Source organism: Schistocerca cancellata, chromosome 6 (assembly GCF_023864275.1).
Source record: "Schistocerca cancellata isolate TAMUIC-IGC-003103 chromosome 6, iqSchCanc2.1, whole genome shotgun sequence".
Taxonomy (NCBI): domain Eukaryota; kingdom Metazoa; phylum Arthropoda; class Insecta; order Orthoptera; family Acrididae; genus Schistocerca; species Schistocerca cancellata.
This window is the reverse complement of record NC_064631.1, coordinates 426,264,158-426,494,200: the sequence shown is the minus strand read 5'-3', so window position 1 is coordinate 426,494,200 and position 230,043 is coordinate 426,264,158. Positions and strand designations below refer to the sequence as shown.

The 230,043-nt window shown below is 39.7% G+C and overlaps 2 protein-coding genes across 2 annotated transcripts; one reads left to right on the top strand and one right to left on the bottom strand.

Annotated features, from left to right (window-relative positions):
- Nucleotides 1-62,731: 62,731 nt before the first annotated feature.
- LOC126191256 (phosphatidylinositol glycan anchor biosynthesis class U protein) lies at nt 62,732-133,914 on the top strand. Its single transcript, XM_049932065.1, has 7 exons — nt 62,732-63,068; nt 87,766-87,965; nt 95,827-96,031; nt 113,650-113,905; nt 117,293-117,564; nt 117,691-117,833; nt 133,445-133,914. The coding sequence occupies exons 1-7, from the start codon at nt 62,930-62,932 to the stop codon at nt 133,553-133,555; spliced, it is 1,326 nt and encodes a 441-aa protein (XP_049788022.1). The 5' UTR covers nt 62,732-62,929; the 3' UTR covers nt 133,556-133,914.
- A 141-nt stretch (nt 133,915-134,055) lies between these two features.
- LOC126191254 (ribosome biogenesis protein BOP1 homolog) lies at nt 134,056-229,708 on the bottom strand. Its single transcript, XM_049932064.1, has 13 exons — nt 229,504-229,708; nt 227,865-228,386; nt 227,183-227,334; nt 205,319-205,436; nt 191,126-191,440; nt 190,853-191,020; nt 187,240-187,414; nt 186,936-187,145; nt 186,756-186,859; nt 172,913-173,086; nt 149,488-149,587; nt 134,391-134,586; nt 134,056-134,297 (listed from the first exon to the last, which is right to left on the bottom strand). Exons 1-13 carry the CDS (start codon nt 229,597-229,599, stop codon nt 134,144-134,146), a joined length of 2,484 nt encoding a protein of 827 aa, XP_049788021.1. The 5' UTR covers nt 229,600-229,708; the 3' UTR covers nt 134,056-134,143.
- Nucleotides 229,709-230,043: the final 335 nt, after the last annotated feature.

Sequence of the window (230,043 nt, the reverse complement as noted above, 5' to 3'; positions counted from 1 at the left end):
TCTTAAAATTGCTATAGGTTGTTGTCAGTTATTTTCTGTGTTTTCAGCCTCTCAATGTAATACTCTTCCTATCAGAGCTGTTTGCATCTGATATAAGTGATGGTACAATATCTGATACAAGAAAGTATTTCATTTATATATATCACAATGGCCAGTAATTTGTCACTGTAAATTCAAGAACTCATCTCTGTAGGGAATTTTTAATTTTAAAATATGGTTTTTCTGAAAAATAAGAGGAAATAGTAACAGTAATGAGACAAAGGGCAGTTGCAAAGAATACATGATGTTTTTCTGCTTTGGTGAATCACAGAAAATTTAAATGTTATACTTTACATAATTTTTATAGTAATTCATGTATCCAACCTGTCTACAATATTGCCTCTTGGTAATCAACTGTCAGAAATCATATGTCATGTACTTGAAAAGTATTCACTTTGCAAAAACTGATCATCACTACAAAATATTATCAGAATTTGACATATTTTTCATAGTGACTTCTTTGTACTATTCAAACTGCAATTTCTCTGTAGAATAGTTAATGATGTCATCAAAACTGAAAATTGAGATTTGCACTTGTATGTTTAATTTTCTGACTTTAAGTTGTGTTAGGCAGAGTAGGTGCACAGGACTTATTTACAAATCCAAAGCAGGTTGTGCATAAATCATACTGTAATAGAAGCAAACCACACAGTTCAGTATATTCTAAATACACCATTATGTTCCATTTTTATTATGAAAGGTATATTGTTAATTATTTACACAAACTTACTTTGGAAACATTATGGATTTCATAATGCAGTATGGTGTCACTTTGTTTTATTGTGCTAAAAATTCATAAAGTATGAATAAAATAGTTTCAAACTCTCATAACTATGTTAATAATAATCCTAGCTATAGAGGAATTCATTCTGAACTTAATATTGCCAGCAAACTATAATCAGTACTATGAAACTTATAAAATTAAAGAAACTTGGAAACTGAAATTATGATTTATATCAGTTAGAGACAATACTTGTCTTTTTCCTAGCAATTACAATGATACAAGTGATGTACTTTGTTGTTATAAGTTTCTAGATAATGTAATTTCATTACTCCATATCCTCAATATATTTTGTCTAATAATTTTCTGTCGTGTCGCAATTTGTGCAGCAAATAATGACTTAATGGTACTCTTTATTGCTTGACTGGTGTTCTTATTTTACAGTCTGGTGGTATTTTATGCATTTTTAAGATTTATGCCTGGAAGTTATAGAAAATATTTTGTACTTATGAAGAGTATGATAAAAGTGATAAATAGTGCAAATATTTTCATGTAAAAATTGTAATTTGATTCAGTGACCTTCTGAAATTATAGAATTTTTTACTGAAAAACTGCCATTTTTTTTTACAAGAATATACCCTTGGAAATTTCCTAAAATATATAACTAAATTCCTATTTAGAAGCTTTTTATGTTAATTATCTTTCAATTATTTAATCATTTTCAACGTCAGTAACTTAATAGTACATATAAAATCTCTTCGTATTTTCTACTTATTAAATCTGTAATCAGCCAGAACTGAATACAGGTGAGCATGAATGAGGTATGACCTACAACAACGCGCGCGCGCGCACACACACACACACACACACACACACACACACACACACACACACACAAGTTGGTACCCCACACGTCTGGGGGTCTCACTGGCCAAAGGTATGTGCCATATATGGATGACCATTGTCCTGCTGAAAGATATTGCCATAGGAGAGGTAACACATGAGGATGAAAGATGTACAGTCGTGGACAAAATGAGCGAGACCCCTCGCCTTTTCGTTATGCTGATCCGCACAGCTTTGAAGTCTGCTACACAGCATAACAGGCAAGGCTACGAAGTGCTACCAACCATCCGAACTTTGTCAGACTGTTTTCAATCATACGTAAGACTATATTAACGCTGATTAGTGTGTTAAACACAACACGTAAATATAAACTATAAATGAAAGAAGAAACGCTAATTAGTATTAACTATACTAATAAAAATGAATTCCAGCTTATCGAGATAACGTCACTGTTTTAGTAAGACAAAGTACCCCAAATCGTTAGGAATTAGCAAAATATTACGCGCATTCCGCCACGAAACGGTCTGCGTCATCGCTCAGACCAGTCACACTGGATTACCGTTGCTGAACTACCATGAAAGTGTGCAAATTTAGCAATGCGTTCAGATTCATAACGAAATTCTGTTAAAAATCATTCGTTGCCACACTTAATTCAGTTATCGTCAGAAGCAGAAGAAGTAGGCAGTAACAAGAATGAAATTCTACAAGAGTTTCATATTGACATCCACAAGGCGCTAGTTCAGAATAAAGGTAGCAATAAAACGCTTTGGGGGCGCGAGAATTTCTTAAAATGGTTTTACTGATAGTCTATCTGTCTCCGTCGAGATTATAACCGAAAATAAACCAGACCTTCCTTGCCGTAACAAATACCTTTCACTACGCTACTACACAACCCAAGCAAACAGTCCTCTATTTTTACTCCAGACATGAATAAACCGGCAATTTCGCAATGAAAATGGCAAAATGATCTGCAGTTTCTGTTGCACAGAGCTTTTTGGACTCAAAAAAATGAACTTTCTATCTTTGTCACCGCTTATGTGACGATAATTTGGGATGTTCATCGAAATAACAAAATACTGTTACTAGCGAGTAAATTTAGAGGATAATTCTGCACCACCCCAGGAAATAAACGGCGACATAGCTGCCAATCATATTCTACAATGTTTCGAATTCTCTATAAGACTCACCACAGCCAGAAAACGTTCATTAGCCGAAGTGTTTCTTAAGCTAGCTAGCAATGGGTATACTCTCACTTCTAAAACGCGGTGGCATTAATACTGGGATCTGAATTACCACGGGTATAGGGAAATGGCTTTCATTTGCATTCCTGTAAAGGTGATTTGGATCGAACGCGTAGCTACGATTAATATGCTGATGTATCGACTGCAACTATAACATTTCGAATAAAGAGTAGGGTGAATTATTTATGCGGCGCTCATCTTCATTTAACTGTCGTAGCTATTTTCGTTCTTAGGATTTCGTCACCTAAATCGGTAAAAATGGAACCCTACTAGTCTCACTTTCTCGGTCGTCTGTCTGCCCAACCCTTGAAACCCGTTTACCTCGAGTACGGGCAGACATAATAAGCGGAAATGTGTCGCACTTCCTGCGGTATACGGTCCCTTGGTGGTGTAAAAAAGTGAGCTATGTCAACGCAATCTAAAGATACGGCCGTTTATGTAAAGAAAATTTACGCGAAAGGTCAAAAAATTGCTCTAAGAACCATGCGACGAAACTGCTTAGGTCATCAGACCCCTAGACCTAGCACTACTTAAACCCACCGAAGCTAAGGGCCTCTCACATCCATGCCCGAGGTAGGATTCCAACCTGTGACTGAAGCAGCCGCGCTGTTCGTGAGTGAAGCGCCTAGAACCTCTCGGCCACCGTACCCGCTGAAACCCTTTTCATCATTAACACAATTTCGTTATGAATCTTCACGCATTGCTAAATTTGCACACTTTCATGGTAGTTCAGCAACGGTAATCCAGTGTGACTGGTCTGAACGATGACACAGACCGTTTCGTGGCCGAATGCGCATAATATTTTGCTAATTCCTAACGATGTGGGGTACTTTGTCTTACTAAAACAGTTATCTCGATAAGCTGGAATTCATTTTCATTAGTACAGTTCATACTAATTAGCGTTTCTTCTTTCATTTATATTATATATTTACGTGTTGTGTTGAACACACTAATCAACGTTAATACACTCCTGGAAATGGAAAAAAGAACACATTGACACCGGTGTGTCAGACCCACCATACTTGCGAGAGGGCTGTACAAGCAATGATCACACGCACGGCACAGCGGACACACCAGGAACCGCGGTGTTGGCCGTCGAATGGCGCTAGCTGCGCAGCATTTGTGCACCGCCGCCGTCAGTGTCAGCCAGTTTGCCGTGGCATACGGAGCTCCATCGCAGTCTTTAACACTGGTAGCATGCCGCGACAGCGTGGACGTGAACCGTATGTGCAGTTGACGGACTTTGAGCGAGGGCGTATAGTGGGCATGCGGGAGGCCGGGTGGACGTACCGCCGAATTGCTCAACACGTGGGGCGTGAGGTCTCCACAGTACATCGATGTTGTCGCCAGTGGTCGGCGGAAGGTGCACGTGCCCGTCGACCTGGGACCGGACTGCAGCGACGCATGGATGCACGCCAAGACCGTAGGATCCTACGCAGTGCCGTAGGGGACCGCACCGCCACTTCCCAGCCAATGATGGTCGTATGCGCGTTTGGCGCCGTGCAGGTGAGCGCCACAATCAGGACTGCATACGACCGAGGCACACAGGGCCAACAACCGGCATCATGGTGTGGGGAGCGATCTCCTACACTGGCCGTACACCACTGGTGATCGTCGAGGGGACACTGAATAGTGCACGGTACATCCAAACCGTCATCGAACCCATCATTCTACCATTCCTAGACACTGTTGCTCCTGGGGTATCGGCGAGGACCACTCGCAGCCGTCTCCATGAAGCTGGGCTACGGTCCCGCACACCGTTAGGCCGTCTTCCGCTCACGCCCCAACATCGTGCAGCCCGCCTCCAGTGGTGTCGCGACAGGCGTGAATGGAGGGACGAATGGAGACGTGTCGTCTTCAGCGATAAGAGTCGCTTCTGCCTTGGTGCCAATGATGGTCGTATGCGTGTTTGGCGCCGTGCAGGTGAGCGCCACAATCAGGACTGCATACGACCGAGGCACACAGGGCCAACAACCGGCATCATGGTGTGGGGAGCGATCTCCTACACTGGCCGTACACCACTGGTGATCGTCGAGGGGACACTGAATAGTGCACGGTACATCCAAACCGTCATCGAACCCATCATTCTACCATTCCTAGACCGGCAAGGGAACTTGCTGTTCCAACAGGACAATGCACGTCCGCATGTATCCTGTGCCACCCAACGTGCTCTAGAAGGTTTAAGTCAACTACCCTGGCCAGCAAGATCTCCGGATCTGTCCCCCATTGAGCATGTTTGGGACTGGATGAAGCGTCGTCTCACGCGGTCTGCACGTCCAGCACGAACGCTGGTCCAACTGAGGCGCCAGGTGGAAATGGCATGGCAAGCCGTTCCACAGGACTACATCCAGCATCTCTACGATCGTCTCCGTGGGAGAATAGCAGCCTGCATTGCTGCGAAAGGTGGATATACACTGTACTAGTGCCGACATTGTGCATGCTCTGTTGCCTGTGTCGATGTGCCTGTGGTTCTGTTAGTGTGATCATGTGATGTATCTGACCCCAGGAATGTGTCAATAAAGTTTCCCCTTCCTGGGACAATGAATTCACGGTGTTCTTATTTCAATTTCCAGGAGTGTATAATCTTACACGTGATTGAAAACAGTCTGACAAAGTTTGGATAGTTTTTCAATTTCACGCCTGTGAATAGTATGTTGGTAGCACTTCGTCGCCTTGCGTGTTATGCTGTATAGCAGACTTCAAAGCTGTGCGGATCAGCATAACGAAAAGGCGAGGGGTCTCGCTCGTTTTGTCCACGACTGTACATGACATACTGTCATTCGATCAGAGTTCTCTGTCACTAACAGCCATGACCTGATGTAATGCTTGATGGCTGCCACACTGTAATGGAGTTAATGTAGAATATCTTGCATTTAGTTGCAGCATGTGCTAATAAAAATTATGCCTTCAACTGGTATACCACATGTATAATAAAATCCTTGTCAGACCAAGTGATGAAGATAGGTAACTAAAGTACTATTGATAGGTGATAGATAGCATCCAGTTTTCAAGAATTTATTAAACTTATTAAAATTTGTACTGTTTTCTGATTTTTAATAAACAGTTTACATCATGTTAAGAGTGCAGACACTTTTAACTAGTTGTTCATTCATAAAAATGAATTTAAAGTCTGTCAAAATTAGAAGACACATTAAAAGTAAATTTTATTTATTACAAAGAAAGGGATATAATTAAACTGACACACACTTTGTAGGCAAATGTCAACTAATTACCTAATCTGTTTTTCATTTGTAGATTTGAAGATCATCATTAAGAGTCAAAATTAGTGATTTATAATATATGCATATGAGACGCTCTTGAAATTTACTGTTTCTTTATTTATGGTGTGAAATGTCGTCCATTATCAATACAGTAAAATTTCAATAACTGTGATAATGGCAAGACTTTTTTCAAAGAAAACAAATTATAATCCATAGAAAATATAGTCTGTATATCAACAACGTGATATTCTGTTGAGGAGGTAAAAGTCCTCTATGGGACATTGCAAAAACTTGTAAATCACAGCGCATACCACTAAAATTATTACTATTATGGTGAATTTCAATGAAAAGCTGCATGAAACAAAAGAAAATAATTTTCCTGTTGGTAATTCTGTCCATGGCAGAAAAAAAATACTGCAGTCATGTAAAGAATTTACCGAGAAGCACAATATTTTTCGTTTCAACACAAACAGAAAATGGACTCAATAAGGAGAAAATGCAACTAAAAGTGAAACTGACTTTATTTTAACAGACGATATATGAAATTTTAAGGATTGGTGATTCCAAACCAGTTTAAATTTCAGATGTGTACAGAGCAATAAACTGATATAAAATCTACAAAGATATAGATTTACCATTCAGCCAAGACACAAATGTGTATCATAACAGGGTGGTTATGAATATTTAGGTATAATAGACTAAATTAAGTAGAATGTTCAGTATCATAAAACATGAAGATACATTTTTGCTCTGTGTCTTATGTATCTACAATTGAGTAGGTCATTTTAGAAACAGAACTTAACATTTTATGAAAAATGAATTATTTATGTCCATGGGAGGGTAGCCACAATGTTCCCTATAGAAATGAAATAATTTCTATCTAACAATACCAGAGAAGGAAAGCTACTACTCACCATATAGTGGAGATGCTGAGTCGCGTTAGGGACAATAAAAAGATTCACACAGTTCTAGCTTTCGCCACCCCCCCCCCCCACACACACACACAAAAAATCATTCCAGACATAAAGGCATTTCAAGTATTTATCTTGTCATCCAGGAGCAGTAGTTGCATCACTATTCATCATCACAATAGTAGAACATACATTCTTCCTGCAAGGTAGTTGGAAGCGAAATGTGTATTTATTGTAAACAATGGCATACAACAGATAGCTGTCAGTCACTGAATCAAAACATGCTGACCTGAAGAAGATCTTGCAGTATGTTCCTGAAGAATCTGCAGTCTCAGAGAAGTGAAAGCTGTGCACGTTTTTTGTGTCTGGTTAAGTTTGAGATAGCTTTAGAAACCATATAACTTCTGGAGTTCTCGTGATTCTAATCTCAATGTGGCAACACTGTTGAGTCCGTTGACAGCACTGTTTGATCTGTTTACTCTAATAATAACATTTGTCGTTGTTTAACAGTTGGTTATCTTTTAGATGGTACATTCTTGGTCTTGGTTATCTTATATGATAACCAGGTGCAGGTTGATACAAGTTTATTTTAAAGTTCTGTGATAATAGGAAACATAAAACAAAAGAGGATGTGAGGAATGAAGCTGAATGCAAGAGAAATGTAACTAAAAGAGCATGTGTTCAAGGAAGTGAGTACATCAACTATGCAGGAAAAACAATTCTTGAAAAAAAAAAACAGATGAGAAATGCAATTCTAAGGAAGTATGTTTTGCTAATGTTGATATATTTGACCAGACATCTTAGTTAGATAGATTTAACAATTTCAAAAGCAAAGACAAACAGGATATATACTTAGAAGGTCTCATCATCAGTAAGAATGTACAAACAATTTGTCCGTCTAAAACTACGCTCTCCATTAAGTGTAGTCACAGATTTAAGTACTTTACATATTTATCATAATGATGAAAGGAAGAAGGGCTGCCAGAAGGCATTTATAGCTTCCCTTGGTCTTAAGGGTGACAATAAACTCTGTCATCTAAGAGAATTGTTGACAGCTGGTAAGTCTGCAGTTGATTTAAGAGGAAAAAAAGCCACAACAAATTCCAAGCCTATCAGCATTAAGATGCTCATTTATCAACATATTGAGTCTTTTCCAAGGAAATACTCATTTTTCCTTCAAGGTTAAAAATTATCTTGGTTCAAAATTAAATGTGAAAACCAAGTTTCAGATGTTTAAGGAAAAACACCACGACATAGACATTACATATTAATACCACGCTAAATACTTCAAAGACCATTTTCAACTCAGTTTTGGAAGGTCTCAATAGATACCAGCTGTATATGCAAAGTTCTGGAACAGAAACTGAAGTCCCCGTCCCTTAATGAGTAGGCAAAGAAAGTTGCTGAAGCAGAGTTAATGATCTGCAAAAAAAAAGCTAAAAAATTTTACAATATTCAAGTTTCAACGAATCTGTGCAAAGAAAGGAATGGTCTGACTGTTATAACACTTGACTACATGCAAAATATTTCACTGCGTAATATTCCAGTGCAGGAGTTGTTTCATCTTCGACAATTAACTCTTAACGTTTTTTAAATTGATAATGTAAAATCAGGACAAGGTCATTTTTACCTGTATGATGAAACCCAGGGTAACAAAGAACCAAATGAAGAATCTTCTTTTCTTCTGAATTACATGGATAATTGCATACCAAAGGATGTGAAGGACATGCACATCTTTAGTGACATCTGTGGGGGTCAAAGCAGAAATTACACGATAGCAAGGTTTTTAATGGCTCTTGTAGAAACAGAGTTTTTTGATAAAATCCAGTGCTTCTTTCCCCTGAGAGGGCATTCTTTTCTCCCCAATGACTGTGATTCTGGTGTTGTGAAGAGGCTTTTGTCAAAGCATGATCGAATTTATCTTCCAAAAGAAGCATGTGGGATTAGTAAAGTCAAGACTCTCTGGGATGTTCATGGTCACTATGGTAGGCATTGAAGATGTAATTAAGTTCAAGGATTGGTGACTTCCTCCGTATAAGAAGATAGTAAATTCTCTGGAAAACGAACATCTTTCAAGAGCCAAGTGTGCATCATTCCAGACATAAACATTAAGGCATTTCAAGTATTTATCTTGTCATCTAGGTTCAGTAGTTGCATCACTATTCATCAACACAATAGTGGAACATACATTCATCCTGCAAGGTAGTTAGAAGCAAAATGTGTATTTATTGTAAACAAGGGCATACAATGGACAGCTGTTAGTCACTGAATCTAAACATGCTGACCTGAAGAAGATCTTGCAGTATGTTCCTGAAGAATATCAGTAATTTTATTTTGACATTTTGGACAATCATTGATAATTTGAAGTACTTGTTTTTAGTCTTCCATTTGTATTAACAAATCATAATACTATAAGATTATTTTTTGAACAATTTTTTAGAAAAATGTTAGATGCTTCAAATTAATTTTAATGTTGAAGGCAATATATCACTAATGTCATGAAATTGTGTAAGTTTTCTGTATAAATCAATTTTTATATATTTCATAGCTTTAGAAAGTATTATTATTGTTAAGTAGATTGCACTAGTATCTTTCAAAAGCATTTGAATTAATAGTAGAAATAAGATAACACCAAACACTTTGACCACTGTTTTGGCTGGGTGTGTAGGGAACTGGAGATTATATTGCATGATAAAATACTCACTTAACTTCACTCCTTAAAAAGATGAAACAACTTTTGATATGTGGTAAACTTTCTTTTAAAAATAATTCTTATGTTTCCTGAATGGTATACATTTGTGGAGATTCTAAAATGACCGATTCAGTTAGTTGAAATCCTAGATTGGTTTTGGATAGCCATCCTATATAGTTCATTTATTGTTTTATATAATAGAACAGCAATGCATCTCAGTAATATAAAGTAGAAGGGACTGTATTTGTACAAAACAGTTTACCAACATTCATTCAACTTGTTATATTCCCAAAATCAAGGGCATATTTCAAGTTTCATGTATCATTTGCATGACTATTAATCAAAGCCTGAATGATTAATCCACTATAATCCAGATTTATATCAAATGATCATAGTCTAAACTTCAGCAGATTATTTCCTAGCCCAACACTGTCTGTATAAAATCAAAGTTTTCTTGATCTCTTCCAATTGCAGCATGTGTTGGAAATTTTCCAATTGCAGTGTCAACCAAAATATTTACAAGACCCACACTCAAACAGAATTTCCCTGACAGTGTCATTTACACCACTTGTCTCTGAATATGTCATAATTACACCACAATCATACCACATTTGACTAACAAGAGACTGATCACAATGATGACTAGCAGTAGGCTGATTGAGGATACTACTTTCATTGTTATTTATACTCACTTTCACCATTTCTCCAAGCATCAAAACTACACTTTGCATCACTATTTAGAAATTTTTCATTTCACGTATGAGGTATAAGTGACAGATTGTCCAGCTCTCACAATACAATTTATGTGTATACATTTTCTGCAGTTATCACCTCTACTATCACTTTAATACGCAAAAATTATTCATAACAAGATAAATTTTCTCACAAAAATAACTTGCTTAAAATTAGTTCAAAGTTATTACATTCTCACATGCTAAGAAAACATTCATCATCAATTTTTATATGGGGAGTGTTGTTGTTAGAGGATGTTATTTTAGATTGTTGCAACTGTAATCAAGTTCTTTGAAATGCCTCACTTACAGATTTTTGAGTTAGATCCTAGGTAGTGGAACCTCTATGGACTTATCATAAGATCTACTTTCTTCTGCTTTATTAGTTTTCTTATTTGTAAATTGTGATGTTTGTAAGTAGTAAAAGTTTGTCTGTGTCAAGAATGTATTGCTTCCAAATAACTGAAGTTTCTTTTAAGAAAAATGTACTGTACATTCACTAAATTTCACTTTGTTATAGGAACAGACATTTACCAAGTGTGTGCAAGAACATAAATTTAAATTAAACGCTGTTTACTCTTAAATAACTACATTTGGTGCACAAGATATATTTGTGTGTCTCACTCAATAGCCATTTTGACCGAACTGTAGTGCTATTTGCCATCTCTGTTGACAATTTCTGGCTTTATTCCATATTGTAACTAATATCTGTATAAATAAGTTTATTCATAGAAACATAGTTCACTACTGTCAGTTCATGATTGCAAGAATCTGGGGTGTGAGTTTCAGTTAGAAACAATAATTATTTTTGAGCTACAATGTTTGTTAATGGCCTGCCTTTGACACTTAGTGACTATAATTTGTTTTTATGTTATTTGTTAAATGAAAATCCTAGAAATTTGTTATTTTACATATGTGTGTAAGTTACATGCATATATTGATCATGATCACTTGGTACTGTTTGATAATATAAAAAATGTGCTCATTAAGTGTAAAGTTTCATATATGTATACACAGTGAACAGGTTTACCAAACAAAATACGGCAACAATATTTGTAAATCACAGAAAACATGCTCCTCTCATTCATTTGGAACAGTGGCTCAAGACATGTAAATTACTTTTGTGAGGAATTTTTTTTGTCATCATAGCTTTTATAACTAGAAACTACTTAATATTAAATTCATAGTTATGTTGGAGAATTAATGGAATTATTTGTCATTTATCATTAAATTGCCTTAAGACTAGTTCGTCTGTAAAAACCATATAAAGATCTGTTGTAGGATCACAGTATAAAATCAGAAATAGCTATTTGTGGAATAAAGTAAGTACTGTATAACTGTGAGTAGAAGTAGTATGATGTCGTTTTATGCATCATTGTTATCAGGAATAGTTCTCCCATTCAGTTAATTTGGCAATGCAAAGTGAATGTAATATTTTTACAAGCAAATCTCCCTCTTTCCTACAGTTTTTGTCATTGCCTGAAGAAGAATCAGTTATAAATATAGGTGAGAAGCGTCTGAAATGTTAGAAATACTCCTTATGTATATTCTGGCAGTAATGGACATCGTGCTGAGCTTCAAAAACTTGTGGAAATACCATCTCATGTAGTGAAAAACTGGATGAGAAACATTTTGCCACCATTGAAAGCTACATTTACATGAAACAAATTGCTGTGCCACGCACTCAAACAAAAGAAAAAATATAAGGCTTTTGATCAGTAAGAGATATAGTGTGTGTTTCTAAATTTCAGAAAAACCTTGAGACAAAGCACTGCAAATGTTAAATGACTAGGCAACTACACATAGTTCATAGAAACAGTTGAAGCATAAGCATGTTGCACAAAAAACAAACAGTGAAATATTATGCTTACCAAAGGCAGTTGAGGCTGAATTGGCTTACATATAGAGTCTCACATCAGAGAGTGTACAGTATGTATCTTACTTCAGTTCCATTGGGAGGACATAGCACTCAGTTTGATTCTGTTGCATTCCAAGGTGAGCTAATAAGGTGAAAACATTATGTGACACATGATGTTATAAATCTCATGACGATTATAGCCCTGCATAGTTTAACAGTGAGTTTGAAGTAGTAGACACTTTGTAAAAAAGTGGTTTGTTTTGCATTGTGTGTTTTTTTCAGATCTGTGTCCAATCTTGGGCAACACAGAGACCTTTGAGATACCAATGTATTATTCACTATCTTGTTTGTCATAGTTGCATCATTGAATGTTTAATTAAGGAAAATAGTGCATTAGCCTGACGAAAGAGCTGTTGTTGAGGTCTAAAGACTGGTCTTTGGTCTGATGCAGCACTCTATATGCCAGTCTACCCTGTGAAACCCCATACGTCTCGGAATAACCACTGCAACATTCTTCTGTTTGAAACTGCTCACTGTGCTCATGCCTTGATCATGCTGTACAATTTTTAGCCTCTAGACTTGCCTCCACCACGAAACTGACAAATTAATTATCCAATCTGTCCTTTTAATCTTCACAACACTTCTTTAGTACCACATTTCAAAAGCTTCTATTCCCTTCTAAACTGAAATGTTTGTAGTTGTAATACAGTTTTGAAAAATCCTTCAATTTTCTCTTGTAAACTCAGTCTTCAATCTTCCCAGAGCTTCACTCTCACCTCTGCTTCCTTTTCTGCTCTCATGTAACTGTCATGTGTCTTGTGTATATAATAGCACCAAGTTTTAGATAATATTTGAAGCTATGTAGAAAATTGCCGACTTTGCATGTAGCAAAATCTTACATGTGTCCATTGGTTTTGACTGGTACCAGAACAGGAAGAGATGTTGTTGTTGGGGTTTTCAGTCCTGAGACTGGTTTGATGCAGCTCTCCATGCACCTCTATCCTGTGAAAGCTTCTTCATCTCTCAGTACCTACTGCAACCTTCATCCTTCTGAATCTCCTTAGTGTATTCATCTCTTGGTCTCCTTCCACGATTTTTACCCTCCGTCCGCAGCTCGTGGTCATGCGGTAGCGTTCTCGCTTCCCGCGCACAGGTTCCCAGGTTCGATTCCCGGCAGGGTCAGGGATTTTCTCTGCCTCGTGATAACTGGGTTTTGTGTGATGTCCTTAGGTTAGTTAGGTGTCAGTAGTTCTAAGTTCTAGGGGACTGATAACCATAGCTGTTAAGTCCCATAGTACTCAGAGCCATTTGAGCCATTTTTTTACCCTCCATGCTGCCCTCCAATACTAAATTGCTGATAGCTTGATGCCTCAGAACATGTCCTACCAACTGCTCCCTTCTTCTAGTCAAGTTGTGGCTCAAACTCCTCTTCTCCCCAATTCTATTCATTACCTCCCCATTAGTTTTGTGATCTACCCATCTAATATTCAGCATTCTTCTGTAGCACCACATTTCAAAAGCTTCTATTCTCTTCTTATCCAAACTATTTATCGTCAATGTTTCATTTCCATACATGACTACACTCCATACAAATACTTTCAGAAACGACTTCCTGACACTTGAATCTATACTCGATGTTAACAAATTTCTCTTCTTCAGAAATGCTTTCCTTGCCATTACCAATCTACATTTTATATCTTCTCTACTTCGACCAACAACAGTTATTTTGCTTCCCAAATAGAAAACTCTTTTACTACTTTAAGTGTCTCATTTCCTAATATAATTCCCTCAGCATCACCCGACTTAATTCGACTACATTCCATTATCCTCATTTTGCTTTTGTTGATATTCATCTTATATCCTCTTTTCAAGACACTGTCCATTCCGTTCAACTGACTTCCAACTCCTTTGCTGTCTCTGACAGAATTACAATGTCATCGGCGAACCTCAAAGTTTTTATTTCTTCTCCATGGATTTTAATACCTACTCTGGATTTTTCTTTTGTTTCCTTTACTGCTTGCTCAATATACAGACTGAATAACATCGGGGAGAGGCTACAACACTGTCTCACTCCCTTCCCAACCGCTGCTTCCCTTTCATGTCCCTCGACTTTTATAACTGCCATCTGGTTTCTGTACAAATTGTAAATAGCCTTTCGCTCCCTGTATTTTACCCCTGCCACCTTTAGAATTTGAAAGAGAGTATTCCAGTCAACATTGTCAAAAGCTTTCTCTAAGCCGACAAATGCTAGAAACGTAGGTTTGCCTTTCCTTAATCTATCTTCTAAGATAAGTCATAGGCTCAGTCTTGCCTCATGTTTTACAATATTTCTACGGAATCCAAATTGATCTTCCCCGGTGTCGGCTTCTACCAGTTTTTCCAATCGTCTGTAAAGAATTCGCGTTAGTATTTTGCAGCCGCGACTTATTAAACTGATATTTCGGTAATTTTCACATCTGTCAACATCTACTTTCTTTGGGACTGCAATAATTACATTCATCTTGAAGTGAGGGTATTTCGTCTGTCTCATACATCTTGCTCACCAGATGGTAGAGTTTTGTCAGGACTGGCTTTCCAAGGCTGACAGTAGTTCAAATGGAATGTTGTCTACTCCCGGGGCCTTGTTTCGATTTAGGTATTTCAGTGCTCTGTCGAACTCTTCACGCAGTATCATATCTCCCATTTCATCTTCATCTACATCCTCTTCCATTTCCATAATATTGTCCTCAAGCACATCGTCCTTGTATAGACCCTCTATATACTCCTTCCACCTTTCTGCTTTCCCTTCTTTTTTAGAACTGTGTTTCCACATGAGCTCTTGATATTCATACAAGTGGTTCTCTTTCCTCCAAAGGTCTTTTCAATTTTCCTGTAGGCAGTATCTATCTTACCCCTTGTGAGATAAGCCTCTACATCCTTACATTTGTCCTCTAGCCATCCCTGCTTAGCCATTTTCCACTTCCTGTCGATCTCATTATTGAGACGTTTGTATTCCTTTTTGCCTGCTTCATTTACTGCATTTTTATATTTTCTCCTTTCATCAATTAAATTCAATATTTCTTCTGTTACCCAAGGATTTCTACTAGCCCTCGTCTTTTTACCTACTTGATCCTCTGCTGCCTCCACTACTTCATCCTTCAAAGCTACCCATTCTTCTTATACTGTAGTTCTTTCTCCCATTCCTGTCAATTGTTTCCTTATGCTCTCCCTGAAACTCTGTACAGCCTCTGGTTTAGTCAGTTTATCCAGGTCCCACCTCCTTAAATTCCCACCTTTTTGCAGTTTCTTCAGTTTTAATCTACAGTTGATAACCAATAGATTGTGGTCAGAGTCCACATCTATCTCTGGAAATGTCTTACAATTTAAAACCTGGTTCCTAAATCTCTGTCTTACCATTATATAATCTATCTGATACCTGATTAGGCAGATAAGGTATCAGGAAGAGATATACATCATGATAACAAAGCTATTTAATGCGCTAGTTGAATGTTTGACTAAATAAATAACTAACATTACAATTGTTCATTCAATTTCAATCCCATATATTTCTTTAATGTTTTGGTACAAATGAAATATAATAAACCATATGATTTTTTTGTTTTACCTTACGTAATTTAATTGCATGTAATTTGTTTGTAAGTAATGTATATTTTGGTCCAATAGGAAATTATCATATCTGCTAAAAATTTGTTACTGGGAGGGAAACAAGGGGATGGAGTGAGTCTTTTCTGGCACTGAGACAAGTAATGATGGCTGGGCATGAATATGGCATTAATTAATCGAAAAGTGATAATTTCACAGAAGGTGAAGTAGTTTTCGTTGTGGTGGATGTTGGAGGAATCTGAGAATAAAAAATAAATATTTTACTGAGATGAAAGACACAGTATCAGCATGTGGAGATAGGTGGGTCATAGAAGTTTACAGAAAACTATTCCATCAACATTGTTACAATAAAACACTAATTTTTTGAGAAGAAATTTGATTTTAAATGTTCAACAGAGATGAGTAGTCGTAAGTGAGAAAGATTTGGAAGAAAGAAAGAAGCTACAAACAATTTTTTTCAGATATAATTTGTCAAAAATTGGTGCAGCTGGCAATGGGATGCCAAGATTAACAGTACATCAAGAAGCTGAGAAGCTGGACCAATCTCATCAAAACAATATGGGCATATTGTGGTACACATGGCGATAACTGAGAGTAATGAACAGGTATCAATTTGGTTTAGTTTGAATAACCACCATGAGTTACTCCAGTACCAAGAACTGTGTTGTGATACATGGCTGTAATTCATTATTTAGTGTACCTAACTATGAACAGTTTTCCTGAAGTTAATCTAACTTGTGTGGGCGTCAAAGTGTGTGAAATTTCAGAGTGAAAGCTAGAACTAGCTAGTGAAATATTCCAATAAGCAAACACTTGCTGTTAAGCTTTAAATACTGTCTAAGTACTTCCCATCTGGTAGAATCCACTCCCATGTCTTTCCCTGCTTCTAGAGCTTAGTAGTAAGAGTTCAACAACTGTATGACCAAAAGGAACGGTTGTGTTGGCAATTTTCAAATTAAGTTTTATTAGCAACAGCCATCTTGTTCTGTTCCCACAAATTGTCAAACAGCTAAAGTGCAATGTCACTAGAGATAATCTGCAACAGCGATGGCACCAGGCGAGACAAGAGAGCACTCCATCAATTTATATGTGGCACCACTCATTATCTTTGTGTCAAGTAAATACAACCTCACAGTAGGCTCTCATGTAGGCTTTTTGAAATTCAAAGAATGGTAGAATCAGATCAGTTGACCAATAGGAACGATTTAAGATTTAATATATTTTATTTTCTATCAGATGAGAACTTTATTGTTCTTCAAAGTTGTTATGACATTAAAGTGGACTGTGAAAACATTAGTGCTTAAATACAATACACTACACTGAACAGCTGCTATGATGTATAACATTGTAATTGCAGAGTTGTTCGTTTATGTAAATAAATTCATTTATTGTAGATAAGTTTCACTTATACTGAGTGAGCACAAGATTAAAGCTATAAAGTATCATAACATATGACAAGAATTTCGTAGTAGATCTTTATACACTACTGTCTCCTCTTTGAGCTGTAAAAGTTATATGGAAGTGGTTTTATATATTTCAACAAGCCGTGTTTATTTATACATTGGTGACTTTGGTCTAGTACAGTTATGTACATCCATATGCAACCAATATTTTGACAGACACTACTCGTTTTCACATTACTTAGTAGCTTACAGATTAATCAGTGTACATTAATAGCTCACTATCGTAGCTACATAAGGATTAAAAAAAATACTTACACACAATGACATTTTCCAAGAGAATCTAGAGGAACAGTCTATCTTTCAAGTGGTTGTATGTACATAAGCCATTCTGACGTTGTATGTTTGAATTTGTTACCTTTCATGTAAATGTGTGTGTGATCGTCTTACATTGCCAGTACTAGACCAAGGTGGGAGTGAGGCTAGTAACATATAGGCCCTACAGAAGCATCAGTGTAGCATTTAATTATGTTAGTGAGACTGAAGCAAGCTAAAAGTGTGTCATTTTGAAAGATAGTTCTGGCATGGAGTAATGAACAGCAGTATTTCAGGGTGCTTAAAGTGGACAGATACTAACAGCACAAAATATTTTAAATGTTTGGTCTACTGCTGACTGTGAATAAGTGACATTATGGTTTATTGTGATTGTCTGTAGCTGCAGGCCATACTCGCACACATAGGAAGTTTTCAAGTGCATGAGGATAATAGTATAGGGTGGATAGTTAATCAGCTATTGGTGGTACACTTTCATAATCAGTTATCAACGAAAGGGACCAGCTGAAAGGAGAAATAATAATAATATAGGATGGTATTTCAAAATGAATATTGGAGTATTTAGTCTTTATAGAATTTGTTACCTTCGACTTACAGCAAATGCACATCAAATGGAAGAATAACTCAAACAGTTTTTCTTAGAAGCGTTAGTTGTAAAAGCCATTTGTCACACTGATCTCATCGAGTCAATAGGCGAGTTCTTCCCAAACACTAATCAGTGTGTCTGGAGTAACTATTACAACAACTGCTTCAATACTGTCAATAAAATTCTTGTGGGCTGTTGACTGCATTGGCAATATACACTGAAGAGCCAAAGAAACTGGTATACCTGTCTAATAACGTGTACAGCCGCTGCAAGCCGCAACAACGTCGCATGGACTCGATTAATGTCCTTCTGGAGGAAAATGACAACATGACTTCTGCAGAGCTGTTCATAAATCCGTAAGAGTACGAGGAGAGGTCTCTTCTGAACAGTACATGAGTGGACCTTCAGGTCCATAAGCCCATATCCACGATGTTTGTTTGAATGATTCGCACTCTGCCACTTGTTGATAGCCCAGCATTGAAATCTGCAGCAATTTGTGGAAGGGTTGCACTTCCGTCATGTGGAACGATTCTCTTCAGTCGTCGTTGGTCTCGTTCTTGCAGGATCTTTATCCAGTCGCAACAATGCCAGAGATCTGATATTTTATTGGATTCCTGATATTCACGGTACACTGGTGAAATAGTCGTATGGGAAAATCTCCACTTCATCACTACCTCGGAGATGCTGTGTGCCATCGACCGTGCGCCGCCTATGACACCATGTTCAAACTCACCTAAATCTTGGTTGGTTGGTTGGTTTTGGGGAAGGAGACCAGACAGCATGGTCATCGGTCTCATCGGATTAGGGAAGGATGGGGAAGGAAGTCGGCCGTGCCCTTTCAGAGGAACCATCCCGGCATTTGCCTGGAGTGATTTAGGGAAATCACGGAAAACCTAAATCAGGATGGCCAGACGCGGGATTGAACTGTCGTCCTCCCGAATGCGAGTCCAGTGTCTAACCACTGCGCCACCCCGCTCGGTCCCTAAATCTTCTAACCTGCTATTGTAGCAACAGTAAACGATCTAACAACTGCGCCAGACACTTGTTGTCTTATATAGGCTCCATATTCTGCTTGTTTACATATCTCCATATTTAAATACACATGCCTATACCAGATTCTGTGGCGCTTCAATGTATAGCATTGTGCAACGTTTTGGCCACTTCTACAAGTGGCCTTCCATGCAGCTACTGTGTTGAGCTGACTGCTGATTGTTGATTTGGGGGAGGGTACCAAACAGCAAGCTCATCACACCCATTGGATTAGGGAGGATGGGGAAGAAAGTCGACCATGCGCTTTCAAAGGAACCATACCAGCATTTGCTTGAAGTGATTAATGGGTATCATGGAAAACCTAAATCAGTATGGCCAGACACATGTTTGATCCATCGTCCTCCAGAATGTGAGTCCAGTGTGCTAACCACTCACCACCTCGCTCGGTCTGAATGCTGAATGAAAAACTTTAGATCTCATATAGTAATGGTGGGAGATGTTTACATAATTTGATAGAGTACTTGAAGATAGGGGGAGGGGAGTAGAGGGGCTAGGCTGGTGCCACTCCACATTCCATTGTTGCCAGATGGCGGCGATGACGTCATCCAAAATGGCGGCCATGACGTCTTCCAAGATGGCGGATTTTGGCCGAAAGATAGGTCAATTGGGCTATGTCCACTAACCTAACCCCTCCCCCAGGAACTTCATATTTCCAACAGGATTATACATCACGCCACAGTTATCTCTATCAACTTAAGAATATGGGGGCAAGATAGGTCAATTGGGCTATGTCCACTAACCTAACCCCTCTCTCCTGCCCTGCCCCAGAAAAACGGTGGGAAGTTCAAATTCCAGCAGGATAATGCATCACATCATAGTTATCTCTACTTACCTAAGAAAATCACGGGAAAATACGTCACTTGGGCTACCTTCTTCCTAGGAATTGGTGGGAAGTTCAAATTCCAACAGGATAATGCATCACACCAGGGTTATCTCTACCAACGTAAGAACATTACGGGACACAAAGCTCACTTCTACAAACTTGTCACCTGACCACCTCCTCTTCCTAGGGATTGGTGGGAAGAGGTCTCAGCCTGCACAGTGCTGCTGGAGAGAGGACGGAGTGTACTTTATTTATTTTGGAACAATTTATTTAGGGATGGAGTATATTTATTACTCTGATACAAAACACATGCTCTGACATTCTTATGATCACTCCATATAGCATACAGACATCCAACCCACTGAAAGTCTTTGCAAACATGCTTGCTAATCGTCGACTGTCGAAATCATGCACCACTCTTTAATTAAACAATTTAAGCCATTAGTGCAATAAAGTGTATTCGCCATGAGGTCCTGAGCCCAACTGACCTTGTACACTGTACCACCACCAGAGGGTGCTGTTGTCCATTCCATGATGTAATCCACAATGGCAGCCATAATGTCAGCTGATGATGCAACTACCGTTATCCAAGGCGGCGGCAAACAGTGTGTTTACCATGAGGTCTGGACCTTGTTCACCGCACCACCACCAGAGAGCGCTGTCATCTGTTTGGTGACTAATCCAAGATGGTAGGATGAAATGGTGGGAAACGATTCTGCCTTGTGCTGGACATGAGTTTTTACTTTGCAGGCAGTGTCTCCACCATGAGATCTAGAGTCCAACTGCCCTACAACACAATTCTGTCCCCAGAGGGTCCTGTCATCCCTTCTGTGACATAATCCAAGATGGAGGACTCAGGTGGGGGAAGATGGTGGGAAAAGGACTCTTCCTGTACTGGACATAAGTCTTTATTGTGCAGGTAGTGTCTCCACCACGAGATCTAGAATCTAACTGACCTAGTACACAGTACTGCCACCAGAGAGTGCTCTCATCCTTCCTGTGATGTAATCCGAGATGGTGGTCTGCAGGGGAAAATGACGCGAAAATCACTCAGCCTGCGCTGGGCTGCTGGGGGGATTGACGATGGAGTGTACTCTATCTATTTTGGAACATTTTATTTAGGGATGGAGTATATTTATCACACTGATGCAAAACACTCTTCTTGATGTGCTTGGGGTCACACTACACAGTCTGCGGACCTGTAAACTACTTTTAAATAACACTCTCCAGACACACAAACAACTTCTAATTTTCCGAAATAATTTCAGTACAGTCGTGCAAACTGCTCCTAAATAATGCAGTACACTGATGTGCAGACAAAAAATTGTAAACTATCCACATAGTGATTAGCACAGCCTACAGACCAGCTCACAAAATATTGAAACAGACAGGCAATCAATTCGCGCAAGCACCGCCCCCCACACCCTGTCCACTGGACCGTACAGGACGTTAGCTGTAGCCTCCGTGAAGTGACGTGGCCATCAGCTGTCAAACCACACAAAGACTCCCATTAGGGTCCCACACACATGAGGTGGAAGCATCCCTTTCATACTTGATGCCTGAGAAATTCCTCTCGAAATATGTCATCGCCTAGGCACCAATGCTAACGCGAGCAGGTGGGGGTACAGATGCTCCAGGGGTGCACAAGCCATCACAGCTGCGAACCACAACAAGATGCAGGTGAAAGTTGTTTCTATTTTCGAGTATACAGTCAGTGTTATACTGACATCACAGAACTTCAAGGCACGCTCACGCCGTTTCAGACGCAAGATACCTCTGGGCAGTACGTGTCTTTACCGTTGATGACAGATTGGCACAGTGCACATTGTTCCTAGTGCGACATGAGAGATGCATCTAACCCTGCTTAACTGCCCAGCGTGACTGACGCAACACCACAAAGTATGCATGTGTAGCGACAAACCTTCGTAAGTGTATCTAACAGGGTCTCAATCTTATACTGATGTCACATGACTATGTAAAAAATAAGAACCGAGTTGACCTCGCGGAAATTGTATAGTGTCCCGGAAATAGTTAACGCTCTCTTTCTTGATGTCTCAGCTTTTAAGGACGAAAATTCAGCCCTAACTGAACCTGTTTACGAAACTAACGAAGAATAACGTTGAATGCAGTCTTCCTCATGGACGTAAGGAGCTATCCAGTCCATCACGTGTTACCCTTCCTGCTTTCAACACACACAAACGTTCCCTCCCCTATGTGGCGGCTCCTATATCCCAGCACAAAGGATGTGAATGAATCGAGCATTCTGATTGGCTCTTTTCGAATTTACCAGCCGTATTACTGTCGCCACTGGAATTGAAGCACCATACACCTTTTTTCCTTCTGCAGACAAGACATTCAGCGGTTATTTTACACAGATCGCCATATTGCACGGGCAATTAAATCTTATAAACTACTGTACATATCGTCAAACACAGAAAGACTCTACTCATTTACACTGCTCTGCCACCAAGTACAGGAGCTTGAATATTAGTGCGAGAAACCGATCTATAACCCAGCAATATATCACCGCATACCGTGTCGATGTAGTAAAAATAAATCCATACCCTGCGCCAAACAAAATCATCCCTTTTACATCATTTGTACATATACCTCGAAGATGGACTGCTCACAGCACTAGATATTTTCCCGCAGCCAAAGATCACAAGTCATCCACCCCCAACATGCAACCAGAGCACCCTCAGTGGACCAAAGTCACTCTCAGAACTGTTCTACAAATTCAGGCTCATTTCCCCCTTTGCACAAACACATTACTTTTTCTGCTCCGAACCAGCTTCCTTGCGTGCTCGCTTTTCTACACACATCTCCAGACTCGGGGATTACCATGGTTCGCCATAATATTATACCTTTTTCGCGGTACTTCTCGATATCAGGCACTATCCAGCATCCTACCGATCGATAGCGCAACATAATTCCCAAGATATAGATTGCAAATTACTTCTCTACAGAACCGTAAATTTAGATAGGTGGGGCGTGCTGTAAACCACTAACTAGAAACTTGTCAAATCTGTGAAGACATTTACTCGGCAACCCGAAAGAAACAGAGTAAACTGATATTTCCACTCTCAAATACCGACGTCGATTATGTAGTAGATTACATGGGTAGGAATAACGATCCTGCACAAATGCAGATCCATATTCAATCTTCACAAATTTCCATGCAATCACGAAAGCTATCCAGCACATACTAAGTATTAGTTCTCTATTCGGTCGTCTAGAGGACAACTTGGTTAATACATCTACATTCCAGCACTCCAACAGGCATGTTCAGTCTGACAGCTCCTACCACTAATGGGAAACCTGAATCACCCCCACACAGGTCACCAGCGCTGCAGGCCAAACACGCAAAGGTAGAATGTTTATCCTAAGAAATCGGTCACATATGTATTTTATCCCTGTAGTTACAACTAAATGTTACGATCACGGTCTCAGTTGAACGACATTCGACAATGAGCGAAGTATCAGAAATACACTCTGTTGACGACTGTGGCTCTGGAAATAGAAATATCAGTACCATTCTTATGACTTGACATAATCTTCCCATGCTATCACAGTACTCCACGTCAATTCCATACATTCCTTACGACTGGACATAGTCATTTCCTTTGCACATGTCGTAACACAAACACATACTTTATAGGCCTGATGCTGAATGCGAACATATCACACAGCCCCTACTACTAAGTATAATACTTCGTCAATAACTGATCGCTGGTGATACGAAATAATACTGAGAGATAATCAACCATGGGTGGACATGTCACATATGTTTTTCTTGGGTGCCCTAGACACAGAGATGTATTTGGCCAGATGTTAAAAAAACTATATCCCAACTACTACTGTATGTTACTGTCACAAGCGGTCATGTTTCTACAGGTGGACACAAGTATCCGTGTTAAAAGCTATACTGGCTTTGTAAATCGAGGTACAACATTACCTCTGAATGTCAGAGGTTCTGCTATTATTCACTGAGTTATTGGCGGTGACTAATTAAGAAGGATCACAAACAGTAGTAAATCGTATGCTTATTGAGGTCGTAAGAAATGTACACTGGCTTCTCAGATCTCTAGTGTTAGGCTATCTGCTAGAAATGACGTTCTTGATTTGGAATCAGGTCTTTCCATTTAAGCACATAGCTGTGTTTGATCCTATTGACAATTCTTCTAATGATTACAACCACTACTAAATCATATTTCTGGCACTCCCATATCTCGAAACGAGTCACCTTTCCCAAACCTAGCTGCTACAGCAAAATTCCAACGTTGTTTAGTCACCCCCTTAGCATCTTGCAACTGCTCCCACTTCTATGGCTTTCCGCATATTATCGTTCCAATTTAGACTGCAACTGAGCATAAGTCGGAGAAAGACATATCTACCACCTTCTGCAACCCGTGTAGAAACAGAACGACCTGAGTTAGTGCAACAGGACAGTGTTTTGACCACTCGGTGGAAATGCGCGCAAAGTGGTACGTGTCCAAACAAGATACAGATACTACAGTCCGAAATAGATCCGCGTTCATTCAAATCAATCAGCCCAACATGCTATCATCGTTATTCTCTGCCCCCAAACGGAGAAAAATTACGAACTATAAAAGCTCCACTAGCTTCATCCGATATAGAAGTCACCTAGGCACCAATGCTGGCGCAATGATGCGTAGTCTCGGTGTGGTCCAGCACGGAAAAAGAGATTTCGCAATGCTTCCCAGAATAGCGCAGCGCGCAGCCCTCCAAGCATTCCTAACGGTATACCCAGTCCCTCACCAAATTTACACCTCAAAGTTGCTGCTACAGCTGCCTGTTTGGCACGATCCTATTAAATAAACAGGCACTGCAGAGGCAATTTTAAATTTTGATCACCTATACTCTAGGCGAATGATCGTATCCCATAGAATATACTAAGTCGCAAAAGACGCTCCCTCTGCTCCTGTTTGGTTCTTGGAAATACTGTTTTCTAACACGCTTTTGTACAATGCCAAACATTTTCTTTTTCTGCCACGACTTAGAGACCTGTGTCAGGTTCTAATCTGACATTAAGACGTTCTGATCCACGGCCTCTCACAGAAAACTAGACATTGCATGGTGTAAATCATGTTGTTACGACAGCTGCTGTAACATGCCACACACTGGATGATTGTAAACAAAAAACAATTACAACATAAGGAAACTAGAGGAGTTTGGCTGCGCTGTGGAGAGTTTCCAAACTGATGTCCGAAAGTGATTGACGACCTCTACATTTAAACTCATCTGTCACAGTGACAGAATAGATGATGGCTCTGCGTTCCCTTTCGACTAATTCCTGATACTGCACTCATGTACGCAAGGACTGTTTCAGTGCTAGCAACCCCCAGAAGGTATCACCCATCCACAAAACACACTCCCCAACTCAAACAAGCGCTGTCAGTCAATTATTATGTGATAACCAGCAACGCGCCAGTGCACAGGTGGGATGGAAAAGACACCACCGATGTATTGTAATAAAAAGCATCACAGTTGATAGCGCGAACAATTTTAGCAATTTTAGAGTAATTTCAACACCAGCCAATGATATAACAGCATGTTTCCCCAATTTCAGTATTAGAGCTAAATCGCCCCTTCTATACTTCGCGAGTATCATTGACAATGTAGATAGATGAATGCACAGTATGTCCATTCAGTGTTAATTCTCGAACACCTAAATAATCAAAGTATACCAGACAGCACTCTACATATCTCTAACACCTCGGGCACAGTGCTTAATTTACGATTTATCTACCTGGATATGAGAACCACAGAGCATTCTCGCTGTCTTAGGGTAAAATTAGAGAGTGAAAGACCCTCATCATACTGTCATTGACCAACCCGCCCTGTAACATCGTTACCGAATTAATCTGCAACCGATCAGAAGTATACCGCTACACTCCACGTCTCGTGAATGAATAGATCTTTCCAAGTCCTCACCCATCCAAATGCACGAGATTTCTCGAGATGCGCCCAGTCAAGGAGCTTAGTACTGGTTATCGATGTATAGTAACAGATTTCAAAGTGTCGTGATGTAATAGCAGACGGTCAAGAAGAACCAGAAACGAATGATTTTTATACGCGATAGATCTCCAGACGGATGGAGTTCGACGCATTTTTACGTAAATCAATCAAGCTATCAACTCTAAAGTATTGTTCTAGAGTCTTGGATTGGACCCTGCAAGGTATTGGTAAGAGAGAAAATAAACACACGTACTCCTAAGGCTACAATGTTCTGCACTTAAAATAGGCTATAATGTTAGATCGCTTGCGTTTCCAACCTATCAGTCGTATGGAATGTAGCGCTGTTAATATTCCAATGAAAGAAATATATTTGAAGCCCAGGACATACATCCTTCTCCCCAGTTTCTCTAAGATAAACTATGGTATCGAACCGTACAACAAAAAATACTACTTCCTTAGAACATTGTAAATTATAGGCATGATTTGTAATCTATTACATCACCGACATCAGTATTCGAAAGTGGAAATATCAGTTTCCTCTATTTGTTTCGAGTTTCCAAGTAAATGTCTTCACAGATGTGACAAGTTTCTAGTTAGTGGTTTACAGCACGCCCCACCTAGCTAAAGTTTTGGGTCTGAAGAGAAATAATTTCCAATCTATATCCTGGGAATTATGTTGCGCTAGCGATCGATAGGATGCTGGATAGTGCTTGATATCGAGGAGAACCAAGAAAATGGTATAATATTATGGTGAACCATGGGTAAATACATGTGTGCCTGTAATCCCCGAGCCTGGAGATGTGTGTAGAAAAGCGAGCAAGCAAGGAAACAGGTTCGGAGCAGAAAAAGTAATGTGTTTGTGCAAAGGGGGAAACGAGCCATGAATTTGTAGAACAGTTCTGAAAGTGACTTTGGTCCACAGAGGGTGCGCTGGTTGCGCGTTGGGGGTGGATGACTTGTGGTCGTTGGCTGTGGGAAAATATCTAGTGCTGTGAGCAGTATATACACTATGGTCCATCTTTGAGGTATATGTACAAATGATGTAAAAGGGATGATTTTGTTTGGCACAGGATACGAATTTATTTTTACTGCATCGACACGGTATGCGGTGATATATTGCTGGGTTAGAGATCAGTTTCTCGCACTAATATTCAAGCTCCTGTTTGGTGGGAGAGCAGTGTAAATGAGTAGAGTCTTTCCATATTTGGCAATATGTACAGTAGTTTATAAGATTTAATTGCCAGTGCAATATGGCGATCTGCATAAAATAACCGCTGAAATTCTTGTCTGCAGAAGGAAAAAAGGTGTATGGTGCATATATTCCAGCGGCGACAGTAACACGGCTGGTAAATTCGAAAAGAGCCAATCAGAATGCTTGATTCAATCACATCCTTTGTGCTGGGATATAGGAGCCGCCACATAGCGGAGGGAACGTTTGTGTGTTTCGAAAGCAGGAAGGGTGACACTTGATGGACTGGGTAGCTCGTTACATCCACGAGGAGGACTGAGTTACTTTCGTAAACAGGTTCTGTTAGGGCAAGAATTTTCGTCCGTACAAGCCGAGACATCAAGAAAGCGAGTATTAACTATTTCCGGGACACTATACAATTTCCACAAGGTCGACTCAGTTCTTACTTTTACATAGTCATGTGACATCAGTATACGATTGAGAACCTTGTCAGATGCACTTGCGAAGGTTTGTAGCTACACACGCATACTTTGTGGTGTTGCCTCAGTCGTTCTGGGCAGTTAAGCAGTGTTCGATGCGTTTATCATGACGCAGTAGGAACAATGTGCGCTGTGCTACTCTGTCATCAATGGTAAAGACACGTGCTGCCCAGAGGTGTCTAGAGTATGACACGACGTGAGCGTGCCTTTGAGTTCTGTGATGTCAGTATAACAATTACTATATATTCGAAAATAGAAACAACTTTCATCTGCCTCTGGTGGCAGCTCACGGCTGTGATTGCTCGCACGCCCCTGGAGCATCTGTACCCTCGCCTGGTCGCGTGAGCAATGGTGCCTAGGTGAACACATATTTCGAGAGGAATTTCTCAGGTGTCAAGTATGAAAGGGATGCTGCCGCCTCATGCGTGCGGGACCCTAACAGGCGTATGTGTGGTGTTTGACAGCTGACGGCCGCGGCACTTTACGGGGTATGCCGCTAAATTCCTGTGCTGTCCAGTGGACAGGGTGTGGGGAGCAAAGTTTGTGCGCGTTGATTGCATGTGTGTTGCATTATTTTGCGAGCAGGTCTGTAGGCTGTGCTATGCATTATTTGGACAGTTTACGATTTTGTGCCTGCACTTCAGTGTACTGCATTATTTAGGAGCAGTTTGCAGGTCTGTACTGAAATTATTTCGGAAATTTAGAAGTTTTTTGTATGTCTGGAGAGTGTTATTTAGAAGTAGTTTACAGGTCTGCAGACTGTGTATTGTGACCCCAAGCAGATCATAAGAGTGTTATGCGTCAGTGTGATAAATATCCTCCATCCCTAAATAAAATGTTCCAAAATAAATAGAGTAAATTTCTTCCTCACTCCCTGCCACAGCCCAGCGCAAGCTGTCATTTTTCGGGCCGTTCTCCCCCTCCAGTCCACCATCTCATATTACATCACAGGAAGGATGAGAGCACCTTCTGGTGGCAGTACTGTGTACTAGGTCAGTTGGATTCTAGATCTCGTGGTGGAGACACTACCTGCACAATAAAGACTTATGTCCAGTACAGGAAGAGTCCTTTTCCCACCATCTTCCCCCACCTGAGTCCTCCATCTTGGATTATGTCACAGAAGGGATGACAGGACCCTCTGGGGACAGAATTGTGTTGTAGGGCAGTTGGACTCTAGATCTCATGGTGGAGACACTGCCTGCAAAGTAAAAACTCATGTCCAGCACAAGGCAGAATCGTTTCCCACCATTTCATCCTACCATCTTGGATTAGTCACCAAACAGACGACAGCGCTCTCTGGTGGTGGTGCGGTGAACAAGGTCCAGACCTCGTGGTAAACACACTGTTTGCCGCCGCCTTGGATAACGGTAGTTGCATCATCAGCTGACATTATGGCTGCCATTGTGGATTACATCATGGAATGGACAACAGCACCCTCTGGTGGTGCTACTGTGTACAAGGTCAGTTGGGCTCAGGACCTCGTGGCGAATACACTTTATTGCAGTACTGGCTCAAATTGTTTAATTAAAGAGTTGTGCATGATTTCGACAGTCGACGATTAGCAAGCATGTTTGCAGAGACTTTCAGTGGGTTGGATGTCTGTATGCTATATGGAGTGCCCATAAGAATGTCAGAGCATGTGTTTTGTATCAGTGTAATAAATATACTCCATCCCTAAATAAATTGTTCCAAAATAAATAAAGTACACTCCGTCCTCTCTCCAGCAGCCCTGTGCAGGCTGAGACCTCTTCCCACCAATCCCTAGGAAGAGGAGGTGGTCAGGTGACAAGTTTGTGGAAGTGAGCTTTGTGTCCCGTAATTTTCTTACGTTGGTAGAGATAACCCTGGTGTGATGCATTATCCTGTTGGAATTTGAACTTCCCACCAATTCCTAGGAAGAGGTGGTGGTCGAATAACTTAGGTTACTGGAAGTAGCCCAAGTGACGCATTTTCCCGTGATTTTCTTAAGTCAGTAGAGATAACTGTGGTGTGATGCATTAACCTGTTGGAATTTGTACTTCCCACCATTTTCTGGGGGAGTGGTTAGGTTAGTGGACATAGTGTCATTGACCTATCTTCCTGCCAAACCAGCCATCTTGAAAGACGTCATGGCCGCCATCATGTATGACGTCATGCACTGTTGCCAAGTCTACACAGCGCCACCTTGGATGAAGTCATCTCCATCACCTTGGATACATCTGGCAACAATGGAATGTGTAGTGGCACCGGCCTAGACCTTCTAGTGAGGGGTGTTAAGCGTTCTTTATTGGTCTTTATATTATTCCTTGTCACTGGTAGATGAGGAGATGCTTAATTGGTGTTTACATTTCTTCTTGCCATTGGTGCAAACAGGCAGAGTTGAAACGGGTGGTATCTGTCACATAGTGTTGTTTACTTCTTGCCAGGTGCATGTGCCCGATGTACGTACGACCACTGGGGTCTCCCGTTCGCCTTTATGATTTACATTGCACCCTTTGCCCACCTGTAGCGTTTGCCACTGCTGGCAGCCAGCACGCCAATATTGCATAGTCGTCCTCTGCACCTTTTGGGCGGGTTGCTTGGCTATTTTTATCGCCTCACTAATCTTCCTCCTCAATATAAATGCTTGTTGTGTCAGTATGCTGGCTTCACGGATAGTCTCTCTCATTCAGCAATCAGCTCAGCACAGTTGCCCTGAGGAAGACCAGTTGTAATAGTGGATGAAACAATTTTATATATTGACAGTGTGGTCAATAGTCCACAAGAATTTTATTAACAGTGACAATGGCTGTAGAACCAACCCTACACATACATTTAACTGCTTCAATCCTGTTTCTTAAGTCAAATAGATCAGTTGGTAGTGGAAGCACATACATTTGACCTTTTATCAACCCCCAAAGGTAAAAATAGCATTATGTCAGATCGGATGAAAGTGAAAGCCTTGCAAAATAAGCAATGTCATCTGGACCCTTGAGGCTAATCTACCAGTGGGGTACAATGTCATTTAACCAACAGTGTGCTGTGTTATGCCAGTGAGGCAGTGCACCATCTTGCTTCAAAACAAATTTCTATGGATCAGTTTCCAACAGTTGAAGAGGAGACGTATAGTTCTAGTGCATCAAGATAAGAAACACCAGTTGCAGTTGCTTTATGGGAAAAAAGGCCCATAAACTCTGCACTTGCCAGAATATAGCACAAAAAAACATTTAATTTAGGAGCAACAGCATCTGTACCACCTCATAGGTATTTGCTGACCCATAATGCACATGTTATGTGTGTGCACATTTCTGTTTAGGTGAAATGTCGGTTTGTCACTGAAGATAACATGATACAGGAAACATTGTCATATAGCAACATTTCATTTGCATAGTTGGCATGTAAACCATAGCCTGTAGGCTTTAGGACTTGTAACAGCTGCAAACGATAAGAATATAGTTGTAAATGTCTCCTTAAAAATCTCCACATAGACTTCACTGGAATTGCTAATTCATGACTAGCCTTCCAAACTGATTTCTTGGGGCTATGTATGAAAGACTTTCTCACCCATTCAAGACATTCTTCAGTCACTCTTGGTTGTCCTGTGCTCTTCCCTTTGCAAAGGCAGTCAGTGTCTTCAGACTAATGATATTATCTATGTATGTTGGAGAATTACAATGGAACTTGTTATAGAATGCATGTTCACTGTAACAGCAGATTCAGTCGTTGCAGACTGTAAAATAAAAAAAAAGCTTTCTGTTCAGTAGTCACCACCTTCGCTACTAGTGCATTCTAACGGAATACACTGGAAATAGTGCATCTGTATTGGTATACAAACAAAACCGTTAAAGTTGCTCTTTCATTTGACCTATTATTTATAATCTATATATGCTACAAAGCCTTAAAAACCTGATATTCATTCTGAAATAGCCATTATATTCTAGACTGTTTTACTTGGTGACTTGTGACACACACTGTTGTTACCATAGCTACAGTGCCCATACTGGACCAGTTCAGCATACAAATTAGATGACAGTTAATGCTTACCAGGGTTCCAGTTAAGTTAAGAGGCATTAGGTTAGCTTCAGTTTATGAAACAATTGAGCAGCTTGTAGGAAACACTGCTGTACAAAAGAAAGAGAGGTTGGCAGAAACAATCAAATTAGGAGTTCAACCAGAAGATACTAACACCACTGTAGAAGCAGACCTATTAAGCCATTAAAAAAAGCAAATACCAATCTCGTGCTTACTCAAAAATTTAATATTATCAAAATAAACGACTGTAAATTAGGGAAACTGGATGAATAGATTGAAGGTACGCCAAAATAAGTTAGATGATCTAGATGCAACAGAAATGAAACAGAACGAGGAGCTCATGGTCTCTCAATGACAAGGCTGTCAGCGTGAAACGAAACTGAATCACTTCATACCAAGTGGGAAACTGAAATGCAGCCAGGACAGAGCAAGCTCGAAGCAGAGTAAAGGTGAAGTAAGAAAAACTCTAAGTAGAACTTCGAACTAACCAAATACAACTTGAAAATAAGACTCAAGCAAAGCAGTTTCTATTATAAGGTGTCACTGTTGCAGTAGAGTTAGGACTGAAAAATGAACTGAAAACTGTTGGACAAGAGTAAAGTAAATATATCAAGAGTGTAAAGGAGCAGACAGGTAAGGAGAGAATCGCCAATGTTGTAGAACAGGTGTAAAGAAATATCACTGAACACTTAAAGCCTGTGGAAAACAGTGTGAGAGGGGTTACTGAAAAGTATGAGGATACCAGGATTAAGGTAGACAAGCTACAGGAATGGACCATAGTAGCAGAAGAAGAAGAAGAAATAAGTAAGATCAGTCAGCAAATACAAGTAGGCTCCAGAAACATTGCCATACATGTGTCACTGCAAGAGGATTTCGAATGGTATTAGGAGAAAGCGAAGTTCAGCAATCTAAAATTAAGAAAAGGAGGATCTCTACATCCCAAAGAATTCTGTAACAAATTAATGAGGAATACACTATCCCAATACAACGAAATGAAGAAAACTTATGTGGCATGTAGTCTGATGTAATGCAATAGTCGATACTGGGTGTTCAGTGTACAGAATCAATAGCAAAAGTTTATGGAAAAAAAGTTTACGGAAAAAATCTTTTGATATACAATATGATGCTGTTATGGAGTTTATATGGAATCCAGGCCAAAGTGGTGGAACTGTATATGGATAATGTGAAAATATCATTGCACTGACAGGTTTGCAGATGATGACTTAAGAATTTTAGCATTATGGAAGAAATTGATGAAGGTGGTAAAAGATTTGATTGGAGGGAGCCCACGGAAGGATGAAGGTATTTTGAAGAGTGTGCAGTGAGTTGAGTCACAATTTAACAACTCTACAACATCAACACCACACATAAATTATATGAATAACTCAGCTAAGAACAATAATAACAACACACAAGGAGCATGCAGTAAAAGTGTCTGCGGGAGGCCCAATCATGAAGGGAACAATGGAAGAACAGGAGGAAAAGAGATAGAATGAGATCAAAACACAAGCCAATAGGAAAACTGGGAAATGCTTATATAAAGGTTTTAACACAAAGAAAGTGGCCGTTGAACCAGCTATTTGGTGTCGGCAGCAAAGAATACTACAGATCCAAAGACATGCACAGATACAATGACCTGAAAGTAAGGAGGAGAAATTGTTTGTAAGCATTCCTGACAACACAGAGGAAAAATTCATGATACCACAAGCGACAGGAAGAGTAAGGAGTGTGGGGAAAATGTAAACACATGGGTTGATGTCACCAGCACTGAGAAAAACTGGTAGGTGACAACCAGGAAAGACAGCATCTTGTAGGGCTGACATCACAAACATGCACCAGACAAATGAACGAACCAGTGGAAAGCCCATTATCATTGCTAGGCTGTGAGATATTATTCAAGACGACACAGAGTGGAATAAAGAGTGCATGGAATTGGACAGATAGAGCAATACATGCCATAACCTGTAGGAGGCAGACTTATTGCAAATAAGCTTTAGAGGAAGGGAGACTGTGGATGAAATGAGATATAAATACAGTAAAAGAGATGAACAAAGTTCAATATATTGGGTTAAAGCGGTGGAAGAAATCATCAAGGCATTGATTCGACCAATAATAAGGCATAAAGAAAGTGTAGGAAAAGAAATTACTATTGAAGAAAATAAACATGGAAAGGATGAATGCATCAATCATCAGAAAGAAGAAAATGGGAGTGACGAAGTAGAATTATTATGAGAGGAAGACGATGAGTTTTGAGAGGAGAAACAAATTCAGGGATGTTTGACAGGTACAATAGGTGATGTGGAAAGGAAGAAAGGTGAAGAAAATAAGAAAGAAGGTGACACTAACGATGGAATAGAAGAAAACTTTTGTAAAGTGGTAGAAGACCAGGGAAAGAGGGAAGAAAAATGAGAATGGGAAAGGACAGGGGAGAGACAGTGGTTGAGAAGAGTCAGGAGAAGAAGGAATTAAAGCAGTGGTGTGGTTAATATAAAACCATGCCAGTTGGAAGGGGAGAGAAATTTTAGAAGTACAGTAAAATGAAGTGACTTGACCTTATCTGTGAAGCCAGCCATCAAGAAAACAGACAAACAAGAAGAAAATGGAAAGCAAAAGGTATTAACGATTTTTACATTCAAAGAAATAAAATAATGTTTGCTAAGAGAAGATGAAATTGGAAAATTATAGTTTTCGGTTTCTAATATAAATTGAATTGAGCATTATACTGAGGACAGCTCTTTTACCGTGCCAGGGCAGTTACAATTACCTTGGAGACATTGTTTCAAATCATCAGTAGGAGAACAAAATAGTAATAATGCCTGTATCTAAAGACAGGACTGTAAGTGTATGAAACGTCCCCTTAGAACAACTTATACACGACTGTGCTTAACCTGACACACAATGTTTTTTTTTAGCGCAACGCAATCTGACTTTCAATAATCCCTACAAAACAATGGCCCTGACTAACTTTAACCTATACCTTTCACAAATCACTTACCTCACAAAAATCTTCGTTACTGGAACTACAGCAATACAGCGAGCGCCACTACTGCCAGCTAAATAAAAGATTCAAACTACTGAAGGCACTAACTACTGATAGGGATAGTTAGCAAATGAAAGATATTAATAGAGAACAAACACTGTATTTACCTCAATATTCACAATATATACAGCAGTTCATGACATTTTTCAAAACTCCGCCATCTCTCTCCCCACATCCACCACTGCTGGCGGCTCACCTCCAACTGCGCAATGCTACGCGCTGTTCACATCCAGCTATAGCAGTTCATGACAACAATGGCAGGCAACAATGCAAACTAGCCACAGACTGCACACAGCACAGCCAGTGATTTTCATACAGAGCGCTACGTGGCATTACCCATATAAAAATCTAAACAGCCTACTTACAAGTGTCACCAGAACATTACCCAAACCAATAACTAAGGAAATATTTGTAACTATCAATCTGGATAGTTCTGATTTAGAGTGATGTTTTTAGTGGTGCGTAAGCTTAACATGGATGCTGTACTAGAATTGGACATGGCGAATGGGTACAAATGTAAAATAGATTGTAGACAGAGATGTATGGACTTTACTAGGGCTGCAACGACTGAAAGACTATTCTTTCATTTAATTGTGTCGAGAAAGGGAGTATGAATAAGTCAATTAAAATTCAGAGAGTGTAAACGAAATGATTTTGCAGTTCCTAAAGTGTATTGAAACACTGCGGCAGCAACAGGTAACAGGATACTAGTGAATCAGATAACAGAAGAAATGAACAGTATTGAAAACATTACTACCATGCAATGCAAAGTGTTGCAGGAATTACCAATGAATAATAAGCAAGTCTTTTCTAACCAGCCTGAGATAATACGTAATTATGAATATAAGCTCAAAGGAAAACTTCATCATCCATTTGTAGCAAACCCCTAACCTACACTGTTGGTCAAAACAACTATCGCAAAAGAAGAACTTAGAGAGTTGGAGTAGTGTGAGATGATCAAGATGCCAAAGGACACTAAACTAATAGGCCAGAAAACGTGTCAGAAATTATGCAGAGGTTTAGATGTGTGACTAGTTCCACTTTAATCTGCAGATACTGACAAGTGCCCCTCATGAAATGAATACATGCCATTTCCCTTCAATGGAAAATGTTATGAGCGTAATGGTGTGCCATTATACTGTGTTCATACAAACTTTCGGGAAGTGGGCTACATTCAAAATTCACGGCCTATGTAGATGACATGTTGATAGCTATTGGACAATTGGAACAGCACTCTCAGATACTAGAAGAACTATTCAAGGCTCTCATTAAGCGCTGAACGACTGAAAATTGCAAAATTGGACTTTTTAAAAAAAGAATCGACTTTTGAGGACTGTACATATCACATAAAGGAACTGGGATGGTCTGGAGAAGACAAGAGCAATTAAGAAAACATCTCCTTCAAAAGGCCAGAAGCAGTTGAAATTACTGTTTGGAGTGTGGGTATTTTATCATAAACTCATTCTAATCAAGAGTTGGATGATCCTGATTTACCAAAACTATGCAAGAAGAACAGCATCTGGATATGGATACCTGAATGGCAGCGACCATTTGATCTAATCAAAGAAATGTTAGCCAAAGCTTCAGTATCGTGCTATGCATATCTTGCATTGGATAGGTGCTACCAGTTTAAAGAAATAGAAGGGAATGGGGAGAAACAACAAAGAAAAATAGATAGCCTTCAAAAGCTATAAATTAACAAACTGAGAAATAAATTACAGCATCAGCAAGAAATAAGCTCCAGCAGTTGTCTAGAGTCTGAAGTTTTTTCGTTACCTATTCTGAACATCATACCATAGGCATTACAGCTCATAAAGCATAATTATTTCTGAAATAAAGCCAACTGTTACAATATAGATATTGAGAATAGAATGTGGTACCAAATGCACTTTCTTGAATGTCCATAGACACTGAACAGGATGTACTGGGTGGAAAAGCAAAATTCAAAATTGTGTATATTAAAGGTATTCATCAATAGATCAGCAAGGTCTTAAAGGAGTTACAAGATAAGGACCTGCATTTGAAACTGATATGAGATAAAATTCACAAAGAAGATAATAAAATATTAAAGCATTGCTTCATTCTCAGACGAATCCTATGTAGGAAAGGGAGAGAGGTTCCACTGGGAAAATTTGTTGGTCCAAAAAGTTTTTGATAAATTAATTGGTAACACCCATATCAGCCATTGCCATTTTGATGTGCAGAAGTGGTTGGAAAAGTCGAGGGAAACCATTATTTTCGAAAGTCTGAGGAAGAGGACAAAGCAGAGAATTAATATTAGTGAAAGGTGCTGAAAGATGAAAAGCATGACCAGAGTAGTTCAAGGAAACATACAAAACATTATAGAATGAGAAGTACTGGAGTTCATAGATATGGATTTGTTTGGTCCTATAGGAGGAGGCTGGTTCATCTTTTTCGTGTTTAATATGTTTACTGAATTCATAAACTTTTATAAACATTGGAGCAAATGGGAGGACAGTTGCAGCAAAAACTGGTTGATATGTAGAAGATACAGGTACAGTTAAAGCAATTATCAGACAACAGACTGCAATTCATATCAAAGGAATGGAGGAATAATGTAACTGCTCTTGTTGTAAAAACAATACATACTACACCCTACAATGTGGTGAATAATCCATCAGAATGTTGTATGAAAACAAATCATGAGATAAGTACACCACTTGGGGTAGATGTGTCTCATTATTTATAAAAGTCATCAACTGCATGGTACACACATTACTTAATAGTGAAGGAAGAACTACCACATGAGGGGGTCAGTATGAAGGAAAAAGTTAAATGATACAGAATTCTGAATTGGATACTGGATTCTGGTGCAACACCACAAGAATTCTATTGAGGAAGCAGGACAGATTAAAAAGATTTTTTTCTTTTTTGAGGGACGATTTGCAGTTTCAGGAAAACTGGTTGAAATCTGTGCATGATAAGTGGACCAAATTCGAACGAAAAAATTTGGTACAAGAAACATCAGTGAATTATGTAACATTATGAAAGGAGAAACTAGGAGAGAAGATGATTGAGTAAGAAATTTGTCTAAAAACAAGCGTTATACGAGGTTATCTTGTCAGTTTGTTCTTCATGTTTGCAACAAGCAAATATATTAATGGTTACATAAGAGAATAAATGAAATCCTGTGAGATAAACTAAAGTTAAGACAGAGAGTCTGATGCCAAGAGCTAGTAATTGTTGGAAGCTCAAAATCTGAGTGTTGAAAATGAAACACTGTTTTATCTGTTTGCAAAAGTACCAGAAATAGTGTTGCAGGAATGCTGATAAACACAGCAGTGTGACCTGTGAAGCACATACCACCACAATCTCGTGGGAACAACTGAAGGTTATTTCATCATGCACTGCTTACAAACACTGAAGCAAACAGCATACAAGAAATGAGGTGTTGCAGTTGCCTCTCATTGTGATGTGAATGAATGGGGGAATGAATGTGTGAATGTACTTGTACGTGTCTTAATTCTACTCTATTATTTGTGCCAAACAAACACACCTAATTATAATACATATTACTGTAACTGTAGGAAATCCTAACAATAATAATTAGTTAGTAATAAAATCTGGAACATAAGTATAACAGTCATTTTGTATCACAGAGCAATATAATGCTATTTTAATTTTTAGCTAAATATGTAATAGAGATTGTAATTGTTCACTCATTCATAATTCCATTTACTTGTTTTGTGTTTTAGTATAAATTAAATGCAATATATCATATGAATTTGTTGTGTTATCTTGTGTATATTTAACTGAATGTAATCTATGTGTTAAATGTGTATGCTTTGGTCCAATAGCAAAAATCTCGTCTCTGCTAAAATTTTGTTACTGGGAAATAACAAGCAGAAGAAGTGACAGTGTGCTGGGACTGGATCACATAATGACAGACAGATGTAAATATGGCATTAATTAATTGAAAAGTAATATTGTCATCGAAAGAGAAGAGGTTTTTGTTGTTATGGAAGATGGAGCACTCTAAGAAAAAAAAGAAAGTATTATAGTGAGACAGAGGATGTAGTATCAATATGTGGACACAGGCAGAACATATATGTGAAAGTCAAAAGAAAATGAGATAGACTGAAAAAAGTAAATAACTGGTTTGTTATTTCAAACATAATCGTTGTAGGAGTTAACACATTTATACCACTGTGAGACAAGATGGTCAGTGCCTTCATGGAATCATGATTGTTCCTACCTTCACCTAAAGAAACTCGATTGGGACTGAATGGAGAATGCGTGAGGACTTCTCAGCGGAACTTCTGCATGCTGGTCTGCTGCTCGTTGTCTCTGTCGCAAAATGCTATACCGCGGCCAGCAGTTCATGTGAGGGAACAGAGGGAGCTATGTGGCGGGTGACAAACACTTTCTTTCGACTTCTTGCACCTGCAGCATGTGGCTAAGAACTATCATGAAGTTATGACAGTTATGTTATGTAGGGTGTATGGAATCAGGCAAAAACCATGATCAGGAGTTCACACTTGCCACGAAACAACATTTTTCGGACATCTTTATATGCTAACAGTGACCTCAGAACTGAAAAGTGCGACATGACGCTAAAGATGGCCATACCAGAGGCGCTGTGCAACACGTCTGCACAAAGTTTCATTGGATTTTCACTGTAGTTTTAATTTCGCAACCGATCGGCGATTGAAGAAGAAATTAGCCCTCATACCAAACAATTTATTTACTTTTTTCCCATTTGTTTCGTTTTCATTTGACTGTCTGATATAGAAGTACCAAGAAAACTGTTGCATTAACATTGCTGGAATAAAACAATGAATTTGTGGAGAAGAAATCTGATACTAAAGATTTACGGAAGTAGAGGAGTCTAAAGCGTTAACTTTAATTTTTTTCTGTTTTCTTCTTGTTTAACTGATGTTCAAAATGATCCTTCATAGAAAAAAGACAATCCTAAATGCATTTGATAAAATGTGTTGCTTGTAAACTTTTATAGTTGTATGAACATTTACATTTGGCGAAACGTCTAGAGCTGTGGAAGATGATAAAGTAATGTTACTGGAAAAAAAGTGATAAAGGCTTCTTCACTTGTCATATGCCTACCATTTTTTACTTTTGCCATGTGAGCCTGTACTGACATGTAATTTCGATTCATTTGAAATACGCTAGATTAATAATTACTTACTTCACAACAATTAATAGAAGCAACTGTTTATAAAGAATTACCATCCCGACCTCTTATTATACATAAAACTCGTATTGCTCTTTGAATGTTTTTCAGTGCCAAGATAGGAAAGGTTGGAGGAACTGTTCTACAGTGAAAAACTGATCACTATTCGTGAATATTCATTAATAGTTCCTCCATTGGAAGCTACAGCCCCCCTGAGTGGGTTTCATTGGTTACTGTCTTCGGAAAATGGCTCCTACCATCCTACTCATTGACCTAATACACCCCCAATTAACTCGAAAAATAATAAGATGATGGATCAGTACAGATAAAAATTTCGAGTTACTCAAATTCCAGTGAGCTGCGCTGTATGGTGTCCTTAAAAGAGATTATTCTCTGTTATCAATTAAGCTTGTCTCCATGTCACTGCAGTTTCACAAAATCATTTTATTTCATGAACTGCTATCTGATGTCACCCCTTTCAGAACACTTCAACTGAAAATATCATTGCTTGATAGAAGCAAATGGAACATGTAGCAAGAAGGAAACGTTTGGAAGAAAGAAGAAAAGCAAGAGACAAGGATTTCAAGACAGAAGATCTATCAAGAATCAGGGCAGATGGCAACAGGAGGTTGGGAGTAACTACATGTTAATGAGCAAATAAACTGAAGTAGTCTCACCAAGAAACATCAGTGTATTGTAATCTCACCATGGCAGAGTACTGAACAATTCAGTTTGGTTTAGTATGAGGAGGAGCCATAAATTACTTCAGCACTAAGGACTGTGTTGTGATGTGTGGCTGCCATCAGTTATTTGGTATATTGACCTCTGAATAGATCTAATTTGAGAGTGAAAGATAGTATAGTTACAACTCGCCAGTGAAATATAGTAATAAGCAGTCAATCATTGTTAGGCTTCAAAATACTGTCTCAGTATGTCAACACAGCACAGTCCACTCCTATGACCTCTAAAATAGTTCTAAGATTTAACAGTGAGAATACCACAGCTGTATTGAAGCGATAGTGTTGATATTTTTCAAATTAATTTACGTTGACAAGATAGCATCTGCTATCCTATTCTATTCCCACAAATAGACAAACATCTGCATATGACGATACCAGAGATAATCTGCAACAGTGATGGCACTAGGTGAAACAAGGAGATCCAACACATTGGTTCAACATCAAGAAAATGCTAACTTACAGCAAAGTCTCATGCAGACCTTTATGAAAGTCAAAGAATGATAGGATCAAATCATTTAGCCAATAGGAATGAATTAAGATTAAATGCAGTTTGTTTCCCATGAGTTTAGAACTTACTCATCGTTACAATTTGTTTTTGCAGTACTTGAAGGGATGAAACTTTAGTGCTTAAATGGAAAATACTACATGGGCAGTTACTACAACATACAACAGTTTAGTCACAGAGTTCTTTGTAAATAGTAAGATTCTCTTATGTTCACTGAAAACAGGATGAAAGCTGCACAGACAATAACATATAAAGGAGTTTTGTAATAGATCTTTTTCATTACTGTTTGCTCTTTGAGTTTTAAAAGTTCAGGATATTAAGTGGTTTAAGATTTATCATTAAATGTTAATATATCACTTTTACTTACAGTATTGTCGCTCCATACTGTACTAGGCATACTAAATATACTTGTACATGACAACAATTTTCAAGAGAATCTAGAGGAACAGTCTGTCTTTCAAGTAGCTGTATACAGGGTGTTACAAAAAGGTACGGCCAAACTTTCAGGAAACATTCCTCACACACAAAGAAAGAAAATACGTTATGTGGACATGTGTCCGGAAACGCTTACTTTCCATGTTAGACCTCATTTTATTAATTCTGTTCAAATCACATTAATCATGGAATGGAAACACACAGCAACAGAACGTACCAGTGTAACTTCAAACACTTTGTTACAGGAAATGTTCAAAATGTCCTCCTTTAGTGAGGATACATGCATCCACCCTCCGTCGCATGGAATCCCTGATGCGCTGATGCAGCCCTGGAGAATGGCGTATTGTATCACAGCCGTCCACAATACGAGCATGAAGAGTCTCTACATTTGATGCTGGGGTTGCGTAGACAAGAGCTTTCAAATGCCCCCATAAATGAAAGTCAAGAGGGTTGAGGTCAGGAGAGCGTGGAGGCCATGGAATTGGTCCGCCTCTACCAATCCATCGGTCACCGAATCTGTTGTTGAGAAGCGTACGAACACTTCGACTGAAATATGCAGGAGCTTCATCGTGCATCAACCACATGTTGTGTCGTACTTGTAAAGGCACATGTTCTAGCAGCATAGGTAGAGTATCCCGTATGAAATCTTGGCGGTGAATCGAGGAAGTACAGTACATACTGATGAAACTAAAATGAGCTCTAACATGGAAATTAAGTGTTTCCAGACACATGTCCACATAACATCTTTTCTTTATTTGTGTGTGAGGAATGTTTCCTGAAAGTTTCGCCGTACCTTTTGTAACACCCTGTATACATAAGCCATTCTGATGTTGTTAATTTTGTGCTCTTTCATGTAAGTGTATATGTTAGTGTCTTAAACAATCAGTACCAGATCAAGGTAGGAGTGAGTCTAGTACCGAATAGGTCCTACAGCAGCATCAGCAAAGCATTAAATTATTTTGGTGAGGCTAAGGTAAGATAATATGTGTCTTTTTGAGAGATAGTTCTGGCATGGAGTCCTCAATGGCAGCATCACAGGTTGGTTATACATATTAACAACATGGCGTATTTGAATTTTTTCAGGCTATATTCTGGCATACATCAGATGTGGACAAGTGCATGAGAACAGTAGTATAGGGTGCATGATTAATCGAGGTGGTACATTATAATAGTCAGTTGTCAACGAAAGGGGTCAGTCGACACAATAAATGGCAATATGATATTACAGCTTCTTTTAGTAGTCCTTCTGTTATCAATGACAAACGAAAGTAAGTTGTCAGTACAGATTTGTTTGTTTAAATGTGGGCATGATCAATAACGAAAGAAACATGAATAAAAGTATAATAAAGCAGACACTACATCACAGCCACAAACTAAACAGACTGTATTACGTTGCAGTTGGAGTACGTATATCCCCTCTGATTTTTCTATAATAAGGTATTTTGCTGCCTAAATAACAAAATTCTTCTGGTACTTTTAATGTGTTATTTTATGATTGACTTCCATAGAGATTGCTGATTTAATTTAACTACAGTCCATTATCCTTGTTTTACTTTTGTTGATGTTCATCTCGTAACTTATTTTTAAGACACTTTGCATTGGTACTACACACTATGACTTCCATACTTCGAAAACCACTGTGTAGTAGATGCCATACGGTACATCCAGTTGTACCAGTTATTAGGGGAGGATGCATTCACGTATGGTGTATGGGAAGAGTTATTGCTTAAACCCCTGTGTTTGCACTGTAATTAGTCCAACTCCGTCTACATGACTCCTAGAGGAGCAATCTGCAGGAGGTTATATAGGTTGCTAGATTCATGATTTAAAAATGGCTCCTGAAATTTATGAAGTAGGCTTTCAGGGGATAGTTTGCACCTATCTTCAAGTGTTTGCCAATTTGTCCCTTCATTATGTCTGGGACACTCTTCCATGGCATTATTTTTGCAGAATGTTTCAGAGAGTACTTCATTATGAATAACTGCATCATGTGTTATAAGTATGAGATAACTATCAGTATTGTCTGTAGGATAATTAAAACTGAACATAAACGGCATGGGTACCATCACACTTCTTTGGGGCACACCTAATGTTCCATATACATTTGTAGATGACTTTCCATGGAAGATAACATAATGTGCCTCCCTACTAAGAAACCAATCATCCAGTACAAATTTTGCATCTACATCTACGCTCTGCAAACCACCATGTGGTACATGGCAGAGGGTGTTTCAAATTGTGCAGTTATTAGGGTTCCTTCTTGCTCCATTCAGGTATGGAGGATGGGAAGAATAATTGTCTGAATCTCTTTGCATGTGCATCATCCCTATGTGAGTGTTATGTAGGGGATTCGCTTGGTACACCATACAGTCATACTTGCATTAATAAGTGTAATACTGAATTAAACGTTTTTCAGAAGTCAGGAAATGTCACATCTACTAGACGATTCATGATGGATGTTTTTGGAAATCACGCTAGAGGATGTCATTATATTCGAGATACTTCATTACATTTGAACTCAGAATATGTTCTAGTATTGTGCAATAAATGGACGTCAAGAACATTTGATGGTATTTTCATGCATAACTTCTGTTACCCCTCTTGTAGATAGGTGTTATCTGTGCTTTCTTCTAACTACTGGGCACAGTGTTATGTTCAAGGGAATTATGCCAGTCTATGTTTAAAACAGTGGCTAACTCAGAGGTAAAATCGGTATAGGATCTGACAGATGTTCCTTCAGGTCCTGAGGCTTTGTTTTTAACGATTTCAGCTGTTTGTCACGGCCACAAACTCTAAATCTGTTTCACTCATCTCAGTGGAGTGACAATTACATTGGAGGAATACTTCTCGATTTTCCTTCATAAAGAAACATTTGACAATGGACTTCAGCGTTTGTGCTTTAGCTTTTCTGTTCTCAATTTCATTTCCTATCTTATCCATTTGTGAATGGGCACTAACTCTGATGCCTCTAAAAGTCTTTACGTAAAACTAGAACTTCCGTCGCTTTCGTGAGAGATTTTTCGATAGGATTCTACTGTGGTAATAGTTGAAAGCTTCATGCATAGCCTCTTGTCAGCCAAACGTGTTACTGTTAGCATCTCTCTAGCTAAAGCCTTATCCTTTGTTTTAAAACTATTATCCAATTGCTTCTATTTCTTCAGAGCTATTGTACACCATAGACGGTCCCTTCCATCAAGAACTGTTCTATAGATACATATCTGTCAAGTAACTACCCATTGTTCTTTTAAACTTGAGTCACAATTATTTCACATGCTCCTGTTCAGAGATAAATGTTTCAGTTTGCTCAGTGAGATTTGATACTGCTGCCTCTTTACTAGGGCAGGCAACATAACATTTTCTAAGCCTTTATTCATTAAGTATAAGATCTTAACAGTGATTAATTTTTGTTTTGAGATGTGATACTACTCTCTCTTTATCAGGGTGAGTAACAGTACATTTTGTAAACCCTTATTCAAAAAAGTAAGATTTTAATAAAAATTAATTTGTATATTACGATGTGATACTACTGCCTCTTTATGGGGGTAGATAACAGAACATTTCAGAGGCCTTTATTCATTAAATATAAGATATTATCTGTATTTAATATGTATATTTGTGATAGTGTAAATTGTATTCTTTCTGAACTATTTATTCATTAAATACAAGATATTATCTGTATTTAATATGTATATTTGTGATAGTGTAAATCGTATTCTTTCTGAACTATGTAATCTAATTGTAACACATCAAAGATGCAGTATAACACCAGAATCTTTATATCTATTGACTTACCACAAAACAGATTAGCAAAACTAACAACAGCCTTCTTTATACAGCAGTCAAAGTGTGTAACACTTTCTCCTATTACTCCTAAGTATGCAAGTCAAGTAGTTTAAGGAAACTTTGCACTGTTTTCATTTTATTAGTTTGACGAATTCTTTCACACACCCAAGAAGATAACTTTCTAATAAAGTATTTATGTAAAATTTGTTACTAAGAAAAATTAACAAATTTACTATACTGACAAAATTCTTTACATATAGCCTCCTTACTTGAAGTATTAGTAGTAGTAGTTTTATTCATCTGTAGATCACTTTAAAGGAAACTAGACATGTCTTCATATTATAACTTCAGAACAACAAAAATAATGTAATCTATACTACTGTATAAAGACAACTCTTAGTTTAACATTGTTATCAAACTCTCAAAATGTTCTGGTCGAATCTATTTCAGATTTTTGCACATTACTCTAACAAATTTTTGAGCAGACATAGACTATATAATTTCAATTTATATGGCATAAGATATATGTATACATACTACATAAAGAGAAAGGTTTTTAGCAGAAGTCTCTGAAATTTCTTGACTGATTTACTTCAGTATTTACATGATACACCAATCAAATTTCAGAGGGATACAGACTACATATTTTAATGTATACAATAAATAAATATATATGTATAATCTATATTTTCAAATGAAGACAAATTGTAATTTAATGTTGTTACCAAAAAGCTTGAAAAGTTATTACCAATTTTACAGATTTTTATGCAATCCCTTCTTAAATGTTGAGATGGACTTAAGCTACTCATTTTTAAATATGTATGGCATGTAAGTATATTTGTACCATATAAGTGAAAGATTGTTAGCAAAAATTTCGAAACGTTCTTCACCTATTTAGTTAAAATTTTTACACACTACTTGCGACGGTATGTCACATAAATATTGACATTTTTATCTGTTGTAAACCATAGTTAAAGTATTTTACGAATATAATTAGTGTAAAAGATGCAGTTAATGTTCTTGAAACAATTGATATGCAGCGATAATTTAAAATTAGTATCTTTATGTAATACATGTCTATGAAAATAAAAAAGGATCGAAAACAGATGCAATTGTATGGCTGAGGAGGAAGGGCGTACTTTATGGTACACACACTGTTTTGTTTTGCAATACAGAAGGCAGCCATTGAGTGGCTACACATATTTATGTAAGTTATTCTGTATTCTGCTAAAATAAACTAATTATTGTTATCACAAAATTAATTTCTTTGTACTAGTTGCCACCTCAAATGCTCACAGTGGCTAATTATTTTTAATAAGCATTTTTTCAGTAATTTGTGCTGCGAGAAGCTCATCTTCCGATGCAGCCTCTGGTCGGCCATTACGCGCCAAAGTATTAAGTGTATACGGAATGAGTTTTTCGATGAAAAAATCGATTTTTGGGTAAATGCTTTTTCGAAAAATTTAGACTCTCCCGTTTAATACCATGTATGAACTATTTGGATGACGTGAATAGAACTATTTTAAATAATTTTTTAAAATAATTGCGACACACGATGTTCCGCACCTTGTATATGAGATGCGAAATATACCTGATATAGACAGCCTTGCCAGAGATATAATTGAGCACAAGAGAGTTAGCTTTTCTGTTGGCAACACTGCTAGAAAGTTGACAATAGATTCTGCACCATTTGTATTGTTTCCTTTGTGAGTACATCTTTGTCATTGTTGTGAAAGTCGTATGTGGAGAAGTCATTGAGTTTTCTTTCCTTCAACATGCCAAGACCTAGTCTGAAGGTATTTAGAAAGCGTGTACATTGGCGCAAGAAAGTAAAGTGTACTAAAAATTCGTCTGATTCATCTTCATCAGTATCTGATGTCCCAGTAGCGACTAACCTCAACACTGGTAGTGATACATTGAGTGATGCTGCTGCCACTACACCTGAAAGTGCTTCAAGAAGAAAAGTGGCTGGAATTGAAGAAGAATACAAGAAACTAAATGCTGGGACTACAAAATATGAGGTAATTAACATCTCTTTATTATCAGACTTTTTGGAGAACAATGTGTGCTGCAAACAATGTGGAAAATGTGGTGTTTTATTGAAAACAAACTTACATGTAGGACTTGCTTGTGAATTAGAGTTGATATGCAGTTATTGGAAACACAGTGTTACTTTCTTCAATTCCTCACATGTTACTGCAGATACAGGTAAACTATACGACATAAACATTAGACTGGTTTATGGATAACGGTGTATAGGAAAGGGCAGGGCTGCAGCTGCCATGTTGTGTGGTGTGATGAACCTCCCTCCTCCACCTTCAAAATTTAACAAACACATAATTGCAATAGGCTCTGCTGTAGAAGATGTGGCACAGGAAAACATGAAAGATGCTGTCGAGGAAGCAGTTGTTGAAAATAATAATAGCAGAGACTTGTCCATAGCTTTTGATGGAAGCTGGCAGAAGAGAGACCACACATCTCTGAATGGTGTAGTAACAGCTACAAGTGTGGACACTGGTAAGGTAGTTGATGTGGCAATACTTTCCAAGCACTGCATATGCAAGGAGAAAATGAAAAATAAACATGAAGAGGAGTGCATGGCAAATTACTATGGGTCAAGTGGAGGTATGGAAGTTGCTGGTGTAAGAAGTATTTATCAACGCTCAGTAAAATGGTACAACGTTAGATACATAAATTATCTTGGAGATGGTGACTCAAAGGCTTTCAAAGAAATTGAGGAACTGAGACCCTATGGCAACGATGTGAAAATTTCCAAACTGAAGTGTGTTGGCCATGTTCAGAAAAGGATGGGATCAAGACTTCGATGGCTCAAGGCTAACATGAAAGGCAAGAAATTGAGCGATGGAAAAACTTTAGATGAGAAAAATAGACTGACAGATGCTACAATAGATCATATTCAGAAGTGCTATGGTCTAGCAATAAGACAGAATACAGCAGATGCAGAATTAATGAGAAGAGCAGTCTGGGCTCTGTTTTTTCATACAGCTTCAAACAATGAGAATCCCCAACATGGGCTATGTCCAAAAGGAGACGATAGTTGGTGCAATTACAACAGAGGCAAGGTAACTAAGAAACAATACAATCACCCTCATCACCCGCCACCTGCCATAATGGATGAAATAAAACCAATATTCCGAGACCTCACAGATATTAGTCTACTAAAGAAATGTCTTCATGGCCAGACTCAAAATCCAAATGAGTGTGTGAACCATGTGATATGGAATAGACTACCTAAAACTGTGTTTGTGGGTATAAACACACTTCACTTTGGCGTTTATGATGTTGTTTCATCATTCAATCAGGGCAATATAATAAAGTGCAAAGTTCTGCAGAAGTTGGGGCTCTGTGTAGGACTACGAACTGTCGCAGCTATGCTTTGTTTGGACAAGGAACGGCTCAGGTCTTCAGATAATGCCATAAAAGTATATTCAAAGATCGCTAGATACCATAGTAGAGCCATCAAGAGGAAGCTGTTGGACGATTCTGATGATACAAGCTATGGAGCAGGCTTGTACTGAAGTAAAAACTTTGAAGCTAATTTCCCGTAACTTTAGTTTTTTTGTGTATAAGGTACATTTTCTCAGGGCCTATTTATAGTAGAAAGATGAAATTTTCTGTAGTTGTTCCTCAAGACCTTCTAATATATCTGAATTAAAAGATATGTGTAATTATTTTGTATTAATGGATGTAAATTTTAGAATACTTGTTAAAATGTATAACTGTTTTTAACATTTACAAAAAATAAAATATCTGAAAAACTACACATTATTTTTTCAAAATTAATAATTCAGCATAAAAGCAGAACATATCTCTGCGTTCTGTGAAAAAATCAGGAGTATCATCCAAATAACAAATGAGAAAATGTTCCTAACTTTTAGCTCAATGTAACATTGTAAGCATAGGGCGTTCCGTATACCCTTAAGCTATTTTTTAAAAATGTATTAACAGTAACTGTAAATGCAAGAGGCTTCGTTGTAAGAACCTTTCTACATTGTAACAGATAATTAATTTACGTTAAAGTTCATTTTTTTTAATTATACAGATTCCATGAGTTCAGTAAGTTTTATTTTGGCCGCTCCATGGCAACAATCGAAATTTTCTCAAGCCTTGCTTTGCAATCAATAAATAGAAATTAACAAAATTACATTCAATTCAGTTAACGGCGACTATATTTTAGTCATCATGTTCAAAAACTAAAATTGGTACATGAATAACAGCGGCCCTTCAAGAACCCATTTCATATTTACAGGGTTATTACAAATGATTGAAGCGATTTGACAGCTCTACAATAACTTTATTATTTGAGATATTTTCACAATGCTTTGCACACACATACAAAAACTCAAAAAGTTTTTTTATGCATTCACAAATGTTCGATATGTGCCCCTTTAGTGATTCGGCAGACATCAAGCCGATAATCAAGTTCCTCCCACACTCGACACAGCATGTCCTCATTAATGAGTTCGAAAGCATCGTTGATGCGAGCTCGCAGTTCTGGCACGTTTCTTGGTAGAGGAGGTTTAAACACTGAATTTTTCACATAACCCCACAGAAAGAAATCGCATGGGGTTAAGTCGGGAGAGCGTGGAGGCCATGACATGAATTGCTGATCATGATCTCCACCACGACCGATCCATCGGTTTTCCAATCTCCTGTTTAAGAAATGCCGAACATCATGATGAAAGTGCAGTGGAGCACTATCCTGTTGAAAGATGAAGTCGGCGCTGTCAGTCTCCAGTTGTGGCATGAGCCAATTTTCCAGCATGTCCAGATACACGTGTCCTGTAACGTTTTTTTTCACAGAAGAAAAAGGGGCCGTAAACTTTAAACCGTGAGATTGCACAAAATACGTTAACTTTTGGTGAATTTCGAATTTGCTGCACGAATGCGTGAGGATTCTCTACCGCCCAGATTCGCACATTGTGTCTGTTCACTTCACCAGTAAGAAAAAATGTTGCTTCATCACTGAAAACAAGTTTCGCACTGAACGCATCCTCTTCCATGAGCTGTTGCAACCGCACGGTAAGGCTTCTGCTTTAGCCTTTTCCGTAAGATTTTCCAAACCGTCGGCTGTGGTACGTTTAGCTCCCTGCTTGCCTTATTCGTCGACTTCCGCGGGCTACGCGTGAAACTTGCCCGCACGCGTTTCTTCGCTCACTGCAGGCCGACCCGTTGATTTCCCCTTACAGAGGCATCCAGAAGCTTTAAACTGCGCATACCATCGCCGAATGGAGTTAGCAGTTGGTGGATCTTTGTTGAACTTCGTCCTGAAGTGTCGTTGCACTGTTATGACTGACTGATGTGAGTGCATTTCAAGCACGACATACGCTTTCTCGGCTCCTGTCGCCATTTTGTCTCACTGCGCTCTCGAGCGCTCTGGCGTCAGAAACCTGAAGTGCGGCTTCAGCCGAACAAAACTTTATGAGTTTTTCTACGTATCTGTAGTGTGTCGTGACCATATGACAAAATGGAGCAACAGTGAATTTATGAAATCGCTTCAATCATTTGTAATAGCCCTGTACTTATGCATGTAAGTATAAGTGATAAGAAAAATCATGTCCCTGAGAGAAAGAATCATTCTCTAACAAAAGAAATATTCATGCTGATAAATTAAAAATAATATATATATATATATATATATATATATATATATATATATATATATATATATATATATATATGACATAACAAGGGGCACCAAAATAACATACTCCAATAAATGTTCAGACAAACATTAATACATATTATGAGGGTAAGTCAATTATAATCCGCAAAGTAGTTATAAAATTTTTTTGTAATGAAATAAGAAACTTACACGAACATCGTTTTTCGACATAGTCAACTTGCATTTCAGAGTGCTTGGCCCATCGTTGTACAAGCTTCCTGATGCCTTCATAAAAGGAGGTTCTCAGTTGAGCTGCGAACCACGAATGCACCGCTTCTTTCACTGCTTCATCCAAGGCACATCGATGGCCCCTTAATGCCTGCTTGAGTGGACCAAACAAATGATAGTCAGAAGGGGTAAGATCGGGACTATATGGAGGATGATCCAGTATATCAAAAATGAGTTTCTGGAGCGTTTCAGCAGTGTGGGCAGCAGTATACAGCCGGGTATTGTCGTGCAACAACACAACACCTTTTGACAGCAATCCTTGGTGTTTGCTTCAAATTGCAGGCTTTAGCCTGGCAGTAAGCACTTCACTGTAATATACACTGTTTATTGTTGTGCCCATTTCCCCACAATGTTCCAGTACTCAACCTGGTGCATCCCAAAAAGCCATAAGCATCAGTTTTCCTGTGGACGATAGGGTCTTGAACTTTTTCTTGCATGGCGAATTTGGACGTTTCCATTCCGTACTCCACTGTTTACTCTCCAGTTCGTAGTGATCGATCCATGTTTCGTCACCTGTAATGATACAGTCTAAGAGGTTGTCCCCTTCATTACCATAGCAATCCAAATGTTTTTGCAGATGTCCAAGCGCATTTGTTTATACAGTTGTGTGAGTTGCTTTGGGACCCATCTTGCACAAACTTTATGAAACTGTAGTCTGTTGTGGATGATTTCGTAGGCAGAATGATGACTAATTTTCAGACGATATGCCACTTCGTGAATAGTTAATTTTCTGTTTAAGAAAATCGTTTCATGTGACTGCTCAATGGTTTCTTCATTTGTGGTGGTAAATGGTCGTCCAGTTGTTTCATCATGCATAACACTTGTGCGACCATTTCGGAACTTTTCAATCAATTCGTAGACACTCTGTTGTAGCAAACCACTGTTCCCACACTATACCGAAAGTCTTCGATGAATTTCGGCCCCTGATATGCCTTCCAACCACAAAAATTGGAGCTCTACACGTTGCTCTTCTTTGGTACGAATAGATACTGGAGCAGCACGGCAGCGATAACGAAACTAACCTAGCAGCTTGAAAATTGCAAAGATATAACAACAAATAAATAAAGCATGCATCATCAACGTAAAACGACAGCACTACCAAAATAAACAAAAATATAACTAATATATAATAATTGACTTACCCTCATATATATAGTCAGATCGCCAGGAGTGGAGACTGTCTCTTAAAAATGCGTTAGGAGCATTTTTATTAGCTTTTTAAAATAGATGTACTTTGCGTTTCTTTTTGATGTTGTGGGTATTAAGGTAGTCAGCCTAGCAGCAACTGCCTTGTGGTCGCTGATCCCTGTTTTTGTCATGGTACCCCCTGTTTTCTGGGATTATTTGTTTCTAAGAGGTCAAGTACGCTATCGCAAACATTTACGCTTTGAGTGGGCTCATGAACTAACTGTTCAAAACAATTTACATAGAAAGCATTCAGTACAATTTCGAATGACGTTTTATGCCTGACATTGGCTTTAAATGTGTAATTTTTGCAGCATATCGAGGGTAGATTGAAGTCAGCACCAATTATAATTGTATGAGTGGGGTACCTATTCGAAAAGAGTTTTCTTTGAACTGTTCAGCAACTAGATCTTCTGATTTTGGGGTCGGTAAAACGATCCAATTAATAGTTTAGACTGATTGTGAAGTATAACCTCTACCCATACTATTTTGCAAGAACTATCTACTTCAATTTCACTACAAGACAAACTACTTCTGACAGCAATAAATGTTCCACCACCAACTGTATTTAATCTACCCTTTCTGAACACTGTTAGCTAGTCTGAAAAAATTCTCCTGAACTTATTTCCAGCTTTACCCAGCTTTCTGTACGTATAACTATTTGTGCTTCAGTGCTTTCTATTAGGGCTTGGAGCTCTGTTTATTTTGCTCCTGTAGTTGCACATTGAGTAGAATTTGGTAGAAGTTAACCATGTTTGATTCTTACTTCTTTTATAAAATTCTTATTTTTGTTTCCCAATCAGTCATTTAATAACATAATTATTACTAATATACATGAGTAGATTATTTCAATTGAATGATAATTCTTCTGTTCCTGAAAAACGATTAATCGTTACTGTAAGAGAAACTTATAAATATGTTTCACTAGTAGGTCTTTATTCAACGTATTTAACTCCAAATATTACTTCAAAAAATAATAAATTATCTTGCGATGGAGAAACAACAGAAATTCCTGTTGGCCTATATAGTTTCAAATTTTAGAAATATTCATTCGAAAAATCCAAGTACTCATATTGAAGGAGTAGAAATTTGAAATAGAAGTGTAATTGAAAGTGATAAACAATTTAAATGCATATAAAAGAAAATAATGTTGTAAGATTTTAGAATTTAATAACCAACTTATTGAACCTAAAGTAAAAGCTTTTGTTAAAATGGAAATTGTAATTTGGTTTATGGGATGTTTGTTAAACATAATGATCATTTCCACTGAGAAACTAATATTATTGTTTCAGTTAAAGCTAATTCTGAATTTGGTGGGCCAATAATTTTTTGAACCAAATCCTTCTACAAAAAGTCGAATTTTTAATACTATTCAAAATTTAGAAATTAGTATAACTGATGAAAATGATGATTTAATTGACTTCAGTGGTGCTGATGTAATACTAATTTTAAAAATAAGTTAATGAATTTTTCCTTATTAATTTACAAACTGCAGCAAAAGTTATTAACTTCACTCATTTGCTCTTAATGAAAAGACAAAAATCATTTAACTATTCCTGACAAAGAATCTGAAATTAATATTAATATGGGTCATGGTTGGATATATCCTATTTTTTTGCAACATTGTATGACTTTTGATGTTATTCATACAGATGGAACTTATTTTTCAGTATATGATGGTAAGTCAAATATTAAAGTAATTGATAATTATGTTTGAAAATTGTTCAATGTTATTACAGTTTAAAAATGCCATATTTTAATTGGTATTAAACGTCCTGAACTGTTATTCATTTAACTTCTTGCCTTTCGAATGAATTAAATATGGAAGGAAATATTCTTAACAATGGAATATTTAAAACTAAACAGAATGAAGTTCTTTACCCTTTAGAATTATTTTGTGGATTTTGTAAAGATTATAAAGAGATTGTGTTCGAAGTTGAATTAACTGTTATTTTTACCTGCAGTTCAAGAAAAGATCAAGAAGATTCCGTTCTTCTTTGGACTACTGATAATGATAAATCTGCTTTTTCTAAAGAAGGTAAAATTCTGCTCTTTCTAAAGAAGGTAAAATTGTTGTTAAAACGATGGAAATTCCTGCTCCTGTTGTTAAATATGAACCAGAATATTCACTTCAATTAGGACAAGAAAGACTTAAAAATCCAAAAACTCCAAATTCTTTCTGTAACTCCAAATGAAGCAATTTTCTGGTTTACAGGGAAAAGAAATTTTGAAATACATTTACTAGTTACTATAATGCTACAGAATTTGATAAGGTTTATTTTATTTTATTTTTCTTCTCTACAGCAATTGAAAGAACAATTTGTTATCTGATTCTTCTTTATTCGATCATGTTAAATTACAAAATATCTTTGATCAAAATGGAAGAAACGGTTTTTCCTCAAGAATTATCGAATCCTGATCCGCCAAATAACTTCTTAAAAGCCTATGTTTCTTTTCGAGATTTTTAAATAATTCCGAAATTAAATTTTGATGTAAAAGTAAGTCCTTTTAATTTTATTCAAAATTATCCAATTTATGTAATTAATATGACTAGAATATTTTATCTAATCAAAAAACAAGAATGAAATTATATGCATTCTTTAAGGAAATTTTAAAATTAATACTATTGTATATGCTATTATGCGTGGTAAAAAGAATTTAACTTACGATTTCCAACATAGAATGGTTACTCACACACACTCACTGGTCATACCAGACTCGAGAGTCCATTACTGCAGCAATATATTTTCGCCATCTGTCCCTGTCTTGGACTATTTCCTTCTATTCACCTTCAGTAACTAGGGACCTCAAATCAGCCTTCACATTGTCCTCCCATCTATGTCTTGGTCTCACCACAGGACGTTTTCCCTCTAAGTACCCTACCAGTACTCTGCGTGCTGCCCTGCCCTCATCCATTCAAGCTACGTGACCCGCCTATTGCAGCCTACATGGTTTAATAATACTGATTATGTCAGGGCTTGAATAGAGTTCGTGAAACTCTTCATTATGCAGTTTTCGCCACTCTCTGCTAATGTCATCCCTTTTTGCTCCGAAAATTTTCCTCAAAATTCTTTTCAATTTGTACAGTGAGAGACCAAGTCTCACACCCATACAGCATAACTGGTCGAATAATAGTTTTGTATATTCTAATCTTTAAATTCCTAGACAATATACGTGGTGAAAGTTAACTATTCAGTGAGAAGTAGCATGCATTTACCGCCCTTAATCTCTTCTTCAGTTACGATTCAATCTCATTTCATGAAGTGATGTCCATGCCTAGATACTTAAATGTGTTCACTTTTTCAAACTGCATGTCTCCAACTTCTAATATTTCCTGATCTACTGCTGTTGGCATTCTAGTAGTAACCAGGTATTTAGTTTTGTCTTTACTTATCCTTAGACCTACATCTTCACTAGCCTTGATTAATGCATTCACATTTGCTGTTACAGATTCTTTCCTATCGCTAATGATGTTTAGATTAGGAAAGAATGTTACTGAAAAATTTTAATTAAGTAAATGAATGAAAAAATAGAAGAATTTAAGGATCATTTAACTTCTTGTTTTCATTTCCTTCTGAAATATTTTCGTAAAACTAGGGAAGATAAAAACAAAAAACTGTAGTTCTTCAAAAAGTAAAATATTCTTCAAACGTTTCCCACTGCACTAAAAATCTGTTAACTTAACATAACAATTATAGTAATTGTTGTTCAGAAGTATTCACTAAATTATTAGAACAAAACAAAGATAAATATTAAGCCATTTCAAAAGCTGAACTTTTACCTACTAAAGTTGGGTATAAAATTTTATTACTTTTAGATGAAAAATATAAAATTACTCTACCAGATCGACACACTAAAATCTTTAAAAACGATGATGATAAATTAGATAAACTTGTAAATTTACATTTTGTTTGTCAAAGTAAAAAGGTAACTACAGATCGTCCAATTCATGTTATCGATTTTGAATAAATTTAAGTATTTTGTATTTTTCTTTTATTCAAACTAGGGTTTCCCTTGCTATAATTTTCTAAGTTCTTTTAAATACCTCAGGTTTGTTCGAAATTTTTTGTTTTCGTTGTATTTATATAGAATTTGATTTTTCAAAATAGGGAAATGAGATATTTTGGTTGGGGGAACTGGAAAATTCGATTCTTGATTGGCATTCTGGAAATTTGTCTCAGAAAAGAGATTTGCAGCAGAACCCTTTTATTCATACTACTCATGAGTTGCTTACTGGCTGTGCAATGTGTGGAGGAGCGCCATCTTACATGAAAATGATCCTATCCATACATTCTCGATAAGGATTCTTATAGTGTGTATCAGTGATGGTACAAGTAAATGGACCCATATAAACAATTTCCTCCAAACAAATATATGGTGCCGCACCACGGAGCTACTTATGGAGAATAGAGTCATACCAGTCGATGTTTGAGCAGATCTTCATTTGTCCATATTCTTGAGTTTTGGTCCCTGAGATGGAAGTGGGCTTCGTCTGTCCACAGAATGCTCCATGGTCACTCACTGGCCACTTACATGCAAGAAAGAAATTCTAGAGTATACGATTGTTTAATGGTATGTCATCATGAAGCAACTCATGAATGTGTATAATTTTGTATGGTAACAATGCAAGATGTTTCATAGAATTTTATGCACCATGCTCACGGCTCTATTCAAAGTTTGGGCAATTCTCTGTGCGCTGGATGTTTCCACACCACCACTCGACCCCTCCTACAATGCTGTGGTTACATCTTCTATTGATGTCGAATTAATTGTTTTCCTCCATCTGCTGTAATGCAAATCAAATGAACCTGTATTCGAATTTCGTAATCATTTTCTCCACCCTTTGGTGGGCATTGGACCAACACCATTTTTCATACCCTAGAGTCTCAGAAACTTCTGAAGAGGCTACTAGCACACAGCTCATAAAAGAGCTTTGCCAGCTACACACAGTTCTGTATTGAAATAGTCATTCTGACATGTAATTCACAAACTAAGGAACAGCCATGGACCCTTCGTCTTTTATTTTGCGTATTCTACCACTTATAGCACCATCTAGTGGTAAATTTTCGTTAAATATTTTCGTTTCCATAACGTGTCCCCTTTCTTCGACAATATTCTGTTCAAATTTGGCATCATTCCGACCAATGGTTCGATTTTTACAGCGTTTTGAAACTGGAACTTTAATTATAAGCACCCTGTGTTTTGGTTATGATTAATGTTTTACTAAAAGTTTAAAATTATGTGAGGTATGTGTTCTCTCAACTCTTTGTACCCTGTTTGCTAGGTATGATCGGAATTAGTTGTTAGCTATGCCTCTTATTTGTACTGCTTTTACCTTGGTTAGTGGAATCTTATGGCCAATAGTATTAAAAGACCTAGAAAGATTTAAAAATATGCCTGTGACACTCATCTTTGTCAAGAGCTTGAAGTACCACATTTGTGAATTCAACTACAGCTAATTCTGTTCTTCTACCACTTCAGAAACCAAACTGTCATTCAACTAAAAGGTTGTACTTATTGAAAAATTTATAAATCCACCTTTCTTAATTTGTTCTATAATTTTTGAGAATGGTAACGACAGGGAAATGGTCAGTAGTTTTCTTTATCTCCTATATTACCCTTCTTTTGCAAAGGTACAACTCTTGTCTGTTTTAAATACTCTGGAAATATTCCTGATTTGAATGATTCATTTATGATGGTTTCTAGGCATGCTTGGCTACTCTCTATACATTCTTTCAGCACACATATTTGTACTTCATCTACCGTAAGTCTACTGACTTTATTTTTTGGTTTTGTACAGTTTTTCTGACTTCATATGCTGTGGTTGCTAGTAACATCATTGTCGTTAGCGTATAGTTATTTACAGATGATAAATTGGTTTTGTTAATTTTTTTGTAATTTTTCTACAGTACTTGAAAGATTCACATAGTTTTCTGGATGGTGAGGATCATTTATTGTGTGTCTACTTCTGTTTGCTTTTTAGTTCTTTGCATCGTATATTGTTTTGTTGTTAAGTGACTTCTTGCAGCAGTCACCAACTTTTTATAAATCTTTTTGTACCTGTGATAGAAATGTAAAAACTTTGTCTCAATATGACTCCTTTTCATGGAAGTGAGGTCTTTAATGATTCAGGATGATTTTGTAATATCTTCTGTTTTTCGTTTATTTTTGTGAAACTCTGATACTGATGCAAGTAGTTTAGGCAATGACTTTTCAAAGTTCAGTTCAAATTATGTCGATAATTCAGAGCAGTGGTTCCCAACCTTTTTTGTAACGTGATGCACTATTTTTCTGGAAACCTTTTTGCGACCCAATATATACATATGTATACTCTACCACTACAGTCACTATGCAGTAGTTAATAGTAATAAAAAAATTATGTATAATATGAAACTGAACTTAGTATTGTATGGAAAAATGCTTTTCTGAGTAATAATTTTGAAAATGTTGAAGGGAACATAATTAAAGAAAAGAAACACAATTTTGGTCTATAAGAATTTTATTTCATGCAAATTAAATGGTGAACTTAATGAGATTTGTGGTATTGTTTAGTCTTGTTGTTAATGACACTTTCTATGTCTGGACTGAAACTTGTTAGTTTTAATTGTAAATCATTTGTTTCCGTACTTTTTTTAAAAAAACCAAGCTAGAAAAGCACATTCACGTAAGTGAGTAGTTGTGAATTCCATTAGCTCCTTCATAGCTATATTTGCAAGCACTCAGTACTCTTGGTTTAATTTTATCCAAAGTAAGATTAGGCTTCATTCTTGAAATAAACTTTTCAAAGAAGAGTCACACAATAGTTCTACCAGGGAGTCATCCGCAGGTGCCAACAGTTTTAACTTTTTAAGATTGTCCTCTTCAAACGAATTTCTTATCCACAGCAGTTCATCAGGAATTCTTGGAAAATAATACCTACAACAAGAAATCAACATTAAGTAACATTCTTGAATAAGCAAACAACTATTAGTGGAATTAACATGAAACTATCATATTCTTTTGAGTTCTCTATGTGGGGACAGCGTAACTATCATTTTCAAAATGAAGGTGGCTGAACTTAATTGTTACTTTTCTGTATTGGGTGAAAAACAATAACATGAAAATTATAAATATGTTTAGTATGGAATACATCAAATCTAAGTGATTACAAGTACAATTATTTCAGAATAAGTACCTGAAACTAGAGGCCAGTACTTCAAGAGGTTCCTTCCCTCCAGCTGCTGTTTTCTTGTTAACTTTGATTCCATATGTTTCTAAGAAATCATTGAGCAGTGGGAATGCATCATAGCAGCTCTCTTTCAATTTACTGAACCATATTTCAAGTTTTTAAACAGTTGCCTCTATTTCATCTTGAACATAGAACTTGTGGACATCCTTTCCTTGTAGCGATAAACTGAGGCTGTTGAGAGCACTGAATATGTCACCCAAATATGAAAGACATATTAGCCAGTTTTCGTCATTTAACAGGTCCATAAAACTGCTCACAGATTTCACATCACTTTTGTGCTCCAACAGGAAGATTCTCAACTCATCTCGAAGCTCAAATGATCTTGATAACACTTGCCCTATTGACAGCCAGCTTGACAACCTGCACTACATAGTGCAGGGGAAGTGTTCTGTGCTCACTGCCCATCTCATCACTCAGCATGGCAAACAATCTTGCATTTTTAGGTCCACATTTAATGAAATTCACAATTTTCACTGTGTCATTAATGATTTTCTTTAGGCTTTCAGACAGACCTTTACTTGCAAGGGCCTCTCGGTGCTGGCTACAGTGAGTCCACTGAACAGAAGGGGAAACTGCCCTAACTTTAACAATCAAACCTGAGTAAACGACAGACATAGCATGGAGACTATCAGTCATCAGTGCAACACATTTTGTACCCTCTATTTCATTTTCTACCGTAAAGCCATCAAGACATTTAAAAATTTCTTCCCCTGTTGTTATCATTGGCAAACATGTAGAAAAGACCATTTCTTCTTCTATACTCCCACCAAATTCAAACCTAACAAAAGCTAAAAGAATATCCTTGCTGACTATATCTGTGTTTTCATCAAGCTTTGCTTGAAAACTGTGGCCATAGACTGGTTTATAAACTCTGGCATTTAATAGATCCTTGTCTTTACCATTTTGTTTAATAAGGGTATTTCGTCAATTAGTCTTGTGTGCTTTTTGCTAAATAAAGCATCAGATTTTATTTTGGCCGCTGGTAAAACAAAACCCTCTCCTACAGTGTGAGCTATCAGTAATGACTGTCGATATGAAACGATTGTAGTTTGGTTATTTGTTCCCCAGAGTCAATTTTGTCATCATTAACTTTGATTTTCAAAAACTTCCGTTTTTGTTTTGGAAAAATCGATTGACTTGTTTATGTATCTGGACATTTCTTTGATAAATGTCTTTTCAGTTTTGAAGGTTTCATACTCATGTCAGCAAGTACTTCAAAGCATACAATACACAGAGGAAGCGTCTCTTGATCTGTGCCTGAAAACACAAACCCATATTTCAAATAATCATCTTGGTATTTATGAAAGCAAAATTTCACCTTCTTCTGGAAGGAGTTCAGTTAACTAACTTCACTAACACTGCCACCTTTAGGTGTATTACATGAACACTGGTACTGGATGTGTAAGGTTCAAAGCTTGGACCTACAACATATTTTAAATTATAACTTCCCATAACTGTGTAGCTGAAGTGTAAATTAATCTGACACTGAGTCGTAGAAATCGAAATGTAGAAGGGTAGTCATGGGGGGCGACCTACAGTTTGGGAAGCACTAATGCAGAGAATTTCTAATTTACATTGATTTGTCTATAAACTTCATCACAACTTTAATTTGTTTGTTCCCTTGAAAAATCTTGAATAGTATTTTGATTCATGATAAACGGTCTTTGTAGGCCTGCAGTTTAGTAATTTTTCCCTATTATTTTGTGACAGAAATGGTCTGAGAACCCAAGAGCTTTTATAATTAGACTATACCTCTCGCTGTCCATATTTGTGGCCACCTGGTCGATCACTGACGCAGTCACTGCACTCATCCTTATTGGTTTATTGCACTAGTGACCAACAGGAGCATGACAAATCGCTGAAGAATATTTATGAGAATGCTACTGTTCTCATTTATGAAATTTTAATTTTTCTTTGTGTCTCTAAACTATTGAAGACTCTGCTTCTAAAACATTTAAATTTCCACATTAAAAACATCAGTGTTGAAGTGACACATTTTCCGTTGTTCGATTCGTATATTTATCTTCAATAGCAATATTTCATTCCAGTGTCATGGGGACTGTAATTCCAAACTGAGAACCTGTGTATGTAAGATTCAAAGAGATAAAATGCCAGAGAGGGGCAACACTGGCACAGAGTAAGGCAAATTAAACACCCTCCGCCAAGTTTTCGTAAGTCAAAAGAAAGGGATATGGTATGTGACAGTGCATAAGGAAATTACGAAACTGCAACTGTCAGCGTTTATTAGCAATATTTCCTATGAACGTAGTGTACTAACACTTTATATACACCATCTGTTCTCAGTATCGGCAACTTTCATTAAAATACTGTAACCCCAGATGGTCCAATATCTCACTTTAGCCCCATGACTACCTTTCTACATTGCGATTTCTAAGACTCAGTGTCAGATTAATTTACACTTCATCTACACGGTTATTGGAAGTTATAATTTAAAATATGTTGTAGATCCAAGCTTTGAAAATTGATCGTGCACATATCATACCAAGAATGATTCAAAGAGTAATTTCTACTTTTTACTTTGCATTGCAACAACAGAAACAGTTGTTGGAGTAGAGCTATTGGAACTATCACGAAGTAAATCGTACAGAAAAGGACGTAATCGACCATACCTTCGAACCACGAAGTAAGTTTTCAGTCACAAAAAAAGGTTGCAATTTGATGTTCATGACATTTCGGAGATGTTACAGTGCGTAGTAGCGTACAAACTCGTAAACTTTCAGAACTACCGTAGAATGATGTTCAGAAACATGGCAACTACTAGTAACGAGTTGTACCTCAGGGGGCCCTGAATAAAGTGCCACAGCCTCTGTATGTATTGGTAAGAATGCAGGGAACCTGCATTAAATCACCTGTTTAGCACCGTACATAAATCCAGTATGAAATACTGTATACTTAGAGTATGAATATAATAAGAATTTTCTAGGGCTCCATAATGTGATTTTACACCGGTAATCTACCAGCCAGGTGCGGAAATAATAATCATGATCGAAGCGAATGCATCTGGCGCCGCTGTTGGTAAAGTACATGAGTTAGATCGTGTTTGTATCGTTGAGCGCGTCGATGTTACTTTGTTACGCCCATTGGTTGTTTTGATTTGACATCTTTGGTTATGGAGGGCGTGTGGAATGTAGTGTTTGTTTGCGATTAAATGATTGGGTTTAAACGTTTATCAGTCGGCTTTAAAGGTTGTAGGACACGTTGTATGGTTTCCTGCTACTCAAAGCAGGATACTGTTTTCCTATGGATATTTTAAAAATTTCAACATTAGTGGTGTATGCTGTAGCTGGAGCAATAAGATTTTGGTTTTTAAATTCAGATTATAGGCAAATAATTGCAGACCGTGTTGAGATATCAACGCCTCTGAACTCGTGGAAGAAAGGTAAGCTCAAATGGCCTTTAAGACTCTTGGCCCTGTGTGATTAATATTTCTGAAAAAAATACTAGTCGACATTATCACTTATACCGGTAAGTTGTGCTAGTATTTGCACTATGCTGTTGTAAACATAACGAAAAATGTGTTGTGGACAGAAAGTACTGTTGTCAGAGAAGTTTTAATTGCGTAGTAAGTGAAACATAATAAAAGCTATTCCCTGGGTGTGAAGAGAGCTGTTTTAAAATTTGTCCGTAAATCAGTTTAGAGGTTACCATGCTGACAACGTAACGGAGCGCATTTTGTATATCTTCTAACCGGTTTGATGTGGCCTGCCACTAATTTCTCACCTGGGCCAGCATTTTCGTCTCAGAGAAGCAACTGCAACCGACGCCGTCAATTATTTGTTGGATGTATTCCAATATCCGTCTTCCTCTACAGTTTTTACCCTCTACACCTCCCTCTAGTACCATAGAAGTTAATCCCTGATGTCTTAACACGTGTCCTATCTACCTATTCTTCTTCTTGTCGGTGTTTTCCGTATATTCCTGTCATCGCCAACTTGACAGAGAATCTCCTCATTCCCTACGTTATCAGTCCGTCTGATTTTCAACAGTCTTCTGCAGCACCGCATCTCTAATGCTTCGATTCTCTTCTGGTTTGTCCACAGCCCACGCTTCACTACTATACAATGCTCTGCTCCAAACGTACATTCTGAGATGCTTCTTTCACAATTTAAGTCGTATTTTTATACTATCAGACTTGTCTGTGCTAGGAATGCCCTTTTTGCCAATGATCTGCCTTTTATGCCATCCTTATTCCATCCATCATTCGTTATTTCGCCGCGTTGGTGGCAGAATTCCAACTTTGTCTACTTCGTGATATCCAATTCTGGTAAGTTTATTATTTACTCTCAATCCATATTATGTATTCAGTACACTGTTCATTCCATTCAACACATCCTATGATTCTTCTTCACTTTCACTTAGGATATCAATGTCATCAGTGAAGCTTATTGTTGATATCCTTTCATCCTGAATTTTAATCCCACTCTGGAACATTTCTTTTATTTGTGTCATTGCATCTTTGATGAACATATTGAATAGTGGTGGCAAAAGACTACATCCGTATCTTACACCATTTAATTTGAGTACTTCGTTCTTGGTATTCCATCCATATTGTTCACTCTTGGTTCTTGTACACATTGTATATTCCCATCATTCCTTGTAGCTTACCCCTATTTTACCCACAATTGTACTTATGTATGCCACTTCTTTGCACAATGATTCTTCCTGACTTGTCTCTTAAACTTCACCCTACTCTGCATCATTACTGAACACGTTGCACCATTTGACAGTGTCAAACACTTTTTCCAGTTCGACAATCCTATAAATATGTCATGTTTTCCGTTGTCAACCCCAATATCAGAACTGCCTTTCTGGTACCTTTATGTTTTGTAAAATCCAACTGATCATTGTGTAACAGTTCATCAATTTCCTTTTCCATGCTGTATATTACTCTTGTCAGCAACCTTGACACATGAGCTGTCAAGTCGCTTGTGCAGTAAAACTCACACTTGTCGGCTCTTGCTATCATCGGAATTGTGTGTATAATGTTATTTTGAAAGTGGTATATCGCCAGTCTCATTCGATGTACACAGCAATGTGAATAATTGTGTTGTTGCCACTTTCTCCAGTGATTTTTGAAATTCCGATGGAATGTTATTTTTTTTCCCTTCTGCCTTGCTTGATCTTAAGTTGTCCAAAGTTCTTTTAAGTTCTGGTTCTAATACTGGATCCACTATCTCTCCTCTGTTGACTCCCGTTTCCTTTTCCATCATGTCATCGGTCAAGTTCTGCCCCTCACAGAGGCCTTCTGTGTTCTTTCTACCTATCTGACCTCCTTTGCATTTAACGGTGGAATTCCCATTGCACGCTTAATTTTGCTACCATTGCTTTTAATTTCACTGAAGGCTTTGACATTGATTCTTCCTTACTCGTCTCTCTAACTTCAGCCTTCTCTTGTGATTCTTGAACAGAGTAATCACTATTACCATCTGAAATATATTGCAGAACTCAGTTAGCCTTTCTCCTCTCTCGTTCCTGCAACGGAGCCCATATTCTCCTGTAACATTTTCTTCTACTCCTTTCCCTACAATTACATTCCAATTCCTCATGACTATTGGATCTTCATCCCCCTGTACATACTGCATTACCTGTTCAGTGTCCTTTTCCTCTTCACCTTCAGATCACATCATCAGCATGTATAACTGAACTGTCGTTGTTGATGTTGGTTTGCTGTCAGTTCTGATGAGATCTGAACTGTTCACAGTAATTCACTCTTTGCCCTATCTTCCTATTCACAACTCCTACTCCTATTATACCATTTTTTGCTGGTGGTTACCACACTGGACTCTCATTTGGGAGGACGATGGTTCAGACCCATGTCAGGCCATCAAGTTGTAGCTTTTCTGTGGTTTCCCTAAATCACTGCAGCAAATGCGGGGATGGTTCCTTTGAAAGGGCACAGCCGATATCCTTCCCCAGCCTGACATAATCTGAGCTTATGTTCCATCTCTTAATGACCTTGATGTCAGCAGGTAAACTCAGCCTTCCTTCCTTTTACTTTTTTCTGCTGTTCCTTTTTATGGACGTATATTTGTTTTTTCTTTTTTTGGTCAGTTGTTGTATTTCTTCAGTTACCCAAAGGTTCTTCATGATCACATTTCTTGCAGTTATATTTGTCTGTTCAACTTCTCTATTAAAGAATCATTTTTGAGGTTTCTGTTCCTCCAGAACTTCTTAAACATCTAAGCTCTCCAATGTCTGTGTTGTGGATAGCACCATGTTTTGGAGATGAAAATGTCAGAAAAATGATTTACTTTTCCTGTTTTCATTTGCTATTATTTTATGGCATCATATTCTGGAGCAACTCACCATTCTGGAAGAAAAGTGTTTCATGTGTAGAAGTGGTAATAAGGATAAGAGGGGATGGCCACTCTAGAGCCTCTTTTAGACATCTCTCTAACATCTGACAGCAGCCTTGCAATACATGTACTCAGTTACGAAGTTTGCTTTCTCCAACCAGTTACAGTTTGAAAACCACAGCAACATTCATAAATGCTATAGTACATACAAAAATGACTTACTCTATCCATCATTTGGTGTTAATGTGATGTATTCAGCCATAGAAATCCTTGGCCTCTTACCCAGTAATGGAAAGAATCTAATGGAAGATAAAATTAACTTCGAACACAAACTGAAGTAGGCCTGTTTTTAATGTTATTGACAACTAAATCTACTCCTTAGAACACTCTCTGACTGGTAGCATAAGACATTCATGTTGATATGTAAAGCTGATTCACTCCACAAAATACAAGAGATGACACTTATGGTCCATGGGATATTTAAATAACTAAGCAGCCAACCCCAGTGTGCTATCTACGGGCATAGATAACTTAGAACATCTGTGATTACAGTCTAATATTGGATTTTGGTATCTCTGTCTTGGCATAATGAAATCCCACTGGTACCTTGACATATGCGGACCTTGCCCAAGTATACCACTTTGCCTTGTGATCCTTCAACAGTATATTTGCAAGATTATTAGCTGAAATTGGCTCAAGAGGAACATTCGGTACTAGTATTGGCTTTGACCAGTGACATAATGTTAGTGGCTGCTGTGATGTCACATTGGTGTGTATTTTCACTGTCGATCATTAGTTGGCATAGCCAACACATGTGAAAGTAAAAAAAACTTGTTTGTGATGACAGACTTACCTGTAGCTTTGCATGAGGTCTTGGTTAGGTTGGAATGTGACAGTTTACTTGTGAGTTGGTGGAGGCAATGACTGTAATAACAAAAAATGTGGATGTGGTGACCGACTTGATCTGTAACTTAGCCCATTTGGAAAAATTGCCACTGATATCACTTTATAGCTACCATGTAATTTATAGTGTTTGTTGTAAGTTTTCTTACATCACAGTTCAGGCTTAAATGACTATTGTTGAGTATTCCTCTTTACCCCTGGAATTGATAGAACACAAAAAGACTTTCTTCTATCATTCGTGCAAATGAACATGGATTCTTCCATAATGCCATTGTTTTTCCCAATATGGTGTCGACTGGAAGAACGTGGATAGAGGAAATTTAAATAGGAACTCATTCATCCATAAGAACAGCAATGTGTTAACCGCACAATAATTTTCACAGCCATTGTGCCAAAAGTTGTAGCAGAAAGCCCTAGGAAGATCTGGTCACATGTACAGTCAATGAATGGGCCCAAACTTTTCATTTAATCTCTCATGGGTTTGTCTGGTGTTGTAAACAAATATATGAGAGAAGAGACATAAATATAAAGTACTGCATTTAAAATGTGTATTTGTGCATGAGGGTAGTACTGTACCAAATATTTTACTACTACACATTCACAAAATTTACATTATCACCTTCATTGTTGAAAAACAATTAAGATTACTGAAACAGAACAGTGTGCCAGGCCTTGATGGAATTTATTAGATTTTACATTGAACATAAGCTGAATTAACTCCTTTTCATATTTACCAAGAATCTCTTTGAGTGGTAAATAGCCCCATATGGCTAGAAAATAAAGCACATCAATCCTGTGTATAAAAAGGTAAAAGATTGGATTATTGAATAACAGACTGATGTCACTGATGTACCTCTGTTGTAGCATCCTATAGTGTATATGACATAAAATTCCTGGGGGGTACCAGTGCTGTCATGAAGAATGAGCAAGAATTCAGGAAACTGCTCATGTGGTACATAGCTTGTTTTATTCATGTCTGGCATTTTGCAAAAAATAGATTCTTGTGAACAGGCATAAACTGTCTCCATAGACTTTAGAAAGGCGTTAGACATTGTACCACATTGTCGACTACTGCCCATGATACAATATTTGGAATATCTGTTAGCTTGAGGAACATGTGATGAATATAACCTAGTATATTGTTCTGGAGAGCTAATGTTCTACATAAATGAAAGTTATATAGGGTGGATATTGAGGATGCATAATGTGACCTCTAATGTTCTGAGCATATGTCACATTTTATCAGATAAAATCGGCCACATAATAAGGTTGTTTGCTGATGATGCTGTTGTCTTTAAGAAAGTATAGTAGCTGGATGATCATAAGGAACTGCAGAGAGACATGGGCAAAATTTCTACTCGGTTTAGTGAAAGGCAGCTTTTTTCAAATGTAAGATAATTCATACAACTAAGATGTAGAATTCAGTATAATCAAATTACAAGATTAATGGTGAAGATCTTGAGTACACCATAACATAACATAATTTAAAAGAAGCATTATGAAGTGGGATGATTGTGTAAAAGAAGTTACACGGAAGGCAAATGGAAGATATACAGTTGTAGGAAGGGTTCTTGGAAAGTGCAAGGCATCCGAAGAGGAAATTGCATTCAAGATGCCAGTGTGATGAATAGTGGTATAGTATTCTAATGTTTGGAGCCCCTGTCAAGTAGGTATGACAATAGACATCAAACTAATTTGGAAATGCACTTCTAGGATTGTAATAGGCTGGTATAGCCCGTATGAAAGTGTAACAGAAATGCTTGTTTCGTGAATAGAAATCATTGGAGTAAAGACAATGTTGTTGTTGTTGTGGTCTTCAGTCCTGAGACTGGTTTGATGCAGCTCTCCATGCTACTCTATCCTGTGCAAGCTTCTTCATCTCCCAGTACTTACTGCAACCTACATCCTTCTGAATCTGCTTAGTGTATTCATCTCTTGGTCTCCCTCTACGATTTTTACCCTCCACACTGCCCTCCAATGCTAAATTTGTGATCCCTTGATGCCTCAGATTATGTCCTACTAACCGGTCCCTTTTTTTTGTCAAGTTGTGCCACAAACTCCTCTTCTCCCCAGTTCTATTCAATACTTCATCATTAGTTATGTGATCTACCCATCTAATCTTCAGCATTCTTCTGTAGCACCACATTTCGAAAGCTTCTATTCTCCTCTTGTCCAAACTATTTATCGTCCATGTTTCACTTCCATACATGGCTACACTCCATACAAATACTTTCAGAAATGACTTTCTGACACTTAAATCTATACTCGATGTTAACAAATTTCTTTTCTTCAGAAACGCTTTTCTTGCCATTGCCAGTCTACATTTTACATCCTCTCTACTTCGACCGTCATCAGTCATTTTGCTCCCCAAATAGCAAAACTCCTTTACTACTTTAAGTGTCTCATTTCCTAATCTAATTCCCTCAGCATCACCCGACTTAATCTGACTACATTCCATTATCCTCGTTTTGCTTTTGTTGATGTTCATCTTATATCCTCCTTTCAAGACACTGTCCATTCCATTCAACTGCTCTTCCAAGTCCTTTGCTGTCTCTGACAGAATTACAATGTCATCGGCGAACCTCAAAGTTTTTATTTCTTCTCCATGGATTTTAATACCTACTCCGAATTTTTCTTTTGTTTCCTTTACTGCTTGCTCAATATACAGATTGAATAACATCGGGGAGAGGCTACAACCCTGTCCCACTCCCTTCCCAACCGCTGCTTCCCTTTCATGTCCCTCGACTCTTATAACTGCCATCTGGTTTCTGTACAAATTGTAAATAGCCTTTCGCTCCCTGTATTTTACCCCTGCCACCTTTAGAATTTGAAAGAGAGTATTCCAGTCAACATTGTCAAAAGCTTTCTCTAAGTCTACAAATGCTAGATACATAGGTTTGCCTTTCCTTAATCTTTCTTCTAAGATAAGTCGTAAGGTCAGTATTGCCTCACGTGTTCCAATATTTCTACGGAATCCAAACTGATCTTCCCCAAGGTTGGCTTCTACCAGCTTTTCCACTCGTCTGTAAAGAATTCGCGTTAGTATTTTGCAGCTATGGCTTATTAAACTGATTGTTCGGTAATTTTCACATCTGTCAACACCTGATTTCTTTGGGAATGGAATTATTATATTCTTCTTGAATTCTGAGGGTATTTTGCCTGTCTCATACATCTCTACCAGATGGTAGAGTTTTGTCAGGACTGGCTCTCTCGAGGCCGTCAGTAGTTGTAATGGAATGTTGTCTACTCCTGGGGCCTTATTTCGACTCAGGTCTTTCAGTGCTCTGTCAAACTCTTCAAGCAGTATTGTATCTCCCATTTCCTCTTAATCTACATTCTCTCCCATTTCCAGAATATTGTCCTCAAGTACGTCGCCCTTGTATGGTCCCTCTATATACTCCTTCCACCTTCCTGCTTTCCCTTCTTTGCTTAGAACTGGGTTTCCATCTGAGCTCTTGATATTCATACAAGTGGTTCTCTTTTCTCCGAAGGTCTCTTTAATTTTCCTGTAGGCAGTATTTATCTTACCCCCAGTGAGATAAGCCTCTACATCCTTACATTTGTCCTCTAGCCATCCCTGCTTAGCCATTTTGCACTTCCTGTCGATCTCATTTTTGAGACGTTTGTATTCCTTTTTGCCTGCTTCATTTACTGCATTTTTATATTTTCTCCTTTCATCAATTAAATTCAATATTTCTTCTGTTACCCAAGGATTTCTACTAGCCCTGGTCTTTTTACCTACTTGATCCTCTGCTGCCTTCACTACTTCATCCCTCAGAGCTACCCATTCTTCTTCTACTGTATTTCTTTCCCCCATTTGTGACAATTGTTCCCATATGCTCTCCCTGAAACTCTGTACAACCTCTGGTTTAATCAGTTTGTCCAGATCCCATGTCCTTAAATTCCCACCTTTTTGCAGTTTCTTCAGTTTTAATCTACAGTTCATAACCAATAGATTGTGGCCAGAGTCCACATCTGCCCCTGGAAATGTCTTGAAATTTAATACCTGGTCCTAAATCTCTGCCTTACCATTATATAATCTATCTGATACCTTCTAGTATTTCCAGGATTCTTCCATGTGTACAATCTTCTTTTATGATTCTTGAACCAAGTGTTAGCTATAATTAAGTTATGCTCTGTGCAAAATTCTACCAGGCGGCTTACTCTTTCATTTCTTTCCCCCAATCCATATTCACCTACTATGTTTCCTTCTCTCCCTTTTCCTTTTGCTAATTCCCACTATATCTAACTTTAACCTATCCATTTCCCTTTTTAAATTTTCTAACCTACCTGCCCGATTAAGGGATCTGACATTCCACGCTCCGATCCGTAGAATGCCAGTTTTCTTTCTCCTGATAACGATGTCCTCCTGAGTAGTCCCCGCCCGGAGATCCGAATGGGGGACTATTTTACCTCCGGAATATTTTACCCAAGAGGACGCCATCATCATTTAACCATACAGTAAAGCTGCATGCCCTCGGGAAAAATTACGGCTGTAGTTTCCCCATGCTTTCAGCCGTTCGCAGTACCAGCACAGCAAGGCCATTTTGGTTAGTGTTACAAGGCCAGATCAGTCAATCATCCAGACTGTTGCCCCTGCAACTACTGAAAAGGCTGCTGCCCCTCTTCAGGAACCACACGTTTGTCTGGCCTCTCAACAGATACCCCTCCGTTGTGGTTGCACCTACGGTGCAGCCATCTGTATCACTGAGGCACGCAAGCCTCCCCACCAACGGCAAGGTCCATGGTTCATGGGGGGGAGGAAAAAAAGACAATGTAGTTCTTCAAAAAACCACTTCGGTAAATTTAGAGACTTTGTATTTGAAGAAGACTGTGCATTATGCTGCCATCGCCACAACCTCATGTAGTGATCATGAGAATAACAGAGGGATGTAGATATTCAGTTTTTCCTCATTTATTCTGCAAATGGAACAGGATAGAAAGTTGATAACATTGCAATGAAGTGCTCTCAATAATTCACTGTACATTAGCATGCAGACTATGTATGTAGGTGTAACAAACATTCCAGTCTCCCACGATTATTATATTTTCGTCTCCCTTTCTATTACTGAGTTACCATTTCTTTTTCCTCGTGTGCACTGTTTCATTTTCTACTTACAACAATATCCATGTATCTGAGTTAAGAAAAAACACCTTTGACTCTTTCCACATCCCAGAGAGACTCCTCTCCAAGGGATCCATGGAAAACGATAAGTGTATTGTAACAGCATCATGTATATCTGAACTATAGTTTTTGGCATTGATTTGCCGCCGATTATGTTGAGAATAGTTATATCACATGTCTTTTGTCCATAGTTCACTCTTTGCCCTATTTTCTTATTTATAAGGAATCCTCCCATTGTACAATTTTCTGATATTGTTGATATTACCCCGTATTTGTCTGCAAGTTGTTTTATCTTCTTTCCATTTCACTTCACTGACCTCATTTACACCTAAATCCAGCCTTTGCATTTCCCTTTTCAGATTTTATTGCTCCCTTATCACATTCAAAATTATCATAATGATTCTTGCAGAATATGCTGCCAAAGAATTTAAATCTAAACACAAAGGCAGTAAGACCCTCACACTTAAATCCTGTAATCAAATATTTTGTCAGCAAGCGAGAAATGGATTCACTCTGACATCAGATAGTAACACAGTGCATCGACCTGCTCGGAAACATAATCACCAATGATGATTACATGTTCAACAGTGTACTAAAAAAAATGCCCTTATGAGATAAAAACCATTATTGAGCAACAATATCTGAAAATTCAATACAGAGAAGGATGTCTGCAATATTTTTATTTGAACTGTGCTGCTTAAGAGCAACTAAATTCCACGTAAGCAAGCTATCAGGCACATATGAGAAACAGAAATATAGTTGTGGGGGAAATTATGTTGAAAATAGGATTCACAGAAAGAGAAATAAAGGCATTATTGAACAGGAGATAACACTGACCAGTCCTACTAATAACAGAAAAATAAATTTATATGCCAATTCATTTGGCCCAACTGCTGCTCTTTGTAACACTTCTGACATAATACATAAAGGAAAACGCACAGAAAAAGTATTTTGGGATACATGTGTCGAAAGCTTCAATATCATAACAAAAAAATCATTTAACGAAAGGTTGGTTGTAGCAATGAGGTATATTTCTTAGCAGTTAAAGAGGGTCTTTTTACCACATATGCTCAGTTCTTCATATGTTTTTGTAGAACAATACTGCTTGTTGTTTCACACAAGGATACAATTACATACATAATCTGGGTTTCCCTTTACCAATGCTCTGCAGTTCTGCCTAATATGTAGGACTGGAGCTCTTCTTCTAAGTATTGCAATTTTCTGAGAACATAATTAAACTAGTCCTTAATCTGCTCCCGCGTCCGGCCATCCTGATTTAGGTTTTCCGTGATTTCCCTAAATCACTCCAGGCAAATGGCGAGATGGTTCCTTTGAAAGGGCACGGCCGACTTCCTTCCCCATCCTTCCCTAATCCAATGAGACCTATGACCTGGCTGTTTGGTCTCTTCCCCCAAACAATCCAATCCAATCCTAAATCTGCATAGCACTCAATGCCTCTTGCACTGCTCTTGTTACTTCCTTTTCTTTTCAGTAGTTACTCAGAATGCCTTGACATGCACACAGACACAAAAAAGAGCTGTCAGTGGCACCAAAGTTAATGTCCAAGCACTTGTGGATGATACAGGAATTGAAATTAAGGTACCAGAGGTAAAAATAGAAATGCTGAACTCCATTTTCAAATTTTACTGTACAAATGAAGATATAGAAGTACGGCTTGGCTATTTTTTTGACATAATTACCACCAGACATTAGATGCTTGTCATTTTATGGGATCAGCCTTTGTATTGCTGTGTCAGTGTCTGTCACCTGGGAATGGAACAGTGCAGTATGACAGTATTTTCAGCTCTTCATCGTAGTGAAAAGGCTAGTGAGAGGAAATCCAAGAAAATACGGAAATCGTGAAAGCAGGATCAGGCCTGTACTGAGGATGAACAAAAACTCCATTTGAACTCCTCCTTAACATTTATTGTGCACTGAGCTGTATGTGAGTGACCATTGTCATGGATCAGTACTTCTACACTGAGCATTTCACATCTCATTTGTTAAGGATCATGATATCTGTGAGAAATGGTTGCTGCAATCCATAATTGCAGAGTGGAAGTTCTCCACCTCCACAAGGTCATCATTGATAAGGGTCTGTCCTCCATGACCCTCTTCAATATGACACTTTGGCAACCTTTAGAACATTGCATACACCAGTGATCCATCATTTGTAAATCTAGAAGTAATTTTGGTTGGTTGGTTGGTTTGTGGGGGTTAAAGGGACCAGACTGTGATGGTCATCGGTCCAGTAACTTTGGACTTTGCCTGGGAGGTGCGTTGGGACTCTTTCTATTCTTGTTCTGTCCCCCCTGCGTGTCCGGGACTTAGAATAGGCCTGCAGTATTCCTGCCTGTCGTAAGAGGCAACTAAAATGAGTCTCAAATGTTTCGGCCTATATGTGATGGTCCCCTCTCGGGTTTGACCTCCATATTTCCAGATTCTTCCGAAGAGCGAGCCAATTGGGGAAGGGTGCCTTACATGGTGCATTGTGTCCATGGTGCATTGAGACCTTTAGCCAGCTTTCTCGTCGTCGCATTGCCGTCCCACTCGTTCTCCATCTCTTGGGCGAGGATACATTCCTGGGTGCAATTTCCACCATGCACTGTGCAGTGTTGCCTTTTCCGGAGACGACAGCCATGGACTTCCTTGCACCTAATATCCATCATGGTAGCCAGTCCATTGTGATGGGGCCGCCATATACCCTGTTGGTTGTAGCCCCTGACAACACAGGGATCGCTCTGCTGATGCCTGCGCCGTTAACTCCCCACGTATGCCAAGGAGTAGATGCCTATCTCCCTGGGGCATCGGGACTCCCGGCAATGGCCATCCTACCAGGTGGCCCTTGCTGAGGCTGGGTGGTGCCCGTGGGGAGGGCCCTTGGTCGGAGTGGGTGGCATCAAGGCGGATAACCCGCAATGAAGCGTGGTACATCATCTCTTGCTGGTGGCCAGCCGCCAGCAGTCCTCAAGCGTTCTCGGGCTCAATTCAACACCCAGAAATACGATCCCAAATCGTTCCCCTCCCTGGCCACACCGTTGGAGGAGCATAAGGCTCAGGATGGCAGTGACACTTATTCACCCCAGTTCCTAGTTTATAGGAGAGCTGATGGGGAGTCTTTCATGTTGACAAAGCCTCAATTCTTCGTAGAGCATTTAGAGGACAAGTTTGGGGAGGTGGAGGGCTTATCCAAAATGTGCTCTGGGTCAGTATTGATAAAAACGGCATCCTCTGCCCAATCACGAAGAGTTTAAATATGGTTCAGGGTATTATTTTCCATAGGGACCATCTCCTAATGCAGTCTGATGATGAGCTGTGTGCCAATTTAGAGTGTCGAGTTCATTTCGTCTGGCGTGTTCATCGGGGTCCGAACGATAATCAGATTGCTACCAGTGCCTTCATCTTGGCCTTCGAGGGTGATACATTACCAGAGAAGGTCGGTGATGGTCTACCACTGTGATGTCAAGCCCTATATCCCTCCGCTGATGCAGTGCTTTAAGTGCTGGAAGTTCGGCCATATGTCTTCCCGCTGTACTTCCAGCCTCACATGTCAAGATTGCAGACGCCCATCACATCCCAATACTCCATGTGTCCTGCCTCCCATCTGTGTCAACTGCGGAGAGCATCATTCACCTTGCTCGCCAGGCTGCAGGATCTTGCAGAAAGAGCGGAAAATTATGGAATATAAGACCCTGGACCGACTGACCTATATTGAGGCTAAGAGGAAATATGAAAGACTCCGTCCTGTGTGAACGATTTCCTCATATGCCGCTGCTACAAGAACCGTGATAGCCCCATCAGTTCAGCGAATTCAAGTCGGCTCACCAAGCCTTACAACTCCGCATGCCCCCTAGCCCACCGGGGGGGGGGGGTCAATACCCACCCTGTTTCCTGCACCACCTACCTCAGGAGCACCACCACCCCACCCATCGGGGACGTCCGTCCCCACTTCTAAGCCGGAGAAGTGTCCAACTTCTTTGGCTCCTCTTGCCCACAAGGGGTCCCTTGGGCCCCTCCCTTCCCAGGTTTCCACAAGTGGGAAGGATGATGCAGTGGCATAAGTGCCTACAAGCAGCTGGTTGTAGGGCTTCGCGATCCTCCTCCGTCTCCGAGACTGAATCGGTGAAGCCCTTCCAGCCAGTGAAACCCAAGGAGCAGCGAGAAAAGTTCAAGAAGACCTCTAAGACAAAGGAACTTGTGGTGGCACCCACCCCACCGCAACCTACAAGCTCTGCGTCTGAGGGCGAGGTAGAGATTCTGGCGTCTGCTGAGGACCTAGATCTCACCGGACTCTCAGACACAATGGATGTCACTCCACAGGTACTCAGTCAGTGGCATCAGGTGACCCAGCTGCGTTATCTGCCTCCCCGGTCCCTTCATGCCTTTCTCAGCCATGGACAATGTCTTCCTCCAGTGGAACTGCAGCGGTTTTTTCCACCATCTTGCTGAGATCCGACAACTTCTCAGCCTTCACTCTTTCCTCTGCATTGCTCTTCAAGAAGCTTGGTTTCCGGTGATGTGAACCCCTGCCCTCCGTGGCTATCGGGGTTATTATAGGAACCGGGCAGCATATGAGAGGGTATCTGGTGGCGTCTGCATCTGTGTCCTCCACTCCCTTTACAGCGAGTCTATCCCTCTATAGACACCTTTAGAGGCTGTCGCTGTTCAGGTGTGGATGCCTCTGGCTGTTACAGTCTGCAATCTCTATCTTCCACCGGATGGTGATGTCCTGCAGCGTGTCCTGGCTGCGCCGCCACCTTTTCTGTTACTGGACGACATCAACGCTCATAACCCTTTGTGGGGTGTGTAATGGATCTGGGAGATGTGTTATTTTCTACCGGATTTGTCGATACCAGATCTAATGAGGGAGGTTATAAATGTTTTCTTGTTTTCGTCAGAATATTTTTTGTGAATTGTAATTTGCCTTATTTTATGCTAATTTGCTTATATGTTCGAGAGTGACAATATATTGATTAATATTAGTAGATGTGATGACTAATATCAAAGAGACTGGTTACAAGTGGAAGCTTGTGTGTTGTGTGAAATGTCTTTGACGCTGGAGTCTTCTTTGACCGTAGTCAGTCAGCAGTGAACACTCAGTGTGTGACGGTGGAACAATGTACAGGTCCCCGTTATAATAATTTGCAAGTGACCAGCAAAAATGAGTTATTCTACTACTTTTTTATATAAACATCAAGAAGGAAGCTCATTCGGAAAAATGGTTTTTGAAGCACCAAAAATGAGGCAAACGCATTGAACCAGGACATTTCCGCAGGTGACGAAACAGCATTATGGAATCATACTTTCACTAGACAACTGAAGCCAACACAAGAAAGTCAAATATCATCTTATAAACATCCACCCTAAATCGTGCAGTGCTCCGTTCAGTAAGTGGGAATTCCAAAGTGCCCCAGCTGCTTGCCCTGATACGGCTCCCAGGCCAAATCGCATCCACTGTCAGATGCTCAAACACCTCTCAGTGGACTGCCAACGACACCTCCTAGACCTTTACAACCGTATCTGGGTTGAGGGTGAGTTCCCGTTGCAGTGGCGGGAAAGCATCATAATACCTGTGTTGTATCGTGGCAAGAACCCCCTGGAGGTGGACAGCTACCACCCCATTAGCCTCACCAATCTTTGCAAGTTGCTCAAATGCATGTTGAGCCAGAGGTTGAGTTGGCTACTTGAGTCTCGCGGCCTTCTGGCTCCGTCTCGGGGTGGGTTCCATAAGGGTCACTCTGCCGCCGATAATCTGGTGTGCCTGGAGTCTGCCATCTGTACGGCCTTTGCCCACCATCAGCATCTGGTCGCCATATTTTTTGACATGCGGAAGGCATACGATACGACATGATGACATCACATCCTCTCTACATTTCATGGTTGGGGTCTTCGGGGTACGCTCTCAATTTTCATACAATATTTTCTGTCGCTTCGTTCCTTCCGTGCGCAGGTTGCGGCCTCCCATAGTTCCTCCCGAGATCAGGAGAATGGGATACCAGAAGGGTGTGTCTTAAGTATCTGCCTCTTTTTAATTGCAATTAATGGGCTTGCTGTGGCAGTAGGAATGTCTGTCTCAGCTTCCTTGTGTGCTGGCGACTTCTGCCTATACTTCTGCTCCACTGGCATTGTAGCTGCTGAATGGCAGCTGCAGGGTGCTATCTGCAAGGCACAGTCTTGGGCTGTAGTGCATGGCTTCCAGTTTTCAGCTGCCAAGACCTGTTATGCATTACTGCCAGCAATGCACTGTTCACCCTGAGCCACAGCTTTATCTTGACGGTGAACCTCTTGCTGCGGTTGAGACGCATTGGTTTTTGGGATTGGTTTTTGATACCTGGTTGACTTAGCTCCCTTATATTTGGCAGCTTAAACAGACGTGCTGGCAGCATCTTAACACTTTTCGTTGCTTGAATCACACCATCTGGGGTGCCGATTGGTCTACCCTTCTACGGCTGTACCAGCCATTAATTCAGTCCCGGCTAGATTATGGGAGCCTGGCTTACGGTTTGGCATCACCTTCCACATTGCAGTTACTGGACCCCATCCTTCACAGCGGGATCTGACTCACCACTGGAGCTTTACAGACAAGACCTGTCAACAGCATACTTGTGGAGGCAGGTGTCCCTCAATTGCGGTTCCTGTACCAATGATTACTGGCCGCTTATGCTACACACGTTTGTACCTTGCCCGGGCATCCCAATTATCGTCTCCTGTCCCCTCAGTCGGTCGTCCATCTTCCAGAACTGCGGCCCCGGTCAGGGTGCACAGTCGCAGTTCGCGTCAGAGCTCCTCTCTCTGGGCTTGAGGTTTTCCCTCTTACACCTCTTTTCCGGGACCCTCTGTGTATACCCCCGTGGTGCGTGCGCCTCGCCCATGCCTTCGGCTCGATTTGGCACAAGACCCAAAGGACTCAGTTCCTCCTGAGGTGCTCCACTGCCACTTTCTTTCAATCCTTGCCACGTTTCAAGGCTCTGACGTTGTTTGTACTGACGGTTCGATGGATGCTGGTCGTGTCGGTTATGCTCTTACCCTAGGGGATCATTATGAACAACACTCATTGCCGGCTGGCTGCAGTTTTTTTCAGTGCTGAGCTGGTCGCCATATCTCACGCCCTAGAGTATAACCGCTCCTGCTCAGGTGAGTCCTTCGTTATCTGTAGTGACTCCCTGAGCAGTTTACGAGCTATCGACCAGTGTTTCCCTTGCTCTCATCCGCTGATGGCTATCCAGGAGTCCCTCCATACTCTAGCGTGTTGCAGCCGTTCTGTGGTCTTTGCATGGACCCCGGGTAATGTTGGCATCCCGGGAAATGAACATGTTGACACGCTGGCCAAACAGGCTGCGGGAGCACCAGCCTTGGAGATTGGCCTTTCAGAGAGTAACGTCAGGGCAGTTTTGCGACAGAAGGTACTTTGCACCTGGGGTGAAGAATGACGCACCCTTCCTTCAACCAACAAACTTCGGGCCATCAAGGAGGTTACCGGTGCGTGGCACTCCTCCTTGCGGGTCTCTCGCAAGGACTCTGTTGTCCTGTGCTGGTTGCGCATTGGCCACACCTGGATAACACACAGCTATTTATTGCGCTGCGAGGACCCAACTTTATGTCGCTGCAGGTCAGCTTTGATGGTGGTCCACATCTTGTTGGACTGCTCACTTTTAACTCTTCTCAGGCAGACATTTGTGCTGCCTAATACACTTCCTGCACTTTTATCAGATGACGTTGCGATGGCAAATTTAGTTTTGAGTTTTATTCGTGCAGGGGGTTTTTATCGCTTGATCTAAGTGTTTGTCCTTTTTTTTTTTTTTTTTTTTTTTTGTTGAGTCTGGCCTTTGGCCGACGATTTTAGACTGGGGTTTTTAGTGAGTTTCTTGGTGGTTGGCTTTTCCTTTTTTGTTTCTGTGGTCGGCCAACCACTGTCACACTCGGTGTGATTTTAATTCCTTTTTTTATTGTCTCAGTCTGTGTCTTTCTTGTCCTGTGACGTCTCTTGTCATCACCATTGTTTCTTCTTATTCTTTGTGGGTGCTTCAAGTTCGCAGAAAAAGGGGCCAATGGCCCTAGTAGTCTGGTCCCTTCAATCCCACAAACCAACCAACCAATATTTATTCTTGTTCTGTATTAATGATCTGGCAGAGAATATTAATAGTAACTTCAGACTTTGACAAGATGTTTGAGTTATTTATAACCAAGTGAAAAGAAAAGAAGAAAAACTGCACAAATTTTCAATTAGACATTGATAAGGTTTCAAAGTAGTGCAGTGTTTGGCGCCTTGCTTTAAATTTACAGAAATATAAAATGTGCTTTTCACAAAACACAGAAAAGTAGTATCTGATGACTACAATATTAATGAGGCACAACTGGAGTCAGTCAAATCTGGGTGAATTATGTGGCAACCCTTACTGGGTTCAAAGCACTGTCGTGTGTATAAAAAGGAATATTCCTTAGAAGTCATCGGCTTTGACCAGTGAGTAGGAAATGTGCAACCAACTGTGTAAACAAAGATGATGTGACTTACCAAACGAAAGCGCTGGCAGGTCGATAGACACACAAACACTCACGTGGAATGTTTCCCTCTATTATATCAACTGTGTAAACAATATGACAACTATAATGTGATATCAGAGTTGATTTCTTTCAAATGGCCTAAGCTATTGATCAGTCTGCACCACAACCAGGACTTTAACTTTCACACTCATTGGCTTCGCCAACTAACAACAAAGCTGCGAATATAAACACCAAAATGTAACATCACAGCAGCCATTAACATTGTCACTAGTCAAAGACAACAGCTTCTATCAGATATTCCTCTTGATCCCTGTCATGTTTACTCTAGAAGCAAGAGAAACAGGAGTAGTGTACACTCCAGTATTAGAAGTGGAGCAGTGTCGCATGCTACGCACCTGTATGTGTGACTGAATTAATTGATTATTTAGAATAAGAGCAGAAACACTGTTTGCTGTATATCTCACCTTGGCTGCTTACATCCATTTTTGGAATGATCAGCACATCTATTTACCTACTGTCACAACGGTAAATTCTAATGTTACAGTGACACTAGAAAACTGACCAAGTGATCTGATGTTTCGCATTTATTTCTAATAACACTCGGTGATTCTCAGTACCTGTTTCAAATTATTTCTGGTGGAAAGGTCTAGAAGAAGGGCCATTCACTCTTACGAGGCTAACCGGAAAGCTGGTTGAATCTAAAAGCAACAGAATTGACACTGAAGCCTCCAAAGTACGAGGGTAAGTCAGTTATTATCTGCAAAGTAGTTATAAAATTTTATTGCAATCAAATAGGAAACTTACAAGAACGTCATTTTTTGACATAGTCTCCTTGTGTTTCAACACACTTGGTCCATCGTTGTACAAGCTTCCTGATGCCCTCATAAAAGAAGGTTCTCAGTTGAGCTGCAAGCCAGGAATGCACCACTTCTTTCTCTGCTTCGTCTGATAGAAATTGATGGCACCTTAATGCCTGTTTGAGTGGACCAAACAAGTGATAGTCAGAAAGGGCAAGATCGGAACTGTATGGAGGATGGTCCAGTACTTCAGATCTGAGTTTCTGGAGCGTTTCAGCAGTGTGGGCAGCAGTATGTAGACAGGCATTGTGCAACAACTCAACACCATATGACAGCAATCCTCAGTGTTTGTTTCGAAATGTAGGCTTTAGCCTGGCAGTAAGCATCTCACTGTAATGTACACTGTTTATTGTTGTGCCCCTTTCCCCATGGTGTTCCAGTACTGGACCTTGTGCGTCCCAAAAAACCATAAGCATCTGTTTTCCTGTGGGCAGTTGGGTCTTGAACTTTTTCTTGCTCGGTGAAATTGTATGTTTCCATTCCATACTACGCCGTTTACTCTCTGGCTTGTAATGATGGATCCATGTTTCGTCACCAGTAATGATCCTGTGTAAGAAATTGTCCTCTTCGTTACCATAGCGATCCAAATGTTTTTTGCAGATGTCCAAGCGCATTTGTTTATGCAACTGTGTGAGTTGTTTCGGGACCCATCTTGCACAAACCCAGGTCTGTTGTGGATGATTTTGTAGGCAGAACTGTGATTAATTTGCAGACAATGTGCTACTTTGTCAATAGTTAATCATCTGTCTAAGAGAATCATTTCACGTGAATGCTCAATTTGTGGCGATGAACGATCGTCCAGCTCCTTCATTGTGCGTAATACTTGTGCGACCATTTCGGAATTTTTCAATCCATTCGTAGACACTCCGTTGTGGCAAAACACTGTTCCTGTATTGTGCCGAAAGTCTTCGATGAATTTCGGCCCCTGATATGCCTTCTGACTACAAAAAACAGATCACTGAAAGTTGCTCTTCTTTGGTGCAAATAGACAGCGGAACAGCCATGATTAACAGCACGGCAGTGATAATGAAACTAACCTAGCAGCTTGAAAATTGCAAAGATATAACAACAAATAAACAAAGCATGTGTCTTCAATGTAAAACGACAGTACTACCAAAATAAACAAAAATATAACTAAATCACTGATAATTATTGACCTAACTTCATAGCATTATGTCAAAAGGCTTGTGGCAGGCTCTTAGGTGACACACGACAATGGTTTACTAGCAGCAAAAATCTCGGCCATTATTATTTTTGGGTTAGAGGACAATGCACAAATCCCTTCTTTTAGTTAGGTTGTGCCATAAATCTATCACCTCTTCAATTAAGTTCGGTACTTCTTCATTGGTTATTTGTTCTACCATTCTAATTTTCAACACTCTCCTCTAGCACTACATCTGAAAAGCTTCTGTTATCATCTTGTTTGCGCTATTTATTGTCCAAATTTCATTTACGTACAAGACTACGCTACCCTCAAGACAAATGCCTGAGAGAAACATTTAATTTTATATTTGTTGTTAACAAATTCCTCTTTTCAGTCTGCATTTTATATCCTCTCTAATTTGGCCATCAGGTTATTTTACTGCCAAATGGGTAAACTCATTTACTACTTTTAGCATCTCATTTTTAATGTATTTTTCACAATCCACGTTAACTTTCTATTTTTCCTTCTCTTCGTTTCTCTACTATTGAATTACAGTCTTCCATTACAATATAGTTTCTCTCTCATTTAATTATCTCAATAATGTCTTCTATCTCATCATACATTCTCTCAATCTCTTTGTCATATGCAGAGCTAGTACACATATAAATCTGATAAACTTGTACAACTGGGGTTGGTGTTGGCTTCATATTGTTCATGCCTGTGGTAATGCATTCTTTATGCTGTTCATAGTAGCTTGCCTGCATTTCTGTTTTCTTATTCATTATTAGATGTAATCCTGCATCACCCTTACTGCTTGATTTTGTGTTTGCCAGAAGTCCTGTCTTTCCTGCCTCTGCACTTCACCGATTTCCACTACATCTAATTTCAGAATATCCATTTCCTGGGTTAAAGTATCTAACATTCCACACCCTGGCCTGTAGAATGTCAGTTTTGTTTTTTCTCTGATGATAACATCCTCCTCAGTATTTCTTACTCAGAGATTCAAATTGAAGGTAATTTTACTGCCACAATATTTTACCCAAGGGAATGCCATCATCATTAACCCCCATAGCAGAGATATATGCCCTTGGGGAAAATAACAGAGCCTATAATTTCCACTTTCTTCCACTCGCTTCCACTCATTCCCAGTACCAACACAGCAAAGCCATGTTATCTAATATTATGGGGTCGTATCAGTCAATCGTCTAGGCAGTTAACCCTACAGCTGATGAAAATGGTGCTACCCCTCTTCAACGATTTTCATGGATGTGAAGTGGAATGACGACATAGGATCATTCACAGTTAAAGCGGATGACAGACTTTGAATCATTGGCAGGATACTGGGAAAGTGGAGTCAATCTACAAAGTAGACTGCCTATAAAACACTTAGGCATTCTATCTTAGGATATTGATCAAATGTGTTGGACTCACACCAGATACGATAATGGGGAACATTGAATGTATTCAAAAAGGGCAACTGAAATGGTGACAGATTTGTTTGATTCAAGGATGAGTGTCACTAAAAGCTGAAAAACCTTATTTAAAAGATGCTTGAAGATAGCCTTAATCATCCGTGTACTGACTGCAGGACTCCAGCAGGCCTGATTAAAGCCCAGGTGCTGAGCATGCATAACAACAATATTTACAGCACCTAGAGAAGTTGAAATATTCCGGAGAAAATGGAAACAACAACTCAGTAGAATACCTGGAAGCACACTATTCAGATTACACCAATTATAGCGTGCGCAGAGGCACTTCAGCAGTTTTTCTTCCTGTTCTTTATATGAGAATGGAACGCCAAGAAACCCTAAAATTTGGTACAGTGCTGAGTACCCTCTGCTAGCCACTTCAGTGGTCTGTGAAGTGTGTATGTGGATGCAGATGTTGTTTAGGTGTCACGTAAGCTAGTAAAACCACACCTGCTGTTAGTCTCATCATGTACCAGGGCAAATACGGATTAGATTGAGAACAGATACAAAAAAGTGTTTTCATAATTATGCGGTAACTGTTTCATCTACATCTACATCATACTCCACAAACCACCTCATGGTGTGTGATGGAGGATACTTCTGGTACCACTAACTAATCCTCCCTACACTGTTCCCCTTGTGAATGGTGCGTGGCAACAGTGAGTGTTGGTAAAATGTCTCTAATGTCTCAAATTTTCTCATTGTGTTCATTATGCGAGATGTATGAGGGAGGAAGGAATATGCTGTTCAACTCTTCCCAGAAAGCACTCTCTCAAAATTTCATTAGTAAACCTCTCCTTAATGCACAATGCCTCTCTTGCAGTATGTGCCAAAGGAGTTTGTTGAGCATCTTGGTAATGTTCTCGCACTGACTAAACCATCCTCATGCTGCTCTTTGTTGGACCTTCTCTTTCTCTTCTATCAGTCCTACCTGGTAAGATTCCCATACTGATGAACAGTACTCAAGAACTGGTTAAATGAGTGCCTTTTAAGCCACTTCTTTCATGGATGAACTTGAATTAAAGACCAGCAGAGAAGCAAAAATTTTAAGAGTCTGGACACATAAATAAAAACACTTAGTCTTAGTGCAATTTCAAAAGTACCGGGTGATCAAAAAGTCAGTATAAATTTGAAAACTTAATAAACCGCAGAATAATGTAAATAGAGAGGTAAAAATTGACACACATGCTTGGAATGACATGGGGTTTTATTAGAACCAAAGAAAAAAACAAAGTATTGCTAGACGTGTGAAAGATCTCTTGCACACGTCGTTTGGTGACAATTGTGTGCTCAGCCGTCACTTTCGTCGTGCTTGGCCTCCCAGGTCCCCAGACCTCAGTCCATGCGATTATTGGCTTTGGGGTTACCTGAAGTCGCAAGTGTATCGTGATCGACCGACATCTCTAGGGATGCTGAAAGACAACATCCGACGCCAATGTCTCACCATAACTCCGGACATGCTTTACAGTGCTGTTCACAACATTATTCCTCGACTACAGCTATTGTTGAGGAATGATGGTGGACATATTGAGCATTTCCTGTAAATAACATCATCTTTGCTTTGTCTTACTTTGTTATGCTAATTATTGCTATTCTGATTAGATGAAGCGCCCTCTGTCAGACATTTTTGAACTTTTGTATTTTTTTGGTTCTAATAAAACCCCATGTCATTCCAAGCATGTGTGTCAATTTGTACCTCTCTATCTACATTATTCCGCGATTTATTCAGTTTTTAAATTTATATTGACTTTCTGAGCACCCGGTATATGCTTTGGTATTTTTAATAAGAAAGCCCACAAATTTATGGGTCCAAGGAATGGAAGATAGTGTGATGAAACCTAGTATAACATATATTGAGCATAAATATGATATGGTTAGATGTTAACGAAGGAAAATAAAATATATTTGTAGTCCTGGTGAATAGGAATTTGTGTGCTTGATGTAATTCCTGAATAATGTTGGTCCCACATAATTTGAGAATAAAAACAGACTCAATGGCATTAGCTACAGTTGTTTTATAAGGTAATATGGTTATTGCTTCTTAAATGCCCTCAATGCAGTCAAGTCCCAGGAACCTCCTTCCTAGTCACCATGACCAACTATATCCTCACCCACAATTACTTCACCTTCAAAGGCATTACCTACAAACAAATTTGGGATATGGCTGTGGCCATCCTCATGGCACCATCCTATGCCAACCTGTTCATGGGCTGTCTAGAGGAATCATCATAAAACCCAGAATCCTAAACCCCTCACCTGGTTCAGATTCATTGATGACATGTTTGCTATCTGCACCAAAGCTGAGAGCACCCTATCCACATTCTTCCAGAATCTCAACATCTTCTCCCCCATTTGCTTCACCTGGTCCTAAGAAACCCAACAAGCCACCTTCCTAGATGCTGACGTCCACCTCAAAGATGGCTACATCAGTACCTCCATCCATATCAAACATACTAACCACCAGCAATACCTGCAATTCGACAGCTGCCACCCGTTCCATATCAAAAAGTCCCTTCCGTACAGCCTAGCCACCTGTGGTCATCACATATGCAGTGATGAGCAGTCCCTCTTGAAATATACCGAGGGTCTCACTCAAGCCTTCATTGACTGTAATTATCCTCCCAACCTTGTACAAAAACAAATCTCTCATGTCTTATCTTTCCAGTGTCCCACACCTCCCAAAGTCTCCCAAAGTATTCCCCTTGTAACTCAGTACCATCCAGGACTGAAGCAACTGAATTACATTCTCTGCCAGGGTTTCGATTACCTCTTGCAGTGCCCTGAAATGAGAAATGTCGTGCCTAATATCCTGCCCCCCCCCTCCCCCCCTCCCCCACTGTGGTATTATGCTGTCCACTGAACCTACACAATATACTTGTCCATCCTTACATAAACCCTGCCCCCAATCTCTTACCTCTTGGCTCTTACACCTGTAATAGACCTAGATGCAAGACCTGTCCCACACATCCTCCCACCACCATCTACTCCAGTCCGGTCACTATCGTCATCTATCCCATCGTAGACAGGCCTACCTGTGAGACCAGTCATGTGATCTACAAGCTAAGCTGCAACCACTGTGCTGCATTCTATGTAGGCATGACAACCAACACGCTATCTGCCTGCATGAATGGCCACCGACAAACTGTGGCCAAGAAACAAGTGGACCACCCAGTTGCTGAACATGCTGCCATGGTTCACAGCCTGTGCCATACGGGTCCTGCCCAGCAACACCAGCTTTTCTGAATTGCAAAACTGGGAACTTGCCCTGCAATATATCCTACATTCGTGTAATCCTCCTGGCCTCAACGTTCGTTAGTCACTGTCCTTACCCATCCAGCCCGTTCCGTGTTTCCATTCCAGCAATACACAGCTGTCATTCCACCATCACACCCAGTCATCTTATTTCTCTCCTTTCCCGCTACTACCCCCCCCCCCCCCCCCACCTCACCCATGGCCTCCGTCTAACCTGCAGCACTTCACTGCTGCTGCTCACAATGTGGTTTCAGTTGCCTGAGACTGTAATCGCGCGCGTGTGTGTGTGTGTGTGTGTGTGTGTGTGTGTGTGTGTGTGTGTGTGTGTGTGCATCTATTGTTGACGAAGGCCTTAATGGCCGAAAGCTTTTAATTGTGAGAGCCTTTTTTTTTTTTTCTTTTTTTTTTTTTTTTTTTTTTGCGACTTAGCATCTCTGCTATATGGAGAGTAGCATCTTTCCTTTTCATAATATTGTTACATTCCATCCTGGATTTTCAGTTGTTTGAATTATTTATTTCTTATTTTAGTTACAGAGGGTGTTTTCCTGTACAATGAAGGCACAGACCCATATTCTGGTGATGTGTTCCATGACACGCCAGTTGGATTGTTGATATACAGCTGGGTATTTAGCTTTGCGTCATCATGGTTGAACATAATTTTTGTTGCATGTGACCTCTTGACAGCATATTTCTTGAATAAAGCAGCAACTGTTTTCATGTTGGAGTTGGTGAGTTGCTTTAATGTATTTTGTGATATTATTATTATTATTATTATTATTATTATTATTATTGTTATTATTATTATTTTATTCTCTTGTACTGCCATAGTAATATCTGGCCAGTGTAAACAACCTTCTCTTAAAACAGCTTTTGTGCATGGTTACAGATAATCAATCTCTCTCTCTCTCTCTCTCTCTCTCTCTCTCTCTCTGTCTCTGTGTGTGTGTGTCACACCCTTTCTCTTCACGCTCTTTCTCCCTGCAGGTACACTAGTATGTGTTCCATTGCCTGGATGTGCTCTTACATGTTTATACCTTTATAAAGCATTCTGCATAGAGTAATTCATCATCATAATCCACATCTTCCTGTTCTTGACTTGACAGCTAATAAAATAATACTTCTGTAGTTAATTGATCAAAATGAAAATTAGATACTCAGTTTGTTGGCTGCAGAAATAAAATAGAGATGCAAGAAAGTTAAATGGAAATACGTGAACAATGGTTTAGTGTATTTGGTAGCATTTTTGTGTTCTTGTATCGGATTTCCTGCCACTGTAGCACAACAAATCAGAAAGAAGAGGATGTGTTTTGGAGAATTCTTTAATGTGCTACTGAAACTGTATATTTTCAAATATGCAGGTGGAAATATAAAATCTGCCAAATACAGCATTGATAGCATTAGAAACTGTTAAAACAAAATCACTCTGTAAAATGTGCTGTTGTTAGAAAATCAGAGCACAGGACATGTGATATCGTTAACCAGTCACAACACAAAATCAGTGCACAAGACACATCACATCACCACATTTTCAGTGTGTGAACACACAAACAAACAAAAAATATTATGCATGAAACAGGAATAAAACAGATGTTCCAAAGTAATGTACAAAGTGTACAGTATCAAGCAAAGTGATCCTATCATGTACCTTGAACAGCAAACAAAGTGAAGGCATCAGTTTCCTCTAAAGGCACAGAATTGTAGTCGCTTGTTGTGCTTGCAGCATTCTTCGAAAGAATTATTGCACCACAGTTCTGTCACGCAGGTAAAGTTTACATGCTGAAATGAGAAAGTTATGTAATATTTCTTTCAAGCAGTATGCTTGACGGAACACACTCTGATAGGTAACACAGGAAATGCTCTGATCTTTCTAGCATATCATGGGATGGAACTTCTGATGTCCCACCATATTCTCTCCACGTTCTGTGTGTGAATGGAATGGTCTTTCAGATCTACAAAGTTCAAACTGTGATTCATTGTAAGGTTCTGGAAACCTTTAGCACCTAGAGTGTTGCATGAGCTGAAGCAGTCACTAATGATCATAATCCCAGGAAGGATATTTTCTTTGATTATTCTTGCCAAGACACCCTTGGTCCAAAAATCGGTGGGCTCAAGGAAGAATTTGTTTTACCCTCACTGAATTCCACTGAATAACCAACTTTTGAGATCCTCAAGGCCTTTGCTGTGTTTCCTTTTCCCAAATTTCACCTCTTCTGGTCCTCTTAGCTATAGTGAATTGTTTATCATCCAGTCGATACACTCTTTATGGCAAGAGGAAGACCATGTGTACATCATGTGTACACATGCCGAAATTTGTGACAAATCTTGCCATCTTTGGTTAACATGTAACAACCAGTATGACACAGACGTCAGAGACTTTTTGGACCATCTTTCATGAATCACTGAACCAAGTACTAATCTTGAGCACTCTGCTTGAATTTGCATTGCACACTGACCGTGCGACTACTCTGCTGCACCTTCTGTGGGCACTGGCATCAGGAAGAGCCCTCATTCAGCAAAAAGTTATGTGGCGCTTAGCATCTTTGGGCAACCAGTTGTTTGTGATGGTAGACTGTGTTCCACCAACCATGGGTATATGTCAGCTTTACTTAAGTTGTAGAATGGAACTTCATCTAGAAGGAACCTGCAGCACTCCAGTTTCAAGACTGAACTATGACTAGGCAAACGATACTAGCCTTCAGATGGGCCAAATTTCACAATAAATCACAGTGGTCGTTATAGTATCAATGGTATCAGCACTGGTCAAACAGTAATGTCACATTAAAGATTGACAGTTTCATGAAACAAGAAGTTTATAATCTAGGTTATAACAAATGGTTAGCTTCACCAACCTATCCACACACTCAGAAATTGTGACTTACTCTGGAAAAGAGCCAAATATTCGTGACAAGCAAGATTATACATCTCACTGCCATGTCACAAACTACAGGTAAATCTGTCACCACAATCAGATCTTGTATTTTCACTTTCACTTTCATTGACTTAGCAAATTCACAAACTTCCTGTTACCTTCCAACTAACCTAGACCTTGATCTAAGCAACAGATCAGTCGTGCACCACAGCCAGATTTTTTGCTTTCATGTCCCTTGAGTTTGCCAACTCACAGCCACTCTGCCACATTCCAACCTACTAAAGGTCTCAGGCTATGCTGAGGGTCTTCAACTCTTAAGAACACAGCCAGGAGTATGATATGAAGTAAAAAAGTGAACTCATTTTGTGGACAGTTACAGAAATTTTCTTACGCCCCTCTTGTACTATTTACATTGTACAGCAGATTAACAGCAGAAATGGCTCTTGGAGATAAGCTAGATTTGAAAATACTAATATAAGAACACTTAAGCAACAGTTTTAGGTTTTGGTGACATAACTGTCTCCTGTTGACATAGCTGTCACTGATATGTATCAGTAGAAAATGAATGGCCATCCATTAATGTGTGAAGTAGACATCATATTACAATAGAACACTGATTGGGATAAATGGTTCTAAGCACTGTGCCATTGGAAACAGGTGTGGGACTAGAAAATGTGAAGCCTATGCCAACTATTTCTGAGTTACTGAAAGAGGAGTTTAACAATATTATGAGAAGGAAAGTTGCTACTCACCATATAGCGGAGATAATGAGTCACAGATAAGCACAACAAAAAGATTTTCACACTTAAAGCTTTCGGCTAATGGCCTTTGTCAACAATAAACACACAGACGCGCGTGCACACACACACTCACACAAATGCAACTCACACACATGACTGCAGTCTCAAGCAAATGCATCTCTGCTATATGGTGAATAGCAACTTTTCTTCTCAGAATATTGGTACATTCCATGCTGGATTTTCCATTGTTTGAAAGAGAAGTTTCTTGTTTTGAGCAATTACTTGGTTGATAAGCATTGCTGGTATGCCAGTATGACATCAGCAAGCAGGATTCAAACAATTTACTGAATTTCATTCAGGTCATTTGAATGGTGGTACCAATGTCTAAATTACATGCTTGTTATCCTGATTGCAGATGACAAAAGAGCGCGAGCGCACGCGCGCGCGCACACACACACACACACACACACACACACACACACACACACCTGTATTACTACCTTAAATGAGTAGCCAGCGATGAGCACACAGTGGCTGCAATACAAATTAATACTGTTCTTACACTTAGGGTATCAGTTAGGATCATCTGGGACCATTTGCAAGAAACTGGGCAATGTACAAAGGTACTGGTCACCATGCTTCCTCTCACACCAGTTATCACTCAGCCTACAATTGTGTTCAAAGATGAAAATAGGATGTACCTTGCACCAGTGATGCTAATTTGTTAGTACAAGTTGAACTACAGAAGTGAATAAAATTTCATGACATCCCTTGTATGGTGAGTAGCAATCTATCCTTTTCGTAATGACTTCTGTCTGTTCAAATTCCATCAGTCCATAGCCTTCACCAAACTATTCCTATAAAACCATGTAAATCAGGTCCAAACCTCCATGCAGTACCTTCTCTCCATACATAAAATACTGCTACTCTGCAATCCCAAATTCCTACATCCCATCTCTCACACTAAAACTCTTGCCTCCAGGAATTAGCACTTCATGCATACCACTATCTCAAAAAATTCTCCGACGTTTCACCTCCTACACTTGCCTTGGACTACCACTATCCACCACCTCTATAAGAGCCTCCAAACCTCCCCCATATCCACTCCTAGCAGCCAAACCCTGCCTCACAGACCTACTACATTTATCATATCCTCAGAAACTCCAACTTACCACCATATACAACCAAGAACCCAAACATACCTGAAACACAGTCATGAACCCTACCTCCAAAAGCTTGAACCCCACAGAAATACAGTAATTTCAACGGTTGTACCTCTTGCCCCTCTCCCAAATTCAGTCATGCTAGACTTGTTAAAGAACTTCTGTCCTTCTCCCAGTACCTACAGTGGAAACAGCTTTTTGCTACCAATCCTTCCAATCACACTATCCAAAACCAATATCGAACTGTGCCTGACTCAGTTCACTCCTCAATCAAACTGTGATCCATCCCCACTGCTGCCTGATCACCCCCTGTTAACATTCCATATTTTGCTAACCTTTAACCTTGGCTTACAGTCATTCCCCAAATCCCTCAATGTGGAGACCAACCTTACATCCATAGAAAGAACCGCAAATCTCCATCTAAAAACTAATCCCAACCTTATAGTCATACCGGCCGAGAAAAGTTCTGTCACTGTGGTCTTGAACCCCTGAGATTACCTGGCAGAGGGACTCCGCCAGCTGTTAGATTTATCCATCTACAAACCCTGCCTCAGTGACACCATTCCAAAAATCCGAGAACATATCCAGTCCCTCCTCAAATCCTTAGGCCCATTCCAGAACCTCTACACTGAGTTCGCCTCTCTCTTCACCCCCTACCATTCCCTGCACTCCTACCTTCTATCTTCCCAATTTCCATAAACCAAGCAACCCAGGATATCCCATAGTAGCGAGTTACTGCGCCCTCGCTGAGAGAATCTCTGCCCTTGTGGACCAACACCTTCACCCTATTACCCGTAACCTACCCTCATGCATAAAAGACATCAACCGTGTCCTACATCAACTCTCCACAGTTTCTATTCCTTTTCCACACGGCAGCCTGCTTGCCACTGTTAGTGCCATCTACCTCTACACTAACATCCCCAGTGCCTGTGGCTTTGCCACTGTGGAACATCACCTTTCGCAACACCTGACTGGCTCCAAATCTACAACCTCCTTCCTGTTCACCATTACCTAACAATACCCTCACCCACAATTACTTCTTTTCTAAAGGCATTACGACAATCAAATCTGTGCTACAACAATGGACACTCGTGTGGAACCATCATATGCTAATCTTTTCATGAGACATGTAGAGGAATCCTTCCAAACCAACAGAATCCCAAGCCTCTCTCGTGGTTCAGATTCATCGATGACATTTTTGAGATATGGACTGAGCATGATACCCCATCCACATTCCTCCAGAACCTTAACACCTTCTCCCCATTCACTTCACCTGGTCCTCCTCAATCCAACAAGTGATGTAGTCCTCTACCTCAAGGAAGGCTATATCAGTACCTCCGTCTGTGTTAAATATGCCAACCACCAGCAACACCTTCACTTTGACAGCTGTCTCCCATTCCATACCAAGAAGTCTCTTCTGTACAGCGCAGACACTACTGGGCACATCTGCAGTGATGATCAGTCCGTCTCCGAATAAAACAGAGGCCTCACTGCGACCTTCACAGAATGAAGTTAGCCACCCAACATTGTACAGAAAGAGATTTCTTGTGCCTTCTCTCTCCTTTCACCTCCCACCTTCCACACATGCACCATCCTGCCACCAAATGGCGCACCGCACATGGCTCAGTGTCATCCAGGACTAGGGCAATTGAATCACGTTCTCTGAAAGTGTTTTGAATACCTCTCATCATGTCCTGAAATGAATATCCTTCCCACTATTTTCCCCAGCCCTTCCCACAGTAGAATCATACACAATATCCTGGTCCATCCTTACTGCATCCCTGCCTTCAGCCCCTTGCCTCCCTGCAATAGACCAGGACACAAGACCTGTGCCATAAATCCTCCCACCACTGTCTACTCCAGCAGCCAGAGACAGTAGTCATGTGCGTGTGCATTATGCTTGTGTGAATGTGTAGTGCTTTATCAAACAATCGAAAATCCAGGATGAAATGTTAGTGTTATGAAAATGATAGTTGCTGCACACCATATAGTGGAGATGCTGAGCCGCAGATAGTCACAACAAAAAGACTGAGCTTTTGGGCAACAAGGCCTTTGTTGAAAATAGACAACTTACACACACACACACACACACACACACACACACACACACACACACACGACCACAGTGTCTGGCAGCTGAAGCCAGACTGCGAGCAGCACTGCGTGATGGGAGAAGCAACCATTTGGTGGGGGTAAGGAGATGGCTGGGGTGGGGACAGGGAGGGATAGCTGGTTAGGGGTGGAGGATGGTAAAGTTCTGCTTGTGGGAATGTACAGGGATGAGTTGGAGAGAGGGTAGGGCAGCTAGAGCTAGTTGCAGTCAGGAGGTTAGACAGAGAGCGGGGGGGGGGGGGGGGGGTAGTGGAAAAGAGGTGAAAAGACTAAGGGTGCATTGGAGGGCTGTGTAGTGGTGGAATGGGAACAGGGAAGGGGCTAGATGGGTAAGGACAATGACTGATAAAGGTTTGAGGCCAGAAGGGTTACAGGAACATACGATATATTGCAGGAAGAGCTCCCACCTGTGCAGTTCAGAAAAGCTGAAGGCCAGATGGGTTACAGGAACATAAGATGTGTTGCAGGAAAAGGTCCCACCTGTGCAGTTCAGAAAAGCTGGTGTTGGTTGCAAGGATCCAGATGACACAGGCTCTGAAGCAGTCGTGAAAATGAAGAATGTCTTGGACGGCATGCTCAGCAATGGGGTGGTCCAGCTGTTTGCTCGCCACAGTTTGTCAGTGGCCATTCATATGGACATACAGCTTGTTGATTGTCATGCCTATGTAGAATGCAGCACAGTGGTTGACCCTTAGTTTGTAGATCACATGACTGGTTTCACAGGTAGCTTTGAGTTTAATGGGATAGTTGATGTTTGGATCAGACTGGAGTAGATGGTGATGGGACGATGTATGGGACAGGTCTTCCATCTACATCTATGAGAGGGTAATGAATCATGAGGTAAGGGGTTAGGAGCAGGGGTTGTGTAGGGATGGACAAGGATTTTGTGTAGGTTTGGTGGGCAGTGGAATACCACTATGGCAGGAAAGGGAAGGATAGTGAGTTACATATTCCTCATATCAGGGCACGACGAGAGGTAGTCGAAACCCTGTATGTGCGCTCTTTTTCAGAAGGCCTTTTGACTGAAAGCTAAACTCTACAGCAATCTTCTTGTTATGCCTGTCTGTGGCTCAATGTCACCTCTATATGGTGAGTCGCAGTCTATGCGTTCCATAATATTGTTGTTATTCCATCCTGCACTTACAGTTGTTTGATATCCAATGTTGGATGCAATATTTGGGTTGAGAAGAGAACAATTTATATTGTGTACATAGTGTTGTACTAAAGGCTAATAAACAGGTTGTTAAAACTGTAGCTCACCTTATAAAATTGAGTTCACTGCCAGAGCACACGCAGTACCTATGTACATATCCCTAGCATGTATTTTGCTATTTGTTATTGCTGTTATTAATGTGTGTGTGTGTGGGGGGGGGAACACGCTTGATTGTTTGTGCGTGCTTCTGAAAGATAAGATAATGTCGTGTACTTTTATGTGCCTAATTGGCAGTACTAAATATTTCATCTTTTAAAGATAAGTACTGGCCAGTGATTCTCATAATTTTTTGGTTTGTTGGAGTGAATTTTCCTTCTGGAACTGGTGAATTATTGTGATTTCCTTGTAATGCCAAGTATGTAAATTAACTTACAGAAATAAATGCAAAATTTCTTTTCTATTTTAATAACTTTTGTCCTCCATATGTCAAGTTTGTATGTGGTTTTAGATAGTTGTGTTGAACTTTGTCTTATTGCAATTTTTTGTTCTCAGGAATTAAAACAGAATGAAAAAAAAGACACATATGCAGCAGGCACAAAGAATCTTCTCCTTAAGGCGTATGACTTCCACATAGTGCCTTTTTACGTTCTTTCAGCGTACCTGTTTAACCCATATATTATTTTAAACTGTGTAGGTCAAACAACTACAGTGTTTTCAAATTTATTGTTGGCATATGCTTTAGCATCAATGTGCACTGGTATGTAACACTTTTTTTCTCAAAACATAACCTGCTTACAGTTACAGTTGACTAATATTTTTGTTGTTAGTAGCACCTTGATTATGTCTAATTATGTCTAAACTTTTTTTCCTTAGTGTATAAAGGTAATTGTAGATAGATATTGGAATGCATCAAGTGTTTCAGCTATTCATCAATAAACAGTAACTCATTTGATATTAAGAAAATGCAAGATTTGCAGTAGTCAGTGCACGATTTAAAAACTGATTCAAATTTTCTTAGGAATTGAAATAAATTATTGTGTGTTGCAATTTAGAAACTATGTTACCTATCTGTTCATATTTCTTTTTTGAATATTTGCTGTATCGTTGATGAATAATGTCCATTGGGTGCCCTTGTCTCTTCCATATAGTTATCTAAAGGTCGTTTTACGTGATATGTGCATAAGTGTAATGCAGTCTTCACTATTGATATAAAGTAAAGATATTGATATATTGATATAAAGTCACACTAAGTGACCTGTGGAAGTGTTACAGGTGCTCAACCTAATTCAGATCTGTTGAGTTGAGGGAGAATATTTGAAAACTCACAACTTGTGCTTAATATCATTTGACCACAGATGTTGTCCAATGGTTGTATTTGATGCAATGCAAGATTTCATTGATACCAGGGGCAAATGCATTCTGTTTGGATGTAACCAGTCACCAAAGACATTATAACACCAGGAACAGGTTTTATATTCCTACAAGGGCACATGAAATTACCTTTCTTTCAATGTAAATTCACCTGTGCCATACAGTTTATCTCATCTGCCTGTGATGTCATTATTGGTAACCCAGCTACCTGCCCACTAAGTGCCTTGTCATTAAGGTGACCAAAGTCATGGGATACCTCGTAATATCATGTCGGACCTCCTTTGGTCTGGCATACTGCAGCAGCTCAGTGTGGCATAGACCCAACAAGTATTTGGAAGTCCCCTGCAGAAATGCTGAGCCACGCTATCTCTATAGCAGTTCATAATTATGAAAGCATTGCCGTTGTAGGATTTTGTGGACAAACTGACCTCTCAGTTATGTCCCATAAATGTTATATGGGATTTGTGTCGAGCAATCTGGGTGACCAGATAATTTGCTCAAATTGTCCAGAATGTTCTTCAAACCAATTGTGAACAATTATTGTCCAGTGACATGGTGCAGTGTCAGCCTTAAAAATTCCATTGTTGTTTGGGAATATGAAGTCCACGAACGGCTGCAAATGGCTTCCAAGTAGCCAAACATAACCATTTCCAGTGAATGATGGGTTTAGCTGGATCATTGGACCCATTCTGTTCCATGTAAACACAGCCCACACCATTATGGAGCCACCACCAGCTTGCACAGTGCCTTGTTGACAGCTTGGTCTGCACCTTCTTATGGGATCTGCGCCACACTTGAACCCTACTGTCAACTCTTACCACGTGAAATCGGGTCTCATCTGACAAAGCTACAGTGTTACAGTCTTCTAGGGTCCAACTGATATAGTCACGAGCCCCGCAGAGGAATTGCATGTGATGATGTGCTATTAACAAAGACACTCATGTTGATTGTCTGCTGCCATAGCCCATTAACACCAGATTTCGCTGCAATGTCATAATGGATATGTTTGTCATACATCCCTTGTTGATGTCTGTGGTTGCATTGTTGCATGTCTGTTAGCACAGACAACTCTGTGCAAACAGGGCTGCTCCTGGTTGTCAAGTAAAAGTCATCACCACTGGTTGTCCGTGGTGACTGATAATGCCTCAAGTTTAGTATTTTCGGCACACTTTTGACCCAATGGATCTCGAAATATTGAATTACCCAATAATTTCCGAAATTTAATGTCCCATGCATCTAGCTCCAGCTGTCATTCTGTGTTCAGAGTCTGTTAACTCCTGTTGTGCAGACAGTCGTGTCGTGAACCTTTTCACATGAATCACCTAAGTACAAAGGACAGTTCCACCCGTGCACTGCCCTTTAATACCTTGTATATGCGATACTACTGCCATCTGTGTATTTGCATATCACTGTCCCATTACTTTTGTTACCTCAGCGTAACATACATATAGGGAGTGTATATGTATTTGGACACTTCGTGCTTTTCAAAGCTTCTCTACATAGACTCGGTGATTGAAATAATTTTCTCAACTGATAATTATGTCATTTCAATAAGTTTATAGACAGAATTTTAGTACCCTGTGACAAAAACAATGTGCATTTTTTGATTTATCTAAGTAGCTCAGTGCTTCATTATGGCTACTCACCCTTTAATACTTGCTCTTCTCCATGTGTGCCTCACTGTATACTAACTCAAGAAAGACTCAAACAAACAACAGCTTTCGTTGGAATATTTTTGTAGTTCAAAATGTCCTTCTGCATCATTTATATGTGAAAGGAATTTACTATCACATCACTCTAATATATCTCTGTTTATTCTTAATGATTAATGAAATCCATCTCAGCTGATCAGTTGCATCTAATTAAGCAGAACAGGGAATTAGGTCAAAGCTGCAGCATCTTAATGAATAAAGTAGGCAACTGACAAAAAACAGCCTTTTGCTTAATCATCAATAAGTTGTGCTAAATGTGTAACAAGTGATCTGGTTGTCGTATGTAATGTTAAAGAACAAATCCAAAAAATGTGCTCATACACATTCTGCCAACCACCTGGCAAAAGTATGGTGAGCATGCACGGCTTGATGCGTACAGTAAGCTGTCCAGATGGGGCCACTCCACGACCGAAGTAAAAATGTAAACTTAATACTTGGCCTCAGTCGAGTATGATAGTCAACTGTGTGACCATAATTGCTACTAGCAATGACAAAACCTTAAGTACAGAACTGATATCAAAGAGTGCACAATTAATCCAAAAAACCAAAAAAGAGAAATGAACTGGGTAGTTGTAGGCATGTAGCAACTTCAGCCCAGCTCCCTTATAGTAAGTTACCAAAGTACAAGAACTACCCAGTTCAGTTATTTTCAGTTCTTTTATACGTTCAGTGACAAGATGATGATTGTTATAACTGCTTTTATTCTGTAACCATGATCACTAATTTTGGTTATACAAAGGGTTGTATGATCAAAATTAGTGTTCTGTTGTATGTAATTATTCCACAAACGATAGTACAATTAGTTGTATGACACCATCAAGCTAATGGCGATACTGTATTTGTGTAACCATTGGTATATGTTCTCTTCCATTGTAAATAATTATAGTAAGTTCAACACAGCTCACTTGTAGTTAAACTTATAATATACAGCAAAAAATACCAGTTTGGTTGCTTTAGCTCTTTTACATTTTTCAGAGACAATGAATTTTTGTAAATATGTTACTCATGACTTATGATCATTTGAGAAACCATAATTACCATTCCTGATATGTTTTACATAACTATTTTACAACTGTGTTTTGCAATTACTCACTTACTGTCATAGCTGTCTAATGATGATGTTGTTGGGTGTAAGTACTATCACCTGATTCCTTGTTATTGTGCATAATTGAGTTGCTAACTTTTGTTTGTTTCTCTGTTTTAGTTGTTTGGATTGTGCACTCTTCGATGTCAGTTCATTATTTAAGGTTTCATCATTGCTTGTAATGATTAAGATCACACAGTTGAGTATTGCACTCGTCTGAGACCAAGTATTAAGTTTATATGTTTACCTATGTCATGGAGTAGCTGTATCTGCTTACTATACTTCTGCCAGGCGGTCGGAAAAATGTTTGAGCATTGTTTATGGACTTGTTCTTTAACATTACATATGACAACCAGATGATTTGTCTCATGACTTGAGCAGAACTCAGTGAGGATTTAGTATAAGGCTATTATCACTGTGAGTTGTCTATTTTGTTCATTAAGGCATTGTAGCTTTAGCCTAATTTAGTGGTTTATTTCACTGCAGGTAATCTGAAGATGTTCCATGAACGAAACTGGCCAGAACATAATAAATATGTAATGTGTAATAATATAGCTGAGGTGGTTTTCATTAACATTAATGTCGGCTGCAGTGCTCAACATTTATTATACACCACAGTAAGAACTTCTTCACTCCAGTTTGTTGAATTTTTTTCATGAGAGTTGCATGTTGATTTGATGTTTGTTTTATTTGTTAGACTGTGTGTTCATCTGTCAATAAATATATTGTGTAAGCAGTGTAACAAAGGCACAAATGTTGCTGTCCTGTATAGTAGCTTATCAAAGGTTTCTTTAATTTCAAATTACTACTCGTGAATTGGAAATGGCTGACCGACTCAAACTAAGCATTATTTGGCACAATGATGCTTAATTTTTGTTTCTCCTATGTAACTCGAGAAATAACAACTCTGTAATCTGACATGTCTAGTCTTTCCTGTTAATCTGTACTAGTATAATAATGCTTATGATATCACCTTTTAAGGGAGACAGAAAACTCTTTGCAGTTTGCTACAACATTTCAAGGCCATAAGACCAACAAATTTCCTAGGAAATACTTTTTAAAACCAAGCAGTCTAGGTTTCCAAAGATACTTAAGCATAATTTTATTTCATTTATGTAAAACACACACACACACACACACACACACACACACACACACACACACACACACACACACACACACACGCGCGCGCGCCTATCGGCGGATTACCAAACTACAATACGGCAGTATACATGAAAAAAACTCTCAGGGTTTCTTTCCAAAATGACATATGTATGATATCTGTACAATGTTTGGTTCATGTGCAGTAAATAATTAAAAGTGTTCCCAGACTTTATGTACACCCTGTACTGTTCTGGGATACATTGTCACACCTGCTCGACCTGTTCACATAGTTCCATAAGAGTTGTTGGTTCAGGAGCCAATTCTCGTCCCATCATATCCCACACATGCTTGATTGGTGACAAGTCCAGAGATCACGCTGGCCAGGGAAGTTTCTCCACATCTTGCAGAGCACATAAGAGTTTCATGGGCAGTATGTAGGTGAACATTATCCTCTTAGAACAACACATCACCTTCCTATTGCAAGAATGGTAAAAGAATGGGTCTAATTACATTCTGCTTAGTGCCTAGGGTGAGGCCAATGCATCATGGACAAATGCAATCTACAAGACAACACTCATTAAGCTTAGCTTCGGTTGTAGCTACACTGTATGCGTGTTAATTTAAACCATTAACTCTTCCAATTTGCATGTTCGTGGTACTAAACAGTGAAATATCTATTGGCTGACTACATCCTACGCTGTGAATATCTGTTATCATTGGCTCGTGAGATCACGTGACATGAGCTATGGCTGGCTGATACAAGTGCATCACAAACTCAATTTCAGTGCTTCAGAAACTAATGTGGAATTTGAATTTGTTCTTTTGTAATAAGAAGATACTTAATGTGCATGTTGCTGCGCAGCAAAGATCTTTCCAAAATACATTATTTTTTTTTACTGTGTGTCATTTCCTAAAGTGCAACGAAGTTCTGTGCCAGTGTATAAGACCTTTGCCATTAAAAGAACTGGTAAGTTTTACAGCTCTGAGGAAAAGTAGACTGTCACTTAACATGGAAAAAAAAGTGTTTTCATCAAGAAGAAGAGTATTTTCACTCAGGAAAAAGTATGTTTTTGCTGGGAAATCCAGGAAAAATCTGGCATTCCCCCCACCATTGACCAGACATTTTCAATTGGTGAGAGATCTGGAGAATGTGCTGGCCAGGACAGCAGTTGAACATTTTCTGTATCCAGAAAGGCCCATACAAGGACCTGCAACATGCGGTCGTGCATTATCCTGCTGAAATGTAGGGTTTTGCAGGGATCGAATGAAGGGTAGAGCCACGGGTTGTAACACATCTGAAATGTAACGTCCACTGTTCAAAGTGCCGTCAGTGCAAACAAGAGGTGACCAAGACATGTAACCAATGGCACCCCATACCATCACTCCGGGTGATAAGCCAGTATGGCGATGATGAATACACGCTTCCAATGTTTGTTCACCGCGATGTCGCCAAACACGGATGCGACCATCATGATGCTGTAAACAGAACCTGGATTCATCCGAAAAAATGACATTTTGCCATTCATGCACTGAGGTTCGTCGTTGAGTACACCGTCACAGGCACTCCTGTCTGTGATGCAGCGTCAAGGGTAACCGCAGCCATGGTCTCTGAGCTGATAGTCCATGCTGCTGCAAACGTTGTCAAACTGTTCATGCAGATGGTTGTTTTCTTGGAAACGTCCCCCTCTGTTGACTCAGGGATCGAGACGTGGCTCCACAATCTGTTACAGCCATGCAGATAAGATGCCTGTCATCTCGACTACTAGTGATACGAGGCCGTTAGGATCCAGCACGGCGTTCCGTATTACCCTCCTGAACCCACCGATTCCATATTCTGCTAACAGTCATTGGATCTCGACCAGCGCGAGCAGTAATGTCGCGATACGATAAACTGCAATCGTGATAGGCTACAATCCAACCTTCATCAAAGTCAGAAATGTGATGGTACGCATTTCTCCTCCTTACACGAGGCATCACAACAACGTTTCACCACACAACACCAGTCAACTGCTGTTTGTGTATGAGAAATCAGTTGGAAACTTTCCTCATGTCAGCACGTTGTAGGTGTTGCCACTGGCGCCAACCTTGTGTGAATGCTCTGAAAAGTAATCATTTGCATATCACAGCATCTTGTTCCTGTCAGTTAAATTTCACATCTGTAGCACGTCATCTTCGTGGTGTAGCAGTTTTAATGCCCAGTAGTGTAATAATGTCCATTCATTGTTTGATTTGTCATAACAGAACAAATGGCAAACTTGCTTTGTACCTGCACAAGCATGTAAAATAGTGAAGGTTTTAAATTGTTGGCAATGAAGTCTGTTTCTTTATTTTTAATGAAAAAACATAACATGTCCCATTTTCTAAAAGACAGTATTTAGTGTTTATAGTGTAAACAAAAAATAGAAGCATGATTCACTGATTTAATATGCTGCAACTTATATACACCTTGTGACGTTAAAATTAACATTTCAGTAAGGTGTCCAGAATTAATGCTGCTACTGTACAAAATTTATTTATATCTGTGTGTGTGTGTGTGTGTGTGTGTGTGTGTGTGTGTGTGTGTGTGTGTTGTCCTTAGCATAAGTTAGGTTAAGTAGTATGTAGGCTTAGGGACCAATGACCTCATCAGTTTGGCTCCTTAAGAATTCACACACACATTTAGTTTCTGTGAAAGCAATACAAGGGTCATCTTTCAAAGCTTTGCACACAATCACTAGACGGCACGGTTTTAAAATTTGTCATCTGTTGTTAAAACAATGACAGCTCACAAAGCTGAGTAGTTTCATTATAGTTAAAATTTAAAAACACGTTGTGAAAAATTCAAATTCACACTGAAGGTTTCAGTTAGGTGATTTTTTACCATTTTGATGAAGGCCTATTTCAACAACAATCCTCAAATCACCACATACAATATGTGATAATCATTCACTTTCAGAAAAGATTAATTATAGTTGGTTTGCAGAAGTTTGTTGTGATTATGTTTCTGACAGTGACAAATTTCCAGAAGTCAACTAAAATTGATTGTTGTTAAAAAGAAAATGCTGTGTGGAACATAATTGGAGAGCAACAAATGAAAATTTTGTACAAAGGCCGGCCTTGGTACAGATTTTCATTTGCCACTTCGTTTTGCATATATACGTCATAGATATTTGAAATACAAAAAGTTCTCTGGAACCATATAGTTTCGTTTGATAATTGAAGGAGGTCAACAAGTGCTTTACCAAGAATTCCAGAAAATTTGAGCAAAGCTCAAAAACAGACTTGTCAACTGGCGTAATAAATTATCGAAACATTCAACTGTTAAAATGCAAAAGCCATACACAACATTGTAACATGAGATGCAACTTGATTATATTGATATGAGCTGGAAACTAGACAGCTGTTGGCTTTTTGTGTGTTCAAAGGCAAATCAAAACTAACAGAAGTGGTTCATTGGTGAATCATCTCCAAGAAAATGATCACTTGCTTCTTTGATTATGCTGGACATGTGAAAATTGTTTTAGAGGGTCATAGACATTTAACGCTAAGTGGTATAAAACAATTTGTTTACCACAAGTCATCAATGAAATTAAGAAAAGTGATTAAATTTATTTTATTGTTCTTCATCACGACACTGCCAGCTGCCACACAGCATGTCAACAACATGTTATTGTCTCTGTCTACAGCCACCTGATTCCCCATCTAATGACTACTTTTTGCGCTCGACCTTTGTGACAAGAGGGAAAGTGTAGCTTCATTCCGAATTTAACTGTTTGCAGCTAGAAATCAAGTACTTAGTGGTTGGTGGGGGGACTTGTGACATGCTTATTGTATTCTGTGCATAGTGTGTTCATTTTCATTGCAATGTTCATAAGTTACTTACGTGTTCCAGCATAACTGCAAATGAGCAGTTTAAGTATTGAGAGTGTGGACAGGTGTATATCTAGAACAAAACTTTGAGACACAATGTCCGTAAAGTTCATGCAGGAAAGCTGAACATAATGACAGTTCTTATAAGAAACTGACAAACTTAAATCCCCCAATGTCTTACACGCGACAAAAATTTTAATTATGAAAAAAAATCTGGTAAACCATCAACGAAGTTGAGGGAGCTGATGAAAACCAATTGCTAAAATGCCGTCTTTGTAATCATGGAACACCCACATAAAAGTGTTTTAACAGAACATTTAGGACTGGCACATGAAATACAGGTAAAGTGCAAAAAACTGAATTTCTCAACATTGGACTATCTTTAGAGCTGGAAGCACAAAACAATGAGGTCCACATATCCATTGTATATCAAGAGCAGTGCATTTAAAGTTGCTGTTCATAGATATGTAAGATCTTATTATTTATAGTGTAGTTCAAGCTGTTTTAGCTTTAGAGATAAATCTGTCAGGCATTTAAAGCTGTAAGCCAGCAATAAAATCTCAAGAGTCTATCCAACAAGGGTAATAGTACATCAAGTGGAAGAAGGAACATGCCTAGTAAAATTTATCTTGACTCACGTTGCACATAAAATTGAGCTTAGTCATTACAGTTTATTAGGAAAAAGGAGGACAATATAGCTGCAGATACGTCAAATAAAATTCCATTTTAAATTCAGGACTCCGGGATTTATTTGCAGTTGGAAAGGGTTTTTATGACGTTGATCAGTGACACACAATGTGCTCCACCTTCGTCAGAAATGAGACTGATGGGATGTGGTCAGGTATGGGTATAAGAAATAAACTCCAGTGACAGTCCATGCATGTTATTCTAGAAACAACAAGATACAATAAGTTAACTCCATCCACAATTAAAATGTTCAGATATTGTTTTAGTGATAATAAGCACTACACAAGGTGAAATATTGAAGTGTGGAAATGAATGTGTATATATTGATGCTACTCATTGGATAAACAACTGTGGTTTCAACCTCATTACGTTACTGGTATTAAACAACCGCATAAAAGATTTCCCTTGTGCGTTTCCTATCTTCAGTGGGAATGATTGTTGTCCGTGATTTTTCAATATGTTACAGTGAAAAATGGGAAGATTTTCCCTAAAGTTTTGTGTCAGATTTTTAGAGTCCTTCTATAATGCCTGGAACTCTACAATGGACATTCCAAAAATGAGAGTGTAGCATGTGGCATGTGCTACGTGGACTAATTGTGGAGGAAGAATATAAACAGCAAAGGAAAACGGGCAATTGTTTATAATCCTGTCAAAGCTTTGTTGGGAGAGACAGATGCTATTGCATTTAATGTGGTGCTTCCTGCTGCACTCAGCAGCACCTTACTCTTTTTGAGTTAAATAAGAAACTAGTGATCGATTTTCTATCTTCAGTGCTTACAGTTCAGTCAGCAACACTTTGTTCTTATGTCGTGATCCTTGTAATTTAGGAAAATGTAGTTCGAAATCTTTAATTACCTCTGATGTCACATGATTCTTTTTATTGCTTGCCAGTGAGTTATTCCTGGAGTGTTATTAAATAAGCCCACCATTCCAATTTTGTACACAAAGTCTGGTCTTCTATTCATTTGTCCACCATTAGGCTTGACTACTGCCTCTCAATATGGACATTCTTCATTGCAGCCCTTTGTCTTTGGACTATTTCATGAGTTAGTACCTCCATGGTATACAGTCACGGTAAGGAAACTTCTAAGGAAACAGAGATTACTGCATAGTAGGTGGAAAACAGAGAATAGGGCTGTAGATAGAGAGCCGTGTGTGGTACTTTCAATGACTAACATAGCACAATATTGTCAAATGATATTTCACAGAACCCAAAGAAATTCTGGTTGTATGTAAAGGCTGTTAGTGGCACCATTGTTAGTGTCGAGTCCCTAGTGAATGATACAGAAAGTGAAAATCAGGGTAGCAAAGCAAAAGCAGAATGCTTAACTCCATTTTCAGAAGTTCTTTTACAAAGAAAAACCAAGGAGGATTACCCCAATTTAATCCCTGTACCACCGAAAAGATGAATGAAATAAGTATTAGTGTCAGTGATGTTGAGAAACAGCTAAAATTGTTAAAATTGAAGAAAGCTCCAGGGCCCAATGGAAACCCTATCAGATTTTATACTACTGAATTTGTGGCTGAGTTAGCCCCTCTTATAACTATAATCTGTGATAGATTCCTTGAATAAAAAACTGTGCCTATTTCTTGGAAAAACTCGCAGGTTACTCCCATCTACAAGAAGGATAATAGAAGTGATCTACAAACCTACCATCCGATATCCTGGACATTGATTTTTTGTAAAATCTTAGAACATATTCTAAGCTCAAACATTATAAGATATCTTGAACAGAATAACCTTCTCATTGCCAACCAGCTTGTATTATAAAAACCTTGATCATGTGCGACCCAACTCACACATTTCTCACATGACATCTTGAATGGAGAGTCATTTTCAGATGTAGAAATAACTTCAAGTGTGCCCCAGGGAAGTGTGTTGGGCCGCTTGCTGTTCATGTTGTGTGTCAAGTATCTTGTAGACAGTGTTAATAGTAACCTCACTTTTTACAGATGGTGCAGTTATCTATGATGAAATACTGCCTGAAAGAAGCTGCATAAATATTCAGCCAGCTCTTGGTAGTATTTCAAAGTAGTGCAAAGATTGGCAACTTGGTTTAAATGTTCAGAAATTTAAAATTGTGCACTTCAAAAAATGAAAAAAAAAACAAGTATCCTATAACTATAAAATCAGTGAGTCACTGTTTGAATCAGCCAACTCATACAAACATCTGGGTGTAACACTTTATAGGGATATGAAATGAAATGATCACATAGGCTCAGTCGTGGGTAAAACAGGTGGTAGACTTTGGTTTAGTGGTTGAATACTGGGGAAATTCAATCAGTCTACAAAGAAGATTTCTTAAAAGTCACTCGTGCAATCTATTCTGGAATATTGCTCAAGTGTTCGGGACCTGTATCGAATAGGACTAACGGGAGATATTGAACATTTATAGTGAAGGGCCCATGAATGGACACAGGTTTTTTATCCATGGGAGAGTATCACAGAGACACTGAAGGAACTGAACAAGAAGACTCTTGAATTATGTGTAAACTATCGCGCGAAAGTCTGTTAACAAAGCTTCAAGAATCTGCTTTGAATGATGACTCTGGGAAAATAAAACAACTCCATACGTATTGCTCGCATAGGGGTCGTCAGGACAAGATTAAACTAATTACTGCACACACACACACACACACACACACACACACACACACACACACACACAGGCATTCAAACAATCTTCCTTCCCACACTGCATATGTGAATGGAACAGGAAGAAACCCAAATAACTGGTATAATGGGATGTCCCCTCTGCTATTCAGCTGTAAGTGGTTTTCAGAGTGAAGATGTAGATGTAGATGTAGATGGTTGTCTAGCAGTATGGATATAAGAATGCAGTGTTGCATGTTATATTTTTCTAAAATTCGAGATTTCTCTAATGGGTCTGATTCAGCCATTAGAGCCCACACATGTTACCTCTCATTACTCAGAACCCTTGTCTCCAAAGTTCTTTTATTTTAATTGTTCTCTTAGTTTATCTTTGAAATCAGTTTTTTGTTGCAGGTTTTTCCTAAAAAACAAAGTCATCTATGTAAACAGTGGCATTGAATATCTCTCTTTCTTTATTTTTCTGAAAAACGCTGGTCCGCTGTGGAACTGTTGAAATTTAAATTTAGTAGAGCATTATCGAGTTTGGTGTACCAACAGCTACTGTTAAAGATCATAGACTGCTTTCTGAAGTCTTTTGGTGCTTTTATATTGTTTTGCTTTCATCACATAATCAACCACGGGAATTTTTAACATATTTTTTTCATTAAAGTCACCTTCCAAAAAGCTGTAAATATGTTGAATCAATCAATGTCCAAGCCATATTTCACTAAATAAACACTTGAATGAACTGAATTTTTTCATTTCACTGATTGCCAGGTTTGATTTGCTTTAATTCTTCTTGAATTGCATGAGACTATTTCTGCAAGTCTTTGGATTGCAACAGTTCTTCCGAAGTTGATGGTTCTGATGATTATTGTGAAGCTGTAGTGTAATAGAGCACACGATCATGCATCTTCTTTAGTCTTGGTACTTGGGGAGATCTTCTGAGTACTCAGATTTGTTGAGATGGTTCAGGATCACGTTTCATTTTGACTGAGCCTGATTCTTGTGAGGTGCTGTTATATCCAATGTGTTGTTCTTTAGTTCTGACTCAGTTTCTTCTGATCCTGTTTGATTTAATCAAGTCTCCTCCTTGTCTGCAACTAAAATAAATATTCGGTATGTGTTTAGAAAAGAGCAGGGGTGTCTGGCATATTACTTTTTTGAACTGTTTCTTTTTTGGAAATTACATTCAGAGCTTTGTTGAATAGGATGGGACGTATGATATGCCTTGCTTTCTATGCAGCTTATGACAAGTTCACACTTGTTGTGTTTTTTTGTCCCCTTTATGAGTATTGGCTCTTTTTACACAATTGTACGTCTTGCTACCAAATAATGTCAAAGGTCTGGTTTCTTCCATGAGGCATCCTCTTGTGTAATGCTGTTCAGAGTTTTCTAAGGGAATCTGTTAGTAAGATAAGTTGTAGGGAAGACTGCTTCTTCCCAAAAATTCATAGATAATTTCACATCAGAACACAGACATCTCACATTTCCACTATCAGTGTATTATATCTTTCATAACAACAATGTAATTTCCTGCTTGGAATAATATGTAGAATAAAGGAAAGGCTACCAATGTGGTGTGGTGAGGGACATGTAGTGCATAGATACGTGCAACAGAAAGCAGTATTTACACAAGCTTTTCATCAGCTCTTGCTCTTTCTCTAGCACACACATTCACTCCCAAACCACATAGACACCCAAATGTACACACCTGTGGCCACGGCAAGCCTTTCTGTTATAATTCAGAGAAACTAATGCTGGAAGTGTTACACAGGTGGGAATTCTCTTTCCAGCATATTCTGCGCTCTTGCCGTCCCACTCGCCAAACCTTCTGCAACCTATTTCCCATTGCCTCACATTACTTGAGAATTTTCTCTCTCTCTTTCTCTCTCTCTCTCTCTCTCTCTCTCTCTCTCTCTCCACCTCTTACATGCTCTACCCTCTGAACACCTTTCGTCTTGTTGTGCAGCTGCTGAGTTATCTTTCAAAAGGCCTGCCTCACTCTATGCCACTACCCTTCTGCACCTCATGCATGTTTTCCTACCACTTCCCCACCATCACACGACAGGCAACTACTTCCAATAATTGATAATCAACAGTCAGGCTCACTACAGCCATGGATGTCTACATTTGGGTGTTTGTGAATATGTAAGACTGATTTTGCTAGAGAAAGAACAAGAAGTCAAAAGCTTTTATAAAAGCTGTTTCTGTTGTGGGTGTCTATGCACCACACACCAGACTGCTACAGATGAATAGTTACCTTTCATGTATTTTATTGTATATTTCAGCTACTCAATTTCTGGACCTGTGAAATGATGTTCAACTTCTTCAATCTTCATGAATTTTTTCCATCTCTTGTTTATGATCCCATATGTAAGATGCAAATTCTTTCACCTGTCAGATTCTCCACATGCTTTTTAAAATTGTGAATAATCTCATCTTCAAATTTAAAGATTAGAATGTGTGAAAAAATCTCAAAAAGATCCTCAATCTCTGATTGATATAGTTTGCATTGGGCCACATAAATCTAAACATACTAATTTGAAAACCATATCAGCTCTTAGGAGTTAAATGTGAGAAGGAAAGTCTAGTATGCTTGGTTTATATAGGTATGTAACCCAAGGCTTATCAGCAGATCCTTTTTGTGTGAATTCCAAGATAAAGCATTTTTGTAAAGTGATGCAGGCTTTGCCGGCTAGTATTTGGATCCTTGGTGATTTTTGTTATAAGTGCATTAGGCCATGGTCCGAGGCCTGTTTGTGTGCCCAGCTTCCATCTGGTAATGCTGGAGACATCACCAGAGGCTTTAAAGACTCAGATAACAGTATCAAGTGTAAACAATTTCAGCAAGCCTGTTGAAATTCTTTAACATTGATACTACTATCTGAATCTTTATAGCCTCCAGTGATGTCTCCATCATTAGGATATGATAGAGCAGACACAGAAACCTGCCATGGACCACAATGTAATGCCCACATAATAAAAATCACCAAGAATGCTTTTCATAATAATTCCATCACGTCTGAATGTGAGGTTGCTAAATGTTCTATGTCATAGATATTTTATGAAAGGTTGCAGACTTACATGCAACAGTGTGATCACATGGTTGATCCAGTTTATAAATTCTGTTGATTAATGATGCTATGGCTATCAATGTTTGCTCTCTACCACAGATGCTACAGCGTCTATCATAAAAAATGACTAGTGGGCTGTTCCATTATTCTGAGTACGGAAAGTAAATTTATATTTATATCTGTCCTCCTGGTATATGTCTTTTTTGTGTTTGCTAGTGCTTCAGAATGTGTAAGACATGTTTTTTTTTATACAGTTAAGTTCTCGTCATTAGCCAAGAATACTTGTTAACTGAGCCCATGGGTGCTTCGATGTATATATGTGTTGCTGCACCTGAGTCTACATACAAGTTTTTGTGTATAGCGTCATCCAATGATGTCATTGTTGAGAATAATTTATAACTTTGGTAGAAAGAGTTTCCACTTGCTTTTACTGCAACAATTCTTTGCTACGTGCTCACATTTGTTGCATTTAAACATATTGTACCTCAGGGAATGTAGTGTGGTTATTGCAGTTGCCTGTCCCATTTGCTTGAAGAGCTGCATCATTAAAGCTTGAATTTCCATGTGCATCATATTTTACTTCCTATAGTAATTAGTTCCCCCCCCCCCCCCCACCTCCCCCCCCTCTTCCCCCCTCCCTCCCCCATGAACCATGGACCTTGCCGTTGGTGGGGAGGCTTACGTGCCTCAACAATACAGATAGCCATACCGTAGGTGCAACCACAATGGAGGGGTACTTGTTGAGAGGCCAGACAAACGTGTGGTTCCTGAAGAGGGGCAGCAGCCTTTTCAGTAGTTGCAGGGGCAACAGTCTAGATGATTGACTGATCTGGCCCTGTAACACTAACCAAAATGGCCTTGCTGTGCTGGTACTGTGAACGGCTGAAAGCAAGGGGAAACTACAGCCATAATTTTTCCCGAGGGCATGAAGCTTTACTGTATAATTAAATGATGATGGCGTCCTCTTGGGTAAAATATTCCAGAGGTAAAATAGTCCCCCATTCGGATCTCCGGGCGGGGACTACTCAGGAGGACATCGTTATCAGGAGAAAGAAAACTGGCGTTCTACGGATCGGAGCGTGGAATGTCAGATCCCTTAATCGGGCAGGTAGGTTAGAAAATTTAAAAAGGGAAATGGATAGGTTAAAGTTAGATATAGTGGGAATTAGTGAAGTTCGGTGGCAGGAGGAACAAGACTTTTGGTCAGGTGAATACAGGGTTATAAATACAAAATCAAATAGGGGTAATGCTGGAGTAGGTTTAATAATGAATAAAAAAGTAGGAATGCGGGTAAACTACTACAAACAGCAAAGTGAATGCATTATTGTGGCCAAGATAGACACGATGCCCATGCCTACTACAGTAGTACAAGTTTATATGCCAACTAGCTCTGCAGATGACGAAGAAATTAAAGAAATGTATGACGAAATAAAAGAAATTATTCAGATAGTGAAGGGAGACGAAAATTTAATAGTTACGGGTGACTGGAATTCAACAGTAGGAAAAGGAAGACAAGGAAACGTGATAACAGCACCAGCGTGCCTTATCAGTCCCGATTGCACAACCGGAAGCTGAATTTTCCAGCAACACGGGCGTAGTAATACTAGGGCCCGTGTCGCGCGGCTGCCTCGCTCAGCGGCTAAGTCCGCTTCAAGGTCACCCGCCTTAAGCGGCTACGTACATTAACTGCACACAGTCATGGAACACCAATTGCTATGGTGCGATAAGCAATTATATCTCGATCATAATAGGCTTCAAGTCCTTGTAAAGCAGCGTCACCACCTCTCACAACAGCAATAGTCAACCATCCATTACCACTAACCACCTCGTTAGTGGTGCAGGTGAAATTAATTTTTGCTCCAACAAAAGAAATAGGTCCTGTGAGAAGCTCTTGTTGAGAAACATTGTTTGGAGTCATCTTGAAACTGTCAACTGTTTTATAAACAGTCATCCTGCTCCTCCTTGAATATCTTCTGTGTCAGTACGGCATGGCTGTGTGCACAGTGCGGCTGCCTCGAGTCGACTGAACATGCTGTTGCCTCACGAGCGTCAAGGGCCCCCAAAGGCTCCCTCCAGGGGTCCCTCGTGATAACAGCGCCAGCGCGCCTTATCAGTCTCGATTGCGCAACCGGAAGCTGAATTTTCCAGCAACACGGGCTTAGTAATACTAGGGCCCGTGTCGCGCGGCTGCCTTGCTCAGCGGCTAAGTCCGCTTCAAGGTCACCCGCCTTAAGCGGCTACATACATTAACTGCACACAGCCATGGAAATCGGTGACCTTGAAGCGGATTCAGAAGGATGTAGGCTGCAGTAGGTACTAGGAGATGAAGAAGCTTGCACAGGATAGAGTAGCATGGACAGCTGCATCAAACCAGTCTCAGGACTGAAGACAACAACAACAACAACAACAACAACAATAACAATAATTGGTCATTAATGGATTCTCGTGATATCGACATATTGAAGTTTTCTAAAACCCGTTATCATTGGTTTGTAATCACTTGACATCCATTCTAGTAAAATGCATCCTACACACATTTCTTTTACTTTGAAGTTAACATAATTCAGTTAGTTTGATGTTGAAGTGATCTTTGACACATTTTCTTCCACAAACAATGCTCCAGGCTACTTGTTAAGAGTTTTATGAATTCCAAAGTCCTTTAGATGTTCAAAGTTTCTCACATGTTTCTTTTATGGCAGAAGTGTTATTTGGATGCACATAAATAGAATGGTCAACTGACAAAATCATATCAGCTCCTAGAGACTTATAGTTTTTATGCAACAAGTGATTAATTTGAGAATTCCAAAACTGCTTATGTACCTAGTATTCTGTTAATTTTCTGTGACTGTCACTTTGCGTCAGATTTGATTGACTGTAATGAAACTTTTTGTTCTCCAGGAAAGCGGGTGGCATCCTGTTGTTCGGTTGCATTACTCACTCTTCAGTCATTGTATCCAGCAATACTTGTGATGCCAGCAGCACTTTATATTTATAAAAATGAAGCAAAGACAACTGTACAAAATAAACATTACACATGGAAACAGTCTTTCATATACACATTTGTTGTGTTTTCACTGGCTGTTGGAAGTTTACTTTTCTTGTCATACAAGATTACTGGAAGTTTATTATTTCTTAATTCAGTATATGGTTTCATGTAAGTATATTACTTGTGATAAAGCTTTCCTATTAGATGTAAGAAGGGTTCATATATTATAATATAAAATGATAAGATTTGAAACAATTGAAACTCCAGGATGGAATGACAGTGTTATGAGAAGGGTAGATTTCTGCTCAGCATATAGTGAAGATGTTGACTCATATAGAGGCTCAACAGAAAGACTGCTAAACAAGTAAGCGTTTGGCCAAAAAGCCTTTAGGCCAAAAGGCCTTTTGAAATACACACACACACACACACACAGTGTCTCTGAACAGAGACATTGTCAGGTGTGTGTGTGTGTGTGTGTGTGTGTGTGTGTGTGTGTGTGTGTTTACTTCAGGAGAGGACTTCTTTGCCGAAAGCTTACTTAGTAGTCTTTTTGTTTTACCTTTCTGCGACTCAGCATCTCCACTATATGGTGGGCAGCAATCTTATGTTTTTCATAATATTGTAATGATAAATTGGGCCCAGTCATGCCATATGGAATCAACTCCAAATTTATAGTTTTGAACTAGATCATGTTTTGCAAAGCATTAAAAATAAAATTCAAGTACAATATAGACAAAGTGAGAATGTTATTACACTGTACATTTTAGATACCAATGTTTAAAATAAAGAAAGGTATAAAATATAGATTTCCGTTGGTGGAAAGAGCCTAAACAGGAGTTGGTTCCATATTGCTTACCACAATAAGTTAAAATGGCACTCGGATCTTTTGTGTTGTATTTTGAGGGACTGGGTAGTGTGCATCAGGAGCTTGAAAAACCTGGCTATAGTGATGTTTGCATATATTAATATATTAACCTTCAATTATTTACCAAACAATATTAACATAATACAATGCAATGGCAAGAAAATAATATATTTTGCACAATGAATCCATTGTTATTCCAAGGTAAAGTCCAGCACCCCATAAACCCCATCAATATCATTCACAGCACCACAATCTACTGAAACACTACTGTAAAATGTGGTAGCTTCACTTGGAATGAGATGCGTAATAAACGTGATGTCATTTGATTGTGGCTGTGGTATAGGCTTTCTATTTGGCCACAATGGTAACAGGAGCGATGAGAAGTTTACTGCAGACTTTCTTTTCTTGACATCTTCTACAAAATTCTCATCTAATTGTGTATTCATGTATACAGAGAAAGGTTTGCTCTTTAAGATTCTAATCTGATGGAGTTGCAGCCAGCTTACATCGTTCTGATGTATGTCTTGTTTCCTATTGAAAATACTCTATTCAAGTTATGCAGTTCCTTTAAAGTCATGTTTTGGCACCCTATGGACCTGTAGGGAATTCTTTTTCCTTGCCTTCTGCATTACACGGATGTAGTCTCCTGGCATATAGAATTTATCCTGCATCTTCAGAGCGCATTCTATTATCGCCAAAGTCACTGTAGTTAGGCAAAAAAGAATGAGATAAGGTATTTCAATGTAATTGTCTTCAAAGAACTATGCTCTTCTAGACTTGCTTTTAACATTAAAACCATTTTTATATTATGGTGTTGTCCCCCACATGAATCTGACCACAAAACCAATTCCTTCACTCCATGATTTAAATTGTCCAGTATGTGGTGTTGAAGACAACTTTTTGAGCCCCATAGCCAGCAGTGTTTTCAATCCAAGAATAGTAGTGTGCTTCATTACATTTACCAGTATGGATTCTCTAACGCTTTAGATGACAAAGCAATGTGGAACTGGTTTGCAAACTTCACACCTCTTTCACATCAGTTGACTTACTTGGTACGCACACTGGGTAGTCGGCCATGTCAATCTCCAAAAACCTCTTCTCTGAACATTGAAGCTGGTTAAGGGAATTTCTCTCTCTCTCTCTCTCTCTCTCTCTCTCTCTCTCTCTCTGTCTGTCTGTCTGTCTGTCTTCATGAAATAAGTGGTTACTCGCAGAATACTTTTACTTTAGTCTTGGTATATTTCAACTTCCACAAAGAACAAATTCATCATTTCACACATAAATATTCAAAAGTTTGTAAGCCAACCAATCCATCTTGCATTAGACTCGATTAAATACATTTACTATAGCGTTGGTTTAACAACCACATAATTAATGAACATGTCATGCTTCTAGTAAGTCCAACACATGAATTACTTAAAAGGCTAATCTCATTTCTTTGTTTGTCCTTAACAATCATCACAGTGACAAAGAATAGCACAGGCTCTTCTCTACACTTACGCAGAAACTCTATGGATCGTACAGCAGGTACTTGTCCGCCGCTGCATCCACATTTATCTTGTGACTGTTTTTAGACCTGCACACACAAACATGCAAAGCGCAGTAGGTCAGATTCGTCTCTCTCACACTTCCATTTAAAATATTGTGGGTTCAAGATGGAGAAAGGCCAAGAGGTTCTAGAATTTACACGGAAATTCTCAAAGCACTATATATTCCCCCCTCCCTCAGACCGAACACACGATATTTTGTATACAATCATTATGTACGTTTATATCCCATATAACAACAATTCAGTCGTAACAGAAACACTTACACATAGACAGCTCATGAAGACATGATTTGGTTCTGTATTGCAAGTCACTGCACCTTTGATTCTAGTGCTGGCAGTTGGTTCTGCACTCTCTAGATGGCAGCACATTACAAAAAGGAATTGTTTCAGTTTTGCGTAACATGGTACACACCTTCAAGCACATTTTGCAATATAAATCTAAAAATCCAGATAATGGTGGTTGGATCCTTATTGCAAAACTAGGTCCAATTATGAGACAGGATTGCTGGCAAGTACTTACCTTCAGAAGGCAAAATATGTACTTCTGCCAGTAGACACACATAAAAGTAAAAGACATAGCTTTTGGAGCTAATAGTCCCTCTGTTAGGGAGGAAAAGATCTCTTTCTACCCTTGTCTGTACTACAGGTGTTTGTCTCTCATCTTGAGGTCCGAGTGACATGTTCTTTCTCAACCTGCTCCTGTTTCCGCTCTGATAATTGTCTTCATTTTCAGAGCTAGGTAGAATGTCTCTTTCACTTATATATGTGCCTATTGGAAATGCTACTGATTACAGCTCTTAAAGGTAAGTGATGGCCAACGCCGGCCAGAGTGGCCAAGCAGTTCTAGGCGCTTCAGTCTGGAACCGTACGACTGCTACGGTCGCAGGTTTGAATCCTGCCTCGGGCATGGATGTGTGTGATGTCCTTAGGTCAGTTAGGTTTAATTAGTTCTAAGTTCTTGGGGACTGATGACCTCAGATGTTAAGTCCCATAGTGCTCAGAGCCATTTGAACCATTTTTGATGGCCAAGAATTCTGCCCCATAATTTATTAGCCTTTTCATTTGCATGTTACTTTGATGTTATATAAAGTGAAACTTTCAAATGTGATTTGAGATAAATTCTTCCTTTTCTCCATTGCAGACTAACTGTTCCTGATCTTAAACCAAATATTGGATTATTTTGGTATTTCTTCACTGAAATGTTTGAACACTTCCGGCCACTGTTCATAGCTGCTTTCCAAATTAATGCAACTGTTTTGTACATGCTGCCACTCACATTAAGGCTTCGTGAAGAACCCATGTTGCTAGCTACAAGCTTTTGCGCTCTTATTAGTGTATTTAAGTCATACCCCTGTCTTGGGGATGTAGGATTTTATCTGGCACTTCTGCCCATGTGGAAGCATCTATACAATCGTAAGTAACAACTTCTTTTTTTTTTTTTTTTTTTTTTTTAATTTTTTGATAGTTTCACCTAACACATTAATGGTTGGAAATTGTAAGTTAAATATTTGAGGAATAACAGCTTTTTTTACATTGCAGATATGCAACAAGGTTTCATTGTTGCATGCTTCTTCATAACTACTTCAGTGCTAGGCCCAGTGCTTTGGCACCTCTGGATATATTCTCGGTCAGCAAATGCAAATTTTTATTTTGGTGTCACACTTGCATTTGGTACTGCACAGGTAAGGATTCGTGATAACAAAAACATATTAAAGATTATGTCTTTGGTATTATTTGTTTAGCGTATGGCATTACATGTGAACAGTGACTAGCAATTGTGGATTACATAGTTTTACAAAATTTCTGCAAAAATATATTAATTTCATAATTTATAATTTTTACAAAAATATATTAATTTCATAATTTATAATTTTTACAAAAATATATTAATTTCATAATTTATAATTTTTACAAAAATATATTAATTTCATAATTTATAATTTTTACAAAAATATATTAATTTCATAATTTATAGTTTTTACAAAAATATATTAATTTCATAATTTATAGTTTTAAAAATAAGTCTATAAATTAATATCTAATTTGCCGATCCATTCAAGGGCTGCCTCTGTCACTTCAAAGAAATCTTCCAACGTTCCAGGGTAGGCTCTTCTGCTACAGCTTGTTACAGTGTGATGGATTGTCTGGTGTTCATTTCCACAGTCACACTGAGAAGATGAAGCCCTTCCCCATTGGTAGAGGTTTCCAGCACAGCTGCTGTGCAGGCACGTCACATTAGTTCCATACTGGCTGGTCTTGTCAGGTCTTTGGAGGGTCTGATGTTCCTCATGGGCAATAGTGTTCCACATTTCTGTCCATTTTTTGTTGATACTGAAAATAGCTGCCTATAGCGATTCTGGCAGTAGGACAGATGGCTACCTAGATGTTAATCGGTTCATTCGGAATGCAGGAACATCAGACTGCATTGGAAGCTCAAGGATTTTAAGTAATTTTTGGTATTCCTTGAGGGCATTCTGTCTATGGAGGTCTGGTGGTGCAATGTTGCTAAGAGGTGGTAACCAGTACAGAGGAGTAGATTTGATGCAGCCTGTCATTGTCCTCATTGCGTCATTTAGCTCCACGTCAGTTTTTCTCACAAGTGCTACTGAACCACACTGGGGCACAGTATTCAGCAACAGAATAGACTAGCACTAAGGCAGCACATCACAATGTCATAGCTGTTGCACCCCATGAGGTTACCACTCAGCTTCTATATGAAGTTATTGCGTGATCTCAGCTTTGCTGCTGTGTTTTCTATCTGTAAGAGAGGGTTCTGTCAAGAATCACTTATAGATATTTTGGAGAGTCTTGGTGGTGAAGGATCTGACCACTAAAGGTGACATTAAACTTCGCATTGGCCATTCTGTTGTTAAGGTGAAAGCAGCTGACTTCAGTCTTTGTTGGATTTGGTATCAGTCTCCACTTTTTGAAGTATTCATCTATTGTACTTAGATCGAAGGATAGGATCTCCTCACCAGCTTAAAGAGTTCTCTGCTGGGTGGCCAAGGCCAGATCATCTGCATAGATGACCTTCCTTGACTCTGTTTCAGGGAGGTCAGATGTATGCAAGTTGAACAGGATTGGTGCCAAAACTGAGCCTTGAGGAAGACAGTTATCAAGTTTCTTCTGTCTGCTTAGTTGGTTGCCAAGGACTACTTGGTAGTATCTCTCAGACAACATGTTGTTTATGAGCCTGATTGTGGTTTGGCAGTGTATGACGTTGGTGAGTTTGTACAAGAGTCCTTGTCTCCATACTGTATAATAGGCAGCTGTAAGATCAATAAAAGCCACTGACATTTTAAGGCAACGTTGGAATCCAGCTTCTATGTGTTTAGTTAAGCTGAGCACTTGGTCTGCTCAGCTTCTGTTTGGTCTGAATCATGCCTTTTGGATGAGAATAACTTCATGGATCTTTCGACCAATTTGGTTTAGGGCGACTGTTTCCAAAAGCTTGTAGGAGCTGCTCAGGAGGGCGATTGGGTGATAGCTAGCAGTTTTGTTTGCTGGTTTACCTGGCTCCAGTATTGCTGTGATTTTTGTTTTTTTGAAGGCTTTTGGCATGTTCCCTGATAGCATAACATTAGTGGAGAAACTTGCAAGCCATGCACGAGTCCTTTTTCCACAATTGATGTGGAACTCTGGGTGTATCCAATCAAATCGTGGAGCTTTTTTTTTTATTGCGGCAGTGATCTCATCTGTAGTGAAGTCTCTGGAGGACGCTGATTTGTTGGGTGCCTTCTGCTTCACATTTCTGAGCTTTTTCTTAACCATTCTTATGTGTGGCTCATGTGGGGGTGCTTTGGAGAGAGAACTTATTCTGTTTGCATCTGGTATGGTGTTACTACAGGATCTTTTCGGGTGGGTGGTCAATTTCCTCCCAGTTTTCTCAAGAGGTTCCACGCCTGTCTGTTTGATCTCTTAAAATCCAGAATTTTTGTTTTTCGCTCGCAGCACTCCTTACAAGCTTTATCAAGGTGTTTTACAAGTTCTGCAGCAGTTCTGCTGTCATTGGTGGTTAAATAGAACTGCTACAGTTCTTCGCAGTCATTACTCCAGTCTGGGTTATATTCTCTCCGAAATCCTCTAGGCATGTACTTTTTTTGCTGTTCTTAGATCTGTCCCAACGAATCTTTCATAATTTTCACTTAGTGGGGGGATCCATCTGATCATTTTATCAAGTTCTTTGGAGAATTTAGTCCAGTCGGCTTTTCCGAAGTTCCATCTTGGACTAGGCATTGATCTGATTACAGGAATTTGAATTCCTGTGTCTAGAATTACTGGCTGGTGTTGGCTTTTTGGGAAACCTCCAAGGACTGTTGTTACTGTATGTAGAGGTTGTCACTGGGAGTTCTGTGTTACAAAACATAGGTCAGGGGTCGAATTCTTGTTCCAGGCTGCAGATTTAAATGTTCCCTTGTCCTTTGAGTCAAAAACTAGGCTAAGGTTGTTCTGTTGAGCCCAATTTGCAAGGTACTCACCATTTCTGTCAGTATCACTGTATTTCCAATTGCTGTGATGGCTGTTGAAGTCGCCAATATACACACTTGGATGAGAAGAAACGGGAAGAACATAAGCTGCGCGCAGTTATTCGGTTTTTGAACACAAAGGGCGCTGCACCATCGCCAATTGACAGAAGTGTATGGTGAGTCATACATGGATGTCAAAAATGTTTAAGTGGTGTATAGAGTTTGCAGCTGGTCGAACCGAAATTCACGACAAACAAAGGAGTGGGAGACCATCAATTTCTGAGGAGACAAGGTTGAAGGTGGCATGCATGAAGATCAGAGGATCACCCTGTGTGATCTCTGCATGTTGGTTCCTGAGGTTTGGCCAGAAAGCGATTCAGCTCTGACGACAAGGTGAAAGAAGAGGTTTATAACTTTCTGAACAGTATGGCGGTGAGCTGGTATGACATGGGCATACAAAAACTGCCACAGCATCTACAAAAATGCATCGACAGAAATGGTGATTATGTCGAAAAATAGCTAAATGTTCAAGCTGTAAACTGATAGAAACCATTGTAGAAATAAACAGATCTATGTACTTATAGAAAAAATAGGAGACCGTACTTTTGGGATTACTCTCGTAGAACAGTTTTATTCAAATATTAAAGGACACAAGTCTCCTTTGTGGAGTTTGAAATAAAGACAAATACTGATTAACTGGCCGAAGATAAATACTGCATAGTAATTGTCCGATGATGATTCTTTAGACTCTGCAACCGATATGTGGCCCAGAGAGCTTGAAGGAATAGATAGTTTGATAGCTGAGATCGAAGTGCTGATGTGTGATTGAGCACTGGCCTAAATACTGTCACGGTGTGATTTGCTGGTGAGCAGGTGACATGTCATAGGAAAATAGTACCCGTGATTGCAGCACTGTGCTCATAGAAGTGTGCTCTGCTGGCAGTTGACTCAGTGCCCCTTGCAGCAGCTGCAGACTGTGGGTACAACAAATCAACATATTGTTGTGGTTGTTGTCTGGAACATTTACCAACATGTGAGACAAGTGCAGATCATTATTTAGCTTGGCACTTGTGCCCGTCACAGCAGACGATGCCTGAAACGTGACCACCCATGGGACACAAGTGTGTTACAGGTTTGCAGATTGCTGTCTTGTAGGTTGGACACAGCATCTCTTCTCCCAGGAAAGAGATGGTGAAGCCATCTGCAACGATCGGGCCTCCTTCCCACCATCTGGAAAAATGATGGTGCTACCATTGGGAGACATAGGGCAAGGAGCCATCGTGGTGTTGACCCTGAGGAAGTAGCATCAGAGGTTTGTAGTAGCTGTGCCCAGAGGCTGGTATCTTTGACCCCCCACGAGTCTGATGTTGGCAGATCTGGAGCAGCTGGCAAGACAGTCAGCTGCCAAGGAACAAGCGATATGGAGTGAGTCTGCAAGGAGACCAAACATATTGAAGACAGGTACTACATATGTATTGGGGGGGGGGGGGGGTTGATTGTACTGTGGCAGAAAATTCGTCACCAAACTGGAATGGGGCAAAAATAGAATGGCATAGCATTGGAAAATTCCTTGTGGCAGTACTACGTATGCCTTTCGCCTTTAGAAGCGCAATAAGAACACTGCCCAGGTAAACGTTATAGAATTGTTTTTTTATTTGAATACTCAAGTACGTCTCCCCTTTGTGGATTTCGAAGAAAAAAAAAATTATTAAATGGTCGAACGCACCTCTCTTAGTAGCTGTCAGTTTTGTGGGACAACAAATTGGTTTGTTGTTGTTGTTGTTGTTGTTGTTGGTAGTGGTGGTGGTGGTGGTGGTGGTGGTGGTGATGTCTGGAACATTTACCGACATATGGGATGAGCATGGATCAATGTTTGTCTTGCACACACTTGTACTTTTCACAGCAGTTGATGTTTGAAGCATGGTCACCTGTGGGACATGAATGTGTGGCAGGCTGCTGTCTTGCAAGAGGGACACAACAATGTCAGTAGTGAGCATCATATTACTCAGGTCCTATTACTCAAGTCCTGAAGACCTAGTTTTGTTTGACAAGTTATTCCCTTTTTGTCAATGTAGAGCCTCTTCACTCCATCAGTCTGAAATGGCTTACTCGTCAAAGTGTGTTTCCATGTCATCATATTCTTGGGTCTCCCAAGAGGTTGAATTTTTTGTCACGGTTCCTACATTACAGTTCTGCACATACTGCTCTTGGTGATTCTTGCCACATGACCAGCACTCCCGTTTCTCATATTTGTGATCTGCTGATCTCCCATTACATCAAATTTCTCTCCTTTTGCCTGCTGTCTTCATTCTCCCCCATACTTGACCGTAACTACTATTCTTTCCATGACACTTCTTTCAGAGATGTGTAGCTTCTCCAATCCCTCCCACCAGTCCCTTCCTGGCTTTTCATGTTTCTGTTTCCTAGGGAACATCTGGTTGAATGTTGATGAAAACATATGCGTTCATATGGAGAGGCCAACTGACATACGGGTCCCAAAGATGGGCAGCAGTCTAGATGATTGTTCTGGTAGAGTAACATTAACCATCATGGCTTTACTGTGAACAGTTGAAAGCAACGTGATACTACAACCATTATATTTCCCTGAGGATGTGGCGGTCTGCTGCCAGCTGAAATTCTGCAAAATAGACACTGTGTGGCACATCATATGGGGATGAACATTGTCATGGAGAGCACACCTGCAGTAAGCAGTGGCACATTGCAGTTTCGGTGTTGTTTCACAATAATCACAATAATGGTCGACATTCACCATTTCACCTCTAGGCAGGAAATCAAGAAGCAGAATGCCCTTTATGACCCAGAACACTGTGCACATCGCTGTCTGCATCCACACAGTCTGAATTTTTTCTTGAGCAGAGATCCAATGTGATGCCAATGCATTGACTGCTGCTTGGTTTCCGGGACAAGTGGGAAATTGACATCCCATAACCCATGACGATCCTGATGAGGAACTCATCACCATCATCACAATACCACTGCAGAAATTCAGTGTTGTTCCAAAGCGTTTTATTGTGTGCTCAGGTGTCAAGTTTTTCGACACCCACCTGACACAATTTCTTGAACAGCAGGTGGTTAGTGACAATTTCATGCAACAAGGATTGATCTGCAGAAAATGGCCGCTGAGCTCCTTAATTGTGAAGCGATAATCTCTAGGATGTGCTGCCACAAGAGCTCAACCAGGTGATCATTGATCAGGGACAGTTGCCCACTGTGCTCTTCATCATGGACACTTCGATGGCCTTCGGAAAAAAGCTTACATCAACAAAGCACCACCTGTTTGCTCATGAGGTTCTGCCCATAGACCTGATGATGAATTTTAATGGATGCTATATTTTGTGCATTGAAGAACCTTATTACTGACCGAACCTCACAGGTGGTGGGAGAGCAAGTAAGAGATGCCATGTCGGGGCACTGCTGCCATGGTACTGGCTTCAGGTAAGATCTGTGTGGCCGACATTCGACTATACACCATAGATTTGTTGTGCACACACATTTTTCTCAACTAAATAAGTCTACTTTAAAGGAAACAACCTCAGGAAGCTCACTTTCTGAATGTGCCTTGTATATGGCAATGATGATGATGATATCTTCTTGGATGAAATATTCCATGCATAAAACAGTCCCCCATTCTGATCTTCAGGTGAGGACTACTCAGGATGATGATATGACCAGAAAACAAAACTGGTGTACAGAAGGTGAGAATGTTAGATGCACATAAATGGGCAAGTAGTCAGAGAATTCAAAAAGAGAAATGGATTATTTGAAGTTAGACCTGCTGGGAATTAGTGAAATGTGGTAGCAGGAAGAGAAGGACTGCTGGTAGAGTGAGACCAGCATTATAAGTACAAAATTGAATAGGGTACTGCAGGAGTAGGTCTACTAATGAATAAGCAAATGTGAATGCAGACAAGATGTTACGAGCAGCATAGTTGAATGCAGTATCATGGCTATGATGAACACTAAGCCAACACCCACCACATTAGTGCAAGTTCATATATGCTTACAGCTCTGCAAACAATGAAGGTAATGAAAGATGAGATAAAAGGAATCATGCCGGTTGTTAGGGGAGACAAAAATCTGAATTGTAATAGGGGACTGGATGAAAAGGAAAGCAAAATAAAATGGGGGAAGACATAACAGATAGAAGAGAATGTAAGCAGGGGAGCCATCTAGTAGAATTTTGCTCAGACCACAATGTAATTACAAAAAATTGCAGTGTCTGTTTTGTGAAGTAGTACAGTGCCATGTCCGTAGGAACAGGCATTGTGGAGATTACAGTTACTATGAAAGACATTTGTATTCACAATTGTGAATATGAATTACCCCCAGCTGCTTAATGGAGTGAGAGAATGAAAATTTGAACCAGACCCGGACTTGAACCTGTATTTTGTGCTTTATGTGAGTGGTCACCTTAACCACTTTGGCTGTCCAAACATGACTCACAGCCAGACCCAAACTTCCGTATGTCGTCATCCGTGTGTCGTGCTCATATATCCTATTGATGTTGTTCTCATACAGGGGAAACACTTTTTTGTAAGTCACAACCCAGGTATTTGCCGATAAATATGAAATTTCAGAGCCCATATTCTGAAGAATTACAATGCAGTGTTCTTTCGGACATGCATAGTACTCCATGGTCTTTTACTCTTAATTTTAGCTAATGTAAGTGTCAATCTCCCAACAAATAGTGGGACCTGGTCCTGCTCTGACCTCAGTCATTTTGTTGCAGTCCTGCCAACAAGTTTTCTGCACTTAGAAGTCCCTTTTAGAAACACCTTTCAAGCAGCACATTAGAGCCATTCTGACTTCTGCTACATTCTCGTGTCCTTTCAGGACTTGCTTCATTTCAGAAAACAGGAAGAAATCCACCTGGGTTACACCAGGACTGTAGGTGGTCTGAGAAAGTGTTGTGATGCCGTTCCACACCAGGCAGTACAAAGCAGGTGTGGCTTGGTGCATTATCATGATACAGTGTCTAGTTGGCAGCGATACCTGACCTCACACACGTGACTTTTCCCCTTCAATCTTTTCAGCATTTTCAATATCGTAAAAATTCATGGTAGGCCACACCTTTTGCTCCAAAGAAGACAGTGAGCATAGCTTTGAATTTGCCTGCTTTTTTGGCAAGAGGAAGTTGGTGTATGTTATTCAGCACTTCGGTTTTTTTTAGTACAAAGCTCAGGACAAAAAGCGATTTTTCTTTTTTTTTAACTTTTCATGTATGTTTCTCATCTAATTCCAACATGGTCCACCATGGTCAAACATTTTTCCACTGCTCTGAGTTCAACACACCATGGTCTGCTGCACTCTCTCAACCATCTTTGAAGCACTATGGCCATCTCAAAATGGCAGCTTACAATAAGCTTTCTTGCTGGATCTTAGCCAGCATCCCCATAGCCTACTTCGTGAGTTTTATACAGATTTTGACAGAATGTTGCATTTTTTAGCTTTGACTGAGCCTACAGACGGGGTTACAGTAAGGTGGTGATGCACATTGCATGAAAACTCATAAACAAATGACACTAGTTGTGTTTTGAAAGTGAATTCCCCCTTCACTGAAATTGCCTGGAGCAAGCACCCTGGGATGTATAGTCGTGTCAGAAAAGAAGACAAATCAATATCTTTTCTACAAATACTCTGTGTAAGCACATTTTTCTCTCATGCTGTTTCTCAGACCATTCTTATTGTGTCTAAACAATACAATCTCATCTGCACAGGCTAACCGTTTGATTACTTATCAGTAATCTGTAGTCTGTCTGCCTGTGTGATGATTTTAGAATTAAATGAATTGTGTGTGTGGATAGTGCATAACAAACCAGATTTCACTTCAAAACTTGGGATACCTATTCATCACGTAGCTCTGCCACAGCTGAGACTAGCACAGTGAGGTGATTGTGAAAGGATGGCAGAGTTATGTTTGTTATAAATTCAGGTCTACTTGTGTTGAAAGATAGTCTTGTATCTACTCTCTTAAAGTTAAGATTAGAAGTTCAGCTTTGTGATTTCTGTCCTCTGTTTTCTCCATTACAAGTTGAAATTTTAACTCAGTACAAATCAAAGAAAGTGTTTGATAGTCCAAAATATAGACTGAAATATCAACTTCTGTTTGCATCAAGGCGGACTGATTTGCACTCAAAGGTCATGACAGCATGCAAGCCTATGTTAATGCTTAGGCAATTTAAGTTTGGGCCCATAGTTGAAGAAACGTAACGATTCTTGAAGCACATTAGTACCCTATATGAACTAATGACATATTTTATTTTATTTTTTATTTTATTGTGACAGAGTATTGCCATTAAGTTTGATGGAAATTTGGCTCAAGTGGGTGCTGCATCAAACTGGAATGTATGGTGTTCTATTATTGTTGGAGCTCATGTTAATTGCCTTTTTAGGATTCTGTACCACAGTTGGTAAAAACAGAACCCTTATAAGATCACTTTGTTGTCCGTCCATCTGTCGGTTAAGACCCATTTTTCTCAGCAATGACTAGCGGTATCAAGTTGAAATTTTTGCCACACACTAAGGTTTGTGGTCCCTTGGTGGTGTGAAAAATTAAAGCTTTTAGTCAGTGTAATGAAAATATACAACCATTTATGTCTCATTTTGATATAAGCAAACTTGATTCATCAAATCCTATAGATGAAGTATCTACATACATTTCACACATGGTAGTCTAGCGGTAAAGCATGTGCTTGGAGACTGAAAGATTGCGCAGTTGAATCTCGCTTGGTTAATGGAGTATTCAGTCTTGTTTTTAACCTAGCCTTAACCCACAACAGTGTAAAGAGTTGCCAGAAACAACTTGTGGTTTGGATTCCACATTAAACTATAAATTGGATAGATAACAAGGGTAGTAGGAAGACTTGCATCAGGCCATTGAGCCATATTAAACTATTTTTATCATCATCATCATCATCATCATCATCATCATCATCATCAAGTATAATGGAACCCTCAGAGCACAAGTTTTACTTGCTTCTCACCTGTTATTGTGGGAGTCTCAGTAATCGTAATCATTATAGTCTGGATTCATTGTGGCAGTTGATATTTAGCTAGATTAGTTTCATAACATTGTTGTACGAGGATCACTCCAAAAGAAATGCACACTATTTTTGTAAAATACAGTTTCCATTCTGCATGTGTAAAAGTTTTACAGTGTGTAGATACATACTTCCCACTTGTTTCCAAACTTAGTTCAACCTGTTCCCGTGAGTGGCACTGTCACAGCATGTCTTCAAAGTGGCTGCTACACTTTACGTTCCTCAGAAGTAACGTGCTGTCACATAATTCCTGTGCTGTGAAAACGAGACCATGGGAAATATCCACAAGAGGTTGAAAAAGGTGTATGGAGATGCTGCTGTCGATCACAGTACAGTTACGTCGGTGGGCAAGCAGGTTACGTGATCAAAGCAGGCACGGCAATATTGAGGATTGTCCTCACAGCGGCAGGTCTCGTACTGCATGCAGTCCAGACAATGTGCAGAGAGTTAACGAATTGGTGACTGCTGACAGACGCGTTACTTTGAACGGATTGTCACGCTACGTTGGGAAAGGGGAAGGAAGTGTTTGTAGAATACTGAAAGTGTTGGTGTTAAAAAAGGTTTGTGCCAGGTGGATTGCCAGGTTGTTGACAGTGGCTCACAAAGAAACAAGAAAAACGGTATGCAGCAAACTTTTGGAACAGTACGAGAATGGTGGAGATGAATTTCTTGGAAGAAAGAGATGAAGAGGCAGTCAATGGAGTGGCATCATGCAAATTCACCCAAGGAAAAAAAAATCCAAAACCACACCTTCTGCTGGAAAAGTTATGGCTACGGTGTTTTTCGATTCTGAAGGACTCTTGCTTGTGGACATCATGCAAAGTGGAACCACCATAAATTCTGATGCATATGTGACGACACTGTAGAATCTTTAAGCTCAACTGAGTCGTGTTCGACCACATCGGCAAGGATGTTTTGCTGTTGCACGACAATGCACGGCCACATATCAGTCAAAAAACCACGGAAGCGATCACAAAACTCGGGTGGACAACACTGAAACACCTGCTTTACATTCCTGACCTGGCTCCATGTGACTATCGTCTCTTTAGGAAACTGAAAGACACTCTTCGTGGAACAAGGTTTGAAGATAATGACTCCCTTGTGCACGCTGCCAAACAGTGGCTCCAACAGGTTGGTCCAGACTTTTACGGTGCGGGTATACAGGTGCTGGTTCCAAGATGGCCTAAGGCAGTTGAGAGGGGTGGGAATTATGTAGAGAAATGAAAATGTTGTTCCTAAAGGATGTATCTACACACTGTAAAACTTTCAAACATGTAGAATAAAAGATGGATTTAAAAAAAAGTGTGCATTTCTTTTGGAGTGACCCTCGTATGTCCCTTTGTAAACTATTGTGAGGCATGTAGTTCGGTAGTAAAAATAGTCTTAAAAAAATAAAAAACTTGTCAAAGTAGATTATTTTGGCATAGTTAATTGACAGTTTTTATATCAATAGTATCCATAGCATAAATTAAATGTCTGTTACTGGCCATCAAAATGACAATTAAGCAGGTCTGACAGTCAGTAATTAAAATTTGTTGGAATATCTAGCTATCAGGTTTGTAGAAAGTACCATTAACAAAATCAAAAAGGTGAGTATTCAGCCCCAGTTTTAATTTGTATGTTGGCCCATCTGCTTCAGACATCCCTGTTTTTAGTGAGTGGGAAGAGAATTCATGTGCCAAAAATTGTTTCTTCATTCTTGACTTCAAGTCAAAATAAACTGCTTTTGGTTAAGAAAATTTCAGAAACTGGTAATCAAAGTAAGAAGGCTAAGTAATTGGAAGATAAGCTCCATTCTTCTGGTGCAATCATAAAATGCTCCATAAGTTGATAAAATATTCATGAAAAAATAACATTTTGTATTCTGAAACTAAAGTTACTGGAAAGTGCTGCTGATTCAGGTTCATATCTCTGCCTTCTTTATTAGGTCAATTATCCTAATGACTAATGCTTTTTTATGTATAATCAAATGTAGATTACGTATGTTTAAATAAATGATAAATTGTATCTAAAAACAAAGATGATGTGACTTACCAAACGAAAGCGCTCGCAGGTCGATACACACACAAACATACACACAAAATTCAAGCTTTCGCAACCAATGGTTGCTTCCCTCTATTATATCCATATCATTAAATGATAAATTGTATACATATAGTTAAGTTTCTTATGCAGCTGAACAAATGTGTTATTTTCTTAAATAATGCTTCAGTTTAATCACAAATGTCAATTTTTGGTAATTGCTTTTCACTTGTACTTGGCATTAGTACCTACAAAAAGACTTAGCAGACCAAGAGGACAAGATTTGAAGTGTGTGCCTTAAATACATATTTAAATTCCTGAACACTCAATGTTAAAAATATTGTCACCAGACTTACAGCAACTCTGCATTTAGATTAGAAATATACTGTGATTCACAGGTTTGAAATGGCCTTTTAATCTGTTATTCTGTTGGAATCAACCATTGCTCACTCTTGTGAACCGGCTATGCTTTCCCCCTCTCCATTCAGTTTTCATTATTTACGTCAGTACACTGCTGTTATCATTTACAGTATTGTATAAACTTGGGAACAGTTGTGTGAAAGTCTGAACACGAGTGTCCACTTTTGATAAGAAAAGTGAAACAACAAATGTTTTTTTCTTGTAACCCTTCTGGAGCATTGAGTGTATAACTACAAATCAACAATCTGGGTCAACTAGTTTCCACTGTTGTGAATGAGATGATACATCATTTGAAATTTGTAGAAAGTATGAGGGAAAAAGATGGAGAGCAGTCAATGAGACCAACAAGTAAGCTGAAATATCTCTCAGGTTTCCATGGTGCAATTGATCGTGTGCTTCTGTGTGTTCTGTAGAGTTACCTTTTCAATTTTATGCATGATGTTTCCACCAGAGTTGGAAAACACTGAGAGAATTTGTGTTCCCACACACTATCAGTGTGAGCTCTGAGAAACAAGAGCATCAAAAGGCATAGTGGGTGTCAGCAATTGAACTCTGCTATAAATAGTGGTGTGACAACAATAGTTCAGTCTGGTTGGAGTCCAGGCAATGAGTACACACAGGAGCAAAATTCGTACCTCCTGAAGACTAATGAGCCGGCCATCAAAATATTGTGCATAAAATGGAAGAAACGACATGGCAGAACACTCAAACACACATTATTAAACAAATAAATTTTCCAAAGAACAGATGTGGTCATGGACAGTTCTGAGTACAGTTTCCATAAAATTCTTCTCTTTTGTAGTCAGTGTCGTATTGTGAAATGACAAAGCAAATATTGAGCCACTTGAAAGCCTGCCTGAAACATTGATTCGTTTGACAATGTGACGTGGTCTGCAACATGAAAAGTTTACATTTACATAACACTAAATAACTGTTCTGCACTCAATTTTTCAGTAAAATAGGTTGTTATGTACACTTGCCATGGTAGATGTCTTGGGGATTTAAAAGGAATTGGTTTTTATGTGCCAGTTACCTCTGACACATAAGTGATTCAACTGTTATGATAAATCACAACCTTTGGAATGCGCCGCTGTTGAAACTGTGTGAAATTGATGTTTTCATTAATGACCTGTACCTATAAATTTAATTTAATGCCTATGGCTTTACTCCCAGATGAAATTGAGATTGTCTGTTGGACAATAGCAGATAGTTGTGGCCATTTTGTCTTGTTGACAGTTTTATCAGATTAGGCATAGCATGTAATTTCTTCAGCAATGGAACCTACATTAGTCACTACAATTTTCTCCAGAAAATGGGCTCCATTGATGTAGTCTCACATTGTGTGTTTCATTAACATGACTTCATTGAGCAGAATGATACTATGTATGAAAACTTTAGTGTCACCCTGATAGCCAAATTGTTTTCACATTGAAATCTTGTGTTCTGACTTTGTTCTATTTTTTTCTTTATTTGGGCAATACATGTCAGAAAAATAGTTTCTCAGGGACTCATAACAATTAGTAATATTTAATAAAATGAAGACCAATATCTTAACACACTCTTCTTTTGGTATTATACAAATTATGTACAGCTTAAAAATTGCCTGCCTCCTGTTTTTTAATGCATTTATCAAAGGTAGAAGTTATGAAATTAAATTTAATCAGAGAAGCTGTAAAAACTTTCAAAGTAGAGTATGTCTGTATAATACTAGCTAGTTTCTTTGTTAAACACCTGTTATTCCCTTCCTGGCTTTTTGAAGCCAAAGCAGTTCCTCCTGTATACCAAGTGGTATTCTAATGTATTTCAAAAGCTTTGATCATTACAGAACTCTGTGTCATCAAACCTACTTTTTATTTAGTTTATTAGCATTGGAGTTCTGGTGAAATAAAATGACCGATGTATGTAACAGCAAGAAATTCACTTACAGCAAAATGAATAAATGACACTGTTAAGTTCCTCTATAAAAAAAGATGTTGCATTTTCCTCTTCTCATTCATATACTAGATTATTATTAACTTTTGGATTCATTTCCCATTTTATCTAATTACAATGAAAATTTTTTCAATTATTTGACTTGTGAGATCACAGTTTTTAGCTGATACTACTTCAGTGGCCATTGAAGGGATGCAGTATACAGCCAGACACTATTAGTTCAATAGTAATAAATCCCTGCTTGTAGTTTAGTTGCAAAATGAGAATCCTATCGAACCCAGAACTATGCAGATATTCATTCGTATGTGAATGTAGTTTGTTTAAAAAGGGAAACATGCTTTTACTTAACGGTTTTTCAATAGTTGAAATGAATAGTGAACCATGCACTGGCAGATTCTCACTGTCCTCCAGTTTTAGCACAATAACTTATGTTGCTATTGTGCTTTTTGACGGTACAAAAACTGCTTTAAAGCATGGTAATGTTACATATAGTTACCAGTAAATAACTTGTATTTGTTAGCTACCATACTGTAAAACAACTGCACTCAGAGAAATCAATACAGGACTTAAACACGCTGCTGCTGTTGTGTGCGATACATACCTATTTCACTAGCAAAAAGTAGCACATTTTACCAAGCCTCATTAAATGATGTGTGATTGAATGTATAATACATATGGCATCTGTCAGACACATGACATACAATGGGAGAGCGTGCATGTACAGTTCTTGCTTTTTCGTGTGTTTCAAAATAAGGCAAATGGCAACACTCCATATAACAATAGAACTAGAAAGCAATAAAATCTGCCAGCCTGTATAGAAGAGTTGTATCTCAGATTTGAACACATGAAATTATCAAGCATTAATTTCTCTTCAAAGTCTATCTGAATGAAGTGGCATGACAGTTAGGAACCTGTATTCATTCAGTAGTTAAAGTCATTGTCTGGCTATCCCAATTTAGGTTGTGGCACCTAACTTGCTATGAGTGGATGCCATATTATATTTTGTTCCAAATCCATGTCTAATTAAGGTTTGGGCTCTGTCTCTAATGGCGTTGCCACTATCAGAATATTAAACCACAAATTTTATTCTGAGATGACACTTCCCAAGAATGCCTTAAAAATATTTTTGTGTATGGCTCTCCTTCTACAGACAATGGATTCACCTGAAATTAAATATACTTCCATTGTTCTAGCCAGATGCAACATTTTTGGTGCCCACCATGTGATAGACCATTCCCTTAAGTATCCTCTGTGGTTCCATCATTATACAATTAATAATCATTGTACTTTTTTCATCCACACACTGAGTAGGATATTTATGTCACATCTTATTGGTAAACTGTTCTAGAATCTTAGCAATAAATTTTTTTCTAAATATCAATTTCTTTTCAGATATTCCTCATAACAGATATTTTGTTTGCTTATATCAAGAGAGAATTCTACTTGAATAATGGATTACCACGAGATCCTGATGGAAAACCTTCAAAAATTGTCCTACAATAGATAGTGTCCGAGAATGTGTTTTGGTAACTAGACACATTAGTGCTGTTCTGTGATAAGTATGTGCGGTAAAAGACAGACAAGACTGTACTCACCATTAACAAGTGTCAGTATTGGGTCTTCTGCTCTTCCTAGGTGAACATTTTCAGTGCAGAAGTGTGCATGGTTTCATATTTTCTGTCCTTGCAGCATGGCATTTGAGTAAACAGTTTGGTGAGTTCAGTTCTTTATTTATAGTCATAAACTAATAATTTCATGTAATGGCCTGACTTCCATTACTTAACTGTCATCACTGCTCAGGAAAAAATAGGATTTTCTTTTATATAAAGTTATAGTTAAATTAAATGAATTTACATGGCTTACAGATGGTTACATTTTTTACTGTTTACAATCTTAGGTAGTCATATGATGGTCAAAGATGATACATCTTTGGCCTGTGATCCACAGTTATAATGTATGCAAAGTTGAGGAAGTAATCAATTTGTTCAAAACCATTAAAGACTGATTTAATGGTATCAGTTTAGAACCATTACTGCAATAAAAAAGATGTAGTTCACCACAGAACCTTCTTGAAACAGCTGTCTTCCAACTTCACGTGTACAGGCGTATTGTAGCATCTGCTCCACTTGAAAAAACCCATGGTTGTGATGGGTGAAATACAACATCAAAGACACCAAAGTCATTTGTAGACTGATGATGGCTTAGCCTCTTCAGTGGCACTATCAATGGGTTTTGAAGTAAATCACTGGAAAATATTTTAAAGATTCAGTTAATGTGATTAGCTTTGCTTAAAGCAAAAGATACTTTCACATTTTCAAACTAGAAAAATTAATCTTACTTGTAAACCATGCCATGTGATATAATTATGCTGCAATCATCAGAGCCAGATGCAAAGAGTGGGTAACGCCTATGATATGCGACACCCCGTACAGCAGTACCATGAAGCCTCAATGTTTGATAAGGCTTAGTTGACAAGTCCAAGTCAAACCAGAGCATCTTACGATCGTAAGTTCCAACTAATACATTGTCGCCACCTGAAATAAAATATGTGGAAAGGTAAATAATAATTGACATATTTTGACACATAGTGACATAAAAGTGATCAAGCATCAATCTGAAATAGTTTGTTATTATGCACAATTAACTAAGTGAGAGAGAAGTGGAAGCACTGACAGTGTGAATATTACAAGTCAGTTAGTTCAATACATCATGCTTCCAAAATACTGACACAAATCTATTAAATGTGAACAATTTTGATTAGGCTTTACAATGACTTTTATTGATACTGAATGAAACAATGAGTTTACTTCTATCTTGCATGGTTTACAAAGGTTTATTTGAACTAAACCTTGACCAGGTTCGTATTTCTTACAAACCCATCTTCAGATGGTTGTTATGAAAACACTTCACACCACACCATTTTAATGACAACACCAACCCACACAGTGTGACCCAGTTTCATGATGAGTAACATTATATTTTCAAAGATGTTATGTTACCGATGCTGCATGGGTCTAGTAAAATATGTCTAGTGCAATGAAACTTATCTTTTCAATTAGTTATAAAAATTTTCTAGTACGCTGAATGGTCATGATCAAAGGTTATATATAAGCAGTAACAAACACTATGTATAGCACAACAAGATACGCTTTCAGCCAAAGTGATGAAGCTAAGTTTGAACACTGAACCTACAGTTAAATTTTCCATTATAAAGCCAAAATAGTTTGTACTGCATTCATGGAGGATGGGTAAAAAAAAAAAAAAAAAAAAAATATTACTGTCACCAGTCATTATTTATTTATTTCCACACTGGGTTTCAAAGGATTTAACCTCCATCATGTGGAATGTTTGTGTGGTGTTAAAGACTTTGGAGTAACATGTACCACTGTCCAGTAGTGAAAAACAAATTACCATTTCAGTACAGGGATTTTAGTTTTGTGGATGTCTGTGACTGGAAGAATGAATGAAAATATAAATGTGAAAGTAAAATATGTAAATATTGAAGGAACAAAATGGCATTTAGAATCTAAATTAATGCAAAGAACAAACAGAAAAGTAAAACAATTATAGAGCAAAGCATTATTGAGATCTCCAGTTGCAAAGATGAACAGAAATGTGATATTAACAACCCACAGCTCTGGTAGCATAATCAGACCTTTGTTCTCTTTCTGTGACTTTCACCCTCAATGCCACAACATAAACATACCATAATAATCGACTTACATACACTCAATGAAGTTTTAAACCTTGGAAACAAATAATGGCAAAAGTAACTTGTTGTTTCATTCTGACATTGTTTACAGAAAAACTGATACAGGCGAGCCTTGGCGAAGGTTAGTTTGGGATCCAGAGAAATGTAGGAACACATGAGGGAATACTTACCCTACGTTTATAGAATTTGTAGATTCAGAGAAAGCTTTTCACAGTATGGACCGGATTACAATACTTGAAATTTGGAATGTGGTAGTGATAAAATACAAGGACCAAAGGTATAAGTTGCACAAAAATGAGACACTAATAAGAATCAAAGAGCATGAAAGGAAAGCAGTGGTTGAGAATGGAGTGAGACGGGTTGTATCCTATAACTTGATATTCAGTCTGTACATTGAGCAAGCTTTGAATGAAACTGAGGAGAACTTTGGAATGGGAATTAAAGTTTAGGAAGAACAAGTACAAACTCTGAGGTTTGATGGTGATATAGTTCTGTCTGAATGCAAAGGACTTGCAAGAGCAGTTGAATGGAATGAGCAGGGTCTTCAAAAAATGTTACAAGATCAGTATCAACAAAAATAATGGAATACAGTCAAAATGAATGACGTAATGTTGAGGGAATTAGCAGGTGATGAGACACTTAAAGTAGTAGGTGAGTTTTGCTATTTGGGCAGCAAAATAAATGATGATGGCCAAAGTAGAGGGGATATAAAATGTAGACTGGCACTGGCAAGAATCTGAAGAAGAGAAATTTGTCAACACTGAATATATATTTAAGTGTTAGGAAGTCTTTTTCTGAAATTATTTATGGAGTGTTGCCATGTGTGGAAGTGAAAGATGCACAATGAACAGTTTAGACAAAAAGAGAATAGAAGCTTTCAAAATGTAGAGCTACAGAAGAATGTTGACTATTAGATGGGTTGATCATGCAACTAATGAATTTGGGAGACAAGAAATTAGTGGCACAACTCAACCAGAAGGAGGAATCAGTTGGTAGGATACATTCTGAGACATCAAGGGATCACCAATTTAGTAATGGACAGAAGTGTATGTGTATGTGGTGGTGGGGTGTAAAAATCACAGATGGAGAATGATGTAGGTTGCAGCAGTTATTTGGAGGTGAAAAGACATGCACAGTATAGTGGCATGAAGAACCAGTCTTTGGACTGAAGACCACAACAACAATGAAGTTTTAGGAATACTTTTCTCTAGGCAACATATTTAAGCAATTAACATTGCAAGATCACAGGTTAAATGTATGCAAGAGACAATCCATTGCAAATTTGAAATGCTGGTATGTTAATTACTGATATAGCCACCAAAAGTTGAATGCTATCATGAAAACATACAGGCATCATGTTGTACATTTGTGCGATGGTGTTCTAAGCCTTTTGCAGCTGCTTGGTATGCTGGAGTTGTCGTTAGATGGTGTCCCACATGTGCTCAGACAGAGTCTATTGATTAAGCAGGCCAAGGCAACATGTCAACACTCTGTAGAGCACGTTGGGGTTACAATAGTGGTATGTGGGTGAGTGTTATCCTTTCGGGAAAAACCCCCTCTGTTCATGAATGACAGAACTACAGGTCAAACTACAAGATTAACATGCAAATTTGTATGTCAGGCTGCATGAGATAACCAGGAGAATGCTCCTGTCCTACAAAATTGGACCCCTGACCGTAATTCTAGATATAGGTCCAGTGTGTGTTGCATGCAGACAGATTGGCTGCAGGCCCTCAACTGCCCTCCTAACTAACAAACGGCTGTCACTGACACAGAAACAGATTTCATCAGAAAATACAACAGACCTTTAACTTACACTCCCATGAGCTCTCACTTAAAACAACTGAAGTTGCAAATGGCGGTGCTTTGGGGCTATTGGAAGTGGCCATATGAAGTCTGGTCTTCTTGCAACCATACATTCTCATTTCAGCATGTATTTAAGGCAAACATAGTGTGAAATTTGAACACACATCTTTCAGATGTAGAAACCAACACAACTCCTCCTTGAGGTTGCGTATTTTTTTCCCCCCTGATCAGTGTAGAAGGTTATTAAATGTTCTTATACTCTTTCTTCAGATTACACACATTTAGACTGATCAGAATCCTTGCCAAACAATATACAGTTATAATTTTGTTTTTGCTGAAGAGAACACAAATCTAAAGAAGGCTATGAATAGGGACCAAGAGCTATAATTATAGATTCTGATGTGAAAAAAGGCACATATATAAATTACACCTTTTTAAGTACCACAAGCATTCAATCATTCCAAACTCTTCAAGGAAAATCAAAGATATTTTCTTGTTATGTAATTAATATACCCAACCATGCACCATTTTCACGGGCTATCTTTCCAGCCAGATATGCCATTCTCAGACCTCTTTTTTAAGGAGGATAGCTTGATGGTTATTAACATCTATCAACCCATTTCACTATAAACTTCCGTTTCCAAAGCTTCGAGAAACTTAGGGTGAACATATCTGCAAATATAAGATTCTTAGTGGGCCCAATAAAAATCTCTTATCAAATTTTCCACTGAATTTGTGGCTGAGTGAGCTCAACTTAGCTGTAATCCACTGTAGGTCCCTTGAACAAAAATCTGTGTCCAGTAGCTGGAAGAAAGCACAGGTCACACCCAAAAGCCACTACATACTACCCAATATCCTTGACAAACATTTGTTATAGAATCTTTGAGATATTCTGAACTCAAACGTAATGAGGTATTTTTTAACAGAACAACCTCCATTCCAACCAGCACAGATTCCGAAAACACTGATCATGTCAGAACACGTATGTTTCTCATGTAACATCCTGAAAGCTGCGAGTGAAGGTAATATTTTTCGATTTTCAAAAAGCATTTGACTCGGTACCAGACCTATGCTTACTATCAAAATTGTAATCATAGAGGGTACCAACCAAAATCTGACTGAATTGATGCTATTTTTCTGGGGAGGACACAGCATGTGATCCTGGATGGAAAGTCAACAGATGTTGAAGTAACTTCGGGTGTGTCCCAGAGACGTGCTGGGACCCTCACTGATAATGATGTATGTTAATAACCTAAGACTTTTCGCAGATGATGCCTTTACCTATAACAAAAGACTGCATGAAAGAATCTACACAAAGATTGGCAACTTGCTTTAAATGTGCAGAAATGTGAAATTGTGCAACTGACAATCCAACAACCATAGTATCAAAGTGTCACAGTTGAAATTGGTAAATGCATACAAAATCCTTGGCACTACACTTTGTAGGAATATGAAATGAAACAATCACACAGTCTCAGTGGTGGGTAAAGCAGGTGGCAGACTTAGATTCACTGGGAGAACACTAGGGCAATGCAGTCAGTTAACAAAAGAGATTGCCTACAAATCACTTGTGCAACCCTTCCTACAGTATTGCTCAGATGTGTCAGATCTGTTCCAAATAGGACTAACAGGGGATATCGACAGTACACAGGGAAGTGCAGAATGAGTGGTCACATGTTCAACCCATGGGAGAGCATCGTGGACATGTTGAAGAAACTGGACTAGCAGATACTTGAACCAGGTACAAATTATCCTGGTCTACTTACAATACTACAACCCTTTGTGTAGCACTCCTGTGTGGATTATGAGGACAACATAAGATTAATTACAGTGTCTACAGAGGTGTTTAAACAGTCATACTTTCTATGCTCGTACGTGACTGGAATGGGAGGACGCTATAATAACTGGTGCTTTGGGGAGTACACTCTGCCATGCGTATCACAGAAGTTCAGAGTATGGATGAGTCTGTAGAGGGCCCGCGCTACTGAACAAGCCATCTACGAATTCAAAGGATTTTTTGTGGTGTGTAAGGAATTGACTGCAAATCATAACATTCTTTTAGAGAAACAAAGTTTAAAGCTAACACGGGGCAAAGGTAATGTTTGTTAGCTCTTGCAGCTCTCATGATGAATCTTCTTCTGAGGGGGACAAACTACTTTCCACAAGGGCCACTTCTGTTACTGCTATAATAAATCATGTATCTTACTCATAAAACAGAAATAGTGCGTTTGGCCTATGATATACTTCAACAAAAAAATATCCAAAAAGATTGTTGATTTGTTCTTAGTAACTGGCCAATCATGTAGGAAAAAAACAGTTGCATATCAACAACAACTCTACAGCACATGGGAAGAAGGTGAACTTAAATCTTTTCACATTTCCTCTGTGTCATCACTGATAAAAGTATTAAAAATTAATCCTTTTTATACTCCCATGTCAAATGGTTTAATTTTTTGGGGAAAATGGTTACACATTTTGCATACTAATGACATAACCTCAGTAATCTACACTTCTATGAATTTGGTTGCAAGGAATCAGGCACAATAGTAGCGTTCACAAATACATTACTTACAACGAAAATAAGATCTAGTACCCGTTGTGCAGAAAGCAGCAAACTGCGCATCCATAAACAATCTTACCATTTCCCTTTTAAATCAAAGATGCTAACATAACGAAATTTAAAGAAGAAGAAAATAGTTGATACTTAGCAGCTCCTTGAATTTTCATCCTATGTATGTGAATGCATTCCATTTATAACATTTTGCTGTATATTAACAGTAACAAAATGCAGTTTTGTGAATGGCCAGCATTGTCGCCATGTTTACACAGAGAAAATTATATTATCTGTAAAAACTACTGCAATATTCCATATCATGGTGAGCTATTGCTATTATAGTCCAAGGAATTTGCAAAAAACTAAAAACAGCGAAAAAATACAAGAAAGGGAAAAAACACTGTGTTAACTGCTGAAAACCTTGAAAGAAAAATTAGGCTAGCCTCAAGATTAACAACAAGAAAGGCATATTGGTTAATGGTATGCTTCTGGATGGTCAGCCAAGTTATTGTTTCCATTTTATGCACAATATTTCGAAGACCAAACCTATCATCTCCTTCAGGTGCAATGTGTAGTGCTGTTGTATGTGCATGCTGCCTACCAAACATGAACTATTGCTAGTCAAGTGAAAACTGCAGCATCAAATTGCTCTACAGGGAGAAGTGCTTCACAATATATGTGAGTTGGATAAGCCCCGCTACAAAATAGCAGTGCTAGACTGACAATAGTTCAGGCAGTGAGTAGTTGTCAAAATATTGTACTTCAACTGGAAACAACACCTGGAGCTTACCAATAATCAATCACACTGATAAAACCTGCAAGATTACAAGGTAAATGGTGTGCACTACAGGAAACTAATGACAATCCCCCCTTTTCAGTTGCCTTGGACTGGTTAATTAACTTGGTTTCAAGAAACTTATGTATCTATCCTGAAGAAACAGGATGAATACGTTTTACAAAAACATTCTAAACTGCTTGTTATTAGACCTCACCCTAATACACATCATGTGATCAGCACCATTACAGTAGAGGCTTGATAGTTCAAGATGAACGGGACCAGGACTATCTCAAGCAACTAGAAATGTATGTCAGAAAAAGAAATGCAACTATGTTGAAAAGAATAAACCACATGAACAATATCTCACTTTTTTTTTCAGAAACTACAACCTCTGTACAGTTTTTCACTTAAGAAATTCTCTGTAGCATTTCTTTCAAGAAAGCTGTTCCAATTTCAGTTGGTTTCTTCACCAAGCACCATCACAAACTTTTCCAGCACCATATTCAAGAGCAAGTGAGCAAGGAAGTGAAATATGGATAGTAAACTGTCCAGACAAGAACAGAATAGAAGATTTTGAAGTGTGGTGCTACAGAAGAATACTGAAGATTATATAGATAGAATTACTATGAGGAAATAATGAATTTCAAACAGTGGAAACTCCAGGTGGGAATATTAACAATGTACTTACTTTAAAGGAGACACGTCAAGTTGCAGATACGCACAGTTAAAAGACACACTCATATTTCGGCCACAGCCTTCGTCAGGGGAGGGAGAGAGGGAGAGGGGGGGGGGGGGGGAGAGAGAGAGAGAGAGAGAGAGAGAGAGAGAGAGAGAGAGAGAGTCTTTACTAACAAAGGCTGTGGTGGCAGAAAATTAAATGTGAATGTCTTTTAATCATGCCTGTCTGCAACCTGACATGTCATGTTCTTCTTTACGGTAAGTAGCAATCTATCTTTTCCTAGATTGCAGGTAATGAATGTAATAGGTGAAAAAAGAAATGTATGACACAACTTGACTAAAAGATCCCGATCCCGAGGCATCAAGGAACTGTCAAACTGGTAAAGAAGGCAAGTGTGGGGGTAAAACTTGTAGAGGGACACCAAGGCTTGAACATAGTTAGCAGATTCAAATGTATGTAGGTTGTAGCAGTTATGTATAAATGAAGAGGCTTGTACAGCATGGAGAATCGTTCAAACCGGTCTTTGGACTGAAAGTCACAACATATTTATTACTGCTTTGTCCCTTATCAGTAAGAAAACAAACAAAATTTTTTAAGGAGTAACTTAGATAAATGTCCTCAATGTTCTCCTTGTCGATTGTTTCCTTTTTCACAGCCACAAGCCTGTCATACAAGGCATTAGTTTGATGACTGTCTGCCTGCACATGACTGATCCATTAGATTTTAAGTTAGCCACTGTAGAAAAATTTCTTCCACCAATATTTCAGCCATATACTTTCGAAATAGGCCAATCAGCTACAGCTCATGTGTGTGCCCATTTAAAATCTAAGAGCGGCACCACAGCACATGCAGCCACAAATAATCCCACCCAGAGGCATTTATATGAAAGGTAGCAAAGATGTTTATACAGATTGCTTGTAAATGGTTGGGGGGAAAAAACCATGATCAGCCTCACCAAAGTCTCAGATATTAAAGGGAATGGCACACTAAAGATGCCTTTGATAGTTAATTAAAGAAAGAGCTACATTCCGTATTGGTCAATGCTAAACACTATGAACAAGCCAGGTTTGATGTACCGTTATTCACCAAAGTTCAACTGGCATATTTACTATTTTTTACTGGGGAATATTTTGATACAGTGGTTGCAGATTTATTCAGTTATGTTATTTACCTTGAATTTAAACAATTAATTGATAAATGGGAAAAAAAAGATTGACTATATCAGCACAGACAGTCCTTTGTGACCAATTTGTTTACAGTGTACTTTTTGGAAAAGGTACTGGAATCTGTAAGTCTGAAACCTGCTGATTTTTTGCAGTTTGGCTTCATAGTTTGGTAAATACATGAAAATATTGCATTTGCTATGGAAAACAAAATGGATGACTGCTTTGTATTCTTCAACATCTGTGTTTGTCAAAAACTGATGGCGCCTTGAGGCATGCAGTGTGTTAGAAGTTGCCCTACATGGATTATCAACAAGCAAATCTTTCCCAGACTGAGGACATTCTTATAATGGTAATGTATAGGACATGTTGCTGACAAGGACAGTCTGCAGGTTGAGCTTATGAAATTAAAAAAGGGTTATTTGAAGAATATAAATACTTTCTGTGACGTATTTTGCAAGGCAATACAGATGAAAGCCAAGGACCTAAGGAACGAGGAAGTTAATGAAAAGAGGTTTAAATCTGCCACAGATCAGAAGTCTTTTGTTAAAAATAAGTCTCGTCCAGACAAGCACAAAGTTAGTGATCTCTCATCCTCCACTGAAGACAGTAGCTCTTATTGGTTTTGTAAAGGATGATATGATGCTCTGCAAGATCTCAAATGAATGTCGCCTTTTACACATAGTGCAGAGGATGTGAACAATTCACAAGATGCATGGAACACAGGTAATACAAGCAGCTTTTACAGCCCAGTAAACTGGCTGTGTCACATTGCACTGACTCCAGCCTTTCTAGTGCAGTAACAGAATACTGATATTAACTTTATCCTTTTGTTAATATAATAGAGGGAAACATTCCACGTGGAAAAAATATATCTAAAAAGAAAGATGATGAGATTTACCAAACAAAAGCGCTGGCAGGTCGATAGACACACAGACAAACACAAACATACACACAAAATTCAAGCTTTCGCAATAAACAGTTGCTTCATCAGGAAAGAGGGAAGGAGAGGGAAAGACGAAAGGATGTGGGTTTTAAGGGAGAGGGTAAGGAGTCATTCCAATCCCGGGAGCGGAAAGACTTACCTTAGGGGGAAAAAAGGACAGATATACACACACACACACACACACACACACACACAAATCTTTCCGCTCCCGGGATTGGAATGACTCCTTACCCTCTCCCTTAAAACCCACATCCTTTCGTCTTTCCCTCTCCTTCCCTCTTTCCTGACGAAGCAACCGTTTGTTGCGAAAGCTTGAATTTTGTGTGTATGTTTGTGTGTCTATCGACCTGCCAGCGCTTTTGTTTGGTAAGTCTCATCATCTTTCTTTTTAGATATATTTTATCCTTTTGTTACTTGGTTATGAAAGAAGAGAATACAAATTTAATGATGATGGATTCAGGCTGGATAAATCACGGAAGCTAGCTATTAAAGACACTGTCACAGCATTCTTTCCATTGATTTATCAATATCTAAGCATATTTTGAGCATCTGATCAGTTTTCATTCTCAGCCAGTAACATGAAGCAAATATAAACCTTTTTGCAGTCCAAAAAAGAAATATTTTTGGGGCATAAGCACTTGTGGCACATTTGCTGTAAGACAGCCATCAGAGTTAAATGGACAGATGCATATGCTGTACCTTCAATCACTGGGATTACTCTGGAGATGGAAGAAAGTTAATGGCAAAGGGGAAAAAGAAATGTAGTTACTACAGCTGCTTGACTGAAATTTGATGGATCATAAAACACACTAGGAAAACATGAAGATGCACACATAGAAGACTTAATTGTTTGATGATCAATTTTTAAGTAGGCAATTAAAAATCTTGTATGGCTATGTAAAAAGCAATGATTATGTTTCAGACCCTGCTGTACTTTAATTATATAAACTGGTGGCACTGCAGAATAGACCAGCAAAAGCTAAATAGTTCAAATGATGTAGGTAGAAACAGCATATTTGCAAAATTTAGCCCATTCCTATATTGCATTCTTCTGACAGGGAAATGTCACACAGTTATTCCAATTTCCAAAATGTTTATTTATTTGGCCAGCATATAAACATTCCCATACCTCACTGGGAAATTATGAGAAATAATTATGTTCAGTCTACTCTACATAACCAGAGGCATTATTTGCTCAACTGAAACAGTAGGTGGAAGCAATGTCTAACAGTATCTCCCAAGATGACATCTGTGGCAGCAGTGAAGGTAAGAGTTCGCTATATAACATACACAAATTATCATCCAAGAATAGATCGGTGGCATGCACGCAGTGTCACTATCACCTGATCTTCTTTAAAGTATAAACCCGTGTCTCATCTGACATGAAGTGGCATTGCAAGTCGAGTGAGATATTAATGAATATTACTGTGCAGGAAGTGTCCTGGTGCTTTGAAAACAAGCACGTGACAATACAGTGAGTGTCTGAAGCACGAACAACTTGCTGTCTTTGAAGGTAAGCCCATGAATTAGTCTCACTGTAACCTTTCATGTTAGGAAAGATACATACAGCACAGTGCTTATTGTGGAGAGTTGTTCTTTTTATGCAAGGAAAAGTATGATAGGAACTTTCAGTTTAAAAGTCCGACACCTCAAGATCCCCTTACAATACATCCCAGCAAAATAAAAACCTATATGGTATGTGATACTGACTCCAGATACTTTGTGCACTTTAGAATTATAAATACTATGAAAAATTCTTTTTATAGTGGCAAGAGAGCACAGAGAAACAGACATGGGAACATGTACATATTTTCCCCCAAGAGTTTCACTGTGAAAATGTGTTTCCAGAACAAATTAAGAAATGCATTGGTAGGTCGAATGAGTTGTGATGCTGCTTAGTGTTCTATTAAGATGCTGTGTCAACAGTATGACACAAAATGTAAGGTAGGCTCCACATTACACACACACACACACAAATTTCACATATACCTTTTGTTGCTGTAAGACTGCTGTTTCTCATACAGCTCAACTACAGTTTTTTATTTACGAAGTAGATAGCAGCCTCATACAGACGAAAGATGTCCAGGACAGTGAAACAGAGACAGATTTTTCCCAGTTTCATAGGAGAGCATTGACAACACGGATTTGCAACTGGAGTAACTCTTGTGTGCCGACAATTACAGTTGGACAATGTGCTGTTTCTGTAGGACTTTTATGAGAGATCTACATGAGATTTTCACAACATTCTTCTCACTTGAAAAAGTTGAGAAGCAGTTATTGAGATATATGCTAGTTTAATTGCAGCAAGATACCTTGAGCGGAATTATACATTCAAGGATGTGAGCATGTACTTTAATTTTATGTTACACAAACTGACAGTTTCTGTTGACTGTATTTCCTTTTAATTATATGATCCTAAACTTAAACAAAACAAAAAATATGAGAATAGAAGATTATTTTCTGAATACAACATCACCTTGCTAAAGAAAACTTTGGGTCAAGAATCTTGGGAATCAGTTTATAGAGAAAGGGGAGTTGACAGCAAATGGGGAAGTATTTGTAAAAATTTTAACTAGACATATTGATATTACTATCCTGGCAAAGAAGATCAATGTAAATAAAAATAAACCTCCAGTAGTCAAACGTGTAAAACTTGATGAAAAAACAAAAAGACTCAAAGAAGGAATGGAGTATATGTATAAGCTACACAGAGAAACCAGTCTTGATTAATATAAAGAGGATTATAAAAAATATAAATATGAGTATCACAAGGAAGTAAGGAGAAGGAAAGTAGAACATATTAGTAAACAGATCCGAAACTCTGACTGTGTCTCAAAGTCGTGCTGGGCAGTAGTTAATGATATGAGGAACACTGATTCAAAAACTAAAATTAATAATATAGAGTTAAGTATACATAATGATATTTTTTTCTGATCCTTATATAGTTAGCAATATATTTAATGATTACTTTATAGATGCTATTGAAAATGATACTTGCATGAAACAGGAGAGGCAGTTTAAATATGATAAGGAAAAGGAACGGGACTCTTGTATGCTACCTACAGTAACCATCAAGGACGTAACAGAGCTAATTGACAACCTAAAAAATAAAAGATCAGCTGGATGGGATGAATTCTCTCCTTTTCTACTGAAAAAATGCAAGGGTGAGTTAGCCAGACCATTAGTCCATCTAATAAATTGTGTACTTGAAGAAGGTGTGTTTCCGAAGAAACTGAAACTTGCTTTAGTTAAACCTTTTATATAAAAAAGGGGAAAGAAAACAACCACAGAACTACAGACCAGTTGCCTTAACATCAGTGTTTGGTAAATTAATTGAAAAAATAATGCTAGAAATCCTAACTGAGCACTATAATATGAATAACTTAATAGGAGATTTCCAACACGGCTTTAGAAGTGGTCGGAGCACCATATCTGCAGCAGTACAGTTTGTACACCGTCTGATGGAGAAAATAAATGAGGGTTACGAAACGGCAGGAGTGTTTTTAGATCTTTCCAAAGCGTCTGACATAGTCCATCATGGCGCTCTTTTAAGTAAACTTGCTTATAATGGTGACAGTGGGAAACTGTTGCTTTTAATAGAATCTTACCTTAAAGATAGACAACAATGCACAGAAGTTGTGTATGATAATGGAGAGGTAACTGCAAAAAGAAGATCAAAGATAAGGAACATAAATTTTGGTGTGCCACAAGGCTCTATCTTCGGCCCCTTCTTGTTTATTTGCTACGTGAATGATTTCCCAAAAGTATTAGACACCAGTCATCATATTACTATGTATGCTGATGACACCTCTGGGGTTTGCACGTAGTAATGACGACCTAAATTCAGTGGTACAGAATTTTGTTGAAAAAGCCCAAACACATTTTGAAAAAGAAAACCTGAGGGTCAATATTAACAAAACTAATTTAATTTATTTTAAGACAAGTAGTTCAAATAAAAATACTGTTCTAAATGAGGACATTCAGGAAAATACCTGTTCAGAATGTAAATTTCTCGGGATATATATAGATGACAGACTTTCGTGGAATCAGCAAATAGATCATGTCTGTGGTAAAATAACATCTAGTCTGTATTTACTAAGGAGATTAGTTCAATATTTAGATATCGAAGCAATAAAAATAGCGTATTTTGGGTTGGTGTATCCCCATCTATCTTATGGAATTGTATTGTGGGGTGGGTGTAGCCAATACAATATAAAAAGGGTATTTGTATTGCAGAAAAGAGTAATAAGAACTATGGCAAAAGTAAGACCCAGAACTTCATGTAAAAACCTGTTTATTAAGTTTAATATTATGACTATCTATGCAGTATATATGTTTCAATCAATATTATTAGTGAAAAAAGACAAAAAAGTGACAAACAGGAATATGGAAATCCATGATTACAATACAAGACAAAAATCAGACTTTCATATGGTGAGCAGACGATTGAATCTAACAACAAATACCCCATTCATTAAGGGAGCAATATTTTATAATTCTCTGCCAAACAACCTGAAACAGCTTTCCGGTAGAATTTTTAAAAACGAGTTAAAAAATGGCTTGTATTGAAGTTCCCATACAGTATGGTGCTGACATGATTTGACCTCAGGAAGGCTATATTAAATATACTTAAATGATATTTTACTTAGTAGCATGTAATCTATTTATATTGTGTATCAATAATCTAAATGTAATTATTATAACATTGCCCGTGCATGTTAAATACATGTTTCGAGCTGTAAGATAAATAAATAATAAAGGAAATGGAGACAAAGTGTATCATAAAAGCTCTGTGTTAATTTCCTGAAAATCTTTCCAGTGCAAGTATATTAGGAAAAAGGCACTATTGCTACAATAATAGAAAAGCTGTTTCAAGTTAAAAATCTACATCCCCACTACTATCAATATAAACACTTAAAATAACATTAGTGATTTTCTATCTTTCTTTCCTACCATTTTCAACTTTTAGGGAGGAAAAAGAGATGGGGATGGGATGGTAAAGTAGTGTTTCTGAGTGGCCTGCTCGTCTTTCCAACCTTTCTCTATCAGTTTATCTTTCTACCCTGAAGAAGAAATATGTAATTCCTGAAAGCAAACACTAGTATTTTCTACTTTAGGTGTTTATATCAGTCATACTGGTAAATTAATTCTGTCTCCATGTAATTTTTCAAAAAAAGAAAAAAAATAATTATTGTAAATAATGGCTCATTACATTACAAATTTTGGAGCTAAATTTCCATCCCCAGAGTTTTCACAGATTTTATTTCTAGAGTCACGTCATGCATCTGTGAAAAGTAATAACCATTACTAAGGATGCAACTATTGTGTGCCACAACAATGTTCTCATTCTACAGCATGATGCAATAGATGTCTTGTACTAAACAGGATTACTCTATATACTTCATCTGCCTTCACAATTCTGCCCACTGGCTTTGCTGTTAAGAACTCTAACCTCCTGCTGGAAATGGGTCAAAACACAAACTAACAAAACTACAATACTGAGGACGACCTCTCTGTTGTATCAGCTGTATAGGTATCATACTTTTCTTGGAAATTCTTTTGACAGCCAGAAAAACTATTATGTGTAAGTGTAGTTCAATTTAATAACTAGGCTGAGATTCAAAGCACTGTATCTGTCTTTAACTGCATATATAAATACTTTCAAATGCCATGTAGTAAATTTTGCTGTGCTGTTAAGAATTATTTCAATGCAGTCCTGCATAATTCTGCTCCATGTTTGTATACTTGATTTTTAAATACACAATTTCCAGGAAATTCATGTTATACATAATAGTACCTGGATGTATAGCCATTGATGAAATCCATCTGGAGTTTGACAGCAATTTTTTAACAAGTTCTTGCTTTACCAAATCATACACCCTCACATTACGCTGGGTCTACAACAAGAAAAAAGAAGACAAAATTATGACAGTTTCACATTAACTTACCTGCTTGCGATTAATTTTTATCAGCTTATTAAGCAGAGAACAGAGTGAAGGAATACAATTAAAATCTACATAACCAGTGGTAACATTTTAATAACTGTTTTTATGGTTATTCTGTTAGCAACAATCAATATTATAGTTGCAAATTATTGTAGTATTATAGTTGCAAATTGTTGTAGCTGTGTTGGGAAAGAACTCAAGCTCCAAGTACTAATTAAAGCACTGCAGCTCAAACTGTTACCAAAAGCTAGCTGAAGCAGGAGAAAATTTAAGCCAAATTTTTTACAAATGACAGAAGAGTTCAGAAAGGATAGATTAAATACAGTTGGTGGCATGTTTGTCACTATCAGAAGTAGTTTATCTGAAGAGAAACTGACGACGATAGTTGCTGTGAGTTAGTATGGGTAGAATTTATACTTGACACATGGAGCAAATTAACAATTGGTTCCTTTTACCGATCCCGTGACTTTTGCACTAGAGAGCTCTGAAATATAATGTGTAAACCACAACTAACAGCAACAAACATGCTGCCACCAACTATATTTAATCTATCCTTCCTGAACTCTGTTAGGTCATTTGTAAATAGTTATGTTGGCATATGAGAAACAGAACAGCGTGTATTAATCGAGTTTCGAATTGAAAGAGTCTGTCCTCGTATGGAGCACCCTCTCCTTTGATGCTTTGAGTTCACTGTTATCGATCATCTTGGACAGTCCCGACTTGGCCCCATCTGTTTCCAAAACTTTAAGAACACCTTCAAGAATTTCACTTTGATACTGATTTTTGAAGCAGTACAAGCAGAGATGAGGTTGTGGCTCAGAAACAAAGTCAAATATTCTACACTGACGGTATCAACAAACTGGTCTCTCGTTGGAAGATGTGTTCATTGCCAGGACTGTGTTGAGAAATAAATACACAGATGCAAAGTATAAAGATGTAGAGTATTAATAATGTTTGTTTTATTTAAAAAGCTTTAAGGGTGTTTTACAGAGAAAATTCAGAGGCATTACTTTTCAACCCACCCTAAATCGTTAGAAATTGTACTAAATGCTTTTTCCAAAAAATATTTTGAGCAATTAGTTAAGGAGCCATAGTTGACCTCTTAACAACAAAGAAACCTGGACAAATAGGGAGCATCATGATGTATATACAGATTAATGACCACAAGGTCATTGTAGCAAGACTGAATTCCGTAACATACAAATCCACCAAAAACAAACGCAATATATATCCATTTCTAAAAAAATCAGATAAAAATTTGTTTGACAGCTTCCTCAGACAATCTCCAATCCTTCCCAGCTAACCTACGTAAGTGTAGAACAAATGTGGCTTACACTCAAAGAAAAGGTACTGGCAGCAACTGAAAGATTTATACCAAATAAATTAATAAAAGACTGTACTGATCTCCCATGGTACACAGGACAGGTCAGAACACTGCTGCAGGAGCAATAATAAAAAAAGTATGCCAAATTTAAAAGAACACTAAATATCCATAACTGGTGATGCTTTACTGAAGCTCAGAACTTAGCAAGGACTTCAATGTGAGATGCTTGTAGAAGTTTCTACAACAAATCTCTGTCTTGAAATCTGATAGAAAATCCAAAGAGATCCTGGATTTATGTAAGGTACAATACTGACACAACACAATACCAATGGTTAACATTACTGATGACTGTGCCACTACAGCAGATTTGTTAACCACAGTTTTCTGGGATTTCTTCACCAATGAGCAAGAAGTAAATATATAGAACTGAATTTAGAACAACTGCCAACATGAGTAACTTGGGAGTAGATATCCTCAGTGTAGCGAAGCAGCTTAAATCACTTACTAAACACAAGTCTTCCAGCCCAGATAGCATACCAGTTGGGTTCCTTTCACACTATGGCGATACAATAGTCCAATACTTAGCAATCATAGACAACACCTCATGTGACAAAAGATCCACACCGAAAGAGTGGAAAGTTGCACAGATCACACTAATACTCAAGAAAGGACATAGGAGTAATCTGATGAATTACAGACCATGTCACTAACATCGATTTGCCGTAGGATTTTGGACAGTATATTGTGTTCGAAAATTATGAATTACCTCAAAGAGAACTGTATTGACATACAGTCAACACTGATTCAGGAAATGTTCTTGTGAAATACAACTAACTCCAATGTAAGGAGTGTTACTGACAGGGCATCACAAACTTATTCCATATTTCTAGATTTCCAGAAGGTTTTTGACACCATTCCTCACAAGAGACTTCTAATCAAATTGTATGTGTATGCAGTATCACTTTAGTTGCACCCCTGGATTCATGATTTCCTGTCAGAAAATTCACAGTATGTAGTGTAATGTTGTCTTCAGTCTGAAGACTGGTTCGATGCTGTTATCCATGCTGCTCTATCCTCTTCATCTCCGAGTAACTAATGCAACCTACATCCTTCTGAATCTGTTTACTTTATTCCTTCTGAATCTACCTCTACAATTTTTGCCCCCTCCCCTCCAATACTTCTTTGATGTCTCAGAATGTATCCTATCAATCGATCCTTTCTTCTAGTCAAGTTTTGCCACAAATTTCTTTTCTTCCCAGTTCTATTCATTAGTTACATGATCTGCCCACCTAACCTTCAACATTCTTTTGTAGCACCACATTTCAAAAGTCCTATTCTCTTCTTGTCTAAACTGTTTATCATGTATGTGTTGGGATACACCATCTCACTCCCTTCTCAACCACCGCTTCCCTTTCATGCCCCGCAATTCATATAACTACCATCTGGTTTCTGTACAAATTGTAAATAACTTTTCTCTCCCTGTATTTTACACTTGCCACTTTCAAAATTTGAAAGAGTATTCCAGTCACCAATGTCAAAAGCTTTCTCCAAGTCTACAAATACTATAAATGTAGGTTTGCCTTTCCTTAACCTATCTTCTATGAGGAGTCATAGGATCAGTACTGCCTCGCATGTTCTTACATTTCTCCACAATCCAAAAACCTCGAGGTCAGATTCTACCAGTTTTTCCATTCTTATGTAAAAATTTCATGTTAATATTTTGCAACTGTGACTTATTACACTTATAGTTTGGTACGTTTCACAATTGTCAGTACCTGCTTTCTTTGGAGTTGGAATTATCATATTCTTCTCAGTCTGATGGTATTTCACCTGTCTCATACATCTTGGTCACCAGATGGAAGAGTTTTGTCATGGCTGGCTCTCCCAATGGCTACCAGCAGCTTCAACAAAATGTTGTCTACTCCCAGGGCCTTGTTTCGACTTAGGTCTTTGAATGCTCTGTCAAACTCTTCATGCAGTATCTTATCTCTCATCTCAGCTTCATCTACATCCATTCCCATTTCCACAATACTACCCTGAAGTACAGCTCCCTCTATATATTCCTTCCACCTTTTTCATTTCCCTTCTTTGCTTAGGACTGGTTTTCCATCTGAGCTCTTGATATTCAGAAAGGTGGTAGCAATTTTGCACTTCTATTAGTTTTGTTGTTTAGATGTTTGTATTCCCTTTGGCCTGCTTCATTTACTGCATTTTTATATTTCCTCCTTTCATCAATTAAATTCAATATCTCTTGTGTTTCCCAAGGATTTCTACTAGACCACCTCTTTTTACCTGGTTGATCCTCTGCTGCCTTCACTGTTTCATCTCTCAAAACTACCCCTCCTTTTTCTACTGTATTCCTTTCCCCCGTTCTTGCCGATTGTTCCCTATGCTCCCTCTGAAACTCCCTAAAACCTCTGGATCTTACAGTTTGACCTGATCCCACCTCCTTAAATTCTCACCTTTTTGCAGTTTCTTCAGTTTTAACCTACAGCTTGTTCATAATAAATTGTTACCAGACTCCACATCTGCCCCTGGGAATGTGTTGCAATTTAAAATCTGGTTCCGAAATTTCTGTCTTATCATTATATAATCAATCTGAAGCTTTCCAAGTGTCTCCAAAATACAGCCTTCTTTCATAATTCTTAAACCATGTATTAACTATGCTTAAATTATCCTCTGTGCAAAATTCTACCAGACAGCTTCCTCCTCCATTCCTTTCACCCAGTCCATATTCACCTATTACAGTTCCTTCTTCTCCTTTTCTTACTGTCAAATTCCTGCCCCCAAGATTATCCAATCTTCCATGTCCCTTATCTATGTGAATAAAGTGAAACCCTACTTTTACACTTTTCCAGTGACTACAAGAAATCTAAAATGCGGGAAAATGTAAAATTTGGGAAATAATGTTTTAAGCTGTAAAAGTTACATATAGGATACTCCCTCGCATTTTCACACTTTATGCACATATATGTACCTAGTAGGCATCAAAATACTTGTCATGGACCTGTTTATTATCTACTAATGGTTTACTACCTAATAAAAATCACTCATCAGTAACACATTTTTTTCATGCTTTGCACAACGCGTTTGGACAATTTGTTCGCGCTGTCAAGTGCTAATATTTACTTAAGTGCCTGCATTTGTATTGTTCCATGTCTCTTGCACTGTAGTTATCTTTTTCAAGTTATCAGGTACTGTACCTTGTCAGTTATGTACAAAACCACACACATGCAAACTGTCATTCGCACTGTTTGCGTAACATCACAAAAAATACACACGTAAATACTGAACTTGACAATGAGAATAAATTCTCGAAACACATTTTGCTCAGCATGAAAAAAAAAAAAAAAAAAAAATAATTGGTACTATTTAAAGAAAACCCATTTGAGCAACGCAAAGTAAGTGAATATGTCAAAAAGTGCTATGAGTGGCCAAACCATGAAACACGTTAATTATGGTTTGACAAAGGTAACACAATAATCACAGCAATAATGAAACTATGCATGTACAGCAGAGACAGTTTGCAATTGGTCATGATATCTTTATTCAAACGAACCTAGTTACCTTGCTGAGTACAGCTAGGCAGCGGCAGGAGATAGGGCACAAATTGTTCCAACTTTTACATGTTTACCACTTCAAATCCACTGAGTAGAGTGCCCTGGTATTTAGAAACTTAAACACATAATGTTTGTAAACACTACCTGATGGCCAACATAATACCAGCATCATTTTATGTCATATTTCTTTCCCACAAACATTATTCATAAAGCGTAAATTGAGAGAAAATTATAAGTATGTTGACATAAAATTGGGTGCGAATTAATATTGTGGACCCAGGAAATGCGACGGGAGTGATAGAAAATGTTATAAACTGCAGGAAAACGTTAATTCTGGGAATGTAAGGAGGGATTGTGGTGTATTTTCTTTTATCTCATCATGCATTTCTTCAATCTCTCCATCATCTGCATGGAGGTGGGCTTCGTGTCTGTCTTGGCTACAATAATGTGTTCATAGTTGCTTATCCATGTTCCTGTTTCTTTTTTCCTTATTATTAAACCTAATCCTGCATTACCCCTGTTTGATTTTGTATTTATAACCCTGTATTCACCTGACCCCAAGTCCTCTTCCCACTGTAACTAACTTTATCAATTCAGCTTTTAAAATTTTCTAATCTATCTGCCCAATTAAGGGATCTGACATTCCATGCTCCAATCCTTGGAACGCCAGTTTTGTTTCTCCTGGTAATGACATCCTCCTGAGTAGTTCCCTCCCAGAGATACCAAGGGGGGACTATTTTACCTCTGGAATATTTCACCCAAGAGCATGCCATCATCATTTAACATTTAACCGTACAGTACAGCTGCCTGCCCTTGGGATAAATCACGACTGTAATTTCCACTCGCTTTCAGCCATTCACAGTACGAGCACAGCAAGGCCATTCTGGTTGATGTTTCAAGGCCAGATCAGTCAATCATCTAGACTGTTGCCCCTGCAACTACTGGGAAGGCTGCTGCTTCCCTTCAGGAACCACACATTTGTCTGGACTCTCAACAGATACCAATCCCTTGCGGTTGCATTTACGGTATGGCTATCTGTACTGCTGAAGTATGGAAGCTTCCCCACCAACAGCAAGGTCCCTGGTTCATGTAGTAATCAACGGAAAATCAAGTAAAACAGAAGTGATATCCGGCGTTCCCCAAAGAAGTGTTATAGTCCCCCAGTTGTTCTTGATCTATATCAACAATTTATGAGGCAATCTAAGAAGCCCTCTTAGATTGTTTGCAGATGATGCTGTCATTTACCATCTATCGGTCGATTCAAATTACTTGATAGTTGAACCTCGTGCGTTGGAGTTGGTTTCCTCCACTAAGAGCACTCCTCATCACACCCGAATTGTTCATCAGTGCCAAACTGCCACAAAAATTAGTTCACATCCAATTTCTTGTTCTGCTTTCTCTCTTGGTGTGCTTGAATCCTGGGTCTGGCCCTTGCACTTCATTTTCCATCATACATGATAACACACATGATAACACACACGCACAAGCACACACACACAACGATGCTAATGAAACACACACATTTCATGCACAGTACTAATAAAAAAATACTGGCAATTGAATCCTCCCACACAGGACATTTAAACAGTTATTATAATCACAGAGATTAGCTTATATAAGGTAAGCTTTGCATGACTGTGAGACACTGAATTTTTGAAGGCTGACAATCATTGTTACTGTAAACACCAATCATAAATACAGAAGACCTTTTGGAATGTAATGGCACAGCATAGTGCTAGGCACATAAACTGATGTGTTGGAGGTCAAAGGTTCAAATGTCATCAAATGTAGCGAAAATTTTTTATTTTTATAAATCTAATCAATAGTCTGATTGTAAGCTTTATTCTGTTAATTGATTTAAATGTATTTTTTTTTAATTTCTAATACTTTGCTGCATCATTTTCATCGTCAACCTCCTTATTTACTCTTATTTTTCTTTCTATCATTCATTGTCATTTGGAATCGGTTTCATTTGGAATCTGCTTGCGTCGCCTATAATCTGAAACCAAATGCTAAGCAGGATTGATCATAGGCTGGTAATATGGCATCCTGTGTGACCAGTGTGAGGATAGTTTCATGTAACCAATGACACTGATAAATTACAGTTTGCTTTTATCACCAAAACTGAAATTTTGCTGCGGAAGATTGCTATGCAAACAAACAAATTACGAAATTTTTCTGTCTCGAGTTTGCTCATAGAGGTTAGCTTTAAACACTACGAACAAAGTGACTGTGATTTTAGTTCTGCTACAGACTGTTCATTGCTGTTTTCTAAGATACATTGCACATTATAAGTTTGTGGTTAGGTTAGGACACACATTTAAATTCAGGGCTACAAAACCTGTCATCTTCTACAGTTCAGTCATTGGTCACTTAAAATCAGCTGTCGACAGAGTATCTCTCATTACTGTTACACTTTTAGGCAGCCACTTCCTGTCCGATTGGTAGCCGGCAGCAGATGATGAACACTATAGCAGCAAGGGACAGACCTCAAATATCAAGTAATTTTAATATTTTAATCAGAATGTACTAAACTCATCAGGCGAGCAAAACCAAGTGCAGAATGATTTACAAATGATATTTGTATGGTGCTATAGGTGGCGACTGTCACTGAACAAGGAAAAATAATGAAAATTGTGAGGTCATCCAAATGAGTATTAAATGAAATCCATCAAATTTCGATTACATGGTAAATCACACAAATCTAATGCCTAGGGATTACAATTATGAATAGCTCAAATTGGAACAATCACATAGATAATATTGTGGGAAAGACTAAGCAAATATTGTGTTTTATTAGCAGAACACCTGGAAGATGCAACAAGTCTAATAAAAGAGACTGCAGACCCTACTCTTGTCCATTCTCCACTAGAGTACTGCTGTGCAGCCCAGTGCGGGATCCTTACTAGATAGGACTGATGGAGGATATTGGAAAAATCCAAAGAAGGGCAGCTTGTTTTGTATTACAGTGAAATAGGGGGAAAGTGTCATGGACATGATAAATGAGTAGGGGTGGCAATCATTAAAACAAATGTACTTTTTTTGTGGCAAGAGCTTTCATGAAAATTCAATCGCTAACTTTCTCCTCTAAAGGTTTTTTACTACCAACACACCTACCTACGGAAAAATGATCGTTGTAGAAAAATCAAAGCTCATACAGAAAGATTAAGTGTTCATTTTTCCTATGTGCTGACTGAGAGTGCAATGTTAGAGAAATAGTGGTCTGAAGAACCCTCTACCAGGCACTTAAAAGTGAACTGCAGAGTATTCATGTAGATCCCACATCATAATCCATGTGATGATGGTACCAATTGCCCTCAAACCAATATATAGACATAATATTTGTTTTCATCATTGTGTTCTGATAGTGACAGTGACAGTCTTGACTAACTTCGAAAGTCAAATGTCTCTATTGTACATACAAACATGTCTTGTATCAAAAGGAAAATTCACCTAAAAAACTCAAAAATTACAAAGACAGAAAGACTGGCCAGTACTACCTTCAAGAGAGCAATGTTCCAAAACTACTGATAGAAACTTTTGAAAATCAGAATGCTATTCCTTGCTTATGGAGCTATTCCTTCCTCAGGAATGAAAGAGAAGTAGCCCAGTGCATAGTTCATGAAAAAGGATCAGAGGTATGTAGGTTTTTTCAGTCACACTTTATGAAAGTACAAATATATCTGTCTGCAAACAGTCTTCAGTATGTGTGTGTAGTGTTGATATAGTGTTGCAACTGACTGAGAAACTCCTAGATGTAGTTGTGTTGCGACACAAAACAGAGCTTGTTGTTTTTAAAGCTGCTTGCAGATCAGTGGAAAACAAAAATCTGCTGATGCAGGAGCTTGATTTTGTAACCACATATTGAAATGGAAATGAAGTCCCATGCTTCTTGACAGGGCATAGGGGAACAATGTGGGAGACCGGCACCACCATACTAGGCAAGGTCCGACGACACACCACCCAGTCATCTAACAACTAGAGTGGGGCCAGAAAGGGCATTTTGAATATTGTGCTATGAAACAGTGGAACTTGCACATGAAATGAAAGTTGTGGTGAAGTGTACATTTTTGTGTGACATTACAGTGTAGATCATGAAGAGTTCTAAGGATTTCTGAATTCCAGAAGTGGAATTCCCAAATGTACTCTACCACACCACACTTTAATGGCTTGTGTTGAAAAAGTCCTGTATACTTTCTCTGTAAGTAGTGAGCAAATTTCTTTATCACATGAAATGAAAGGGGAAGCAATGTAATGCCTGTTGATCCAAAACATATCAAAGTAAGCTTTCCTAACATACAATTATTAGGGAGAGGAAAATTTTATGCAGTTGATAACATGAAAATTAATGTGAAATTGGCAGTTTTTACAAAATGTCACAAAATTTGGCGTTTTCCCCGTTCCCTTGAAACAATTTGTAATCTGAGGACGACAGTTTACTAATATTGAATGCTGAAACTAGATTTTGACTTTTATTTTTCCGCAGCAGTGAGAATTGTGTATAATCTTTACATGAAAAAGAACTGTGGCTCTAGATGTGACAAGAACAAAAATAGCATACTATCAACAATCTCCGTTCCAGCAACAGGAAACCACCAATGAGACATTTACCAACACTTTTGACAACCTGTCTTGCAAAAGAAAAATGTTTTTGAGAGATCTTTAATGTAGTGCACCTATTAAATTACACATTTTCAAGAATTGCATATTTATCATCAGCTGTAAAAACTTATCGTTTACTAGCTGTACCCGGCCAGACCTTGCTATGGCTCAGTCTGGTAAAAATCAAAAAGAAAGAAAGCAGATTTTTTTCTAATATGTACGGTAATTGTAAGTATGTATGTATATATGTATGTACGTACGTGGGTACATATGTATAGGAATTGTAGCTCCTTTTCCCCATCTTAGGGGGGAAAAAGGAGAGGTATACACCGCACACACACATATCCATCCAATATACAGACACAGGCAAACATATGTAAATGCAAAGAGGTTGGGTAGAGATGTCAGTTGAGGTGGAAGTATAAAGGCAAAGATGTTGTTGAATGACAGGTGCGGTACGAGCAGTGCCAACTTGAAATTAGCAGAGGTTGAGGCCTGGTGGGTAAAAGGGAAGAGAGAATATATTGAGGGGCAAGTTCCCATCTCCAGAGTTCTGATAGGTTGTGTCAGTGGGAAGTATCCAGATAACCAGGAAGGTGGAACACTGTGCCAGGATGTGCTGGCCATGCACCAAGGCATGTTTAGCCACAGGGTGATCCTCATTACCATCAAACACTGTCTGCCTGTGTCCGTTCATGCGAATGGACAGTTTGTTGCTGGTCATTCCCACATAGAAGGCTTCACAGTGTAGGCATGTCAGTTGGTAAACCACGTGGGTGCTTTCACACGTGGCTAAGCCTTTGATCGTGTACACCTTCCGAGTTACAGGACTGGAGTAGGTGGTGTTGGTGGGAGGGTGCATGGGACAGGTCTTACACCGGGGGCAGTTACAAGGGTAGGAGCCGGATGGTAAGGAAGGTGGTTTGGGGATTTCATAGGGATGAACTAAGAGGTTACGAAGGTTAGGTGGACGGCGGAAAGACACTCTTGGTGGAGTGGGGAGGATTTCATGAAGGATGTATCTCATTTCAGGGCAGGATTTGAGGAAGTCATATCCCTGCTGGAGAGCCACATTCAGTCTGATCCAGTCCCGTAAAAGTATCCTGTCACAAGTGGGGCACTTTTGGGGTTCTTCGGTGGGAGGTTCTGGGTTTGAGGGGATGAGGAAGCGGCTCTGGTTATTTGCTTCTGTACCAGGTCGGGAGGGTAGTTGCAGGATGCGAAAGCTGTTATCAAGTTATTGGTGTAATGGTTCAGGGATTCAGGACTGGAGCAAATTCGTTTGCCACGAAGACCTAAGCTGTAGAGAAGGGACCGTTTGATATGGAATGGGTGGCAGCTATCATAATGGAGGTACTGTTGTTTGTTAGTGGGTTTATGTGGACGGATGTGTGAAGCTGGCCATTGGACAGATGGAGGGCAATGTCGAGGAAAGTGGCATGGGATTTGGAGTAGGACCAGGTGAATCTGATGGAACCAAAGGATTTGAGGTTGGAGAGGAAATTCTGGAGTTCTTCTTCACTGTGAGTCCAGATCATGAAGATGTCATCAATAAATCTGTACCAAACTTTGGGTTGGCAGGCTTGGGTAACCAAGAAGGCTTCCTCTAAGTGACCCATAAATAGGTTGATGTATGAGAGGACCATCCTGGTACTCATGGCTGTTCCCTTTAATTGTTGGTATGTCTGGCCTGCAAAAGTGAAGAAGTTGTGGGTTAGGATGAAGCTGGGTAAGGTAATGAGGAAAGAGGTTTTAGATAGGGTAGCAGGTGATTGGCGTGAAAGGAAGTGCTCCATCGCAGCAAGGCACTGGGCGTGCGGGATATTTGTGTATAAGGAAGTGGCATCAGTGGTTACAAGGATGGTTTCCGGGGGGTAACAGATTTGGGTAAGGATACCGGGCGTTGAAGAAAGTGGTTGGTGTCTTTGATAAAGGATGGGAGAGATAGGCAGAGATACGTTCTGTGGGGGCTTGGTAACCAGCTACAATGGGGCGGCCGGGATGTTTGGGTTTGTGAATTTTAGGAAGTAGGTAGAAGGTAGGAGTGCGAGGTGTTGGTGGGTTCAGGAGGTTGATGGAGTCAGGTGAAAGGTTTTGTAGGGGGCCTAAGGTTTTGAGGATTCCTTGAAGCTCCGCCTGGACATCAGGAATGGGTTTACCTTGGCAAACTTTGTATGTAGTGTTGTCTGAAAACTGACGCAGTCCCTCAGCCACATACTCCCGACGATCACGTACCACAGTCGTGGAACCCTTGTCAGCCGGAAGAATGACGATGGATTGGTCAGCCTTCAGATCACGGATAGCCTGGACTTCAGCTGTGGTGATGTGGGGAGTAGGATTAAGGTTTTTCAAGAAAGAGTGAGAGGCAAGGCTGGAAGTGAGAAATTCCTGGAAGGTTTGGAGAGGGTGATTTTGAGGAAGAGGAGGTGGGTCCTGCTGTGACGGAGGACGGAATTGTTCCAGGCAGAATTCAATTTGGATAGTGTCTTGGGGAGTTGGATCATTAAGAGTAGGATTAGGATTATTTTTCTTCGTGGCAAAGCGATATTTCCAGCAGAGACTACGAGTGTAGGACAGTAGATCTTTGACGAGGGCTGTTTGGTTGAATCTGGGAGTAGGGCTGAAGGTGAGGCCTTTGGATAGGACAGAGGTTTCGGATTGGGAGAGAGGTTTGGAGGAAAGGTTAACTACTGAATTCGAGTGTTGTGGTTCCAGACTGTGTTGATTAGAATTTTGAGGTTTTGGGAGGAGTGGAGCTGGAAGTGGGAGATTGAGTAGATGGGAGAGACTGGGTCTGTGTGCAATGAGAGGAGGTTGAGGTTTGTCGGAAAGGTTGTGGAGGGTGAGTGAGTTGCCTTTCCGGAGGTGGGAAACCAGGAGATTGGATAGCTTTTTGAGGTGGAGGGTGGCATGCTGTTCTAATTTGCGGTTGGCCTTTAGGAAGATGCTCTGAAGAGCCGGTGTGGATGTAGGAGAGGAAAGATTGAGGACTTTGATCAGGGATAGGAGTCGACGGGTGTGTTCATTGGCTGAGTTGATGTGTAGGTGAAGGATTAGGAGGGTGAGGGCTATGGATTGTTCAGTTTGGAACTGGTATAGGGACTGGTGGACAGAAGGGTTACAGCCAGAGATGGGAACTTTAAGTGTGAGGCCTTTGGGGGTAATGCCAAATATCAGACAAGCCTGAGGATGACATGGTATTTAGAAGATGGAAAGTGTAACATGAGGCTGAAATGAAAATAAAAATAGATGGGGAGAGATAAAGGTGAACTTCACAGTACCTACCAAACCCCACAGAACGTATCTCTGCCTACGTAGATCAACACCTTCAACCCATTACATGCAGTCTCCCATCCTTTATCAAAGACACCAACCACTTTCTTCAACGCCCGGTATCCTTACCCAAATCTGTTACCCCCCGGAAACCATCCTTGTAACCACTGATGCCACTTCCTTATACACAAATATCCCGCACGTCCAGTGCCTTGCTGCGATGGAGCACTTCCTTTCACGCCAATCACCTGCTACCCTATCTAAAACCTCTTTCCTCATTACCTTACCCAGCTTCATCCTAACCCACAACTTCTTCACTTTTGCAGGCCAGACATACCAACAATTAAAGGGAACAGCCATGAGTACCAGGATGGTCCTCTCATACATCAACCTATTTATGGGTCACTTAGAGGAAGCCTTCTTGGTTACCCAAGCCTGCCAACCCAAAGTTTGGTACAGATTTATTGATGACATCTTCATGATCTGGACTCACGGTGAAGAAGAACTCCAGAATTTCCTCTCCAACCTCAAATCCTTTGGTTCCATCAGATTCACCTGGTCCTACTCCAAATCCCATGCCACTTTCCTCGACATTGACCTCCATCTGTCCAATGGCCAGCTTCACACATCCATCCACATCAAACCCACTAACAAACAACAGTACCTCCATTATGACAGCTGCCACCCATTCCATATCAAACGGTTCCTTCCCTACAGCTTAGGTCTTCGTGGCAAACGAATCTGCTCCAGTCCGAATCCCTGAACCATTACACCAATAACTTGAAAACAGCTTTCGCATCCCGCAGCTACCCTCCTGACCTGGTACAGAAGCAAATAGCTACTGCCACTTCCTCATCCCCTCAAACCCAGAACCTCCCACAGAAGATCCCCAAAAGTACCTCACTTGTGGACAGGATACTTTCCGGGACTGGATCAGACTCTGAATGTGGCTCTCCAGCAGGGATATGACTTCCTCAAATCCTGCCCTGAAATGAGATCCATCCTTCATTAAATCCTCCCCACTCCACCAAGAGTGTCTTTCTGCCATCCACCTAACCTTCGTAACCTCTTGGTTCATCCCTATGAAATCCCCAAACCACCTTCCCTACCCTCTGGCTCCTACCCCTGTAACCGCCCCCGGTGTAAGACCTGTCCCATGTACCTTCCCACCACCACCTACTCCAGTCCTGTAACCGGGAAGGCAGAGCCACGTGTGAAAGCACCCACGTGATTTACCAACTGACATGTCTACACTGTGAAGCCTTCTATGTGGGAATGACGAGCAACAAACTGGCCATTTGGATGAACGGACACAGGCAGACAGTGTTTGTTGGTAATGAGGATCACCCTGTGGCTAAACATGCCTTGGCGCATGGCCAGCACATCTTGGCACAGTGTTACACTGTCCGGGTATCTGGATACTTTCCACTGACTGACACCAACCTATCAGAACTCTGGAGATGGGAACTTGCCCCTCAATATATTCTCTCTTCTCGTTATCCACCAGGCCCCAACCTCTGCTAATTTCAAGTTGCCGCCACTCGTACATCACCTGTCATTCAACAACATCTTTGCCTCTGTACTTCCGCCTCGACTGACATCTCTGCCCAACCTCTTTGCATTTACACATGTCTGCCTGTGTCTGTATATGTGCGGATGGGTGTGTGTGTGTATGTGTGTGCGCGCGCGCAAGTGTATACCTGTCCTTTTTTCCCTCTGAGGTAAGTCTTTTCGCTCCCGGAAGTGGAATGACTCCTTACCCTCTCCCTTAAAACCGACATCCTTTCGTATATACCACACACTTTTGAGAAAAGCAGTTTCTTTCTCACAGTCAATTTTAACAGACAACCTGTACATCGTTGTTAAAAAATTAATAGTCCATGTACTTCTGAATGTTTAAAGTTTGAAGTTAATCAGTCAAAACCTTTTTGAGATTTTTGCTAACTGAATTTTGCTATTATATAACTGGGTGATTAAAAAATCAACTCAGCGAGTGGTGACAGGAGAAAACAAATATGATGGTACTGAAATTTGCAAACTTTTGAAGCCAGTGGCTCCTTCTCCTGGCAGAAGGGTTGAAGGGGAAGGAGGGTAAGGAAGAGGGGTGAAGGAAAAGGACTGATGAGGTTTAGGACGGGAGGAGAAATTAGAAAAGTCACCCAAAACCCCACGTCACATGAGACTTAACGGATAGGATGAGGAGGAATGTCATTGTCGGAGACTGTGCCAGACAAGATTTGAAAATCTGAGAGCTTAAAGCTGGAAGATAGAGTAATATGCAAGACAGAGATTACTGAAAAAATGTGATGCAACAGTTAATAAGAGTATTGCGTGTGGCAGAGGTGGGTGGGGAATTAGACTGGTCAGAAAAAAAGATACAGAAGATTAAAAGGAGCGAAGAAAGGAATAGTTACCAAGAAGCAATGCTACGAGCCAAGAAATTAATGCCAGGTGGGTGATGAGTACCAAGGATATGTCGTAAAGCCAGTTCACACCTATGGAGTTCTGAGAAACTGGTGCCTGGGGAACAATACAGATGGCACGATTAGTGATTGTCTTGTCGTAGAGCTTGCTCTGCAATAGGATGTTGTATGTTGCTGGTATACACCCTCTACCTACGCTCTTTAATTGTAATTTTTTCTGTGTGTGGCTGAAGGGAGGGGTGGGGCACTTGGTGTACAGGCACTCAATGACGTGGTTATAAGTGCCCTTACAAATATTAAAAGAAATGAATATGATGAGAAGGGCAAAAAACATTGGCACACTTGTTCACTCCTACCTCTTTACACCTGTTGACCCACACAAGCACTCCATATAACATGTCGGAAAACAAAGGAGACAGTAAAAGATACTACACCTGGGAAGAAACCCTGAATTTTTTGGAAATAAGTTGGACACATCACAAAACCTTTAATGTCTCACCACATTCATTTGGACGTCACTTAAACTAGAGGGCCGATCTACCAGCAAATCTGCCACTGGCCTCTGGTCCAAAAATAAAAGTGTTTAATAAAATGTGGTGCACAGTGATCTGTAAGCCACAAGTATCACACATTGAAGGGTAATCATGCTGGAGCGAGAAGAAGCTATGTGTCAGGGGAGTGTGGCCTATGTGAAGACAAGTAAGGAGAACTTCACCCCACTTCTTTTGTTGAAAGGAGGAATGATGTGGCCATGTAGTGGGCTTTACTAGACACAGATTATTATCTGTCACTTTCAGGCACTCATCTTCCCATCGACACATGACTCTGTACCTCTACAGTGAGACAATAGCATGCATGGGGATGGCACACTAATAACTGAGGATCATGACACGCTACCTTGGCTGCTATATCTGCCCTTTCATTCCCCAAAATACCCATGTGGCCTGGTATCCAGCAGAAAGACATCTACTTCCCCAGCAACTGTAGTTGCAGAAGGGTGTCCTGGATATCCTGGACTAATTTATTTGCTGGGTGTAAGTACTGTAGAGAGTGAAGTGCACTGAGAGAATCTGAATAAACAAGGAATTTAGCACTTGAAGCATGTCTCATCTGCTCCAATGCCCACCCACGATTAGGGAAAACAACAAAGCAACCAACAGTCCCCCTGTTTAGACCCATCCGTAAAGACAGCTGTAGAGTTGTCCTCAGGTAAAATGTCATAAAATAATGTATTAAAAACATATGCAGGATTGCAACCTCTTATATACTGCACCAGATTTAAAATTACTCTGAGCCTCCCCAGTAATCATGGTGCAAGGCAGTTAAAACCCTGGATTTGGGGTTGTACATGCTCCACACCAAGTGACTCCAACACATGCTGCACGCAGATCCCAACCAGCAGTGTTGCTCGTAGACAATTGTTGAAAGGGATTCCTGAGGTGGACAAGCTGCAGAATGGTATGCCGATGAGGTCTGAGCGAGGAACTTACATGCCTGATACAGCCTGATAGGTTGCTGCCAGATGGTGAGTGGCAATTCCTCAGCATCAGCACAGAGACTGGGTATGGGACTGGTCCTGTAAGCACCTGTGGTCAGCTTAATCCCCTCATGGTGGATAGTGTCAATAATCTTCAGGTAAGAAGGTAATGCTGACATGTACACTGTGCATTCACACACTAGCCGTGAATGCACAAGAGCTCCATAAAACTGGAGCAGAAGCACCCTATCTGCACCCCAAGACCTGTGGCTATGGCACTTTTTGATATTCAGTACCTTCTGGGTTCTGGCTTTCAGCTCTCTCAGGTGTGGTAACCATCACAGCTTGGACTAAAAATGAGGCCAAGAAACCTCACTGAGTCTTTAAACTGTAGAATGGTGTCCCTCATCTGCAAGTCAGGTAAACTAAAAATATAATGAGAACAATTAAAATGAACAAATACACACTTACCCCCAGAAAAGTGAAAACCCATCTTTGCCCCCACTCCTCTACCCCCGGCACTGTAAGTTGCAATTGACAGGTTGCTGTTGCAACACTGGAGGAGGAACAGAAAACAGCAAAATCGTCCACAAATAAGGAGCATTGTACAGGACTCCTTATTGTAGAAGTAATACTATTTATGGCTATGGCAAAGAGGGTAATACTTAAAACGCTGCCCTAAGGAACACCATTCTCCAGCTCAAAACAATCAACGGCAGGTCACCAACTTGGGATCTAAAAAAGCACTTAGCAAAGAAAAGCTTTTTGAAGATGGGGAGGTGCCCACAAAATCCCGATTGATGGTGTTACATGAGAATACTTTGTCTCCAAGTAGTGTCGTATGCCTTACCAATATCAAAGAATACACTCAAACATTAATGTTTACGTAGGAAACTCTATGGAACATCCACCTCAAGTCGGCTCAGGTTGTCGACAGTGCACCAAAATCTCTGGAATCCACAGTGACTGCGACTAAGTAGTTGCCTAGTCTCCAACAATCAGACCAGACAATGATTACCCATTTGCTGCAAGGTCTTTCCTACACAGTTCCGGGGACATATGTGGTCCTTTCTTGGCTTGAGGAGAGGTACTGAGATTGTCTCTCTCCACGAGTTGGGGAAATGATCTACCTGCCATATCAAATTGAAACATTCGAGGTGGATTTCCTTTGATGTTATTGGCCAATGTCAAAGCATGCAGTACTGGCTTTGGTTCTGACTGGGTGCAGTCTCAGAAAGTGCTAATTCCAGCACCCACAAGGAGAAAGAGCAGTTCTAAGACTCAGAACTGTGGGATCTGCAGTTGCACAGTAATGGCAAAATGACAGATCATGGTTGGCATTGTCAGTATTCGCTGCAAGGTGCTCTGCCATCATCTGAGTGATGTCTCCGAGTTTAGTTTGAAGACACCCCTGTTTCAGCACTGCTGCTATTGGTAAACAATTGTGTTTACCAGAAATCCTTTAGATGGCTTCCTGTACTTTTGCAGAACAAGTGGAATGGTTGATCAAGTCCAGGAACACTTTCCATGACCTTTTCTTGCTCTTCATAACTAGGCATTGTGCCTTGGCTCTCCCAACTCGAAAGGCTGTAAGGTTTGTCAGCTGTTGGGCAGCATTTAAACTGTCTAAGAGCTGCACGACTGTCATAGATTGCCGAACAGCACTGATCAGTCCACCAAGGTACAGGCTGCCTCCTAAGATGACCTGAATACTTTGGGATGGATAAGTCAGCGGCATGATGGGTCACTTGTGTTATGTGGTCCACCCTTTCCTGGATGCTGTTACGGTGTTCACACAAAGCCAGCTGGCTGAACAACATCTACTTTGTCCTGCTGACCACCCATTTTGGTGGTTTCTGTTCATCCAATCTTCCATGCAGTAAGTGGATGCACAGTGAGAAATCGTCACTGGAATGAATGTCATCAGTTGCTTCCCACTGTGCTTAGTCGGCATGGGCTGGAGAGCAGAAAGAGATTTCAATGGTTGACTATGACCCAGTAGCAGTTGGAAACGAGTGGGACTGTCTGTGTTGAGGATGCACAACTCCTGAGACATCATGAGGTTCTCCAAGCTCAATCCTCGGGGGCAAGAACAGTTCGGGCATCATAATACATTATGGGCACTGAAATCACCCAATAAGAGAAATAGGCAGGAGAGTTGTGGAATAATGCCTGCGAGAGCCTCAGAGTCTAATATATCCTGAGAAGGTAAGCGCAGGGAGCAGACACGTATCTTCTGACCCACATGAACTGCAATGGCTACTGCTTGTAGGTCAGAAACCAAGGAGAGTGTACAGAACTGGTGTGTGTTACTGATAAACACAGCAACCCCTTCCCTGGCTCTTTCCCCAGTCAGGTTATTCTTTTGGCTGAGGGTATAGATCCGTAGGACAGGGGTGTCAGTGGCTTCGAAATGTGTCTCCTATTAACATGTGCACAGGGGTTGTGTCCGTGCCAAGAGTTTCAGTTCCTCCACATGAGACCTGAACTGTTCCACTGTAATATGGGAGCCATCCATCACAGGGGTTGCACTTTCATCCTGTCTTACCACCAGGAAGAAAAGCCCATAATGGTTGGAGGCTCATTCTTGGGGCAAAAATACTGGCCCAGTCCGACATCAAGATTCACTCTTATACTGTTTACTTCTTGACTCCATCAGTGGTGAAAGCTTGACCTGGATTTTTTGCCCTGGGTTGGCTCCAGGGCCACAACCGTGACACTAGTAGTGGCAGCAGTGCATGGTAGACCTGACAATGTTTGGAGGAACAGGGAGTCCCAAGTCGGCTTCCACGGCCTTGTCTGATGATGTGGAAGGAAGTGTAGGCTCTGAAACAACGGCAGCAGTGCAAGTGTACTGACAAATAAAGGTACTACAGCTGACACTAGCAACCACCTTTGGTGTAGCAGCTTTGGTTTTCGGAACAACCAAAGCAAAGGAGGTAAAATATGTGGGGGGATGGGGGGGGGGGGGGGGGAGGCTGCATGGCCTTATAAATCTTTTTGACCTCATCATAAGAGATCTGTTTCATAGTTTTGATCTCCTGTACCTTCCATTCTTCAAGGAAAACACAGCAGTCCCTACTCCACACAGGGTGAGCCCCAGAGCAGTTCACACACTGTGGACAAGATTAAGATCCAACTCCTTTGTACACAGTCTTACCACATTTGCCACAAGTGGCTTCTTCCTTACATCTAATAGTGGTGTGCCCAGCGCTGACAATGAAAACAGCGTGTTGCATTGTGGACATAGGACCAGAGTGTTAAGGAAAGAAAACCCGCCTTAAAATGTTCTGGGAGTTTTGTGCTATTCAAATAGAGGATAAACAGGTCTGATTTAATCAGATTGCCTTCCATCCTTTTCATTATATTCTGCACGTAATGCCTTCTTGGGCACACTCAACTTTTAGGTCTTGTTTGGGGGATGTCCACAACATCCTGCATGTTGTAACATCTTTACTGTAGTTTAATGTCTCAATGGGATATTCCCCAAGGAAAAGGCTGTCTGCAAGTTTTGTCACTTGTTGGGAACTTACAGTTTCCACCTCTGGTGTCCCATTTCGCAAATGCTTAACAAATTTTAAGGTACACCCAATCTCCTCGAAACCCTTTTGAACGTAAAAAGGTGAGACTTTGTCAAACCTTTCCTCTTTCCTTTTAACCACTAAAAATAAATTGTGACTAGCAGCATGTATTCTGTTACTATACAAACTAGAATTCTGAAAATGTTCAGAGTTGGGAGGACTGGTTACACAAACCCTAAAGTTAGAGTGGATGTTGGTAACTTCCAGTGGCCCACCCTTTCTGCTGTGAGGAAGAAGGAAAAATTTTGAAGGATCCGTCGCAGCAGTTCCATGAGGAGCTAGGGAACTAAAAGACCACCTAGACAGAGCCTCGAGTACCTAGGTAAGCCTTATACAACTGAGGTGTGGCAGGTTCCCTAGAGGTTGCCCACTAATGACTGCACCACCTCAACAGCCATGCATCTCATCAGTGTGCAGCACACCTTGAGATTGAAAGTTTTTTTAATGAGGTTTTTACCCTCCTCCAGTCCAGGCACTCAGCCAAGATCCCCATTCCCTCTGACACAAAGTTCCACTGCCACGTCGCATGGTGGTTGCTGAAGCATGCCCAGAGCTTACAGTGACAGGACTGGCAGCACTTACCAGTTCCCAGTCCAGGAACCCTAGGATCACCAAGCTTGTACCCAGGAAACAAATTTGAGCCCTTGAGAACCATCCTAACTGATAAATTGGTGGTAGTCATGCCAATGTAAAAGTCCAAGCAGTGTTTATATAACAGTTGGTACACAGCACATTTTGAGAAATGTACAGGGACAAATACTTTAATGATGAGGGAAACATTGAAACAATCTGAGATGCACCTTCAAATTAGGCTAACAACTGTTATGGCCGTAGATCCATGTAAGCTTTAGTTTCTTATTTCAACCATGGGATGCTGACGTGAAATGAGGCCTTATATATACTAAATGGTATATCTTGGTAGTGTACAATCTTCTGAGAGGTTACAAATCCCTTCATAATTTAGCTGAAAAGGAACTTTTCATACCAGCAAATCTGTGGACATTGTTAAATATCTAGTATTGTGCTGAAAGGAGCTTTTCTTTCACGTTCAAATTTACGCTCCAGTTAAGTGACTATATTTAACGGGTTTAATATAAATAATTTTTTTATAATGTAAATAAATTTGATCTGTGATATCAGTATATATGTTGTAATTTATGTGTCTATTTTCATTTTCAATATAACACTGAAAGACAATTAAATAAGATGAAAGTAAGGAAACATACATTACTTCAAAAATAAGCAGTGAGAAATTAATACAAAGATGAACACAGAAATAATTCTCAATGTGTATTCATGTTTTTTGTTTATAAACAAAATTTTTGTTACTTAAGTTGCTATTGACACATCAGAAAAACAATAAATCCAAAAAATACTTGTAACCAAGATTAAGCTAATAATTACAATGTAGTAGTTATGAGTGTGCCTGCTTGTTCCTTATATTGTTACTGGTGGTCATATAGCATATCTCTGAATCTGATGTGGAAAGGCATACTCACTGTTATCTTTGTTTTCACTTCAGAGCTACCACTAACTATGAGTGCCATTCAGTAAGTCATGCAACACTTTTTTCTGAAAGCAGGTTGATTTTATTCAGTATTCCAATTCACCATGTTATTCCCCACTCCTCTGGCCACAAAACAGTATTTTTCAACATAATCTCTGCTAAATGCAATGGCTTTATGCCACCTTTCTGGGAGGGCCTGTATGACCATGTTACCACTCTACTAGTCAATGTCAGAGCCAACGACTTGCTGCATCAATAATCTCCCCATCATCCACGTTTTACTTCCCATGGAGTGCATCCTTAATAGGACCAAACAGCAGGAAGCTACAAGGTTCAGTATCCAGTCTGTAGGGTGGACAAGGACGAACAGTCCAATGAAATTCTGTGAGCTCTTGGGTGCACAGACCTGTGTGAGGCTTTGCATTGTCACGGAGAAAGAGAATTTTGTTTGAATTTTTGTGGCAACAAACACACTGAAGTTGTTTTCTTGATTTCCTGAGGGTATAACTATAGACTTCCGAGCTGACTGTTGCACCATGAAGTAAGACAAAACAAAATAACCCTTTCAGAGTCCCAGAAGACCATCGCCAAGACTTTACTGGTTGAGGGTGCAGCTATTAACTTTTTCTTTGGACAAGAGGGAGTGTAGTGCCACTCCATGTATAGCATTTTTATACCCAGTTTGAAGTGAACCAATGTTTCATCGCCTGTGACGATGTTTGATGAAAAATTTTCACTATCAGCCTTGTAACGCACAACCAATTCCACACAGATGGTCCTTCATTCCTCTTTATGGTCTTTTGTTAGGCAGCAAGGAAACCAGTGGGCACACACCTCTGAGTATCTCAAATGGTGGACGAGGGTGTCAGCAACCAACAGAAACGTCCAGGTGAGATGCGAGATGTTTGTGATCCATCAATCACCTCGAATGAGTGTCCGTACATTCCAACACTGCAGGAGTCGCAGCTGTGTGTGACCGGCCAGCATGCAGGGGATTGGACAGGTTTTCACGATCTTGTTGCGACGATTACAGATGCCTCACCCAACGACTCACCATGCTTTTGATCACTGCCAGGTCTCTGTATACATTTTACAACTGCCTATGAATAACCACAATGCTCTGGTTTTCTATCAAAAGGAACTCAATGACAGCTCCCTGCTTGGAAAGCACCTCCATTACAGACACCATTTAGAAGGCTGTGTATAGTACGAACAGCTACCTGAACTTCACGAAACTGTACGAGCTGACGCAGGAATATTCCACGATGTTCCACAACAAATTCGACAATATTTTCAACAGAAAATGGTTGGGAAAAAAAGAGGAGTTGCATCACTTACTGAACACCCCTCGTACTTTCACTTACAAATGTGACATTACAATCCACCTTATACAGAGGTGAATCAGTGCAACAACTTTTTCTCGGAAATGTGGTAAAGTTCATGCGTCAATAATGATAATATTGTACTGTACTGAATTTCGACAAGCAACATAAAAAGCACTTGACGACAAATAAATTTTGTGATACTCACCGCAACAAAGAATATTGGACGAATTGGGTGAAATAACACACACTGAACCAAGCCTTTCGATTTGCTGAATGGAACTTGTGATCGCCATTTTGAAAGCTGATGTATCAGTACAGACCTATTCAATCCTTCAGGCATAACTGTGGCAAAATAATCTCCCCGACCATGCCATGTAACCTGCAAAAATAAAACAAAAATTTCTACCTTCATCTTTAAATAATTTTCCACGACTCATACATTTAGAGGACCCTCCTCTGTACTCCCCTATTCTCTTCATGAAAAATACAAAATACATACAACAAAATAATTTTTTGGTTTGAGGTAAATACTGGTTCTCTGTATCTATCCAACAGCATTTTAGACATGGATTTCTACTTTTTTTCAGCAATTTCCCTTTAAGTTTGCCAAATCTCCCTGTGTGACACTCTCAGACTAAGAAAACTGGTTACAATATCACCATGAGAAACACACAGTGTACCTACTATGAAAGAATTTTTTGAATAAAAACTTTTCCTGCTGAATGCAGGAGGGATGGTCAGTATTCAGGAATATGACAGTAACGATCATTTGAAGCAAAAAATTTCACATGAACATATGCTGTATTCCAAATGGTTTATAAGACGTACCACATTTAATATACAGTGTTATTTATTATTATATTATTTGATACATTTTCAGGTGTCCACATGTACAACCATTGGTAAATACATATTACAATATGCATTACACAAAGATTCAATTGGAAAATAGTCCACAACAAATCTTCGAATAACCCACCATTAACTTCAATGCATTTGCGCACTCTCGTGGGAAAATGTGTTGCTTGTTTGAGTGCCTCTGAATGTTCCCTAATGAGGGCAGCAGTGTCCATGACGTGACCAAGCAGTTCATCTCGCATATTCAGCTTTCATTTGTACACCTCATACTTCATTCAACACCATAAACAATACTCTAATGGTCAGTCTTGGTGGTCAGTTAAGTATACTACCACATGCAGTCCAGCAATTAAGGTAAGTGCGATTGAGGTGTTCCCTCATATGTCTGGTAAAATGTATAGTTGCTCCATGATGCTGTAAGTACATTGCAGTCCACTTCGTCGAAGGAACACTCTCAATGGGTTCAACAAACAAATTTTCCAAAATATGCAGTTAATTGTGTACTGCCATTAACTCTTCTAAAATGAGTGGATGTATAAACATGTTACCAACCATGCCACATCAAACACCAATCCAAAAATGAACCTGAAAATTGGTTTACACCGTAGCATGTAGATTTTCCTGCAACCATCAATGATGATTAAGTGTATAGTTGATTCCATTCCGTGTAAACATGGTATCATCAGCGAATAGTATTAATGGAACCAAACAGTATTGTCATTTAACCAGTAGATTAAATTAGATGTACTTTTTGTTCCAATTGATATATAGTAAGGGAAATATCTGGGATGTCGAACATATTACAAAACAAGAATACACAATAAATATTTTCAAAATAAGAACAGATATGATGATATACCTGCCACAGATCCCAAATGAAATCATCCTTATGGATGTAGAATCGGTCAGAAATCTTAAGCACATTTACATTTCAAAGGATGAAAAACATGTCATCAAATATTAAATACACTTAGCTGCAAATCAAACAATGGGAAATCCAGGATGGAATGTAACAATACGAGAGAAGGAAAGTTGCTACTTACCACATAGCGGAGATGCTGAGCCGTGATAAGCACAATAAGAAAAGATTCACACAATCATAGCTTTCACCCACTAAAGCATTCGTCAGCAGTACACACACACACACACACACACACACACACACACACAAGCGCAACTTGCACACACTTCTGCAGTCTCAGAGAGCTGAAACTACACTGCGAGCAGCAGCACAAGTGCATGATGGGAGTGGCGACTGGGTGAGGGTAAGGAGAAGCCTGGGGCGGGGAGGGATAGTATGGTGGGAGTGGCGGACAGTGAAGTGTTGCAGTTTAGACGGAGGATGGGAGAGAAGGTGCGGCGGGGAGGGGGGTAAGTAGCGGAAAGGAGAGAAATAAAAATAAAAATAGAAGAAATTAAAAGACTGGGTGTGGCGGTGAAATGACGGCTGTGTAGTGCTGGAATGGGAGCAGGGAGGGGGTTGGATGGGCGAGGAGAGTGACTAGGGAAGGTTGAAGCCAGGAGGGTTACGGGAACATAGGATGTACTGCAGGGAAAGTTCCCACCTGCGCAATTCAGAAAAGCTGGTGTTGGTGGGAAGGATCCATATGGCACAGGCTGTGAAGCAGTCATAGAGATGAGGGGTATCATGTTTGGCAACGTGTTCAGCTACAGGGTGGTCCACTTGTTTTTTGGCCACAGTTTGTTGGTGGAAGTTCAAGCGGTCAGACAGCTTGTTGGTTGTCATGCCTACATAGAATGCAGCACAGTGGTTGCAGCTTAGCTTGTAGATCACATGACTGGTTTCACAGGTAGCCCTGCCTTAGATGTGATAGGTAATGTTAGTGACCTGACTGGAGTAGGTGGTGGTAGGAGGAACTATGGGACAGGTCTTGCATCTAGGTCTATTACAGGGATATGAGCCATGAGGTAAGGGATTGGGAACAGGGGTTGTGTAAGGATGGACGAGTATATTGTGTAGGTTCAGTGGACGGCGGAATACCATGGTAGGAGGGGTGGGAAGGATAGTGGATAGGACATTTCTCATTTCAGGGTACGAGGAGTTGTAATCGAAACCCTGGCGGAGAACGTAATTCAGTTGCTCCAGTCCAGGAGCTCCTCTGTAGCCGGACTGTGGGACTTTGGGAGGTGGTAGGGCACTGGAAAGATAAGGCACGGGAGATTTGTTTTTGTACAAGGATGGGAGGATAATTATGGTCAGTGAAGGCTTCAGTGAGACCCTCGGTATATATAGAGAGGGACTGCTCATCACTGCAGATGCGACGACCATGGGTGGCTAGGATGTATGGAAGGGACTTCTTGGTATGGAACGGGTGGTAGCTGTCGAAGTGGAGGTATTGTTGGTGGTTAGTAGGTTTGATATGGACGGAGGTACTGATGTAGCCATCTCTGAGGCGGAGGTCAACATCTAGGAAGAAGGCTTGTTGGGTTGAGTAAGACCAGGTGAATCAAATGGAGGAGAAGTTGTTGAGGTTCTGGAGGAATGTGAAAAAGGTGTCCTCACCTTCAATCCAGATAGAAAAGTTGTCATCAAAAAATCTGAACCAGGTGAGGGGTTTAGGATTCTGGGTTTTTAGGAAGGATTCCTCTAGATGGCCCATGAATAAGTTAGTATAGGATGGTGCCATGCGGGTGCCCATAGCTGTACTGCGGATTTGTTTGTAGGTAATGCCTTCAAAGGAGAAGTAATTGTGGGTGAGGATATAGTTGGTCATGGAGACTAGGAAGGAGGTTGTTGGTTTGGAATCCATAGGGCGTCTGGAAAGATAGTGTTCGATAGCTGTAAGGCCATGGGCATTAGAAATGTTAGTGTACAGGGAGGTGGCATCAATAGTGATGTGCAGGGCACTGTGTGGTAAAGGGAGAGGAACTTCAGAGAGTCGGTCGAGGAAATGGTTGGTATCTTTTATATAGGAGGATAGGTTCCAGGTAATAGGTTGAAGGTGTTGATCTACAAGAGCAGAGATTCTCTCAGTGGGCTCACAGTAACTGGCCACAATGGGGCGTCCTGCGTGGTTGGGTTTATGGACTTTACGAAGCATGTAGAAGGTGGGATTGCGGGGAGTGGTAGGGGTAAGTAGAGAGATGGACTCTGGGGAGAGGTTCTGGGATGGGCCTAAGGATTTGAGTAGTGACTGGAGATCCTGCTGGATTACTGGAATGGGATGGCTGTGGCATAGTTTGTAGGTGAAAGTATCTGATAGTGATGGAGTCCTTCTGCCACGTAATCCTTGCTGTTCAAAACTACAGTGGTGGAGCCTTTGTCTGCAGGTAGGATTATAAGATCGGATCAGCTTTTAGATGCGGTTCTTTCTGAGGATGTAAGGTTAGTATGCATGTTGAGTGATTTGGGGAATGATGGTGAGGCAAGGTTCAAGGATAAGGAATTCTAGGAAGTTAACAGGGGGTGGTTTGGAGGCAGTGGGGGTCGATCACGGTTGGATGGAGGAGTGAACTGAGTTAGGCAAGGTTCAATGTTGGTCTTTGGTTGAGTATGATTGGTCGAGTTGGTGGCGAAAAAGTGTTTCGACTGTAGGGACCGGGAGAAGGAGAGAAGGTCTTTAACTAGTCCTGCATAGTTGAATTTGGGAGTGGGGCAAAAAGTTAGGCCTTTGGAAAGGATTGATATTTCTGTGGGACTAAGGCTTCTGGAGGAAAGGTTCATGACTGTGTAGTGGGTTTGTTTAGGATTTGAGTTCTGTGTGGTGGTGGGAGGGAGTTTTGGAGGGTAGGGTAAGAGAAGTAGGTCTGCAAGACAAGGTTTGTCAGCTATGAGGGGGCGTGGGGGAGGTTTGGAGGTTGTTGTAGAAGTAGTGGACAGTGGTACTCCGAGGCGGGAGTAGGAAGTAAGCAGGATGGAGAGCTTTTTGAGGTGGCGTTGTGCATGTTGATCAAGTTCCTGCAGGGCAACAGTTTCAATGTGTGTTATGGGTTCCAGGAACATGGGATTAAATAGTAGCGGAATTTTGCGGATGGAGAGAAGGTACTGCAAGGAGGATTGGGCTTGGTTGATATGGTTTTGCAGGACTATGTTGGTGAGGGGTAAGGATTGGTGGAATCTGAACAGGTGGAGGTCGTTGCGGAAGGAGGGGTGGCAACCAGAGATGGGTAATTTGATGATAAGGCCATTAGGGGGGAATTCATGAGCCAAGCAACAACGCAGGAACAGTATGTGGGACTGGGATCTGGCTAGGGATAAGGACACTTTTCTGTATTGATGCAGATGGAAAGAGCAAGGATCCATGGTGGAGCAAAAATGCAAAAAAATATGTAAGAAAGTAGAACTGCGTCAGAAAATTACGCAAAAAACACCCAAATAAGTGTGAAAAGTAGGAAATGGATGCACAGGGGGGAAAAAAAGAAATTAAATCTGAGGAGGACGACAATAGTGGAAGGCGTAAACACACTAAAATTGGCTGGAAGTCACAAAGGTCAAAGTACAGAATAACTAATAATTAATAAATATAAGTATATTATTGTGGGTAGCAGGTTTGAGGGCGGATAAGCGTAGAGAAGAGGGACGGCAGATGTAACTGGATGAGGTGGATTTAGTGGGTGCGAACAGGGATAGAACAGAGAAAGTGTGGGGGGTGGGGAGGGGTTCGTAGTTAGAGATGTAAGATCGTCTGGTACCGGAAAAGTGCGGGAGATAACACACAAAAATATGGGAACTGACACTGGGAGCGTGATCGGTTTGAAGGTATAGGCTACATTATATTGGTGGGAGTAATGTGGGACATAAGATTTTTCCCGAGGACATGCAGCTCTACTGTGTGATTAAATGATGATGGCGTCCTCTTGGGTAAAATATTCCGGAGGTAAAATAGTCCCCCATTCGGATCTCCGGGCGGGGACTACTAAGGAGGACGTCATTATCAGGAGAAAGAAAACTGGCATTCTACGGATCGGAGCGTGGAATGTCAGATCCCTTAATCGGGCAGGTAGGTTAGAAAATTTAAAAAGGGAAATGGATAGGTTAAAGTTAGATATAGTGGGAATTAGTGAAGTTCGGTGGCAGGAGGAACAAGACTTTTGGTCAGGTGATTACAGGGTTATAAATACAAAATCAAATAGGGGTAATGCAGGAGTAGGTTTAATAATGAATAAAAAAATAGGAGTGCGGGTTAGCTACTACAAACAGCATAGTGAACGCATTATTGTGGCCAAGATAGACACAAAGCCCATGCCTACTACAGTAGTACAAGTTTATATGCCAACTACTTCTGCAGATGATGATGAAATAGATGAAATGTATGACGAGATAAAAGAAATTATTCAGGTAGTGAAGGGAGACGAAAATTTAATAGTCATGGGTGACTGGAATTCGTCAGTAGGAAAAGGGAGAGAAGGAAACATAGTAGGTGAATATGGATTGGGGGGAAGGAATGAAAGAGGAAGCCGCCTTGTAGAATTTTGCACAGAGCATAACTTAATCATAGCCAACACTTGGTTCAAGAATCATAAAAGAAAGTTGTATACCTGGAAGAATCCTGGAGATACTAAAAGGTATCAGATAGATTATATAATGGTAAGACAGAGATTTAGGAACCAGGTTTTAAATTGTAAGACATTTCCAGGGGCAGATGTGGATTCTGACCACAATCTATTGGTTATGAACTGCAGATTGAAACTGAAGAAACTGCAAAAAGGTGGGAATTTAAGGAGATGGGACCTGGATAAACTGAAAGAACCAGAGGTTGTAGAGAGTTTCAGGGAGAGCATAAGGGAACAATTGACAGGAATGGGGGAAAGAAATACAGTAGAAGAAGAATGGGTAGCTCTGAGGGATGAAGTAGTGAAGGCAGCAGAGGATCAAATAGGTAAAAAGACGAGGGCTAATAGAAATCCTTGGGTAACAGAAGAAATATTGAATTTAATTGATGAAAGGAGAAAATATAAAAACGCAGTAAATGAAGCAGGCAAAAAGGAATACAAACGTCTCAAAAATGATATCGACAGGAAGTGCAAAATGGCTAAGCAGGGATGGCTAGAGGACAAATGCAAGGATGTAGAGGCTTGTCTCATTAGGGGTAAGATAGATACTGCCTACAGGAAAATTAAAGAGACCTTTGGAGAGAAGAGAACCACTTGTATGAATATCAAGAGCTCAGATGGCAACCCAGTCCTAAGCAAAGAAGGGAAGGCAGAAAGGTGGAAGGAGTATATAGAGGGTTTATACAAGGGCGTTGTACTTGAGGACAATATTATGGAAATGGAAGAGGATGTAGATGAAGACGAAATGGGAGATAAGCTACTGCGTGAAGAGTTTGACAGAGCACTGAAAGACCTGAGTCGAAACAAGGCCCCGGGAGTAGACAACATTCCATTTGAACTACTGATGGCCTCGGGAGAGCCAGTCATGACAAAACTCTACCATCTGGTGAGCACGATGTATGAGACAGGCGAAATACCCTCAGACTTCAAGAAGAATATAATAATTCCAATCCCAAAGAAAGCAGGTGTTGACAGATGTGAAAATTACCGAACTATCAGTTTAATAAGTCACAGCTGCAAAATACTAACGCGAATTCTTTACAGACGAATGGAAAAACTGGTAGAAGCCGACCTCGGGGAAGATCAGTTTGGATTCCGTAGAAATGTTGGAACACGTGAGGCAATACTGACCTTACGACTTATCTTAGAAGAAAGATTAAGAAAAGGCAAACCTACGTTTCTTGCATTTGTAGACTTAGAGAAAGCTTTTGACAACGTTAACTGGAATACTCTCTTTCAAATTCTAAAGGTGGCAGGGGTAAAATACAGGGAGCGAAAGGCTATTTACAGTTTGTACAGAAACCAGATGGCAGTTATAAGAGTCGAGGGGCATGAAAGGGAAGCAGTGGTTGGGAAAGGAGTAAGACAGGGTTTTAGCCTCTCCCCGATGTTATTCAATCTGTATATTGAGCAAGCAGTAAAGGAAACAAAAGAAAAATGCGGAGTAGGTATTAATATTCATGGAGAAGAATAAAAACGTTGAGGTTCGCCGATGACATTGTAATTCTGTCAGAGACAGCAAAGGACTTGGAAGAGCAGTTGAATGGAATGGACAGTGTCTTGAAAGGAGGATATAAGATGAACATCAACAAAAGCAAAACGAGGATAATGGAATGTAGTCAAATTAAGTCGGGTGATGCTGAGGGAATTAGATTAGGAAATGAGACACTTAAAGTAGTAAAGGAGTTTTGCTATTTAGGGAGTAAAATAACCGATGATGGTCGAAGTAGAGAGGATATAAAATGTAGACTGGCAATGGCAAGGAAAGCGTTTCTCAAGAAGAGGAATTTGTTAACATCGAGTATAGATTTAAGTGTCAGGAAGTCGTTTCTGAAAGTATTTGTATGGAGTGTAGCCATGTATGGAAGTGAAACATGGACGATAACTAGTTTGGATAAGAAGAGAATAGAAGCTTTCGAAATGTGGTGCTACAGAAGAATGCTGAAGATAACGTGGGTAGATCACGTAACTAATGAGGAGGTATTGAATAGGATTGGGGAGAAGAGAAGTTTGTGGCACAACTTGACTAGAAGAAGGGATCGGTTGGTAGGACATGTTTTGAGGCATCAAGGGATCACAAATCTAGCATTGGAGGGCAGTGTGGAGGGTAAAAATCGTAGAGGGAGACCAAGAGATGAATACACTAAGCAGATTCAGAAGGATGTAGGTTGCAGTAGATACTGGGAGATGAAGAAGCTTGCACAGGATAGAGTAGCATGGAGAGCTACATCAAACCAGTCACAGGACTGAAGACCACAACAACAACAAGATGCTGCACCAACAATCAGTGTGTTATTGACACCATCTGTTGCGCGCGGCCGAGTCTGTTGATACAGTGTGACTCATAAGAAGTGCATGTATTGCAGTCCATAATGCAACAAGAGAAATACAGGAAGGAAAAGAAAGAACAATGGACATTGAGTACAGCGACGCAAAAAAATGTAGTTACAAAGGAAAACAGCTCAGGATTAGGATTGAGGAAAAGCCGTCAGGCAAAAATGAAACAATGGAAAATCCAGGATGGAATGTAACAATACAAGAGAAGGAAAGTTGCTACTCACCATATAGCAGAGATGCTGAGCCGCGATAGGCACAATAAAAAGTTTCACACAATCATAGCTTTCGACCATTAAGGCCTTTGTCAGCAGTAGACACACTACACACACGCACACAGACACTCACGCAAGCACAACTTGCACACACATCTGCAGTCTCAGAGAGCTGAAACTACACTACGAGCAGCAGCACCAGTGCATGATGGGAGTGGCGACTGGGTGAGGGTAAGGAGAAGCCTGGGGCGGGGAGGGATAGTATGGTGGGAGTGGCGGACAGTGAAGTGTTGCAGTTTAGACGGAGGATGGGAGAGAAGGTGCGGCGGGGAGGGGGGTAAGTAGCGGAAAGGAGAGAAATAAAAATAGAAGAAATTAAAAGACTGGGTGTGGCTGTGAAATGACGGCTGTGTAGTGCTGGAATGGTAACAGAGAGGGGGCTGGATGGGTGAGGACAGTGACTAGCGAAGGTTAAGGCCAGGAGGGTTACAGGAACGTAGGATGTATTGCAGGTAAAGTTCCCACCTGCGCAATTCAGAAAAGCTGGTGTTGGTGGGAAGGATCCATATGGCACGGGCTGTGAAGCAGTCATTGAGGTGAGGGGTATCATGTTTGGCAGCATGTTCAGTTACAGGGTGGTCCACTTGTTTTTTGGCCACAGTTTGTGGTGGCCATTCATGCGGAAACACAGCTTGTTGGTTGCATGCCTACAAAGAATGCAGCACAGTGGTTGCAGCTTGGCTTGTAGATCACATGCCTGGTTTCACAGGTAGCCCTGCTTTTGATGTGATAGGTAATGTTAGTGACCGGACTGGAGTAGGTGGTAGTAGGAGGATGTATGGGACAGGTCTTGTATCTAGATCTCTGCTCTGTTATCTGCCAGATACTTCCACCTACAAACCATGCCACAGCCATCCCATTCCAGTAATCCAGCAGGATCTCCAGTCACTACTCAAATCCTTAAACCCATCCCAGAACCTCTCCCCAGAGTCCATCTCTATACTTACCCCTACCACTCCCCGCACTCCCACCTTCTACATGCTTCCTAAAGTCCATAAACCCAACCACGCAGGACGCCCCATTGTGGCCAGTTACTGTGAGCCCACTGAGAGAATCTCTGCTCTTGTAGATCCACATCTTCAACCTATTACTCAGAACCTATCCTCCTATATAAAAGATACCAACCATTTCCTCGACCAACTCTCTGAAGTTCCTCTCCCTTTACCACACAGTGCCCTGCACGTCACTATTGATGCCACCTCCCTGTACACTAACATTCCTAATGCCCATGGCCTTACAGCTATCGAACACTACCTTTCCAGACGCCCTATGGATTCCAAACCAACAACCTCCTTCCTAGTTTCCATGACCAACTATATCCTCACCCACAATTACTTCTCCTTTGAAGGCATTACCTACAAACAAATCCGCAGTACAGCTATGGGCACCCACATGGCACCATCCTATGCTAACTTATTCATGGGCCATCTAGAGGAATCCTTCCTAAAAACCCAGAATCCTAAACCCCTCACCTGGTTCAGATTCATTGATAACAACTTTTCTATCTGGACTGAAGGTGAGGACACCTTATTCACATTCCTCCAGAACCTCAACAACTTCTCCCCCATTTGATTCACCTGATCCTACTCAAACCAACAAGCCACCTTCCTAGATGTTGACCTCTGCCTCAGAGATGGCTGCATCTGTACCTCCGTCCACATCAAACCTACTAACCACCAACAATACCTCCACTTCGACAGCTGCCACCCGATTCATACCAAGAAGTCCCTTCCGTACAGCCTAGCCACCCGTGGTCGTCGCATCTGCAGTGAAGAGCAGTCCCTCTCTATATATACCGAGGGTCTCACTGAAGCCTTCACTGACCGTAATTATCCTCCCATCCTTGAACAAAAACAAATCTCCCGTGCCGTATCTTTCCAGTATCCCACCACCTCCCAAAGTCCCACAGTCCGACCACAGAGGAGCATTCCCCCCGTAACTCAGTACCATCCGGGACTGGAAGTACTGAATTACATTCTCCGCCAGGGTTTCTATTACGACTCGTCGTACCCTGAAATGAGAAATGTCCTCCCCACCCTTCCTACCGTGGTATTTTTCCATCCACCGAAGCTACACAATATACTCGCCCATCCTTACACAACCCCTGCTACCAATCTCATGCCTCATACCCCTGTAATAGACCTAGATGCAAGACCTGTCCCATACTTCCTCCTACTGCCATCTACTCCAGTCCAGTCACTAACATTACGTATCACATCAAAGGCAGGGCTACCTGTGAAACCAGTCATGTGATCTACAAGCCAAGCTGCAACCACTGTGCTGCATTCTATGTAGGCATGCAACCAACAAGCTGTCTGTCTGCATGAATGGCCACCGACAAACTGTGGCCAAGAAACAAGTGGACCACCCTGTTGCTGAGCATGCTGCCATGCTTCACAGCCTGTACCATACGGGTCCTGCCCGCCAACACCAGATTTTCTGAATGGCGCAGGTGGGAACTTTCCCTGCAATGCATCCTATGTTCCCGTAACCCTCCTGGCCTCAACCTTCCCTAGTCACTCTCCTCACCCATCCAACCCCCTCCCTGTTCCCATTCCAGCACTACACAGCTGTCATTTCACCGCCACACCCAGTCTTTTAATTTCTTCTATTGTTATTTTTATTTCTCTCCTTTCCACTACTTACCCCCTCCCTCCTCCGCACCTTCTCTCCCACCCTCCGTCTAAACTGCAACACTTCACTGTCCGCCACTCCCACCATACTATCCCTCCCTGCCCCAGCCTCCTCCTTACCCTCACCCAGTCGCCACTCCCATCATGCACTGGAGCTGCTGCTCGTAGTGTAGTTTCAGCTCTCTGAGACTGCAGAAGTGTGTGCAAGTTGCGCTTGTGTGTGTGTGTGTGTGTGTGTGTGTGTGTGTGTGTGTGTGTGTGTGAGTCTACTGCTGGCAAAGGCCTTAATGGCCGAAAGCTACGATTGTGTGAATCTTTTTATTGCGCCTATCGCGGTTCAGCATCTCAACTATATGGTGAGTAGCAACTTTCCTTCTCTCGTATTGATACACTTAGGTGCATATGATAATTCATAGGCTATTGTAGCTACTCACCATCAAATAAAAAAAAATACAATAAAAAACATTTTACAGCACTTATTTACAATGGTTGCATTGCTGCACAAAATTTGTACTAAATATTCCAATTATGTGATATTTCTAATAACTAACACACACACACACACACACACACACACACACACACACACACACACACACAGCAATCGGTTCTGCTAAGAAATTCATCAATGAAGTAGAAGCAGCTGGGCATCAATAAATCCTTCAGACTCTTTTTATTAGTTAAGCTTTAAATGGTTGCTGGGATGTTACTGAGAATGTGTGTTGCTGAATAGTGGACACCCTTCTGAACCAAAGTACGTGACTTCAAATCTTTGTGAAAGTTACTCTTGTTTCTAGTAGTGACTCCGTGAACTGAGCTGTTGGTTTGAAAGAAAGATATGCATTTTAGTGAGAAATTTCATTAAGGAATAAATGCATTGGGAAGCAATGACCCTCTACAGGATGTTCTTGAGTTCACACCAAAAATAATTTGTACTGCACAGTTTTGGTCTCGAAAAACTTTTGCTTGGTTTGATGAGTTACCCCAGAAAATAATCCCATATGACATTATGGAATGAAAGGAAGCATAGTAAACTAGCTTCTTTTTATTTTTATATCACCTAATTATGACAACATTTGCATAGCAAATAGAGATTCGTTTGGGCACTTCAATAGTTCTGCAGTATGCTCCTCCCAGTGAAATTTATTATCAAGCTGTAATCAAATAAAATACAAGATGTGTGGCATTGTCACCAATGTGAACACTGTGGATGTGCTGCATGTGAAATAGGTACAAGTTTTCCAAATGTGGTATTCACCATACATGTGTTTGTGAGACACTGATCTGTGCAGAAAGTAGAACTATACTGCACTATTTCAAAAATGTGTTGTTCCTCCTGCACAGGTTGTTGAATTAAATGTTCAGAAGAATAATGACAACTTGAAAGAATGCCTTTTTCACACAATGTGCTCAAAACTCTGGTAAGCACTCTACAATTAGGAACCTGATGTGTTAGAAAGCACTGCCAGCATAGTTCGGCAGCAGAGAGAGTACTACCATCACAGAAGCCATACATATACCCCACATCTGCATACTCTTCATTAGAATAGGTGTGTGGCGTTTCAGGCAGCACATGTATTAACACAGTTAACCAATTCTCTCTGATACACTCTCAATTCCTTGCACTACTTCACTTGGTAACAGTGCCTTTAATGGGTTAGTAAAATGGCAGAAAGACATCCTTGGCAACGACGAAAGCAACAAGGTAGGGTGAGCTAGAATAAAATATCAGAGGTTGGGTGGGACAGACAAACAGGTGAGCACCACTAGCCCAAAAACAGATGTACATTAAAGGTGTTCTTTATTGGAAACCATTCAGAATAGTGCATATGCCCGTGTAAAGTTTTTTTTCCCTTCAAATGAGCATTCCTGTCATATCCCTAAATATTTACCATTCCCCTGGAACACATTGTGTTGTATTTTTCCACCATGTAAATGAAATTTGATCACATTAGAAACTGGCTTAATTCAAAGCAAGTATCTACCCACCATGCACTCCTGTATGCCTAAAAAAACTGAAGACACTGCATGATATGCAGTCAGTGCATTCAATCTTTATCCACATCTAGTATTCTTATGCAATAACAAGCAGTCAGTACAGTCAGTCTTTATTCACATCCATTATCCCTATGCAGTACATAATGAATGCACAGCTCATTGCATCAGACACTATTCTTGGTATGACATTTGTGCAAACAGCTAGAAGGGAGACACGTATCAAAGTAATATTAGGTATACGGAGCTACACATATCGCATCATTATTTACACACATTCTTGCCTCCATTAAAATTATAACTTCTGTGCATCCTCGGTTATCTAATTTTCATCTGTCATGCAAGTAAGAGCCTTCTTTATCTTCACTCGTACTTACACAAAGTGAAAGTTCAAGTTCTTTTAGAAGTCTGTGAACTAAATCTCTATTGTTCAAATTACCTGTCTCACTTCTTTGAAGTGATTCAGTATTATACGGATTCCATTTTTCCAGTCACTCTCAGATGGCTTTTCCCACTGGACTGCACTCTTTATTCTCTCTGGAACTGGAAACAAAAACTGTCATGAAGAAAATTCAATTACCTGTTGTTTTCTCACTGTTTTAATAATATAAGTACATACTCAGTATATCCTGCTCTGGTGGATCTTGCAGTAAATTATCAGTTTTGTTGACAATCATGTGGTCCCCAACACCTGGATTAACCAGTAATACCTTCTTGTCGGCAGCTATTGCAATTAGAGAGAGAGACTGATTTGGACACCAGCTGACACTTCGCACAATTCCACCTGCTGGAATTGTGCGCACACAGCGACCTGTAGATACTTCCCAAACTGAAAAGAAAAAACAGAACCAGAAAACTGTATCCCTCCTGTAACACTTCAGTAGTAAAATAAATACATGCTACAGTTACTTTCTTATCCTTACTTTTCACAGTAAGATCGTCTGAGCCAGAGGCAAGGAACTGCCCTTTGGGTTCCACAGCAATAGTTCGAACCATGTCAGTATGTCCTTTATAAACAAGTGACATAACAGTTGGAAATGGCTGCAAATCTTTAGGACTTGGGAGCTGTGGAACTAATTCTTCAGGTTGAATTGTCAACTGGAGGGAAATAAAACATATATCTATATTAATTTCACTCAACTTCTCTATACGCTGCCTAACTAAAAAGTGAAGCATCCATAAGACATGGTCAGATGAAAATGTAACTTCGTGCACCTCCATACCTTTGGCAGCTATATAAATGATCAAGAGCTGCAATTCTCTGTAAGAGATGAAATAGTTAACAGAGTGTATCAGTGTCATTTTAGTGTTGTTAGCAAGCCTGGCTGAGTATATAAGGGGTGTAAACAGTGTCAGATGTGGAATGCTCAGTGTGAAGGCTTTATGGTGCAGAGTACTTGTGTGAAACATCATTGTCAGCAACTAACAGAGTTTGAAAGGGGCCTCATTACATGTCTCCATTTGGCCTGTTGGTCAAATCGTGCAATGTCCAGGTTGATGGAGCACTGGGAAGATACAGTGACCCAATGTTTCACTGAATGTAAATGTGAGGGCAGGTTTACTACTCATCAAGATTTCAGGCAACCAAGTTTAATCACTAAAGGCAAGGATCTCCATACTGTGCACCAAGCACATCATAAGTCCTTCAAATCTAATATCATGTGTCATTCTGCAACTTGATTGGATACGAGCAGCAGCTGTTCTACGGAATTACCCTCCCATGTGTAGGCTGCCATTAACAGCACAACATGAATAGCTGCATCTGGAGTGGTGTCATGACTGGAAAGCAAGTCGTGTTCCGTTCAGTGATGAATCAGTTCTGCTCTACCCCAGATGACAATTTTTGGCAAGTATGGAGGTGACATGGGACAAGATCCCATTTTTACAGGGTTTTTGAGAGAAACAGCAGAGTTTCTCCAGGTGTCATGGTGTGAGAAGCCACTGGGTACAACTTCAGGTCACAGGTTGTAGGCACAATTTTACACCTAGGACATTCGGTCTCCTCATGTGTTACCTTTTATGTGACAATATCACTGATCAAGTTTTCAACAGGACACTGCTCACGCACACACGGGGTGAGTGTCTATGAACTGTGAACATGACAATGAGACTCTCCCAAGCTGGAAAGATAACCAGATCTGTCATTGACAGAACTTATGGGGACCAGCTTGGACATCAGCTCCGTCCCAGTGCCAGTATCTATGATATCAAATATCAGTGGCAACAGTTGTGAAGCAGCTTGCCTCAGGAGAAGAAATATGGCTTTATGTCACTCTTCCCAGTTGAATTAGCACAAACAAGTTTCTTCCACCCCTTCTCAGAGCTTCACTTTTTTTTTTGCAGGCAAGATGGTTGTTGCACCATTATTTTACACTCAATATTTCTATTAATTCCAATTTTCTTCTTATTCAATCACAATCTATACTACACACTAAAAACAACCAATGAACAACAAATGTGAATGATTCTTTCTGAAATACGGTGCAACTGCTGCAGCCTATCTCCCAAATCAATGTATACAGTCCATACAAAAAATTAATGAAGTAGGAAAGTTCTCACAGAATGTAAATACCTATAACAGACAGTTAAAATAACTGTCGACAACACAGCTGCTACATAATTATTTTATTATTAAAAGTATGCAGTAAAGTAACTCAGGCCTGAATGTTAGTTAAAAAATAAAGGAACTCTATTGAGCATGATCAGGGCTGCCACCAGTTTACCCAAGTGAAATTCCCTGATTTCCAGATAAGTTTTAGCATCTTCCCTTGACAAACTTTGAGATCTGAAAAATACGTCAGGATTTCTGAATTTCTCTCTCATGTGAGGCAAAATCTTAAGTACTAACATCAACATATTTTGTAATGAACTGTTTTTAGATGGAGAAAGCAGGTTAAACGGTTTGTGTGTTTCATTAAGACCACTATCATTATTTTATTTCAATAAAATGAAACACACATGGTGACAAAAATAAACTTTTCCTTTTGCAAGACAGATTTAAAATACCTTCACTATTCTCAGAAACAACCTCAGAAAAAATTAGGCCTCTTGAAAGAAGTGTATAAGACAGGGAAGAGTTGTGTAAACCAACACTATAGGTGACTGGCAACAAAATGTTGGTTCTACTATGTTCTTTATTGTTATTATTACTCACCGTGTTATGTCTATTATTTTACTGATATCAAATGATTTTTCTTTCGAGAAATATATGAGTACATAGTGTCCAAACTGCCAGCAACTGCTACAATTTTCTTCTTCTTATCGTCCATCTTTTTAATAAATAAACTACTTTCAAAGTGTCAAAATGTACTACAATAAATAAAATTTCTATAAAACACTGCACTGTTCAATATACTTGTGGTTAGACAGTCACAATGGCTGAAATTCATCCCCATGGCCTCTGGCCTGCTGAGGAGCAACGCAGTCCTGGGTCCACGGATAAACCACGAAAATTCGCTGCATTATGCCACACAGACAGACCTGGCCTGCGAACAGATTGGTGAGACAAGATTCGATTGGCAGGGCCTGCACATTAGTGGGAAATTACAGGTTTCAGATTGGCAGGCCCAATCCGTTAGAGATACCCACAGAAATGGCCAGCGGTTGTGGCCTGTCACAGAAATCCACTCGTGTGGCCAGCTATTCATGCATCACAGACGCCATGTTGATGAAATAAGACCATAGTGATCAATCCATGTAACAGATAAATTGAACAAATACTTTGGGAATCAATACTAATGAGGATAGGTAGCAACTCACTGTAAAGATGATCGATGAGCCAAAGACAGGCATGTAGAAAAGACCATCATACTCTCAGAATTAAATTTTTGGCCATAGCCTTTGTCGGAAAACAATAGTGTGCAAACACACATTCACAAAATCACTCAGACAACTCACGGACACACGACCGCCGTCTCCAGCTGCTGTGTCAACAATCTCTGAAAATCAGATCCAAACAAACCACACCTCACACCTCCCTGCCTCTCGTCGGCAGCTGCTAGGCTAGCGGCAAATAGTGGTGGCAGCACTGACTGCAAGCTGAGGGGAGCGGTAAGAAGGGCAAAGTATTAGGGATGAGTAGGAAAGCGGCGTACGTACTCAGCTGTGTCCAGCCAGTGGCGGTGAATGACATCTCACTAAACAAACCATTTCATCTACTGAGACAAAAACAAGATTTTTCCAGGTTTTTTTTTTTTTTCCAAATTTCCCTGATACATCTGAAATTCCCTGACATTCCCTGATTTCTAGAACTTGTGGCAACCTTGATGATACTCATTCTTATTGAGTTACAGAGGAACATTACTGCTTAATGTAGATTCCTTCAGTTGGTGCAACTTGCTGCTTTTCATTCTCACAAATCTTTGGAAGAGGTGAAAATCGTGTTGGGTGCCAGGAATGCAGCAAATGATGTACTGACTTAAGACCTTTAGATTCATAGAACCATATTCACCACACCAACTGCCTCAGGTTTTGAACACTGCACATAATTTTAAAGGGTTTCCTGTAAGTAATAACAAAAATAATTACTTAACTTACCCTCATCTTCCTTGCTCGTGGGCACATGTATAAATCCAGACAACGTAAGAACCTCTCTCTAATATATCTACTGTAAGCTGGAACTTCCCTCAATGACCTGTATTTCTGAGGTATGAAGTGAAGTTTCCTCTTCCATGGTGTGGCTTGCAGCTTATTCCACTGTTTTACCTGCCAATAAAGAAAATATCTGTTAAGCAATGTCACCATAAATAATTAAATTTATGTCTGTTGTTGCAAGTTACTTACTAGAACAAGTACTATTCAGTTACTTACTTCTCTTTCATCAAAGAGATATTCTGGTGGAGGATTGTAGGATTCAGCATGCCCAGGCAAATGACGTTTTGGAGCTGGTATATGATCATGAATACGTCTCATGTGTTCAGCTGTATCGTCTGTCTGCCACAACATATAAAATTTTGGATCTTTATCTTTTTCTTTCCTTGGTTTTATCCATCCCATTTTTATAGCATGAACCAATTTAGATACTTTTTCTTTCTCTGATTTACTTGGCAAGAACGATCGTTTGTGTTCTGGAAACTTTCGTAGTGGTGTCTTCATGACTTCTGAGGTAAACCATTCTATCCAAGGCTATTAATAAAATAAATAAACAGTTAAAACATACAACTGTAGCAAGTAAAGTATATTGGGGATAACAGAGTTCCATTATGAAACCAACACAAAACAAATTTCAGCATTACTACAGTTTATTGCAAGGTAAAGCATTACTACAGAAGCATACTCTAAGGCAAAAAGGAGAAAAATCAGTGGGTGGTCATATGTGCCTCTGTGCTTGCTCATCAGCAACTGGCTTGTTAACAACACTGACCATACCTATCCTGTATCATTACGGTGACAAAAAATGGTGTCTTTATGATAAATAAGGAAAAAGAGGAATGGTTGATCCCAAACAAAGCAGTAACTCCCTGAACAACAACCTGCTTGTTATGCATCTGGTATAACAGTGACAGTGTAGTTATTGCAAATTGCTGCCCCAAGGTGTAACCATCACTGCTGACATTTATTGTAAATAAATGTTTTGCAAATGTAATCCACAAACAACTACCACGAAGACTGCATGAAGGATGCTACTCCATGACAATGCCCCTCCGTATTCTGCTAGACTGGCAAAAAACACTATACAGGTGTTCAGCTTGGACGTCATTCCACACCCAACTTATTCACATGAACTTGGGCCCCCAGATTTTCACCTTTTCTGTTCTCTGTCAAACAACCTTCAAGGAACTTCCTCTCCAGATGAAAATGTGCTCCAAATGTGGCTCCATGAGTTCTTCACCTCAAAATCACGTGGTTGCTACACCCGTGGAATCTAAAAGTTACCGCACCATCAGCAGCAGGCTGTTGTAATTAGTGAAGGAGAATACATTATTAATGGCTAAAGTCTCTACCATGTGTATCTGTTGTGTTTATTAAACTTACGGAAAAATGCTATGAACTTACGCTCCAACACAATAACATGCTGTTGTGCTATTGGCATGCTGTGATGCTGATGGGTTATTTACTTTAATCAGGGTAGGCTATGCTGATCAAGGAATTTTCATGCTTCAGCAGTATAAGCACTAGATAACACATTGGCAGGCATTGATATTCCATTCCCATCGGGTTTAACGTATGATGGTAGTTATAGCCTGTTTTCTCACTATTTTTCATCAGATGAAGCATCCCCCTCACCAAACTATTTAATAAGAACATCCCCCAAGAAAGATTTACATATGTGAAAAGAATTTTTAGCTACTACTTAGGCAGAGGAAGAAAAACCATGAATGTGCATTTGGAATGGTTTCAGGAAAGGTTCAAGTTTTAAAAGGTCCAGGATGTAGAAGGAATCCCGCAAGAGTGAATGATGATATCAAAGCCATAGTTCAGTTCTCCACAATTATATACACAATTAAGAAGATTCTAATACACACAGACAAGCTTTTAAGAAAATCAGGAAACCATTAATGATAGTGCAATATTATAACACCTACAGGTCACAATTTGTACTTTTTCACTAGCAGATTTATTAAGAAAATGTGCAGCGAAATTATTTTATAATCCCATATGCATCTCTTCCTTGGGAGTGGAACTACTCCACTTCTATGTTCATTTCATGTTGGCTGCAATTAAATTACGTAAATGAAAACAAAATAAATTCTTTACTTTAATGTGTTGACAATTACTTCTAATTTGAAAATCCTGGTATCATTAGATTTATATATACAGAAATGTGGTGATGGTGATATGTGCTCTACAAATCATTTGTACGTGAACACTACTGTGTTCACACATATCGTAGATTTGTGGATTTTGTCATTTTATCATTATTTTCATTGTTGGTGTGTACATGACAGTATAATTTTACAGAATGAGCAGAAAATCCTAAGAAATTTTGGTCTTATGTCAAAGCGGTAGGTGGATCAAAACAAAATGTCCAGACACTCTGTGACCAAAATGGTACTGAAACAGAGGATGACAGACTAAAGGCCGAAATACTAAATGTCTTTTTCCAAAGTTGTTTCACAGAGGAAGATTACACTGTAGTTCCTTCTCTAGATTGTCGCACAGATGACAAAATGGTAGATATCGAAATAGACGACAGAGGGATAGAGAAACAATTAAAATCGCTCAAAAGAGGAAAGGCCTCTGGACCTGATGGGATACCAGTTCAATTTTACACAGAGTACGCGAAGGAACTTGCCCCCCTTCTTGCAGCGGTGTACCGTAGGTCTCTAGAAGAGCGTAGCGTTCCAAAGGATTGGAAAAGGGCACAGGTCATCCCCGTTTTCAAGAAGGGACGTCGAACAGATGTGCAGAACTATAGACCTATATCTCTAACGTCGATCAGTTGTAGAATTTTGGAACACGTATTGTGTTCGAGTATAATGACTTTTCTGGAGACTAGAAATCTACTCTGTAGGAATCAGCATGGGTTTCGAAAAAGACGGTCATGTGAAACCCAGCTCGCGCTATTTGTCCACGAGACTCAGAGGGCCATAGACTCGGGTTCACAGGTAGATGCCGTGTTTCTTGACTTCCGCAAGGCGTTCGATACAGTTCCCCACAGTCGTTTATTGAACAAAGTAAGAGCATATGGACTATCAGACCAATTGTGTGATTGGATTGAGGAGTTCCTAGATAACAGAACGCAGCATGTTATTCTCAATGGAGAGAAGTCTTCCGAAGTAAGAGTAATTTCAGGTGTGCCGCAGGGGAGTGTCATAGGACCGTTGCTATTCACAATATACATAAATGACCTGGTGGATGACATCGGAAGTTCACTGAGGCTTTTTGCAGATGATGCTGTGGTGTATCGAGAGGTTGTAACAATGGAAAATTGTACTGAAATGCAGGAGGATCTGCAGCGAATTGACGCATGGTGCAGGGAATGGCAACTGAATCTCAATGTAGACAAGTGTAATGTGCTGCGAATACACAGAAAGATAGATCCTTTATCATTTAGCTACAAAATAGCAGGTCAGCAACTGGAAGCAGTTAATACCATAAATTATCTGGGAGTACGCATTAGGAGTGATTTAAAATGGAATGATCATATAATGTTGATTGCCGGTAAAGCAGATGCCAGACTGAGATTCATTGGAAGAATCCTAAGGAAATGCAATCCGAAAACAAAGGAAGTAGGTTACAGTACGCTTGTTCGCCCACTGCTTGAATACTGCTCAGCAGTGTGGGATCCGTACCAGATAGCGTTGATACAAGACATAGAGAAGATCCAGCGGAGAGCAGCGCGCTTCATTACAGGATCATTTAGTAATCGCGAAAGCGTTACGGAGATGATAGATAAACTCCAGTGGAAGACTCTGCAGGAGAGACGCTCAGTAGCTCGGTACGGGCTTTTGTCAAAGTTTCGAGAACATACCTTCACCGAAGAGTCAAGCAGTATATTGCTCCCTCCTACGTATATCTCGCGAAGAGACCATGAGAATAAAATCAGAGAGATTAGAGCCCACACAGAGGCATACCGACAATCCTTCTTTCCACGAACAATACGAGACTGGAATAGAAGGGAGAACCGATAGAGGTACTGAAGGTACCCTCCGCCACACACCGTCAGGTGGCTTGCGGAGTATGGATGTAGATGTAGATGTAGATCCTGATAGTCTCTCTGTGTGGCTTACATTTTTCGTACATTTGCTCTATTAATGCACCAGTGTCGTCGTAACTGCCGTCTGCTTCACGTCTGCTGTGCAGCGAGCTACCTTAATTTAAGTATTAACTGTATTTTTCTTACATGTCACTTCTTCTTCCGTGTGTTTTTGCTTTTAGGAAGCTTTAATTGTCGAGCGCTAGTAATAGTGTTCCATAGATTTCATGTTTGTTTTGAATAGTCAGAGAGAGTCCCTTTAGTCAGCCATAGTGCCAGTAGTGCTAGTGTTTGTTTTCAATACAGTCCAGAGATAGGTAGTGCTATTTTCATTTTTTTCTGCAAGAAGTGGCTAGCAACCACAGTTTAGTCAACAATCAGCCGCCTTTAGTGAATTAGCAGTCTAGTTAAAAGTTGATTAACTCTCTACAGTAAATTGATTTCTTAGGATGGATAGGATGTGTGACTGCTGTGTATGGATGCAGGAGGAGCTGGCCACTGTTCGTGAACAGCTGAACATGTTGATGGCCGCAGTCTGCCGTCTTCAGGCTGCTGCCTCGGATTGTAGCGGCAGTGGGGAGTCTGGTGCGTCACATGGTACACCCCAGGGTTTACATGCTTCACCCATTGTCCCTGCTGTCGAGACATCTTCGCGGGTACCGGTCGCGGTTGGGCCACCCTCTCCCCAAGGGGTGTGGCAGTTTCAGCGGCGTTCGCGGCGCACGAGGCGGAGGGTAAATGTGGAGGCTGGCCGTGTGGCACCGCCCGCTCTGCCTGTGAGTGGACATGTGGCCGCTCCTTCATCAAGGTCCGAGCAGTCACACGGGGGAGGGGGGGGGGGGGGGCTTTATTAGTTATTGGGAGCTCCAACGTTAGGCGGGTGATGGAGCCCCTTAGGGAAATAGCGGAAAGGTCGGGGAAGAAGGCCAGTGTTCACTCTGTCTGCTTGCCGGGGGGTCTCATCCGAGATGTGGAGGAGGCCCTGCCGGCGGCGATAGAGAGCACTGGGTGCACCCGACTGCAAACTGTTGCTCGTGTCGGCACCAATGACTCCTGCCGTCTGGGTTCAGAGGACATCCTCAGTTCGTAAAGGCAGTTGGCGGAATTGGTGAAGGCGGAAAGCCTCGCTCGCGGGGTGGAATCAGAGCTAACTATTTGTAGTATCGTTCCCAGAACCGATCGTGGTCCTCTGGTTTGAAGCTGAGTGGAAGGCTTAAACCAGAGGCTCAGACGATTCTGCGGAGATCTGGAGTGCAAATTTCTCTACCTCCGCTATCGGGTGGAGAAATGTAGGGTCCCCCTGAATAGGTCAGGCGTGCACTACACGCCGGAAGTGGCTACAAGGGTAGCGGAGTACGTGTGGAGTGCACATGTGGGTTTTTTAGGTTAGAGAATTCCCTCCCTAGGCCCGACAAGATGCCTCCTGAGACGCGGCAAGGTAGGAGTAGGCAAAATGCAACAGGGAATAACAATATTAATGTGCTAATAGTAAACTGCAGGAGCGTACTAGGGACAGAAAGTTGGCTGAAACCAGACGTAAACAGTAATGAAATCCTAAACTCAGATTGGAATGTATACCGCAGAGACAGGCTGGACAGTGAAGGGGGAGGCGTGTTTATAGCGATAAGAAGTGCAATAGTACCGAAGAAAATTGACGGAGATCCAAAATGTGAAATAATTTGGGTGAAGGTCACGGTTAAAGCAGGCTCAGACATGGTAATTGGATGTCTCTACAGGCCCCCTGGCTCATCAGCTGTTGTGGCTGAGCACCTGAAGGATAATTTGGAAAATATTTCGAGTAGATTTCCCCACCATGTTATAGTTCTGGGCGGAGATTTTAATTTGCCGGACATAGACTGGGAGACTCAAACTTTCGTAATGGGTGGCAGGGACAAAGAATCCAGTGAAATTTTTTTAAGTGCTTTATCTGAAAACTACCTTTAGCAGTTAAACAGAGAACCGATTCGTGGCGATAACATATTAGACTTTCTGGTGACAAATAGACCCGAACTATTTGAAACAGTTAACGCTGAACAGGAAATCAGCGATCATAAAGTGGTTACTGCATCGATGATTTCAGCCGTAAATAGAAATATTAAAACAGGTAGGAAGATTTTTCTGTTTAGCAAAAGTGACAAAAAGCAGATCACAGAGTACCCGACAGCTCAACACAAAAGTTTTGTCTCAAGTACAGATAGTGTTGAGGATCAGTGGACAAAGTTCAAAACCATCATACAATACACGTTAGATGAGTATGTGCCAAGCAAGATCGTAAGAGATGGAAAAGAGCCTCCGTGGTACAACAACCGAGTTAGGAAACTGCTGCGGAAGCAAAGGGAACTTAACAGCAAACATAAACATAGCCAAACCCTTGCAGACAAACAAAAATTACACAAAGCGAAATGTAGTGTGAGGAGGGCTATGCGAGAAGCGTTCAATGAATTCGAAAGTAAAGTTCTATGTACTGACTTGGCAGAAAATCCTAAGAAATTTTGGTCTTATGTCAAAGCAGTAGGTGGATCAAAACAAAATGTCCAGACACTGTGACCAAAATGGTACTGAAACAGAGGATGACAGACTAAAGGCCGAAATACTAAATGTCTTTTTCCAAAGCTGTTTCACAGAGGAAGACTGCACTGTAGTTCCTTCTCTAGATTGTCGAACAGATGACAAAATGGTAGATATCGAAATAGACGACAGAGGGATAGAGAAACAATTAAAATCGCTCAAAAGCGGAAAGGCTGCTGGACCTGATGGGATACCAGTTCAATTTTACACAGAGTACGCGAAGGAACTTGCCCCCCTTCTTGCAGCGGTGTACCGTAGGTCTCTAGAAAAGCGTAGCGTTCCAAAGGATTGGAAAAGGGCACAGGTCATCCCCGTTTTCAAGAAGGGACGTTGAACAGATGTACAGAACTATAGACCTATATCTCTAACGTCGATCAGTTGTAGAATTTTGGAACACGTATTATGCTATAGTATAATGACTTTTCTGGAGACTAGAAATCTACTCTGTAGGAATCTGCATGGGTTTCGAAAAAGACGGTCGTGTGAAACCCAGCTCGCGCTATTCGTCCACGAGACTCAGAGGGCCATAGACACGGGTTCACAGGTAGATGCCATGTTTCTTGACTTCCGCAAGGCGTTCGATACAGTTCCCCACAGTCGTTTAATGAACAAAGTAAGAGCATATGGACTGTCAGACCAATTGTGTGATTGGATTGAAGAGTTCCTAGATAACAGAATGCAGCATCTCATTGTCAATGGAGAGAAGTCTTCCGAAGTAAGAGTGATTTCAGGTGTGCCGCAGGGGTGTGTCGTAGGACCGTTGCTATTCACAATATACATAAATGACCTTGTGGATGACATCGGAAGTTCACTGAGGCTTTTTGCGGATGATGCTGTGGTGTATCGAGAGGTTGTAACAATGGAAAATTGTACTGAAATGCAGGAGGATCTGCAGCTAATTGACACATGGTGCAGGGAATGGCAACTGAATCTCAATGGAGACAAGTGTAATGTGCTGCGAATACATAGAAAGATAGTTCCCTTATCATTTAGCTACAATATAGCAGGTCAGTAACTGGAAGCAGTTAATTTCATAAATTATCTGGGAGTACACATTAGGAGTGATTTAAAATGGAATGATCGTAAAAAGTTGATCGTCGGTAAAGCAGATGCCGGACAGAGATCCATTGGAAGAATCCTAAGGAAATGCAATCTGAAAACAAAGGAAGTAGGTTACAGTACGCTTGTTCGCCCACTGCATGAATACTGCTCAGCAGTGTGGGATCCATACCAGATAGGGTTGATAGAAGAGATAGAGAAGATCCAACGGAGAGAGCGCGCTTCGTTACAGGATCATTTAGTAATCGCGAAAGCGTTACGGAGCTGATAGATAAACTCCAGTGGAAGACTCTGCAGGAGAGACGCTCAGTAGCTCGGTACAGGCTTTTGTTAAAGTTTCGAGAACATACCTTCAGCGAAGAGTCAAGCAGTATATTGCTCCCTCCTACGTATATCTCGCGAAGAGACCATGAGGATAAAATCAGAGAGAAAATCAGAAGCATACCGACAATCCTCCTTTCCACGAACAATATGAGACCGGAATAGAAGGGAGAACCGATAGAGGTACTCAGGGTACCCTCCGCTACACACCGTCAAGTGGCTTGCGGAGTATGGATGTAGATGTCGATGTAATTTAATTTTAAAAATGACTGTGCAGTACGCTACATACCTGTCATATGAACTTTTCTCCTCACTTCACACCACGCTTCCTCTATCAAATCCTTTCTACAGTAACCTGGGAGCTAGCAGTTTTATAATATGGGATGTTTTTTCACTTCCCGTACATAGCTAATGTTCACGACCTGCCCATTCATTTTCAAACTAAACGACTGAGAGCTGTGTTCAAGGACACGATACCTCTCAGACTGTTTGGCAACATGGATACCTAGTCACGTTGTAATGCACTGCAAATGATTTACTGGTGGGTCTATCGGAAATTGAAGTGCCCTATTTAACTACACAGGAAGTGATTCACAAGCAATCCGTTACCAACGTGTGTTGTCAGGGGTTTAATTTGAGTCACTCTATGTGCAGAGTACCTACTTCAGTTGACAAGTGGTTACCTGTGTGACAATGATGGGAAGTGATTGGTGCGTAAGCTATGGAATTGGGTGAGGGGAAGGGGCTATGTAATGAGCTGTACCAAGCATAAGAATTTAAGACTACATTGTATTCAGTTACAAAGATCATTGGTATGTAATACATTTGTGAATACAAATTAATACAATATATATGTAAACTGATATTTCACCAGTGTCAGTGTTTTGTACTGGAGCGAAACAACAGTTATGCAATCATTCGGGGCAATTATACAATCATTCAGGGCAATTATACAATCATTCAGGGGTTGTCCCAACTGGGGACAAACACCAGTGTAATGAAATCTTCCCAGGCTTCTATTTAGGTGGCTGTGTTGAAATTCTGATGTTTAAATGAGTGTCACTCTCATCATCTTCTGGTGAAGTTTTGGAATTACATGTGATATAAAGAAGGGGAGACTCCCTCACCTCTCACCCTGACCTTCCCCCTAGTAAGGGGGATCATGCTCCACCGGGGTATTTCCCATTTTGTAAATGAAACCTGTGTTATGTGGGGACATGACAGAGGGACCCTGAATGAGTTCCTAGACCACTTGAACATCCTCAGTCAAAATATAAAGTTCATGATGGGCCTATAACAGAATGGAAGTCTTACATTTTTAGACAATATAATAATAAAAATAAAGAATAAAAAACAGTTTTTTACAACATACAGTCTAGAGAAAGAAGTCCTACACAGATCTGTACCTACATGTAACAAGCAGTCATCACCCAGTGCAGTGGTACATTGTTCTACAACTCTAGTTCACAGGGCACATGCCACTTGTGACAAAGACAGCCTCTCAGAAGAGCTGAAAACCCTGAAGACGTGTTTTGCCAAAATTGTACAGCAAAATTCAGATTAGATAGGGTAAAATAATGTGAGTTATACAAACACCTGCAAACAAGAGGTAGAGAAAGAGAAGCTCACCTCTATCCACCATACTGAGTGTCTTTTACCCAAAATTGCAAGAATCCTTGGGGGACATCATCAGAGCCACCTTTTGACCACCACAAACAAACAAAATCAAACAATGTAATCTCCAGGTAGGAATATCAACAACGTAGGAAAATACAGATTGCTACTTACCATAAAGAAGACACATTAAGTTGCAGACAGGCACAATTAAAAGACACTTGCATAAAGCTTTCAGTCATGACCTTCATTAGTAAAAGACACACACACACACACACACACACACACACACACAAGCAAGAATATCTTATGCACATATGATTGCCAGTTCTAGCATCTCAGGCCGGAATGCTTGCTTGTGTGTACGAACAGTGTGTCTCTCTCTTCTACTGATGAAGGCTGTAGCCAAAACCTTTATGTAAGTGCCTTTTAATTGTGCATGTCTGCAACTTAACGGTCTTCTTTATGGTAAGTAGCAAGCTGTCTTTTCCTACATTGTTCACCATGTAGGTATGCCTGACTTGGTGAAGGACAAACATAACTGCAATTACCCGGCGTGCACAGCATTCCTTGTGAGTGTGGTCTCTAGAACCTCAGGCAAACATAGCAGTGTATCATGTGAAACACACAAGATATGTACGTCTGGAGTATAGAGAGAAGTCAGTGGTGGCAGAAAACAGCCTCAATGAAGGATATATGTTTGGATAAGAGAGAATAAAAATGTTGTGTAGGGCTACTGGGCTTGTAGGAGAGCATTATTGAAGAATCAGTTGTGATCAGGCTCCATGACAATCTCCTCAACAAAGACAAGGGCTAAGTTCAGCATGAAAACATTCATTAACAGCTATACACAGAGACTGACCTCAGCAGCTGATGCTTAGTAAAACCCTGGGCAATTGATGCCCATATAATCTCAACGTTTCGCCAGAAGATGAAAGTGACATCCATTGAAACAGCACGGAATATTAAGGAGCCACCTGGATGGAAGCCCGAGAGGGCTTCGCTGGTAAGTGTAGGCAGTCCCCTATGCAGAAATAAGAATATGGGAGCAGATGCAGGAATCCTACATCGTCGTTCTAGGCGATGTTTTATGGACATGGTTTGCCATTGCCTTCCTCTGACCTGTTATGAAGTATCAAGTGTGTACCTCTGTCATATGCGCAATTGTAATGACTCCTTGTACAGTGTAGTGTTTGGTGCGTGTTAATGATGACGGGAGACAGTGAAACCCTATGCTGGCATATTGTCTCCTCCTCTTGAGTTGCACCATAGGGGCTGCCGAACTTAATGTCCCCATCTGACTGACAGATCACCATCAACTGTGTCATGTGCCTTCATTTCACAAGACACTACGGAGACATTTGGAATTTAATTGAGAGCAATTGCAAAAAGGTAGATGATTAGGAACTTTATGCCATTACCTATCCTCCTCATGCAGCTAAATATTGGTGGTGAAAATTTTTGACAACAAGGATTTGAACCATTTTACTTCAGAGTTGAGTGCCACCACACACAGGTGTGTTAGAGACCTTGACTACTGAAGTGGGTGGGACAACTTCACAGTGCTAAATATTCATGAAACATGGTATTTGCGTGGGCACTGTTTTGTAGAGGAGGAGGTGGGAGATATTGCACTTTTACATATTTATTGTCGTGTTCACTTAATGAAACTGCAAGAAATAACACTGGACTTGGGCTGTAGACTTGTATTTGTGAAAAGCTGAATTAAATGTGGACTCTTACAAATATAATCACTTCTTGTCTTGGTCCCAATACATTTGTGTATAGATATAAGAAAATATGATGATGCCAAAGATCTGAGAAACTAAGTCTAAAAATTGTTGTTATGAGAAGATAGACATTTTGTAAATAAAACAAAAATAAATCTACATACTGGGAAATTGTATAAATTTCCTCATCTGTTCAACATATGGAACAACTAATCCATGGGCCAGATGGTAAGAGTCAATTGAAATATGAACAGAAATGATTTTGAAGAGCTGGGAACTTAGAGGGCAGTGACAAGTCAAAGGAAATGAGATGAAACACCGAGAAAAGAGGTAACGTAAAGACAAGTACCAACAGAAAAATATGAAATGAACACATAGGGTGAGAGAAGATTAAAAACCAAGAGGACAAGATCCCTGATGACTGAGATTTGTGAAGATTCCACATGTAGTATTTTGAGGTGTGGACACAGGGTGGTGGGATAAACAAGGTGAAGATGGCACCGAGGTTGCCACTATAGTGTTGCAGAACTGATACAGAGCAAGGGTGTACAGACTTGCTAGTTCTGCAGACTGCAAACCACTCACTGCGGCTGACCCTTGGGACATTTATAACAGTTTTGCAAATATGGCAAGTGATATTATTCAACAATTACACAAAAAATATTTTTTGTCAGGTCCAGCAATTCTGCAACTGCTGTTTCTTGTCTCGTAATTTTAGCTTTCTGCTCCATCTTGTTTTATCCATTCTAGGTTTAATTTTAGACTTTCTCCAAGTGAGAAAAGTGATTCTTTGCAAAAATGCTCAGTGAAGAGGAAAATAAAAATCTTCGTACATTAAAAAATGTTACTTTATAAAGTTATTTTGTATTATTGTTGATGAGTGATCGTGAAGAAACTGCTAACGAGTAGGCTGATGAAGCTCAATGAAGCTCACTGATGCAAGGTATGTAGTGTAGAAACAGAAACCACTGATGGCTGAATAATGTTTTGCTCACTTTTCGAAGTAGCTGCAAAGCAGTGAGGCAAAAAATATGAACAAAGAAGGAACAATTTTTATTTAATATAAATCACCAATGACACTACCATCCTTTATAACAGGTTAAAGATTGTGTGCAAGTGTGTGTGTGTGTGTGTGTGTGTGTTTTTGCACTGTTATGCTATGCATAATAATTAGGAACATAGTGTACAGGCAGAAGGGAGACCACTGTATTTCTATAAGGTCATAATTGTGCAGTCATTATAATACGAGGGACATTTGAAAAGTCCATGCAAAGTCCGAGAGATGGCACCAGCGGCACCTATCGAGGTAATGTTTAGTTAGTAGCATCTTTGGAAAGAACGCACACCGAGTTTCAGCCATAATGGTCTATTTCTTTGTGTTTGGCATTCATGTGAATCAAGGAAATCAAATGATTGTCAAAAGATGGACGAAGAAGAATTTTCATGTCGTGATTAAACATCACTTTATGAAAGGCAAAACGCCTCAGGAGAATAAAGAGAAGCTTGATAAACATTAAGGTGATTCTGCATCTTTAATTAGAACAGTTTATAAATGGTTTCAAAATTTTCGGAGTGGCCATATGGGCAAAAGTGATGCTGAACGTTCTGGACGCCCTGTGGAGGTTTCGACGAAATCAATGATAAAATCCATGATATGGTGATGGATGACAGAAGAGTTAAGGTGTGTGAGATTGCTAGTGCTGTACGCATCTCGAATGAATTGGTACATAATATTTTGCATAAACATTTGGACATGAGAAAGCTATCCGCACGATGGGTTCCGCGACTGCTCACGCTTGTCCAAAAACGGAATCATGTGAAGTGTCGCAAGGATGGTTTGCATCTGTTCAGGAAGAATCCACAGGACTTTAAGTGCCGTTTCGTTACTATGGATGATACATGGATACATTACTATACTCCTGAGATCAAACAATAATCTAAACAATGGGTTACCGAGGGAGAATCTGCACCAAAAAAGGCGAAGACCAGTCCTCCGCTTGGAAAGGTTATGGCAACTGTCTTTTGGGATTTGCAAGGGATAATCCTCATAGACTATCTAACAAGGGTAAAACTATTACAGGTGCATATTATTCATCATTATTGCACTGTTTGAAAACCGAGCTGCAAGAAAAATGCCGGCGATTGGACCGCAAAAAAGTCCTTTTTCATCATGACATTGCACCAACACACACCTCAGCAGTTGTGGTCACGAAATTAATGGAAATAGGCTTCCAACTCGTTTCACATCCCCCCTATTCTCCAGACTTGGCTCCATCGGACTACTATTTGTTCCGCAATTTGAAGAAATGGCTGGCGAGGCAAAGATTTTATTCAAACGAGGAGGTGATTACAGCAACTAATAGCTATTTTGCAGGCTTGGACAATTCCTATTATTCGGAAGCAATCAACAAATTAGAAAAGTGCTGGATGAAGTGTGCAAGTCTAAAAGGAGATTATGTCAAAAAATGAAAAAGGTTTACCCGAAACATGTAAGTAGTTTCTATTTTTGCACGGACTTTTCAAATGCCCCTCATAGGTACTAATCACTTTTGCATTCTTAATTTACAGAACTGTACAATAATAGCTTCCATTATTGCACTATGCAAATAAAAAGAGACACTTTAAGACTGACCTCTAGAAAAAAATAACAAAATGATTAATTTTTAAATTGAACAATGAAAAGTCCAGGATGGAACAACAACAAAGAGGTGGTGTTGAGTCGCAGACAGGCACATGAAAAAGTACACTACAATATTGAAGCTTTCATATAAAGTCCTTCTCTCTCTCTCTCTCTCTCTCTCTCTCTCTCTCTCTCTCTCTCTCTCTCTCTCACACACACACACACACACACACACACACACACACACCACTGCCTCAAGAATCCAACATATAGAGACAGTGGCAAAGTATGTACGAGTGAGTGAGTTGTGTCTAAATATTTCAGCATTCTTTTTCATTGTGCCATTCTGCAACTAAACACCTCCTCTATGCTGTGAGTAGCAATCTATCCTTTCAATACTGCTGTTATTTTTTTTAACATATTCTTTATAAATCTGAAGTGTTAAAACATACCGCATATTCATCAAATTCAGCGTCTGGTATCTTTGAACTCTGCAGCCTCTGAATAAGGTCAACATCAGCATCACAAAGCACTACATCTTGGCCTGTCTGTGGATCTTTCACAGTTCGCCTACAAGAACAAAAACATGTTAATCACTGGAAAAGAAACAAGTTTACACAAAATACACAGCAGGCTTGGAAAAAAATTAATTAGAAACACTTATTTGAGGGGTATAAAATGAGGATTATGAAACACACTAGGGTTGTTCTGAAAGTAATGCCTCATATTTTTTTGTGGTGACTTTGGATGTCCACGCCAGATGTCATTGGTGTACTGCTAATGCTTGAACCTTCCTCTTTCTTTTGCAGGTGGTTCTGTTGTCCTGTGGTAGTTGGTGCCAGCAGAGGAGTGTTCCAAAATGGAGTCTGATATGGACACACATATAAAACAGTGAAGTGTAATTGATTTTCTCACTGCTGAACAAATTGTGCTGACTGAAACCAATCTACACTTGCTAAAGGCGGTGAAAAGGTGGTGTGCATGACAAACCACAGCCCGGTCAACTCTGCACACTGTTATCTGTCACAACAAAGAACGTCTGGATTAACTCATGCACGCTGATCAGCGGATAACAACCAGAGAATTGTGCGAAAAGCTGAATGTCGACTATAATGCCTTGGAAACAATGTTAGAACGACTTTGTAGTCGCAAAGTCTGTGTGAGATGGGACCCGCAGATGCTTACAGAAGAACAAAAAACTCATCAAATGGAAGACTGTCAGGACCTGCTGGACCAATATGAAGCTGAAGGTGATGATTTTCTGAAAAGCATCATCACCAGAGGTGAGATGTGGTGTCACCACTACGAGCTGGAATCAAAAGGATAGTCCATGGAATGGCAACATGCGAATTCTCTGTCAAAGAAGAAATTCTAGTCACAGCCGTCTGCAGGTGAAGTGATGTGCACAGTCTTCTGAGATAGCCAGGGTGCTGTTCTTTTGGATGTCCTGGAGCCAGGAGAAACTGTCAATTCAGCATGCTACAAGACAACACCAAGCTGAAAGCCTTAGTTTCCAGGGTAAGGCCAGAGAACAATATCAACTTTCATGTGCAACATGATAATGCCAGGCCCCACAGCAGTTTTGTGACCACGTAACTCACTGCAAAATTTGGCTGGACTGTCTTGCAACATCCAACTTACAATCCCGATTCAGCGTCTTCAGACTTCCATCTCTTTGTCCTTCTGAAAGATGGACTGTGTGTCCAACATTTTCAGGATTCAGATGCTGGGTGTTTTTTTAACTTTCATTCCAATTGATCCGTAGTGAGGTGGTCCTCCAGGATGTGGAACATGTCAGAAAAACAACAATACATGACAAATATTTACAACTAAAACAAATAAGCTAATGTACCATTCCACAGGTCCCAAGTGGAATGATCGTCATTTTTTAATGAACACTAAGATTCATTTTACAAATAATAATGCACTGAATTTAAAATAAAAAGGTTTTTTATTTATTTATAAGGTAATAAACATGTAATACAACTACTGTAATACTTATTTACAATGAACACATTACTACACTGAAATGGTGCAGAAGTTAGATTACACACACACACACACACACACACACACACACACAAACACACATACACACAAATTTTCAATGAACACATTACTGCACTGAAATTGTGCAGAAGTTATGTTGTACTTATATACAAATCAGTTGGTTTTACTAAGAAATTCATCAATGGAGTAGAAGGAGTTGGCCACCAATAAATCCTTTAGGCTTCTCTTAAACTCAATTTCATTGGTTATTAAGCTTTTTATGGCTGCTGGCAAGTTATTGAAAATGTGTGTTCCTGAATAATGCACACCTTTTTGTACAAGACTAAGTGACTTTAAATCCTTGTGAAGATTATTCTTATTTCTAGTATTGATTCCATGAATTGAGCTGTTGGTTTGAAAAAGTGATATATTTTTAATGACAAATTTCATTAAGGAATAAATATATTGGGAAGCAGTAGTTAGTATCCCTAGTTCCCTAAACAGGCTTCTGCAGGATGTTCTTGAGTTCACACCACATATAATTCTTACTGCACGTTTTTGTGCCCGGAAAACTTTAGCTTGGCTTGATGAATTACCCCAAAAAATAATACCATATCACATTATGGAATGAAAGTAAGCATAGTATGCCAGCTTCTTCATTTTTATATCCCCTATGTCTGACAAAATTCGCATTGCAAACAGAGATTTGTTAAGACGCTTCAGCAGTTCTGTGGTGTGCTCCTCCCAGTTGAATTTATTATCAAGCTGTAATCCCAAGAATTTAACACTGTCCACTTCTTCTATCTTCTTGTCATCGTATGTTAGACATATACTCTTGGGACACCCCTTACAAGTTCTGAACTGCATGTAGTGTGTTTTTTCAAAGTTTAGTGACAAAGAACTGACTAGGAACCAGTGATTAATATCCACAAATATTTTATTGGCTGATCTTTCTAAGACTACACTTGATTTGCTATTTATTGCAATGTTTGTATCATCGGCAAACAAAACAAACTTGGCATCTGGTAATGTTACTGATGAAAGGTCATTGATGTAAGGAAGTGGTTAGCCTTAGCTGGTTCCAATTTTTACAAGTGCAGCATGTAGCCTCTGGTTCATCAATGGCAAAAGTGCATAATGAATAGTGGTGACATTGTGGAAAAATGACACCCTGTAGCTGAAATATTGCTCTATTTAGTTGTGCTGTTGTGATTATGTATCTCCTGTAGTTTCCATGAATAAAAATAGGAGCCATTACTTTCAGAACAACCCTTGTAATACATAACATACAGTCATCAGCAAATTGTGAAACATTCCACAACTACATATTTCGTTCACATCAAAGCTTATCATACTGGCTAACTTCTGGGTCAAAGGAAACGTGTAGAGGCCCACCACATCTACTCCTACATCCATACTCCGCAAGCCACCTGACGGTGTGTGGCGGAGGGTACTTTGAGTACCTCTACTGGTTCTCCCTTCTATTCCAGTCTCTTACTGTTTGTGGAAAGAAAGATTGTCAGTATGCCTCTATGTGGGCTCTAATCTCTCTGATTTTATCCTCATGGTCTCTTCGCGAGATATACATAGGAGGGACCAATATACTGCTTGACTCCTCGGTGAAGGTATGATCTCGAAACTTGAACAAAAGCCCGTACCGAGCTACTGAGCGTCTCTCCTGCAGAGTCTTCCACTGGAGTTCATCTATCATCTCCGTAACACTTTCGCGATTACTAAATGATCCTGTAACGAAGCGCGCTGCTCTCCGTTGGTTCTTCTCTATCTCTTCTATCAATCCTATCTGGTACGGATCCCACACCGGTGAGCAGTAGGGCAGAAATAATCTACTGAATGTAATGTAACGTGTTATGTTGTATTTTTAGTAGTTGCACAGTTTATCATTGTAACATCTTCAGTCTCTTCATTTTTTAGTTAGACATACTGGCTGAATGATTGACACTAAAGCCACAAAGATTTGCAGCAAGCATGATTGAAGTGTATCGTTTGCCGACTCTTGTCCATGGGAAGTTCAGGCAGCAAACTGCACATGAACCACCAAGCTGTTTCACACAGTACCGCACCCACAAGAAGTTTGTGGATACTGCATCGGCAACTAAGAACTATCAAGGCAATGCAGGGCTGCCAAGATAATGAAGATGTGAACACCTTAAAAATCAAGTGTACAATGCAAATTAGGAACAAGAATTCCTCAAAAAACAGTGTGGCACATCATGAAACATGACCTTGGGATGTGACCATACCACACCCACGTCCCCCAAGCTTTAACACTGGCACAGAAATGTAAGCAAGATAAATGCTGTCCAATTTTAATTGAAATGACAAATATCCGGCAACATATTGTGAATGTAATAGTATTCAGTGATGAAGCCACTTTTTAACAAGTGGTTTTGTGAACCAACATAAAACAATTTTCTGGGCCACCAAAAACCATTAAGTCATTCAGTTGCATGAACATGACTGCCCAAAAGTGAATGTTTGGTGTGCTGTGACCGATGTTGGAGTCACTGGACCCTACTTTTTTGATACAGGAGCAGTAACTTCTAACATGTACATACAGATGCTGTAATGTTACACCATTGGTGAACAACCACTAGAAATCTGCCATTCAGCTTATTTCCAATGATGGCGCTCCATTTAATGGGCCCATACTGTTAGTTTCTCAGTGCAACATTTCCAAGTCAATGGATTGGTTGTTATAGGCCATTGTGCTGGCCTCTACAATCTCCTGACTTAACACCATGCGATTTCTGGTTATGGGCCTCGGTAAAGGAGCACATTTACAATCGGAAAGTTCATGACATGAATGACCTAAAGGACCATATATGGGTTGTGATATCCATTCTCAGTTAAATGTGTGTACGGGCTTTAAATGCTGCTGTTAATTGTTGGTTTTTGTGTGTTGAACATGATGGTGAACAGGTAGAGTTCACAGGTATTTAGCATTTGCAGCTTGTCATTTGACACATTCGATACATTTCATTTATAGATGTGTGTAAAGTTAATTAACTGTTTTGGCCATCTGAGAGTTAATATAATTTTGATTAACGCATTATAATTCAGATATTATATTCCCACATATTTTGCCACCACAAGTATTAATAACAAGTACAGAATCTGTTCTTTATGGTAGTGGGTCCAGTACAAATTTATCTGGGTTGAAGAAAGTATGCCAAACACGATCCATGGAAATCTTTCCAATTTTCTGACACACACAATTTTACCTACATTGAAAGACAAGAACAGCATCGACAATATTTTCATGTCATTGAGCCCTAACTGAAGGCAGGGGGATCTAATATTGTAAATCAGAATTTAGTCCATAAAGAGGAAAGAACAGCATGTTAAAACTCATGATTGCCACAGTTCTGGATTCAGTGTCCAAGCCCTTTGTAATACCCTACTGGGAAAAGGTGTAGAACAATTAGAATTACATATTAAGTTTAGGAATGCACTTTGTACTCTGTGAAATGATTGAGATAAGTGCCAGCACAAACACTACATTTCTTAGGGTATATAGTTACAATGTGTCTCTGATAACAACATGGACTCATTTTCATGACACGTGTCTCATACTTTGTATATCAAAACTTTAATGAAAATTATTCAGATTAACAATGAAGCCATGAAGCAAGTTAATGGCAATATAAATAAACAAGAAAGCAAAAGTAAATTAAACAGTCACTTCTAATGTCTCTCAAAAGTAAAGTGTTGAAATAGTGTGTAATGTCAGTTTTGTCTTTTAGCAAATGAACACAGAATTTTAATGTGAAAAACATTAAAAAATGACCGCTGAGTGAGCAACAGAATAAAGTGTATTAAGATTTACTAGGAGTTACAATGAAACATATAAATTTATTAGGAACAGACAGGAGTGGAAAATGAAATGACATAATAAAAATAAAATGGAGGTGAGTAAGACATGTAGCTTTTTAATGGATAACAGATGTATCAGGGATATACATTGTTGGATTCCAAGACATGCTGAAGTGACCTACAGATAGGTGGGATTGAAGACTGTTCAATGCTTCAGTCTCAATGGGATCCTTATAATTAGTGCAGGGGTGGGCAAACGTTGCACGCGGCTCACGAGCGCACAGCGCTGCATGTGTGCTGCTCACGTGCTATTGTCGACCGGGGCAGTGGCGACAGCCAGCAGGTTACGGCTAACCTGTGGACATTGATGCGAAGCGACCACTACATAGTGAACACTGTATTTACAGAACTGGAAAATGCAGAGTGAATCAAGGAATCGAAGAAGTGGAAATTTATTATCTTTTAAAAAGGAATGGGAGAATCATTTTTTCTTTGTGCAAAAACGTGAAAATTCAAAATGTTTCGTATGTGGCAGTATTTTCGCTGGTCAGCGGAAGTTTAGTATTGAAAGCCATTGTAATAAATTTCACAAGGATGAGTACAATTTGCTGTCGGATTCTGAGCGGATGGGGAAATTGACTGACCTTAAGAAGAGCGATCTGACAATACTACATGAATCTAATGTAAGTTGCTGTTGTCACAAGAGATCTGCAACTTTCTTTCGTCATGTCTCTCAACTAACTGATTTAACATTTTATGGAGCACTGTTTTCAATTTTTCAGGACAACAACAATGATAGCCCAGCGGTACATGCAAGTCATAAGATTGCGCTTAATATAGTGACAGCTGGAAAACCATTTGCTGAAGGTGAGTTTATAAAGGAGTGCAACAATGACACCACTGAATACAAATCAGTTTCGAGCTATCACTCTTTCTCAGCGGACTGTAAGTCTTCGTATAAATGCCATGGCAGGTGACGTTTACCATCAATTAAGGAGTGCAGCGAAGGAGTTTATTGCATTTTCCATCGCACTTGATGAGTCCACATATATTTCAGACACCGTGCAATTAGTGATTTATGTCTGCGGTGTGCACATAACAGAGGATTTTTTGGATATGATATCTTTAAAAAGCACGACTACCGGCGCGCACATCCTAAAAACCGTTGAAGAAGCTGTCGATTCAGTTGGCTTAAACTGGGAACGTTTGGTGTCAGTGACAACAGACGGAGCACCTGCAATGAAAGGGGAACAAATGGCATTTGTTGGATTACTAAGGAAAAAGCCTCAGCGTACAAAAGAATCATTGTACAGCATCCTCTGCATTTTGCACCGAGAAGTACTCTGTGCAAAAGCAGCAAAACTGGGGGGACATCATGCAAGTGGTTATTCAGGCAGTAAATTATTGGAGATCCCACGGGATTACACAAAGACAGTTTCAGACATACTTAGCTGAAATTGGGGAAGAGTACAGTGACATACAATACCACAGTGAAGGCCGCTGGCTTAGCATCGGTAATGTACTAGAAAGATCTTTTGAGCTGAGAATACCAATAAATCAGTTTTTAAAGGACAAAGGAAGGTACGATCCCAAGTTAGAAGATCCAGAGTGGGTTGTCGACCTTGTATTTCTAGTGGACATTGCCGGACACATGAATGCATTGAACACAAGTTTGCAAGGAGAAAATCAGCTAATTTATGAAATGGCTGAAAAGGTGCAAGCTTTCACTAGCAAGCTAGAGCTATGGGAACGACAGCTCTCGTCAGGAAACGCAGTGCATTTCCCTACTCTGTCTACTGTACAGGAAGAGAATTGTAAAGAGTATGTTTCTGTACTTAGTGCAATAAGAGAGGAATTTCTCAAGCGATTTGGGGATATATCATATTTATCCCAAGCTTTTGAATGGTTCTCAAGACCATTTGCTGTTTCTGTAGATGATATTCATCCCACTTTGCAAATGGAATTAATAGATCTACAGTGTAATTCTCGTCTGAGAGACAAGTTCCTCTTGGCACAACGTGTAATAGACTCTTATCAAGACTTTCCACAGCAAGAGTTTCCTCGTCTCCATCATGAAGCCGCGAAGATAATGTCAATGTTTGGCTCAACATATGTTTGTGAGAGATTTTTTTCTGTTATGAAAATTAATAAGTCTCGGTTAAGAGCAAACATCAGTGATGAAAATTTAGGTAACTGTTTGCGTTTGTCCGTATGTAGAAATTTTGTTCCAGACATTAGGAACGTATTGTAAACTCCACCTGTGATAATTAAATAAAACATATCGTAGGTAATAGGTACTCTTTCAAAGCATGATTTCTTTCAAGCACTCCTACTAACCTTATGCCTTCATTCAATAAAGTAAGCTGGGGGGGGGGGGGGGGGGGGGGGAGGGGCGACCACACATTACAGAGGAAGGAGCAGAGAGTTGGTATGGTGGGGAGGGGAGAGAAGCGAGTGGCCAGCTTGCCCCTGTGTGCACACAGAACACCTATTAACTGCACACGAGCAAGTGCACCACACACGTGCAGGATTCCTGCCCGCCCCTGCATTAGTGGATATCAAATGTGTGAGGATGTGTTTCACAACAATTTTGAAATGTTAATAAATATGCACTACAACATATTTGGATATGTGAATTGTCTGAGGAAAACCTTTTACACAGATAAGATGACCAGTTCATCATGCACTAACAGGTTCACACAAGTTCAGTACAACACATTCACAGTTAAAATAAAATATCCCATTTTTAAGAGCCTTCATTCTTCCACGGAGATTTTTGTTTCAATACTTAAAGTGTTAAAAAACTTCCTGCATTAACCAAATCCATAACATATCAGCTTGGTGGTAGTCAACCACAAATTAGTTGGTTTGAATCTTGTTAGGGAAATAAATTTTCATTACAAGAATTTCAACAGCAGTTTAAGGAGGGGCAGGGTCATAGAATTCCTGGATATTATAGTGCGTATTTAATGATATATGTTACGTCAAAAATACCTTCCCATGTCACTAACAGACAGCTCTCAACACTTTTAGTGATGTATCTGTTGAATGTGCTGCTATGCTACGTCTGCCGTTTCAGTGCTACACACATCAAAAAAAGTATTGCATCACCTCAGTTCCGAGAGTACTGAAACCTGTACAGAAAATTAGAATAGAGATCAACATAAATATAATTTCTGCTCTTTTTATTGCTCATGAAAACCACACATTGTATGTTGCACCACCATACAGCAAGACCTTCAGAGGTGGTGGTTCAGATTGCTCTACACACCGGTACCTCTAATACGCAGTAGCACATCCTCTTGCATTGATTCATGCCTGTATTCATTGTGGTATACTATCCACAAGTTCATCAAGGGAACTCCAGAATGTCCCACTCCTCAATGGCGATTTGGCGTAGATCCCTCAAAAGGGTTGGTGGATCACGTTGTGCATAAACAGCCCTTTTCAATCTATCCCGGGCACGTTCGATAGGGTTCATGTCTGGAGGACATGCTGGCCTCTCCAGTAGAGCGATGTCGTTATCCTGAAGGAACTCACTCACAAGAGGTGCACAATGGGCACGCATACTGCCGCCCATGAAAACGAATTCCTCACCAATATGGTTGCACTACCGGTTGGAGGATGGCATTCATGTATCGTACAGCCATTACGGCACCTTCCATGACCACCAGTGGCATACATCGGCCCCACATTAAGCCACCCCAAAACAGCAGGGAACCTCCAACTTGTTGCAGTCACTGGACAGTATGTCTAAGGTGTTCAGCCTGACCAGGTTGCCTCCAAACACGTCTCTGATGATTGTCTGGTTGAAGGCATATGTGACATTCATCAGTGAAGAGAACGTGATGCCAATCCTGAGTGGTCCATTCGGCATGTTGTTGGGCCCATCTGTACTGCACCGCATGGTTTCGTGGTTGCAAAGATGGACCTCGCCATGGACATTGGGAGTGGAGTTGCGCATCATGCAGCCTATTGCGCACAGTATGAGTCATAACACAACATCCTGTGGCTGCACAAAAAGCATTATTCAATATGGTGGAGTTGCTGTCAGGGTTCCACCGAGCCATTCTCTGTAGGTAGAGGTCATCCACTGCAGTAGTAGCCCTTGGGCAGCCTGAGCGAGGCATGTCATCAACTGTTCCTGTCTCTCTCTATCTCCTCCATGTCTGAACAACATCGCTTTGGTTCACTCAAGAGACGCCTGGACACTTCCCTTGTTGAGAGCCCTTCCTGGCAGAAAGTAACAATGCGGACGCGATCAAACTGCAGTACTGAACTTCTAGGCATGGTTGAACTACAGACAACACGAGTGGTTTACCTCCTTCCTGGTGGAATGACTGGAACTGATTGGCTGTCGGACCCCCTAAGTCCAACAGGTGCTGCTCACACAAAGTTGCTTACATCTTTTGGCGGGTTTAGTGACATCTCTGAACAGTCAAAGTGACAGTGTCTGTGATACAATATCCACAGACCACGCCTATCTTCAGGAGTTTTGGGAACCGGGGTGATGCCAAACTTTTTTTGATGTGTGTATTTGAGCAGTAATAATTTGCATACATTGTAACCTCCCCTTTTTCATTCCCAAACATAACAACACACACTTGACAACAGATATGAGGAAGGTAATGGAGAAATGCTTCCACCTTCCTAGAAACTACTAGAACCTCAACACAGGGTTTGTGGACTAAATGTAAGTGGAGGGTGCATCACCAAAATAAAGGCAAATTTAAATTTAATTTCCTGTGAGATTTTTCTTCTGTCAGAAGTTTATATCAACAGTCTCATCACTGACTGGTAAATGGCCTTAATGTCAATGGCTAAGATGTTGAAACGAGGTGCAGAGTTTGATAAAAATGCTGTGATTGTCAAAGGTCTTCGCAGTAGGAGCTCAGCAGCAGATACAATTCTGCTGCTTTAAATACTTGAAATCTGCAGTTCATGATGATGTGATAGAACATTCAGCTTCGGAACATTGTAAGAAAGATTCTAGTGCACCAGCAGAGGAGCAGCACTTGAAAATTCGTCGTTCAAAGAGCTCAACTGCTCATTTAAAATACCCCATAGCAGTCACTGACAGGGTCATAAGTGTAAGCAAACCAACAAAGTGTTGAATTGTCAAAGAGAATCTTCAACATACAAATCCTACACATAGGATGTAAGACAAGTGCTACTCAAGACTGCTAGAGCAGTGTGACTCAGGAGCTGACATTTTCTTCTGTGACCACTAAAAAACGATGTTGGGGGTGGGTTAAGATTCTTTTCTGACAAGAATATTTTTATGGTAGACAAAAAAGCCAACCAAAGAAATGACTCTGCACACACACACACACACACACACACACACACACACACACACACACGGAAACCAGAAGAAAATATTTCGCCTGCCTTCACTTGCTAAATATTGTGGCAGTGGGTGTCATGTTATCTCCCCACATTAAAAAGAGAGAGAGAGAGAGAGAGAGAGTCAACTCATGTGAGCCACTGGATGCAAAACAGGATGTCAGAAAATTATTTTGATATGTTTTGATGTGTGGAATTTTTGTGTCCCAACAGCTCTGATTGAAATCCTCTGGATTACAATGTATGGAGCATAACTGAAAGGGTTTTCAAACTCTAAACCACCAATTTGACGCTGTTAAGTACTTCCATCAAGACAATTGTCACCAATATAAACATTTGTGCTAACAAATGGCTGGTATACTCTCCTGACAAAATTTAAAACACTGGAAAATCCAGAATGGAATAACATGAAAAGGACAGATTGCTACTCAGCACAGAGGAGGCTCCCACATACCCATCCACCATGCATAAGCGCGCGCGCACGCTCGCACGCACGCGCACACACACACACACACACAAACACACACACCTATGTATGCCCCAGCGCCCCCCCCCCCCCCCCCCCATACACAGGATTCAATTTCTTTTTTCCGAACATATTTGTGTGGAGTGTAATCTTATACCAAAATGAAAAACATGACAGACAAGAAGGAAAAGCTAACTTTTCAAATGTATTGCTTGAGAATGATGCTGTAGATTAGATGGTCAATCATACAACTAATGCAGAGTTGGCTTAAAAAAAAAAAAGAAGAAGAAGAAGAAGAAGAGAGAGAGAGTACCTACAGCACACATCCTGTGACACCCAGAAATACTCAATCCAGTAATGGAGGGAAGTGTGGAGAGCAAAAGTAATACAGGGAAATTAAGTCTTGACTACAGCAAACACATTTATGAGGATGTAGGTTGCAAGAGTTATTCAGATATGAAGAGGCTTGCACAGGGTAACTAGTGTGGATGGCTGCATCAAACCATTCATCAGACCGGAGATCATAACAACGAAAGACACACTTGCTGATTTCAATTCAGACTCAAATTATAACTTTCCAATTTAATTCAGACCCTTATCTACACTATAGATCAGTTTGTCACCACATCTTCAAAAATGCAGGTGGTGGCATCACTGGACAATATCGACACTGATTTGTAGTGTAGCCCAATGTCTAGCTTAGAATGGATGTGAGTTGACAAAGACAATGAACATGTCACGACAATCTTTTTCTTATACACTTTGTCTATTTATAGCAATATTCACATCTCCAATAAAAACTCCTATTTTCCCACTGCGTTCTGTTATTTTCAAGGATATTTTTAAAATGTCTGAATATATTAATAACAAGATCACCTCAAAGAATTATTGCTATATTCCCATGGAAGGCCTGAAACTATGAAGTTCAACCACACAGAATTGCATGGTAATGTCACAATCATCGTACCAGCTAATAGCATCACTGCTCAAAGCTAACAAGTTGTATCATACCAGTAACCCCTCCCCCACTCCCAATTCTCTAAAGAACTGAACTCCCATGTATGAAGGTAAATCATTAAATGCGTGCTTTGTGAGCCAAAGGGCTGCCCACAGAAGAAGCACATTGCAAAATGTATCCTATGTATGGTGACAACTGTTTATCATGGAAAGCTGTATTCAAATGGATCCACAAGTTTAACAAAGGAAGGCAAAGCATTAGAGAGAGAGGGAGTGTCCCTGTCAAGGTTGCAACTGAAACCATAATTCAGCATGTGGAACACATCATTCTTAACACCAGCAAGTGAAAATTATGCAGCACATGCGGCATGCTGTGTCACATGGAACTACTCACAAAATCATGCATGAGCAGCTGACTTTTCATAAAGTCTGTGCATGGGTGGGGTAAAGGATGTTGACTGAGGAACAAAGAAGGAACAGAATAGATCAGATTTTGCAGCACCTCATTTGGTGCTCTGAGAAGAGATAGGACTTCATGGTATGTACTGTTACTGGGGATGAGTCTTGGGTTCACTGCTTTCAACTAGAACCCATGTGACTGTCCATGGAATGAGAACGTCTACATCCAAAGAACAAAAAAGTTCACCAATCCATCAGCCCACAAGGTTATCCTAACTGTCTTGGGACTTGCAAGGAGTCACACTGATGAAATTCCAGCCTCATGGAGATACCATGAATGCTGCATCATACTACTGCACTGCTCTGCAGGAAGTGTGACAGGCCATTTGCCACCAAGAACGTGGTAGCCTGACAATGGATGTGATTCTTGTGCATGACAACGCCCACCCTGACACAGCAATAAAAGCAAAAGGGCTGTTATAAACATCTGCCCGTCTTGGCCCCAGTGACTTGTCTGTTCAGGGCCCAAAAATCTAATTTGGGTGAGCAATATTTTGAAAATGATGAAGCTGGAGCCAAAGAGATTAAACATTGGCTGCAACAGTAACCAAGAGACTTTTCTGCTGCCAGCTATCCGGGACTTGTAAAGAGATAGGATAGGTCACAAAATTTGAGGGTGAATATGTAGAAACACAAAATCAATTTCAGGAAGCTACGTTGATTATAATTGCCTCTATTCCATGTTGTTGTTGTGGTCTTCAGTCCTGAGACTGGTTTGATGCAGCTCTCCATGCTACTCTATCCTGTGCAAGCTTCTTCATCTCCCAGTACCTACCGCAACCTACATCCTTCTGAATCTGCTCAGTGTATTCATCTCTTGGTCTCCCTCTATGATTTTTACCCTCCATGCTGCCCTCCAATACTAAATTGGTGATCCCTTGATGCCTCAGAACATGTCCTACCAACCGATCCCTTCTTCTTGTCAAGTTGTGCCACAAACTCCTCTTCTCCCCAATCCTATTCAATACTTCCTCATTAGTTACGTGGTCTACCCATCTAATCTTCAGCATTCTTCTGTAGCACCACATTTCAAAGGCTTCTATTCTCTTCTCATCCGAACTATTTATCGTCAATGTTTCACTTCAATACATGGCTACACTCCATACAAATACTTTCAGAAACGACTTCCTGACATTTAAATCTATACTCGATGTTAACAAATTTCTCTTCTTCAGAAACGCTTTATTTGCCATTGCAAGTCTACATTTTATATCCTCTCTACTTCGACCATCATCAGTTACTTTGCTCCCCAAATAGCAAAACTCATTTACTACTTTAGGTGTCTCATTTCCTAATCTAATTCCCTCAGCATCGCCCGACGTAATTCGACTACATTCCATTATCCTCATTTTGCTTTTGTTGATGTTCATCTTATATCCTCCCTTCAAGACACTGTCCATTCCGTTCAACTGCTCTTCCAAGTCCTTTGCTCTGTCTGACAGAATTACAATGTCATCGGCGAACATTAAAGTTTTTATTTCTTCTCCATGGATTTTAATACCTACTCCGAATTTTTCTATTGTTTCCTTTACTGCTTGCTCAATATACAGATTGAATAACATCGGGGAGAGGCTACAACCCTGTCCCACTCCCTTCCCAACCACTGCTTCCCTTTCATGCCCCTCGACTCTTACAACTGCCATCTGGTTTCTGTACAAATTGTAAATAGCCTTTCGCTCCCTGTATTTTACCCCTGCCACCTTCAGAATTTGAAAGAGAGTATTCCAGTCAACATTGTCAAAAGCTTTCTCCAAGTCTACAAATGCTAGAGACATAGGTTTGCCTTTTCTTAATCTAGCTTCTAAGATAAGTCGTAGGGTCAGTATTGCCTCATGTGTTCCCATATTTCTACGGAATCCAAACTGATCTTCCCCGAGGTCGGCTTCTACCAGTTTTTCCATTCGTCTGTACAGAATTCGCGTTAGTATTTTGCAGCCGTGACTTATTAAACTGACAGTTCGGTAATTTTCACATCTGTCAACGCCTGCTTTCTTTGGGATTGGAATTATTATATTCTTCTTGAAGTCTGAGGGTATTTCGCCTGTCTCGTACATTTTGCTCACCAGATGGTAGAGTTTTGTCAGGACTGGCTCTCCCAAGACTGGTGGTGGTGGTTAGTGTTTAACGTCCCGTGGACAACGAGGTCATTAGAGACAGAGCGCGAGCTCGGGTGAGGGAAGGATTGGGAAGGAAATCGTCCGTGCCCTTTCAAAGGAACCATCCCGGCATTTGCCTGAAACGATTTAGGCATTGATTGAACCGTCGTCCTCCCGAATGCGAGTCCAGTGTCTCCCAAAACTGTCAGTAGTTCTAATGGAATGTTGTCTACTCCCAGGGCCTTGTTTCGACTTAGGTCTTTCAGTGCTCTATCAAATTCTTCACGCAGTATCATATCTCTCATTTCATCTTCATCTACATCCTCTTCCATTTCCATAATATTGTCCTCAAGAACATCGCCCTTGTATAGTCCCTCTATATACTCCTTCCACCTTTCTGCTTTCCCTTATTTGCTTAGAACTGGGTTTCCATCTGAGCCCTTGCTATTCATACAAGTGGTTCTCTTTTCTCCAAAGGTCTCTTTAATTTTCCTGTAGGCAGTATACATCCTTACATTTGCCCTCTAGCCATGCCTGCTTAGCCATTTTGCACTCCCTGTCAATCTCATTTTTGAGACGTTTGTATTCCTTTTTGCCTGCTTCATTACTGCATTTTTATATTTTCTCCTTTCATCAATTAAATTCAGTATTTCTTCTGGCACCCAAGGATTTCTACTAGCCCTCGTCTTTTTACCTACTTGATCCTCTGCTGCCTGCACCACTTCATCCCTCAAAGCTATCCATTCTTCTTCTACTGTATTTCTTTCCCCCATTCTTGTCAATTGTTCCTTTATGCTCTTCCTGAAACTCTCTACAACCTCTGGTTCTTTCAGTTTATCCAGGTCCCATCTCCTCAAATTCCCACCTTCTTGCAGTTTCTTCAGTTTTAATCTACAGTTCATAACCAATAGATTGTGGTCAGAGTCCACATCTGCCCCTGGAAATGTCTTACAATTTAAAACCTGGTTCCTAAATCTCTGTCTTACCATTATATAATCTATCTGATATCTTCTAGTATCTCCAGGGTTCTTCCCTGTATACAACCTTCTTTCATGATTCTTGACCCAAGTGTTAGCTATGATTAAGTTATGCTCTGCGCAAAATTCTACCAGGCGGCTTCCTCTTTCATTTCTTAGCCCCAATCCATATTCACCTACTATGTTTCCTTCTCTCCCTTTTCCTACTCTCGAATTCCAATCACCCATGACTATTAAATTTTCATCTCCCTTCACTACCTGAATAATTTCTTTTATCTCGTCATACATTTCCTCAATTTCTTCGTCATCTGCAGAGCTAGTTGGCATATACATCTGCAGAGCTAGTTGGCATATAAACTTGTACTACTGTTGTAGGCGTGGGCTTCGTGTCTATCTTGGCCACAATAATGTGTTCACTATGTTGTTTGTATTAGCTTACCCGAACTCCTATTTTTTTATTCATTGTTAAACCTACTCCTGCATTACCCCTATTTGATTTTGTATTTATAACCCTGTATTCACCTGACCAAAAGTCTTGTTCCTCCTGCCACCGAACTTCGCTAATTCCCACTATATGTAACTTTAACCTATCCATTTCCCTTTTTAAATTTTCGAATCTACCTGCCCGATTAAGGGATCTGACAATCCACGCTCCGATCTGTAGAACGCCAGTTTTCTTTCTCCTGATAACGAAGTCCTCCTGAGTAGTCCCCGCCCGGAGATCCGAATGGGGGACTATTTTATCTCCGGAATACTGTACCCAAGAGGATGCCATCATCATTTATCCATACAGTAAAGCTGCATGACCTCGGGAAAAATTATGGCCATAGTTTCCCCTTGCTTTCAGCCGTCCGCAGTACCAGCAAAGCAAGGCCGTTTTGGTTAAGGTTACAAGGCCAGATCAGTCAATCATCCAGACTGTTGCCCCTGCAACTACTGAAAAGGCTGCTGCCCCTCTTCAGGAACCGTAAGTTTGTCTGGCCTCTCAACAGATACCACTCCGTTGTGGTTGCACCTACGGTACGGCTATCTGTGTCGCTGAGGCACGCAAGCCTCCCCACCAACGGCAAGGTGTATGGTTCATAATGCGACTTATTTATTGGCTTATCCTTTTGTACATTAGCTTCAAATGTCTAATCACTTTACAAACTGGATGACGATAAAATGGGCATTTTGCATACTATGATTTACGCAGCCTCAAGACTTATACACAGTTCCTAACTTCAACATCCGATTTATTGTATTAAACCTTTAATGTACGGTTATATCTAATAATGGATAGATTATGACGGCAATTTAAACTGAGTTAGTAATTGTATAGAACACTGAAAATCAAATTTTTGCTGTCCCTGGAAGCCTTTAGATAGGCAACCGGCAACAGATGACGTTCTTTTAGCCATTTAGTTATGCAGGTTTTCCAATGGGCTTACTTCTGATTCGAGCTCGGTAGCCCTGCGCCTGCTATATGGACGTCTGAGTCACAGCTCTCGTACAAGATAAGTAATTTAAGTAGTAATAAACTGTTTTTAAATCTTTAAACTAATTTATTACGTTAATTATAGTGCTCTTCAAGCGTACCAGTAAAGGTTTTTGTCTTACTCACATATTTTCACAGTAATCACGTAATGTTCGTTTTGTTTACATATCGCGGCCAGGCCAAACTTTTGAGCTTTCAGATTAAACTTCATACCGCAATTTTATGCATTTACTGATAGTTTAGTGTGCTAAATACGTTTGCTGCTCCTTTATATCTGTAGAGTATCATCATCTCTTAAGTAATTTCCAGTAATAAACTTCTGAACCACTGTTTACATTGTCGCGAGTAGGCCTAATTTTTCGTACACGTATTCTCATTGTTTTCCGGTAACTTAATTGTCTTCGTCACTAAGATCGATTTGTACCATGAGTGTAAAGTACCTGACGTGCCGTAGAATCGTTAGCTCTGGGGACTGGTGTGATGGATGTAGTAACTTTTTTCATTGGGGCGATTGTAGTGGCGTGGAAATTGGGAAAATGAGCGAGACTCATCAGTGGTTCTGTAGACTATGCAGTAGAGATAGAAAGATTGTGGAACAGGAGGGGCAAATTGCTGCCCTTCAGGCTGAGTTAGATGAGGCTAGGCAAGAACTGGGCAGGTTAAGGGGGGAGAAGGGTAAACAGGGGTGGGAAGTGGCAACAGGCATAAGGAACAGGCCAAGAAATTCTTCCGACAGCTTTGTTATTAATGTAAAAAATAGGTTTGACCTGTTGCCTCAGTCAGAAACTGATGAGCCTCTCACAGAAGTAGTGTAGACAGAGCTCAACAAGCTTTCAGAAGCAAATTGAATAAGAATGTAGGGAAGTCTGCAAAGAGAAAGGGGTGTGGGCCAACTTCTGCAGGATGAATTAGGGTCAGAATACCAGGTCACAAGTTTTTTCAAACCTAGTGCTGGACTGGGGCAGGTTACAGAGGATTTAGGTTCACTATGTAGAGGCTTTACTAAGGAAGATACCGTGGTTATTGTGGGTGGGCCAGGCAACAGTATTGACAGAGATCCGGGGTACAGCATAGAGTGTGACCTGGCAAAGACTGCATCAACATCGAGTCATACCGGTGTTGGGTTTGTGTCGGTTCTGGAGCGCCACGACTGACCTCATTTGAGCTCTTCTGTCAGGAGAGTTAATTTGGAGTTGGAACGGCTACTTGGATCCAGTGCAGGATCACACATTGGTGTGGTTCCTGTTGATTCACTCTGTAGGTGGGACTATACTAGATATGGCCTACACCTCAACAAGAAAGGGAAGGGTAAACTGGCTGGGCTGATAGCAGGATATTTAAAGGGGGGAGGAACTACATCTCATGGTGGAAACTCTTTTAGTGTAAGATCAGTGTCCAATGGGAAACTGTGCCAGACAAGTACTAAAGATGTTAAAAAAGTTCAAGATACTCACAAAAGTAAAATGAAAAATAATGTTAGTATATTTCATCAAAATATTGGGGGATTGAAGAATAAAATTGATGAGCTTCTGCTTTGTTTAGAAGATATAGAAACTGAGAATGTAATAGATGTACTATGCCTGTCTGAGCATCACATTGTCACTGATATGGAAAAGGTTAGCATCAGTGGGTACAAATTAGCTGCACATGTAAGTAGAGATAATATGATGAGAGGAGGAGTTGCCATATATGTCAAAAGCTTCCACAGTGTAAAAAATTTAGAAACTAAAAATTTTTGTGTAGAGCAACATATGGAAGCATGTGCCACTGAACTAAAACTAAATGATGGCACTTTCTTAATTGTAACAGTGTATAGGTCCCCCTCAGGGAATTTCCAGCTATTTCTAGAAAACTTGGATGCTTTGTTGTGCTATATGTCAGACAGGGTGAAGCAAATTATCATTTGTGGGGATTTCAATGTTGATTCCCTGAAAGAGTGTAATAGGAAGAATGACCTTGTAGTATTACTCAGTTCTTTCAATTTGAGCTCCGTCATTGATTTTCCTACTCGGATAACAAAGAACCGCAGGACATTGATAGATAACTTTTTTATAGACCAAGATAAGTTTAAGGACATAAATGCTTATCCTGTTGAGAATGGTCTTTCAGATCATGGTGCACAGCTAGTTACAGTATATGACATAGCTCCATGCAGTATATCAAATCAGAATTTCAAAGCAGTGCGTTCAATTAACAATACAAATATTGCAAACTTTAGGGAAAGCCTAAGCAGCTAGAATGGGATGAAGTGTATAAGGAACCCGATGCAAACTTGAAATATAACTTATTTCACGATACATTTTTAAGGGTATTTGAAAATTGTTTTCCCAAGAAAATAGTTAAACATAATTCCAAGAAAACATATAAAAAACCTTGGCTAACTAAAGGAATAAGAATATCTTGCAACCGTAAAAGAGAACTGTATCTAACAGCAAGAGGGAGTACTGACCCCGAAATTGTTCAATATTATAAAAACTATTGTGCGGTACTAAGAAAAGTTATTAAAAAGTCCAGAAGCATGTGTATCATGTCTGAGATCAGTAACTCTGATAATAAAATTAAAGCAATTTGGAATATTATTGAAAGGGAAACATGGCAACCAAGAGCACAGGAATACTTTAGTGCCACAAAACTGAATGACAAGTGTACTAAGAAACAATCAGAAATTGAAAATATTTTCAATAATAATTTTTAAATGTTGTGGAGAAAATAGGATCTAGATCTTCACTAGAAGAGGCAAGGCTACTAATAGAAGAGCCCATACCTGTGCAGTTTGAAACAACTGTATTTCCACCAAACTCTCCATCTGAAATCAGTAAAATAATAAACTCACTGAAAAGTAAAAGCTCTTACGGAATTGATGTCATTTCCAGCAAGGTACTTAAAGCTCGTTCCCCACAGATAAGTAGGATTCTCAGCCACTTACGTAATAGCTCTTTGGAGCAGGGTGTTTTCCCCGATAGACTGAAATATGCCATTGTAAAACCATTGCATAAAAAGGGGGATACGTCGGATGTCAACAACTACCGCCCAATCTCTCTTCTGATAGCTCTATCAAAAATTTTTGAGAAAGTAATGTATTCAAGACTAGCCTCCCATATTTGTAAAAATAAAGTACTACCAAAATGTCAGTTTGGTTTTCAGAAAGACTTTTCAACAGAAAATGCTATATACGCTTTCACTGATCAAATATTAAATGCTCTGAATAACCGGACATCACCCATTGGTATTTTTTGTGATCTCTCAAAGGCCTTTGATTGTGTAAATAATGGAATTCTTTTAGATAAGCTAAATCATGCATGGAGAGCTGCATCAAACCAGTCTTAGGACTGAAGACCACAACAACAACAAGCTAAATCATTATGGTTTGAGGGGGGCAGTGCACAAATGGTTTAATTCATACTTAACTGGAAGAATGCAGAAAGTTGAAATAAGTGGTTCATGTAATGTTAAAACAACAGCTGATTCCTCAAACTGGGGGGCTATCAGGTACGGGGTCCCACAGGGTTCGGTCTTAGGTCCTTTACTGTTCTTGATATACATTACTGACTTACCATTCCACATTGATGAAGATGCAAAGTTAGTTCTTTTTGCTGATGATACAAGCATAGTAATAACATCCAAAAACCAAGAACTAAGTGATGTTGTAAATGATGTTTTTCACAAAATTATTAAGTGGTTCTCAGCAAACGGAATCTCTTTAAATTTTGATAAAATACAGTATATACAACTCCAGTAATAAATATAGACTTTGAACAGAAGTCTGTAGCTAAGGTAGAATTTTCAAAATTTTTAGGTGTGTCCATTGATGAGAGGTTAAACTGGAAGCAACACATTGATGGTCTGCTGAAACGTCTGAGTTCAGCTACGTATGCTATTAGGGTTATTGCAAATTTTAGTGATAAGAATCTCAGTAAATTAGCTTACTATGCCTACTTTCATTCACTGCTTTCGTCTGGCATCATATTCTGGGGTAATTCATCATTGAGTAGAAAAGTATTCATGGCTCAAAAACGTGTAATCAGAATAATTGCTGGTGCCCACCCACGGTCATCCTCCAGACATCTATTTAAGGATCTAGGGATCCTCACAGTATATATATTCACTTATGAAATTTCTTGTTAATAATCCAACCCAGTTCAAAAGTAATAGCAGTGTGCATAGCTATAACACCAGGAGAAAGGATGATCTTCACTATGCAGGGTTAAATCTGACTTTGGCACAGAAAGGGGTAAATAATGCTGCCACAAAAGTCTTTGGTCACCTACCAAACAGCATCAAAAGCCTGAGAGATAGCCAACCAACATTTAAAAATAAATTAAAAGAATTTCTAGATGACAACTCCTTCTACTCATTGGCTGAATTTTTAGATATAAATTAAGGGAGGGGCAAAAAAACCAACTTAAACATTAGTGTCATGCAATATTTAGTGTAATGTAATATCTTGTACAGACATCTTTTATTAACCTGACACGTTCCACATCATTACGAAGTGTCGTATTCATGATCTATGGAACAAGTATTAATCTAATCTAATCTACTGTTTTCTTTGCTGAGCAAGTGTTCCGTAACAACTGCTTTAGAGAAATAAATGAAATTGTGTGTCACTAAATCATCTACAGTGGTAACACATGCTTGGCGCATGGGTACCACTACTCCTGCTTCCACAATAGCATTGAATTAGCGTAAGTAAAGACCAATTATGAAGAACTCACCAGAAATTTGGATCTTCCATCTTTTTCAGGAAAGTATCCAGTTCATCACCCTTCGGTGGTTTCAGAATTTTCTTCCCTTCCCAGTCATAACCAATATGAGGATAATCGTCATACCAGTTCATTGGGATGTTACCCACAGTATTTCTTATGTCCTTCAGAAGTAAACAAATGAGCACAATCAGATCAACTTTACATGCTTTTAAGCACCACTGGATGAATAATCATAAGTCATGTAAAAGCAAAACAAATTACATCAATTACAAAATCAGATGCATCATATTCAAAGAGACTGTTCCCAAACAATATTATTCTTTACACTCACCTTCCTCTGTAGCATTAACATCCTCATGAGTATGACACAACCAAAATGTAATGTACAGGATATTTTTCCTGATCACAAGTCCAGTGTTTTACCACTGTACCAACTCAAACACTTTAAGTTACTTTTGTTATATGACATACCAGTTTAAGAAACCGGCAGCACATAAACTTAGCCTAACATGCACCACAATGTCTTGTGCATCATTTTTAACTGATTATTGTAAGGTCTTAAAAACCAACTTAAAATTTTGGTTGTCTATTACCACTATTTGCTTCCATTTCAACAATATAATGGAAACATTCATAAAAATGTTGACAGCTGATAAAATAATCCTAAAATTTACGAAAATGTAACACTTACCTCTTCATCAGATGAATCATTTTCATATTCATCTTCATTTTTCTGGTTCTCACCACTCTCTTTCACAGTGAGTTGTTCTACTGCGTTCTTTGACGTAATGAATTCCTTTTTGGCATTCTTAGTCTTTTTTAAATTACCTGACTTACTAGATGTGGCAGTTTTACTGCTTCTGATTGTTCGCTTCTCTTCAAAAACAGAAGAACCACTACTGGATTTTGAAGGCCCCTGAGCATTACCACTACTACTAAGGACTTCACTGTTCTCTCCTGCATTGCCGTTATCACTGCTCTCTACATCACCACTACCATAGTCGTCATCATCACTGTCATCATCATCATCATCTGAACTATTACCACCAGATCTGATACTGTCTTCCTCATCACTCTCTTCTTCTTCAAATGATAGTTCCTCACTATCCTCATCTGAGAACTCATCCTCTTGATCAGTACCCACTTCTAAATCTGAATCATAATCCTCATCTGAAGAATCGCCTTCATTTGTTATGGTCGTCAGAAAGTTTTTCTGCAAACAATAGTTGAACATTAATTTTCGCACAAAGACCTATAAGATTTTGGGCAAATCAATAAGCGAAATCAATTTATGTGCAAACTGTCGCACTGCATAAAAAGTATGAAAAAATTCGTTTTTGAAAAATGGTCTGTGCCAAAAGCTTCCTGAACCTCATGCAGAAAGTTTCAAAGCCAGCAAACAGTTACGCATGTTACACAAACATGATAAAATACATCACAGCAGATAATGTACAGTAGGCAGTCCCACAATCTCTATTGTGCTTATAAATACCAATGTTTTGCAGTTTTTTAAATACTGCTTGTAGTATGTTTTTAATCATGCTGACTGTGAGACCTTACTCAAGGAAATATTGTTAAGTTGTGTGTGTGTAAGTGCTGTATGGAAAGGTGGTGGTGGTAGTGGGGGCAGCAGCTGCTCAGTGTGGGCAGGTAGGCCTACATGTGAAACCCATTAATATTAGACCTCCAATCTATTTGCAAACGAAACTCAATATCATGGTCGTGGATTCTTTTTCACAGTTTACAGTCACTCACATATGATATGAACGCTTGTTTCTATGTTACGTAGGAACTAGAAAACTTGCACATAGCCTAATGTGTACGATGTAGAGCCTAGTGGCCAGAAAAATGTGTTTAAAATTAATAACAGCACAAGAATATACTAAATTATGTTTATTACTAGACTTCTGAAAAACTTTACCACAGGACATTCAACAATTTGGGACTCTTCTGATATCACAAGCTGTACATATGACAAACTACTTAGCCTACATAGATAAACAGGGCGACGACATACTCCTGTACTTATCTTGTAAGCTTGTAACCGAGGGGCAATGACATCGACAACAGAAGACTATTTTAATTACAGTACTTCACGAAGGCAGCAGAGTATGTATATTCAAGAACTTGCTTGTTCTACAATGACTCGGCGATCAAAGGATCGGCGATTTTCAAAACTTTTACACAAAACACGTAATTGCAAAATACTGCATTTTACCTCCCGTTTCACTTCACTCCAATAGTTTTGAGTGGGAGGCAAGAAAATGACACACAACATTCGCACTACCAACAGATGACTTCGTTTTTTCTGGAAAGCTTATGTGACAAACCTCTTCGGCTTCTTCTTGTCCTCCTACCGAATCCCCTTCATCTTCCACATGTTCTATAACATGTTTGCGTTTACTGGCACTCTTCTTTTCACCCATCACGGAAACACGCACCGAAACACATGGGTCTTTTGAACAACAAACAAAACTTTGTGCAAAGATAGAGACTCAAAGACACTACGCCCGACGCCACACTTTTCGATGTATGCAAAATGGAACATCCTTGGATGGAGAAATACCAGTGATCTCCATACTAAGTTCAGAGATCACTGAAAGATACTCTATGGATCGGACCACAGACATATATCTCTGTGGGATGGAGGCTTAGATGTACGTCAAGTAAAACGGAATGTCACAGTGTAACATAACAGTCGCAACACTTCGCATCAATTTTGTTGCCTACTGCGCCAGCAGCGCGCCAAGCGGCCAGTAAGTAAAACTGTTGAGTTCGGCGCGATCGCGAAAACGAATAGTAGTTGTTTATTTTGTTTGTACAAAGATTTTTTCACACTGGAGCGTCTGTAGCGCAATAAATTGCAGCAA

What these genes read in the sequence shown, in the direction of transcription:
- LOC126191254 (XM_049932064.1), bottom strand. Translation starts at nt 229,599, where the DNA reads ATGGGTGAAAAGAAGAGTGCCAGTAAACGCAAACATGTTATAGAACAT. An exon ending in GTCCAATATTCTTTGTTGCG is followed by an intron (nt 149,588 to 172,912) that starts GTGAGTATCACA and finishes TTCTTGTTGTAG; the next exon opens with ACCCAGCGTAATGTGAGGGT. An exon ending in ATCAATGGCTATACATCCAG is followed by an intron (nt 134,587 to 149,487) that starts GTACTATTATGT and finishes ATTTTATTTCAG; the next exon opens with GTGGCGACAATGTATTAGTT.
- LOC126191256 (XM_049932065.1), top strand. Translation starts at nt 62,930, where the DNA reads ATGGATATTTTAAAAATTTCAACATTAGTGGTGTATGCTGTAGCTGGA. An exon ending in GTGGAAGCATCTATACAATC is followed by an intron (nt 117,565 to 117,690) that starts GTAAGTAACAAC and finishes TTTACATTGCAG; the next exon opens with ATATGCAACAAGGTTTCATT. An exon ending in TTGCATTTGGTACTGCACAG is followed by an intron (nt 117,834 to 133,444) that starts GTAAGGATTCGT and finishes ATTTCTTTTCAG; the next exon opens with ATATTCCTCATAACAGATAT.